Consider the following 274,743-nt stretch of genomic DNA (forward strand, 5'->3'; position numbering starts at 1 on the left):
AGTGGGCAATGTGAGGTGAGAAACCAGCTATCTGCAGCAGAGGTGCTGCAGCTTTATCAGGAAACCAAGAACCCTTTCTGGTCCTGCTCTCAGCATAGCTCAACACACCAGCAAATCTGGCTGCAGAGTGAAATCTTGGCTTCCCCTGAAGCCAATGGCAAACATCCCACTGGCTTCAATGGGAGCAGGACTTCATGCCAGATCTCGTGCTTCCCATTCCTTTGCCGTAGCCATGAGAGCTAGCTTCCCTTCCAAGGCTGTGTCTGCAGCTAGGGCCTTCAGGAGCAGAAGAATGGCTCTCCTTGCAACCTGAGAAGTATCAATGGGAAACGAGAGACTTCTTTTGAACAGAAATGGCAATTGCCCTAGTGAACAACTTGCTCAGAGTTATGGGGCTCTCTGGAGCCCCATTTTTTTCTCTCTGAAATTTTTCTTTTAGGCTTTAACTGCCCACAGGGTACACAGCAGCTCCAGCACACAGCTTTTGGCTGTGATGAAATCACTAGTGAGAGAAATGGTATGAGCTGGGTTACGCAGCTAGCAACACTCATCTTTCACAGTCTTAACATCCCTCATTCCATACCTGCTCACATAGCAGTACCTACACATAGTGTGACTTACTGCAACACAGCAAACAGGCAGGAGGGGGCTAAGTTGTCCTACTTCTGCTTTTATCAGGACAGTTGATCTCTATTGGAAGAGGTAAAGAAAGGGATGCTGGAAGAGCTGTACACTGACCACACAGGGCTCTACGTTTGCTCTGGCACGAGCATCTCTCTGCTGAGACGAGCATCTTGAGATCTCCAAGCTATTTGTGAGGTGGTAAGGTCACGGCTCTCATTTCCTGCAAATCTTTGCTTTCCTTGGCAAAAATCAAGAATTTTGTTAGGGAAATCTTGGTGAGTGTTTTGTGATCAGTCAAGCACAGCAGATGACATTACTGGAGGGTGTATACAGGACCTCCCGCCTTCTAGACATAGTAAAATGAGTCTGTTTGCTCCAGAAACTCAGGAGTCACCAGCATGGTGCTGACCACCTGTATTATTTCTTAGGTCACGCGGCATGTCTACTGGACAGATTGATGTCTGTACAGCTGACTGTTTGCATATCAATTCTAGAGGCAAAGGAAATTCTTCAAATCCCAGAGCACAAATGTGCACCGCTACAGAAAAGCAGGTGGAGATGTGCCAAGTTACAGCTCCTCAGTCGCTACCCCTGTAAAGAATGCCCTGCAAGGAAAACTGGAAAATATTTCATGAAAGAGCAAAGATAACACAAGACTATCTGGCAAAGGGTAGAATTTAATATTAATGGATTTCCTTTAGTCACTGTATTTCCTGTTCCTAACTTAACCCTCTAAAATCAGCAATGGTCAGAGAAGGGCTATAAACTTCTGCACATCTAAAAGGCCTTTCACTGAAAGATCTCAGAGCACTTTGCAAGTACTAGGGACTGCTTAGGGAGGGCTGTCCCCTGAGGAGACTGTCCAAGTAGCCAATGGGCTGATGCTCCTTTGGCTGCAGAGGCCAAACATTGAAATCCGCCTTCTGCCCATCTCTGCAATAACATCTTCCTTCTTTGTCTCCCAGTTCATCACAGGAACCTACAAAATGAGAGGAGCTGGGCTCCGCTGGAATTCACATTCCAGATTCAGTGTGAAAAACCTTTCCCCCATGGACAGATGGCTAACAGATACACAGCAGTGATGTGATTAGTATCACTTCAGCCCATCAGCCGCTTCAGGATCTTGTCCCTGGAGGTCCTCAGGGTTACATGGAGACTGCTCATGGCTGTGCATGGCTCAGCTGCTGGTGTATCTAAACATCTCCATTAAACAACAGCACACTGATGCTTGCTTTGAAAGTGAGCTGGACTAGCCCCATTTCCCTACCCTTCCCTGCCAACGGGAACCTGGAGGGGTCCAAATATTAGTCAACATGGTTAAGAGATGCACAACACGACTCTTCTGAGTCCTGCTGTCCTTCAGTGAGAGGAGATCCTTCTGTGCCACCCACATCTTCCTTTAACCTGGCAAAGTACCTGAATTACTGAGCTGACTTGCCAAGAGAGATTTAGGCTGGAAACATCTCTAGAAAGATGGCTCTCATTAAGGGCTGAGGCCTGCAAAAGAGCACAATGCTGGCTGGGGCACAGAGCTGGGGAGAGAAGCGTTAGTCATCGCCTGCCTCATGTTCGGCCCTTCGGACAGTCTCCTCTTTTGGAAGATGCACTGTTTTGCCTGTATGACTGTTAGCAGAAACTAATGAGCAGAACTGGTTGAAAATTTTCCATCAAAACAATATTCCTGCTTTGCCAGAAGATAGTTTAAAAATTAAGTGGAAAAATTAGAGAAAAGAGCCTGGGTTTTGGCTGACATTGTTCGTCAAAAAAATCCCAAACTTGAGATTTTTTAGCCAAAAATGGAAGTATTTGGGGTAAGGCAGGGGAGGAAAGGGGAGGAACCTGGCAAGTCTTAGCGATACCCTGAAAAACATCTAAGAAAATTTTAACAAATATGAGGATGTTTTTGTCAATTTTTTTCCATAGTGTAAGATACTTCTGCTTTTAGAACCATTCTATGGGGAGGCTGGAAAACAAACAAGCAAATATGCTTTTTCTTTCTTATACATATAGCTATAGATACTCCATGGCTTGTAGTATAAGCATAGGCATTAATTCCTCTAGAGAGATACATAAGAAAGACCAGATCTCTCGTAGGAGCTGCCCAAGAGCCTACTACCCCAAAACTATAATTCTCAGAAAGGGACACACACAGAGCTGATTCTGCTGTGAGTTTGTACAGCTGATGGAAAGCCTCGATAACCTCGCAGTTGCCTTGCACACAAATAAACCGAGCCATGGGGACAGCCAGGGAAAAGGCATTGCTTGAGAAGGAAGGTACTGTGCACATAGCTGTTGCAAAACCCTCCGTACTTAGTATGTCAGCCAGCCACAGGCAACGTTGTTGCTAATAACGTTGCAGAGAGAATGGCACGTAAATACCTGGGAACCCGCAGAAAGCTGTTTTCGATCTTGCTTACACAAAAATGTGGTTTTTCTTTTTCCCCTTTAAAATTGTTTCTTCAGCAAAACATCGTTGGGAAAATAAACGGCTGGAATCTTCCTTACCCTCTGGGAAGTACGACTGACAGCATTTCTTGGGCTTGGTTTCACAGTCGCCTCCTCAAGGTATTGTCGGCCAGTGTTGTGAAATGATGGGGGGAAGAAGCCGTGAGCGAGAGTGGCTGGCAGCTCCGGGGGCTTGTCAATGTCTGAAGAGAGCAGCAGTCTGTCAGTTCAAGCAGGGCCCTCCTTCCTCCACACAAAACTGGGCATAAGGCAGATCTGACGGCGCTGAAGCCAACGCAGCACAAGTGGTGCAGGAGGTGAATCAGCTCTGTGAGAAAACCGAGATGTGACACGATGTTATTAGGCAGTGGGGAGCAGGGTAGGTTCGATTTATAGTGATTTCCTAGGGAAATAGACCACGATTCTGGACAGGATTTATATTTTAGACAACACTTAATTTTTTTAAAGGACTAATTCAGTCTAGATGTGAATTTCATACCTTTTCCTTAATGAGAACAGCACTGGGGGAAGCACACTCAGAAGTACTGACGTGTCCTGGCAGGGGCTCTGACTGCTGCAACTCGCTTTGCTGACAGCCTGAGCTTGACTCTCATCCCACGACAGCCTGGGGTTACAGTCCCGGCGACTTCCACCACAAGCAGCTCTGGCTCAGAGCCGCTGAAGTGATAAAAGACTTCTTGTGCGATCATCTCAGGAGGAAAGTTTGGTGCCAAACAAAGCTGCAGACTGGTTGGGTCTTTTTGCCATTAGAGACAAAATCAAGGGGAAAAATACAGAGCTGGGGAAATAAATGGAAGCTGCAAAATGTTCAAATAATGTCTTTTCCAAGAAAATGTAAAAAAAGAAAACAACTGAGAATGGCTTGTCTGGCTTTGCTGGCCAGGCTGTGGTTGCACTGACATTTGTGCAACCTAAAGATCCTGTTAGAAGATACCCCTTGTTCACCGATTCATCGATAGTCTGAATAGTTTCAAGGCTGTCTCCAGGATGGCTGAGCAATGATGTTGTAGTATGCAGTGACCTTACAGAAACTGTCAGTGATCTTTCAACAGCTGATGCTTTTTGGAGTAGCGGAGCCAGCCGTACAGACTGGCGTGCTACCAGTGCTCTCCTCCTGCTGAACAAATGAGTATTTCCTTCTCTGCCAGTCCACATTTTGAGCAGTATCCAGGCTTGGGGCCGGATCTTGCAGCCCAGTTTCTGTAAGGGGCATCTCCGAAGTGATGTGAATTTTACCCTTTGGTACTTCCAATAACAAAGAGCGTGTATGAGGACATAAAACCCGCGGGGGATATCCTTTTCCCTCCCCTGCCAGTGCGGTAACCGCAGTACAGGCTCACTCACTCGATTCAGAAGCAGCCTATGCTCATCTTCATGCCTTTTCAGATTGCTGCTGCCAATAAACACAGCTAGCTGCTTTGGGAATCTGCCTTTTCGCCAGGACCACCTGTGGTCTGCAAGCTCTTGACAGAAGGACGATTTCTTTGGGCATGGCCTTCCAGCACCCCCATGTCTGGGTGTAGCTTCTAAGTACCACTGTACAAAGAACACTGAATCATTATAAAAGACCTCAGAACAAAAACCAGCCAGAAAGCAACAGTGAGGGGAGACATAAGGCTACTGCAGGAGTACAATGAGAAAAATATTTTTTTTCAGAGGTCTGGGGGAGGAGATTAAATGCACTTGAGCAGATGAGGGAAGGTATTTTGTATTGACTGCAAAGGTGGTGAAGTTTCTGGTGGCTGCAAAGCAAGTTTGTGGGAGACAAAGCAGCTGCAAGCAGAGCAAGATGGGAAAGTGACAATCATGCAGGGAAGGGAAGGCCACGAAGTGTGTCTGTGGGGAAGAGAGGACAAAGGACAAGGCAAGCATCTCTGGAGTTACACTGAGACTGCTATAAGCTCCTGAGGCTTGGGAGAGGCTGGAGATGCCAAAGATGCAAGGGCTCACCTGGAGACTGAGTCGAGCCAGGAGCCGGCCCCACACGCAGACGTCCTGTGGGTTCTACCATGGTAAGCGTGCAGAGTCGCTCTCTCCCAAGTTCGAGGAGGATGCCAAGGCCTGTGGCATGACCCAGACAAGTCACACTGGAGGCTCCAGCTCCACCCAGGCCACAGAGGGATGAAAGGATGAAACACCCAAACAGGAGCCTTTCACAGCCAAACAAGAGGAGCCGAAGGAAACCACAACTTTCAAGAAAACCCAGCTGCTTCTCTCCAGCCCAGTGGCTGAGGCAGATACCTACCCCAGGCCATGTGGACCCGGCCAGCATCTCAGCTGTGGTAACGCGCAGGGAACACATATGCAAGCCCCAGACATCAGCTGCAGGACTCCGCTAATTGGGAAAGTCTGTCTGAGTGTCTGGCCACCATTTGGCAGACACGGCAGCTCTGACAAAATAATAAATGTGGTACAGTGCAGCCTCCAGGCATTCTTCGTGGGGTCTGTCACATGAAAGTGGCATGAAAGGAGACGAGGTGATGCAAGACACATGGAGGTCAGCTTTGGAGACTCTCCGATTACCTTCTGGGTAGTTACTGCTAAGGGGAATTTGTGGTCCCTCTCTGCTTACGCTCTTGTTTAAACTCTCCTTTTATAAACAGACAAATCTTCCCATCCAAAGTGAAGACACTTCAGTCTGTTTGTCCAAGGCAGTTACACTGTCAGAAAGTCTCTCTCCAGGCAGACGGGCCCATTTCTAAAGAGTATAAAGAGAAGCCAGAGACATGATAAAGGGCCAAAAAAAATGCACGCAGAAAAGATAACTGGACTTTGTGTATAAGTAGTGTTTGAGGAACTTCTGTCTTTCTACTGACCTGCCTCCAAATCAAGATAAACAGAAGGATGCTGAAGTGCAAATTGTATGGAGAAGTATTATCAAGCATGTTCAGTATAGGTCCAAGTACTGGAAGAAGAAATGCTGTTCGGGAGCAGTTCCCACAGCCTGCCTGTGTCTGGGTGCACTATACAGCAGCAGGACAATAAGTAACTTGCCAGCAAGTAGGTTACCAGGGCTTCTTTTCCTACAGCGTCAGAAGTGAGACCGCATTGAACGTGAGTGCATCTGGCACGGTTCTTCTCTGTCTGGAACTCCACAGCATATTGGTGTTTGTGCTGACATTCTTCAATAAGAAGAAAACATACCTTTCCTAATGGAGCGTGTGGTATTGGGGAAAGCACAAAGGAACTTGTGGTTTTCACTCCACCAACAGAGCAAGGTCCTCCAACAGTAGTACTCCGGGTGATGGCACAGGGTTGATGCCGGGGTAAGGTGATCCATATTGAGCTTATTGGAAAGAAATTTCTTTCCAGAGAAAGCAGGGTCCTGCTAACTCATTGCAAGGGACAGCTACGGCTGCTGTGCACACCAGGACTCGCAAGAGAGTGAAGGAAGCAGGTGGAGTTGGTGGAGGCAGAACTGAACTCCAAGCAGCTGAGGAGAGATTATACTTTCCTTCTGGTACTTTTATGCCAGAGCACCAGAGCCATCTGACCCCACCTGTCTTTAATGATCTTAGCTGAGGTGTCTTAAATAAAAAGATAACTGAGATGACAGGGAAGGACAACAGCTTCAAATCATCTGGTTTCTTGGTTAGAAGATGGGTATTATGAATAAGAGAAAACCAGCAAACTGCTACATGCAAAATAGGCAAACAAAGTATATAAGCCTACTGGATTTATAGAAGAGGTATTGGCACATACCAGGAAAATTTCAAGCCAAATGTATGACAGCATTCCTTACACCCCTCCCACCCATTGCCATATCCCAGCTTAATGTAAAGCCTTTTGGCTTCCAAAGGCTTATAGCTATGTTTTATTGTTTAAACAGGTCAACAATTGCAATCATATGTTGACTCCAGGCAATACACAAACACGATGATGTGTTAATATACAGCAACACTTGAATGGATATTCTACAATTTTGCTGCTGTTAACAGTCATATATATGATGGCGGCTGGGCTGGTATCTCCTAAGGCTACCTCTGAAAACTAGGAAGCCTATCAATCAGTGTTGTGCCATTACCAAGAAGTCAGCGTGAGATCAGTAAATGAGCTCTATTTTTAGTATAAGTATAAACTAAATTTCTGGAAATCATTTTAAGAGGAAGACTATCACACTAACCGTACTTAGGGCTGCTTTAGAAAGGTGCTGCTCCCATCCGAGGAAGTATCCTTTTAACAAGAATTGAGCCGGGATGGGATACGGATGATGGCATCTTTGTAAGACAGGACGGGGGAGCATATCTGTGTGCAGCCACCTGCAAAAAACATCTTCACCATGCTGAAGCAGGAGTTAAACAGTACAAAGATTCTGGCTAGTGCCTACAACAAAGACATCCAAAACACTTGGCTCTGAAGTAATTCTGTTTATTTCACACCAGGGAAGTGTGCAGCTAGGTTATATAGATACCTTTCCAATGGATGGGGTAATTTTGCTCCAATATAAATTTCCACATGCTCAGCAGCCTTCATTGTCAGGTTGCGCCTGTGGAGCAGCTACCATTAACCATACAGCAAGCTGCCACTTCATCTCAGCTCCGACATACATTGAAAGCAACCTTTCTCGAAAGCACTTGCAAAATGTCCCTCCCCCCATGCATAAGCTATAGCTTCCCTGCAGCCTGCTCAGGCACACGCAACGATATCTCAACCGGAGCCTGGCTCGCATTTTCCAGACAGGCATTTTCTACTGTTGTGTCACTGACCACAGACCTCGCAAGGCATTAATCAGGTATTAACATTCCCCATGCTTTATTTTGCAACCCGACCGCGACAAGACCCATCATTTTTTGATTTGTTAGCACACTGGGAGCTCTGAGATGCCAGAATTTTAGTGACAAATGACCTTTTACACCTACCACAGCTATCAAACAGTTGGCCTAGACTTAACCAAATCCCAGTCTCAGCCCAGTATTAGACAGATGTATAATGTAGTACTTACAGCTTCACTCCTTTCTCTTATTTTTCATGCTACCTATTTGGTTTGCTTTGTATTTTTTTTCAAGTTCAGAAACCTTATTAAAGTTGTTATGGAAAAAATAAATTTATTATTCAACATACTCAATTTTTTCAAAATGGAATGATCCTCTTTTCTTTCTTTTTTTTTTTCATTTACAACTGCTTCCATTCAGTTGGACTGTTCTTATCTTTTCTATTTATAACCAGCACCAAAAAGAAAATTACCATGGATACAGTACATATGCAACATTAGCTAACAGAAAAATATATACATTTCACTCTGTAATGAAAAACTTAAATGATATTATTGCCATGGAGAATATATCCCTGTATTATAATAAAATATCAAGCAATAATCGACTGCTAAGATTCTTTTCCACCAACAAAAAATAGCACCATACATGAGATAGTGAGAATCTACACTCAATAACACACTTGTGCAACTAGAAATGTACAGTACTTTAGTAACAGTACAGAGTATTGTTTACAATATGGAAATACCACCACTGTAATCAAAAGAGCGTCAATCTCTTGTGAACAACTAAAAGAAGTATTGTCATAGATACACGGAAACAAACAGCTTTCTTTTCACCAGTATGTAGTAACTGAGGGCAGAGCATAGCTGTAAATTCATAGTAAAGCTCCTATAAAATAAAACAGAAGTGCAGGAGTATTGAAGAGAATTAAACTTTTTTATTATTATTATTTTTCTGGCTATTATAAAATGGGAAGGTTGTCACCATATGAAGCAAGAGAATGTAATAAAATGGAGCTGTGTTGTGCCATTAGTTTTTAATTTACATTGGTTTCTGATTATAAAAAAAAAAGTTGATGCACGCTAATCTGTGGGCTGTGAGAGCAAGTGAGGTGGTTTTTTCAGTGCTCAGACGTTTGAAAGAATTGCTTGTAAATTCATGTTTCCATAGGTAGGACTGAGAACTTGGACTCAAATGTCCTTTGAAGTCCAGGACCTAGCATCCTGGGACAGGCCACAGGTCTAACTAGCCTCGTATCCTCTTCTGGCCAGTGCCCCGTAGTGAATTATTAGGGAAAAACATAAGAATTACAATCCTTCCTCTCCTATGCACCTTTCTGGAAGCCCACATTTTGCCTAGAGAGGGTGACAGATCAGCAGCAGAAGGAAAAATGACTCCTGCTATCTAAAAGCATCTTTGATTCCCATTAGTAATAAATGCACACACTGTTCTTCCAAGATAACAGAGAAGCCCAATGGCAAATCCTTCAACAGCCCAACGTGAGTATTAGTAATGCCAAAAATGATCTGCAAGGGGGTGGTGTTTCATCAGCCCAGGCCAATTCATGGGCAGGCGTTGCCCATTAAAAGGAAAACAGCAAACTTCAAACCAAGCGAAGGATGTAAGGGGACCCATCTTAGACTGCTGTGAGGTGGTTGTGGTGGTAGGGAGGCAGCAAGGACAGTCCCAGCCCTGCGGTTCTGCAGGGTATGACAGCAGGCAAGGGGGGAACTACCGCTGTGAATTACCAATATAAACCAGGTTCTTTGGGCTCTGTCTGATCTCCTGGAACTTTCTTATTACCAGTTCATTTACCTATTAATTTGCCTAAGTGAACATCACTGTGGTATTGTCTAAATCTTCACTGTCACCCCTGCCAGCAACATTTTCCATTGATTACTTGCTAAGTAGTTACACAACCGCTGCGTTTGGGCTACAGGGTGGGAATAACAAAAGAAGGAGGTCTGATCCTGACTATAAGATGCCAAAAGAAGAACATCCAGTATAACAAAAACCAAGTTGGAATCATTTCCCTGATAGAGAAAATCATCTGGGGCATGGGAAAGCAGATCTGTTTGAGACTGGCATTTGAGAAAAAATTGCGTGGAAATGTGCCTTTGTGCATACAGGCCAGCCCTTGTGTGCACACATGCTCATTTGCACTACTAAGCACAGATGTGAATGTGAAGCCCACACAGTATTTGGTGATGAACATTAGCTCCTTGTGCTTGAAAAGCTTAGCCCTTAATAAAATGCTAACGAGTTATTCCAGTGAGGTCCTGGATATTGAAAGGATTCCAACAAGGAAGAAAAAGTTGCTTTAAAGATATGTTAGGTACTAAGAGTCTTTATCCCTCCTTGCATTGAGAAAAAAAGAGGCAACAGCAACAAAGACAACTTGAGGACAGGTGTGAGCTGCAATCCAGACTGGCCCAGGGGCTGGGGGTAGTAGCTGGGCTTAGTTCTGCACTCATCTCCAAAGAATAAAACAGTAACACGCAGTTCTAGAGCGAGTACAAAGCTGCAATTCATCCAAATGGCTCTGTTCGTATCATGAAAAGTGGGCTGTAACTTAACCACTGCACAACTGGCCTTGGACCCTGGCAAGGAAAACGATACATGTTGGAGCAAGATATGATAGAGAGACATCGATCTGTAGGACTAACTGAGGGGACAAACTCTGCCCTGTGTAGAGCTCCTGTTTCAAGTCTCACATCTCAGACACGAGTTTGGTTTAAAGTGCAGAGACATGGAAGAGAGTGTCATATACGCAGCACTTGCTAAGTGCTGTGATAGCACCAATCTGATAGCACCACAAAAGTAAGCCAGGAAGCATTAAAATACAGTGAGTAAAATCCTAATCCTTACTGAAAGCAATGGCAGTCTTAGCCTTATGGCTTCAACAAGCTCAAGGGTACACTTCAAATGTCTTGTATCCCTGACTACTTTTGACTCAAAAGGCTACATAACCTCAGATGTATACAAGAGCCAAGAGATAGGAAACACCTGTTCCGCTCTCTGCCCCATCCTTCACACAAAGGTTGTTCCAAATCCTGTTTCTGTACCAACCCTATCCAGTTTCATGGTCCTCTTAACAAAAAAAAAACGACATTCAGTCTCATTAATTGATTGACTTCTAAAAACTGGAGAGAGATTAGGCCAAGCAATCCCTCAGTAAGCTTTACTGGATGAAAGGATTTCTGGCTTCTCACATCTCATGTAAATGGTCCTTGCTTAAAAATAACTATCTGCTGCTGTTAATAAGCTTTCATTTCATTAAGCTCAGAGAAAAATTAGGTTTCATCAAAGAAACTATATTATTCTGGGGAAAAGAGAGAGAGGATTGTTTTTTTAAATCAGAAAGAAGAGCAGTCGCTATTAGTTGCTCTAAAAAATATGACTTGGGATGTTGGATATAACTGTACTGTGTTTTCTGCAGAAATTTCAGAGATGTCCATCCTCTGCTATCAGTTTTCACAAGCTTTTACAGCAAATCCTCTCTTTAAATTAAGCCTTTCATTTATGTGTCCCTCCAAGCCCACTCCACAGTGGGATAACTGTTGGGAATTGAAAACATCAGATGAAAGCCAAGATTAAAAGATTAAGTAATGTCTCTACCTTTGCTGAATTATTTTGCCAGAGGCCTTCCTCCATGAAGGTACCCATAACCTTAGTCAATGTAATCACTTTGCAACTCTTGTCCTTTAATGGTAGCAAGCCATCCAGTGGCTGGTGATTTAATATATTAAAGTAAAATGCATTAATGAAAAATGTAAGAATGTCAAGATACGATAAAATGATTGGCTCCTTGAGATGACTCTTTCTGTTTTTTTTTTTTGTTTTGTTTTTTTTTTTTAAGGTGGATGAGTGGATTACTTTGGTTTCCAGTCTGTAGAATTAGTTTCAAGTCTTATTAGGTATGCTTTGGAATCCACCACATTGTAGCAACTCATGAAGTTCCAGTACTCAGACCTACTAGTCCGTGATTTGCATACAAATAGCTGTAATACCCTAAGAAGTAGCACAGGTTCATTAACTCTTCTGCTGCATCTTGTTTGCATAAAAGTCTCTGCAAGTCTGGCAACAGCGCTGATACCACCGCATGTCTTGGCACAGATTCTTCTCCCGGATCACCCTGCAGTACACTGTCCACTGGTCGCCTGTGCACTTGTACGTGAGAGCAGCTTTGGACAAGAAAAGAAAGGAGAAACTAGCAGATTAGCCACAGAACAGCATTGCAGGTGTGATCAAAATCACTGCATACGCGGGAAGAAAGGGCCAATCTCGCTGTCAGCACTGGAGATCAGATGATGTTCTTTCTACCGAAATATCAGGCTCTTGGATGAGCTTACTGCAAGGGTGTAGCTGGACGTGACTGGGGAGCACAAGCATCCTCGTGTTGTATTATTCTGTCTCAGTGACAAACAGGCACAGAAGAATAAAATATCTAAAGCATCGGCCTAGATTTAAGCACATCAACACCTCACAGCAGTCAATGGGAAGCTGCGTGCTCCCAGGGGGAGTGCTTGTGCTTTGCTAAGGCATGCGTTCAGGAGTGGCCATCATCCTCTTGGGGGAAAACTTTTTTACAGAGGAGCAAAATCAGACCCGGTTTGATGGATGTAAAGCTAAATTAATAGGAAGCAAAAATAATACTTCTTAGTGTAGCAAAACCAGTAGGACAACAATTAGCTATTGGGAGGGGGGAATGGACAGCAGAAACTCCCGCAGACTGACAAAAGGTTTGTGCAGGGGGGGAAGCAGCACGAAGACACTGTTGCTAAATCTGTTGACAATATAATTAAAGGGTCACATGTGCTTTTATAAAAAAGTAATGGTGGTGAAACTGTACACTTGATAAAAATGCACACATATAGTCAGTGCTTTTTATGGTATATGATATATAAATTGTATGCAGCATTCTTACAAACTGTGATAACTGGAAAATCTTTTAAATGAATATTGCATCCTCTGAGGTTGGGAAAAACTGGTCTCGTTAAAGAACATCAAAAGGTGCTGGCCCAGCAGCATCCCAAGTCCCTTACTCCTCATCACTGCCTGATGAAACCCGGAAAGGCTCTTATCCTATTTAGCTGTGAGCCTCAGTGCCAAGCACCAGGAAACGACAGCCACAAAACTGGTAGGTTTATCACTGAAGCTTCATTCAGTTGGACAAGAAGCAAAAGTCTGATAGAATCTGATGAAATGAAGTTGCACTGTCCCAGAAAAAAAGGAACATTAAGCCAATTTAAAAAACCTGATAGTGAGAAAAAAATTGAGTGCCAAGTGACCATCCTAAATGGGGGGAGCATTGAGCTATTTCTGAGTCTGCCAGCAGTGGAGGGGCTATTTGAGAGGGTTAGCTCTGCAGCACTCCCCACGAGCTATGCTTCCAACCAGGCAGAGCATTCAGAAAACACGATGTAGCTGAATAAATTACTCATCTTGCAAGAACATCTAAGACCGAACTTATGAATCTGAGATGAGAGACTTTATACAATAGAAAGACACTGAGCCACAAACAAGGCTAGGAGTTTACTATTTTAGAGGTCCGAGGTCCTTCACAGGTCGTGAAATAAGACAGAAAGCATGTCTAGGAAGCAACATGGGTCAGGTGCCTGAGGAACAGAATAAACCCCCTCTGATTTTGTTACCCCTGAGGGACACTGGACACAGATGTAAAATCCAGGTGAGGTGAACTCCACACTTAGATACTTCTGAAAACATTACCCGGGATGAAGAACATTCTGGAGTGGGGACAAGGCAGCATGTAGACTACTGGAATTTTTTTCTGTATAATTTTTTTTTGGTGAGGTTTCCATTGCAGAAAACAGAAAATTTTGTTTAAAGATAATCCAATTAGAATTTGTTTATAAGCAAGAAGAGCAAAACACTCAATGATATAGCTTTCTGCTAATATCAAGTATCATTGTTTCTGGCCGTGGTGATTCCAAGCCCAGTTTAGAAACAAAAGCATCCCAAATTACTTGCAGATTACTTTCAGCAGGGACTTGAGCCTCCTCAGTCTTCTAAACACGTGAGCTTTTTATTGCTTTGTCCTAAAATGTGAATTAGGATAGATTTCTTGTCTCATCAGTGTATCAAGGGCTTACTTCTCAAATGAAATGTTTTCCTTCCACTATGGTCTTAGAACTAAAATGTCTGGGATGTACTCTCATATGTTCTTAGCCTACAAGACTGGCTCTGCTGAGAGGGTGGAGGCTGTTCTTTCTGGTAAGCTCTTAGCAGCATCGTTTACAATCCATCCTCTTGTACTGAAAAGTAATGGGAGGCACCGATGAGGCTGTGTCAGTGTAGCTGACGGCTTAGTTTAGCTTCATCTTACTGGTGATGATGTGTGAAATGTAAAGAAACCAGCTCGGTTCTTGGACCTGTGGCTGAACACACAGGGCTGAAGTTTGGAAAAATATATTTTTATCCCCTTATAAACCGAGCAAATATGACACGGAAAATCATGCATTCCCACAATTTTGTATTAACAGGAGCATTCTTAACTACAGCCATTTCTTAAATACAGTGTCAAGGTGTTTCGGGAAACAGATGGCTTATCACCATACTCCCATCTCAGCCAGGTACACAGGGGATACAGGGAGGCTGAGGAGAATGACAGTGACAGAAAATCAAATGGTTCACAGAAAGAGGCTGGATGCTCTCTTGCCTCCCTGGGCAAATTAATTCATCAAACCATATTCTTGTGGCAGCAAATGAAAAGTTAAAAAAACCCATGGTGACGCTCTGCTTGTCAAGGTCATGTACTTTTTTTGGGGCACAGATGAATAAATTACCATACTTTACACTCACCACAGTGAAAGCAGGGTGTTTGTGACAGAGAGAGAGATGCCTGTCAGCTCCTTCACCTCTCTGATCAATCAGTCAATTACCCACTCACGATTTGTGTGCTCCTGTTGGTCTCTCAGCTCTATCCACTGCTGAGCGCTCTAGCTTGGGCAAAGTCTGAACCAGGGATTGATGGATAAAAGAGGACCAAAAGAGGACCTATCCACACTAAACTTTTAGTCTAGAGTCTGACTGGGCAGGGGGAGGGGCTCTCCTAATTTCTGGCCCTGGGCAATCCTTTGAAGCCCCACTTTCATCACACTAGGCACACTGGGACCCTAGGCTTTGTCTGGTTCTTCACAGGTGGCATCTTCTCCCCAACACCCCTCACTCACCAAGTCTGGGCGAGGTAATTGTGTTGACATTTATCTTCTCATTGCAGACCTCTTGGTGGCACTGCCTGTAGGCCGCTGGCTTGGACAGGATGGGGCACTCATTGCCATGGCGCCCGGTGACTTTGTGCATACACTGGACCACACGTGACTGGAGTCCCTTCCCACAGGTTGAGGAGCACTAGAGGAGAGAAGGCACTGAGACACGGTCCAAGCAGAAGAGCTTCAAAATCACATACACACTTACACCAGAAAAATCACTGCCAGAGCTGAAGTCTGCAGCAGACTGGCAGCTCACTATGGTGCTGAGGACTCAACAACAGGCGCATCATGTCAGCCAGGGACCCTTCATACAGCTGTTGCATTTGTCTGTGATGATTTTGCAGCTTCAGGGAGTGCTGTGAGCAGAGGAACTGTCCTGGCACAGGTAAGGAAGCTGTTGTCTTTCTGTTCGGACTTGCTCTGAGTCCATCTACACTGGCTGTCCTTGTGGGTATCCACGAGGTTCAAGCAGGCAGAAGTGCAACCCCCTCCACAAAAAGGCAAAGCTGGAAAACGTATACAGCTTAATTATGAATGAGCAGCTTCCACTTCCTTCTCCATGAGCGACCCAGTGGTACTGGTTGCCTTGGTTTAAAAGCTCATTCCAAGACTTGGATGGTTTAACAAAGCTTCCTCCACAGACAAGATGACCACTGCCAGGCACTGATATAAGATAAACCCAAGGATTACAGCAGACGCAGGCAGCTCCTACAGTATGCCCAGGCCTCTAGAGAAACTCTGTTCCAGTATACGGAAGAACACATCAGGTATTCAAGTATTCACTCTCATGTCTCCCTGCTAACTGTCTGGCACTTGTCTGTCCTCATGGGAGCAACTGCAAATTGTACTCCACGAGTTTTGGCTTCTATTCGCCAGGAGGCCCAGCCTGTTTATATGCTCTCGTTGTTGTCATACAGTTGGAGTCCCTACCTCTCCCTCCCTCTTCCTCTGGCCCAGTCACTTGTGATTTACAATGTCCTACTTGCACGCTGTTCAATTTTAATAAAGCAAACACAGTGAGCACAGTGAGGTGCACCAGCTGGAGTTAATAAAAGAACCTTGTATTTAAAATAAAGAAACAATGGGTTGCAGGACTTTGGTAAGGTTCCTATTTCTGCTAAAGCCACACACAAACTGTGCATGGGGAGAGGAGGAGGTGGGGGAAAACTCAGGAGATATAATTAGGATGATGTCAAAGTGATCATGTTTTCTGTCCTCTGCTGTTTCTGAACAAAGTCAGGACAGTAGAGCTCTCTCCCTGAAAAACACTATCTCTTCAGAGTGGTACTTTTTAAAAATGGCATGTCAAACATTGAAGAGGCTCAAAAGATGAGCACCTCTGAGGTTGGACAGAAGTCCAAGTTCGAAGGATGTGTATGTAGTGTGGATGCTGGTAAGACTAGAACCCAGGGGCAAAAGAACTCATGGATGCACATAGCCCTCCACCTCTCCCATCTATGGGTGAGAGCACAGCAAAGTTGTGGTCATGTTGTTCTGGAAGTATCACAAAAACCCTGCTGCTTCTCAAAGATCATCTGATACAAGAAGTATAGCTTTGTTCTGGGCTGAAGCACAGGGAGCACAGGGAGCTCCCTGTGTGAATCACCGAAAGGCCTGATAAAAAATGGCCTCAGATTAACAGGATCACGTAAAATAGAGGTGATGGAGTCCTGCTTCAGACAACCCAGTGCAGAAATAGATTTGCACAAGGTGAACTCTCTATTTCTGGGTAGCAGGACTTGTAGGAATAGTGAAGCCTGTGGTCAAAAATAATGACTCTTTATCTAATTTTCTTCTTTAGTCACTCACATTAATGACTGTTTATTAAACAGATTTCTTACATTTGGTGTACTCACCAAATTTGTATTTGCTTTTCTCCTAATTTTCCCCTTACATTCCACCTGGTCTGTATTCCTATTCTTTCTCCTAGTGCCTTTCTCTAGGACTGAACTTTGCTAATTCAGAACAATCTCTGGCTCAGATTCCTTCTGGACTTTGCCGCTAAGCCATCCTGGTGTGCAGTTTACCTCTGTGTTTCCAGCTCAGCAGCCTCCTCCAGGACCCAATTATTGTATTCTGAAGGTAGCAGTCATGCTATATTAAAATTTTATATCTAGTTTGGAACTTCTTTTTTAAATAAATACGTTTTGTTTTGTTTTGTTTTGTTTTGTTTTCCTTTACATCCTTCTTATTTCAATTTAGGATCAACACACTAGTTTATGACAGATTTTTTTTGCACTTAGATTTTCAGGTGTTGACTTCACATCAAAATTTGGTCCCTGTCTATTAATACCTCAACAATGGTTATGGTATTTAGGACTAGGCTGAACGAGCCTTTCCCTTGTATGCCCTACAGTGAGCTATTCCAAAAAGCAATTGTCAAAGTCCCTTATTTAAACCCCCTTCATAACTTGAGCTTCTGCGGTGAGATGTAGGCATTTCATTAGTCTTGGGTGTCCCTCTGCTCTTCCCCAGCACTGTGTGCCCTCAGTGACTTCTACCAGTCTGGAAGCCAGTCAGGCAGGGCCATTACATTTGGATTTAAAGTCAACAATTTTTATCCTGATAAATGCAACTATTAGGCCCTTCCACTTCACTAGTCATATGCAACCTCTAATCCTCAGGACTTCAATGGCACTTTTAGTCTTTGGAGCGCTTTACTAATCTTAATCCTCACAAAACTCTTTGCAAGGTGTGTGAATTGTACATCCATTTTACAAACAGAATAGCTGTTATCACATAGGCATAAAATAACCCATTCAGGCCAAGGTGTTCCTTCACGTGATTGCAATATAGTGAGTCTGAAACCTCTGTCTCTGGCTTTTAGGCACCTCCTGTGCTTATGAATGCTCTTAAGAGAGACGAAAAAATAAAAAGAGAAGAAAGAAAGAAGGAAAGAAGGAAAGAAAGAAAGAGAAAGAAAGAGAGAGAGAAAGAAAGAAAGAAAGAAAGAAAGAAAAAGAAAGAAAGAAAGAAAGAAAGAAAGAAAGAAAGAAAGAAAGAAAGAAAGAAAGAAGCATTTTTCTCATAAGGTGAATAAGGTTTTCAGATACCAATATACAAATACTCACCTGCCTTTGGCTGTGTTCCTGTCTCTGCATTTGTTAACCAGCAAGGAGGGCAAGCAATGAAACTTTTTCCACAGACACTTGCCAACTCCAATCCTTAGACAAATAACAGCAGAGTTTTTGCCCGAAGCAGTTTTATTCCTTCTCCTGGGAGACTGGGATCATCACCTATGCTATGCAATTAGTTTTTCACAGCCAGGAAGACAGATTTTAACATCTTTCTTGAACTCTTTTGGGCTTGGCAGCTAAAGGAAGGTTGGACATCTGGCTTATTTTAAGACGAAATTTTCAACTCTGTACTTGGATAGCCTCTTTCCTAGGAATTTCAATAGGAAATAGGAATAGATACAAAATACATACAAAGGGGGAATTGTTACTTATGCTGCACTACGAAGAGAGGACATCATTAAAAGAGGCATAAAAATCAAACTCCAACTGAACAGCAAATTCCCATAAATACCTTCCCTCCTACTCTGGACAGCTAAATGCATTGCTACGGTCTCTGTTCCCAAGTATTTATGGAGCAAGTAAGCATATCCATGGAACAGTTTTCAGGGCTAGATTCACTCTGTGCCCTCTGATACAGGACCCTCATAAGCCAGGTTGCGAGTGGTTTGAGTAAGGGAAGGTGCTGTGCCCTTCTTGCAAACAGAGGAACTTCCAGGCAGCCAACAGCTGCCAGAGAGAGTGTAACGATCGTGGCAGAGCGTGGCCTGGGCTGCAGGGACAAAAGTACTGTTACAGCCCAGCACCTGATCCAGCTTCTGTATAGTTGGTACAGTTCCACTGTGCAGAACACTGGGAGGCTCCTGTGCTGCACGGTGAAACTGCACTGACTGTATTTAAAATGCTGTTGATGGACAATGGACTTTTTTTGGCAAATATCCAGTTGTTGCACTGCTATTAAGAAAAATACTGTGAAAATCGGAAAAGCCTTTACAAGCATTGATGTAACTCTCAAGATACACACATGTTTTGACGCCACGTTGGGGTAAAGCGATCTGTGAATGTGGAGGACCGGTTTTGGTATCTGGTTCGGAGCTGCCTGGATCTCTGCCTGCCACCTGAGCTGCTACACAAGTACTGCAAGAAAACCCACGAGCAACTTGCCCACTCTGGGAAGCTGGGGACTCAGACAAGTGGTTGAATAGAGACACTGGTGTCAAAGAAGTGGATTTTTCCTTCCACCAGGCATTGCCAGTGATATCACTATCAGAAAAACGCATATGCAAAGTTCATGTAGTTTAACCATAATGCACTAAACTGACAATATAGCCAGTGTAAATTGGAAATGCACACATATGCAAAGATCAAAGGATTGTTCAGCACTGTAAAAAAGAGGGGGTTAACGAACAGTTACAAAAAATGAACTTAATGAGAGCCTTTGTAACTCCCAGTTCAAACACTGCTTGAGAAGGCAAAAGGAATACAAAAATGCCTCCATTCACATTCTTTGGCAGTAACATGCAAGCCAGTGGGGATATCCAGAAGGAAATAAACTCACAAATTGTCAAGGCAGCAGCTGCATTCATCAGCTTAAAGAAGATTTACTTACTGGAAAACTCCAACCTTAAGACCAAGCTATGATTTTTCAACTGGAATGCTATTTCCACCTTAGGATACTGATATGAAAGCTTGAAATCTACCAAAGGTGCTGACAGATGTCTAATTGCTTTGAAAGCAGATGCCTCAGGAGAATATTAGGTATTAAAATAGAATGAATTTACAGTAAGTGCTGAGATCTGTCAGGGACTTCATCAACTCCTGATCTACAAAAGATAGCCAGAGAAAGAGAGAGGAATAAGAATGAATGAAGACAGGGCAGAGCTGCCACTGGGCAGCTGGAGGAATGCATAAGAGAGACCAATCCAAAGAATCCCTGTGTTGAGGCTTAATGGCGACAGGAAAAGGTACAGATGTACCACTACAGAGGACAGGCTGTGATCTGTTCAGGACTGAACGGGATAATGAAGCATTGCTTATGCTTTAGCTGAGGGCTGCTGGCTAGGCAGGGATGCATTCAGAGCACACGTCACCTTTAAAGATGTCACTTTTCTAACCTCTAAGAGATAGATGTTAAGTCTTTTTTGTAAAAAACTTGCTTTTTCCAGCAGAAGGTCATAGCATCCCTTCAGCCAATCCTGAATGTACTCCAATATTTAGAAGGCTGATCTGTTAGAGGGAGATATAGTTCAAGACGACTGTCATAACTAAGCTGAAGGCAAGATGTTTTTTTCTTAATTCATCAGTCTGCAGTCATCTGATGTTTAAAGACACTTTTTTGTCCCCAGTTTGCTGAAAGTTGCTGAAGCCAAGCATAACACTATGGCTAAAGCTCCAATATTCAGAGATAGAGTCATGCTTTGCTGACTTCAGAGTTCAAGTATTTCAAGGCGTTAGGATATGGTAGAGTGTTTTTCCCCCTGGGGGTCTTATTTCTTGCCTTTATGAAAGTCAGAAAGAAAGCAAGATAAGTTCCTATTAATAACATTCTAACACAGCATTTGAGATGAATGACAAAGGTCCTGTAATTGCTCCATTCCTGAGGCCTTAATAGCATACATGTGTGTGCTCTGAAAGCCAGTGCTCCACACACCTTTACATCAGGCTTTTTATGAGTATCACTAATTTAAACTCTATAGCTCTAGCTGCAAAGCAGCATGCAATATGATTTCATAAACACCAGGTCAATTTTCACCATGGCATCATGCTAAAGAAAGAAATGTCTGTCTTTTCACTGATAAGATCTAATTAGCCCAAAGCAAATTGTAGGCTGTTTTTCAAGCTTCCTTGTTCTTTTCTTTTCTTTCTTTCTTTCTTTCTCTTTTTTTTTTTTTTTCTTTTTTTTTTTTTTTCTTCTTTTTGAACTCCAGATCTGTAAAGAGAACATATCTGGTCTTGCTTACAACTATCTTTCATTTGGAAACTTTTGTGAAATGACTGATTTGTTTAATTTGGCCAAGAAAAAATGCATACCCTTCTGACTCAGTATGGGAAGAAACAATAAATTATAGCAGAAAATGCTCATGGCTGATGTGACAGTATCTTGCAAGGAAAAGAGAAAAGCAATCCTTGCAAACTGCCTACAGCTGTGCTTTCAAACGGCATGACCCTAAGGAACAAGACCTGACTGGTACATCCAGCATGTCTCACTGCATAACTAAGCTTGACGTGGCTATTCTGAAAAGTTCCATTGTGTGCAGAGTTCAGAGATTAAGAGCTGAATACATGAATATTCTGGGTAGTGACAGTGCCCCTAAGTACTTGTGCCATGCAGCCCAGGTGGATGCTAATGAGGAAATGTCATTTAATTCATTATACCAATCAGGCAGAATTTACTTCTCGCAAGCTTTCAAACTGGATTTCAAGAACAGGATCAAGCAGAGATGTGAAATGATATGGTATTGCTTATAGGGTACCATAGTCTAGCATGCCACCTATAGCGCGTGTGCAATGTTTTGATCTGTGGCAGGTACAAAGTGGAAATACTCCACCTGAAATGGAGGAAATATTCCAACTAAAAAAGTGCAAGGAAATGATACTGACTCCTGTCGCAGATGTAAGCCTGAAAGAATATCTTGGGAACTGAAGCTCCACTGAACACATATTTTAGTTATTTATCAGTTAATGATCAATACTAGCTAAATACAATTTATTTTAAAAAGTAATTAAACTAAGGACTCCATTAGGATTACTTAACTTCAGCAAGAGGCTGCTTATCTCTGTTACCTGAGTCCTGCCCTGAGCATTCTCTGACAGGGAGCTACTCAGCTTTGAGATGTATGATGCTGAACTACCACTGCATTTCACCTCTGCGCAGTCAAACAAGGGATGACCAGCAGGCTGATACTAATTGCTCTTTAAAGATGTTCTGGAAAATTGTCACCTTAATGCCTCAGTAGTCATTATAAATCTCAAAAGGCTACTGGAAAGGCTGCAAAGTTATAGCAGTCCCCGCTACTGATATATATTGTGTGTCGTAAGGATTCAAGGGGCAAAAACCTCTTCAGATGAGTAGTACAAACTTTAAATGGTGAATTAGCTACTGTTAATATTTTTAAAAACATGACCTGAGACACTAACATCTCAGAGTAACTCATAGAAAACGAGTGCCAATATTTGAACAGGCTTGTCTTTCACGCTTTCTTCTTTTTCACATTAAGAAAAAGAGTAAAATAGTCACGATAGAATTCCATTTCCAATCCACTGGTCTTGGTGGGAGGCTGTAATTCTCCATCAAAAAATTTACTTAATGAACTAGGCTTTTAAATAAAAAAATATCAAAAAGGAAAAGTTATTCTTCCAATTAATAGGATCACTGGAGGCTGTATTGGAACATGAGACAATATCACTGTGGCAGAACGTGCTCCACTTCAAACAAAACACTGATGAATACGGTCTTTTTGCAGCACATTCTCCTTTACTAAGGAACCATCAAAATAACTTGTACTATGGAAGTTCCCAGAAACTCCAGCAGAGATGAGCTGTGCAAACCGTTGTGCAAACAAGGAGTGGTCATTGCCTCAAAGGCATGAGCAGGACTTGGTTTCTGTAGCTTACAGTCCCCAGGGGAATGACATGGCCAGCCAGCATTGTAGTCAGCATCTCTTCACTTTCCATGCCTAGGTTTCCAACTACAGCTGCGCTGACTGGGGCTGGCAGTTAGCACAAGTCTAGATAGAGGCTCAACCTTGTTTTAGTGCCATTATACAATATTTACATCTCTGACTATAGCTAGAGACATTTCACAGATGCGGGAACAGAGAATCAAAGACCAAAAGGGATGGGATTCACCTTACTGAACTAGCTCTGTTGAGGGTCTCTTTGCAGTCAGCAGGGAGAGATCAACACTTCAAAGGGCAATTCAGCCTCTATTAAGGAAAGGAGATAAAACTACTACCTGGAGCTGCCTGTGTTACAATGGCTGTAAATGGAGCCAAACATCTATCTCAAACGCGGCCCCTGCCTGTCAGATGGCTAGGACTCAGCGATGTGAATTCAGTTCAGTGATGGACCCATGACCATACAGAAGCCTGTAGTTAATAAAGGATGAACTCATGTGAACTTTCCTTTCTTTCCCGAAATGCGTATTTCCATTGGAGGTGTGAAAACTGTGTTTCTAAGTTCGTCCACAACAGAGCGATCAGTTCTACTTGGCAGTGGCAAGACCATCCTGACTTAGCCCAGGGAACTCTTTGTAACTCCTGAAGGATGCATTACCCTGGGAGATTTTCTTTCTTAAAGCTGTAATTACCTTAAAGACATGGAGATTCCATGAAAAAAAAAAAAGCAGTTCTCAGCTCAGGAAATAGGCAGCATTTCAGTTAATTAAGAGACCACATTCCTAGAAAATTCCTAGGTAAAAGTTGTTCTTAAAGCATACATATTAAGAGTAAGGGATTACCTAAAAGCGATGCCCTGAGTACAACAAACATTCCTAGAAGCATCCAAACTCTTTTTGACATGCCACTTCATCAGTAAGGTGGTAGAACGGCCCTGGGCTGGGCTTCAAGCAGCCCACGGTGACACACTTGGCAGCAGGAACATGGTGATGTCTCCCCTCATGTCTCCCCTTCCGAGACTTTTCCTTCAATGATCCATGTCTTTTCTTAGAACCCTTATTCTGCATTCAGGATGGTTCATTTCTCTTTCACTTAAGTTTGTGGAATAAAATCACAAAGGGAACAGAGAAAACTCCAGCATGCCTTGCACTGACAGTGAAGATGACAAAAAAGTAACCAATAGCCTTGGAGCTCTGTCATGAGTAAACTGCAAACCATGTGCCAGAATCTTCGTTTTATGCTGAAGTCCTTAACTCACTGAAGTCATTGGGAGTTGGCCATTGACTTTGGTGGGTCAGTGATTTGGCCCGTAGTATTATAAACAAAATTGGTTTCACTGCAGCAGAAGAGAGGGGTGGTTTCTGCTTTGTAAAACAAACACTAGCTTTCTCTCACACAGAGATCTATTTTATTCCGTGTATTTCCTCAACGGAGGTTAAACTAAAGGTGATGGTTTTAGCTCATCATAACTCAGGAGGGTACCATTCTGCTTCAGAAATACAGAGCTACGACTTTTCATCTTCCTTTCTAAAGGGCTGCATGAAATTTTTACTAGGATACTGGCAACAACTTTGCCAAATTGAGGAATGTTTCCATCTGATATAAACAATTTTGGGCCATTCGTTCTCATCCTCTGTAGCCATGGGTATTTTGAGATTAGTTGCTGGCAAAAAAGGCTGTGGTTTGCACACCAGTGATCACACGCCAGAGGAACGAACCATGGGGAACCACAACGAGCAGTTCAACTTAGAGCAGTCCATAGGGGCAGTAGTTAGGTGTAGGACACTGATGCTCTGGCTCCTGGTCATGTCTAGGAGCAGAAAAGCAGAGGGTTTGAATACTAAAGCTTGTTGGCTTCTCTCCTGTCACATCCAGCTCTACCACCTCCTGGAGAACAACTGATTTGCATCAGTGAGGCCTGCAGACAATCTTCCGACATCATTTTCAAGCTATGGTGCTGACTGCACACAAGCAGCCATAAATCGTGAATTTGTTTGCTGAGCCAAAGCGAGTAAGAGGCAGGAAAGGGTCTGTCAGCTGTGATGTGCGACTGCAGTTTTAAGCGGCCATCCCTCCTGCAGAGTTTTCTCTCAATTCAACAAGAGAAGTTATTTTCTCCAAGGTAGAAGAAGATGAACTTAGTTATGACCTTTATGAAGAATTAACAAGTTGTCCATATTTTATCATAAACAGATGGCGGGTCAAGCCACGAATTTGTAATGAATGTTAGAACAAAGAACAGTTTGCTTCTATATTTATAACAGCTTTGAATATACCTCTCAAACCACAGCTGTCCTTGATTTACTTTTCTTATCATGTAATGTGAATTAATCATTAAAAGTGAGGCATATAGAGGATTTTGTTGATGTTCCCAAACATTTGGAACTCGGAAAACATGCCTTCCTGGCACTGGAAGATTATAGAATATTTTTTGAAAAAAAAAAAAAAAAAGAAAACAACCAACAAAAAAACAAAACAAACCCAACCAAAAAAACACCTAAAAACCAACCCCAACAATTTACTGTAATCCTGCCAAAACAATTAATTTGCAATTACAAAATCCTTGTTACCACCCATTGTGACGAATGACTGCTGATCTTCAGTATGAAACACCTCAATGTCTGGCACGAAACCAGTATTTTTCTTGTAGGAAATTAGATTTTTTTCCTCCCTATTGTTAATATTCCCCTGGGATGAGAATCCATAGCCAGCATTTCATAGGCTCAGCAAAAGACTGTAAAAAAATTGGCAACTATTGATGTCCAGGGAGGGCAGGTGGCTATAGGTAATTTTTCAGATGTGCTTTATCACTACTGACACTATTTGGCAACAAGAATATTGTTTAACATCACACTTTGCCAAGCTGATCCTCACTAGTACTTTCCAGTTTCTGGAGTGTACAATCTTTCTGAGTCCAGTGAAAGTTGTGCCAAGATGTAAAGGGATAGAAAAAGATTTCTCCTCTACTTTCTCTCCTAGTTGAAACCCATCTTGACATGTCATATATTTCTGTTTTCACCCGAGAGCATGAATCTGTGATGGCGCCTACACAAGACCTAAAGATCTTGCACAGTCAAAGATCCAGCAGGTCAGAGTGTGATCAGTATGGCATTGGCATAAGCCTACGTTAACTCAAATGGCTGAATTAATCTGGATTTACACTAATGTAAAAGAGACTGATATCTGACCCACTGTGCTGAATGAGATCCTTGGCTTGTGGCCAATGGGTTGTAGGGAAGAATGGAAAACAGTTACTCTGGCTTTACACTGGGTTATCCGAGATTAATATAGGCCTTCGTATTTACAGAGCATCTACTGTAACTGCAAAGAAAAAATATGGCAAAGCCAATATATTACAAGGCTTCTACGTATCTTTCTTCTTCTAAAAATCTTTTCATTGGGCTATGTAATATAATAGGTTAATGAGCTAAATTGTTGCCTGAGGGACAGAGGTTGCATGTTTAAACTTCTACCCACAAAGCTGAAAATGCACCCTTGTGAAAATCAGCACTAGCGATGGAGCTGGTGTATCTTGCTTGTAATTCTGTCTTCCTTGATATAATACCAGTTAAAAGGAGAATAGTCAAAAAAATGAAACTGGGAACCCTGAACTGTGCTATTGGCTTGAAATACAGTACTTCAGTCACAGGGCAGAAATAGAGCATGTCGAGGCATATAAGATAGTGAAACAGTTAAGTAAAACTGGAAATTAAGAAAGATCCATAAAAATCCTGTGCAGAATTGCTGCTGCTATATAATCGTGCCTCTTCAGTTATACCCTAGAAGAGTCCAAAAGCCAACCGGAGAAAAGGAACTCAAAAAACACAGCCCTGGCGTGTACATTTGCACCTGAGTGCTTTCCCCGCTCCATTATTACTAGAGCAGAAAGGGGAGAGCTGAGGACACGGGGGGAACCTTGGGAAGCTGAAAAGCAGTCCCTAGTGCTGTTCACCACCATGCACAACTGATCTTTGTCACCACCATAGGTAGCCAATACATCAAGCCTGCACCTCCCTGCAGCTGGCCTGCAGCACACCCCCACGTAATTTGGGATATATGTTTTCAAGAGTGCGAGTCAGGGCAGACCCCAATGGAAAGCCAGAGTCCCGCGGCTGATCCCTTCAAGCGCAGCCTTGAGCAGGCGAACGGTACAGACCCAGGCTGCGTGTCCTGCTAACTCTCCCGGCGAGCCACATCCATAAAGACACATTCTGCTCACTAGCTGCCCGCATTCTTCACAGGAGCGTAATCCTTGACATAAAGTTTGTCAGCAAAATCCAATTCATCACGAAAGAATGAACTACTGTCTTGCTAAAGCATCAGGAGGCGCATTGTCAGCAGCCTAGCAGTCTGCAGCAAGTGTTGGGAAACCGAGCAACCGATCTTTGTTCTTTTGACTAGCACAGCTACAACAAAAATGTAAAAACGTTTCCAGTGCTAGAACATTTAACAGCTCAGATTTCAAACAAGGAGGAACTATTTCAAAGCACAAAGAGCGTATGAGATGTTTGTTTCTTTAACTGAATGCAAACTGGATGTGGAATTTCCTTTTGGAAGAAACGACTGAATGGGAAATGGCTTGGATTCCCATTTGTATATTGCATCATATAGAAAAAGGGATGATATAATGAATTGCAATCCTGAAGAATCCAGGCAACAATAAAATATGATTTCAGGTTCACACACCTTCAGTGGGTCTCTCGCTGTGCAATCTGTCTTCCTACGAGGTTCGAAGACTCTTGGGCCAGGAACAGCTTAGTTATCTAACTCCTAACACCAATGCTGCATTTGTGTTAAATGCTAAAAATAATAATGACACCCCTTTAAGATAAGGGGTTTAAAAGAGAAGTTGTGGTAGTGCAGAGAAGTTGCAAGTTTAATAGCAGTGGTAACAGCGGTTACACATGGTTACCAGTAACAGAACAATACTCTGTCTTTAGAATTACAGTACAAACTCTGTTAATCTCAAGCATTGGACTAACAAAGGTAATTTCAAAGACATTTAAAAGAACTTTACAGACCTGGCCCTATGTGTTTGCAAAGTGAACTAGATATATCGGTTCCTCATGCAACACTTGAAATTGGCTGTTAATCCATTGGGAATACACAAATATGACAGCCAAGACTGCTTGCTAGATCTGCTCAATTAGCTCCAAATGCTTTCCACAGCTACAAAATGCAGTAAGGAGCATCTGCAATTAAACCTGACAGAAAATGGAGCAAAATTCCTGTTCTTCAGAGCGTGGACAGGCAATGGCAGCAGAGCGGTTACGCAGGCCAGTGGATGAGGTTTTGGCTGGCAGGTGCAGGTTAAATCACAGCCCGGCCATGCCTCCAGACCTCACCTCTTCTACACAGAAGCGGGTCCAGGGTCTGAGAACATAAAACCACAACTGGTCTGGCATAGATTTGGAGCTTTTACTGCTTCCCATTCTTGCACCTTCTGAATGCAACAGGATCCAAGATCCTATATAGGATAACCATGTCCACTGCTGTCAGATGCAAGGTGAGTTATTTATATAGGGCTGGGAGCTCTTCAGGGATGTGATCCGTCTTCTCATGCCCAGAGTCCACATATTCTATAAATACTACTACTAAGAATATAAACATAAGTCTGCCATTACCACCCAAACAGCCTGTTCAACGTACAAGCTGTATCTGAATTTGACTTTTTAAATGAGGTTTAGCATCTTTCTTAGCTGACTTCCTGGTATCTTCAAACGGTCTTGGTTTGGGAAACTAAGGATTGGAGGCCAAGCCACCATGGAAGCTGTTTGCCCATAAACCATCAAGCCCCTTATTTTAATCTGTGATAGTTACTACTGTTAGTTAGATCTCACTTCCCTGACGATTCTTAACAATGAGTAACAAATGTGCAATGCGTTAATTACAAAAAGTTGTTCCTTGTTCTGAAATCAATTTGTATTAATAGAAAAAGTTTCCATCTTAGTCAGCATAAAGCTCTCTCACAGTGATTTTTACAGCACCGGCAACAAATGTTTTACAATGGAATTTTACCATGGAAGTATGAATTTTAAAGAGTTCACTATAATCTAACTGCTGCAGACTTTGTGTTTCTGCTTACAGGAGGAACTGTTTAAAGCCGGACAACACCAAAGACGAGTTGCTGATAGCTGTAAAGGCTCTCCATCTAAGTCCAAGCCCTGCATTAAAGCTTCTGGATCCTCATGATGAAAATCCTTCACTCAGGATTTGCGAAGAATTGAATTCCACACCAAACATTTCAGCTATCTGGGTTTCTGGGACAATATACTTTCTTTGAAGAACTGTATCTACCCATACCTTTTTTCTAGCAATCCAGTGGTGACTTTTTTTTACCACTCTACTCAGAGAATAAGAATCTAATTGTGTGATCTAAGTGTCCGGTCAGAATTAACCAATATGTCTAGAATTTTAAATGCTCGTTATAAACCAAATCTAAGTCCAAGCACATCCTGCTGGACTCACACAGGGTGAAATTCCTGGGAAGCAGAGAGCTGGCACAAGCTCTCTGCAGACAGAAGCAGGCCACATATGCAGCGCATAAGCTTTTGTGCCCTTCTGCACAGGGAGGATCCTGATCCTGAGTTAAGAATGGCAAATAACAAGTGATTTTGCGCTGATCCTGTCCTGCTTACATGCAGACACTGAATCCATCAACAACACTATTTATTGTGGCCAATGTATGATTGCAGCCTTTCTAGCAGAGAGCCAACATCTTTATCAGATTGGAACCATTCACACGATACTGAACTTTCAATCCACGTAATCAGAGAATACACAATTATTTCATACTCCTCCCTATAAAGAGAATCCGGGTCAATTTGCATGCCAAAATGTTTTAAAATTCCACAAATAAATAAATAATGTTATTTCACCTGTTAACACACGGGAACTGTTTGTTTTGGCCAGCTTGCATGGACTCTGTGTGCCAGGTTATGAATAAAATAATGTTCAATACTCTAAACATTCTGTGATACAATTTCCTGGCTCAGCTTAAATACAGACCTTTTGTATGTGGCAGGTTCTTAATGCATTCCCCAGCACTGACACCATTAAATTCATATATCTATGACAGAGTATATCTATAAATATTTGTAATTCCTAATCACAATGTAAAAAAAATGCAATCACAGATAAGCCGATTTGCCCATTATGGGCCTCTATTTTGCTGGATTTTGCTTGCTGGAGTTTGGTTTTTTGGAAAGCAAAATGCAACTACTGTATCCCGGTGGTTTCTGCACATGCCGTACATTCCAGAACACAAAGTAGGCTTTCTGTTTAAAGAACAGTACAGTTACAAAGATAAGATAAACCCAAACTGGAATATAATATTCCTGGGAAATTTTACTTCTTTACGCAAACATGAAGTCAGTAATGTAAAGGACGCTTTATGAACAATACTGGCAAAGGCTGAGTTTCTCACACTGCCAGGCCTCCTTCCCAAGCAAAACTACCTGTTACTTTAAGATCAGAATGCAAATACAGAGCAGACTCTGCTCTGGTTTAATCCACTGCACTCGGGAATTAATTCCACTGATGTCACTGGAGAAATGAAGTTCAGACAGGCCTAAGCGAAGGTAAAATCCAGCCTGGAGGAAGGGACTGATGGTTTTGGCTCTGCCTTTAAATTCATGGTTTTCTTTCATTTCAGGTGGTTGGAATAAGTCTAGGACTGGACTATGCTGTGTAGGTCTCAGATTAGCATGAAATTCAGCTGCACAGCTCTAGTCTCCCATCTGTGGTAATGAAATAGAGTACTGTCAGACTCTGCGTGCAGGACCTACACAAGGCAGAGGAACGGAATTCAGCTGCGAGTGCTCTCAATTACCCTCTGTTTCTGCGTGAGTCTGCTAGGGCTTCCCCATGCTTCCCCCCTGGTAGTGTTCAGTTTAACAGCAGTTCTCCCAAACCTTCAGATTTATCACCTGTGGGATAAGAAGACTAAGGTCCAGCTCACTCATCAGCTCCACATTGACGCATTGAGGGAGATAAAACTCTTACCACAGCCCCCTTGTGAGATTTCCCTTTTTCTCAGGTTCCTAACTCAAAGTGCAAATTTTTAACACATATTTACACTCAAGGAAACCAATCTTCTGCTGTTTTCTTTTTAGCTTGCCAAGGCTGGGCATGGGACACCTCCTTAGTTCCCTGCACTCCTGGGAGATGCTGCTAATGAATTCTTTTCTGTAGAATTCAATCTGCTAGCCAGAACTTTTCAGAGTTTGGCTTTTGAAATATGGAAAGCAGTTTCAGCATCGTTTATAAAGTAGCTTTTTCACAACAAGAGTCCACCCGTGGTGGGAATCTTGTGTAGGTTTCGCCTCTGGATGGTTAAGATGCCAATTAATACTCATTTCTATCCTGTTTGGAATACACTTCTCTAGAACTTGCTGGGTCATAGCTGTACGCCTGTGTTGCAATGTTTGGGCTATAAACAGCATAAGGGGAGTTTAAATCCTAGCAAGACTCCAATCAAAACCAATTAAACCCTTCCTTTCCAAATATTTAAACTGCAAATTAACACAAACAGCACACGGAAGCAGAGCACTGAACATCTTTGCACTTAGAAAGAAAATACCAGGCAGTGTTCACTGTTACCTTAGACCAATCGCCTGTTTTCCATTCGTAACAGCCTGTGTGATCCTCACACTCTTCCTCATCTCTTGGCCTGGTGGCCGCATCACATTTTCCTTGAGAATTTGTGCACGTCACTGTTCTTTTCTGAATCCCCTTGCCACAGTCTGCTGAGCACTGCAAAACAACACGTATTTGTTTTCTATTACATGATGCCTGGAAATTATAACTTTTGGTAACAAAGCTAAAAGGAAAAGCTGGTTTTCTGAACGCAGAGGAAGACTGATAATCCTAAAATTGTCTCCCAATAATTTAAGCCCCTTTCAATCTTAAAAGACTAATTTGAAAAGCATGGTATCTGCTTGTGAAATATTTTACTTACAAAAAATGGCAATTCTGAAAATCAACTTTCTTTGAGAAATAACAGCTGGTGATACAGATGAAAAATTGGTGTTACAGGTGAAAAAAACACTAAATCTTTTAAGAGCTCGTCATTCATACGAAAAATGACACACTGAGATTTACAACACAGAACTGCCACATCCCTTGATGTATCGTGGGAGTAAAATGGTGGCGATAAATGCATTTTAAAATCACAGTAGCGTGAGACCACTGTTACAAACACATTTCTGCAGCACGGTTTGTACATACCATGGCAAAGTCACGGTTCTCACACATGTTCTCATGTGAGACACATGCATGACCCTCACTCTTTGTTTTGCCATATCCTCATCACTATGTTAATTCCAAAGAACTTCAAATGTACAAAGGAGATAGCTCAGGAGAGGCACTATTCAGTGAGCCACAGTGATGTGATCAGCTTCCAACCATGGCCAGCAAGCCAGCCACAGACATCAGCGGGGATGAAACATAGACTTCTCAGCACCGAAAGTATGAGCAGGAACTGTTTGAAGTCCTCTGAGGAAGCAGCAGGCTACTAGAGCTGCTAGAATCCGTTGCCGAAGGAAAACTTGATTCCAACATTCGGGCATTCTTAACAAATGTTCACATGTGTGAGCACAAATTGTCCGCAAATGTTTTTGTGCGTGGGCACTATGAAGGTAGCTTCGAAAGAGCAGGGATATCTGGTCACCCATTTGTTATCTCTGCCAATGGCTGGCTGGAAATTTGCTTTTACTGGAGAATTCATCTTGATTTCATTGACTGTACTAGGTGGGAAAAGGACCGTGGCGTGAACTGAAACAGAATTTCTGTTTTAAATAACCAGTTCAGTAAAAGAGTAACAGATCTGCTGATGCTGTCACAGCCATCTAAGTGCCTGCCACTACACAACAGCACAGCTAGTCTCTCTGCTTTTCATTTCCATGCCACTGCAGTGGTTAAGAGTGAGAAATTTTCTTGAAGAGCCACTGGGGACAGGTGGGTGGAAAAATGATATATGTACCAACTGAGATAAAAACCAACCTCCTCTAGCATGTCAAGTTCTCCCCTTCAGGGGATCAGCGTGCAAAAGACAGTTGATTTGACACTGAATAAATAGTGAAGATATGAGATATTCTGTGAGGTCTTTTGAACATATTCCAAGAAGCTTCTCCATCCAGGGGGTCTATGCTGGAAACAAGCGTCAGCTTGATATAAATTACATCAAATGGACAAATCTCAGCATGCCTGTCTAACTGTCTTAAAAACACAATCCAGGCAGTTCTGACCTGCTGGCCTTGTTAAGGACATGAATGACAAGCGTTTATGAGCTGGCAAGCAAACAGACATGCCTTTAAATACTTCAGAGCACTACAAAGTGACTTCTTGAAAATCTGGGAAACCTTCCACTTAATTTACTATGTGCTGCTCACGGCGTGACCCCCTTACGGATGTAACATCTTTGTAACAAGCACAATTGTATAGTTCTGCTAGATACGGGGATGAATTCTTCCAGGCTTTGCAGAATTCCAGAAACTGCTTTGCTGGACTCCTCAGAGCACAAGACTTGCCAGAGATCCCAGGCTGGAGCTCCTTAAATGGTACCTAAAAGCCATGAATTTGCCCCAAGTTCAATAGACTTTCCCAAATTATATATCATTTTCCTCAGTCCTCAGGGTGGACTCCTCAGGGTTGCACTTGTTCATCTCAGACTACAAAGCACACTATATAAAATCTTTCAAATGGTCCAATTTACTTAAAGTAAATCAAACTGAAGTGGGAGTATTTTTCACAGTAGGAGAAATCTCTAGGTGGGTTTTACAAGCAAGTCTGGGAAAAACACCAACTGTTTGTTCTTCCCACAAGCTTTTAAGTCATTCACAGATTAATACTGCATATACTTTCCTAGACAAAACAGCATTTGCAAAAGTTTTCCAACAGATCTTTGGTGGTCACATATAAATCATCCTCTTTAAGAGCTTTTTTCTTTCCTCAAGTCTTCTGTTTTCATGAAGAATTTCTTAACATACAGATTTTACAGAGATTCCACAACAAAGCAGTCTACTAAATAATATGCGCAGTCCCTGGGTGTCCAGCTGAGATCATTAGGTCTTATTTTATTAACAAATTACTTAGTCAAATCCCACAAGGTTTTGTAAAGGAGTAACACAGCTTTGCAGTTAAGACACAGCTCCTTTATTTGAAGGAAATCCATATTTTTTCCTCCTCTAGTTCCCTAACAGTGGAAACATTCACCTTTTTCTGACAGTCTCTATTTTTGTCATTAAAAATGGGTTGAGCAGTACTTTGTTCAAAACAGTCTCAAGTGTTTGGCAATTAAAGGGGAACTTATTTTTTTCCACAACGAAGACTGTATTGGAATTTGCTTTGAAAACACACATTTTTGATTGGGGACCAGACATCAATGTCATCAGCTGTTTTTTGTTGTATAACCAAAAAGTTCAAAAACATACATGAGAAAATTGATTAATAAAATGATACCACTACTGTGATATTTACTCCACAACATCAGATTAAAATGTTAAGTATTAAAGTGATTACCACTGAAGAAAGTCCTGGTTATGAGAAGTGTTCAAACTGGCAGAGCATCAAATGTGTCCTGGAGTCAACTGTGCTACATAACAGCAGAAATGTGCCAGAAAAAGCATGAATTTAAAATCATGAGTGGGCAATTACAGACATGACAAAAGGTAAATAAATTTCTCAAAGGAAAAGTAAACCAGTTATTGAAAAAATATTATGGATTTGCAAATGAGTTACGTGGTCACAAATATGGAAAATTTCCATTTTGGAAAAAATCTTCTGTAACTTGACTTACTCCATTTCATAAAAAGGAGAGAGAAGTACCTGGGATTGTTAACAAAAGACCCCATGTAAAATTTCCCCATGTAAAATAGATAGGAACTGCACCACAAGAAGAGTCTCAGCCATAAAGAGTTCAGCCGGTTCAGCTATAAGAAATAAAGAGGGCATCATCTGAAAGGGCAGATCATCATCCCCTATAACAAACAAAAGACCTATCAGACAGCTTATTAAAACTTTGGTGTGTTTCTCCACATCTTTTGAAATAAAAGAACTCGGAAAGAAAACAAATGCAGTACTGAAGGGATACAGTGTCCTACTGAAAGGAAACACTTCTCACTTAACTATCATCTCACTTGCCAGACAAAGATTTCCTGTTCAAAAGGTGGACAATGGAATCACATTGTGTTTGTTAAGAGACACTGTGCCTCAGTGCAAGATCCTTTGTATCCTGAGCTTCTCTGACTTTTAAGCACATTGCTAACAACAATATTTTGCAAAAGCTCTTTGACAATGTTTTAAACAGGAGCTCACTGTTTCAAAATAGAGATGAATAACAAGGAAAGATCCTTCCTACAGAAATGACTGTCGCTGGACAGTCCCATAACACAGCCAGTCTGGAATGAGACTTATAGAGCTGTAAGCGCTGCACCAAGAGTGAAAAGATCATTATTCAGATGAGCCTAGCAGATACAGTATCAAAACTAACATGGACATCCTATTAGGACTGTTAATCACAAGGTACAGGCAGAGTTGCCCTGCATTAGCTGAGTCCTGGTTGTGAACTGCCGGCATACTCCCAGTTCACTCTGTTGCTAAACAAAACGCAGGCTGTCTAGACCACACATCACTTATATCTGAAATGCATTTATAATATCTGAGAATAACTTCTTTACTCTCTGCAACTACATGGAGATCGCTTTTTATACAAAGTATAACCAGCTTTTCCATATTCCTGGAATTACACAAAAGATGGCTGGACAAGACCCAAAGATCGTACTTTCTCTGTAACATGCAGATGCTTGATAAATCTGGTATTTGTTTCATAGTGTATTTCAATGGAGCCAGAAGCCCTGGTGGGTTACTACACGTCTGGCCTCAGGTCACTGAAATGTTTTTCCTTGCTGGTCGGAGTTTTCAGATGGAAAGATATAGTTACTATAGCATGATATCTAAAACCCGCCTTAATAACTCATTTGGTATGGAAAACAAACCTCAGTTTCAAACTGATCTTCTCAACAAATGACAGTCCTACCCAGTGGCACTGAGTATGCTGACCGTGACAACATGCTTAATTTTAAGCATTTAGCTGGATCAGGGCCAGTGTATCCAGGGCTATGTACAGTCTGGCTCCTTCGTTGAATAAAGTTCCTACCTTTGACCACTCTGATGCTTCCCAGATAGAAAGGCAGTCCCGTCCTTCACAGCTTTGTACTGTTGTTGGTTTGTTGCCAAGGCAGTAGAGGTCTCTTGTGTTAACGTAGGTACCATTTTGCAACTGATAAACACAAGTCACTTCCCGGTGCTGGACACCTTTCTCACAAGTAGCAGAGCAGGGACTCCAATGGCCAGTCACCCACCTGGGAAGGAGGTAGAGAAGGAATGTTAAAAAACTGGTGGGATAAAACATTAAGCTTCACTTAAAAACAGTGAGAAATGGGCAGCTCTTCCTAGATTTGTGAGTTCTTTGAGTTCCTAGATTTGTGAGTTCTTTGTTGCCATCACACCGAGATCCCCCGATCACCTTCAGGAGTGCGCAAAGCAGAAAAGTGTCAGTATGCAAGTGAATACTCCTGTCTCCATGCTAGACAGAAACAGAAACTTTGCGCAGCTCCCTTTAACTCCCAGTCTCTACAATGTGGCTGCATTTTTCCCGCAAACACAGACTTGTCTGCAGACCATCCTATCTGACAAATACTGTTGCCTTTGAGAGGTACCCAGGGAAACCCCTGCTGCATCTGCATGGACATCTTCACTGTGCAGTGGAGCTGTGCAGAGAACCTGTACTTACTACATACAAACTGGGATGGTGCTATGGCCAGACACCTAGCTCAACATGGCTTTCCCACATCCAGAACCAGAATCAGCTTCTCTAGCCCTACATTATATGACCTCAAAGCATACAAATCCTCTACATTCCAGACTATTAGAATGAAAAGACATCTCCAGCCTCACTTCTAGTTCACCCTCTCACAGCCGGTGGTGAGATTTCACTTTTCAGAGCTGGATTTTCCAGGATGTTTAATTGGAAACTCATCTGTTTGAAGTTCACTAGGGGCCTCAAAAATGGAGAATAACTGGACATGTTCATTCTTAGAAAATCTGAATTGCATTTAACTGCCAAGGCTCAAGTACTTAAAAAAGACAAGATTTTCCCTATAGAAAGGATCCTGCAATGTTGTTTCAAAGCTGCCGTAGCTCACAAGGATGTGCCATAACCCAGTCTGGATGTGGTCAGGGGGTATTTCCCTATACCCGTCGTTCCTCTGACCCCTTGGGATTCATTTACTTTGTAAGCACATTTCACTTGCCATTTCCTTCCCCTTTGATCAAAGAGTGCTGGGAACAAACACGTGGCCTTTGTTGTTGTTGTTTGCTTTGCTATGTCTTTAAAGGCTCTTTGGAAACCACCCAACACAACGTTGTGAGGTGTTCGGGTTCCTCGAAAGTAAGGAATGCACTGCTGCTGTGAGCAGTCTCCAGCTGTGGACATGCAAGGGAAATGAGGCAACCTCACCCCGCTGTCTTCCAGCTCAGTGTAAGGCCAACTGAAAGGCTCCTACTGACTCCAGCAAGTGCTGGAAGCACCACTGTGGTTAGAGCTGGGCTACAGTACAGTGAATAAAATGTCTAAGAAGAATCTGATTTAGGAGGTATGCAAGGAGGGACAATTTTTGTCCTAAAGACAAGTTGCATCGATCTTCACGCTTCCTGCAATCTGTCAGTGAGGAACATGTTCCCTGTAATTACAGGCATTCCTGGATGGAGCGAAAGACTGAAACAATAACCGTGTAGGCGCTGTGCACCGGAAGGCTATCAAGCCTTTCTCAACAGGTAATTGACCTTTTAGCCTGTTATTCAGGACTATCATCTAGATTAGTATCCTTATACCATGAATCTTTTACTTGTCACCCAATCCTGGGTTATGGTAAGCAGCTCAAATAAGTCTTCTCAAAAGCAAGCCTGTGCAGAAATACTACTTCATTTTGCTGAAGGCTCCCATGGTCCAGGCAGAGCACTATACACACCAACTTACTAACCACATTTCTTCTGACGTTGCCACGTAACTTCTCCTAAACAAGTCAAACAACTGTTCCCCATCTTCCCATTCCTGAACGGGGAAAAATTAATTCAGCACTAATTTGCAGTAACATCTTCACTTGGTGCAATTGTCATGAATCCATTTGCCAAATGCTATGACTGATGACCTGGTGTGACAGCGCTGATGACGGCGTTGACAGCGAAGGCAGAAGCCAGTTGGTTTGAGTAGGACGGGATTGGGCAGGCCGGCCACCTGTCTTTTGTGGAACAGGGCCCCGCTCAAACGTTTCTGTGCAGCATTAAAGCAGTTGACACATCTGCGAATTTCCGTTGGCTAAAACAGCTGGCAAGACACCAAACGTGTTTCTCTAGACAGTAGTTTTGGTGCATCTCTGTGGCTGAGTGCTTGGTATTTTGCTTATGGAATGGGAAAATGCCAGCTGGGTAATCAAATACTGCGACTGAAAGGCTGACAAAAATAGCCTTGAAGTGCAGAAATCAGTGTTGATGAAAATTAATAGCTGGGCTCCCTTGATATCAGCTGGGCGCTGCCCTGTCAGAGCAAATGTGGAGCGAGTTATCTATCTGGGTGAAGGAATTGCTCAACAAAGGCACGGAGGGGGAAGGAGTGACTTTGCTTTATGAGCTGAATCTGAGTCACAAGGCCGGGAACGCTTTCTGCACAGGCTCCACTGAACTAATATTCACTTCAGCACTGTACTCTCACTGTGATCTACAGCTACTGGCAAAAGAAAAAGGGAAAGGGACTGAAAGCAAAGGAGAAAGATAAAAATACATTCTTGGCAGAGGCTGTCTGTGAGCTTGCATTTAGGATGGGCAGCACGCAGCATGCCAACTATTTCCAAGATGCCTTAAGAAGTAAGGTTTGACTTTCCTTTCAGGAAGGAAAAATCTTTTTATTTTTTTGGGGTTGCTCTTGTGGAGGGGAGAAATCACCTCGCTTCTACCCTGTTTGGTGGTTTCCAGTTAGTGCCACTCTAGCATAGATATGACAGAGTGGAAAACTGGCACAGAAAAAAAATAAACATTGTCATCATGAGAAGAATGCTTGCACAGGGCATGAGCCAAAACCCAGGGAATCAATATAAAGCTGTGCCTGTGGTGAAAATGTAATCTCCTGCTTTTTTGTCAGAGTGGCATCTGTATGACCAGCTTCAGCTACCGATCCACTACATCCATCCCTGATCCAAGCCCGACGATTACAAATAAGGTGAGGTTATACTGTAAAGGATCTCTGAAACTTCACAGCCCACTCTGTCCTGCTTTTGACAACTGCTGCTGTTGGAATCAAAATACTTAGAAATTAAAGGCTATTAGGAAAAAGGGGGTTTAGTTTCATATCTGAGAGACAAGTGACAAATTATATGTTTGAATAATAATAATATCAGTAAAGTAGGATATTTTCAAAGGCGTCTAGGAGATAATCACTTTGACCACAAAACTTCATCCTCTCAGTGAAGTCTCTGCTTGGTTCAATGACTCATAAAAATGATCCGGCAAACAAGTAAATGTGAGTCCTACATGCAGTGCTGGCAGTGCCCCTATCTTGCCCCACAGTTCTCCTGTAGCCCCCTTCCTAGGCAGCTGTAAGACGCAGAATCTGCAGCTATATTTCAACAACATAACCCACAACCCAAGTGGGAAGACAAGGGATTTATGGATAAAGTGATCAAACATGAAAATTCCTGCCAGTTTCATATTTGGTAAAGTAATGTGCAGCAAGGTATTATATTAGCATAATGACTATCTGCAAGTAATGCACACACGGGGAAGAAAAACGTGATGTACAAATAGTATCACATTATGGTTACTGTTAAATTACACTACAGACAGATTTTCCTCTCTACACTGTCATCACACCTGGATGTGTTTAAGAATGAGACTTACTTAATTTTTTTTAAAACAGTAAGCATTTTTCTTATGACAATGTAAAAAATAATCCAGTGTTCTAACTTAAAAACCCAAGCTAGCTCTGTATTGTTAACTAAGCCAATTAACTGTTGTACACTAAGCCCTGTGTATATCATATAGAGCATTTGGCTTCCAGTTACATTTTAAGCCTGTAAACTGATCTTAGGGATTGCTTGACACCACAGTTCTTTTCAGTTTGGTCTTTCCCTCCCAGGTTATAACCTATCTTCTGTTGGACCACGTGAGTGCTCTAGCTGGAGTCCCTGGAGAGCCTCTCATTTTTCCAACAAGTACTGATTTATGTGACAAACACACTCATCTTTCTCACAACCACAGGGATGGCTTTATCCATGGTATTATTTTTTGTAATCTTACCTCTATAGAAGATTCAAGAGCTGGATGACCCCTGCTAGTAGTTAGATTTAGGAAGAAAGTGATGAGCTTTTAAGCACAGATTTTTTAACCCAGTCAGTGGCTGTCTTTCTAGCTAAAATATGCCCAGAAGGGTGTATTTTTCTATAGCCTCAAAAAGCTGGGATGGGCAGCACATGCAATCCGAGAGGCCTGTTTTAAATCTTTGTCTTCTGAGTCTTGCTCAACCTCTGACCTCTCAGTATCTCTGCTGAGGAATTGGGAGTTCTTCTAATCTGCTTTGGCAACACTCATCTGGCAGGCCCCTGGAGCAAACTTGAAATATCTTTTGGAGGTTCAGTTCATCATTTGATCTTTCTATCATCTGGATTAGTCATTAACCTTGAATTATCCACTCTACCTACTTGCCTGAGACTCCTGCATTTTCTAGGAAAAAAATTGTCCACAGCACTATGTACATAAACCCAGGGGACATGAATGCCTGCAAATGAAGACTTGTAGCTAAGGATTTGGGAAAAAATGCTATGAAGATAAAATGGGTCAAGGCTGAAGGATGGGGTGGAGGAGTGCAATCAAAAGACATGAGGTAATTTTTCAGAGATTTGTAGCCTCTTATAACACAAAGCCATTACGTGTTCTAGGGTAAATATTGCAGTTCATTAAATTTCACCTGGTTATTTCTGCCTCAAGCCCTCAAGAAGACCAGTGTCTGCAGGTTGGTTCTGTTCCACTCACTAAACATCCATGACATATTTGCACACGCACTCGCTATCTACAGGGATTGTGTTACTTTTGTTCCCTCCCCAGTGCCACAGTAAAATTAGTTTCCCCATTTTCACAATAATAGCTTGGATGTGACCAAAGACCCATTTGTAATAACACAACTTTTTCTGGTTTTATTAAACCTGTTTTTTTAGAACTGGCTCCTAACTACAACTAGTTAAGAGCCTGTACTACTGCTGAATGAAGTATCAGAGGCAATTTGCTACTAACCAAGAAACAGCTACTCTGAAAAAGCATTTGTGACAGAAACTAATCTAAGGCAGTATAACCTGAGGGTTCTATTTCTAATAGATTTTATTGCATACCTTTTGGTTTAACATACATTGTCGCACTAATGTACCGGTGAGGATAACTCCATGTCTACTTAGCACTGGTTGTCTTTGGCACCAGTTTGTGATGCGAAATCATGTCAAAGTTGCTCTTAGTTTTCTGAGGCACCTGAGTGAAACTGTGGCTCTACTGAGGTTAGGAAACTCAGACCAACTTGCAGCGGGGCCAGGATTTCACACTGGATGATTTTAGCAAGAACTGGAAAAGATTTCTGAGAATCAGTCACATGGAATTGACAGATATTTTTTGCTTAGAGCTATCAAACTAAGTTCATGCTTGAATATGTAGAAGCAAGAAACACTGTTGACAAATGGACTCGTGATTTCCATGAAATACGCACACTCTGCTATTGTATCTTTCTCTCCCTACACACTTCTGAAACTCTCCACCATATCTCTGCCATACTGGGGTCAAAATAATCAGGTGAATCTTGACTTTTTGGAACAGGTTGTGCCACACCCAGTCACTAGAAGGTGGGGGTTTTTTTGGAAAAAAGTACAAGGAATCTAGTAGAATAATACAGCTGCTGATGTCGAAAGTAGGACTCCAAGACTAACATTCCTGTCTGATTGCCTTTATAAACAGTGCTCAGTAATTTTCCAGTACAGTAGTCATTCTGCTAACAGACTTGCCAACTTTCTCTCACACAGGTTTCTTTTTCTCTTTAGTGATTATCATTTTGACAGCTTTATTTTTTTTAATTTCCCACCAATTATAAGATCAACCATAGGACACTGTTTTATGATATACATGCACCTTGGGAAGTTTTTTTAAATGGATAACTTTGTATTCTCCCTCCTCCCTTCCCCAAATTGAGCAGATCACTCAATCTTGGAGAACTCGGTGTGGTGCTGGTGTGAGTAGGTGTCCTTCTTGCTGGAAGCTGCTTCACTACACGAAACAACAGATATCCGCACTCTCAGAGCCATTTTGCAGCAAGTCACCCCTACCCATGGCCAGTGTATCTTTGATGGGGCAACTGGTGTCCAGCTCCATTCCTTGCCTTTTAAGGAAGGCAGTGTGTTTTCCTCAGTTCACGCCCCAGGATGCAAACGCTGTGAAGAGCATTAGAGCAGGCAGCAGTAGGAGTGAATTTCACAATTAAATATTTTGCTAGATTATCCTGTTAATCCTTCTATGTGGGTAAAGACTGCGCTTGGCCTGAAGAACCTCAAACCAAAGAAACACAGATCATTTAACATTTTAAAACAAGGAAATGTTCAACCATAAGGTTGTCGAGTCAAACATGATAATGGGAAAAACTGTGACGTAAGCCGGCCTGGGGGATTACACCAAAGCTAAGAAACCTGTGTCATGACTCCATGTGAAAACTAAGCCAAATTAACTTCTGCTCTAGCAAGTCATCTTGAATTATTTGATGTAAATGCATTTAGCAGTAGCCAATAAGCCCTCCTCATTCTACTCTCTGCCTGTTCCCAAGACTTCTCTTACTTATCTTCCAGAATTGCTTCATTGAGTTGAGTTGCTGGATTTGATTGAAAATACCATTTTGTCTTTCAGTAGCGAATTAACGACTGACTGCCTGTTGCCGTACTTGCTGAACTGCCTATAACCTGGAATGTGTGCGATTTTGTCTCCTTCTAGTGGATGGTGATAACCAGATGCGCCCACAGCAGCACATCAGCTAGCCACTCAAAAGGTGTCCAGAAGAGTCGCAGGCTTTCCAGTCTACAGCATTTGGCTTCTACTCCTGCAAGACCTGCCAGAGACCTGCTGCAGCTGCCCACCGCCGGCAGCCCAGGATGGTTTCCCTGAAGAGCAGCCACCAGGGCGCAGCATTGCCCGCTCGCTCAGCCGCCTGCAGCCACCGTGTCTTGCACAGTGTCCAGCACAGTCCTGGCAAATTCATTAAGCTCAAACTGATTCTAGAGATCCCGACTTCAGTTTTGGGAAGTACTTCAAAATGAGCTCTTACGTGGTGCCTCCTTGGATCAGAGGGTGCTAACATTACTATTTATGCCAGATTTCCAGGCTAAAATGATTTGAAACTCTCCCCATGGCTGTTCCTTCTTTTCTTTTTTTTTCATGTAACCAAATTCAAAACACACCAAAGGAGATGTTTCTTAGCACAAGGCACAGATAAGGTTTTGAACTCGTTGCCATTGGACCTTATGGATGATAAACATTTGTACATGTTCCAAAAGAGTCTGACTGCATTAATGGAGGAACATACCCATTTGGAACCATTAAATGTCTAGCTCAGTCCCTTCAGTTAACAGACACTCCCAATACGTCCCTCCAGTTTAGTATAATTTCCATACAGCCCTGCAAGTAATTTGCTAACATTCTTAAGGAGTTTTCCATCATACTGCTCCCCCTCAAATTCTACTCTTTGCAAGAGTTTCACCTCACAAAATAAATTCAAAACTGTTCTGCTCCCCATCTACCTGTGATGATAACACAAATAAACATGGCACAAACAGACCAGAATCAGGGAGACAGACCGATTTCTGTATTCTTGGACTGTTCAACAGAGCACTGTCACAGGTATATGGTGGAGTCTAAAGGGAGAGGTGGACTCTCAGCCAGCAAGGGTCATACAGATAAGCAGCAGGAGCTTAAATCAGACCAGGAATCAAAGCAAAGGGCACTATCAACCATCACACACTGAGGCACCATGCTCTGAGTGGTCACTAGCCTTTTGGGCAGGTCTGCGAGGTGCTGAGCCAGTTGGGACCTTGGCTGACTCTTATAACTAACTGGCTTCATTTTTTTCCCCAGCGGGCATCACTGTGGTGATGCGTGAGCCCTTGGAGAGCACGGCGTTGGATTCCAGTCCGCGGATGGAAAAGTGAAAGGGAATAGAAGAAAGAAAGACAGAAAGAAGAGATCCACGTAGCCACAGACCTGACCTCAGGAGTGTGCCAGTTTTTAGAGCAGATTTGGAGAGAAACAATAATCAAGGACATAGTGGTAAATGGATGCGACATAGGTTTCCTCCAGGCAAAACTCATCAGCCGTATTTCTTTGATTAAAATAACTGCTTTTCCAGACAAAGGAAATGTGGTAGATTTAATCTATTTACTCATTAGTAAAGAGCTCCTTTTGCTGCACTGGAAATAAATATGTATGTTGGAGAAACTGGTGATATGCTGTGAAACATAGATATCAATGCGTAAATTGCATGGTAGGCGAGAGCTGGCCACAGTGTAGTGCTGTAAAGGAGTATCGGGTATGAAAGGAATTTAGATTAGCCACTAGTGGACTTTCTGAAAGATCTGTCTTGCATTTGATCTAATTTAATATGTTTATTAATGACCTTGGCACAAAAAGAAAAAAACTGCTGAAAAATTGGGGAAAATTCTGACAATACAAAGTCTAAAAGCATTCTCAATGCAACGGAGGAATAGGATGTCTTACAGGAAGAACTGGATAATCTTGAGTACTGCAATAACAGAGATAGGATGAAAATTAATAGCATACAGTGCAAGGTTGGGTGCTTAGGGACTAATAACAAGCATTTCTGCGTTCAAGTAGGATTCATATGTTGAAACAAATGAGGAGGAAAACATCTAGCGTGACTGTAAGCCACAAATATGATGCAGTCATGAAAAAACAAAGCATGTATCAGGAGAGTTACTGTCAATGAAGACAGAAGAGTACGAATGCAACTGTGTAAATGCTAGATTGGACTGAGACTGGGTTTCTACATACAATTCTGGTCACCTATGCACTCAAATTATTAATTTAAATAACGTAAATTAGAGGACCAGTAGAGAAGACAACCAAGGGAATGAAGAATTGATGCACTGTCTCTGATCCAATAAGAAGTTAAAGAAAAGTAATGGATTTAGCCCAGCAAAATGACAGAAGGAGGACATACACCAGTTTGCTATATCTTTTGGCACTCAGCCCAAGGCAAAGAGCTAGGGAGGGAAATACCATATAAGCAAAGGAACAGACCTGATGCAAGGACAAATGGCTGAAACATGACAATGAATAATTAAGGCTGGAAATAAAAGATCCTGACCCACATGAACAGCAAGGTCACAGAGGAGCCTTCCAGTGAGGGATGGAGACTGTGGAGCAAAATCAGAAAGGAGTCTATGACATGCTGCTGGCAGTAGCAGAAAACTAACCCTTGGATTCAGGAGATAACTTTCAAGTCCTAAACAGTGAAAATAAGGGCTCAGGTCTCCTATGGTTTTCTGTAGATGAAAGCAGGGATTTCTGGCTTTTATGCTGCTGTTAAGCATGTGTGTAGGAACACCGCATATTCAGCAGGTCCTTGAAAGAACTCAACCTCTATTAAAATATATTACAGCAAATACGAGGAAAATTAACAGTGTTTGCATACAGGCCATTTCAAGTCTAACAGTTGGGAAATGTCATGTGTTTTTGGTTCTCTTCCTGCATTAGAGGGGAGCAGTTTCATATTCATAGACCCAACCATGCATGTTGAAGTGTGTGGCCACTGGCCGACCTATGTTTTCAGTAATAACAGCTGATGTGATCTGTGATTTCTGAGTCTTGTGCCAACATGAGTGCTGGGTTTGCCTATATATTTGGGTTGGTGTTCAGTGTGCTGGAAACAACCCATACGCACCGCATGCAAGAATCCAGATTCCATCTGGTTACAGCAGGGTTTTGTAAAAAATATCTAAAGAGCTAGGCAAAGGATTAGAATAAAGAGGTGCTAATAGGGTGCAGTTGGGACAGGAAAGGAAGCTGTAAAGAATTTAATGGAAAAAGAGGGTCAAGGAACATAAAAAATAAAATAGGAAGAAAAAGAAGCATTTTTTTAAAAGGTGAAAGAGTAACAATAATAAAGAATGAAAGATTCTTTTATTTTTGCCAGTTTCAACAAAACCCTTAAGAAAATTCTCTTCTCTGACGTTTAATTTTAAAACATGTCAGTGTATCCAATCCTTTTTTCAATCCTGCTTTGTTTTTTTCAGACGCTGGGTTGCAGTTGCAGAGCTCTAATCTTCTCCTTGGCCTCATGAAAATACTGTCCCCTGCCCCACGTTATTTGGCTCTCCCAAGAGGTGGCTGAAGTTCAAAGGGATATATAATTTGCAAAGCACTTTGGGATTGTGCTGGAAGAAAGACACTGTTATTAATAACATACCCTTTTTTTTTCTCCAAATCACTTTATATATATAACGTAGGTTATTATTCTTTTATTTTTATTACAATCTCAACAGCAATAGCCTCCTCTTCTTCCTCCATTTATACAATGTGATCTCACCCCAACCCAAAGAATTTGCAATCCAGCTATTACACAGATTGAGAGAGGAAGCAAAGGGACAGTGAACTGAAGTCACAACACATCCAAAAGAGAAACAGAGACTGGGTGTCCTATGACCCAGTCCTGTGCTGGCCATAAGACCCTTCCCTAGCGATAAATTCCCTGTAAGGTGATTCTTTTAAATTTTGAGTAGAAGTGTAAATGTAGATCAAAACACACAAAACAGAGCCGGTTTACTACAGAAAGGAAAGCATTGTTCTTTCTTCTACACTCAGGTAAAGGGCTTAGGTCTGAGTGGAAATGGGAAAGGACCTTATTGTAACAAGATGCTACAATAATTTTACTTGAAAGCCTAAAACAAATTCAGGGCTCATAAAAAAGCATTGAGATGGTGAAAGAGAATGGTTTCTTTAAGATGTTCTTGGTCAGAGAATATGCTAAGCATGCATTTCTAATATCTGGGTGGGCAAACACAAGTGGAAATTTAAATTCTACAGAGGCACAGAGAATGTGCTTCTGAAAATATTTCCAGTCAAAAGCATGTTAAGTGTGAAAGTGTGGTCTACACGGAGGGAGTGAGAGAGTGTGGTCTATCAGATCATCAGCAAGGATTTTGTGGCCTTTCCGGGTACTAAGCACATTTGGTGTTTGCTGTCATTGCTCTGACAGAAAGTGGACCAATGAGAGCGTCACTGTCCCAGTGCTAATTGCTCCTGGGGACAACTGTGCTAAATTGTGGCTATACATTGCCTGGTAATTCCATACAGAAGAAGAGATACCTTTGAATAACATTAAGGGCTGGACCTGGATCCACAAAAGAATACAATCTGGATATAGGAAGACAGTATTCTTTTCTCAGAAGGTTCATGTAATTTAACCTAACCCACCGTCACTGCCCTGGACAGGCAGCAATGTCATGATGAAAGCGTGCAACAAAGAGAAGACTTCACCAAGGGCTCAGGGTCACGGAGATCCCATTGAGAAACAGCATTGTGGGTCTTATGACTCTAATAGAGCTGATGGCCAAGACCTCCCTTTGTTGCTCTCAGCTAGTAAACGTGGATGCTGCCTACTTCCTCCAGAGCTTTGTAAATTGCTTTTCTTCATCTCTACCACCTGGAACTCCTCCATATACCTGCCTGGGATCACTCCAGTCTCCTCCCAATGGCTTCACAAAAGGTATAGAAGAAATATTTCATGCCAGGGCAGAAACACAAGCAGATGCTCCTTATTTCTGTCTTTCTGAGAGAATGACATGCATCCCAACCTCACTGAATTTAGGAAACTTCCTCATGGAAATGACAGTTGTTTCCTTGAAGTCATTGGGAGTTGCCTCTCCTTACACACCTAGAAGCACATGGGGTATCTCATTATACCTTTCTGTACCACTGAAAGCAGTATGGCCACGATATTGTACTGCAGCAATAACAGGCAGTGCAGACAGAAAATGAAACAGCCTAGCCTTATTGATGGATTACCTGACGCTGGATTTCCCTGCTTCAGGGCACTTTAATCAGAGTGCAGGTCTAATTAGAAGGAAGCGTGTTGTTTCTCATTTTCCCTACTGTTTCTGCTAGCAGGATTAGCTTGGTAGGTATGTTTCCCTGGCTTGTCTGATTATACAAGATGCAACAGCTAGCAGGTTGTTTTGAATATGCTTTTTTAGATATAGTTGAGCTTTATCCTAAATTGATGTTACGTTCTAATACTACCAAAAGTGGAGTGTCTACATTACTCCACGATGCAAAACATCACTACAGAGTGAAAGTGAACTTTTTTTGTTCACAGCAAAATTAATTTGCCTTCCTGTGTTTTGTCATTTTGGCCAGAAACACCTTTTTTTTTTTTTACACAACGCTGATCAAAATTAATTCAGCTAAAAGTGCTTGCCAAATTAAAGAGAAAGCTTTTTATTGTTTTTAGAACTTATTACTATTAGATCTCTAATTACTCCTACTGATGCAGAAAAGCACCCTTACTGAGGAAAGCATCTAAAATGTGTTTCTAGACTTCAGCAAGATTCAGGTGTGTTTCCAAAACTATACAGGTGTTGCTAGACACTGTACAAAGTTCACATAAAGAAGAGACACGTCTCGCCTGGAGACTCCCAGTCTGAACTGGGAGATACAGATCAGGCATGCAACGCTGCAGGTCAGCTGTAGTAGCTTAAAGGTTGTGGATTGTTTGCAAGGCTTTTTGTAGCACTGTTTGACAATTAAGCAGACCCCACTCTGTGCTGATTTGAATTAAAAAAAAAAAAAAGGTTAGATATGCAGTCACTATGCTCTTCTCTGGCTTTATACTTCAAGTTGCTTCGTCACCCAGGAGGCAGACAAGGGGAAAAAAACACCATCCCCAAACAATGCATGAAGGCAGCTTGCATGGAATCTGGCCTTACTGGTCACAAATTAAATGGACTCTGAGGTAATGAAAATCTGACCTGCTCAACAAAAGGAAATGAATATTACAGCTGGTTACTATGGCTAACAATGTGTTCGAATACTTACAGACATTTTCACCATGTTCACCAGACAGAGGCTTTGGAAATGGGCAATTTGTGAGGGAAAAGGATATTGGGTTTTATTATTTTTTAACTCCTTACCGTGACTGGCAGGGGTGTGTGTTACATTTCCTGACCTGGGGCTCAGGGCGATTTGCTCGTTGGCAGTCACTATCATTCACCAGTGTCATGGTCTTGTTAATAATCCGAGTACAGGACACAATGGTTTTCCGTTCACCTACAACGCAAAAAAAAACAACCAACTCTGGAAAAGGAAACCAGTGGCTAAGAACAAAACCGTGCCAACTTGTTAACCAAAACTCAAAAGCTAGAAGCTCCCTACTATCTCCACCAGATGTAATCTACACAGACCTACCACCTCTGCAAGCAATCTCATTTCCCACTTCTGTCTTACCTTCGTACCGTTCTGTTTTTTTATCAGAAAAGCTATAAATCTTTCCCCAATAACTGTGAAATTGACTGCTCCACAGGAACAACACGCTGGGATTTCTCTTTCTAGTGTTTAGTGGGAAAACAATCTTGACAACAATTTGCTTTCATTTCTGGTTCCTCCTCCACTTGTAGCTGTGCCCTGTAATCAGCTAGGACAGATGCTTCAGCTATGTAAGCTGAAGCCACGCAACTGTCCACCCCTCAGTGACTGATAATGCCAGGACAGCTGCCTCTTGCTGCTCCCCATTCAGAAAGAGTCAGGTTGAAAAGGAGTGACCAGGGTTCAAGAGTGGTACACTGGGCTTGTTTGTATTTCACAAAGAGGTGAAATTAAGCCACCAAAATAAATTATTTCTCATCTTCTGGTCCTCCAGATACACTACTTTAGAAACCCTGCCGGCAGGAGACATCTCAGGAGAAGTCAGGACTTCTCACATAAACTGTCTGTGCATCAGGAGTTGCACTGAGACGCAGCAGTGTGGCTCTCAGGGTTCAGCCTTCCACTGTGTGACATCAGGAAAGCTGTGCCACAGGGTGGCTTCACGACTGGATGTGACAAGGAAAATGCCATCCCTGCACCATACAACTCTGCCTTACTGCTGATTATTCTGGTTTCTCAGATCCTCTTAACCCTGACTCTGCATCAAATTGAGTTTATTTATTATCTGCTGCAGATCATGAAAAATAACTCAAATTCTGTTAATAAAAAATTTGTATAAGTCTGGAAGGGAAAAGGGCCATCCCAGTTTGGATGTGTAGTAAAAGATTTGACAACCAAAATATAAGATCAATTGCCAATCAAGCTACTGCTGGTAGGAGCCATGTTGCATGGTACTGATTTGATCCAAATATGTGGCGGGCACGCAACACAAATCAAAAGAGTTACAATCAGATTTCCTACTCATCCATGTGAGGGTTTAATGGCTCTAAGAAATCATTGTTGTAAAACACGAGTAAAAGTAAGTGTCCTTTTTAAAATGAGTTCTATTTACAGAAAAAAATAAATCCATGATTTCAGTACACCGAGGGCAGTGAGCCTTCCAGTGTGAAGATGAGCACTCTTTCTTTGTGTCATATAATATGAGAAATAATTTGGTCTGCTGGTGAAGAAAGACTGGCCAGAATGCATGCAGATGATCCATTTTCCTCAGGGAAAAACCTACTTCTTCCAGCACTGAAAATTCAATGGACAGTGGCTGACAAACCAGTCTCTGGTTTCACAGGCATCAATTCCCCCAAGGGCTTCAGCACATCTGCCTCAGCACATCCCAGGGATCATCTGAAAAGTGTGATCTGCAATGTGCTCACGTACTCCCAGAAAGTCCACCTCACATTAAGAGCGTTTGATGCAATCTCCAGGAGTTGTCACAGCAGCTCTGCCCCCGTTTCATCCCTGGGGAAGGAAGTGTCTTTCAGTGAACATGCCTGAACACCTGTGAAAACTCTGCTCCAAGAATGTGACGGAGGCTTGAGATATGGGGCTGCACACAGCGCCTTGAGCCATCCGTGGAGCACTAATCCAGGTGCAGTTCCAGCCTACAGTAATGAGCCGACAAAGCGGTGTCCCTGCCAAAATGCTGGGTGAAAATTAACTGTGGGGATGTGGATGATAGCTGGGAGAGCTGGTGAGAATGAGCTCTCATTTGAGTTCATTATAGCAACATCCATTCCCATGGCCAGTTTCCTTTATGCTTTGGCAACACTGTCTTCTGCAGGCACCTCTCTAATGGCTGGTGTCTGCAAACACCGTACAGCAAGTCCCATCAAGCTTCCAAATGGCCTTACCTCCTCCACACTGCACACTGCACCCTTCCCATCCGCTGTGCGTCCAGATGTACAAAGAATCCTGTTGCTTTTCTGGCTCGCTTCTGTTTTCAGCAGTATAGTTTACAGGAATGGTGTATTCATAATGAATTCCATAATTCTGGTCATGAAATAACAGCACCTGGTTCAGCAGGAAAAGAAAGGCTGTTACAACATGCTGTGTACTGGGAAAGCCAACACACCGCGGAGACAGCAATGCTGGAGATGCTGTCTCGGGCCAATATTTCTAAAATGTAAGTACCTTGTGAAAGGCAACCAAATCTTTATCTAGAAACCCGAAATTACAGTGGTATCGGTAAAACGGGGCATCTGCAGGAGCGATAACTGCCTATGATCTGTGAATATTTAAAGCAGTCATGGAGACGTCTAAACCTGGAATTTGTTGCGTAACTTTGTTTAAGCCTCAAATGTGATGAGCAGGCCACTGGCTATCTAAAGAGAAATAGTAAGACAACAGGAAGCATTAAATCAACAGTTTTCATATAATAACTATTTTAATGAGCATCTAGAGTTAAAAAGTTACTCATCATACCTGCCCTACCCTCGTTTTCTAGAAAGCAAGTTGTCTGCAAGCCTCGTGCACAGACTCAGGCTTATGGCTGGGGACCTTTGCAGAGAATGTGGAGGTTCTGGGTTAACACTGTACTGTTTATGGATCACGGTCCTGGGCAGCCTGCTCTATGCTATCCTGCTTGAACACGGAGTTTGGACGAGACAACCCCCAGAGGTCCCTTTCAACTTCAACCATTCTGCGATTCTGTGAGCTGCAGCATTTAGTGTTGCATTTGAGCTGGGCTGCAGCAGTCCATAGTGTGAAGGCAGAAAAGTTTACTAACACATCTGAAGGAACGAGGTGATGCTTCTCAAAACAAAAACAACTAATGCAAAAAAAAGTCACATGCCTGCTGGGAAATGTGGCACTCAAAGTGAGCGTGACTTTTCCTGCTGACAAGCTGCAGGAGCAGGATTTTATTGTCTCAGAAACCTGAGGATGACAAGGAAGAGCCATATCATACAGCTGCTGTCAACATATATATTTTCATACCCTGCATATTGCTAGAGGAAGGTGAAACTTGCATCCAGCAGCAGGCTGATTATTTCCCATGGAGTCACATGTGATGTTTTTAGTGTTATTACTCCAAAATTCACTATTAACAAAAACAGAGGAACAGAGAAAAACGCTTATTTTTTTCACCACAGACAGGTGACGGTTCTGGTCCTGTTTTGATTTACATGTTGGGCTTCATTTGGCTCTCACTTTCACTGGCTTGAGTCAGAAGTGACTAGAAGATACCCAATGGAGTATGAGGTCCATGGAATCTGAGTCACCACACTATTAACAAACCCCATAATACTACTACTGGAATCCTGATGGTGTGGCTTTAGACATACTTATTATCCCATAACCTCAGCAGCATTAGACAGGTGAATTCTGTTGGCTCTTGTCACCTACTGAAATAGGAGTAGCACCTTATTAAATAAGATATTTTGAGTAGGGCTATCATAAGTGAAGCAAGCAGCTGCCCAACTAAAAGCAAATTTGCAAATGCTATTTTCTCCAAATAATAATTGTTTCCCGTTCAGATTTGCAGAAATCATTCCTACTTAACCAATAACCTCACTAAGGCTGTCATAAGCTCATTTAACCAAAAAAAACCCCATATGTGCTGAAAGAAGGGGTCCAGCTTGCAGCCACTGACATCCTGGAGGTCTGTGCAGTGAACACTGTGGGGCTACACAAACTCAGCACCCATGAGTTGCTCTGCACAGTGCATAACCCTGCGCAGAAAACCATCTTCCAGAACATGTGGGGAACAAAGATAGGATTTTGCTTCAGCTGCAGAGGGAGCCTTACTACCAGAACTGAATACCAAGGTTGAAACTAGCCAGCCATCACTACAGTTTTAAAGATGAATGCTGATTTTTTTTTTTTTTTTAAACACAATTCAAAATACCAGGCAGTCAGAGGCAGAGAACTCAAGTCCTGGTCTGGCTTTCTGTAAGTGCATGAGATACGAACAGCTTGTTCTACAGAATTGATCAATCAGTCTTGTCTAAAGCCTCTTTATGCTCTGGGAGTGTTTGGTTGTCCTCTGTTGCCGAGAGGAGGTCTAGCACAGGCCTAGTTACACAGACATTAATTTCTCCAAGAAATATACTTACAGCAATGCACTTGGAGAAATGCCTCAAGTATTAAAAACCAGGTCCTAAAAAGAAATCCTTATTATCTCAATATGGGTGCAAGACTAGTGAATCTGAAGGCCCATATGAAACCAATTTCATGCAATTTTGTAGCCATATATAATTGGGGTGTGTGTGTATGTGTGTATAATTGGTTTCAAATGCAGGTCACAACGGATTGACTGAAGCTTCTGGCTCTTTGTCAGTCCCGTGTATTCCACCACTGTTTGAACAACAGTTTTCTATTTAGAGGTAACTGGTAACCATCCTGCCTTTCTGGTGTTGAAAGAATGAAACCCACTACCCTGTATCAAGGAAAAGATTAATATCTGATTTGAAGAAAAGACTTCATGTGTGCTTTGTTTATGACTGGCAGTGATTTTAAGCCACATGGGTTTTTTTAATGGTCTGATAACTTTTACTTTCCTCCTTTTTAATCATTTCTGGGGGGAAGGTGAAGAAGGAAAATTTCCTCTGCTCGTAAGTGCTGAAAATGCCAGTCTGTATGGGAAAATGATACTCATGGAGAACCACATAATCACGAGGTTCCTATGCTAGTTGCTTACTCCTTAATGAAGGGGAAATGAGTAACTCTTTAAAAAACAAAGCTCTACCGATGCTGAAGTTCACAAATTCTGGTACCAGATTTTACTGCAGTACACCTCAACGAGGTGACGCCCTGGAAGGTTCCAAGAGCTGGCAAAGGAACCCTGCACAGCATCTTCACAAACAGTACCTGTGCAACTCCTTTTTCTTACATGAGGTTAGGAAGACCTTGGCAGTACAAGATACTTTGTCAGAGTCCTGGTTTCAGGAGGGAAGACTTGCGTAAAGGCCAAAGTTAAGCAGAAGCTGACTTTTCTGATGATGAAGATGGCTCCTTTATATGCTTCCCTTGTGTGGGCAGACCTTGAATTACATGGCTGAGTCAGGAAGGTGCTGGTGTGCCCAAACCTGCACCACTGACTATTTTAGTAGTAACCTTTTTGAGTTCAGCTTTACAGTGGTCTGGAACCACATACCAGTGGTATGTGAACCCAGTAAACTCACTCATCTGTCTGAGAAAGCAAAGAAAAAAACACCTCGTGTTCCTATGCAGCATATTTTGACACAGGGAAAGTACTGGCAAACTGGAGTATTACTATTATTTTGGGGGGTGTGTGTGAAAAGTTCAAGCAACTTCTGAGCTTTTCAAACTGGGCCATGAAATGTTGCACAATGAGCAGCAGCAAGTCAAAACATTCTGGTGAGGAAAAGGAGACTTCCCATTTCTAGCAGTGTTTACAGATATTCTTCAGTGAACAAATGCAGCAAAAAGTCACAAGGAAAAGAAACACTACACAGAAAAACGTAACTGGATAAAAATTTACAGGAAACAATGCATACATTAAAATACTCTATGTTTGTATGCAGACCTCACTACAGAAACTGTAAAGCTTTCTGCAGACTTTCCACTAGTAACACATATATGAGACAGGGATTATTACAGCTGTCTCACGGATAGTAACATTAAGGTTACCACCAACATTAAGAGACTGGCCTATGAGTCACCCCATCACTCATTAGTGATAGGACTGTGACTACAGTTCTGGGACGCTGCATGTTCTCCCACAACAGAGCATTATTTATTTTTACAAAAGGAGCTGGGTTTCTCCAGCCCTTGCAATGCTGCAAAAGAATGCAAAGAGAGGCACTACAGCAGTTTAAAAAACTCTGGTGAAGTAGCAAACAATCAAAATTCAACTTTCAGCTAGGATATAAACCCTTTATGTTGCATCACTTAAGAAACACAAACAAAGAATATAAAGTTACCATCAAGTGCAGTGGTATTTTAGTTGGTCCTTTGGCAGAGATTTTCTCCCACAGACCCCTTCGCACGTACCGGACAGTAGTGCCTGCGATCTGAAACTCACCAGGAAGCTCAATTTTCCAGTCGCTGTTAATGGATCTCTTACTGGAATCTTTTAAAGCTGGAATGAATCAAACACCATGGAATGAAATGTTAAGCAAATTTGTAATTACAATATAGACTATTGAGCTTCTGTCTCAGCCCACCTGAAGTACAAGATGCAGTAGCCTTGTAATGGACATGGATTTAAAAGAAAAAAAAGTATAATTTTAGCTGACTTGTCATAATGTTTCTAATTTGGGCACATTCTGTATTTCAGTTGATGAAGGCATTTCTAATTATATTAACGTTGCTATTAAGTAACAATAATGTCAAATAAACTCGTGTTGTTAAGGTTTTACTACCTAAAATTATCATGTTCTGCTTTCTGAATAAGCAACGTTCTCCAGTTTCCAAACTTCAAGACATTCTCTGTGCCATTCCACTGCCAGAAAATTTAAAGGGAAGAAAAAAAGACTGTGCAGAAGGAGTTACTAAGGAAATAAAAGGAAGGAAAGACAACTACGCACTGTCCTTGAAAAATGCTACTTATTTAGGACTAAATGGTAGAACTCTTCCACAGTTTGACCTATTTCAGGAGCACGTCCAAAACCCACACATACTCGTGGCATATTGTTGAATTCAGTTACATATACAGCTCTGCTTTTGCAAAGGAAAGCTTGCACAACTGAAATGTTTTTATTTGATTTTCAGTGAAGAGAGATTTAATTTGGATTTAAAAGTAATACTAAAATACTACAGCATTGTGCTGACAAGCAAGAACCACAGAGTAGAAGTGACTGCCTAGGAAAGTACAAAACTTACTGGCCCGTTTTCCTTATCTAAGCTGAGCAGAGTACAGACTGTAAACAAAGAGCATAATTAGAGAAAACTATCAGTTAGAGCCATAATTCCTCCTGGAATAATCTAAATATTATTTGTCAAAGGTTACACAGGAAACATGCAGGCATGTATGTAAAACGCACATACCTGGAATATCTGGTATATTGGAAATTAAAACTTAGAACATGTTTAGGATTATTCTCAAATCTAACTATTTAGATTTTAATCTTAGAAAAATGGATGGTACCATAAATTTGGACACATATACCAAATTGGCAGACATGGTGTAAGAATCTAATGCCACAGAGTAGCTGCTTGAGTATGACCTGAAGATACTTCTGGTAAAACACTTACATACTTGTGGTGTTATACTCTTACAGCTATTAAAACTGGTACTTAGAGTGAAATAGTATGAGAGCACCAGTGCCTGTAAACTGAAGTCTGGTTTGCAAGGCAAGATCTGTACTTTTGTATGTAGACTGCCCATCCTGAGGCTGACTAAAGTCTGGTGGCAGTTGGGTTCAAAGATTCTCATTCAGATAGTATATAAGGAAACCTACGCTGATCTTCAAGTATTAACATAAAATACATAGTTCATTTAAATCTAAACTCTCCTTCCAAATGTAGCAAGACAACTCTGCACTTTTTTTTTTTGTTTCCAAGCAGAACCAGCTTTTGAAACTGCATTTTCCTAAACTTTCCTTGAGAAAAAGATCAATCAAATCTTGATACACACATGAAGGCTTGCAATTGCAAAACAAAACTGTTCCTCAGTTTGTGTGTGCAAACACTGAACAAGTTAATATTTAGCTGTCACAGTTATAAAAAGAAGACAAGTTACCAATCAGAGGCTGGTCAGTAGACAGAATGTGAACCTGGCAGATCAGCTTAATACCCCCTTGCGCTCAAGCCTGGAGGGCAGAATATTCCAGCCTGCAAGCACTACCTACAGGCACAATTTAGAGTGGCCCTTAGGTTGTTCTAAATTACTCCAGAGACAGAGTTAAAAAAATGGTCGGGCATTATAAAGCTCCAGCATCAGAAATAAGCAGAGCTTATGGTCACAATACTTCCTGATGCCACCTTTGCTTTCCAAAGGCAGAAGCAGGTGAGATACTATCTGCCCCCAGGTTTAATGGAAACCAGGCCACAAATTAAAAAAACATCAGCAGGCAAGGAACAGCCTGCCACAGCCACCCTCCTTTCAGAGTCCATGAGCTGGGCACACACGCACAGATTGGGTCAGATACCGTAGGATCACATCTGTCCTGCCAAGAAGTCCCTCTATGCATCAGTAAGGACAATGAAGAAAGAAGCCCTGTAAGATGAATATCGAGAAGAAAAGATACTTAGAGTAACATGTCCTTTCTTCCAGCATAACCTATTGCATCAGCGTCACTAATAGCCTTTAAACGCTGAAAGACAACGGCAGCCATACAGACATCACATTACTGTTCACTCAGCAGTGCAAGGTGATTTAGGGATTTACATGTTTTCTACGTTAGAATGGAAGCACAGTTATTCAGATGTCTGTGTGATGCATTTAGGGAAGAGAAAATTGGCAAACCCTGTTCTAACAGAAAGTCCCAGGTCCCTTTGTGGAGATCCATGCACCGTGATCAAATTTGCCCTGACATCAGACAGTCAGAATAGCCCGTGTGTATTACTAGGCTTCCTTAATTCAAGGTTAACTGTGTCTTTTGGCTAAGCCTTTAACAAGATGTTTTCTTAACCTCCAGCATTTCATGCCTATTTTATTCTCTTCCAGTAAAAAACACAACCTTGGCTTTCACTTAACTCAGTGTGTCGCAAGAAGGAGCTGATTTAAAGCCTTTTTAAGTCAATAGGAAAATCTCCCATTGTCATCTCTTTGGATCAAGTCCCCATAGACAGCAAACCCTTCTAGGTGCTTAGGCTATATGCAATTGCCTAATATGCATACACGACAAGGAACTGGACTTGTCAACTGCACAACACAGCTGGCTTACCAGTTGGGTCTAATTTACTGTGGGAGTGTTTGTAGTGATACTGGGCTATTCTACATAGACTTTCCTTTTATTCTAGTTGGCCATGTCTAACACCTTTTACACAGCTATTACAATGAAGGTTCTCTCAAGAAATGAGGCTTAAGAGGAAGGAAATCCCCATTAGTTTTTTCTTTAGGGGGGTTCCTGAAAAACTGTTCTATTTGGCTGAACAGGACAAGTGCCTGGCTCCACAGATCCCAGGGGTCTGGTGAAGGTGAGAGGAGATACCTAAAGTGATTCCAGCACAGGGCACCACCATCTCACAGTGGAAACTTATTTTTAGACTATTCCACATAACAGTGCACAGACATGTTTGCACGCATCTGGGAACGTCTATGTTGTTAAAATGGTCCCTAGCATACCTTATGGCCTAGGTGAACTTGAATCCTCCCAAACAAAACTCCTACTGTGGGTCACTATCCAGGGTCCCTTCTCAATAAGCAGTATGCAGGCAGCCCCCCTTCACTGGGGCCTGAGAGCCCATACACAAGATGCTCCATGACCACTGGCCTCAGTGCCCAGAAATATTTCAGGGCACATTCAATTTACCAACTGAGCATCATTTGTAGTGTCTAACCTCTGGGGAAGTGTGGAGCAGGTGGAGGTCACAATGCCTTCTGCGTCTGTGTGTGCCTTTCTGAGGCTCTGTATCCTGGGCAGTTATAGGAGAAAGGTGGAATATCCTTCTGTCCTGCTGCACACAACCTTCCTGACAGCTCTCACGGTCCCATTAGAGGCTCCAAAATCAGGGTGAAGGGAAACTGCAGGTTTGGTTTCTCCAGGAGGAGTGGGATGTATGTGGGTGAGTGTTTTTTCTGAGGGAAGTTCTCTTTGGCACACAGGCTACGGGTATGATGACGTCCTGCTATTTGCATGCTACAGCAATATACCTGTCTGTGGCTTACTCCTCCTCCTGCTTTGTTCCTCAATCTACAAAGTACCTTCTGCAATCTTCAGACAAAATTCTGAAGCAGGATTGCTTTCCTCTGCCAAAGCCTAGTGGCTTCCAGGCAGATCAAAACAGCACTGGCCTTGAGGAGCTGTGAACATGGCTAATCAAAGCTGTCGATGAGATAAAACTAACTCCACGCAGTAAGGCTGACTAGTAAAGTTATTATGGCACATGCTCAAAACAGCGTATAAGAGCTTGAATAACTAAAACTATGCTTTGGTTCCAGCTCATTATCAAAGAAAGATAGCATGCTGATGAAAAACAAACTGTTTACTCTTTGTGGACCTCTTTTCTGGGAAAGGTTTGAGTTTGCTGCAGGCACTGCTCCCTTAGTGACTGAGGAGACAGAGAGTTTGGAAACAGCTCTGTTCCCAAAGATGTTCCTTGAGGATTGCAGGAATTACACTGCAGACTCAAGAGTATTTGGGCCAAAAGGCTTTTTGCCACTGTTTGTCTATATCACGTGCAAGTGCCCCACAGTAGGGATCAATGCTGCAGCTATAAAACCCCCATGTCTCTTAGACACAGGGTACTGCTCTTTCTCCAATGGCTTTTGTCGCACACAACTCTTGCAGGCCTGGCTCTGCCTAGCCCCAGAGGTGATAGCATCAAATTCAGTGGGGTGAATAGGGCCTTTTGCTCTTACTGAATGCTGTGCTTTACATCGAAGCATTGCAGAAGCACTTTGCAAGACTGCAAGTATCTTTACTGCCATTTTAGAGAATAAGCAAAGCATGCAACAAAGAATACATCTCCAGCCTCCCCGGGAACTCAGTGGTAGGAGCTGAGGAGACCAGGCTATACACAGTCTTCTCTGACAAGACTTGTTTAATTGTAGTGAAAAAGCCCAAACAGGAAAGCAATTGTGAGTCCTTTTTGCCAAACAGTCCTCACTGATTTAAGCTAGCACCCACAGGATTTATTCTGCCTTGGACAACTGGTTGCAGTTCTCCTGCGACCCTGTGCCTCAAATAGGGTAGCAAAGCACAGGTCTTTCTCCTCTCCCCACTGTGGGTGCATTTAGGCAGTAGCAAGAGTCCACTGTTACATTTCTAAGCTTTTTCTGGCTCAAAGTTGTACAGTAGAAAAGCAAAATAAAAAGGAACCCCAGCAACAACCTGTAACTTCTTTTTTTTCTTGTTGGCTGGAAGACAGGAACTGACCAATCTATTTCTAAACCTGGCATCTAGTCAGATCTTTATTTCCACCTTGGGTCCCTCCAGCTTGCTTCCCAGCTTGTGGACACAAACTGCCGAGGCATTTCCTGTTAAAGGTGGTTTTTAAGTGTTACAGCCTGCCAAGGCAGCCAGCGTGGGTTGCCTGTAGGTGGAGGGAAATTCTTCAGGTCCTGCTCCCAGCACATGGAATAATGATTCCAAATTACGCTGGGCTCATTTCCAAAGTGCTGTGCCCGGTTCTGAGTGGAAATAGGACCTGATTGGACTCACCTTTGTCAGTGTAATTGAAATAGAAAAGCTTCTCATACTGAGACCTGGATTTACAATGCATTATGAGGCCTTTCAGAGCGATTGGATTTTGTTTTCTTGGTCATCTTTTCTGTCCTATTGGAACACTCCCACTGCTATTCTTCAGCTTAGGTTAGCACGATATCGGGTATCTTTTCTTTGTGTCCAGTGTTCCTTGAAAGAGAAAACTTTGGAAAGCTTAGAGAGGTTCTCCTGACTCCTGACCTTGAAACAAAGAGCTAAAAGCACTCAGAAGCTTTAAAATAGCCACATTTTTATCTACCTTTATGTGGTGCACACTGGGCCAAGTCCTGCTCTCAAATATACACGGTCCTAATCTTCACCACCCAGTAGGGAAATATCTGCTTTAGTCAAGGTTATGTGGTCACAATGAAGGGCAGTCACTAGCTCCACATAAGACTCTCAGTGCTGCAGCTATCTGCCAAGCCCAAGCCCCAGAAAAATACCCTATGCAAATCCCACCAAGACAAACAAAAGGCTAGCTTCCAGAAGGCAGAGTACTTGCAAGACCCAAGGAAACACTGGCTCTCATTGTTCCACCAGTGCTTTGCTATGTCAAACATCTTACATGTAGGCGTAATCCTCTCCCAGCAAGCTGGCTGCAGCATTAGTGGAAATACTAGCAGTAGTGATACGTGCTTCATACCAAGAAGTGGCACAAATGCCAATGCTTTTGACCTAAGGGCAGCTGAATGACATGATTTACCCACTTTTTTCCCCCTTCAATCTGGAAAGAAAGACAGAGAACAAAAGCATCTTTACCAGTGACATTGCCAACTTTGGTAGCATCTCAAGACAGAAAATCAATGGCACCAGACCTGAAATCCTAAGACACAATGACTATGTAAGTGTTTTCAGCAGCATCCTATATCCCAACACTGAATATTAATGTCTCCTTTTGGCTGCGGTGATGGAGGATTAGAAGCAAAAGACACGGAAATCAGAAAACAAGTCCTAGTCTGAGCTTTGCTACTGGCTCCCTGCATAGCCATCAGCAAGTTGCAACACCTCCGTTTCCCTTTTCGCAAAACAGAGAGCAACAAGCTTCGTAATCCTCTCAGAGTTCCTACTACAGGCTTGATGTATCTCTGGAAGCAATTCCATCTTTTAGAGTGCTTTTTTATCCTAAAACCTTGTAGTGTCTTGGCTCTGAGAAGCTCACTTTGAGAGAACCTGAACATGCACAAGTAAAAACAGTACCTAATACCTCCCAGGCTATGGGACAGCTGGAACATGCATCTGCTCCAACCACTGCAATGAAAATACCAGTATGTGGAAGGGCTGAAACACAGTTTGATATGGAAGGACAAATATCATGTGTATGTGAGCTCATCAAGAGCAAGAAGAGCTCAGGTTTGACAACGCAGGGACCTCTAAGCTTCAAAAGTTCACTGAATGAATGAGGAAGTTTGGGATTTTCTCTTATCCTTTTGTTTTCCCATACAGCATAAAGAACTTGAGAGAGACAGAAGAATTCCCATATTTATACGTGGCCATGCAGCTGAGTGTGCAAAGGATGTTGCAACATGCTGGGTGTTCTTTTGGGCCTTGGACAATTTTCCTTCAACTCCTTGCTCTGCCACAGGCTTCCTGTGTGAATCCAGGGCAGCGGGGCATTAGCATTTCTGTGACTTGGGCTCTCTAGAAGTAGATGGGAGATAAAACCCTTCGTCTATTGCACAGTAATGACACAAAAAGAAACACCCCTAACATTGGAGAAAAGAGGCAGAAGACCAGATTGACAGATGTATATTGTAGCTGACTGGTTGCATTTTACAAATGTCCTTCCAATCTTTAATATAAGCAATTAGTAACCAGATAACAAATTTATTTACAGATTCTGCCCTACAACAACCTCACATATAAATCTGACCCAACGCTCACATCTGAAATTTTGTTTCCAACAGAGAAAAGAGGAGAGGAAGGCTGTTCCCCTCAAAAGGAATGCAGAAATAGAAATGAGAAGAGGATTAAACAAAGTCTGAGAAAATAGAGGCAAGTGGACTACAGGCTGCAGCTAGCCCAACTCAGAGTGCAGGCTCAGGTCTTGGGTACAGCATCAAGTGAAAATCTACTGCTGCAGGAAATGGTATAGGCAACCTCGCGGTCAGGTTATTGAGGGGCATCAGTTGCCCTGTCCTGCCTCTGCTTCAGTCTGAGCTGGGCGCCTTCCTCTCTGTATCTCTGTCATTCCTGTCTCTACATGCACTGTTCTCTTTCCCACTCCCTCCCAAAGTGTTGCGTGCTCCTGGCAGCTATGTTCAACCCAGTGCCAAGTTCTGTTCAGGAACTCTTCTGTCTATATAAAAGTATTCTCCGGTCCTTTCAGGTTGCACCGGGCCTGTAAGTGTCACACACTATCAGATGAAACAAACTTCATGAAATGAAGCCACAAAAGCAGAGAGAGATTGCAACAAGAATGAAATCAACAGCTGCTTCCTGGCAACAACAAACCTATCGTCTTACAGGTCATTTAGAGAAAGGTCACTTTAACAGAAAACAGAGCCGAGTTTTGAATCAAAACAATTTTTTCTTTTGTCTTTTTACCCAGAAAACTGTGAGCAGGTTTATCCTCAACCACTCTGATCCGCCGGGCACCTGCAGGGATCACAGCTGCTTCGATGTAACCTATGGCAACAAAAGAGCAGATGGATGAGAGCATGCCACAGCCAGCCAGAGGCATCAATCATTCAGTATCTCACCAGGAAAAAAAATCAACTCCTGCCCAGGTTGGGGAATAGGTGGGAAACACTTCAAATGAGATCCCTATGTTGGCAGCCAAGTTTCACTGCGGTGACATGCATGGTTATGACTAACGTTTCAGGCTGAGAAGAGGGAGAGAAATGCACGTGTGCTGCTTAATTGTGACTTAAGGCTTGTGGTTGGGCCTAATTAGATTTTCTTCCTTCAAATCACCCTGGTTCTCCTGTGGTACTGCCAGGGAGGCATGAGGACTGTTCCTAAGCTGATGCAAAGTGTCACTGTCAGGAGCAACACTGCACATCACAGAACTGAGATTCCTGAAATGAAGTTTCCAATAGATGCTCCTGCTTTCCCCTCCAAAAAAAACCCCCCTGCTCGAGGCTGTGATGAGTATCAGAAAGGACTCACTTCCACAAAACATTTTGACAATGCTAAAACCAAACAAAGGGAATTGGTGGGACGTGGGGGGGAGGGGGGGGGAAGTGTTTCCACTTACACTTCAGCTTTATACAAAAATTCTGGAGGATATAATGGTAACGGTCTCCTTGCATTGGGCTGCTAAACAGAATTCCACAGCTCAGATTTAATGCAACAACAGAACTGAAAGTTTCTCAAGCACTGACCACCAGTCACCTCTAACCACTGCTAGCAGACGCACACGCCAAATTAGACCATCTGAGCATCTGACATGGTAGGGAAGCTTTTACAGCACCCCATCATCATATCTTTTATAGAATTCTCTTGTTTTTTATCTTTCTGAAACTTTCTTGGCCTTTTCACGCTTCCTTCAACAACCAGAAATACAACACAATTTTATTTCTGACTAACAGAATAACAGTAAGAATAATTAGGAGCTACAAGTAAATGTAGCCTATTTCCCCCCACCACAGAGCCATGTGGAGTTATGGGGTGGAAGTGGTGCCTTTAAACTATAAAGCTGAGGAACATTAGGGCTCATTTCAAAGGTCTGCATGCCAGGCAGAGTTTTTCCACTGGCTTCATTGGACTCTGAATCAGGCCCCTGTAAATGACACTAATCTCATCACAACCATGACTTGATTCCTTCTAATTGGCCACCCAGTTTACTTCGCAGTATATAACTTGGCACCTCTTCTGGGTTATTGCTCTCCCCTTTCTTTTAGATGTTAAGTAGCTTATCCTGTACGTTCCCTCATCCCCTTTTTTGCTTTAAAGGGCTGTGTGAAACTGTTTTTGTTGTCAGCGCCGCCTTTATGGAAACTGTGGGCAGTCTACAGCAATGGGTTGGAGAAGTGCTGGCATAAGGAGCAGCGACTCCTTCAGTATTCAGCGATGTTTGGGGAGCTGTTTTAGGGACGAGTGCAGCTGAATGGCCATGCTTCTGCTACGCTGATACAGGGGGCCTCAGAGGAGGATGCTGACAGCCTCATGCATCTCACGACTAAATGATTCTGTTACCATTGTGACAAGGAGTGAGACAGATGAGGATTTGGGGTCTCACACTGTGGATTCGTTTCTACTTTTCTGAACCAGCAGAATGCCCAGCCCCTTTGCTGGGCTACGAGTCCAGCTTGAGCTCTTGGGTTTCATGAGATGCATTGAGTGGAGAGCTGATTTCGGCAGACACACTCCCTCTTTCCCTGATCATTGTATCTGAATGACACTTTTTGTTTGACCCTTCAGCTCAGTTCTTTTTGGACTTGTTCCTCCTTACTTACTTCTCTCTTATTCAGGATATCTGAGAAACAGTCAGTAATCTCTTGCAGGAAAAACAGAAAGAGACAGCAGAGCTGCAAACCATGTCTGTGTAGAGAAGCCAGAGCAGTGGCTCTCCCATCTGCTATTACAGAGTGGGTTTCACTGGGAAAAATCATTACTTCCAGGGTCAATTTTTTTAGGCAATACTGAAATCTGTTATGAAATCAAAGCAAACAGATGTTGGATTTTATTCTAGACATTGCCAGGAGTTGGTTTTTCATCAGCTGAGATACCAAATTAAAGTCAAAACAGAGTGTTTCAGAAATCAAACATCCTCACTGCACCCCATGCATCTGCATATAAACCCAACCAACAAATACCACCAGACATGAGCACACAGCAAAGGTGTGATTAATGACAGCCCGCCATGGGGAAACAGTCCCTATGACACACCTGAACACCCCTGTTAGGAAGCCAGTTTGGAACATGCCCAAGTTTCAGGTAATTTAATGTACCTACTGGGGGACTATTTACTTATTTATTTTTTTTAAATCACATGCCAGATACAAATGCCCAGAGCTAAATCATGCAGGGGTTGGATACAAAGTCACATTGAATTTAGTGGAAAGCCAGTCACTAGCTTCAGGGAACTTTGGATCCGTCCCCTGACCTAGCAGCAGCCAGGAGTGTGTCACACTGCTTTAGAGGTGAGGGAGCTGCGGAGCCATGCTTGAGGTTCAGCTAGCGCCATAAATACGCTCTCATTTCATCACTGTGCCATGAGAGAAACACCACGTGGAAAAGTTGACTTTTATGTTATTTTTTACAATAGTAAATAGTGGAGTGTAAGCTATTAATAGCGTATTAGTTCTGGAAACTGTTTAGTTTGGTCTTATACCAGATTTTTCTCCTCACATAATTTCTAATCCTGATTGATGACTTTGGGGGGTTGGATTCACAGCTCCTGAATAAGAAGAAACATACTATGCTAACTCACTGAGATCATGTGGCACAAACCTGACTGCTGACCTTCACTCTTCTGTCAGTGAACTGCAAATCACTTTGCAGTTGTGTGGATCTGACCCGTCCTTTCAGAGATGATGCAGAATTCTTGGGCATGTCCCACTGGGAGCATCTTGACACTCCCATTCATTATTTCCAGCAAAATTGTGTGAGTTAGTGGTCTAATCCTATTGCAAACATACTATATAACATCCATGCAAATTTGCCAGAAGTACAAACTCAGATTGCTACCACCACTCCAGTCTGGTCCTTAGAGCTAATGTGAGGCTTCTGGTCACAGAATACTCCTGATCTTTGAGATAAGCGCACCAGAAAACACCTCCATTGTTTTCCAGGCACATCTTATTAAGCAAACTGTAACTGCAGATTGCCAGAAAGATTATCAAGTGTCAGCTAGTAAGACCAAAAAAAGTCTCAGAGTTGGCCCTGAGTCAAGGACTCTCAAAAATCTGTTAGATCTTAGGATAATTGTCTGCAATGCAGGGGTTTGCAAGGTTGGGCTTAAAGTCCTGCTTAAAATGAGGAACTGGTTAAAGACTGATGAGATTTGGCAACTATCAGGCAGTATTTCTAGTAATTTCACCCATAAATCAGCCTGTTAAGATGAAGCTTTGAAAGTACAACAGGAGAACTTCATTATTTGATAATTTATAGTGCTGTATGTAGTATACTCCACCTTGGGAACAGTTACTTTGGCACACACCAATCTTTCTGGATAATCTGCATTACATCAGTGTCTCAGGAACGCAAGACCGTGATTGAAGCAAATCCTAAAAACAAATTATATGGTGTAACTCGTATTAGGAGAGACACCAGAACAAAGAGGTGGCTTCGTCATCAAGGAGATTAATATGTGAACAGTGGCTACCATATCTTCATTTAAATGCTGGAGAGATTTGCAAGAGGAAAGCAGCTCACACAAGAAAATCCATTGTTAGCCATTGTTGTTATTCCCAGAAAGAACAGAAAGTTTAGTGTGAACTTCAGAATGTCACTGGCCTACTACAAAACTGTTCTGCTGGTTCACATTGCAATGAAAGATGGACTCCAAGGTAAAGGAAAAATTATCCCATGGCTGAAAGTACTGATCTCTGGGCACTGCACCTTCATAGCTCATCCCTGTATACACATGAACCTACGGTGTGACAAGGTCAACAGCACTCATCCCATTATCAAACTGCCCAAAAGTGCTTTGAACAAAGACCTCAGGGTAGAAGCCAAGGAAATCAGATTGCCCTGCCTACCTGCTGGTCATGTCCAGCACAGCTTCCTTAATATTTTAGGGGTAAGTACCAGCTGGGCATCTCAGTTTCCATGGCCCTTCCCACCTTGCACCTTTTGCTGAGTGCTAGTTGTTGCAGCGGAGTGGAAATATGTCCAGTGGTAACTACATGTCCATTTTCTGAACAGTTGTGATGATTCTCACTTGCTATTAGCTTGAGAGTAATTCCTCCATTGGCACTTGTCCACTTCCAGCCATGGGATAGCTCATATGGAAGAAAATCATTTCACTGGGGAGCCATGGATAGATTTCAAAGACTCCTACTATCGCTGTGAAGTTGGTTGCTGGGATTTCTAACTTGCTTAAACCCTTATAAGACATCCCAGAGTTAGCCCTAGGGCTCTATTTTCTCATCATTTAGATGTAGATCCTATTGATAAAAAAAGAGTTTCTTGTGTTGGCTAAAGATGCTCTTAGCCAGCACTACAGGTCAAATATCCTTTCTTTCTTTTAAATATGTGCTGGACAAGTAATGTACACAATAAAAAGCCTGCTTTTTTCACCATCTTAAAAAGAAAAAATCCTAGCAAAGATACAGTCTTCATTTCCCCAAATGATAGTTACAGAACTGGCATCTCACCTTATTATGTTCTGCCATTAAAAAAAACCCCAAATATCTGTGGTGCTTCTTTTGGATCACAAGGAAAGGGCAGCAATGAAAATCTTGATATGGCAGAGAAAAATCCAGAGAGACAGGTGCATTCTCAATGCAGGTCTGTGAGCATTACAGGCACAGCCTTGGAGTGTGGACAGAAGTCAGGGATAAAACAGCTACCCAACAGATAAGAGCCGAAGAGCTGTCTTTTATTTCTAGGCCCCTTGTACAGTGGCAGGAAGACGGAGATGGACTTCAGAACAAGTCTATGTTTGTGTTTGAAAAATTATTTTGTAGAAATACAGGGCATGCTGCCAGTCAAAAGTAAACCTCAGTCTAAACAGTGCATTCAGTTGGCCTACTGAAGACAGCCAGCTGCGCACAAGTGTATGTGATGTTTAGCATCACAAATAAAGGCTTTTGACCTCCTCCCCAAAACCCAAATGGAATCCTTTTATAGCCAGATCACCCTGGATAACAGGTGGCAAGATCTGAACTGCTGGACCTCCTATGAGGCACTTCGAATGTTCCACCATCATGCCCCACCAGGGTGGCAGAACCTCATCTGACATTAAGGTTGGAAAAAAAAGCAACAGGCCCAGTTCTTTTTACTTGATTAATGAAATTTGGCTTTCTTTCATGCAGATAGATTTTCTAAAAGGAAAGGATCTGTATTTTATATCTTTGACAAACCAAGCCAAATAGTAAAAGGACTTGAAGTTTATCCATGGCTTTTGATACCAATCTCCCCATCGAATCCAACCAAAAGAAGACAAAGAACCAACACCAAAGGATGCCACCAACACCCACTGACACGGCAAACAGCATTCAAGTATCTTACACGAGAAACACTTGGGAACAGCCTTTGCCTTTGCCATCACACATGTGGAAACCTTCTTACAATGACTATTGGTTACTAAGAAACAGAAAGGAGTTGGCATGGATTTAGTTCAGTTAATAGGGCTTGACAACATCATTTGCAATCACAGGACATTTAGGGACCAATCCCACAGTCAGTGGAGTCCCACTTTGCAGAGCAGCTGAGGATCTGGTCCAAAGGTTGCAGCTGCAATTCCCAAAATAGATACCACTTCAAAACAATCAATGTCTTGATATTTGAAGTTTATTCTCTTCTGAAATAATAAATCAACCTACTTGACTCTGTGTGTTGGCCTTGACTTGGATTGCAGCAAGTTCATGGGGATTTGCCACTGACCTGTGCAATCACTTACATATCCAAACCCCGAATCTGGTACCGTAGTCATATTGTGTATTCTCCTTTGCCCTAACTTTTCTCAGATCTTTGTACATATTTGCTTAAATGTCAATTTAAAGAAAAAAGGCCAATTATTCTCTTGAGCAACCTCATGTTCACTTGTGATACCTCAAACCTAACCTTGGAGCTTCGCCTACTGCATAAGATTCCGTAAATTAACCTGAGGACCTGATTCTGCAAAACAGCTGTATACAAAATTGATGGGATTAACTCACAACACATAAAATGTTTGCAGAATCCAGGCTGGGAATCAGAAGTGAAACCAACAAGTCTTTTTTCAGTGTCTAACATAAAAGAAAAAGCAGGAGAACATGAACAGTGAACAATTAAAAGACTGTAAGTATTCTTTAGTAGGCTAGGATGCTCACTAAAAGAGCGTAATTTAAAATAAAATAAAAAGCAAAGATGTTTTTCAACATAGAAGACGACTGGCATATCACGGATGTCACTTTTTAAAACTTCTGCCACATAAAATTCAATTCCCTTTAAAATTAATAAATAAAAACATCTAATAAGCATTTATGAGACTATAATTGTATAAATTATCTTATAGATTACATGAGATGGGTAAAGGTGGAAACATTGCATTGACAAAGCAACGTTTGGACAGGTTTGTGCTTCTGAGAAGATCAGCAAAGAAAAAGGATCAATAAATGCTTGAACTCTAACTACGATCCAGTCAGCCATCTCTTCTTTCTAGGTTACAGGGCACTGGGGGTGAAAGCCTCCTGTAGTGTCCAGCCAAACAACCAGTTAAGGCTGAGACTGTTCTGTTCCTACAGCCTTGTAAAGTTACCACCCTGTCTAGTTGGAAACGGGTGCAACCCCCTGGCAGTGACTTCTTATTTATCTGCACAAGATGTTTTATAGTCTCATTGGAAAAGATAAAAGATAGCTACTCTTCAGGAGCAACTAAGAAGTTAATGAACAGCTATAAAATCCGCTACAGAAATGGAGAATAGTTTTTTTCAGTGGAAATGAGAAATGTTTCCCACCATTTGCATCAAATGCAAACACCTTGACATAAGTAGGTGGAAAGTAACTGGGACAAAAGAGTCAAAGGCAAGAATGCAGGAGATCACTCAATAGGTTGGCCTAGCAATGCAACAGCACAAATGCGGTCCAGAAAGATGTGGTGCAGGTGGTAGATCCTACCTGCATCTGAGATGACGCGACAGATCACAGCTGGCTCCACAGATAAGGCGAAGAAGGGTGTAGAGGAAGAGGTCAATGAACAAAATCAGAGCCTCAGACTTCAGTGCTGAGACTTTGATTCAAGGAAGCTACTAAGCACTGGTTCTGCTTTAGTAACTAAACAGAACTGAAGTGTGTGCTTAAAGGGAACTTTATGTGCTTTGCTGAACTCAGTCCTGGAGTAGCACGTTGAACGTATTTTTCCATGCAAAAATGGCAATCCTGTATTCACTGAACGTGAAATAATTTTTTCTGGACAATTCCTTCCTCTTGGAGCAGCTTGCAAGTCCTGAATCTGCCTTTCCCTCCCTTTGCCTGATCAGGATGTGTGATAACAGGTTTCTCAGAAGCGCAACACAGAAACTCTGGAACAAAGACTAATTCAAACACCAAGCTGTATATACATTAATGTTTAACAAGAGAGAGGAAAGTCTTAACTCTGACCGGAAGCTCTTGTATCCTATACTGGATATTATTGCTGGCAGGGAATCAGTAAAAATATTCAGAGAGGAGTGCTCTTTCATTTACCTGAGCTATCCTGATTATGACATGAATCATCTGCAACATGCAACATGTATCATTCTGAGCTCTCAAAGAGCTCAAAGATGGTGCTGAAATCAGACTTCCCTCCCACTGGAAAAGATACTGTGATTTTCTCTCTTATTTAAAGTCAACAGCACCAGTAGCATTCAAAACAAGAAACACAGCCTCATTCTGAATTTCAGACAGAGGTAATGGCTGGTACCTGGGCAACCGAATAAGATGCAGGCAGAATATCACATTTGAATTGAGTTGGGTTTTGTTTTGTGTTTCTTATGTGTTTACTAGAGCAGATGAGTCCAATGCTATCCAAGAAGAGCAATTACTACCAGTCTCCTCAAGCAGTTAAGAAAACCTCCACTGCACTAAAATGCTGCTGAGGGTTACTCACCCATCCCCTTGGTGTGGTTGAAGTCGCCTTTCACCACTTTACAGGTTTTGCCATCACCACTGCAGATTCCACAGCGATCCTCTTTGGCAGCTGAGCCAATGATTCCATCGCAGCCAATTTTCTAATGACAACAACCAGAGGTCCCCATTATTTTGTTTGCAAGGTTAAAGTATCTCTAAACATTGAAGTCAAGACTAAGATAGACATCTGACTGAAAACCTGAACGGGAAGAGAACACGGGGGAGCACTCATTTGGAACAGTGTTGAGTCGGTTATTCAGCAACCCCCTTCTCTAACACTAAGAGCATGAACTTGGATTCAGAAGATTTAACTGAAGAGAATTAACACTAGTTACTCCAGATATCATAGATTTCATACTAACCCACTCTAACTTCCTTCAAACACAACAGATTAAAACAACGTTTCATGTTTGTATATCAATTTCCATCTGAGGAGCTCACAGACATCCCAGAGAAATGGAACTCTACTGTGATACTTAGAAAAGAGAAAAATGCAACTTCCTTCAATTAAAATTAACCCAAGCAACCAGATTACTTCACCACATAGCCCTTCACCACAAAAAAACCCTCAGAGTGCTGTTACACGTTCCAGCGTGCTGCTCACTGAATTAGCTCTGCTTCAGACTGGGATCTTAATGGGGAGTGTAATATTCAGTTATGACTACACTTTTGCAATACCTGAAAAAAGACCTCATTAATCAAATGGCTCAAGATACCTGCAATGCAAAAGCACTCCAATGGAAGCAGGTCACGTTCATAGTTGGCCAATCTGTACCATACAACTGCTTACACAATTATGAAATTTTCCAGATGCTTACATTGTATTAAGCTTAGACATTCACTTGTAAAAAAAAACAAAAAACCCCAAACAAAAAACACCCAACCCTAACAATTTCACCTAAAGCTTCGTTTTAAATGGTATTTTAATAGTTTTCTGTATCTTCCTAAACTTTTTCCAGTAAAAATCTGCAGCTTTGCTTCCACAGACAGGTATTACCAGAACAGTCACATTATTCTCCCTGTAGCTATAGAGATTGTCGTGGTAATCTTTCTTATTCACAATCCATTTCCAGGTTACAATGGTGACCATTGCACTTTTGTAGAACTTTAGGTTGATAAGACTTACTGACATTAGTCTATGTAAATTGTTTTCTGCCCATGTAAAACCCTCAAAATAATCAGCAATTCAATCTAACAGCATAAACTTTTACTGAAATAAGAGTTGTCATTATGTAAGTTATTAGCAGAGATTCTACTATTAAAAATAAGTTGAAGATTTATTCTCTGTAGATAAACAGTTTCTTGGCAAATGAGTTAGTAGGACTGTCGCTAATAATACTTATTTGAATAAGGCTGTTGGGTCTCTCTGCTTTTTTGCCTTCTTATAACAAAGCCAGAGGAAAGTTGGAGAGATATCTTAGGGAACAATCAAAACAACAAACATTTTGAAAAATAGGGTAAGCAGGGAAATATTAAGAGAACTTGGGCTGTTTATCTGAGACTGTCCGCGTGTAAGCAACGCAGTTTGGATCTGAACTCAAACGTTCCCCTTGTTTCAGAAGACACCGGCCACTGCCTAAGTCCAGATGTATTACAGGGATCAAAGATTGCCAGCATTCAGATGTGTTCTGATGCAGTGTTAGTCTGGGGAAATCATTAGAGACAGACACATGCTAAGAAAGGATGATCATCCCAAACGCATACAAGGGAAATGCTGCTTATTAACTAGAACAGCATGTAAGCTGGTGGACAAGAACTATAGGGAAAAAACTGTATAGATGGGAGTTAAAGGAAGGTACAAAAGATGACCATGGAGTTTCTAGCAGTTGCAATTCTCAAGTCTAAACTTCACACCCATGTCCAAGAAATAATAATGGGATATTGAATGTGATTCTGCCCCCAAAACAGAAGGATGTCCCAGCAGTTCTCCTTCCAGGAAAATAAATATGATTTATTAATGGGGTTGCTGAAAGGCAGCTGGAAATATATGCCTGCCTGCCACCCTACTGAGATACTGGAAAGGCTGGATTTAATTTAAATTCTAGTGCTATCTTTTATTGTACTGCATTGTTATTAGCACTATGTGAGCACACAAATGAATAAAGGGAATATAATGAGTGTTGAACCACACTTATTCCCAGTGCTACATGAGGAGTCTGTAGGACTATGATGGAGGCGGACAAAGAATGGGGAGCTAGCAACCACATGCTTTACATTTATGCTGTAGTTTCCCAGATTATGTAAACCACTGCAAGCCAGCAAAGCCTCTGAAAGAATAAGTCTCCCCTCTTCTGACACTGGGGTTCAAGACAAGCCATTTCCTCCCCCGTTTACTAGGTCACCGACACACTTTTACTTGAATGACCCTTTCTGAAGGCACGGAAAGAGTATGCACTGAATGCACAGATTTGGGAGGTGAATGCACCTCCCAAAACCCTTGCTGTTTCTTACTTTTTTATCTTCATCCTAATTCCTTGTGAGTGGTGGAACTGGGAATGGCCCTTGCAGCCTTCCCTTCAACGGCACCATCCCTCCCACTCACAGGGCAGACTTTCCCTTCGGTCCAGGGCTTGAGGATTAAAGCCCCCATCAGATCTGGGCCAGGAAAGAGCTTCTCACAAAGGAAAATCTTTAAGAGAATAAAACAGTTTCTTTCTTGGCTTCAAGATGAAAACTGGTGTGTTCTTGTTCTTTATGGGGGAAAAATACCTTGGAAGCACTTTACTCTCATCTTTATAAACATTAGAGCCCATTTCCCCCTCTCCGAGCCTTCCAATAATTTCCAAAGTAAAAGTGTATTTAATAACAGTACATAATGAAACAGCTTTTGTTAAGATTTGACAATGGATTCCAAAAGCCGCACAGTCATTTAGAAACACATTACAGTGGCCACCTCGGTCACTCGGATCCTTTGAAAACTCCCCACATTGAAAATACTGCCGCTCTTAAAACAAGTGGCAAAGGGGAAGAGATAGGGCTGGAAGGACGAGGAAGCAAAACACAGTGAACATCACCCTTCCTGGGAGGAAAGTATCTGCCCGCAGTTCTTGGACTGTTAATTGAGAAATATGTCCAGCTTTCTCTAAAAAAAAAGAAAGCCTCTGAGATTCCAGAACTGGGGGGCAGAGGCTTAAGCCTGAGCCCTACCAGACCAGGGGGAAGATCTATCGAGTCTGTACATCCTCCGCTTCTCGCTGACATTGTGCCGTATGCTGTATGTATTATACTGTCAACTGTTAAAATAGCCGGAGCTGTCCTCAACCTGCAGGAAGCTTTCACAAAAAGTGAGGGCTTAACTAACTGTAAGCAAAGGGAAAATCCCAAGTTTCACTGCTCAAAAGTCAGGTTTTCATAGTGCAGAAACAATCCCTTTAAACTGAATAGTTCAAGTGGGTTATTTGATCTTTACCATCTCTAACTTGTTTTGCGCTGCTTCCTGTACAGTCCAGCACACTGACCAAGGAAAGGTGATTTTTTTTTTTTTTATAATTATGAAGCAGAAATGCAGAAAGGGGAAATTCTGAGGAAAGAAAGACCTTGCAAATAAAATCCTGTGTGTTTTCTGACCTAAGAGTTATCCTGCAGGTGAGCAGAATGAGTCCATGGACCATTCCATCCAGCAATAGCTGTATACTTTCAGTTCCATCAGTCTTGAATGGACTGGTGAGAAGGGAAGCAGTTTTGAATTCTCACCAAAATGATCCATTAAGGAGTGAGCAGGGCACTTGGAGTTCATCTGTCTTCAGAAGGAAGAATAAAAAGTAGAAAGCCAGCCTGGTGTAACCACCACCTGTTCAGTAGTCTGTGGGAGCATTTGCCGCCATCAGCCCTGGTTTTGGACTCTTGGAGCTTCCCTGTACCATCCAACAGGGACTTGGACAGTGATATCCATAACTTTGGCAAAGGGACTGATGTTGACACTACCCAGGAAGTTCCACCTCCTGCTTGTACTAGCTGTTGAAAGCCTGCAGTGCTGCAGTACTGCTATTAACAGCGTCAACTGGGCAAAGAGGAAGAGGATTTTAACCAAAGCCAGTCCCTTGCCCGTATTTAAACATGGGAGTGCTGGCAAGAAACTTAAAGACAGTCTTCTGGGGCTTCAAGTCCTCGGCATGGACAGTCACAACTATATCCACAGGTTTCTTAATGATCTTCAACCCAGGCAGTCTCCTACTCTGACACCATGTTTTGGAACTATCCACTGACCTTTAAATTGGCAGGTAACTGCAGGTTCGCTGAGCCAAAGGCCTGAAATTCATTCTCTCTGAGCTGATATCTTAGTCCACCCTTCCTTCTCTCCCTCCCCCTTCCTCTCATTTTTATAATTAAACATCTGAAAATGCTGCTTGTTGGGTGGTATTTCCAGCTTCAGTCACTGCTGGCTCCAGCATAGGAAAACTCCTCTTCTGAATACACATCATTTGGATTCTCTGTGTGAACTATTTTCTGTACTGCTTGGATATTTTTTAATGATATTTTTATTTGTATTTTCAATGGCTGTGCAAGAGCTCAATTGATACAGCCTGCGTGAGTATGTTTTGCTACATAAACACAATTATTTTTGTTATATACACCCACCCTGTGTAAGAAATGACATTGTAGGCTCACAAAACTGTAATGCTTCCCATATGCCGAACTAACTAGCTGTCTCAATGGATCAAATATAAATATTGACGCAACATGTGCCATTTTACAAATTAATCATGTACAGAGCATGCTGGTTATGACAGATCCATCTACACTGCCAATTTTTTGTCCATGATATCCAGTGTCCATTGATACCTCCAGGGATGGACCACATGAAACAGGAATGTACATACGTGAGCAACTGACATTCAGATCTGAGGGTAAGACAATTCTTATTTCTTTGTTTTAAACACGACTGCCCTTGTGGACGATTAAGGGTGTCTGTCAGGATTTGTTCAGGAGGGTGAGCCTAGATCCCTAATCAAGTAGTTAATCTGTAAGTTACTTCTATTTCTCTTCCACAACAAATTTTGTGTGATGGATTGCAGTCCATGTAGAATTTAGTTCAGCAAATACCCTCCTGTCATTTCCCGAGCCTTCAGATTTTATCTGAATCACAGCAGCTCTGCTGGAACAGGAGATATGCACAGCCTATTTTAAATTAGCGATCTTATCTGCATTAGATATGCAATAACATTTGCCCATTGTCTTTGTGTTTAGATCCCTTAGCAATTCACGGGGACGCTAGATACAATTATTCTTGATAACCACTTTTTCACATGTAGAGCTTTGAAGGTTATGTGTCAAAACCCCTGTGTTCTGCCAGCGGAGCAGGCTATATGAGTGAACACGCAAATAATACAAAGCCTTTTCCCATCCCAGGAAGTCCTCTACTTCTGTTCTTTCGTCGCTTTCTGTAGCTACCCCTTTCTGATCCTTCCAAACCAGCTTCATCTGAACTGACACCTCTGACCTGATTCCACCCTGCCTCTGCCCTGGTTTGCACAAATGCCAACACGCTGCAGATACCAGAGGATTTTATATCGAGTACCCATTCTTTAAAAGAGGCATCTATCATGTCAGTTCTGGATGCAAAAATAGTAAATATTTATCAGTATACGATATATCTGTCGCCTCCCTTCTGGTTGATTCTTGGCTACTCAAGCCACAAGCAAAGTCTAAAGCCTCCAAGGTAGACAACACAATGAATTGTCTATTATATGTTATCCACAGATTAACATAGAAGAAAAATAGGGGGAAACAGCATGATTTCTTTTTTCATATCCCCCTGCAAAGAACACCAAAAAAGTAGTAAGATACCAATAATGTCTTGGGTTTTGTCACTATGCCTTACTCACCAAAAGCCCTGATACTTGCCTCAGATTACATTGCTACAGACCCAGAAATTGAAAAAAAGGTAATTAATTATACAACAGGTTTCTGTAGTTCAAACAATCCTTCTGGATTTTGTGCACACATACTAAATAATTTATCACAGTACAGTGCTAAGCCAAGTTGTTCTATGGAGACAAGCTACCCAGTCTGGAACATCTTGTGCCACAGTTTGTAATGCAGGAATATGAATAATACATGGAAAATACTCAAGTGAGGAGGCAAAGCCAGCACTGCATGCGTCAATCAAATGCAAAAAGTGGGTACTGAGTACGTAGAAAACTATTTGCCAGCAATAGGTCCAGTAGACAAGTGCAATTTATCCTTTGCCACTTGTGGCCCCCTCCTGACACTCTGCCTATTCAATTTGCCAAAACTATTTTTGAAAACATGTCCATTTTCAAATTTGTGCTCCCCTTTCATACTGTGTGACCATCGCTTTTGGAAGAAAGAAGTTTTATAATATTTTTGTTCTGTCAGGACAGCCTAATGTGTGGCTTGTCATCATTGAATGTACTATGGATTCATCAGCAAGCTACAAGTAGCTGTGACATGACAAAACATTCATGAGAAAACTGTAGATAGAGCCAAAACATCTTCACCTCTTAAATTGTTAAATCACAGCAAAGACTGCCCTTGATCTCTAGCCTGGTTCCGCCATTCAGGAGGCCTCTCTTTTCAAAAAGGCCTTAGATTACATACTGAACTACAATCTGTAGTCCCCACTGGTAAATTTTCATGCTATTGTGAGTCTCAGACTAATCCTCCTTTGAGAAAAGCCAGCACAAAGTCATGTGCGTCATAACAGTCAGCTGAGCAGCTTGCCTTCTCCCCACACCACTGCTGTGTGACATCTGACACCTTTTTTAGCTCTACTTCTGCCAGCATTTTTCTATTAACATCAGCAGTACAGAGTGAAGAACTGTAAGAGGCTAGAAAGTGCCCTGCTTCCATGAAAGTTGAGTCATGAAACGTACACCGAACATTCTTGAGGAAGAACAAAACCCTTGGGGAATCCTGTCTCTGAAAGCCACCTGTCACTTGAAGAGAAATACGAGAAGATAAAAGCAATCTGAGCTGCAGGTTGCATTGCCCTACCCCGTCTTTGCCATGACTGCAATGTCCACGCTAGAGAAAGCAAACTGTGGAAGCAGGGAAGCGAGTGAAGCTGCAAAGCCCAGAGGAGCACTCACCCTCCTCTTCCTCAGATGCATCAGACTGCTCTTGTTCTCCAGCCTGCTACACATTTTCTGTCTATGAAAAATCTCAGGAGAAAAGAAACTCTCCTTGCTAGAAAACTATGTGAATTTCAAGAAGAAAAGATCAAAGACCTACACACACATTGAACAAGGCATCTAGTTTGCTCAGAAGATAGTAAGGATAAGTCCTTTTGTTGCTATTCTACAATGTTTCTTCTTTATAGCTCTCTCTTCTATTTTTGGGACCAACTACTGAAGCTCTTACATAGTCCTCATTCTCGCAAACTGGTATCACTATCAGGAATGAAACATTCAGCCTCAAAACCAACTCCAATACAAGGGCAGGACAAAATTGAATGCAAACCTTATGATTTGTCTCAAAGACAAGGAGTAAGATTATAAAAAGTCTAGGTGACTTAGGAACCCCTATGCTAAATTTAGGGCTGATTTTGCTCTTTGGTGTTTCTATGCATGACCAAAGTATTAACCAAGTTTACTGACTCTAGCTGCCTTCAGGTGTAAGTAATAAATACAGGGATGCTGCTGCTTATGATGATTTTGCTTCAAGGATAGTGAGGCTGACACCAAAAGACTTCATTGACACTGGTTAGATTTGAGCTCAGGATAGCTTTAAAATGAAACTGTAATAAGTTCAGGAATTACAATTGAAGGAAACTCTCCTCCCCTAGTGCCCAAATGCAGTTAGGGTATTTTGAGGCTTCAAAGAATCTGTTCCTGCTTACCTTCTCAAAACCCCCCTCTCTTTGCAAGAACAATTTTTTTCTTTGCCACGTTCATCTACATTCATTCATCATGCAATAACGATGCATGTTTCATTTAGGAGCATCTACTGCCGAAGGGAAAAGAGTTATTACATTTCCTGGACTAGATGTTCACAGGCAACGGTTACTGCTAATTTGTCTGTTACCCTGTCAATGTGACATTCCTGCCTTTGAGAGCCTTTAACTAGAAGGATTACACAAGAAAATAAATAACAGTATACCACCCTTTGATTTCAGCACTTATTCTTTTCTCCAGGCCCCCTGCAATGCTTGTTGCCAGGCTTTGTCTACACTGTGTAAAGGAATGAGTAGAAAAGTAATTAAATGAATATGCTGATTAAATTGGTTTAATAGGCAGCTAGTTAGACAAGTATCTGTGGCAAATGGGGTACACAGTCACATATGGCAATTCTCAGCACTAAACTGCATATAAGGCAGAAGAGTATTATAAATGAGTTCACAAGGCTTTCAAATCTGCTCGGCTTGAATTGATCATTTTGCATTTTCTCTCAGCCAGATGCAAATGGACTGAATGTTCTGCAGCTGTCATCACCTCTCTGCACAGTTAAAGGCAGTTGCCCCTGACTTGAGTGCACTTTGCTTTTTTGCTTTTCATGGTGTACCTCCAAAGCTCTGTGCTCATAAAGGTTTTCATTTGGAGGGGAGCTGGCTACTGCTCCTCACTGGAAGAAGAAAATGTACATTGCCATAATGTCTGATTTACCACTTGTGGCTGATCTGAATGTTTGGAGTAGTAAAGCTGGCTGGCCCAGAGTAATGGTCAATGGCACACATCTGGAGATGCACAGCTGGTCTTACTATAAAAGGTTATTAATGTTATTTTTAGTTTTTTTCAGATACAGCTGAAAACAGGGAAAAATTAAGTAACTTGGGATGCACCGTGAACCTGGCTCTACGCGAAGCACTTCGTATTAAAGAGCATACAAAGAATCAAACCCGTGCTGGCTCCCCAGCAACTTGCTGTTCAGATTCTTCATTTGAATAAATTAGAAGAACTGAATTAAACACACCTCTTCAGCAGCATTTGGCAGGAAACAGTGGGAAGTGTCTCTTGCAGCAGTGCAAAATTCAATCCAGACAAAGATTTTTCACTTATCTTGTTGCATTGCTATTAGTAAAGCTGCATTATGCCCCCAAAGCCTCTCTTATACCCAGGTGAATAGCATTTTCATCTATCTCCCTGCCTGGAAGGCTCAAAGCAATCAAAATTGGTAGTTCTTAATCACTGCTCACAGAAATCAGAAATAATGCCAAATACGGTACGCCTTGTGCCCCCAGGGCAAACCAGCATATCTCCAGTGAAGTTAGTGGAAGTAAAGGGTGATGCTAGAAAGCTGTTCTGGTGGATACAACAGGCTGGTTAATACCGAAAAGAGGAAGTCCTAGCATAGGATACTAATCCAGATGAAGATAAACTTAGAGGACAAACAGCCAGGAAGACTCCAGCACTGGGAAAGTTGCAGCAGCCAACTCAACTGTCTTTCACACCGCTAATGTGTGTGCAGAAAACTTTGAACACGTTACATGATTAGGAGAAAAACCACTAAGTGTTTGCCCTGTCATAGTGTCCATGACAAATGACTTGATTCCAACTGCAACATGTTGCTGGAAGCATCCATTCCAAATGACTTCCTGTAATTTACGATCTTTAAATAAATATTCTCTTCTCTCCCTTTCCTTGTCTGAACCTTAAATCTCCAGTTAGTATGGGTCTAGACAACTCCACTAAATTTGCAAGGAATCTGCAATATCAGGTCTAACAGATGGCCTCTCTAAGCGTTCAATGTGCTGCATTATGAACTGTCTCACTGCCCAGCAAACCATGAAAAGTTAAATTACAAAGATCCCCCACACCTAATTCTGGTTCTATATGTAATTTGGCTAGAGACAAATAATCATCATTGCAACAGTGGTAGGCCATCAGACCTTCACTCCAGGAAAAGGGAACCAAATCCGAAGACTCTTGAACAGAGTCCTCTTCATTTCCATTCTTGACTTGTCTGACCAGAGACAGAAGGAAACAAGCATGTTCAGGGTTTGTCCAGTACATCCAGGGACAACCAAGGGGGCATCGAATTGTCCCCTTGTGGGTCAGCAGAAGGAAGCCTACCCATCATTGTCTCTGGTTTGCTCTTTATGTGACCCAAGCAAGACAATGCAGACGAGAGGCAAAAGAAAACTGCCTTGGGCTGTGCACTGGGCTGCAGGATCTGCTCCTTTAAATGTATGTTTTCTATTGTGTGGAGCTTTAAAACTCAGTTTGTGTGAGGAAGGGAACATTCTTCTTACTGCAAGGGAAACAGGCCTTTCAAACAGTTTAGATGGGCCCCTACAGTAACTCACCTTGGCATTATCTAGTAATACAATTAATAAAAAGCACACAGGGGAAGCTATGAGCTCGTAACAGCTGCAGGAGCCAGGGAGCAACTGGTATTAAAAAGCTTCCTCAGTATTTCTAGATAGGAATCAGGTACACATGACAAGCATTGCGATGCTGGCAAGGTAACACTTGTAACAGGCTAGCGACAATTTATAATCCAGTTTGCAGCACCAGTGGTTTTTCAGTGATTCCTCTAATAGCCAAAATGGAGCAGTTAAACACGCCAGATTTCGACTCCCATCTGCTCCCCTCACAGAAGTCCCTTCCCACCCAAACTGTTTGATGACTACACACAAGCAAATGTGATCATTGAATATTCCCAGCTGTTCAGTAATTAGCTCATACCTTGGGCATTTATTGTAATTCTCAGACCAAGACACAGGGCTGTGGAGCTCTTGCAACGGGTCTTATAAAATAGGGTCGCCCTCTCACCTCAGACAGCCTCCCAGCCACCCACAGGCATGCCTGTTCTTCTAGGATACACACAGCCGCCCCAGGCTACATGTAATACTAGAAATAAAACAAGAGAAAGTTACTCCACCTGGCACTTGCCATGCACACAGAGGTCAGTCTCGTAAGGCCCACATGGAGTACCATCGAGGACTCTGTCTGTCACCAGCACAGGGGAATCCTTCCCCAGTGGAGAGCAGAAGAGCTCACATGGCTTATCTGGAAAGAGAAAAACAAAAGCCACTGCCTTTAGGAACAGCACCAACAAAAGTTTTTGAGGCAATGGTGATGCAGTCTCTACTTGAATGGATTTGGAAAGGCACCTGTTGATATTCTCATCTTTGAAAGAACATGAGCCTTTCAATTTAGGCCTGTCATTTCCCCATTTTGAAACATCAATATTCGAAGGGTTACATTGATGAGATTGTTCTTTTAAGGCACAGAAAACCATTTAGTCAGTACAATTCTATGTATCTGCTTGTGAACAGAACATGTTTGTTACAGGAAAAATTCAGCAGAATTTGATATGAATGACCTAGTCACTGTGTGAGCGTCTCGGACAAAATTCAGGCTACAGCCAGTGATTTAAGAGGAACAAGTTCTCCAGTCTGTTTCTACTCCTGATGGACTGACTTTCTTGCATCAGTTTGCCAGTCAGAACAGTTGTATACATAAATTTAAAGCATTCTTGCGTACATATTACCTACTATTTCCTTAAATTGATATTTGTGGTCTTACAATAATTTCTGTCAGCCAACTGTGCTGCTAGAATATCTAGAGAAAAAAACCCCAAACTAATTTGAAATACACCTGTAGAGAAAAGTTGCATTTTTCATCCACGCTAATGGCAACTGGTTTATTATGTATTTACACCTTGCTTTGGAAAAGCTACTGTTGTGTTTAGCTAGAAAGTAAAAAAGCTTTTTCAAAGATTTGTATTATTAGCTGGAAGCATACAGCAGATGTCAGGGTTTGCTGACTGCATTTGCCATATGTTTAAGTAACAGATATTTAGGCAATGTAATGTTTTTCCTTTGGAGCTGACTGCTACTCACGGACTTCATCCAAGGAAGAACCTATAGACATGCAAACGGAAACATGTTTTGTTCTGCATAGTCAAGCACTTCCACTCCCCAGCCTTAAGACAGAAGGTCTGCCAATACATTAAGCTAAGTGGCATAGGCCTTTTCTAAGTTTCCAATGTAGTCAAAAACCTGCAATCAGCTCCCACTTCACTGATAGATACAAGTAGAGTTCAAGCACAGTGGAGATTAGCTCAAGGTTGGTTTGGATCTGCATCTATTTAAATGCTTCTGAGTGCGGTGCTTTGATATGCGGAAAAAAGGTACTGGAGAACATTGCATGGGTGCTCTAACATGCTTCAATAAATAGTGACACTCAGATGCGAAGCCGAGCTGTGCTCCCTCTGTCTTGCTTGGCAGAGGACCTACAGGCATATCCTGTGGATGTTCAAACTCCCTGCCTTGTGTCTGATGCAAAGCAAATTCACAGAGGCTGGATTTTGATTTCGCTTGCAGAGTGAACAGGGGAGCTGGGAAAGCTGTTGAAAGAGCAGCTTGTGCAGGAAACCAGTAGTCTGACCGCCTCTGGACAGGCTCTCTTTCTGCAGCAGTGAGATCTGCAACAGGGCAGGAGACGTTTCTAATCTGCATTCGAGGAAACTGGGGTAACACAGCTCAGGTGAGTAAGGCTTTGCTAGATAGTGAGAACAATGTTGGCTATTATCTTGTAGCAATATCTTGCTCAGTCTTCAGGTGGTCAAAAACTGTCATATTCCCTTTCTGTGGCTGAATGAAGTTCCCACTGCAATATGCGACTTAATTCTGGCAGCACTGGTCAGAGAAGGTCACTGAATCATCCCTTTTTCCCTGTCCTATTTACAGGACCCTCAGCAACCCATAGTTCCTGACTGGAAATGGAGAAAGGAGTGAAACAGCTCACTCCTGGAAAAAACTGGGAGAGTTTTCTGTGACTGAAACTAGTCAGGGAAGTAGCTCTGCATTGTGCGTTCACCCAGCAAAATGATTTGGGGAGGGGGGCAGAGGGGAACAACAAGCAAACCCAGCCTGTCTCCTGGGGCTTCTGAAGGAATTGTGCTCTTGGAGAGTCTGCTATGAGAACTGGACTGCTGTCTGCATGCCTGTCCTGGTGTCAGACCTAACTTGTCATTGCTAGCACATGAAAGGGCTTATCCAATGTCTGGTCTTCTGGTATCAGATCCAATACCACCCTCCTCTGTTCAAGCATGTCTTTAAGATCACCAGATGAAACCAGCCTTGTCCAGTTTTCAGCAGAATTTCCTGCAGAAATTCAGTAAAATTACTGAAAAGAAAATTGCTTCTGTTCTACCTCAAACCAGGACAAGAAAGGACATTATTACGATCCTTTTTCATATGGTCCCAACACCTCGTTGAATAGCAGCTGAAGAGCAAGATTCAGTAAGGGAAACATTAAAGGCATGTAAGTAGGGTAGGCAATCATGCTAAAATGCCCAGAATTGACACACATCAAAAATGTCCCAGGGAATCCTTCTTTTCTCAGTTCCAAATTAATTTTAACTTTCTAATGTTTAAACTCCCATTCCCAAATACCTGCCTGTTCAGACTAGGAATCAAGTTAAGACACCTCTCCCTCAGTATTACAAAAAGATGAGTAAAGAACTGCCAGCTCTCTATCTTCTGTTAAGAAGGGCAAAAGAACAGGGCAGCACCAAGAACAACTAATTGTAATTAGTTTTTAGGAGGTAGCTGAGGGGAACATACTTCTCACTAACAAATGGGAGTCTCACAGATGAAATCAAGACGTGTTGAGAAGCTGCAGTGAAAGAACAGCAAGGCCGTACAGAGGAAGATGAAAAACTTACCATCAATGACAACGGCTGTCAGGAGGCTTTTTTTCTTGTTGGTGTATCTGTCGTGGGCCTGGCACTGTTGGTCCCTGAAGCTTGGCACACCTTTAGGGCAGGGTAAGTTCTCACACACAGTGTGCTCCACACTGGCTCCCCGGCAGTTCTTCCCACCTGGGCCCGGGCTATCACAGGAGAGATAAACCAGGGTCAGCAGGAACAGCACAGCTACTCACAGCCACACCTTCACCCAACTTTCCCTGTCCAAGGCAACTCTTGAAAGAGCAGGAAGGATCCCTCCTCTCAGATGTTCCTTGCTGAAGGTCCAGTCCTGCTGCCAGTGGCTCTGACAGAAAATTATTCAAGCTCCATTCCAGATCCGTAATTGGCTTATCATAACAGATGCTCTGGAGTACTTCAGAAGCATGTTCTTTTGTAGTATCCCATACACAGACAATAAATAGGGACTGCCTACACATTGCACACCTCAGATAAGAGGTAATGCTATTCACCTGTGGGCACTAAGCAGCCTTATTAGAAGATACAGAGTGTTTAACTCTTTGTATTCTGATCACAAACCAAGGGATGTGACTAATTTTACACTGCTGACCTAAATTTCTTCATTGACATCAACAGCAATTCATTCCTGTGCTAACCTATTTTCAGATGGAGCGAGTAAATGACTGAGAAAGAGTGGAGAGAGAGAGAGAGAGTGTGTGTGTGTGTGTGTGTACCAATAGTTTCAGAACAGGACTTGAATTAAGGCACTCCCAAACTTTGGGGTCTGCCGTGACATCAGAACTTTTCCTGTGACCTGGGACAAGTTTCTTAACTGATGGTGACTTGCGAGGGTTGGGCTTTGGAAGGTGCACTGAGCATGACACCTAAAGTCCAAGTATTATTTACATTTGCCCAACCAGGCAGTTCAGAAGATAATCTGTAGTTCCATCAAAAATACCAAACTTAAGTGCATTCTTAATGGGGAACCTAGAGGCACCATGGTGACATTACTGTGCCCAGGATCATGCCAAATATCCAAAGCAGAGGCAGGCAACCCAAAATGTTTCACCTTTCTCTTCCCACCATTTGCTTTGCCCCCTGCCTCAAACACTCTTAACAATGGGGACACAGCAAACATCTCTTCAGCACACATCCTCTAAGGCTCTGTTTTCAGTAGTTTGAAACTAAAATAACATAGGATTAGCTATAACTTGTACCGTAAGTGGGGTGTCCAGAAACAAACCAGTGCAGCAGATAATCTCCATCCATGAAAACCATGCCATTTTACACATTTGGTTTTTAAACATGCAGGAAGACCACTAATCCAACATCAGGATTAAGCACCTGCAAAATCTATTTATTCTTAGTTATGATTCCCCAGAGAAGAAGAAAAACTCAAACTCTGAACAATAGCCTATATTTTCTTTGCAAAACAAAACACAAACAAAAAACCCAAGTAAGCAAAAGGCTTAGCCACCCTAACAGATAATTTCTTTAGCTACTTGCTGATACTCTTCTGAATTTGTCACATACCTATCTCCCCAGCTGTCATCAGCAAAGACGGATAAAGTCATGTTCTTACTTTTCTTTAACAGATGGCTATAAAAAGCAACTCCAGCCAAATTCCAGTTTTTAGCCGTATGGCATTTCATTCCAAAAGCTTCTTTCCCCCCTCCCTCCCAGAAGAGCAATAAACATCAGGTTATATCACGCAGCTAACTAGAAACCAAGGCCCTCATTGTATATCATTAAGTTTTGTCAGTGGTCCTAGCAAGAGTTGCCCTGTTCATTTACATGCTGGTGATAGGACTGGATCTTTGATTTCTTAGCTGCACTGGACCTGATGAATTCAGCATTCGGTGCAGCAGAAACATTTGATTCTGCATAGAAGAGCTTTATGCCAAATTTCAGCCTAGATCAAATTTTTACAGTAGCTCCATAAATCCCAGAAAAAGTGTTTTGTTTTTTCTTAAATGGAAATGATACTCTCCAGTGACACTGTAATGTCACAGAGAGTCACCAGAAGAACAGCCTGAACAAATGCCTGCTTGCACTACTAACACCTCTTTTCTGCCACGGACACGTGCAAGGCAGCAGATGTGCTGAGACTGATGCAGAAATCTTCTGGGAGGATTGTGTCTGCTGCCGTAGACTGGATGAGACAGACTCTCAGTCCAGATGACTAGAAGCATGATGCAGGCTTCTTCCCACATGAACCCTGCACTCAAATACACAAACTTTGGTTTCAGCGCTCTCTCTTTGGCTACAGCAAAGAGATGTAGCCATTGAACGTAACTGACTCTGTACGTGTTTGTGAGTACATGCACAGGAAAAAAACTAACCAAAAAAAGAAAGCAGTCAAGATACCCAAAGAGTAATAGGGTGCTCTCTTGGGAGCAGGGTATCAAGATGATGGCCATGAAACAGGAGACACAGCAGGACTACTATTTGCTATGTTCATTTGCAGTCGCCTTGCCTTTGATCTTAAGATGTCATTAACTTGTGAGGGACTTTCTACAAGTTTGCCAATGCAGACTGGAAGCAAGCAGCTCTCACTATTGGTAATAGCAGTCATTGGCAATAATAAAGTAATAGCCAAACTCATTAGGAGACAGACTTCCTGAGCACCCACCGCTCCCAGTCAGTGGGAGTTACAGGGACATAGTGCCTTTTGACCTGCACTTCTCTGCTTGGCTCTTCAGCAGCCTGACCTGTCTTCCCTTTCTAATTAAGGAGCAAAATGAACTGCGTCCTCCTGATTTAGTGTCTCCCAAAATTAAAGAGTTGGATGCACTCATCTCATCAGCCACAAAACAACAGAGCATTCTACAGATCTGGGGGATGTTTCTAGTCCCAGTAATTCAACACAAAACAATATACCCAACAAGATCTTCCCACCTCAGCTCCCTTCTGTCCAACAGCACCATACTTGATTTGGTAATATGTTGCTGCTTTCTATTAGACTAACTCTAGTAAAACACTAGTAGAATACAGAGCGTCTGTTCAAGGGGTTCAGGAACAAGCAGATAAACAGACGTGGACAGGCAGTCAGATAAATGGACAAGACACAGCTCTGCCGTGCTGATTAGGATCTGCTCTTACTGTTTGGGTAGGGAACGCAGAATTACTGACAGTAATCTTTTACTTAACTGACCTCTGTAATAGTATTTCAGTATTACAGGCCTCTTGGCATGTTTAAACAGAACATTGAGGGTTTTCATCATGCAAGATGAAGAAAAACAATGACAGTCACTCTCTCTGGTCTCCCACAAACAGTTACCTAGCACTTGTTTATTTGCTTCACTTCATGTTTGTGGTTTCATCCTGGTGTCCCTTCCACCTCTCCAAACGCCGAGGCCAAGAGTCTGGGCTTCATCTCTATCAGATTCTGCAAAAGAATCTGAAGGGAAAGATCCCTGTAATCCCAGGTCCCAAGTCCCATATAATACGGGCTCACCGCCTGTGATTTCCAATGAACAGTATCATTCAAGCCCACCCTGACACATGACTGAAACAGTGACTGTGCGAGATCTCCTGGTAGACAACTTCACAGCCATCTTCTACTGTGTTTGTGCCAAGAGAAACCACCCACTAATGGAACTGAACAAATCAAAGCCCATTTGTACTACCGTGACCCTTTTACATAACAAGAGGGGACTGGAGAATGGGTGGACATCTCATTTTGATATTCTGTTTAAGCCAGTGGTTTTCTCTTCAATCCCACTGTACGACAATAGTCCAAAGCCTAGACAAGAACACAAGGCAGTACAACTCAAAAGCCTGCACATGCAAACTGGCTCATGACACACCGCCTTAAACCATTTGGAGGCAATGCATGCAAATATTTGGAAAAATTAAAGAGAGGAAAAAACAAATCAAACAGTGAAGCAACTGGTTTAAAAATACTGATAGTCCCACAGGCTCAAAAGTCAGCTGGCAGTAGTAGAGATTCCAGTTAAAAAAAAAAGAATCCCAAGACCAAATATATATAAAATAAAAGATAAATCCCTTAGCCAATATTTTTGGACAGTGAACAAACCAGCTGCAGAAGAAGTGGGCTGATGCCAGGAATTTGAAGCAAAAGAAGATCACGTGTGTATCCCCAGCCAAGAATGTATATGAGCAAGAGAATTTTAAAATCAGTGTGCAATCTTGGAGGGAGCATTTACTGTAATTTAAGGAACAACGATGAATGGATTTAGGTTTGGTCAGCACTGTGGTTAAACAGACTTTTCATAGCTGACAGCAAAGAAACCAGTTGAGTCCCTTGTTCAGGAAAATGAGCTGGTAAGAATCAAGCCCGGACATTATAGACATGCAATTGCAGTTCAGCGTTATTTAAGGAGAGGAATAAACAAAAATATCCCTTTCACATGGATACAGCTCAGCAGCAGCCAGCGTGTGCTTATCCATCATCCAGGCACATCTTGAAAGTGACTATGTTGCTAGCCAGAATTTCAGCCCCTATTGAACAAGAAAAGTTTCCTGTACTTTGTCTGTGGAGGAAACCTTAAAATATGAATAAAGTTAGAGATACACAACTTAGAGGGCTGCCCTCAAGATCGTGAGTGCCTTCATTCATCTCAGAAGTTATAATGTGCTCAAACAGGGGTGGTCAGTTAAATGGCCACCATGGTAAACTGTTCAGGCCTCCCATAAGAAGAAAAGACTTCCAGATGTGCCTCAATTGACCTGAGGGATGAAGGATGGCACATGGGAGATAACATCACTTACATTTCTTCCTGAATCAGAAAAAAACCCAAGCCCAAGCAGAGAGCACAGGCTTATTTGTAGTCACTGTGCAGGAGTTAAACAGCACCCACTGCACTCTGTGTGCGGGAAAGCTTTCCTTTTCATATGCAGCACACCCTGATGTACAAAATATCTCAAGGTGCTTTACCAAGACGGCTGTATGACACTATGACTACTGTCAGCCACTCTGTTGCTTCCCAAGCTCAGAGCCAGCACTCCTTGCGAAACTGATCCCCAAAACATACAGGCTCAGTTTGGTCTGTAGATCCAGACCAACCCCTCCTCATTCACTGCAGTGCTGGAGAGGAAACACAGCATCATTTTTTCTGCCAAACTACATGTCTTTAATTCAATTTTATCTATGTCTGAATAATTGCAATGGGCCACTTCCAACTGTAACACTTCAAGCCACTTCCACAGAACCTACTGTTGGTCTTTGACCTGGTCCTTGCTGCTTGTGAACAAGAAGTCTCTTGTGTCCTCTGCAGAGCTCTGCTGCACATTTCTTCCCTGTACTCTTGCAGCAACGCTCATTCAAGCACTCCATGCAAAAAGAAATCAGCATGACGTGAAGACTTACGGGGGATTGTCGCATTTCCGCTGTCTGAATCGCACTCCTGTGCCACATGTCCGGCTGCACATGCTCCACTGACTCCACATGCTCCAATCTCCATCAACATGCTCAGGGATGGGAGTTTTACTGACACACTCCCCAGCTCGGCACCACTGAAATGGAATTGTGTTAGCACAGGCTGGAAAGAAGCCCTGATCTTGCAAACATCCCTGCACAGGTGGACTTAAAAGGATGTCTGAGAGATTACAACAAGCCCATGTTTAAGTTTCTAGAGAATCAAGGCTTCAGTGAGATGGAAGTGCGAGGAAGAGGAAGGGGGAAGGTGAAACATAGAAATTTAAGTGTCACCCTCAATGAACCCCTGAAGGGAGTTCTGTCATTAAAAAAAATAATCACAGGTTTGAGCCCCTTGCTTTATAAAGCAGATAATTATCTAAATGCTAAGACTTAAAGCTACACTCTTCACAGAAACCACATCCAAGAAATTATACCCCAAAGCAATGTCTTCATCAGCAATATTCCCAGTATGTATAAAATAATTGAAGTATTTCGGACCTAACTTGGCTAAAGCCCCAAACAACCTTTGAATCTATTAGGTTGCACTGGCTCCTGACCAAGCAGAAAACTTGGCCTATTCTCCTGCTCTGTCCAGTATATGATACAGTAAGCACTGCTAAGCAGTCTTACAAAATAATCACCAGGACTCCTGCAGTTAGAAAAACATATACCCAAAAATCTTTTGTCTCAGTTTCCTCGTCATGCTTTCCAGGACCCAGCTTTTCTTGTCAGTGTTTATCTTTATTTGCAAGCAAAGAAAAGGTCTCTAATCTTTGATTTTAGCAACAAACTTTTTATCTTTACCCTTTCTTACCTCCCCTACCATACAACAAACAAAAAATATTAGAATCCAAAACCAGTAAGTAGGAGACTGGCAGTTACCAAACCAGTCAAGTTTCTTTGTAGCCTAGCCTGTTACCAGCCACACTGGGAGAATCAACCACCTACTTTTATGAACCACATACCACCTACCACAGCCCATTTCAGAGGTTACACGTGTTCACTAAAGTCAACTTCTGTTAGCACACAAGGTCAGCTGAGAGGCAGCAGCTGAGCCTCAGTAATTCCCACCCGCAGTAAATCCCACTGGCATCGAAGCCAGTTACTGGAGTGGTGATTTTCACTGGAGGGAGTTCTACTAATCTGAGTGTTTATTTTGTGTTTCTTGTAACAATTTTCTACATCGACCTGGATTCTGGAAAGTCCATATATCATAGAATCATAGAATCATAGAATGGTTTAGGTTGGAAAGGACCTTGAAGATCATCTCGTTCCAACCCCCCTGTCATAGGCAGGGACACCTCCTACTAGACCAGGTTGCCCAAGGCCACGTCCAGCCTGGCCTTGAACACCTCCAGGGATGGGGCCTCAACAACCTCTCTGGGCAATCTGTTCCAGTACCTTACCACCCTCAAAGTGAAAAACTTCTTCCTAATGTTCAATCTGAACCTGCCCTCTTCCAGTTTAAAGCCATTCCCCCTTGTCCTATGACTACATGCCCTAGGAAAAAGTCCTTCCCCAGCTCTCCTGTAAGCCCCCTTTAGGTACTGGAAGGCTGCCATAAGATCTCCCTGGAGCCTTCTCTTCTCCAGGCTGAACAGCCCCAACTCTTTCAGCCTCTCCTCATAGGAGAGGTGCTCTAGCCCTCGGATCACCTTTGTGGCTCTCCTCTGGACCTGCTCTGGCAGGTCCATGTCCTTCTTATGTTGGGGACTCCAGAGCTGGATGCAGTATTCCAGGTGGGGTGTCACGAGAGTGGAGTAGAGGGGCAGAATCACCTCCTTTGACCTGCTGGCCACACTTCTGATGCAGCCCAGGGTATGGTTGGCCTTCTGGGCTGCGATCGCACACTGCTGGCTCATGTTGAGCTTCTTGTCAATCAGCACCCCCAGGTCCTTCTCCTCAGGGCTGCTCTCCAGCCATTCCCTGCCGAGCCTGTATTTGTGCTTGGGATTGCCCCGACCCAGATGTAAGACCTTGCACTTGGCCTTGTTGAACTGCATGAGGTTGGCTTGGGCCCACCTCTCCAGCCTGTCCAGGTCCCTCTGGATGGCATATATGCCTTAGTCATCTGAGTATATGCATACAGTACAGCAAATGATACTTCAAAAATAACTGAACATCACTGAATTTGAGCTCAACACATTTGGAGCTACTTTTAGAAACTACAAAGTTTTTAAGTAGCCACTTTTTCTTTTCTCATCTTTCCCCACTCCCCAAATGTCAGCCTAAATGTTCTCCACACTTTCTACTTCAAATACAGCCAAGACAACTACTACCTTAGCTTACAGTGAAAAAACACCTCACTTACCAAACACCACCGGCGGCAATGAACAGAAGTGACAGAGTGAGCTACTACCTAACATGACTCGCAGGGTACTCAGTCTGTGCACTTAGCAGAGTGAAGCATGGGGTTTTCCCCACAGTGTTTGTCGAATGCCTAGACCACAAGAACTTGACTACTGATGTCTCCAGAGGCTACTGAAATGCACGTAACATAAAATCAGAAAGACTTAACCCAATCCAGCTGTTAATTGAGCAGTTTCTGTAACAGAATCAGTATAAAATATGGATTTATGGTAAATACTGAACATCTTGGAAACATTATTCCACAGACAATGCTGGATAAAACAAAGCGACTGCTACTGAGCATTTTGATTACCTTGTCTGCGCCACATTCAGTGCCATCCAGAGGGGGGTCCAACTTTGTTTTACAGGATGTATCTCCTTCCACCAGGCACCAGAGCCCAGCACACATCAAATGCTGTAATCACAAAGCAACGAGGTGCGGTTATTACTTTTGGAGATGTCAGCTATCATTATGGGATACACTGCAAAGCTCAGGCAGTCTTTCTCAAGCGAATCCAGAGGCATCTAGATGGTTTGGGAGTAATTATTTTTTAAGGACAGATAGGCATTAAGTGGTGGGGCTAGAAACATAAAAGAGATTGATGGATGCCATTGTCAGGAACAAAACTCACCCCAAACAAAAAGTGCATTATTTAAACAGATTTCTTTTCACAACAATACATCTGGTCCATTAAAAAAATAATTGTATATGGGAGGCCAAGGTGCTTTGAAGCCATGCCCTATGCTTAGATGTCCGAGCTGCTTAATTACTTGTATATTTTTAATAAGATACTGAAGTAACATAGTCAGCAGTCAGCCCTGCTGGACCTGCTGGTAGCTATAATCAGCCAGCAATGCCCCTTGAGAGAAAAAGATCTTAAGATGGAATGAGAAAGAGGAAAGGATTTCATGTTGTCCGTGCAACAGAGGAGGACCTTTGTGACAGGCAGGGGCAAAATTAAAGTTAATAAAGTTTTGGTGGTGAGAAGTAACTGCTAGAGACCAATGTGCTAGAGAAGGTGAAAAGTGAGATGTGAGGACAAGAGCAGCAAGAGGTACAGCATATCTCGCTACCAGACTTGAAACACATTCTGGGTATCATTACTCAACATTGCTGCTCTGCTCAGCCAATGTGTGTTGCAGGGATATTAATGCTGACCACACTTGCGTGATCTGTCAGATCAATAATGTTTTCAGAATTTGAGAAAAAGAACCAGGAAAAGGGGCCTTTACATTGTTAACATTTTCCACAGCATCCACCGTGCTTCACATTCCATGAAAGTGGATGATTTCAATACAGTGTTACAGATCTGAGTACCAAAAAAAAAAAAAAAAAAAGAAAAAGAAGAGCTACATTTTTTTCCACTATTGTTCACATTTCAATGTAATGGTAAAAAGATGAGAAGCCTGACTCTAGTGCCAGCTGGTCTTGTCAAGATTTATTGCACCTCATTAAATAGTTGAGTCAACACACTTCAACCTTACAGTTCTTTCACAATGTAATGTAAGAGACTGTGGGTGCATGTGTGTTTTGTGTACATGCATGTTGGTATGTCTATATAAATCAGATCTGTACGGCAGAGAGTGCAGACGAGATAAATCCCAATATCAAGAGTGATGATGTAGAACATACTGAAACAAAATAGTTATCCTGGTTTATTTCTACATTTCTTTCTGGAAAGAGGATTTTGTACTATTTAAACCAAAAAAACATTCACAAAAACTAGAAACAGACGGCACAATTCCCCAACATCTGTATCAACCACAACACAGAAAGTCTTCGTCAAACAAACAGACAACAGCAAATACCCCAGGGAAGCCTAAATCAATGAATTTTCACAACATTTTCCCCAAACTAGTAGAGCATATGGGAAAATATCAGACTTTAGTAATTTTGACTAAATAACTGTGACTAATTAGTGGTTTACCCACAGCTCTGAAAGCACTTAAGCACCAATTAGCCGTAAGGACATCACATACTGTTTTACAGATAGGTATACTGAGGCAGGAGAACTGACAAGCCAGAGATTTCAAAGTTTACTGAGAAATGAATTGTTCCACACCGCAACTCTCAGATTCTCAAAACCCCGCCTTCCCTGGAGAGGACTAAAATCAAAAAGTAAATCAATTAACTGTCCACAAGTGTTACAGAAAGAACACTAATCTAGGCAATAAACCATTTAAACTGAAAAAGCTTTTCCCCAAAATGCCAAACGTACAGCTCTGAGAGGATGCTTGTTTTCCTAGTTGTAAAGCTACAGCACCCTTGCATCTGGTTTAACTCACTGGGATCTAAAGGTGATGATTCTTTGTGTTAAGACTACACATATGAATGATTAAAAAGGACTCAAAACCAGTCAAAGTATGTCACAGACCTAAGTGGAAGGTATCATAGGAGGTTCTAGCTACAGTGGTAGGACATAGTACATGTAGCTACAGGACACAAATTAAATGCAGTCTATGAACATGATAGGCTTGCTAAACGCTATCGGTTTCTTTGTCATTATGAATAATTGTATTGATGACTTATGAAAGTTATTACTGTTAAGCCAAGGTCAGGAATTAATTGACAATCTGGATTGTCTCTTCTCCGTTGATGATTGTGGACAGCGATCTTGTGAAAGTACTATCAGCAATGCCTCCTTTCAAACTGTGGTTGGGGTATACTGATATGTAAAAGGCAGGGAAGCTTCAGGGAGGAAGGGTGGAGATTGCATGTATTTTCTCTTTTCTAGGCTTAAGCCCCTCTCTTACACATAACCACAAAACTTCAGAGCAGAATGTGATGAGAAACCCTCCAGCCAGATCTCCTGAATGACCCAGACAGATATTTTGCCCCGTGGTTCCAGAAGGAAGCCCTCTGCTTCTGCTTTCTGTCAGAAAGATGCTGGCTGACGATGTAATGGAATTCACTACATCCCTAAAGGAGTTGTTTTAGACACATATGAGCACCATTGCTAAATATCTGTGCATTTTGCAAGGCCAGTATTTGTTAAGCTTCAACTTTAAGTCCCTGGATTGTAAGCTGCATGTGAATTAGTTAGGGTTAAATTCTCATCTTCGATTTAAAACTGGGAGGAAGAAGGGGGTGTGTGGGGTGCAAACAGAAAATCATAAAAATGAACCAGCTTTTTGTACAATTTTGGTAGCCAGCTAGAATTCCTCTGTAGCCCACAAGAACGTGAAAGGTGATAAACCCAGCTAGCATGCCCAGGTAAGAGCTATGGCCTGGGGGAAGCAACAGGCACAGATAACCTCAAGCAGGTGTGTCTGTACCAGCAGAACTACAGAACTGAGACCACCCTATGGATGCAGTGGGTGCAAATACTCACATACGTGTGTGTAAGCATATGTTTATGAGTATATATACAGGTATACACACATGCACACACAGGCATATATTTAAAGGGAGATAAATAAAGGAAAAATCTCTCTTAGCAACACCAACCTTTCTGAAATTTCCCATCTCTGAGGTATGGAAAACATAGGATTTTTATAGTATCCCTGTGTTTGATTCCAATCACTAAATGCAAAGCATATTTCAGGAAACAGTTACAGAAAAATCTGGTAACTGCGCTTCAGCTCTGTGTTCTAGTGCCATACCACTACAAAGCTCAAATACTCGTTAGTGCAGTCCCCTGTATTTAATACAGTGTTCAGATACCCCAGCAAAGATTAAACCATCAGCTTTAGTATTGTATGTTCCCAAGATGTTTTATCATGTTAATAGCTCTTTTCAAAAGAGATCATATATCCTCCTCAGCTACAATAGAAACCCAAACAAAAATCCCTATTAAACAGTCCTATAGCTAACCAGTTGCAGTGACTGACTTCTTAATAGTTAAATAGCCAGCTTTGTGGGGAAATATCAAAGTGAGAAATGGCAGGACTTAAAAGGAAGTTGCTTGTGTATGAGTGGCAGTTCAGAGCTTACGCTGATATAGAAGAAGCCATCAAAAGATCTGTATTACTGCTAATTGTAAATTCAGCAACCAGCTTTTAGAAGGCAGGTCTCTGCCTGCAAAGTCTTCCCTACAGCAGTCAAGAAGTGCCAGTTAGGATTTTCCCATGATAGATATTTTTCACTGGAGAAATACTGGTTTGTTCAAACTGTCTTTGGGGAAAGGTCATCTTTGGATCAGCTCCCAGCTTGACATATTTCCAAGGGCAAAATAAAAAAAGCGAGATGGGTTTTGAAAAGTAGTATTTCAATAAAAATTTAAATTGTCTTTTTTTTTTTAATTGAAACGCTCGTTCAACTGAAACTTTAAGAAATTTATACAGACAGAAAATAAAATTTAAAAAACTGAAATAAAAATGGAATTTTTATAAAGGTGTAAATTTGAGGCTCTCAAGAACTCCTGGAAGATTGGAAAATTTGTCTGCACATCTGTTAGAAACCAGTCCTAAGAGAGGTCACAGTCCGGAAACTCTCAGTCTAGGAGATATCTGCTCGGCAGGTGAATGACGCTTCCGATTACGGGTATTACAATGGCATCTATTTGAGAAAGGGGCCTTACTGTGCCAGGTGTTTTCTCTTCCTCAAAGAACTTGCAATCTAAACAGACTCCTGGGAGCCTGGAGATAAAGGAAGCTTTATCCCTCTGTTACAGGTGAGAAGGGGAGGAACAGAAAGGGATTAAATGTGTTGCTGAAAGTCTGCTAGGAAACAAGCAAAAATGCTGCTCAGAGGTCTGCAGTCCTCTGCTCAGTGTCACAGCCACAGGCTCACACTGCCTGCTCTGGCTAAACTTCAGGGTAACACCAGAAACAACTTCTGGGATACTCCCAGGAACATGTCTGGCTGTGGGCCTTCCCACCTTTCACAGCTTTTCATACTTTGTCACAGCACATACTGTTTCTGAAGATGGTGTTTACCTTACATGGAATTCCATCCCACAGGTGTGCCAGCACAGACTCGCAGCGTATGAAGCGCTACGACCACTCACATGCAGCTCTAGGGAAGTAATCTATTTTAGGTTCTTTAACTCAGTGCTGCAGCTGGAAATGAGAAGAAGCCAGAAGTAATTCAGCCAGCTCTTTGCCCACAGGCAATAAGTCTAAAGTCTGTAGTTTCTGGGTTAGCTATTGCATCACCACTGTTACTAAAATCAGCGTGATTCTGTCCAATGACCTCATATGGTCTCAGTGAGAAGAAAGGGCTCACAATACTGCCCTGCCTCAAAGCCTCAGATTATTACCTACAAGGTAGAGCTTCCAAATCTCCAAAGCATAAGGAGAATACAATGAATAAAGATGCCCTTCTCATCAAGACACAACTCTACAGAAGCTAGTTCTTTCCCTACACGTTCACTCCCTCACCTTAGATTCGTCCAAAAAAATAAACGCATATTTCTCCTGAGAATGAATTTGTTCCTGCTGCCTATCGCCCACTGGAAAGAGCAAGCTCTTATTTCTAGCAGCAGAATTAAACCGACGTGAAACCAATTTTGCTGTCAAAATGAGGGATTATGAAGAAGGACCTAGAAAGAGTAAATATCCTTAAGGAAGAGGAGCAAGACACCACGTACCACACAAGTATGCTTATGAATAGGCTGGCTGTCAATGAAGTATCAGACCTCTTATGCCAAGGCTTTGGCTTGGCATACAGCTAACCATGAGAGGAAACATGCTTATAAACAGAATCCTTATTAACACCTATTAAGTACAATAAACACGCAATTTACACACGATTTCCTGTTCAAAGCACGATGTATATGTTCTCGAAGCCCCACAGCATGCTTCTGAGGAGGAATTCTTTACACAACAAGGTGAGAAAAACAACGCCCCCAATTTCTACAAGGGAGGTGAGCGCTATTGTTTGCCACTGCTATTAGATGGAGCTTCTTGCTGTTGAAAACTAGACGAAAAGTGCTCAAAATCAGAATCCTGTAAAATTGGAAGGCACTGTTGAAAGGGAGCCATGCGCTGCCCCAGACAAGATAACCGTGAAGCTTGGATATGCATATCGATGGCCAGCTGCTGACCTTTCTCTAGAGCTGATATTCCAAGGAACAAGTGGTAGGTCCAACAGCGGAAGTATTTGTCTATCTGTCCAAATGACAGACCTGATCCAAAAGTCAAGGGAAGGTTTGATAAAGAATCACAAGGTCTGCCCTAGGATATTCAGGCAATGGTCAATATACACTAACTTCTTATTGTTGCCAAAACTGGGCAACAATCCCACAAATTCATAATGTGTAATTTTATTCATTAATGGATCTCTTCACTGTTGGACGGAAAGCACCTCAGATTGTATTATGAAAAAACAATCATATAATCTTTTCAGATGCAACTAGGAAAGATTTCTTAAAAAATATTTCCCTATTTTCACTGCCTGGTGATCACCTTGTTTCTTCAGAACATACAGAAACACGCGCACATTATGATTTTTGGATGGATCGCTAATCTGCCTGCTTGAAGCCAACAAACACATTTAGAGTTGATTCCCCTTTATATTAGTTTTTTCATCAATGTAACTTCATTAACTCAATGAACGGCCTCTTCATCAAAACTTGTGTGGGTGAAAGTCACCGATATCAGACTCAAGCGTATAAAATCAAGAAGATTGTTTTAACTTTTGAGGAAATGGCCCTTGACAGTTGAATAACTCATAAGGAAAAGGTCCTTGAGAGTGCTACTCTTTTCTGTGTAGAACAGTACAAAAATTCCACATAGTAATTTCCGAGATCTGTTAATGTTCTGTATCAGAGAAAACAAAACAAACTGAACCCAGCAAACATGAAATGTGTCCACGCTGGGTTTGGTTGCCTGAGCTAGATGGCTTGATATGCGTCGCTCCAACTACCAACACATGGATCCCATAGGAAGTGTACTTTATATATGTATCTGGAGTGGTACCAAGAGCTTTTGTAATCTACAATTAAAATATAAGAATGTTTCCCTTTTGTCTTTCAGGGAGAAAGACAAAAATCTGTGTCAGCTTCCAAAACAATAATTTACCATGACACACCACAGACAGATCTGGATGTCTAAGGTCTGAAAGAAATTAACTGGTTATAATCTTCAGTCAAATAGCCTTTCTAACAGCAGGTGAAAGCCAAAGGATTAGAAAAATCCAGAGCTCTCATGTTTTGACAATGCTAGCAAAAGGAAAACCAGGCTATTCAAGAGCTGCCCAAAACACGCTTAAAGACAGGAAGATGAGCCCTGACCTCTCTAGAGTGGATGCAGCAGGGATCTTTTGCCATGTGTGCCATCATCTCTCATAGTAAAACTGCTGCTAGGGCTCTAAGAATGGCTCTGGGGCATATATGGTAAGAGACAGTGAAACATAAAAATTCTTCTTTTGAGAAGGGTTTGGCCTACTGCAAGCTCTTCACCCTTTCCTGTGAGGAAGTTAAACTGGAATTAATTACTTTTATACTGGAAATGTGCAATGCAGTATCTGGACATTGTTCCAATCTGGAGGAGATACAAGAAACCAGTATTTTGAGACGTGAAGAATGGTTTGAGATGCCTGACTGGAAATATTTCAAGGAGGGCAACCTTTCAAAGCTGGTAGAAGCTCGGGGCTTCTGGAAAACCACGCAGCTTCCCTGACACCCATAGATGCTGAAAAAAGGACATATTCAAAACCATTACTTTCATTTGAAAATTTAGGCCATGATTGAACCTCCTGAACATGCATCAAGATGAAAGAAAAACTGACAAAAGCAGCAATGGCAGGGACACCGCACAGAAATGCAAATATGAAAGGCTAGTAATGACGCTGGTTGCGAGGAGTTCAGTAAACAGGAATGGATCCTGCCAGAACAGCAGTGGAAGAATCCTATACTGCCAGAAAGAGCACAAGTGAGTAGAAATACTTTTTTTTAACTATACGTTGGGATGCAAACAATGAAACAGAAAATCACTGTCTATAGTTTTAGCAATTTCTGGTGCTCTCGAGGCAAAATGACTTCTCCACTGTCTAAAGTATTTCTTCGCAAAGCACCAATTCTATTTCATTTTTTCATATACCTGGAATTGAAGTAATAATCAAAAGAAAGAGATTGGAAAGATAGTATTAATGAGACCGCAAACTAATTTTATGGCAAAGCAGCCTATGCTAAATACTAATCTTTTCAGTGCCTTCAGGGCATTCACAAAAGTAGCTCCTGCGGGCCTGATTCACAGAGACATAGAAATTCAAGTAGAAAAAGATAAGCTTTATCCACCTTCCTACCAACACAGAATTCTTCCTTGCTGTATGTGGTCTTCAGCTTTGCCGAGCCCAATTTTCAGCATCTTAAATGACAGAATTCAACCATACATGTTACATCACCTGAAGAAATCCCTGAAGTATCTTCATGTGATTAAACCTGGAAGAAGTAGAGACATGTGGTACAAAGCACTGCAACAGAATCATTCCTTTGAATTAAACGTTAGAAATTTTGTACTCTGACTTATCACCAATTTCTACCTCAGTATGCTTAAAAGAGCTGTAGCTAATCAATGGTGTCACAACGACAGTAACTATATTAGCATGGTATTGTACATGCCATGTGTTAAGTGCTGCTCTGAGGTTCATACCACAAGTACCCCACCAAGAAAAGGCTTATGAATTCACAGTATTATGCTATCATCTAGCTCAGGAGAAGGTATCTGCCCATGATGAAGGAAGGGCAAGAGCTTCAGGGAAGTTTCATAATCAACCTGCTCACTTCCATCTAATATTGTGTTTGCAACGTAGAGCCTGAAATTCTGACCTTGCACTTTGCAACATCCATCTCTTACTGTCTTCAGTGAGAGTAACATTCACTCAGTAACTTCCAGGGAACTCCTCAAGCCTTAACACCTGATTGCAGGATAAGAAAAGTATTGATCTTTTAAACAACAGGTGCTGTTGTTAAAAAAAAAAAAGAAAAAAAAAAATGGGAAATTAAAAGAATGAAATCACAGATTTCTTGGCCATGGGAAAAGAGAAGAAAGGGGCAGTTAAATAAATATAGATATGTACACACACTGTTCAGATGTGGTTGTTAAGATTATGAGAGTTTTCTCTTGAAGTGTTTTGCAGATGGGAAGCTCCCAGAAGGCCAATGGGAGAGGTCTGAATGCCCTTCAAGCTTGTTATACACTATTTTCAGGCTGATACTCAATCGTATTTTGGCTAATTTTGTTAAGTTCAAACTTCAGCTGTAGATGCCACATCACAAGGCTACACTAATTCTTTCTCCCTCCCCTTGTGTCTTAATAAGAAATATAGGATTTCCAAGTTCAAGTGCTTGATTCTTAAGAGGCACTCTGTATTATTTTTAAGAGTTTATTATTTTTATATTCTTAAATTTCCACATTGTATTTTTATAATTTTATTTTGATTCCCCTCTCTCTTTTTATTTTTCTTTAAACCACTGCACCAGAATGTGTTTTGACCATCTTCCAAACTGAAACACGTACAAAAATTTCTGAAGCATTCCAATAATTGTAAACTGGGCTGTGCTGCCCAGGCAGGAACTCTGCTTCTCTCTCTTTCTTTTTCTCTCTTAAACAAAAAGTATTTCCACTGAAAATAAAGAGAAAACGGTCCTTTTGCAACATACAGCAGCAGTGAAATAGGACACTTCAGTTTCATATGAAAGAGGCAACGTGAAAATAGTCTGAATTTTAACAACCTACATTAGGAAAACTATAACATATAGTATGGCAATTAAGTAAATTGTTGCCTTTACTTGTAAAAAAGAAAATCTTCTCATTTTATTTTAGAATTGCCAGGCTTCTATCTGCAAAAGTCAAGAAAACCAAACCCATCCTTCTCCAGATGATGATGATGATGATGATGATGATTATATCATCATTGTTATTATTATATTTACATAGAAGCTAAAGTGTGCAATGGAATATTATGTAGACAAAGTCTCTGGTTATACAGAAAATGACAATGCAACCTATTATTTTCATAGAATGATAGAATCATGGAATGGTTTAGTTTGGAAGGCACCTTGAAGATCATCTTGTTCCAACCCCCCTGCCATAGGCAGGGACACCTCCCACCAGCCCAGGTTGCCCAAGGCCACGTCCAGCCTGGCCTTGAACACCTCCAGGGATGGGGCCTCAACAACTTCTCTGGGCAATCTGTTCCAGTGCCTCACCACCCTCAAATTGAAAAAGTTCTTCCTAATGTTTAATCTAAACCTGCCCTCTTCCAGTTTAAAGCCATTCCCCCTTGTCCTATGACTACATGCCCTAGTAAAAAGTCCTTCCCCAGCTCTCCTGTAGGCCCCCTTTAGGTACTGGAAGGCCGCAATAAGATCTCCCTGGAGATATTTTCAGGATAAATCAGCTCTCAACCTAACTACCATGTTCTTGTAAATATTCTACACATTACTAAATAATAGGGCTTACTATCATCGTCTGGATCTTGCAAATGACTCTGCAAAGAAAAAACAGACAGAGGCCCATTGATTCCCATGCATGGAGTCCAAGGGTCCACTCTGCCAGTCTCTTTGCAAGATCAAGACCACAGAGAGACCCACAATTGCTTAATTATATTCACCACCATGCCATCAAACATGAAAACTGAAGGCATATGTAAAATCCATTTGATTACTACAATTGTTGCTATTCCTTTACTCTGTCTTTTGGTTCCTCTCCTTTTCTATTTTAGCCCAGAAGTATAGTCAGTCAACTTCTCTCTCTTGTTCTGTAAATACTTGTAGATACTGGGAGATAACTATATTTCTTAAAAAACAACTTGAACTTAAGACAAAACAGTAGAGCCAATTCTAGCTGTTTTAATTTTTCTAAAGTGTCATGTCAAAATTCACATTCCCAGTTGCATCCGAGTTGACAGTGTCCCTTTTTCAGGAAAAAATCTCTTTGTAGCAATGCTAATCTCCTTCCACATGCCATTTTACCCTAAGCACAGTTTTGACTCAAAACAATACTGAAAGTTTTGACTCAAAACAATACTGAAAGATAATGGTTATGTAAAAACCCGCAAAAATGTGTTAATAATAAATAAGCCAAAAGGCATATAAAACAAAAAGCCAAACACTGGATACAAGACATGGAAATCACATTTTTTCCATAAATATAATTTCAGTGCAAAAGCCTCTGTTAGTAGGCATGCCAGTCTGAAAAATAAACCCAGTGTTCTGATTAAACACACAGCATATTTTCATGTGAGGTTACGAACAATGCATTTTTACGCATTTCTGGTGGAGAAACACCATCTCCACTCTGTGAGAGATTCAGCACAAACCATCTGTGCTTTTCCTCTCACTGACAGCACTGCTAAATAAAGGGGACAGCAAAGAGTTAAAGTCTGCTCTCCGCAGAAGCCTTCATCGCTTGGGTGGGGTTGAAGCTTTTGGCTTCCTCTTGCATAGGGGTCCAACAAATTCACAATACTTGATTCATAGAGCAGTGTGGATCTGAAGAACAGAGGTCAGACAGGTTCAATTTCCAGTAATTTGTACAACCTAGCATGTTAGCCCCGGACTCACGTCAACACTTAGCAACCAGAATCCAAGATCTCGATCTCTGGGGTACACTGATAATGCACTATGCAGTGTGAAAGGTGCATTGCTGTTTAGTTTTTTCTGCAACTCGGATCATGATTTTGCTCAGAGCTTGAGCGTGACACCATCGTCCATTTAATTTCTGCTAAAAGCAACTAATCTCCCTAAAAATAAAGATCACTGTGCAAACTCTTAGGTGGGCCAAAAGCTTTTCTAGCACTGCAGGGGGCATGCCCGTACAGCCTCTCACATGAAAACAGGCAGCATGTCTGGTATGGCAGAAGCATGTTTGTATGTCCTGCTAGATAAGCATTCTCATTGATCAGACAACGCCTAACATTTGCAATAGAAAAGATTAACAGAAAGCACCATGTGAAAGCACTTTTGATCCCTTTACATATTACTGGAGAAAACTATGTAACTTCGGCATGAAGGGGGAACTACTGAAGGGTCTTGAGATATTCATTATCACATATGAAATCATCTTACTTGAGAACCGCCCAACTTCTATCTTCTTATTCAGTTCCTCGGACCAAACCTAATTCTTCCACAGAACCATGAAAACATTTACTTTCCTCATGATGAGCAAGGACTCAGCCATCTAATACTACGGCTAAAGTTAATCCAAAACCAGTCACCTGGATGTATCCCAAACCAATAAAACTATGAGCAGAGCATGCACCAAAATGGACTTGCATTCCCTCAAGGGGCTGGCAGGTAATCTTGCCATTTATTATTCATACACTATCCTAATTGAAACAGTGCTTTTCAAATAAGTAGAAATTGATTGTTCCCTGCCTCACAAGCATCCAGTCTAAAAGCCTGATTCCACAGCTCCTTAAACAGGTGACACGCAGTAGTAAATCTTACCTAACATTGATGTTAGAGAACCAGATTCTAAATTATACACCTTGGAGGTCATAAATTACCAGAATTATTAAGCTGATTATCATATACTCATGTTAATTAGTTCATTTTTTTAAATTTTAGTATATTAACACATAGATGCTGTGTCCATGCAAATTAAAAAGGAACATCAAGAGGTATAGCCTATGTAAAGCTGAGCCTATGTCATATGTTTTCATTTTTGTTCTACAAATTTGGAGCAGAATAGCTGCAAGATAGCTAGTTTCACAAACTTATAATTCTGAGGGCTATTATTTTGTACTAGGGCATCTGAGTTATCATTAAAAACAAACATGGAAGAATAATTTTGGAGATTCAATCTGATATATCCAGATAAGGTTGAACATTCATGGATTAACTCCCTAGTTAGACCATTGTCTGAGGTCAAAACACTGCCAAGTATTTAGGCACCTGACTCCCTCTGAAGGCAAAGGAGATTACATTTCTTTAAAAATTTGAGACTTGATGCCTTTAACGGGAAGAGTTTACTGCACAGAAAGTTTCTGCAGTTTCTCAAAAATGTCGAAATTTTGGATTCATCTGATCTCTGAAATTCATTCTACAATCAGATTATACGGCATTTTTTAATATAGGTCCTCTAGTTTGCCTGATATAATTAGGTAGCTCGACTACCTCCAATGAAATGTTGTAATATAACCCTTTTATTAAATAAGAAAATAGACAGTAGATGTATGTAATCATAAAAAGATTGAGCAGGCTCATTTCCTGAAGTTTATTTCCTTTTTGTAGCAAACATTTACTGTCAAATGTTTATTACTTTTACATTTGGATTTTTTTAATACTTTATTGAATTAAAAATACCACATTACCATTGGCTAAAAGAGGAGACAGCTGTATTTGCCAATAATTTCTACAGCTAATGCCAATGACTAGTGCCAATTTTTTTTGGTTCATATTTTTGTAGACAGCTTTGAGACTTATGATACAAGTATTCCGCAGATGAACCATGAGAAACACAAAGGTGAAAATAACAAAAACTTTGAAGGTTTAAAAATTGCAGCTGATCATTTCCTCTAAAGAGTTTCCTCTAAAGAGTTTCCTTCCATTGCCTTCAAATAGCAATTCAGAGTAGCATAACAGCATGCCAATATTTACTGAAATTAATGGGATGTGACATAACTGATCCAAAGCTTCACAGTGTGAATACTAACTCTTAACGCATGTCTGTAACAGAAAAATATTTCTAAATAAGTGATTGCAAATTGTTTTTAATCTGCTGAAGTTCTACAAGGCTTTTCATTAGAAAGTACTAAAGTCCTTACAAAATATGCTTTTCTTTGAGGTATACTAAAGGAATGATGAAGGGAAAGAGCAGAGTTTTCATTGTGTTGTAAAGATGTCAAATAATAAGACTGGTAAAAAATCTTGGGAGACACAAACACCTGCTGTCTGTATCTTACAGAGAACAACAGTGCTTCTTGGCTTGTTATTCTGGCAAGCAACTTGTTCCTGAAGCAATTCCAGACTGGACATGCAATTTCTGCATGAGAAATGCTGACCACCTACCAATAGGCTGACATTCTCATTACGCACTGGACTATCCAGAAACAGAATGTTTTTTTTATCACAACAGGGGAAATAGCAAATATCTATTCCAACACCAGTCAAGCTGGGTGACACCCACACAAGTGGAAGAACTTGAATCATCCTGGGTGGATCTGGGGTTTTCTTTACAGACCTAACTAACACTTTCTAGCACTTTCTAGCTTCCAGTACAGTAGTCCTGGTGGTCTGCATTTTCTTGATGGAGCTGGAAAATACAACCTACCCAGATTCTTTTCTTATTGTTTTATATTAGCTAGTTTCCAAATCCAAAATAAATAAAACAGCAAATGTGAAACTAAGAACGTGTTCCCAGGACTTGCATGTGTTCAACAGTTTTAGTAATTTGGCACTTAGAAACCTCAGTTATCACTGATGGTTATTTTCTTTATTAACACTGATTTAAGATCCCAAGATTGTTCAGAATGAGAATAAGAGACATCTAAAAATACAAATGGCTAGTTAATGACAGCATGAAACCTGACTGCTTCACACTTGTCTATATCGGACAGAGTGCTGCCAGCTGGTGCTGGTGACAGGACACAGTGCTTCATGACTTTCTTCTGAATATGTCTGAGGCCACACTGGAAGTAAGTATTTCCCTATCTGAAGTGGGATGCAGATGGCCTCTGGTCAGAATGAAGACATCTAATTATGTGCAAGACCTTAGGAAAAGTTTAGCTCTCTACATTCCAGAGGACAAGTCAGACAGCCTCATCTCAAATACGACCTACTTCTAGAGCCATCAAAAATCAGTGTTTCCATTTTGCCAACCAACCATGTAATATAAGTCACATTGCACTCAAATCCTGGCTAAACATCACGTTGCTTAAAAAACACATAGGAAGAGGCCTAATTCTGCACAAATCCCTAAACGGCCTTATCAAACAAGTAGTCATTAATATTTCCTTGGCACAGAGTTAAAAGTCAGCTCCTAAGAACATTGTAGCAGTCTGAAGGTGAGGTCTACTGAAAGATCCAGACAGTCATCTAATCTGACTCTGGGGAAGTAGGCAAGCACTCTTGTGAGAAGAGACTTTCACCTCAGCTGAACTGCCATCAAACCAATCTCTACTGAATACTTCAGCAACAGTGTCAAAAGGGAACTGCTCCTAAATTAAGACCAAGTACAAACAAAAGTTTTTCTGGGTCTGCTCTAGGAGATTAACAAGACCAGCGTGGGAAAAGGAGGAGGACTGCATAAGAATGCGCTGTTGACATCAAGGTCAATGGGAGTTTGACTACTGATTTTGTATCAGCAGTGCTGAACATGCTGAAAATCCCATTAAGTAGTTCTGAGGAAAGTACAGAATCCTGTTCTTCCTCAGTGCTTGACAGCTTTATTTCCACTTCCCACCTTGTTTCCAGGTACACCCCATGAGCTCTTACCTCCATATTCTTACAGAATGTAGCATTGGTCCCAAAAAGTATCTGGCACTGTTCATCGGCACTGTAGTGCATTCCAGGCAGCTTGTGAGGGAGCCGCACCGCGTATTGGCTTCGGGGGTCTGTTACCAGCAAACAGGTGCTGACCTTGGACCTGTGGAGTGAAAGAATTAAATATGCCTTTAAGGGAAAGCACCTTTGAACTGGAGTGTTAAATCACTGCTGTAGAGAAGCCGTTGTCCTCTCCTTAACAGGGAATCTGGTGACCTCATGTCAAACAGTGGTGACTTTTCCCAGTGTATATCTGGAACCCTTCTAAATCATTGAAAACTATGGATAGAAAGGTCCTTGGGAACTCATCCCTGGCCCCAGGCCTCAAGGCTATATTCACATCATTCTGGATTAAACATCTGGCTACACTGTTCCTAAAAATCTGATGGAGGCTCAAGTCTGCCCTCAGGATATCTAGTCCAAAGCCTCACGAGCCTTATAACCTCAGCTAGAAAGTCTTCTATCATGTCTCACCTGAATCCCCCTAGCTGAATTTTAAGCCCTTGACTTCTTTTCTTATCCATCACAGACATAAAGGAAAGATTTTGCACTTTGCCTTCACAACAATCTTTTACAAACTGGAATATCACTTTGTCATCTCACCTTTATCAGGGCCCAGAATGAGTTCAGATGCAACTTCTTTTTCAACTTCATGCCTTTACTGTAACAGCAGATATCCCAATTTCACTATTATTTTCCTTTCTCTCCCATCTCTAATCCCCAGAGTGGGGACTTTTCCATGCTGAACCCATTTCTAGAAACAAAAGCACTGGCCACTGTGCCAGACGCTGTTTGTTAGAGAGCTGCACTGTAGGTTTACGACCTCAATTACAGAGTTCAGACAATTTGTGTGCTTCCTATAGTACACGAGAGTTAACAAGCAGGAGGGCAGAAATCCTTCCTGAACTGTTGAATATGATGAACTGAAATATGGATGCAGTGGCAAAGAAGTTTATAGTGAACTGTTTAAGACCAACACTCACTGAGGAGTGAGAAAACACATCAGAATTACCTCCAGGCAAAGTAAAGTTTCCATAAAATAAAAGCTATTTAATAACAAGAATGACAGTAAAAGCCATGGCACAAAACTGGCAGCGGAGATGGAAACTTTTTCAGGACACCTACACACAGATTTTTGTTATTGCAAACATGAAGGGCATTTTTTGTAAAATGAAGCTGATCTGGGCTAGTTTTTAAGAACTATCAGTACATTGACAACTGCACATAATTCTTTTGCCTCTCTGCAAACCCCAGTTTCAAGGGAGCTACTGTAATGGAGACAGATTCAAACTTGCACACCCTAATGACACCTGCACGCACTAGGGTTTTTTTTGAGGAAAATTGTTTAGACTTCCACTTTCAAATAACACATTGGATTCTTGCCTGATAGGATTTTTGATAATCAGCACAGTCCTTACTTTAGGAAGTTTTCAAGGTCATCGCGGCTGCATGAAGACCAGGAAAGGTCACTTGGGTTCCTGCCCTTCACCCATTCTCCAGACATAATATGAGACCTCCCTGCGCAGGGTTGATGATCATCATCATGGCTCATTCCCATGCTGTTTGATTAAAACAAAAGAAGACAAAAAAGCTATCAAGTTACAATGTGGGTTTCTCGTTTCCCATTGGACTTAGTAATGACAGTCTTAGCAATTAACAAGTCAAAAACAGGCTGCACATACAACACAAAATCATTCACCTATTGCTCTGGGCACCTCTTCCATGAATAAACTATAGGTTCCTTTAATTTATCCATTGCCTTAACTTCACAAAGGTTTTAGTATTTGTGTGTTTGAAACTCTTAAATGAGCTTCTTATGGACTTTCCTGCCAGGAAATCTAACTATTGGAGGACTCATGAGAGGTGAACCTGGAGAAGTGATGTAGCACAGCTGAAGGGTATCTGCCAGAATATCAAAGCTAGTATTTATTGAAAATTTTGGAATGGTTTCCCAAATCTAGTGGATATGGTCCCTATAATCATAGCGAGGGAACGGTCAACAAAGTAATACTAGAGATGGGCCAATTTTGTTGTTGTGTCAGTGTGAATTTGGAATAACCCTACTGTTAGGAAAAACATTTCTCTAAATTTGTGGTATTGTACAATCTCTGTCTCATCTAACTTTGAAGCTGATCCTTCTTTTAGTGGTGGGTTGGACCAGATGACCTTCAGTGGCCTTTCCAACCTAAATTAGTCTATGAGTCTATAACAGCAATGCTCAGATAGGAGCCTGAGGCAGAAATCCAGCCTTCATTTCTGCAAGCACTGTCCAAACAAGCACCAAGACTGCCCCATGACACTCTCAGCAAGAACAGAATGTGACCTACTCAGCAAAACAAACCATCTAAACAAACAGCAGATTGTAGAGTATAAACATACATGGAGGAATTCAAACACATTCAATGAGGATTTCAAAAAGTATTCAGAAATAGAAAAGTATTACTTTAACCTCCATCCAACTTCCTACTTGGGACCCTTCTATCATTAGTGGAATCTCTACCATTGGGCTGCCACAGTTCAGAATAAATCTCTGTTGCCACTATAGGAAGGCAACACTCCTCTGCTGGAGATTAAGCCTGTGAACTGCCTTCATGGTGGCAAAGAAGGGATAACTGATGTGACCAAGTTCACCTGCTTCATCAGTGAAATCCCAAAAGTCCTGACTGGCAGTCCTACACTCAGCCCATCATACCACGCTGCCTGGCAGCAAAAGTGAGTTAAGGATTTCCCATCCTAATTTGAAATGATCATTAAAACCATTTTTTAATCTTATGGAATAATAACATTTTGAAATGTTAACACACTTCCTTTGATTCCAACATGAAATGGAAAATGGCTTTCAGACAAAAGATGCCTTTTATGCCCAGTGTCACTTTCTAGCAAAATAATAGTCCCCAATTTGAGGCTGAAAACAGATCACTAGGAACTCACTAGGTCTCCAGCTGGCTGGACTGAGCAAGCCAGGAGCAGTCCTTTGAAATACAGTGTTGCACTCTTTAATCCATGCTGTTTCTCTACAAATCAGAGGCTCCTGTTTGCTTTCTGACTACGCTCTTGGCTTTGCTTCTCTCCAGTTTTGGGACTCAACTGTTCAAAGCCTAAACACGACATACATTTCTAGTTGCGATGAACCAAAACCGACTTCAGCAGTTTGATAATTATGGCTTAGATTAAACCACCATCTATGCTATTTTTAGCTTAAAGTGAAGATTATATGGTGGAGTCTATTATTTTAGGTTTATCTCCAGGGACATTATTATTTCTAGCAAAACTACATTTAACATAATTTTTAGACTCAAAAGTTCCTAGTTATTCTTGTTTTTAAATGTTTGTGGGTTTTGAACCCAGCAGAAACATTAAAATCAAGCACATTTTGTTTGATGCATGCAGGAATAATTTAACAGTCTATTAGTAACTCTAACTTCAAAACAGTAAAGAGTGAAATTCCTGCTCCTCTGAAGTGAATGGGAGTTTTGCCATTGACTTCAATGGAGTCTGGATTTCACTCCAAATATTTTACCCATGTTGTTTCTACACGCGGAGAAAACTCTTCACATGCTAGGAAGAAAGTTCCAGCAGTATTCCTCCAATGCAAATAAGCCCATCTAAAGTTTGTATCCCTGAAGTCAAGAAAGGAAGAGCTAAGTGCCATGAAGCAAGGTATGTAAGCTCGCTGGAAATCTTCCAGAGGAAAATTTGCCCAAAAGTGCCAGTTTAGACGGCTGTGGGCATGCAGCTATGGTGTTAACTTTTCTAATGGAAACGAGACAGGCTTCCACCATTTCTTTCAGCTTGCCTGCTTTGGGACTGCCACAGCACTGAGACTCAAAAGTTGGGTCCTTCAGGCTCCTACTCTGCCAGGGCTTCTGTGGGATGGGACTTGGCAGCCCTCCCATTCTGGCAGCTTCCTGAATGGCCTCCTGGTCAGCACCTCAGCTGCTCTGTGAACAAACCATCTTCCTGACTTTCCAAGTGTTCTAGGCTCCCTGATTTTGTCTCTTCCACAAATAGTGTTTGGTCTAGAGCTGTAATTAAGAAATACCTTAGCTTTCTCATTTACTTTATTTATTCTTTGTTAAATTTCTTGAAAGTGGAATTTTTTTGTTGGCAAACAAGGGCAATGGTTACCAATTAGTACATTTCTGTCCTTAACTTTATTTTAAACCTGACCTCATGAAAGATGTCTGCCTAGGAGAAATGCTTAGGCTAACATTGTCTCTTAACTCCTCTGCCTCTCTCTTTGAAAAGGGGTAGAGGGGAGCATCTGTCAGTCCCACCTGGGGTCCCCCAGGTAGCCGATTTGGCCTAAACCACGACAAACATTCATTACCCAGCTTTGATTTTGCAGGGCTATTTGAGGCAGATAGAACGCACTCTCTATAAAGACTGAGTCAGAACTCACATCTCAGAGTTATTTGCAAGTTTCTTCTGAAATTCATTCAATTCTTACATGTGTGGAAATCGACACCTTTCTGAATTGTTCCTGATTTTTTAATAGAAATTCTTTAAAAAGTCATAAGCATAAAGGAATTGAGCCTGAGCTATCGGTATAAAGCAAAGGAGCTCTGCTAAGTCAAAAGAACCGTACCGTTTTATATTAGCTTAGGATCTGGCCTCAAGGTACATATGCAACCTCTACTGGCCTCTCTGTGATGGGTTTCCGGTAGAATGAAACCAGCAACACCTTTGGAGCCTGTTTTAATTGGCAGTACAGAACTTTTCCCAGCATCTAGTTTACCTTACAATGACTCACTTGAGGAAAGGATTAAATGACCTGCAGGACTAAGGCATACCCTAGCATGCTAACACATTCTTTTCTGAAGTTCAAGGGTCTCCAGCTACATCAAAGGGATCAGTTTTTGCTAAACACATAGTAAAAGTAATGCCATGCTGATTCTTTTCACTAATGAATAGTCCCCTTCCTTTTAACAGAAATAAATCAGACAGAGCATTATGTGTTTGTACTAAACAGCAATGCAAGCGCTGATTCAGTACTTTGCATTTTCTTTGTGATCATCTAATCTTACCTGCTATTCAGAAGTTCACATGGAATTAACAGCAGATAATCAGTCTCTTGAAATATTCTGCCATGGGAAGGAGTTCTATTCTTACATGAACAGATCTTGAAAAAAGAGCCGATAAGAATGGCTCTTAGATTAGAAGCAGGAATGTCAAAATGGCCCTATGTTACCCTGCAAACCCGCTGTCCTCACTGCTCTCTGAGTCCTGACTATCCATTTTATCAGGAGCAGTAAACACATGCTGCATGTTATCTTTTACACCACAAAGCCAGCAGAGCCACTACAGATGAGCACGACTTGATTTCACTTTGTGCTGTTACTACCACAGTCACTAGCTCCATTCAAAGCATGGGGTAGATTGCAGCCTTTGGTTCAGCACATTCTCCTCCTGAAGACAATGAGATTCCACAAAGGCAAGCAAGAACAGCTTAGACTATCAGCCCTTAAACTCCTTTCACTCTGTGTTTATTCAGAGTAGGCAACACGGGACTCTGGTTTCACACTCCAGCTTCTTTTCTAATATAAATAATGCATCGGTTATCAGTCGAAGACACTAAGGCGTCGCCAAAGGAGTCCTGCAGCATATTTATTGTTGCTCATCATATGTGAGTCCAGAAACAAGCTGACTGACCAGTTTGAGTTCTGACCGTTAACATAATCACAGCAAGACAAATTTTATCAGGAGTCACAGGGAGGCAACAATAACAGATCTCTTTGATGCTGTTTTTTTTGTAGAACGAGACTTAAAAGTAGTATCGCTATGAATAAAATATAGTATGCAGTCTCAAAGCCCTGGCCTCTCTGAAGTCTGTGCTCCTTTCCAGGACACTGTTCTCCATCAGAGTCTATGCAGCAATCAGAACTGGGTCAGGACGCCAGCATTACCCTCCGTGCCTGAGCCAGCCAATTTCTTGTGGAACCTTTTTTAGCTAAATACAATTAACAGCCCTTTGTTTTCCCACAGAAATGCTAAATAAATGCACTTGCTTTGTTTGTTTCAGTCACTAGTGGGGCTTCTCCTCTAGACAGTTAATGTAACTAAACTGCTCTGTTTACCCTTGGTGCGTTTTCCAATGTTTCCTGTTATTCTTAAAAAGCCTGAGCCAAAGCGCACCAAAGCCTGTGGAAAGCCTCCTACTGCCTTCAATGCACTGTGCGCTGCACCTCCAAGTTCTTAAGGTCATGTATACAAATCTTCATCAGAACCACTATGACTCTCCATAGTTTTCCTATTAAAAGCCCCAAATCTGAGTTTAAGAATAACACCAAAGGCTGGGGGAAACTGATTTAGGGGATGTTTTAAATCTTTTCAACAGCTGTAACTGTGGCTGGTAATAGACCGCTTGAGAAATCCCCAGGATTGTTATCGTGCACTCCCCTTCTGGTGGGGAGAGATGATGAAGTAGGGGCAAGAGGCAAGTTTGATAGAAAATACCATCAGTAGTAAAAGAATGGCTTTTCTTAAGAAAAAGGCAGAAAGGGGTGGCAAGTGAAGGAAAAAATTATGAAGAGAAGCCTGTAAAAACCACACCCTGGGCTGGAAACACCAGGAGCTTCTACAATCCCCCTGTTTCAAATAAGCACTTCAGCTGTCTGTTAAGAAGAGCTTCTCCATAGCATCTCCGTGAAAGCCAAACCATTCCATTTGTCTGCAAATGACTGAGGGTGAGTCAAACCCTGGTTCACTTTACAAACAAGTAACACTTAGGACTAGCAAGGCTACCCAAGATGACCTGGCTGTCACCCCAGCTGCTTATTAAACTTCTGCACAACACACGATCGATTGCTCTCCACACAATTGGCACTAACCTCAAAGTCACCATTTCTCCAAAGAACAGCAAAGCTGTCCAGCTACCAAGAAGGAAATGAGGACAGTGGTCTGTCTCTCATGTCTACAGTCAGAGAAATTCAAGGGAGAGTCTTTCTTTTCCTGAAGAACCAACTCACAAACGGCTGCAATGTGTGAGCTCAGCAAGACATTAGAAAGGAAGAGCTCCTTGGGGCCACTTGCCCTGCAGGCCAACAGGGACTCAAAGAATTGAGCAAAGGGCGTGCTACAGCAATGTCCCAAATACAAAGAGGGACAGGTGAAGGCAGCGCTCTCTCACCCCAAATGAAAAGCTCAGCGGAGCCACTAAGGTATTTACATTCTTGGCTGATCTTTTTCTGCTGGGAAGCAGGTTTTCTCTACCCGTGTTTATAATAGGAGGCTCTGAGCCTGCAGATGTTCTCTAAATGGCTCAGTTTCTGCATGGCAACAGTGAATTGTTGAGAGCTATATGCAGGACCAGGAGTTGCACGTCACAGCAGCATAGGTCACTACTGACCTTCTCAAAAAAGCATACGGGAGAAGTCATTACCTGTGACACAGCTTGCCACACTGACCCAGAGGTAATCTAGCATTAACTGCGGAGCCAGAATTAAGCACAACATTTATTTCTAAACCGCACTGGAAAAATATAAATGCAAAGGGAGGGCAGGCTGGTCAACATCCTTGCATATTGTGAGAGGTAAGGGACAAGGGGAGCTGTAATTTATCTTCTCTGGCATTTCAGTGTGGGCAGGATGACAGTGCCCCATGAAAGCTGCTATTTAGACACGCTGTGGGCACAAATGCCACCTGTTTATCTATATGAAGGACATAACTGAAGGAAAAAAATCCTCCCCTTTCTCACTTCCTGTTGGGTCTCCATGAATGGTTCAGAAGGGAATCCCGTCTCTATAGTCCATCCAATCTCAACCACAAAGAAGGATGCTGGTATGGAAGGAGGTTATACAGGGTGTGTGGCTGACAGCTGAGAACATTAAACACAACCATTAAACTCGAATCAATATAGGACACTAAGCAGAGAATGCACATCAACAGTTCTCAGCAGCTACTGACTTGGGCTGGATTTGAACCAGCAACTGAGAAGTGGGAGACAGTATATCACATAATCAAGCCTGTGAGCCATCCAGTCCCAAATAGAATTCAATGTTAAGAATTTTTATTAACATTTGAAACTGAAGCTGCATCACTGGAAAGATGCCTACTTCTGAACTGGTTCAACATGTTTAGTATTTCAATATAAAATGCTGATATCTTGCAAGTTATGAGGTTTCCAACCAGTTGAGAATAAAGGCATAAGAGAGGCAGAAGTGAAGTGGGGTTGCTCATTAGAGCTGGAATTATAATAGGAACTACAGTGCAAAATGAGGACAGTAAGTTTAAGAGAGCGACCTAGGAAGGTTTGCATCAGCAAAACAACCCAAGAGAGGCAGAGACAGCCAGAGGGGTCAGAAGGGAGTCCAAGGGAGGCTTGGATGGAGGACAAACTAACACATGCTGGGGAAACATGCTGAGGTGAGCTGAGCTGAGGAGGAGGCAATGAAACAGCTTACGTAACATTCTTACAAAAACAACGGTCACTAAGACTGTTGGTTTAATGGAAAACAGGCTTTTCCACCTTGTGCTTTTCAAACATGTAAACACAGTTGCTTAAACATAACTCGACTATTTCAGAAGCTGTCAGGCGGTACTTTGGGAAGCTGTGATGAAGAGAGGGAGATGATCCTACTTAAAGCATCTGAAGTAATCAAAGATGGTCTTTGTGTACATAATGTTATCTAGAACGGGATGGTTGCTGAGCTATTGGTGTTGTTTTTTTTTTTATCAGAAGAGACAACATTTAAAGGGAGCCATGACTACTGGACTCTTGTTTTCATAACCAAGTTTATGTCACTCTCCAATAATGAAGTAACCAGATATTTTATATGGTTATCTACTCATCAAACAGCCAAGAAGTCAACAACAGCAAGTGAGAACACATGAACGCCTGTAGTGAATAACAGGGTGGAAAGCTGTGGTTTATTCAGCTGCATGACAGATCCAGCAACTATGAGCTTGTGCCGCAAGGGACAGATAGCACACATGAGAGACTACATGGCAGGAACAGGCAGTGTGGCCTTTTACTTGCTCAAACATTTCATCTAAAAGCTTGCAGCCCATGTGGTCCTAGATATCTGTAACAGAGCTGGCCAAACCCCGCTGACATGAATGACACTCCTTTTATATGGTTTGATGGAAGTTAGACCAGGGCCATGAAGAACAGGGTGAAGCATCTTATGATCTTCTCCCCAGCAATAATGTCACATGCTCACACTATTGACTACTTTTTCCAGTGGATATTTGCTCATGCACTTCTCTCTTGAGAATCCTTGCCCCTTTTGCAGAGTGGCTGATTCACAGCAGGGCAGGCAGCGCCTGATGTGTTCCAAGACTTTTGGTAAGACGCAGGAATCCAGTTGCAATGCAACTGAACACTTACCGTTCCAACGGCCTGCCTCCACTGCATCTTGTTTGTAGGATGCGGGCCTAGCATAGCAACCTTTTCCTGAAAAAGCTTCACAGAGTTTCTGGTAAGAATTAGCAGGTTCTGAGAATGCAGAGGTTAGTGTACCATTTAGGAGAAAAAGGAGTGCTGCACCAAACACAAAGTCCTAGAAAAATCTAAAGTTGATCAATATATGCTCAAATAAACTTGGTGGAAACTCCACACTGAAGAGGTATTGTTACCTCAAGATAACATCCTTCTTCTTTCTGATCTTAATGCCCACTCCTTTCCAAGTCCCATGTAGTATCTAACACAAATCTCTAAACATGAGAGCTGTCAACCAGAGTAGCTCCAGCACTATGTATTCAGAATCAGAAAGGACTGTGATTACACAGCATAGTGTAAACCATTCAGTACCAACTCTCTCAGCACAGGTGGGGTCTGTCCTGTTCAGAATCCATTCTGAAGGAAGACTATTGAAGAGGCAAAGTAAAGTACAACTCCCAGTTTTCAGAGGTGAGTGTGTAATGGCTCTAACAGCCCACTCCCCTACTGCATAGGGACTCAAAAGGGGCCATAGTGGTCCGGTCTTATCGTGCTGATGCAGAAGGGATTCACCTGAACCTATGTAGGCAATAGAGACACAAAAAAGGCTCATACAATGAATCCGATCACATGCCCACTGCCCAACATCACATGGGAATGACAGCCCAGGGCTAAAAACGCTCCTTCTCTGCCCTCACGCGCTCCCAACAGGATCAGGAGCTCAGCACACTTATACTTACAGTAGCAATTTCACTGTCTTTTGTGTTCATGAGAGCTCACAATGGCTTCCATTCCGGCCTTTCTTTTTTGGCCCTATGTGCCTTAACGTCACGCAGCATGTAGATGCCTGGCCCCTTTACATTCCTAGAGCACTACCCCATCTCCACAGCAGTCATCCACCCAGATGCTCATCATTTCTAAACCCTTTCCCATGCCAACAACACACAGAGGAAACAGGTTTCTGACACAACAGCATCAGTAAGAATCAAGGATTGCATTAACTGTCCAACCCCTGTTGAAGAGGTGAACACAGATACATCAAAACCACTTACTGCAAAATGTGTCAGTTACTCTTTACTGGGAATCACCTCTCTCAAACTATCCATGAAGAGACACTGGCTCCTTGACACGATCAGAGCTGAGCTATGACCCTAAAGAAAGAAGAAAGTTTTCTGAGGGCCAAAGGGTAACATCCCCATGCAAATGTATGTGCTAAGCTGTTTCCTTGCCCTCCAGAAGATTTAATCCACATCTTGGACATAAAAAATGCTCTCTCACTTGCTTCTGTCTGGTTTCAGAAAACAGGGAGTTGTTGAAGAAGGAGTACAGTGACTTTGAATGAAACAGCAGTGGGTAGAGAAAGACTGCTCATTTCTCTTTTCTGGTGAGCAGAGGCTGCTGTGCTCCATCTGTAGCTCCTTGTATGCAGAAAGCACCCTGGTGCATCGCAGAAGTAACATGCTGAAGCATAACAAGCTGTCTGCTTTCAGCACTCCCTGAAGTGGGTGAGAATGAGACCTCAGAAAATGTGACATGCATTTCCTCAGAAGATGAAAAGGGAATATAAATTGTAGGATGGAAAAAGGACAAAACCCTGGGATAGCTGGGTGGGATTTCCCACCCACTAGGGAAGAAAGACAAAAGCTCAGTAAGAACGGCTGACAGGTCTGTCATTCAAAGCGTTAGCAACCTAAAGGGAAGCTCTTGCATACAATCACTTAAGTGCGCCTTTCTGAAACTCCCGTGAAACCAGTGAAAGCCTCCAGTCAACTACATTAATGACTGAGGGATAAACCTGAATGAAAAGACGCAACATAAGACATCCTTAAAAGAATATGCAAGGAGAAGGGAGAGACAGTGGAGCATATGTGCCAAATATGTGCAACACAAGTAACCACAAATGTCCCACACTCTACCCCATCAGGAAGCCACCCACTGCCAAGCACTGAGGGAAGCGGGGTAGCCTGGGAAATGCACTGTAGGAGTCAGGAATGCTGGCTGTCTTCTCCACACTGGGAGATTAATTCTCCATTCCTGGAGGTGGGAACGAGGAGATGGCCAACATCAAAAGACAAAGAAGTATGAAGTAACTGCAACATACATAATTCTACCAGCCTCAAGTCTTCTGGAGTCCCCAGACAAGCCAGTGGATACATGCTTTATGGTTTCCAGAGCAACCGAAGTCCTTTTCACAGGAAGATGTATTTTTCAGCCTCTTTCCTTTATTCTTCTTTCTTGGTCTATGTTGCCAATCACTGTGGGGTTGCAGGTTCAGTGCAAGAAGAAATCCATCCTATGTGACCCTCTTACACTGATTCACTGAAATGACAGGTGACTGTAGTGGACAGTAACAAACCTGCATGCTCTCTTTTGCTTGCAAGAATTAAAAAAAAAAAAAAACAGACTAGAAAAAATGTTGCACGGGAAATGCATTATCCAATTTTATTAGTTGCAGTTATAATATAGCAACAGATCAGTCTGCAATAGTTCAGCCGAAGACATTTGCTATGAGGACATGGCCTTTTCAGTGGTATCCTTGTACAGCTACTTCCATCACTCAGAAGTGTTCCCCATCCTTATGGAAATTTCATTTCTGGTAATGCTCCTCCTATATTCCAGCTCCCTAAACTCTTGGGATTTTTCATAATGGTGCAGCTGGGAAAATAATTCATAATCCCAGAACCATCTGGCCTTAGCTGTTCATAAATGAATGTAAAATCTCAGCACACTATCTTACTTAGTTTCACTCATTTGATCAGCAGGGAGAGACTTGATAGAAACAGGAACACTGCAAATTATGGCTTGGTATCAAAGCAATTTGGAAATGATATGTTCAGACCAATACTGAAGTGGAATTCTTTGGGTAGTGGGCGTGCCTGGTTGCCTACAAACCTCAAGGTTAATGAAGCCAAGTTTGCTTTCATATTGTCTAAGAATGCCACATGAATAAAGTAAAAAGCAACTTGAAAAGGAATACTCTGGCTTTGAATAACTTTGGCTTGAACATATTAATGTGAAGACAAATTACAGACAAATTAAAAAGTCTATTATCTTCATAAGAAGATACCTCTTTAGAGGGTCTCTAGCTGATAAGAGGTGCTAGCAGTAGCGTTTTCGAGAGGAAGGAAGGAAGCTGTGCTTTTACTTTGAAGAAAAGATACTTTTCCTAAGTATAAAGACTACCTAAACTAAGAAGGAAACTGTTTCTAGTGAGCATTTCTTTATTCTGTCTAGTTTTAACATGTATAATTAAAATGAATACTTCAAATGGCAGGTTAGAAACCTGCCACTTTATCAGCTGTCTCCAGGGTGATGCCGGCAAACGGTGGGGTGGTAGGAAGCGAGCCCAGCTGGCAGCGGGTGGAAGAGACAGGCGGGTGTTGGACTCTCACTGGCAGGTGAGAGTCAGCTACCAGAGGGTGGACATCAGAAATTTCTGAAAGGTTAAACTGTCCCATATGTGGATAAGACCTGGCATAATAATGAGTGTCTCAGTAGACTTTGGAGCAGAGAAAAAAGGTATAGTAAAAAGTACTCATTTTTAGGCTCAACACCCTAAGCTAATTAGAGCCCAGCAGGAAGGAAAATTTTCAAGTAAGTGAGAATAAACCGTTATGATCAGACTCCTTTTGCTTTGATTTGTTTTACTTAAACAAGAACAAAAGCAGAAAACTGAGAAAACTGTGGATTGTTCTTCTCTTTTTTGGAAACTGGGGTTCAAGTAAAGACATAGATGACAAAACCCTGCTGCGTTGGTTCTAGCAATGGAAGGAGGCCCAGCATCTGAGGTAGGGAGGATTTTGCGAACGGAAAGGGATCAGTGAGAACAAAGAAGGCCTGCTTATTTCGTTTGTCTAGTAAATTCTTTTTGCTGAATTTTATTCCACAATACAACTGTTGGCCAAAATGCAGCCAACCTAGTTCCACTACAGTGTAGCTTCCACTGACATAACAGTAAAGGGAATTAGATTTTTAGAGGCAACAACATTTCCACTGGTGTTGCTGCTGCTGAGTTACTACTGAAGGCTTTTCCAAGTGACAGTCTGGGATTTATCAGTTTCCTCAACTCTGCAGTCATTTTGACCTGGAACCTGTAGAACTCAGCAGGCCAAGCAGCTAGCATAGGTTACAGGCTATTGGAACCCAACTGCTAGTGGAAAAGTAAATATTTCAGCTAGATTGCTGCCCTTGTATAAAACCAAAAGATTATTTGGTAAATGGCACTTGCAAACCTAATATTTCCAGTATTGGTGTGTACGTAGAGGTTGCACAATAGGGACTTGTACTGTCCCTATGTTTTGGGCCACTGGATGCACAAGGGTATTGCCAGTAAAGCCAATGAAGTATGAAACCGGAAGCCTTGTAGCAGGAAGCATATGCAAGATTTGCCAAATCAGTATGGCCCAGCTATTTAACATGGCCTTGGCTTACTCAGCAGAATAAGCCTTCAAAAAGAAAGACATAGCTGGCAAAGCCACCAAGCTATTGATTAAACAAAAATTGTGTTGTCTGGGAGTTTCTAAATGACTGTCATTTGCCTGTTTGGTGCAGTTTTATTATGTTAAGTAAAGCTGTACAAGATGCTCAAAAACAAAGAAATTAGAGGGACTGCAAGAGAATGTTGTTTCACTAGGGATTACACAGAAATCCTTCAAAAAGCGTAGAGTAAAACCATAGAAACCCTTGCCCGGAACCACACTAATGTTTGCCACAGGAGTCCAGGAAGCAATGGGAGGTGGACATTCCCACACCCAGTTCCAATGTGCTTACACTCCAATACTGAAAATAAACTACCAAACTTGGAAGATACAAGGGTGATCAAAGAAACTCACGATAAAGGGAAGGTACCCCACCACCATGCTATGATTAGCAGGTTCAGTAACCACACCTGTAAATATCTTGCAAGTTTTATATAAAACTAAGAAAACCCACCCCAAACCAGGCCTATTATCCAGAGTCCTGCACCCGATACTACTTGAACCTCTCCATTTCTCCTTCCCAGTCTTCTTTTTCTCTATGTGATTTCTGTATGTGATTTTCTTTATGGGACTTTTCTCTATGTGATATCCTACTGTCATTGCAAAAACAGCTTGCCCAGACAAGGTTAATACAAAATGGATATTGTATTTCTGGGATTCAAATTAACTTGCTCAGGTATCATGTACTGTATTATGCTGGGCAAACACACCTCCTGTTTAGTGGTGCTCCGTCACTACACCTCTTCCTCAGGCCAAACCATCCATGCTTGCAGAAGCCTCCGCTGATTTTTTTTTCTTTTACATATGTTTAGATCTATACCTGCCTTTGATCTCTGCTTCCTTTTGACTAACTTAGGACACAGTTTTCAAAAAGCTATTATTGAGCTACTAGTATCAAGCTACTTAGGTACATAATAACTTTTTTTGTCTAAACAGACCCCTCAATGTGTTACCAAGAGTGGAAGAAGTGTCTCCTCAAATTTTAGGCTATACCTAGTTCTCTCTCAAAACCAGAATATGTTATTAAAAATTGCTTCAACTAGATCATACCGATTCTGATGTACAAACATACAGGATGAAACAGTGTTCCATTATGTCCTTTCAGAGTTGTACAGCGAAGGGCAACTTAACTGTGAAAATGTGCTTGCAATTATCTGTGGAAGAAGAATGAAACCTGGGAGGAGGGGAACAAGCAAAGGGAGCCTGGGAACAGAGAGAGACACATTCCACAACAGATTTACAACACAAATGGCAGAAAATAAAATTAGCAACTCCAGGGTGGGTATGGGCTGTTGCCAGCATTTTTGGCCAGCCTCAGGGTATGTCTACACGGCAGTCAGTCACTCCCAGGAATCCTGTGACTGCAATATACGGGAACAGCGACATACTCCTGTGAGATTTAAAATGGAGAGTGCTGGTACTAGTAGAATATAGCTGAGGCAGTAACAGCCTGAATCAAACTACCCAGCTACTCAGGAAGTCTTGGTGCAGCAACACAGTGACTAGTACCTGAGCTTGCTAGAGTAAAGCCTGCATGGGATTGCCTCTGGCTCCGGTCCTCCTTGGGATCCAACTGACCTTTATTTTCAGCCCCTACAAATGCAGACATATGAATTCCAACACATTGTCTTTTGCAGCATGGTCAGAACAGCCACACAGGGTTTTACAAAGGCACAGAGGGAACCGCACCACAGCTCTCCACCACAGAACAGAATCTACATCCGTTGCCAGCAATGCCATTGGAGAGGTATATCCACTCGCAAGACAGATCCTGTCAGCCACAGGCTGCATCCCTGAGCCATCACATAAATGGATACTACCCTACATGTCCACAGGATGGGAACCTCTTTGCAAGGTCTCTCTCTGGTAAAACACTCATGCACAGGAGTAAGATGCCTGTGGGCACGTGTTAAACTGGAGTCTTTAACTACATGCTGAAATACTACCCTACGCATAGGGGTTTGGCGACATTTGCAGGACAGAGGGACTAGAGTTAAAATTGAAGTTGTCTAGATAACCCTGAAACTGAGTCTTTGGCACTTCTACATGTTTGATTCTGCAACTTTAGTAACACTGGTTATAATGCCTTTTGGGAGGTAAGAAGTTATCTGGGGACAGATTGCTTCCCAGCAATTAATTGGTGTACTTTTGCAATAGCAAAGAAGAAAAACAATTCCACAGAAATTCAGGTCAGGCAGAACCTGCCTGATAAACGTGGGAATAACTCATGCCTCTGCTACACTTCAAACAGCAGTCGCAAGGTCTGCCTTCTTTCCTGTGACCGATTTTGCTGTCAGCACCATAACACTCGAGAATCCTACTGAATGTTTTGCTCATACTTCTAAAAACCAGCTCTTTACAATGCTATGAAGAAGTCCTGGCATTTGCCATCATTGCAATGCAGATGGTCAAAAGAGTCACACAGAGCAGAAAAAGCAGCCCAGATGGGAGCTTTTCTGAAAAATAGGGTTAATGTTCTAAGTCAGCCAGGATACGAACTACGCTTGGCTGCCTACATCAGTACAGCCGTGCATTCAAGGCTAGACTACAATGTGCTGCTCTAAAAAAGACAAAGGGTTGTTTGGGTTTTTTTCTTTGAAAATAGCTTCTCTGCTCCCACATCCTGCACCTAAATGTTATAATCCCAGGATAAAATGAGAGAATTTGTAGCAAAGGTATCTCCATTTTTATATCATTTCTAGAACCGCTCCCCTTGCACCACTACCATGATTTGGCTGACTGGTTCCATTACTGCCGGCACTGCGCTGACAGCAATCACAAAACAGACTGCTTAAGAAAAAGAAACAGTTTTACATCAGCACGGTGTACGCTCTGCTGCACTACCTGACTGCTCAGATCTGTGTCCCATTTACTCTGGTGGTCCTCAGCTTCCATATGAAACTTTTCATTTTTAAAATGCATTATGACCAAATCTTTATAAATTGCAGGGCAGGGGAGAAGGGGGACTGTTAATTTCCTGTTTGGTTCTTAGGAATTAAGCTTGTATGCCCGCACCACACTGACCTGGCTTTGCCAGTGTAAGTTGTCACAGGACATTATTCTGTACCTATTGGATCTGCTCAAGACACATTCCCCCTCAGCCTGCACTATCTTCACATTCTGCGTTACAACTATTTGCATGACAAAATCTCTCTGCTGGGTGCTGCACTAGACAGATGAGGGAGGTAAGTTTATTCACTAGTGTATCAGCATAAATATCAGGCCACAAAGGGAACATACAGTGCTTTTCCCTTACCTGCAACACCACTATTGCTTGAGACACACTACAAAGGCCATACTTAATTATGCAGCAAATAATTATGCACCGTAAAGTCATTTTAACCATCTATCAATAATTAAAGTCTAAAGCAAATAATCATACTGGACAGAAACCTGCCAGCTCTAAACTCTTCTCTTGGCTGATTCCAAATCCAGAGCTCTTTGCTTTGTGCACTATAGGCTTTTTACCTTTGGACTCGTTTTTGTCCTCATCTGTTTCAGCTTCAAGTTTGAGGCCATGCGGTTTCAGACTGTTGGCAACAGACTGCATCTCGCTTATTGTCAGTCGATTTTGATTTGCTTTCTTAAGGGCATCTGACATGGCGTGGCTTCCAGCCATACCACCTCCAGCTATTCTCTCACCATCTAGGCAGTGCCAGGTTCTGCTAGCTCATGAATGGGAATCTTCCCTACGCACCCAAGCCTGCCCCCCATCCCACAACAGGAAAGCCAAGCCTGTTGAAAGAAACAGGAATGGCAACAAAGCTGGCATTGTTGTCCTGAAAAACCACTGACTACAGCCCACCCGCTTCATTTAGGGGATAACGGATATAAGGATGAATCCCAGCTTTTGTTTAAGAAAACTTATTTGCCTTTTTCTTTGGAGAATGACTTGAAAATGGTAACAATGTCACTGCTGTAGGCAAAAGGAGAACCAGGGGAGGGGGAAGGGGCACTATTTTTCTAAAAGTCACAGTTGTTCAGGGTGGTCTTTGGGGTATGAATCGCAGATCAACTTCACACTGGTGCAGTTCATGGAGGAGGAGGGAAGCACCACTCAGGATCCCATTGAGAACAGTAAGGCATTTTCAAACTCTTACTGATGGAGTTGCCCTGCTAGTCTGAGGAAAGATGAGAGTAAGAAACGGTTGAGCATATTAAGCTGTTTATAGTATGAAGAACTTGAACTCACTCTTTTTAAGATTTCAGGGACCACTGTGATCTCTGTGTCTTCCTTTTTGTGCAGCTCAGAACATAGCACTCCCCCCAGCAATCCCTGGATAAAAACCAACTAACTGTAGTCACATTCAAGCGTGTTATTTTAAGAGACATCCACTATGGACCACGCTGAATGAAGGAACGAGGCTTGCTGAGGGTACTGTCTTGTATGGTAAGAAGTTTGATTTGCAGCCTCATCACATATTCAGTTGTCTCTACCCTGCCTGTTACCTTTTTTTAATAGCAAAATTATTCTCCTGGACTCTTTGTAGGAAAAATTGTATCTAAATACAAATGGATGCACCCTTTCTGTCCATGGACCAAAATTATCACTCCAAATTTGACGATATAAATACAACAGATAAAAGTTTTATCACTTACCCCATCATCAAGCAACAACAACTCTATAGGTTAAACCTGAAGATGAACTTTTATAAGACCTATAAGCATCACCCTAATGGACCTATTTAATGATGTCTCCATGTTTTCACAGTGCAGCTGTCCGTAATAGTGTTTTTTGCAGTGAGTCCAAATGACATTTGTGGCAGATTAGGAATCTGACACATCAATTAGTAATCCATTCACTTTTTCCAAAGTCTACATCAGAAACTATTTGAATGCCAAACTGGGCTTGTGATCTGTTAGTCTTGGGGCAAGAAGTAATAAATCTCAGCTTTTCTACATTCATAAGGAAATCAGCCTTCAATAAATCTCACCATTATGGCTCTCCAAAATTTATATTTTTGCCAATATGGATGTAATTATTGATTGGAATTTTTTCTTTTTCAATTAAGAAACTTGCACCTAGTTTTCCCTAGTTTTCATTTTTAAACCTGAAGCTTGTGTCAGCTTCTTTGTCTTCATGTCTGCAATGTGTTTCCTTACATTCCTTACAGTCACTTAAACAACTAGAAGTTTGTAGGTGATGTGTGCAAACAATCTTTCTATTTGCACAAGGCGTGGTGAACCAGGACTGCTCAGAGCATCCTGTTGCAGTTCAAAACCAGACAAATATGGAGAGCTCTGACACAAGTAAGGTCAACAAAAAGACTCCTGTTGACTTCATGGCCAGAAACGCACCAGTAAATTGACCAGACTTTGAAATAAGTAACTAAGCCACTGACGGATGACAGTATAGAGGGATGATTTTGATGCTCAGGTTGGGTGATGAGAGACAGATGGCATTTTTTCCCCTCTGTTTTGATTTGGCATACTGGGGTTTAATTATGCATGCTTATGGCTGGTCTTAAGCAAGGGAAGAGGGGGCAGAAGGGCCAGAGGGCTTGCTCTAAAGTGTGATAGAGAATTGAATGTGAAACAGGCTAACCTGGAACATGTCCCCAAAACACCTGTGCCAGCAGAATCCTGCCAACAGCTTCTCTTACTTAACCCAGCTAGCTCCTTCAGTTGGAGCCTTCCTGGCTCACTTGCCTTCTCAGAGCTACATTCCACAGACCCAGACACCTTAGCTCCCTAGACTGGCTCTTACAGACCCTCCAAGCCCCTCCAGTACTTAAATACTCTTCCCAGTCTCTCTTGCCTGATCCTGTTCTAGTCTCTTCTCATGGCTCATGAGGCAGCTCTGTTAGAAAATGTGGTCTCCTTTGATATTTGTCCTTCTTCACCTGCAATCTTCACTTAAGGTCTCCATCTGTCCCCAAATTGGATCCGAGTTTTCTGAAGCAGAAGATTCTCTGCACAATAGCACACTCACTGTCCAAATCCTCCAGAATACTGAACCCAAGCCATCCTCTGTCAACCCCTTTAGACATCTCATACCCACCTCTTGAAATAGTTTTCCAAGATGGAGGCAAAGAAAGAAAACAAGCAAAGGACCTTATAGTCTTACCGCCAAAATTGCACTCAGGAAAGAAAATGGAGTTTGCTATTTTCTACAGAGATGGAAAGCTGTATCCGAAAGCATTATATTCCCTATTTATGTTGTGGATTTTTTGCAAGGCATTATTAGAAGGAAGCTTGACAGCTCTGCTGGGAAACTTGGCAAACAAGAGGGCAGACCAGTCTCACTCTTTTACACAGCTGGATTTTCTGCAGCTCAAGTATTTTTCCCTCCTGCTCTTGGCCCATCCAAAGATGAGTGCTGAATTTCCCTTAACATTACCCACAGGTTAATTTGTTATTAAGTTTAGGCTCAGTTTAACATCTTGGCATGCAATTTAAATAAAATCAAAACCAAATGTCCTTCATTTCTGCTGAAACCACCCTCGGTTTGGCTCAGCTGCCTTTGGTGTCACTGAAGGGTGAACAGGAGATTCATTTTCGTCTTGTCATTTTTGGTAGTAACCTAAATATCCTCCATGAAACTTTGAAATACATTGCCATAAAGTAATTATTTGTCATTGAGTGAGATTGGCCAGAATCTGAACACGATACATTGGCTCTGACTTAGCTGTCAAATACTTGTTACTGCAGGAAAGGAAGATACAGCAGACACCTAAACAGTAGGAGTCCAGAAGGGTGCAGACAAAACTTCTGCACAACTTCTTACTACAGGAACAATGGTGGGATTTCCCACCTTCTGTCCAGAGAGGCTAAAGGAAAGAGAACTTGAAAATCCCAAAGGTACGGCCCTTGCCCCTGTATAAATTTATTCCTGGTCTAATTATATACCTTATACAGTCTAACTGTGACACAGTGCAACCAGAGTGAGGTCAATGGAAAGGGAAAAAAGCTCGTAAGTATTATGAGTAAGCGCATATTACACTTAGCCCGGAAAGCAGTGAATGTGGATGCTGACCTTTGGGTTAACTCATTAACTGCACTAAGACGATGCAGGTGACTCTTCCAGTCAATTTTGTTCTCTTCTGTCCATGGGATATTTACAGGCAGCTTTAAAAAGTCTTCGAAGTCACCTGCAGAAATTACCTGGTAATCTCATTCTGCAAATTTCTGTCTGACTAGGAATTACCATGTTCTTTGTTGTTTTTCCAGTCAGTGTTCAAAGTGTCTTAGTTAGCTGTGATTGAGCTGATAAATCAAGTTATATGATTTCTTTCTGTTGATCAAATAATACTGCTTAAGGGTATTTCCAAAATGCCCTCTCCAAATGTTTACACTTTCAGCCACAGTAGATCAGTTCACATGCAGAGATAAAACCATTACCAAAGTATGTAACAATTAAAATACTTGATATAGACACCCGAACTTCAGAGAAAACTTACCAAGTTCAAAGATTTTGAAGTTGATGTCATGTTTGTGGACCTATGCTGCAGTGTAAGCAAAAGCAGAATTTGTTTCTACTACCATCTGTCATTTAAGAGAATGAGTTGGTTTTGTGCTACTCAAAATCAAAACGTAGAGTAGAAAATACGGGAGGATCAAATAGAAAGATTTATGTGTGCTGAATTGAGTATTTACATAAACCTCCTAAAAATTAAGTTATTTATCGATCTGCTAGATTTAAAAAAATCATAACAAACATGCCACACTAGTAATTTCATATGTATGGTTTTAAATGAAAGCATGCTATGGTGGTATCAGTAAAGAAAGAAACAGAAGGACAAGTTCTTACTTGTGCCCAAGTTCATGTGCAATTGTAAATGCCAGGTTGAGACCGTTGTCCTCAGCAAGAACACACTTTCTCTTGGCACTGCAGACACCTCCCAGGTAAGCAATTCCTGCAACAGAAACACAGAGAACGTTCCCATCAGAATCAGTGAAACAGCTCATTCACTCAAAACACAGAGCAGTCACTCAATCAAAATGATAAAAAATGTGCCCAGCATGAAAAAGATTAGAGCTGTTGGCACATAAAATCATCTGAGTATTTTGTTCATCATCCTATTGAAAAAAATCAGTCTAGAATTTTGTCAGACAGGAAACAAGTTAAACACACTCACCTTCACTGCTTTCATTGGAAAATACATTTCACTGTCCATACAGACTCAAAAAGTCATCTAAGTTTGCCTATTAATGCCCCATACGACAATGTTAGAAGATGCAGTGAAGTAGCCTTAACAAGCATTTAAATGGAGTTCTCCCTGTTTTCAGAATAAAGCTGGGGAGAAGGAATAAAACAATAAAAGCAGAGACTCTCTGAAAAGTTCTTACATTTTCCCTTATTTTTACACTTAAAGAAAGCAAGAGCGGTGGAATCAGAAAAGCTAGCAAACTCCTCATGGTGAGTCACAAAGCCAATGTAGGTGGCAGAAGTCTTCTATGACTTAGTGCAATTTAGGATTTGATCCCATGGACAATTGCACAGTACTCTCTAGGCCTGTTTCTGTGGGCACCACAAATGGTTATAGGCTGAACTAAAAAAGGAATGAAACTTCTGCGATGGAAAAACAATACTCCTCATATGCCCTTCCTGCACCTGACTGTCCCCTGCAGAAAGTGCCGTTGTACTTGGAAATGTTGTGATGGCACCACAGGCCACACACAGGACAAACTGCTGATAAGATTTTATTTCATCTGCCACCTAGAAGCCACAGTTAAGCTACTAAAAATTACGCACAAAGATTAAAGACAGAGGCAGAGCCTAAGGATGTCACTATTTATACAAGTCCTCCACTGCTAAATGGGCACATCTCAAAAGCCGCACAAACAGTTCAAGTGCGCATACAAACCAAGATTTCCAGATAGCATGCAGTAACCTAAATGCTGAGGTTCATCCTGCCATTTCATACATCCTTCTGCCATGCTGGAAGGAGGGGAAGCATAAAGACCTTCCACAGATGTCTGTCAATTTTTTCACAGCAGATATATTTGCTTATATTTAACAGAAACCAAGAAATCTATTTCCTCACTGTAACACTGTTCTCAGAGGGGCAGCTAGGATCTAGCTGCCTTTAAGGAGCAGACCACAACCATGCAATGGAGACATGATATCCATTTTTTTTTTTTCCCCCCTCCTGTCAGAGAAACAAAGCTTTGTTTATCAGGGAGCAAACGGTGTAAAACTTTAGACCTGGAAGAAGTCCAGTTCTGTTTTTAGGTGTTTTGACAACAATACGGATACGGATGTTTGTTGCCAGGGGGATTCTGGATGGAATGAAGGGATGGGCAATAGCCTTTTAATTCAGCACTAGCAGCAAAACGAAGGCAGTGCAGAAACCAGACACTAACATCTGCTTACTTTAAAATTGCTGACTGTGGAAGGCCAGTCTCATACCACACGCAAAAAATGAAATCAAGATTTAATCTTTTTAAATCAATGACTATAGAAGGCTGGATTTCAGCGCTCTTCTTAAACTGACTTGCTTTTTACTTGCAGAACATTCATAAGGATGTCGAGGAACTGTTCAGGAAGTAATATGTTCCTTTGAGAAAGAGATTGAGACTTCAATCCACACACCTGATGGCCTAATGAATGGGTCATAGAATCTCAGCTGTAGGTGTCTGCAGTGTGTCTTGGGCTATGAACATGCCTTCTGTTTCTCTTAAAGATCACAAAACATTTCTGGTTGATTTCTGAAAGGAAAGTAGATATTTCTCCTGATTTATATCTGCTACTATGCACCGTTATGGTGACTTACAAATAATAATAACGCTCTCACCTATAACAGTCTTTTGCTTCCAACCCTACTTGGGATCAGCAATTTCTGGGAATACTTTTGGCAGAAGGAAAATACTGTCTGGGAAAAGTTTGTTTATTGTAAAGCCAATAGCAGAAGGTATGAGATTGAGAGGAATTGCCAGATTTTGATTAAAGGGAAGCAAAAAATTGAATATTTGAGTCACAAAAGATGAAAAGGAACAATTAGGTGACTCAGCCAATCCTCTGCTTCTTTAGATTTGTGCCTTTGTGCATTTTTGAGTTCTTAAATTCCCCCCCCCCCCCCCCCCAGCGTGCATATGTGAAACAAGGTACTTGGGAGGAAGGATGCTTCATGCCAAATTGCTAATCCACTCCGTAGCTGCCTCTCCACTGAAGCACACTGTGTTGTCACAGGAGACAAAACTGTGATGGCCCATGGGCTGCTGGTAATCCTGATCCCCAGCTGTGAGAGAGGAAAACTAGTGAGGGCTGTTGAGTTCAGCTTCACTCATTTGCTTGCTCAGCCCAGGCTCTTTCCACAGAAGTTGTGATCCTGTGGTACAACTAACATCTCCTCAAAAGTTGCTCCTGGAGATCCTCCTGCCTTTTGGGGATGAGGCAAACATAGCTCGTAACAAACTGACCCAACTCAGCTGAAATACACCTTTACTAAGTAGGGAGGATATTTTGGTTACCTTTCAGCAGTTTTAGGTACAACCAACAGCAATGATCAGAGCAGGATTCTTACTGAAAGTGTTTCATTCCTATTACTAAACCTGATTATTCCACCTTTATCTTCCATTTAACCAGCGCCAATATATATCTCAGTTGTATCTGACACATGAGGTTTTAGCTGAGAAGCAACAAAACAGTATTGCATCTCAAGCTCAGTGGTCAATCATGCAAACCAGTTCAGCTTGAAATGATTCATCCTAATTTCCTTCTGACAAATTTCATTAAGTGAGGCTGAGTCAATGTTTGCTGTCACTTGGAGATGGAAGGGGGCAGTATTTCCATGTTTGGGAGATGTGGTATAGCAAAACAGTCTAGAGCTCTGTCAATATATTAAGAGAGGTTAAATATAAATAAAAATGTCAAATACATTACCTCAAATGGCAATTCTTCTGAAGTCTTTGTTTAGTGGTTCTAATCCCCACTGAAACTGACTGGTAATAACACTGTTATGTGCTCAAAGTCTCATTACTCAAAGGTGGAAAACTAATGACTGAGGATTTGTACATCTACCAGTGGCTGAAAAAGGGACTGTGGCTCAGTTACAGATGCTTAGTTACCTTATTTTTATTATTTATTTTCAATGCTTAATATGAATCTTTTATAATTTTATAATATTTGCAATGACCAATTTGAAGATGTAGAAATCTAAAATTACTTTATTGTTACAACTATTAAAGCCTTCTGTTGCAGTGGAGCGCAGAGATCAAACAATAGAGGAACAGAAGTGGACTGGGCAGGGAAACTCAATCCTAGAAAAGCAGACAGCAGAAAACTTTGCAGAACATGAAATAACCTCAGTAAGACGTCCAGCTCATGAACTGCTGAGTGCTTATTAATAAAAAGTGATTCTGGAACAGCAAACAAGTTATAATAAATTGTTATAACAATTTAAGCCTGAAAAAGCTTGCCTCAAAAATGTTTTTGAAATATATATTTTCTATCAAACTATTTCCTAGGACTATTCTTTTGGACCAATATATTTTCCCATTAATTCTTTCATTAGAATATAAATAGCAAATATGCTATTGCTCTGCAAACATAATACAGTTCTTCAGTAAATATATCTGAACTGTTAAGGTAAATGCATTTTTTTTTTTGTAAGCCAATACAATGATCCATATAATTGATATGCAGAGAAAAATACACCTTTAACCAACAACGGTAGTAGTACAATGCCTTGGTAGCTGCATGAATATGATTTATTTCCTTCACTGGGATGAATGGAAGCTGCTGTTTGCCTCTTAAATTTCCAGATTTTTATCTGAGCCTTTCAAGTCTGCAGAACTGGAATAGAAACTTCATGAATTCAAACATCTTTGTGAAAACCCTGGCATGCTGTGCTTCTACCAGGCTGGGAATAATAGAAGAGGAACTTCTCTTATTTGGTAATTTTGCTTCTGGCCCTGTCTGGGAGACAAGTGTGTGAAAATGAAAAATAGGGAAGAAAGTTGAACTGCGGTTTGTTGGTTTTTGCTTTTCGGTTTTTGTTTAAAAAAAACACCCACACTTCTGTGCTCATGCAAATAAACAGGCAGTGGTTTTCTTCAGGGAAAAAAAAGTCTTTATCTTTCCAGATACACCCCTAACTACCAGCAATTACCACAAATCTTTTTTAATATCAAAAAAAAAAGTCAAACAGGAGCATCAGTGGTAAAGGGAAAGGAAAGCCAATTGCTATTTTTTACTATTACCAAGTGTGAGGGTTTTTTCCTTTCTCTCATGAGAAATTGCAGAATTACAGTCCATAACTTCTGTGCTTGGGTTTGAACACGAAAAGCTATCATCTGCACTTCCACAGCAAACCTTAGGACACAGGCAACTGTGTAAACTCAGATTTATCCAAAAAGTTGTAATACATAAACAGTTTGCAGCTGTTGGCCTTTCTGCCAGCTAATGAGCCCTCTGCTAGCAGTATCTCTAAGGGGAATGATTACATTTATCCTACCAGCTCAGCTAGGCATTAGGATATTACATACTTGCCACAGTGATAGCCAAAGCTGGAAGAAGACAAGTTCCGGTGTGTGGGTTCACATTTCATCCTATTTGAAACACCCAGGGCTTCCTTCTGATGACTGTGGAATATTCACTCAGCAAGTGGTTTATCCAGGTACTACAGCTTTCAACTCTCTAATGTCTTGTTTTCATTGCACTCCTAATACTTTAATCTCTTCTTTTGCCAGCCACCTCTGGATACAGAACTTTTACTTGATTAAAACTTGGCTAGCTTTCCTCTTCTCAATGTATTTGCTGTTGGGAAGGGAGCCAAACTTGAAGTCCTGAAGTCTGCTTGGCACAGATGGAGACTCGCTGCATATCCACATGCACAGAGCAAACCTCCCATTCCCCACCATTACTAGTTTGGTGTTGAGCTGATGTTTTTCTCATCCTCCCACAATTTTCGATTTGTGCAGCTCACACATTGCCATCAGTTACACTCCTGTAGCCTCTCTTAACATCCTACATAAGTAAAATCAGGAAAAACCTAGAAGTGATTCATGCTCTGCCTTTCCCTTCAATTGCAATGAAATGTTTGACAGAGATGCCCTGCCTGTATTTACACATCAAGTCAGTCACCAAGGGAATCTTTCACTGCTTATGACACTTAAAAATGAAAAATACTTTTCCTTTCTATAAAGCCTACATATAAAAGGTTCCAAAATTTTAAAAATGTTAAAGACGTACCCATTAAACTGCCTCCAAGATAGGTAATAACACAATCCCCGCTCTACAGCTGAATAAACAGCAGTCTCAAGAAGTCAGCGGTATCCAGGTGAAAAAAGAACAGTATCCATGGAAGAACCCTCTCCAGCATGAACACCACAGAGAGGCTAAGGTTGTTACCACGACTGTCCTACTGAGCCTCTAGTTCCAAGTTTGGTTTACAGGGATTATCCAGAAGAAGCTAACAGGGTGAGCTGTTCCTTCATTTTATGAGAATGTGCTAATTCAAAGCCAGACATGCAATTTTAGTGGCACAGATTAATTTGGCTTAATGCTGGATAGTCATCTAGATGCCAATTTCTGTTAATCTTGCAATAACAACGTGGTTTCCATTAGAATTTAATATTCACGTATGGAAACTGTTTTCCTTAGCAATAATTTTCATTGTCACTGTATTTAATGAAAACCAAGCTGGAAACAATACACGCGTTATGAATCACAAGTACAGGAATTACAGTACAACCATCCAATGCACAAGAGAGAGCTACAGGCAGGTACGAAAACAAGTTAACAATCATGCCGAGTGCTGTACCCAGTGCAAGTCACAACATTTTGAACTCAAGTCTTTATATAGGAAGAGCTTCTGATGCCAAAGACCATCCGATGGAACAGGGTCCCAGACACTGCAAGAAGTCAGTCACAGCCTATTTCAAACAGGTCTCCCCGTAAGTATGAATTTACTCTTAAAGGGAATGTGAAGTATGAAATAAGCTCAATCTCTATGTACCTGAGAAAGAAATCTACACTAACAATAGGGACACCATTTTTCCTGTTTGTACTTAATCAAAGGATAGAGAATACAACCCACTGTCTGCCTCATCCTCTTGATGCCATACAAGAGACAAAAATGAGTCCAGGGAAGAAATCAGTTCACGATTCTCTTGATCGTGTTGAGTGGCAGAATATCGCTCCCTGCTGAGAGCTTAAATTCCCTCCAGTGTGGGAGGTGGTAGAACCATATTGAGGAAACAAGGCAACATAGGACTGGTCCAAATACAACCCTCTAGGCAGGACTGGGTAGGCACTCAGATAACAAGGGAATAGTCAAAGTAAAAGCCCTCAAAAGGAGTTTTTAATTCTGCAGAATTTAAGCTAGAATACCATCCAGGCAGTTGTACTGTGTATATGACTCCCCTACTTTTAGCTGGTGGAAGAAAGTAGCAGAAGTAGTTTCCAGCACTGATTTTTTTGAGCATTGGTAAGTCTATGCCATTTCTGCAGGCAGAAGATGATCTAGATTCCTGGGAATCCCAGGAAACCTCTAACTAAGGGCATGTGAGGTTCACTCCTCTGCCTCTACAGAACACATTTGTTTTCATATGAGGTTTTCAAACTGGTATCCGAGTCCCCATATATATTCCTCCCTGCCTCACTGAGAAACTGGCAAGTACCACACCAACTTTACAGCAAAGTGAGCTAAGATACAACATTCAAATAACTGGTAAGATTACACAAGAAGCCACCACTACTTCTGAGAATACACATCGGACCCTGACTTTTTGTACCTAGCCAACTTATTGCAAATGTGCCCATCATCACAGAATCCTCTTCTTACTTTGAAGAATCTACCTTATCCCAAATTTCAACGTGACCTCTGTAAAATTTTTTCTAGCCTCCAAACCAGCATGACCTGCAGAGACGCAGCACACTTTCCCAGAACTCAGTGTACTCTCTGGCTGGACACCTCCCCTACAGGACTGACTGTTGTCCTGTAGTGCCCAATGAAATTTCATCTTCCCTGTAACTCTGAAAACACTGTCACTTCCAGTATACACAACTGCTGTCAGAATCCCAACAGCCCAGCAAGAAAAATAAATAGCTGAAACAAAAAGCTTAGTTACTTTCTGAATCTCTTGATTTTCATTACACACACCCTGAAAGACTAACAAATAACATCTCTCCCTGATATTCACAACACTAGCTGTGATGCTTCTAGAGCTGATAACGTAATACTCCTCAGAACACAACGTCCTAATAGCACAAATGAATGAAATAACACAGTACCTTTTATAGGAGGTACTTTTATGATTACTGGGAATACTTGGTATTGAAATATTGCTATGGCACCCAAGGGTCTAGCAACTGGCCCCGGATAACATTTCACAAGACGAGGACTGTAATTGTGAGAGCCAGATTTGAAACTTAGTCTTTGCAAAACAACTGTGATTCAAGCAGATATAACCAAATCTTAGCCATGGCACCATTGAAGCTCAGCAGAACTTCTCAGTTGACTCTTTCAGCCGGTGCTGAACTCTGCGTAGGAGTGTGCTGCTCCCACTTTTCAAACAGATTAGCTGACACCTAACTGGGGTTTGTCTATGCAAGTTGCCTCACTCTATACCTTTCTGATAAAAAGGCCTTTGTGAGGCTAGACCTTTTCACGTCTGTAAACCTGCAAAAAACCCAAGATTCTACAAATCTTTAGACCTTAAAGGAGTGCTTTTGCTATCTTCTTTTTCTCTTTCTTTAATTGCGCTACAGGATGGCAATTAATGGAACATGTGGAATCCCTTCCGCAGCATGGCCAACTCTCAGCTTTATCTTTCAGTCTTTCTGCGGGGCTTTTATGTTTCCTGGGAACCCTCCTGTGGTTTTCTAAGTTTAATTGATGAATAATTTACCTGCTCCTTTACTGATCTGCCCACACACAGACATTCCTCAAGATGTCAAAAGCCTTATTCTAATGCTACTTGCACTGGATTCACACTGTGCTAATTCACTGATTTAAGCAGAGCCTCTTCCAGTGTACAAGGGGTTGCCCAGACAGTTGAAAAGCCCTAGAAATCGAGACCTCTCATGACTTAAGGGATAAGTGTCTTCACCCAAGCTAGTAAAAAAGTTACTTCACATCCCAAATGCATTGTGATGAACAAAGAGGACAGAAGTTCTAACACCTTTTTGGCCTGGAAGAGGCCTACAAAAACATGACAGACAGACAACGCATTATGCCAGCAAAGCGCAGACAACCTTCGGAAACCCCCAGAAGTTTGGCATGGGCGTCTTTGAACACCACATTCCTTTCCAATGCCATTCAACAAGGATTTGTGATCGCAAGCATAAATATTCACCACATTGATCATGTCTGAGGAGAGGTATGGCATTCACAGTAATTCAAGAAAAGCTGGAAATAAGTACACTGGTTAGCCTCATAGAGCAGATATCCATCAGGAATGACACGGGTATCACTGTTCTTGCCTTGGAGCAAGGGAATGCATTAAAAGACCACCAGAAGTTCTAGAAAGCTCCAATTTTCTAAGCTTTTACAATAAAGCACTGGAATCTAAGACTTCAGCAAAGAAGGAGATTAAAAGAAATACACTGTTTATTTGACGTCTGCTCTTTGTTCAGCATGACATCCTCTATGCCATTAACATGACTCCTCCCTTTCAGCAAACCCTTGCTTCCCTAGATGACAGCACATTAATAAAATGTGCTCTCCGTCTAACTTGACATGAGGAGTGGCTTAATTAACTGGAGCAGAGGAAGCAGGGTATCATCTACATGTTTACTCTACTTTGATATGCTAACAGCCACATTCCAGAGAGCTTCTCCCACATACTCCCCAGCAACAGGAGCCTGGGCTGCTGCTGAATGCAGATCTCGAACAGGCAAAAACAAAGTTCCTTTCTGCATTCCTGTTTCTCTAGTTAAATATGAAGTTTTGGATATTTAGTCCAAATCAAACCACCATTCCCGAATGTAGATTCCCAAAACCTGGCAGCTAATTCACCATCTGTTTATAGGCATCAATACACAGTGCTGAAAATCTCCATGCACATGCACACATGTAGAAATACATGGGCTTAATTACCCAAAGTAAGATATATAACAACAGCTGTACCCCTGTTAAGAGGAAAGGCAGAGGAAGAACTAGCTAAGTGGATCCGAAAGAAGTACTCCAGTTAGGGAGGGATTGATTGACTGAAGAATTCAACACATAGTGCTGGGAAATATACGGAAGCCTGGCATAATTCAAATTTAGTGAACAAGGGAGAAAGACAGATGGGAAGAGATTAGGGATTCAGAGGAGACGGGGACAGAAATGTAGCAAATGGAGATAATATAGGTTTTCCAGAAATCTTCAAGAAACATGACTTTGATCTCATAAGCAGCAGGGAGTCACTTCCATGGGAGGCAGGGGTCAAGGAGGGCAGGAGATAAGATCAGAAGGGAAGATGAGCTCTCTGAGAACTTCTGTGTGTACTTACTGCTGGAGAAAAATGGATCTACAGCCCTGGGTCATATGTTTCTGGCATCACGGGTTCACTTAAGGAGAGGTAGGAGCTGGACTGCAACAAGGCGTGATGAGGACACTGAAGTATTCAGGCAGGGAGGCCTGAGCCTTAGCGTGGGTAAAAAAAAAATGGCACATAGCAAAAGGAAAGGACTGCTGTTAGAACTGGTCTAGAAAAAAGCATTGGAAATCAGTGGGATATAAGCTATTGAAAGAAAAAAGAGACAAGTATAGGGGACCAGGCTGTTCAAGGGTATCTTACACCAAAAAGGAATAAGATCCAGCAGAAGTCAAGAGAGATTTGATGCTTTCAAAAGACTACAGGAATACGTGACTGTGAACTCAAAAAAACATCACCAACAACTGTGAAACTAAACTGTAAATCAGGATTTGGATTCTGTCCCTTGAAAGTCACCTCTGGCTGGGTCTCAAAGGCATTTGGATTTGAACATCTTCTGTTGGCCTCATTTTGTTAAGTGGATGTAGACTGCACTGCAGAGATGAACCTGCTGGTACTTTCTACAACCTGTTGTAGAATTAAGCAGGATCTTCCCTTCTCACATGCATGCAAGTATTGGCATGATAATATGCAAAAGACAGGCAATCGGCCAAGGCAACAGGAGGACTCAGCACATGATTCAGGATTTGTGCAGCTGTGTGAATAACTGTCTTTCACTTCAACGGCTGAAGGAGCGAGACACAGGATAGAAATGAGTCCACATCTCTCACCTGCTTGACAACAGGAGAGCGCTCCATCTATTCCTTCTCTAAACAGCCTTCATGAGTCTCACTCTTCACTTTCTCAGATGTTATTAAAAATCAAAATTGTTTCAACATTTCAGTTTTTTCATTTTGTCCTGTCCTATTTGGTGCAATAGGCCTGAAATCAAGAATTGCTTCAGTGTCCCCCAAGCTGCATCTTTCACAAAATAAATAATTGACCAAATGAAAAAAAAAATAAATCTCTGCCATCAGAAAGGAAACTGCTTGAGGGCTACCACGCTGCATGCTCACCACTCTCCCTCATGCCTATGTTCGTCCACTAATACCCATCCTGTTCTCAGGATGGGTTCCCATCTGAAGGCTGTAATCTTCCAATAAATTGAAAAACAACCTTGGCATTACCTGCAATAGCTACAACTTTGCAGACTGTGTAGGGTTCCAAAACCAGCTGTGAGACTATTTTCGTTTTACTTTTTCAGATGAGTTCGGTGACTTCCAGTTTTGAATTTGTCAGTTTGTCCCTGCAACTTATCTAAGCTATCTGCTTCAACAGAGGGTCCGAGTTCAGAGAGAATGAAGGGGAATGAAGAAAAAGATCAAATCAGAGCTTTTAATGAAACTGCTAAACAAGGAGGAAAATGGAATTCAGCAGCAGGGATCCTGAAGCCTTCAAATTCCTCAGTCTCTCCTTTCCAGAATGAAGAGACAAGGTCAGACTTGGCAATAAATCAGAAAAAATATTTGGAGTCTTTGTACCAAACAGCATCTGCTTTAAGAGCTAACAGTCAGGGTCCAGCATTCAGTTCCAGTTCTTTCTCATAATTGCAAACACTAAGAAATTCATGAGGCTATTCAAACAAATCAAAATATACTTTTAACAGTTTCAAAAGCTGTACTGAGCCATGCCTATCTCAGCCTGCGGTGGTGTTGGTACCGGCTGGGTTCATGAGCAAGCAACGGCCCTGCAATCGTTCAGCAACATTCAGCAATGTATCACGTACAATGTTTCAATGTCTGCAGAGTTTCAGCCCAGTCTGCTGAACCGGACAGCTTTGGAGATGGCTCAACACCTGTGCTGCTGATGAATGGCATTCTTCCACGGCTCTCAATTAAATTCTTTCCATGTTCTTAAAGAATGACTAAGCAATTGTTATTCCAAAAAAGTGAATGAATCTATACTTTTGAAACATGTTAATATTTAAAGCGTATTTTATTTTTAGGCGCTGTATGCGTGTCAAGCTGTTCTCTTGGCAAAATAAGAGCAGCTCAGGCGACTAGCAGAGCAGGCCAGCAGAATGGGATGATTCACAGAAATCAAACTCTGAACAGATGCTTTTCCAAATTGCTTCTGTGATACTTCTCAATTACAGCTCCTACATCCTGACTTACAGGACTGTCTAAGCTCCTGGCTTCACTTTGTCAAGCTGCCAGCCAACGCACGCACTGATAAACTTATTTAGCAATTCTTGGTTCAGCCTTTCTGTTTTAATTCTGTGCTGAGTGCCTGATTTGAAAAAACTGACAAACCCAGGGTCTGTGCCCAATAACGTTAATAGGGTTGAGTTACTCTGCTGAAGTCAGAACTTGGGCTGAAAAGCTCGTACCATGCAAGAGAATGAAGCTGGTCCCTAATACCTCAGCACTGGCTACTACCTTTGCTGCCAGGAGCAGGGAGTGAAAGCGATCCTTCCACACCAGCGGGCAAGAAGAGGAGACTAAGGCAGTGCCATGGCTCTGCTTCTCTCCTCACGCAGTACCACAGTGAGCACGTTTGTTCTGGCAGAGCATGAGAGTATGGTGGAAGGGGAGGTGATGAAATAAAAAAAAAAAAACAAACAAACCAAAACCAAACTTACTGCAAAATTAATGGCTTGATTTCCTACACATTTGCATTTGCACTTGGGGTTTCTGATGTAAGTGTGGGTGATGCAATCTTTCCCTCAGTGGCAGCATCCAAGGGAGAGGGCTTTCTCCTCTACTAAGTTTACTAATTTTCAGAAAACTTCCAAAAGCCTAATATTTCTGAGATCCATATCCTCAAATTTGACTCAAATTGGCCAATGGGTTAAAAAGCTATTAGGGAAAGACTGTCATTGGGGTAGACAGACATAAGTACAAAGCACACGCATTGCATACACACACTCACCAAATCAGGTTAAAATTACTATTAGCCTAAAGGCCCTCCTCTGGGTTCCCAAACAGAGCTGTACGTTTCGACTTCCACCCCACTGGAAGGGAAGGACCTGCATGGTACTTTACACAGACATGAACACACCACAGCGCCAGCCTGACAGAAGAGAAGTAATAGCTAATTTCAGAGGTAATGTAGCTGGAGGCATTTTTAATATGTCCTGAATCTACTTTCTTTAGTACCTTTTTCTCTAAATTAGTCAAAAATAAAATGTCACCTTTAAAGTAACACAAGTTAGAGAGAAATTTTCACTGAGAAAAAGACCAGCATGAGCTTTTCTCACACATAATAAAAAGAAATCTCTCATGTTCAAACTCGAGCTCCTGTGAAAGAAAATACAAATTTGGATGAATACCGCTGAGCTCCTTCCGATGATTGACAGCAACCAGAAGAGTCCCGGGTGCCTCACGGACACAAGTCAAGGCACAGCCCCAGTCCTGAGGCCTTTACAGTCTGAATTCAGAAATGACAGCACGTGAGGCTCATGGGGAGGCTGCACCTGCAGACAGCACTAAAGAAACTTTCTGTCACGGTATCCTGCAGAAGCCAGCAGGACATTTCCATGCACGTGTGTTCATGTTATTGCTCTGGGTCTTTGTGCTAAAGTATCAGGACCAACAAGGGGAGAACTGACTCTTCTAGTCTCATGTGCCTCTAAATAAACCCCCCTGGGAAGTACAAGAAGCTCCTACATACTTGTATGCTGTCTGGGTGACATTTCCAGTTCTGAATCCAGTTCTGTCCCTGATTGAAAACTACATGCTGAGTCTGCACCATGGTTTGTAGGGGTTTTCTCAGCTGTCAAGCCCCACTCAGTAAGTGGCTCGTGGAGATAATTTGCAACGGTAACAGCTGTACTTTCAAGCTACGCAGACAGGATATTTTTGTATAAGCCTGCTTTTTGGTGCCCAGTGGCAGTGGCCTCTTGTCAGCTGCCATGTAATGAGATGCATTTCCCAACAAAGCCACCTGATTAATGACAGCATAAACAGTTTCATGGCATTCACAGAAAACAAGTTGAATATGTATTACATCTGATCTAATTGTACCAGCTATCATAATTACCATGGGCTTGATCAAAATCTTACTGAAATTAATAGGAGTATTACCACTGGCATAGGAGAAGGCGCATTAAGACACTTCCTGGCTTCTTTTACTTAGTTCCCACCCCCAGAAGACTGGTCTTTTTTACATCTGTGTAAAGCTTATTTGCTTTATCTACTTCAGTGTTTAGAGCATGTTGTGGCATACAGATACTGGGGCACAAGTGGGTATTCTGCATCTCTGTAAACACACCAGTTCATTGAACAAATATGGACTACAGTTTTCCCGCGTTTGAAAATGCAACAAGCAACAAAGATAAAGATAAAAATAGAGAAGAGAGGGAACATTACGAGATACCTAGTCAAAAGTTATTACTTTTAAACCTGTCATTCAGACAAAAAAAATCCCAAGGACCTAAACAACACAGCAAACACATCTGCACTGCGCTACAAACTGCAGTAGTCAAGATTTGGGGCCCATCACAGAAAGGACCAAACGCTCTCAGAATCCAGGACCTTTGCTCTGAGCAGAGAGCATCGCACTCTCCTCCATTGCCCAGTTTCAGAGAGACATCACAGAGAATGCAAACATGCGAAAGGGCTGTGCCAAGACCCTCTTCTCGCTTTGCTCCACAGAGGGAGGAGGGAAATGGGAAGATTTGGGTGAGACAGATAAACACATAGAAAGAAACCTGGGGCAAATCAGAGAACATTAGTGAGACAGAGGGAGGAAGAGACATGATACTGAAACATAATTAAGGTATCAGACTCTCATGAGGCAACTGACATCTCTGAAAGAAAACAACAAAGCTTAGGACTTCAATAGTCCTAAGCAGTATTTTTATGTTGCAGGACCTGAGGCCCAGGTTCAGGAAAGCATCTCTACTTCAGATGCTGCTTAAGTATGTGTCTGGATACAGAAGGTCAGGCAAGAATCACAGGGAAAACTATCTGGAAGGACAGAGCAACTCCAGTGAACAATGCTGCTTTGCTGAAGTCCAAGTCATTTGTAAAAGGTCATCAAAGGGATTAGAAGGAGCAGCAGTACTCCCCCAGAACTGATCAGGAGACAAGACATAGGGCAAGAGAGGTGTAGTCAGGAATGTTATCCATACTTGGACCAAGACAAGATGAAGGTGGAGATAGTACTTTCTCTGATCACTAGACGTAGCTAGAAAAGAAGACAAACTAGGGCATAGAAGACAGGAAACATGGATCTATAGGTTTCTTAAACAGAGATATAAAATATAATAAATATAAAATATAAAATTCTAAACAGAAAACTAACTTCAATCTTGTACTTTCCTCTCATTTCAAGAGCAACAAAGTCTGATTAGACAGATGGACTCATTTTAGAGCATCAGTTTAACTTTCCAATAAATAAAAACATCCACACAATTTCCTAACTTACTGGCCAGTTTTCTTATAAATAACTGCAGTGTTTACTCTATTTGTCTACTACAGCACAAATATTGCTGTACATGCTAGAGCTTGATGGATGACATTATTAAAACCAACAAACAGATCCTCAGCGGAACATTAATGTGTACCCAGCAGTCTAATTATGGTCAGACAGAGCCTTAATGCAAACAGATCAGGCAAAATGGCTACACAAAAATGTATGACACAACTACACAAAACCAACAAATACCTTCAACCTGCTGACTGCTCATGACCACTAACTAAAGTAGAAATACAAGGCTAATTCCAAGCTAAGCAAACAGAGAAATCCTTAGCATTCTACAAATCATACTGGAAGAGTACAGAAGGAGAAAGATACTTGATGGGTTGGGTCTGGGATTTTTTTTTTTTTTTTTAAATAAGCTCAACCTATTTCTATTAGCTGATTGAAAAGGTAAAGAGACTTTTCAAACTAATTCAGACAAACACCTTGCAGATTATAGGATTCTGAATCTGAAATTTAAAAGTGTGTATAGCAGAACTCCTCTGCCCACATAAAATTCCAGGGGTTCAAAGGACAGTTTATATATATAAATACATATATATACACATACGTCAGTGAGAAATAGACTAAAGTGTCACCATCTCCTACAGTCACCTTCCTATCTAAGTTGGCAAGAACTTGATAAGGAAACCCCAGTATTTTCTACAAGGAAGATCTGGTCAAATTCAGATATGTTAAATTCAAGGTACCCTGCCGTGCATTTAGAGACAGTAATTTTTTTCCAGAGTGAGCACTACCAAAAGGTGTATACATTCACATAAATGGATATAGAAATGCAAACACATGCAGATATATTCACATATTCTTGCACTGACCTAACCAGCAAGCAAAAATAAACAAAGAAAGATGACCAATTTCTCTCTAGTCTGTATCCCAACCCAGAGAATCATTATACTTCTTCAAAATAAATAACTGTTCAGAGGAAAGAGAAAACTAAGTTAAGCCTACCAGAGCCACTGATCACAGGAGCCACACTGTATTCATGCAGGGTTAATGAAGATTGGTGTAATTTCCCAGGTAGAAACCCATGCAAACTGCAAGACAGCTGAAAAGCAAAAAGATCCTACAAAATCTACATCTTTCAATGTATACCAGCCTCCTCCCTCCCTATAATGTGCAAAACCACAAAATCTTATTTTTGACCTCATCAACCTATCCATTTCTCAAAAGACACAAGCCCAGAAGCAACTTGTGTTCCCTGCAGTATTTGACTAAAAATTTTGAATTGGGAGAAATACAATGCACCTTTTATCAATACTTTTTTCTACTTACTCTTCAGGCCGCTGAAACCAGTTATTTTTCCTATTCCATGACCACAAACTTTAGACACTAACTACTGCACTGAAACTCCATCATAAGCTTTTAGAAAAAGCTAGGAAAGTGAAGCCCAATGCATCTCCCCCTTCACATTCTGGCAGAAGAGTCTTCAAGAATTCCAACAAGTCACTGAGCCATGATCTTGCTTCCTTTCCTAGAAACTATTTTGGCTTTCTTTTATCCCTTTTTATCTGTTTGGCCTGTTTGCTCACCTTTACCCATTTAAACTTTCCCAAGAAATGAGGTAAAGCGAATTGTTTGGGATTTTCTGGACATTAAACAGAGAAATGTGAATTTGCTGATTCAGCAGGCCAATCCTTAGCTAGGCATTATCTCCAGATGTTCTGAGGCCAAAAGATGACCAAAACTATCCCAAAAAACATAAATTCTAAGCAAATTATGAAGTTACCATCTTATCTTTGGACACAGTCTCCTGTGGAGTCAGAGAATCAGCTGAGATGGCTTACATGATTACTACCTGTGTTCTGCATCGTCCCTCTCTAGAGTTTGCTGTCAGGGAGCAGGTAAGGCAGGCACTGCTCCAAAAGGGAAGGGAAGATGAAATCAAGCATGATAAGGCAGGTAGAGGCAGTGGCCTCACTGACAAAGGTGCAGTCCCACTGCCCCTAAGCAGGGAGAGCAGCGAGGTTCTTAGCAGAGCTTTCCTGAAGTGCGTTCCTCAAAGCTGGACATCTGAACCATTACCTAAGTTGACACAGGCAGCCAAACTCCCAGGAGGGCTGGGGATGTACTCAGGGCCCTGACATTTGCCATCCTCGTAATGCAAATGCATCCCGTATCCCCCTGAACTGCCATGTTTGACAATCCTGCATGTTAATGCAAAATTATATAAGTCATCTTAGTCTTCTGTAACTGCTTCATCCTCTTTCTCAACTTCGTACGTGCTTCTCTAAATGTCTTTTCCACTTCTACAAGCAACAATTACTGAAGGAAGTTTAGTTCCTTGATTACTCACTCTTTATGATCTACCATTTAATGAATCACAGGATTCAGTGTTGACATACAGAATTCTTGTCCAACAGTCATGTATAAAGGATTAAAAAGAGGGCATGCTGAAATAGGATGGATTTTTATTTACATGGCATGATTTTTCATGTGTAGGGTATCCAGATAAATTTGCATTTAAAGTTTAAATTCACTTTCACTATGGGCAACAGAGCATTTACGCCCCTTTTAATGGCCTAGTTGAGGCCTCCAAGTAGGTGAAATTTACAACTATAGCACAAAAGAGTCACAGCTGATCAGCTTGGAGTCAGAAAACTATTAAATACAATTATATCACATATACTTTGCTGCATTGTAACCATTACTCAGGTGTGGGACAGAACCTTCAAAAATAAGACTGTATTTTTGAAGATTTTCAGTGGTGCAAAGTCCTGTTACATGCCCGACTCCTATTTGCATTATGTGTAGCACGATCACAACTGAAAGACTTGGAGCTTGTGCTGAGGCAGTGGAAGTGGGAGAATTATTAAACAGAAACCAACAACGTTCCAACTGACTTTCAATCTATTGAGTACACGTGGTGCAGCAAAACCTTTCCAGGACCAGACACATTGCAAAACAGGCTAAGCATTATACTAGGTCATGTTACCAGATAGTTAACTAAAGTTGAAAAAAAAAAAAAAACAACAAAAAAACCCAAATGAAAATCAGTGCAGGTCAAGTGTCCTTCGTGGGGCTGGAGGTAAGTTTTATGCACACTTCCCAGTGCTGTTTTCCTGGTTATCACTACTAAAATCTCATCTCTGTGTTACTTAAAACTTGCTCTCAAAATTACATTTGGTCTTGGCAGCTGCAAGACAACAGAAATGTAAAAGTACAGTAGGCAACTGTCCTTCATTTCCTTCCTTTACTCTTACATATCCTGTGTGCAACTGGAATGATTCTATTTGATTATCCAGTGGAGCAAATGCTACAATGAATGCAATCATGCCTTATTACCCGACGTGTCTGTAGCCTATTGCATAGCTATGTACAGATGTTTTTACACAGCTTGGTTTTTTAGCTACAGGGTCTATAAAACAATAGAAACTATCTGAAATGTTTTCAAGCCAGTAAAGGATAAAGGCACTGTAAAGCAGACAACTGGATAAAAGCCATCTATGTCTGACAGGAGGAGAAGAAAAACCTCAGAGGCTTCTCAATTATAAGTGCGTCAGCTTTCTTAAACAATATGTGGCTGCAGTCTGCAGCAAACTGACAAGGCTGGAACGCGTAAACAGAGGTAAAAATAAAGACCCAGCCAGTGGAAAGAAGAAACACAAACCTCCGGCCTGTTGAAGGGTTGAATCATTATTTTACTGACCTGAAACACTGGCTGCTGCCCAAAGAACCTGAGCTCCTACTGCGAAAGCCTAAGAAGAGGTAGCGCTGCCTCCAGCTGAGGGGCCTGGACTGAGACTCAAGAGCTGTGGCTTAGCCCCCAGCTAGCTCTGTCCTTTGGCATGTCCCTTCACATCTCCAGGCTTCATTTCCTCACTCAGTACAATGGGGATAACAGTTCTGATCTCTTTGGTAAAGAGCTTTGAATTTTACTGAAGAAAAGACCTATTTACAAACTCATTTCCTTCTCCTCTCAAGATACCCTTTTTTACAAATAAAATCAATGAAAAACAATTCCTAATCTATTGTTTAATGGCACATGTCTATCAGGGAGGCACCATGAATTAACAGGTAAGGCACTGGATTGGAAGTCAGGATGTGCAAAATCTGTTCCCTGCTCTTTGATGAGAAACAATGAGCAAATGTTTTTATGACTCCCATGTTTTCCCTATCCACCTGATCTGAAAGCATATCATAGCAGAAAATCCTGCCTTCTACTGCAGAGAATCTTGGGTAGGCATTTCTAGCACAAATAACAATAGCAAGTGATGGGTTATTTAATAGCATACTGACGGCAGGTTTGAGACTGTAGAAAACAAACATTATTTCTCTTTCCACAGCCATATTTTATAAAAAAGAAAGGAGGAAGCAGGACGAGCTACGAAAGCAGAAGAGATGATTTTATTTGTTTAATGTTCATTCTTGCAAGAATCCCCCAGAGAAACAAATCCTCAGCAACGGGAAGTGATGGAGCTTGGGTGTGAAGCTGGTGAAGCAGTGCAGAAGGCATGTAAAATCTGCAACCTGCAAGTCTCCATTTACATGGATGAGGTGAGAGACAAGAACAGAAGTACTATAAACCCCAAAAGACAGAAATGGTCTTTAGGTTAGGTCACAGACCTAACGTAATGAGATTGTTCTGCTCATGTCTGCCTCAAAGGCTACTCAGCTTCATGCACACACAGTAGCAAGGAGCAGTTCCAGAGCTTTTCTTGAAAGTTGTTTGGCAGTGTGTGCTTAGCTGGACATCAATTAGGCTTCCGCCTTCAGCTTGTCTGTTTGCAAACACAATGACCACTTTCAGAGATAAACAGCAGAGATTTGTTTAAATAGTGATTAAATGGTATTTAGCCATCAGCAAAGCCTTGGTTCTTAGGCAGTGTCCCACAAGTCATCTCTAATTTAGAAAATCATCAAGGCAGAAAACTGTCTAAGAGATAAAACTGTAATTCAGGAGTTCTAGTGTAGTATATTCAGATGAACCAAAAACATAAGAACGGCCTGTCACACACACAAAAGAGAAATATTAAAAAAATGTTTCTGATTGTTTTTTACTCCAAGGTAGCAGGAAAATCTACCAAATTTCTTCTGAGGGGACACTGTCACATAATTTCATTGGGAACTGTTAGTTAAAACAGTGATAACGAGTGCTTTTCCCCCACAATGATTGCATGTAAAAGCCCCAGACCAAGGAAGGGGGTGAGGTGTAAAAAGACAGGAAGGGACCGTCTTATGCAGGCATCTGCCCTTTGAGCTCAGAGACTGAAATTCCCAGGTGCTTTGTGTACATGTCTATATAATTTCATACAGATACAAATGGCCCTGGAGTGGAATGCAGTACATGTTTGCACCTGTACCAGTCAAACCGCACAATGATTTACTGCATAAAGTGAGTTATGACATGGAGCTGAAATGAAAGAATAAAGTCAGAGTATCAGAATAAATATCAACAAAGTCGCAGCAAGTACTTTCCCTTGTGACATACTCCTTTTAATACAGGCAACAGAAAGTAGCTTAATTAACACACCAATTTGACATTAGGCTAGAATTTGGTTTGGAATACTAGATGCCTGATGGGAAAGTACAATAACAGAATTCTTGTAGCCAGTGAGTTTTCCAAAGATATCTTTCATTCAAATAGTAATCAGCACCCACCTTGTACAATGATGAGATGCGATGGCCTGAAGGATATTTACTCAGAAATAGATTGCCTGGTAAAGGAATACTATGGTTCCTTTCCACAGCATTTTAGACAGTTGTTTTCTTGTATTTATCAAAACACATGACCATGAACCATTAACAAAAACATGGGAGAAGGTAAAGTTTTCGAGCTAAGATAAGCTTAAACATCCTGCACCACCTCTGGGGCAACTCACAATAAAGAAGACAAAAGCCCTGGCATAAAGCCTGACTGGAGGTCTGAGTGAGCAACAAGAAAAGCAAGATTTAAGACCAGCAAAGATACACTAACAAACAAAAGCAGGGTGGTAAGCTAATGAGAAGATTTTGGACATGCTGCCTTACAGTTGACAAAGACTACATATGTATTTCAGCAAGCGAACTTAAATATCTATGATCATTAATTACCAATAGCAGTTTGATGGTGGAGGAAATGAAAGGCCAGGTACAGAGCAGGAAGTATGTTATTCCTCCCCACTGACAGTGTTTAGTTCCAAATTGCAGAGAACAAGCTAGCTTCAAACATACAACACCACTGTGAGGCCTATTGTTTTATCTTGTGGGATGGGTGCTTACTAAGACGACAGACAGACAGATAAATAATTGGAAAATAAAAGTGCTTGAAACACATTTTGGGGCTACAAAAGGAGAATGATGTATGGAGGAGAACTAACAAGGAACTGTTGGAGGTTTACGAAGAACAAAGTGTAGTAAACGTAGGGAAATTCCATGACCTCAGTGGGCAAGCCATGCGGTTAGAGTGATGGAAGACAGACCATCCAGTCCTCTCCAGGGAGAGCAGCCTCTTGGTGTCCAGGCCCAGCTGAACAAAGAGAAGAAGAAGGAACAAAATTGAGCAAGGGCTTCTAAGAGCTCTGAACTACCACCAAAGAGAAATAGACCCTTGGCAAAAAGGGAAGGGAAGGGGGTTAATCATGAGAGCAACTAAGGGTCTGTGACACTTCAGAGCTTGGGACTGGAGACACATGGAAGAGGGAACAATGACAAACATCAAAGAAAATCTGTCACTAACCCTCCTTCCACTAAACCCTTTCATTTATTTTAATTACACAAGTTAATTCTTGTCCCCAAGACATGATACAACAGAGAGAAGATGAAGAAAAAAGTCGACATAACTAGAAATTCAGTTGATAGCGCTCACAAATTAAGAAATTTTAAGAACAGAACAGACTGTTCAATCACCTCTTTTCTACAAAAAACCTTGCAACAGGACCATCCAAGCTCTGAACTAAGGACAGTATCTTGTGTTTCACTACTGCGTCTCTTCCAGAAAGACAGTAATTTTTCATCTAAGGAGACCAAGAATCCACCACTGACCCAAGTATATGGAATGAATAAAGAAAAACCTAAACAAGACTACTGAGCTGCAAAACAAACCCAAAGGCAAATGAAATTCAAATGCTCTACTTTCTGTAACAATAAAAAGAGAAAATAAGTCTCTATAAGATAATATCAGCACTTCACTCAACCAACTACACTAAACACATTGTAAGTTTTCATATAAATCAATGAGAAAGTTGATGTATTTAACAATAAATATGTAGTCTGTTACAACTGGCAAATACACCTTTTTTATTTTTTACAGACTGTATGGAGGGGAATAGATTGTGTATGTATGGCCTTTGTTTGTATTTTCTGTTTTATTTGTCCTTCCAAAAGGAGAGTGATCAGCTTCACTGTGGTTTCCACTGGGTTTCATTTTCTGGTTCTCAAACTTCCACTGGGTTTCATCTCTGGTTCTCTATTGGGTTTTTGCAAGATTTTTAAATATTTCAGTGATTTTGAATGCTCAAATAGCTTAATAGACATGTCAACTGATCTTCTGAAATTACAAAGCACGACCCTCAGGAATTCAGGCTTTCCAAAGATGTCTCAGGTACCCCAAACCAACTAGTCTCTCTAGAAAAAAACCTCATCCTCTTTTTTTTTTTTGACAGAAGTTCGAAGGAGGGTTTGCGTGTCTCAGACCACAGACCACATATAAGAACAGGACCAGGATCCTGACCCCACTGAAATCACTAACAAAACTCTCACCGAGTCCAATGTAAGCAGGATTTTCCTCTGGTCTTTAGCCGTGAGCCTGTGAACAGCTGTGCACACGTGAAGCAGCCTGGCTGAAGCCATGTCCTTGAAACAAGAAAGAAGGAAAAGCGCACACAGGACAGTGAGGTGAGAAAGAGCAAGAGTTACAGCAGCAGGAATTCCTGATTACTGGAGTGGCTGTGCTCATCCCAGCACTTCTATTAAAATTTTTGCAATCTTATATTACACTGACTTGGCACACAAATTTTTAGTGGGAATTTGCAAGAGGAGAGATTGCTAGCTGGTGAAAAGAAGTTGGAAGGCCGTTGTGTGTAGGGTGGGGCCTGAGAGATGGTAGTGATGAATATGCCCAATAGCACAGTTCTGCACTGTCTGGGTTGTGCAGCTGAGCATTTATTCCCTAGCAACCAAAAGGCAAGGGAAAAAGTCTTCCACTGCACTGTACCACAGCTCCCTTTGGTTTCCTAAAGCCAGCAGTCTAACTCTCCATTGCCCTACCCAGCCACAAATGACACAAAACTTTGCAATGCTGCGAGGCCCCTCTCTTCCACAAACACCAAATCAACTTGACGGTGTTTCTTTAAGGGACATTTTAACCTACAGTATGTTCATTTTAATGCATTAAAGTGTGTTTGACTTCGGTCCGAAGGACAGTCCCAGCAAGGCTTTTGCTAAAGCCAGGCACTGCTTCTCTAATGAATTGTTTTAAGCAGCAGGTATTTCTATTTATTCTGGCATCAAATAAAAACCCGCCCTGGAATATACAGAAACATTCAACACGAACCACTATGGAAAATGTTTTTAATGTGAGAATTCCTTTTCTTTTCCACTCACAGCAAACCAGCTAGTCTTTTCCCTTTCCTTGGGGATTAATTCTCTGTTGTGACACTGTTAGGGGACTGGAACCAATATTACATAGGGAAGAAGATTTAAATGAACAGTACACAGTACAGGCAGGACCGAGCAGAACTGTTACTTGCTGTGGATAGGAGGCCACCCAACTGCACCAGCAAATGGCCAAGGAAAAGGTAGAAGTGTGCAGCCCTTTATTCAGGTGTTTTACACGGAATAAAAAAGGATCAAATCTACTTGGAGACACAGACCAATCTCTCATTTGCAATACCTGGGCATATTTTGAAACACTTTGCTATGATAAACGCATAAGTAGAATGCAGGGTGTAGCTACAAAGGGAGGGAGATTGGCTCATAGCACTATAACACACAGCTCTATGATAGCACTTTGCACCCACAGCTCTCCACACACTTTTGAAAGAAGGAAAGGACTAAGATATGAACACACCGGTACAGCAGAAGGATGTCATCTGTGTAGTCACCCAGCAGCGCAATGGCAAAACCAAAACTCGATTTCCCCATTCACATATCAGTGTTCGGAAGACTCAAGAAAAAAGGACACAAATTATGGAAGAGTTTATAATCTTCAGGACTCTCAATAAGTTATCTTTGAGCCCTTTAATCAAAGCCAGCCAGGAGACGGGAATGTTTTTCACAAAACATTGATTCACTTGTGGAACCAGTCTGGAAAACTATGTTTCTCAATCACCTCCTCTCTGATGCTCGGTTTTCTCCAGGCAGCTATTCCTTCAACTAAACCTGCCCATCTGCAGTATATACACTATACTCTGCTTTCTTTTCCCCAACATCAAGCCACAGAAAAGCACATGTGACTGCAGCAGAGGTAAAGACATTTTTAACCAGGGCAATTTAAGGATATTTAACACACATTCTCATTTTCCATTTCCCAGTTCCACAGTGCCCCCACTTTTATTATTAGCTGAATACAGGGAAGCTTCAGCTTGGATCTGGGGTAACATGTACACTGAGGAATCAAGGCCAAGCTTTGCCTTGAAATATGCAGGATCATTCCTAACTAACCGTAAAGCTGCTTATTTGGCACTAGCAGTGGAAACATTGAACGAAAGGGGCATTCTCAATCTGCTTATGTCACAGAAAGGTTGGATTCTGACAACGTGCAAGGCTCCAAGCTGCAGCCTGATATTAATAGCTAGACATTAAACTCTCAATTTGGCTGGCTTAGAGGCAGCTCAATTGGAACAAAGATTTTTCTGCAGGAAACGGCAGATCTGGTTAGTCACATCACGAGAGATGAGTCTGAAGCTGCAGCAGACTGCAAACATTTTTAACTGGTGTGTGACAAGCCTGTGTCGCGCAAAGCGAACCTTCCCTGCTCAAATTGCAGAGCGTATCGGAGGTTCCACAACTGAGGCTGTTGAAACACAGTTGTTGCAAATGTATTGCACACAGGCATATTGTTTTCCTTCTGTCCACCTCCTTTGGAATTTATTCGTTCTTAGGGCTAACTTACACAACCAAGTGGGGCAATGAGCATTAACAAACTATTTCTTAAACAAATGTGGTTCTGTTTCTTGGCACGGCCAGTGGGGTATCACCCCACAAAGACATACCTACATATTTTCACCATTTTTGAGCTTGTTTCAGCCATTATGTAACCTTCCACACTACCTTAGCAGCTGGGCCAAGAAAATTTGAACGAAGTCCCCAGAGCAACTGGTTTCAGTGAGGGGCCCCTGCCAGAACACAAATACAAACCTCCTGCTGCTGTTTTCTCTCTGTGTCTGCATGGCAGGCAAAGATTCCAGACAGGTTTTTCAATGTGGATCTTTTTGAGCACAAATGAACACCTCTTATAAGCCATTTAAACTTCATAATCCCACTTCCGAACAACAGCCGGGCCTCAATACTTCCACCAGGGAAAGTTTTGCTTCCATATTTCTCACAACGTAAAGAAAAATCAAGGCACTGCCACTAAAAAACCCGTTACCTACAGCACTCTGAGACCTCTTATTTCAGTAGACTTAATCTAATAGATTCTTTATAGTCTCTTAGACATGACTAAGCAACATCAGATTCTGGACTTGTATTGCACCATATACTCAAGATCACACTGCTTTATATGAGAACTTCTTAAGCCATGCAATCTCCTGTAGCTTTGCACTCAAAATCCTCACTTCACAGAGGTAGACAGAAGCATTCAGAAAGTAAGTGATGTGCCAAATGTCACACAATGAGTCAATGCCAGAGCTGGGAATAGAAATCAGGAGTCTAGAGTCCAGATTCTCTGCCTTATATAGAGCAGTAGCCTCAGTCTCCTAGTTTAGGAGAGTGCCTGCTCACCAGAAAGATATTTCTTCCTTTACAGGATGGCAGTGTACTTACTACATTGCAGTGGCCAACTTCATCCATAAGCAGGTATAAAACACACACATGCATCTGCTGAGACCATGTTCTTTATATATAAAAGCAAAGTGTAAGTGCAAGTTGGTGTTAGAGAGAACTTTGGGGAGTGCTATAACCTCAGCATCACCACCAAGACCAAATGCAACGTCACTCTTTGGGCTAGCTTCTTGCTTTCGCAGGCAATCTTGATGATTTGGAAGGGACTACCTGTGGGAGCTGGAGTGAGGACTAGGAATCTGGAAACAATAGAGACTGCTGAAACATCAACATAGTTCTTCATAAACCAGTATGGTATACCAATAGGCATTAGCCTACTGCACTCACATTAAGCCCAAGTAATGCTATATTGCTATTTATATAACCCATATATATACACACACAGGGCATGGAATGGTGGCTATTAAAACCTATTTCTCTACAACTGACACCTATTTTTCTCCTATTCTGACTAAGGAGGAAAACTGGAGAATCTTTCACACAGTTAAAACTTAGTACTACTAATACTAACCACTTTAACAAACCTTGCCACAGAAGTATATTCCTTAAATCATTCTTCCTCTGCTGTGACACATACACAAATGACACAACAAGGCCAAATTCCCTTCCGGTCTAACACCTGTAATATGAAAGAATTACATATGGGCTAACTTTCATCAGTAAAGAAAAATAACATAGTTACATCACCAATACAATACCTTTGGCAGAGAAAGGGGAATGAAGCTAATACAGTGCTGTAACCATTCACAGAAGGCAGAGACCATGATCTCTATGTAAATCACAAATATTTGATATAGTCAGGGCATCAGACACACGCATAATTATCAGATACTGTCCTATGTGTGTAGGACACACACAAGGAATCACAAACATGAAATATCTGTTTTATGGATAGGAATCCATCAAAATCCAGCATTGTCCATTTTCATATTGCACCATGTCCTTAGCAAGCTGATGACCAGAGGAATTAGTTATCTTCTTCAGGCTCTACCTCCAGCCATTAAGCATAAGAAGTATTTCTCAAGGCAGGGACAGATGAGATATCAGTGTGTGGTGTAACTTGGGCAGACTTCACTCAGATTGCAACCCTACCAGAATAGTTCCTTATTTTATGGTTTTGAAGACAACTTTCAAAATATGTTCCCAGTATATACAACACAGAGATATGGACCTAAATTTGTAGATGATCTGAGATGACTGCAGTAACTCACCAATTTGGGTATAGGCAGCAATGCTGGGAAAGTGATGTTATCAAAATATTTACTTATTTCAACAGTATTTAAGAAAAGATGGTATCATATGATGGAGAATTTCATCTGTACTCAGAGATAAGGCACACTGCCTCTGGGTTCAGACAACAGAAACACTAGGGCATAGAAAATGCATAAGTGAGGATGCTAATGCTTTGCTGCCATATAATGAAACTGTCAGAGGGGAAGGAAGGAAGAGTAGGATTGAAGAGAGCAAAGAGGCCAGACTGGTTTTGTCCCAGGAACATTCACGTTCTAAATATTTTGGAAAAACTATGGTGGAAAGAGTAACAAATTATTTTAACGTGTATTGTTCTGATCTCCCACTTTCTCCACTGGAGCCACAGCCTGCAGTAAGTCACAGCACAAGAAAGTACTTGGGTATTGTAGGAACAGAAAAGAAGTCATAAAAATATTTCCTTAGTCATGCTGTCTATGGTAATATCATTCCCTGGATCCCTGGATAGAGATCTTCAACAATACTGGCTTTAAAAATGGAAAGAGCTCTGACCTTCGACAGCACGTGCCTTCCATCAGCTTTGCCTCCTCCTCCTCCCCCCTTTATTGCATCTTACCACAGCCATCTCCAGATGCAGGTATACAGTACAAAAAGCCCTCCTCAGTGGAAGCATGTTTTCCATTGGACACAGAATAAAGACATTGTGAGGGATTCCCACTGGAAAGAAAACTTGGACATCCCTGCTCATGTTTGAAAAGAAAATGTATGTACTTTTCAGCTCCCCCCCCCCCCTCCTTTTACCAGATCATTCTCCACAACACAGAGAGGGAAGGGCCTGCATTCCGAGATGAGACTTCTGTAGGTAGTCTCAGGGCTCCCGCTGAAGGCACTTTCCCCCATGTTCCTCATCACCCACTGTTGTCAGCATAGCAAACCCTAGTCTGAGAGTGTCTCTCCGAACACTGCAGTGTAAGATCAGCTGAAAATCAGGATCCATTCCAATTTTACATAGAATGTAGGATAAGGGACCGCTTGACTTTGAGGCAAGTCTCAAAAAAAAAAAAAGTCATGCAAGCATCACAGAGAGGATGTTGAGCTATGCCTCCAAACACTGCTGCTACTGTGGTGATTAAAAAAAAAAAATACCAGAAGAACAGATACAGTGAAGGTTACTGCTACCTAAGTTAAATAAATAAATAAATAAAACCAAAGCATTTAATGTGTAGGATGTGAGGGCCCTGTGTATCCAGGGTTTGGTTACAATTAAAGGCAGTTAGGAAGTAGGAGGAGTAGGAGGCAGAAAAGAAGATTTAACCTGGCTTTCCTACAGTGAGGTATTCTTCTCTGGTGTCTGAGTGCCAGTTTGATCTGGGAGTATTACACAGGTTCTTATGGTTGGAAATACATTCATTAGTTAGCAAATTCTTTGTTTAGGTGAAAGAGCATTGAAAGGAATATTATACAGACACACCAAAAGGCAGTTTGTTAATCTTCAAATATCTAATTCTACATCCGCTCTAGAGAAGTAGAATACTTAAGATTACTTCCTGAACTTGGAGACCTCCAGTACTTAGAAGGAGTTAATATTTAATGGCTTATTTATAGTTCATACCCTGCTCAACTAATCCGTATTTGCATCACAGAGGTATACAGAATAGCAAAAGCAATATTACAGCAAACCAAAGAATGAAAGATTGCCCAGAAAGCTCCTCTTAGCATAGAGTTGGCTATCCAAATACTCTCCCCTACTTCTTTGACTTACCCACAGTGTCACAAGGCTCGTCTTTGTGTACGCAGAAATCTGTCCTAGAAAGAAAAATAGAACAGAAGTGAAATGTATCGTGTGCCTCCAGACTTCAGGCAAGGAAAAAGCAGTGATGCATGACTCACATATCATGGGTGTTGAGCTTTATTTTTTTTTAAACTGCTGTGCAGTCTATATGATGACATCACTGATAGCAGCATTGATTGCTACCACAAGATTACAAGCAATTATGTGAATCAGCTCCATATTTAACAGTCTAATTTAATAGTCTTAAGATTTAGCATGTAAAAGAGTACAGCCTCACTCTATGATGTCTGACTTCTTCAGCAACTGGATTAAACCAGAACCTCTTCTTTTCACAAGAGAACTGTAACAAAAAGGAGCAGACACCCTGTGATGTAACAGCACCATCAAAAGTGGGAGGAGATATGTGGACACTGCCTGGAGACACAGAACTGATCGTGTATACCCAGAAATTCTCAGTTCTTCACTTTTTCTTCTTCTTCCACTAGAGTAGAAAAAGACAAGAAAGAAGCAGGACTAAACAGAGAAAGACAGATGTTGACAAGGAAGAAGAAAGAATTTAAGGATTTGCCAGGTAACAGCTAGGTGATTTGGCTTCAGCTAAACTTATTAGTCAGATTTGCTATTTTATGATTTGAATACAACACAGAGAGGTTCAAGAGACTTCATTCGGTCTCCATTACTCCCCCACATCTCATCAAGGCAGGAAGAAATACTACACATACCACTGGCACCCACAAATCAACCAAGGATCCACAGAGCTTTATTAAACAGAAACAGAATAAAAAGACTTGAAGCTCACCATCTAAGTGATGACATTTCATGTGAAAAGATTTTGTGAGATTCCTCATGACAGAAAAACAAGTGTGTGAGAAGTATTTTATAACTAAATTAATGGTTTGAATACATTTCAATAAGCACTTAGACCTAAACTTTAGTAGCTATCTTCACCAGACCTACTTTGCCGTGCTATCCCTTACAAAGAGGAGCTAGAGAAAAGCATTACATGTGCTAAAACATTTCAGAAGTTCCTTAACCCAAGGGAAGCCAAGGAACCATAATCTCTATCATTATGGCTTTCCTTACCCTGTGGGGAGGCTAGTGAGAGAATCATATTAGTACACTTGAAGTGTGTCATTTGAAATGCCTGAGTCCCCACTGGGATTTTAAGTTTAAGAGTTTGGCAGGGGGGGAAGATTAAAAATACTTAGAGAAAGATAATACTTAAAAAAAAAAAATCAAGAAAGATTAAAAATACTTTTTTCTTGAAGCCAAATATGAAATTAGTGTTTATAGGAAAAGGAATTTAAGGCCCAGGACTGTGGCTGATGAACCCAAGCCCTTCATACGAAACTCCTCTGAAAGTCACAAATCAAGTTGTTTCTCACAACAGCTGCTACTAGCTCTTGTTAAGCAGACATTGAAAACTAACCATGCTTTAATGCAGACAACCGTAACAACCATCAAAGTGTTAAAAAATCAGATAGGAACAAATCAAAATCGGAAGCTATAACTACACACCAGCCCCAGCTTTCATTTTTCACTGCAGCCTTACTGTGTCTCGACACCTTGGCATTCCAGTCTTTCTAAAGAAGACTAATGACAGTCTCCTGACGGAGCTGGCACAAGCACGCCTGCTTGAGTTCCCAGAGCCAACTTGATGGAGGTTTATTTAAGGACTTATTATGTTATATAAACTGGTAAATCAAACAGATGCTTTTCTTGTGACAACAGATAGCTGAACTATTAGTAGATGGCAGGAGGCCATTACTAGAAAAGTATCTTTCTTCAGGGGCTAGCCAGCTCTGCAAATAAAGCACAGCAATTTTGCTCCTCTGTTCTACACGGAAAGGTGTCTGGCACTTTCAGGCAGCTCCCTGGAGAAACTACCACCATGCCATAAAATGAAGGGTCCTGCAAATGATCCAGCACAACTGGCAGACTCTCCTACAGAGGTAGAACAATCCTTGTCTGTAAAGAGTGCTGTGACGCTGTCTGGTCAGGGAAGGACTTGAATAAGGTCAGCAAGAAGAACTGAACGTAGCTGACCAATTCACTGCATGTGGGCCTGCAAGTATGAAACCTCCTCAGCCCATCCTTTAAACTGTCATAAACACAAGCCCAAGAGACACCATCCTTCTATTCAAAGATCTCATACCGAAATGCTAGGCTTTAAATGATCTGGACCTATTGTAAACATTTTAACTCCAAACTCTGTGGCAAAACAGAAAAGCACATCCAAACCTTTAGTCACAAATGAGCTAGCTCGGTGGCTCTCAATCTTCTTCCAAAGGCAAGCAGCCACCCCATCATAAAACCTATATACTGAAAACCCTACAGTCCTTTCCTGGCAATCAGAGGGGAACCAAAGACTGAAAAGCCATTAAGAAAGATCTGTCTCACCTGTGGATCAGCCACACCAGCAAGGCAAGACGACCCCATCATGGCACTGAAACTGATCTGCTTTTAAAAGGATTTCAATCACAGGTCTCTCTGGAGCATTTTTGAGCTTGACTGCATCTATATTTTTGAAGTGAGAGCTTGACATGAATGATACTATGATAATTTCAGAGATATAAAAACATATCTTAATATTCATTGCATGTGCAGAGGTCTCTTATCACAGAGACATAGTTTTGTTAGCAGAAACTTTTTTAGAGCTATGTTGGAATAAAACTCTTACTCCAGGAGCTGCAGTTCAAATCCAAGATCTGACCTTATCACACTAAGTCTTGGATAATATACTGAAATCACATGCTGTAGCTGTGAAGCAAATTCACTCTTCACTTTTAGCCACTGACTGAATCAAGTAGGACATGTGTTCTCATCTTCTAGGGACCTGTGAAATTCTTGGTCATTATCACTTGTGGTACTGTGCAGAGTGTTTCCATTAGCAGACTTAAACAATTCTTCTAAAAACAAAATTACAAGTCAGTTGTTTTGTTCAATGAAAATAGCCAGAAAAGAAGAGCTCAAAACTCCTCCTACAGTTACTCTTCCATCTGGCTTACACAAACTGGAAAAAAATACCTAACTGTGCTAAGCTAAATTCTGCAATTCAAACCCTTCCTGTAAGAAAGGAGGACAGTAGTTGAACTGTGCAACATGAATAAGAAGTATTCTGTTTAATGGCTACTTCCCAGCATTCTTCAAATGACATCTTTTCACCAGTTTAACCCTGCAGGGTCACGAAGCTAAAGGACAGAGGAAACTGGTACAATCAAAAATCTGCCAAAACCCCCCACCTTTCCCCACCCATATACACATTTAATAGCACTATGAGCCCAGTTTCCTCGATGCACATTGAATTGCTTCATTTGCCCATTTAATGGGAAGGCAAGAGCTGGGGAAATGTGGAAGGGAGGAGCAGGATGCAAGTGGAATAACTATGCCAGTGTGAAAAAAACTCAAGTCTTTGCTTAATGACAGCTCTGAATTCTGTTCCTATCAGCGTTTTGTCATTCTTCACTCTGCTATCACACCACCTATAGTCTAGTAAGTGACAGAAACACCTATAGCCAGGAGGTGGGGAGAACAACAGAATGTCTGAAGATTTCCTAGGGAATGCAAAAGATATAGGGGGAACGTGTTTCAAATGAGATCTGCTTCTAAGATCACTAAGATACAGATTCTGCAGACAGAAGTTATTCTGGTCAGCTACCCATTAAAATATGAAGTACATTGTCCATTGATGCCAGAGATCTGAATTTCTACAAGTTCAAAAACAGAACTCGAACTGATGATTATAGAGACCACAACACTGTACTCAGACCTTCAGGGCTATAACAGATTATTCCCACTGTCTCATTTATTTATTGAACTGGACAATGGTACATCTTGTTTCACAGATAGTATGCCTCTTACCTGGAATTCAATCAGGTGGATACTTTTAAAATCCCCCAGGAGGGATATTTACCACCTAGGTAATCTAATCTACTTTTGCTACACACGAGTACATGGGGAACATCAGTTAGAGGTGAAGTTTCAAAAGGCAAGCGTGCCTTGGTGTTTCAAATGAACACAGCCAGATTGGAACCAGAGGGATTTCTTCAGAGCCTGACCCCAAAGAATCTGTTTCTAGTCCTAAAGCAGCTGCAGCTGCTGAAAATTCAGCTTCTGCTTTTTCTGGCACAATTGCTTGTGCTGGACATGCTGTTGCTCCCGTATGCTCTACCACTGGTCCATCTGTACAGTCTGGGGAGGGTCCAGGGACACACACACAAACACACTTCCAAAGCCAAGAGTAGAAAACCTCATTTCCCTGATGCAGGACTCGGGCTGCGGGGCCAGAATTCTTCCAAGCAATGTGGCATCCTCTATGTGGCAGAAGCAGGATGGGTTAAGGATGACAAGACACAGCAAGAGGAAGGAAAAGGACTACGAGTACTTTGGGGTCAACCACTGCTGGCGTATCAAACAGGAAAAATGCTGCTCTTATGCACAGCAATGTACTCCCTGGCCTGAACTTTCTCACAAAATCTGAATCTACTGAACCTGTACTTCAGCTATTCTGACTGCAAAACCCTGCAAATCTATTAAACAATTCTTCCTACAAATTCTTTCTACCATTCTTCTTCAGATGCCTGAGTCCAACTCATTTAGCCTGACATTATGCATTCAATTTTATAAGCTGCAGAGAGACTGCACAAATGAAATGTTCTGCTCATTCCCTCCGCCTCATGCTTAGAGCACATCAGAAGAGATTCTGTATGCCTCACTTGTCATGCAGGACAACTGGATGCCCAGATGAGTTTAACAAAAATGTTAGTTATTTATTTAGGCCCTGATCCAATGAAGCACATGCTTAACTATAACCAGGATGTGCAGCCCATTGACTTCAAAGGAACTATTCACCCTGTCTAAAATGTTAAATATCTGCTTAAGTGCTTGGTTGGACTACACTGAATACAGAGGAGAGAGAAGGATTTGGGGGAACTGCACACATGTCTGTGAAGGTGCATTCTTACGAACTTTGCTGGCCCCATGCCCTGCTCACCAGCTATTTTACTGAACGCTCACCAAAATCCCACGGATAGTTTGCAATGTGACTATTTACACAATAGATTATTACAATCAGAATGGCAGTTCATGCAAAAACATGTATTTGTTCTTATATTGTTTGCAGAGAAAAAAAGGTGAAAGAGGTGAGTAATATTGAACTGCAGTACAGACATTTCCTGTCTCAAATTGGGGAAGAAGAGGGTAGGAAGTAGTGGTTTTCTAGCACATACAGCATCCATCTTACACTATATTTTTGTGCTCCCTTTAATTATTCAGAGATCTTTTCTATAGCAATGCATTCTTCATTTACACCTTAAAGTATGCAATCAACTCAAAAGACCATGGATTTGCAACTCCAAATTTATGATAACTGTAAGGAATGTGGGACCTGCATTGTATGGTGTGGTCGAGCTCAGGTAGTGAAGTTAGAGGAAAGAAGACTACACATTAAAAGGGAACACACCCTTTTTGCTTACTTTATCTGGGTCATACCCTGATGTGTTTGATACATCAATAGGCACAGAGCTGCAGGCTGCAAGGAATTTTGCTCAAGTATTCATACACAGATTATTTCACGTCTGAAATAAATGCAGCAGTTTTCAAACATACAAACAAATTAAGAATTACACCCCTCCTCTATCTCAGCTCTGATACAGGAGAGGTGTTAAACTGGTTATTTCCTAGGGCAAAGAGAGAGAAAATTAATTTAGTTCATGGTATTCACCTCTCGCTTTCTTTAGGAGATAGCTCCTGCCCCACTACTGTTACACTATCTACTCCACAGCTACCAACTGTCTCTCTTCCCAGACTGTTCTGTTGATTCATACCTAATTACACACAAAGCACTTGTTCTCAGCTGTGTTCTCAACTCCACAGCTTCTTTCTTCTAGGAAGAAGGGCTTATTCTCCAAAATCTCACCTATTTTTTCCACTTATACCAGCTGGTGTTAGAAAAAAGTATCACCTGTGCTACAGCCATGTCTTGCCTGTATCCGGACTACGAAAACACTCTGGTTCGGGAGAGATGCTTTTGCACAGCCTTGTTAAGAATACACAGAAAGAAGACAAATCACTTTCATCTGAGCCATCTGAACAGCACGTAGGTAGCAAATGTATCATCACCAACAGATCTTTTTTTTGAATTACTGCCAGACCAGATAACCCCGTCATTGACTGTGGGCCATTGTTGGTTGAAGTTAACTGATAAACCAGACCTCACTATACCTGGTTACAAAAACTGCAGCATCCACAGGAGGAGTGTCATCCCTTGCGCCAGGAACCTGGTTGTTACCAAGGTATTTTGCCCCACCATATTCTTCATTTTGCCATTGACAAAAGCTCTCCAGAGACCTCTCTCCATGATGCCCAATAGACAACTTTGCCTTTTGGAAAAAAAAGGGAAACAAAAGAAATATCAGTCACAGTCTTTACATAAAGCATTAGACCTCTGATGAAATACCAGAAGCTCAAAGATATAGACGTGATAGAATGAAAAGTGCGAAACCAGCTTCATCTGAGCAGGTGAACTAGGGACTTCGGAATCCACCACACTGACTTCTGTCATTCGATCTACAGAACAAACTCCACCAGCTGGCAGCAGTCACAGGCTTCTAATTCAGCACTACATTCAAAAGTCTCATAAATCTGGAAGTTATGTATTCGATACCAGAGCCATAAAATTTTTAATCTTTGTAACAGCTAACTCTTGAGACTGGTTCGCAACTGGACAAAGATTTACCAGGCAGGATAAATTAAAGAATTGGAGGTCCTTTCACTCCCACAGCCCCCTATACTTCTCACCTTTAATTCTGCCTGGTGTACTGTGGCAGGCAGTGCTTACAATTTGTGATCGTGTGGCCGGACATGCCCCACTTTCCCCCCCCACCCCAGCACAAGGATCCTGCTCTGCCTGTGAGACTACCATAGTACAATTATAACAGCAGGGTTAAAATGAGTTAGAACTCACAGGACGGTTGCGGAGCAGGACTAGTTTGGTCACTCGAATGCTGACTTTAATTCCAAGACTTTGATGTTGAAACATATTGTACACCTGTTAAAATGCAAAGAAAACATGCACAGTGTATCAGTGACAGTAACAAAACCTAGTAACAGTGGAAGGGACTACTTGTGAGTAAAGTTAGACATTTGTCCTTCAAAAAATTGATCCAAAACAAACCCAAATGGGTAGTGCTATTACACTCAATAAAATAAAAAAAAATTAAGAGCTACTATGTTACCACTGTAACGGTTCCCTATACTACAGTGTAGCTAAAACACTTGCAAAACCACAGTAGGTTTGCTCCTAGGTACTGCACTTGGCTTCACTACTTGACCAATTTGTCACAGACTAATCTGAGCAAGATTCAGCATTCAAAGACAAAAAACATCAAAAAACAAAACAAAACCCACCCAAGACAGTTGCAGAAAGAAAAATACTTTTAACTGGAATAAATAAGAGAAAAAGGGTGGCTGAGCAACAAAGGAAAGGAGAGAAGTATTCCAAAGGATCTGCAAACGTAAACCAAAGTTTCAGGAACATGGACATACGTTATGAAGTATCCAACTAATATGGATCTTCAGCATTTAAATATCAGAGATATCTGAATGCAAAATGAAATAATGGTGTGTTTTAGACTTCAGGAAATAGAATGGAAAAGCAATTTCCCTCTGTTATTTTCATATCTTATATAAGAGAATAGTAATAAGGCAGCACATAATGACACAAGCCTCAGGAAATACAAAAATAGCACCGGAAACTACCTTACTACTTTCTCCAGATTTTGCATTCCAGTTCAGATACTTCACCTCATTTTTATAGGTTAGAACATAAGATCTTAATTGATGCCAGAATTTTATTCCACCCATTTCTCCATGTACAAATGCTTTAACTAGACTACATCAAAAAAGGTGAGAAAGGGGTTTATTTTAAAAAAGGTCTAAAATACCCCATAATAACCTTTGGATGAAAATTGTATTCCCTACTCAGTCAAAAAAATAAAATCAAGACCCCTAAAGAGAGACTCTTGACTAGTGTGAGGCAGTATTTGGCCTCAGGTAAGGTATACTCCTTACTCACATCACTTTTGGCTAGAAACATCACGCAGGCTCAGCTAACTTCCTACAACAAACCCAAGACATGAACACATTTCGGATATTATGTTTTCAAAGCTTGGTATTTTTCCTATTTGTGCAAATACTCAGGAATGTGCTCAGTGTAAGAGTGTTCTTAAGCTCTTTAGTGTTTGGAGTTGGATTTAAGCACACAGGTAAATGTTTCCTATCATTTAGTCACAGATTGCAAGACAGACGCTACTCAGTATTTGACCCACTGACCTTCAGTATGAGCACAATAAGCCATTTATCTTCCCTGCGGCTGGTATACAAAAGCATACAAGTGCTGGTACTGTTTGCTTAGCTCGGGGGTATGTTGGTAGAGTAGCTAAGGCCTCTCACTACAGACCTGGGGGGATGAACTTGACACTTGCAAAGAAGGGTTCTGACAGTTGACCTATGTGTAAATGGAGATCTGGACATTCAGCTGAGAGGGTCAATGGGGCATCAGGCTCATCAAGTCAGTCTCTCACTACTGAGGCTAACAAACATTTGTCTGTGATGGATGTCTCTGATTTGCCTAGCTCGCTGCTAGCTCTGACCATGCCATAAGGTTTCTACTCATGAAATGAGAGTACGGCAAATAGGTTCTTATCATTAAGCCTAACAGATAATCCATCAGAGCAGACAAGCTGCCTGCCTCCGGACCCAGCACAGAGACATCCAAACATCACTGACCTCAAAAGGTAGTTTTCACTGGCAAACTTGCATAGCAAGACCCAGCTGCTGGAGAGTTTAGCATTTTGAAAGGCTGTCAGCCCCTCTTCCTTTTCTCTTGCGCTCTCCATCCTAAGCATAACTTTGACTGCATTTGTATTTGCATCCGTCAGTGATCTCGGAAGAGGCCAACCTAGCTAGCAGCAGCTATTGGATACTAAAGCAAAAAGACACTAGGCATGCAAAAGAGGCCTTACTTTGCTTGTTTATTCAAGCTTTGTTTGCTTATTCTCTTAAATGGAACCCAAAGAAGCCCCAGATTGATGGTAGTTTGTGTTGCCTAACAGGAACAATAACCTTTCCCTCTGCTAAATAAGCCTGACTGGTACAAGTGGCTGTTCTACTTCAGCACAACTAAAGCATTCAAACACAATCCACCTAGAGAAGAGACAGACCCTTTCTCAGCTCAGATCTGCTCCAGCTAGCTCTGCTTCCATCCCCCACTCTGAATGCCTCAGAGGCTGAACCAGGCTTTTGAGTCCATGAGCTCTGACTAGATTGAAAGGGAGAGGTTTGCTTCAATGCAGTCAGACCAGATCCTCTGCACCAAAATCAGTACTTTAACATGTGTACAGGTAAACATACCGTCACTTGCCTGACACCACAGTGCTGGCTTACCAGACTCAGATAAGGACAGGATGCTGATTAACGCTGCAGCACAAATCCAGGTGTATCAGCAAGAAATGATTCTCCGTATGTTTTAGGATAGACAGCGTGCAGAATTTTGAAGATGTGGTGCAAACAAAAGTGCCAGTGCATATTCTGACCGTGCTTACGAGTTGTTGAACTACAAGGATGAATCTCTAAGTAGATGATTTATTACTGGCAAAAGCCACGAAAGTATGATAGCTAACAATATGCGTATGTTGGGGTAAATAATTTCTTAATGAAGTTTCAAAAATTTTTCTCAGACATGCATAGACAGTTGCCAGAGGAACAGTAATTCTTTTTTTCATACAACTCTGCAGTGTTTTTCAGTATTTAAAGCGTGATCATAAGCTCAGCTGAAGACATTACCACTGTGATTTAAGATGGTCCAGCACCAGAGCTGCAGAACACTGTCAAAATATCACATTTATAACTTCCAATCTTCTTTCATGCACCAAGTTGAAAAGTGGAGAGACGTCTCCAGCTTCATCTGCCTTCACTGATTCTTCTATTCCTTTTCCTTTTCGCAAAAAGACCCCTGTAAAGTTTTATACAGAAAGGTCTACATAGATTTAGCTGGGAACTGTTCACACTCCACCCACAAATAAACTTGTCTTTCAAAGTGAGCTAAGATCTGCAGCCAAATTAGCAAGAAAACAGGCTAAAAATGTGCCTGCAAATTTGGTCTGCACAAGAAAACATCACCCCCCAAACAGCTCCTATTCAACAACCGAGTACAGGATGTATACTTTCATCACTGTATCGAGAGGGTCTTCTCAATTAAAACAGGGTGCAAGACAGTTCTGCAGAAGTGATTTGACCTTGCATTTAGCCCAGACAAAGGTCTGCAAAATGGAGACACAGAGTCTGAGACACAACCAGCCACGTGGCACTTCAGCTTCTGAATAGATGCCTACCAGACCTCACTCAGCCACTCTCTCACAACCCTTCCTCAACAGGACGGGGGACAAAATAAGATGAAAAAGCTGGTGGGTTGAGATAAAGAGAGGGAGTCCACCTAAATTACTGTCATAGGCAAAACACATTTGACTTGGGGAAAATTTTATTTAATGCCAATTAATGTAATTTGTATAGAGAGAAACAAAGATAAATTAAAACGAGTCCTTCCCCTCATCTCATCCCATCACATTTTCCTAGGCTCAACTTCACTCCTCCATTCCTGACTCCTCTACCTCCCTCCCCCTTACACCAAGCTGTGCAGGGGGATGGGGAATGGGGGTCGTGCTCAGCCCATGGCAGCTCCTACCTGCTGCTCCTCCCTCCTCACGCTTTTCCCCTGCTGCAGCACGGGTCCTCCCCATGGGCCTGTCTGGAGAACCTGCTCCAGTGCAGGCTCCTCTCCACAGGCCACAATATTCTTCAGGGAATAGAATCATAGAATGGTTTAGGTTGGAAGGGACCTTGAAGATCATCTCGTTACAACACCCTTGCCATGGGCGGGAACACCTCCCACCAGCCCAGGTTGCTCCAAGCCCCGTCCAACCTGGCCTTGAACACCTCCAGGGATGGGGCAGCCACAGCTTCTCTGGGCAACCTGTTCCAGTGCCTCACCACCCTCAGAGTGAAAAATTTCTTCCGAATATCTAATCGAAATCTACCCGTTTCCAGTTTGAAGCCATTCCCCCTCGTCACAGTATCACAGTATCACAGTCGTCCTGTCACTACATGCCCTTGTAAAAAGTCCCTCCCCATCTTTCCTGTAGGCCCCCTTTAGGTACTGGAAGGCTGCTATGAGGTCTCCCCAGAGCCTTCTCTTCTCCAGGCTGAACAACCCCAACTCTCTCAGCCTGCCACCTACCACAATACCCACCTGCCCCGCCATGGCCTCCCCACAGGCTTCAGGGCAACCTCTGCTCAAGTACCTGGAGCACCTCCTGCGCCTCCTCCCGCTCTGTCCTGGGTGCTCACACGGATTATTTTTTTTCTCACTTTTTTTTCCCCTCACTGCCTGTGCAGCCTTTTGCCCCTTCTTGAACGTGTTTTCCCTGGGGCACCACCAGCGTTGCTGACGGGCCCGGCTCTGTCCTGTGGTGGCACCAGTGCCGAACCGGCTGAGACTGGCTGGGGGCAGCGCCAGGCCTCTCCTCACAGAAGGCCCCGCAGCCTGCCACTGCTGGCGCCTGGGCACCTGCGCCCAATATGCTGTCCTTTTCAATAAAAACCCAAACCATCTCAAATCTTTAAAGCTAGAAGGAACCCCAGCGAGAAGACAACCAGATCTTAAGTAACTGGATGAAAAAAAAAAAAACATTAAACTGAGTTCAGCACAGGTTATTCACAGCCGTTTTGGCAGCACACAGGCAGCGTCAAACCAGACTGTGCAAGGTGGGATGTGCCCAAAGGAAGCCTTATCATGGAATCTAGGTGTCTTTAAAATAGAAGAGTTCAAATCAAATTGGATTCCACCATGGCAGTGACCGCCTTGTGCTCTTCTCACCCAGCCTACAAAGAAACCATCACCCACAGACTTGGCGTGTCACAGCCATTCAGGCACCACATCCAACGGGCCATTATCAGCACATGAGCTGCCAGTGCCAAGCGAGGTGGCTGAGATAACTAGTACCAGGAAAGGAGGAATGGGATTTCCTACTGCAGATGTTCTCAAGATTTCCCACTGCATGGACAGCATCCATCAATAGAGAGACTGACTCACAGACACCTCCCTTCCCACTTGCAATACTGTGGGCCACCCTCCCTCAAGCCTGCAATTGCATCACACCCTTGAGGCTGCTGTGACCACTTCCAACAGGGGAAAAGTAAAAAATATTTGGGGTATTTTAGAACTTTTTAATAAAATAAGGCAGCTGGGAACACAAGCGTCAGCTACAGGAAACCCACTAACACACTGCCATGGAACAAAATGCAAAGGTCACTGTTTTAGGATGTCAGCCACAGTGCCAGAAAGCAGCTTGGCTGGAAGACCAATGGAGGTTCTTGGTCACTGGGCTGAAGGGAAGGGATATGAAAAGTTGTCAGTGCGGCTGAAGTGTGGTCATGAGCCCTGGTTGCCCTGTTGCAGGTGAACTTCTAGGCTCTATTGACTTCCACTCTGTGAGGAGTCATCAGAAGTAGAGAGATTATGCTTTGGAAACAGAAAGAGGTATGGTAGAGTCATACAAAACAGATAGTAAAATGGAAGGGGAAATGCAGAAAAACAAGAAAAAGAATAAAGCTCATTTCTGACATCTCCCTCCTTCATCTGCATTTCCCTGACAGAGCCTTATAGCACAGAATGCCCTAAAGAAAACAGAAAAGCTTGAAGCCTGGACCATCCTCTTCCTCCTCCTCTGTTTGCATTCCTCCTGCCTTTCTTTCTCCTTATAGCTTTGACATGGAAGGGACAGAATAAATGCAGCTTTGGCATAAGCTGTCCAGGCTTGCCCCTGCATGCATAAAGCACAACCTAGACATGAGGAATTGGACTAATGGAGGAACTAAACTACACCAGTTTAATTTTTTTTTAATTCTCAAGAGCTTCCTCTGCAGGTGGACAGTGGGAGGGATATTGTGTGTGTTTCAGATGTTTTGGAGTTCAGAACAGCAACCCTGAGGGTAAATTGACTTTTTTCTTTTTTCTTCCCTAAGCATTGTACTCAAGCAAGAGCTTCCCCATTGCCTTGGCTGCTGAATGACATTTGGAGAGCAGAAGCATTAGTCAGGTTACTGAGGTTGTCTTTCACTTGTTTTGAGAAGTGCTATAGGATTTCTAACACCCACCTAAAGCCAAGATTTCAAATTACCCCATTAAACATTATGAAAAAGAACATATTCATGGCTTTTTATAAGATACAGTTGACATAACTCTTTCTCCTGGGGCTGCCGGAGTGAAAAGTTAAATCTGCAGACAGTGATCAAATATTTATATCATTTTCCCTTACATGCCTGTTCCCACCATGAAGATTCCAATTCAGGGTAAGGGAGCGAATTATCAGTGGCAGGTCAGGAACCTTTATGTGCCAGTCCCCAAGAGCAGAGAGATACAAATCCATCAATGCATGCGTGACAAAAGTGATTTTATCTGTCTTTAACATAGAAAAATCTCTCACAGGGGAAATCCAAAATGAAAAATGATCTGCATAGTGTAAAATAAGGCTTCAGAGAGTAAACCGGTATTATTCCTAAAGAACAACATAAAAATTTTCCCTCTTAATGACATCCAAAAGATCACTAACTTCAAGTTACTGCTTGCTGCTGCAAAAGGCTTTCACACTAATCACATAGCTTAGGAACAGCTGCAGGAGAACTAACACATACTACAGTAACTTACCCCTGCATGCTATATTCTCTTAGAAAAAGGCAAGCTCAAAACCAAGCCACAGTTGTAATTTATTCCAAAACCCCCAAAATGCACTTAGGGGAGGGGGAAAAAAAAAAAAAAAAAAGCCAAACCACACAACAAACCCAAACAACTCTTTTTTTAGGTTTTCTAATCCCTAGAAAACAGGTTTTAAATTGCTATGTTGTGGTCTTGGAAACTCAGACACCTCTGTCCCCAGACGCTCAGAGGGTCAGTCTGAGTGGGACTTGGTTTGCGAAGTAAGCTCTGCACAATTGCAAGGAGCCAACTTTCCCAACTTGCTGTTCAGATCCTAGCTGAATCCAGTCACTCCTCATCGTTAAAAACACTACAGACACAGACAGAACTTTCCAAAAGGTCTCATATCTCATTTATCATATGCTTCAGAATCATTTGAATTAGAGTTTTCTCCAGGAAGCTGAAGGCATAAGTCATGGAGATCAGCCAAAGTAGAGGCCAGTGGCAGAGAAATTCTTTTTGGCTTACTGGCCTTTTCTCGCAGATGAAAACACAAGAGTAAAGAAAAGCATAAAGCTCCTGCAAGAAGGCAGTGCCTGCCTCATGATTAGGAACCTGCTCCTGAACCAAGCCTAAAATGGCAGCTATTGTGAGCAGATAAACAGAAATGCAGGGGACAGGAAAAGACAAAGCCAATGCACTGGTCTTCTGGTTGCTGCCTGAGAAACCTGAATTTCAGTTTAGATGAAGCCATGAAGTGTTGCAAGAGCAAAACAGGACTTCATAAGGAACAGAACATCCACTCAAACAGCCTCTACATGGATGAAATGCAATATGAAATTATAGTTGCCAGATGCAGACTAACACAATGGGTGAGCAAAATAAGCATGTTTTAGCACAAAGGCACTTTGTTTTGGAATTTAGAGGAAGTTCTAAGCACTGGTGGCTACTGAAGAAGGGCATGAATGAAGGCAGGAAACAGGAGAAGCACTCAAGCCAAAAGGTGCAAAGGGGAAACAAGAATTGAAATGCAAACAATGCAACACCATGCAAAAGCTCAATACCAAGGGAGTTTAACTTAGAAAAATAAATCAGCACGTATATGTTTAAGTAGCTGGTTTTGCATTTCTGTAATTCTGCTGATCTCTCTCTGTCCATGTCCTTACATCCAGCATACCCATAAACTCACTGCCTCACTAAGGCTGCAGGTGTAAATGGTGGCATTTGACAACTTCTTTATCAGCTTTTTTTTTTTTTTTTAACATTATCACAAAGCCATGATGAATCACCATTAGGAAAATCATGCTGAATCAAATACTTTGCCAGAAAATCTTACTTGAATCAAATACGTGAAAAGATTTCATTATAGAAGGGGTGACTTAAAAAAAAAAAAAACAAAACAACAACTCAAGGCCCTGGAGCCATGCTTGTTCCTACTTACACATTACAGAGTACCTTACAGGGAAATTCTTCCATGATCTTGGAAAAATCAGTCTTACAAGTTCAAATATTAGTTTATTAAATAGAAGAGCTGGCACCTCTACAATGACTTTCAGATACAACAAGTAACTTCAGTGAGAATCTATTCTCTGTTCAGGGGGATGGTCAGAACTACAGACTATCATTAGAAACACAACATTTGCTATGGGAAGTACTACCTGTTACTTCTGGGTTGCAAAAGGGGTTTGCTGTGTTTCTTAGCTGTTATTCTAGAGGAGGGTGGTGGGGTTTTTTTCCCTAAGATTCTCATTTACCAAGGGAGCAATATAAAACAGTATTTTGTAATGCTGCCTTTTTTCCCTTCAGAAATTCTTGTAACATAAATAGATATGAAATACTTTAAGGCAGATCACTTTATTTAAAATGTCTATAAATATAAAATGCATTAATAAGACCTCTTAATGCTTGTTTTGTGGTTTGACAGTAAACGTAATGGCTTACAGAGAGGAGTTAAGTTAATATACCCCTGACCAGTAATGTTCTATTTGCTTAAATGCAAGCATCCAAGCCAAAATTAACATTCTGGTTTCTTTTAGAGGCAGCCCGCCATCCTGCAGTGTAGCTGAATAAGCACTGCCTAATATCACAGGGCAAATCCTGTCCCCCAACTAACAGTCACGGAAGGCTGACAGAACTCGTATCACGGCAGGCAGGAAACAAAGATGCCAAGCAGCCAGGAGAGTCTTCATTTGCGTGGTTACACAGAGCAGAATCGATCCTGCACCAGAGAAGGATGTAACAGATAGATGCTGCCCTAGGGAGCTAGGGTTGTAGTATTCCTCGTACCACAGTTTTACAGATGGGAAACTACCACACGAAGCTTCACCATGGCTGGTTCAGGGACTACTCAAAGAGTGTGGCTGAGTGAGGAGTCCAGCTAAGGCCTACCTAAACCACATGACTATCCTATCTCCCTGAAATATATTTTTTGAATTATTCTTCAGCCTCTTTTGCTGGGATGAAGATCAGCTTTCATTACAGCAAATGGAATGTTAAAATCCCCTTTGATTTCCTCGAGTTTCACCTTGTTTTATAGCCTCAGCATAAAGGATTTATGCAATGATGCCATCTGTGTGTTTGCCTACTATTATTCCTTGGTATCTTCTGATCTTGTCAGCCACTCACAACCGATTTTCTCAGGGAGGTAGAGGCCTGAAAGATATTAGTGTGGGAACATAGGTGGCCAGACAAAGGAGAGGGACTCTGTTGGTGCTCCTCTGAAGGCTGAAAAGCTGAAACATAAATTCAAATCCTATCAGACATCAGAAAAAACACATGGGTGAGCCCCTAGGAGCAATGACTTAACAGTGGGAAGCATTTCAGCTGGACTTTGCACCTTAGGAGATGTCAGATAAATGTGTTCCTCAGCCAAGAGTCCTCTTCCATGTGCACTCTCTAGTGTCTAATAAAGGGGTGAGCTCACACTACAGCATCAGAACCTAGCTTAAAAGTCCATCAGCCAAATCCATTGGAAACTAAGCTTCAATATTTGTTTAGTAACTGGGTTTAGAGAACCCAACCCATCTATCAGCACCTCCCCACACATATATATTCACACCTGGCAAGCTGATGATGCTGAGATGTTCTGCAGTACTTCTCAGCCTGGACAGACAACAGTATTCATGGCTGTCTTTTGTTTAGGATTTGGTCTGTCACTGTACTGAATCCTAACAACATTCACAAGTTGATAAAGCTATACAACATAGAGATGCAGTAATGGCTTCACTGAAATAACGGACCTTTTGGCACAAGGATCATCAAGATAGATGATTAGACACATGTTTAAAAAGTCTCCCAGCCATAATGCCCTGTCCTAGCCACAGCAGAACTGGGGGTCACAATGGCAGATTTTTATTATCTGACTGATGAATCAGTACAGAACAGATTTTAGGAGGACCCCTGGGCTGACACTGCAAAGAAAAAGCACCCATCACCCCTCTCGAGGTCCCAAGCATCTGACATAAGGAAGAAACAGCCCTGACACATACATTATATCTGAATACGCACTTCTGTTGGTTCAAAAAGTGACTTGAGAAGCAGATTTGTTCAGAGCTGAACCTATGTTCTGCCTGTTCACTGCAAAGCTGGTATGTGAATTTAAAGGTGGAGGACCACGGCTTTAAGAATAAGGCTCTTGTGCCCCCAGCAAACACATCCTTAAACACAAGAAAGCCAGTAAGTAGACCCTAAAGTGATGGTGACATGAATGGATTTGCTGCAAGAAGACATTTCCTACAAACCCATCCAAATAAATGGAGAGACACAATGAAGCCCTATTAAGTGACTATTGTCACAGCATGCTAGAAGGCAAAAATAAAAGGTAGAGGAAGGGACAAAGAAAAGCAGCTTGTTAATGGAAAAGACTAGTTAAACAAACTCCCTACTTAATCAGCAAAGCATTTCACTACAGGAGAGCTCCCTCACACCAGTGCTTGATAAAGGAACACAAGACCTCTTAAAAAGCTGTTGTCCCATAGCAGGATTATGCACTGAGCATCCATCAGTCAGCTCTTCACTGGGAAGCATGACCAGTCAATTACCATTAAGAACTGTGGGGTTTTTTCCAAGCCAATTTGCTGCTCATGAACAACAACAGAGCAGTAGTCAGGAGAATGAACTGTTCCTGGATGTTACAATAGCATGGGCAGAGGAATACATGCTTCCTCCAAGACTTCCTTGTGCAAATGCCTCTGAAGGACCCCTGCCGTCTCTAAGCAGAGTTTTCAGTGTCCACATCCAATTTAGCCATTATATCTTTATTGGAACTGCCAACAAGTGACTGAGTGAGCATCCATTGTGAGAGGCTTTGTGTTCCCTTATCAACTGAGACTGAAGGCTTAACTACTAGGACAGCTAACATATTAACACCCACACTTCATATGAGCTTGCAATTTCAAAAGGCTCTTCTCACTCCTGGCAGATTCTCTGCAGAATTTCTAGAATTGTCCCAAAACCCAACTCCATCAACTATTCAGAGTTATGATCAGCATCGCTTTGTGTAGCACAAGAGGTCCAGGAGTAAAGAGAATGGGATCAGCTCACAGTTTGGTGATGTTTGCTATGTTTTCTACAGCAAGGGAGGCAGATATTTTCATTATGTAAAAATCAGAGATAATAAGTGTTTCTAACTGACTTAAATCCAGGCTTTCTGCTGGAAATCAATATGACTGCTCTCTTCAATAACAATTTGACTGTCTCCTATGACAATGACCCACAGAGAAATATCTCTTATGAAACAAGCACGTCACAGAAATCTTCATGGAGCCCAATAAACATCATGTGAGACAAGATCGCTCTGGGATACTCTCGTCCAAGGTAAACCACAGCAGTACAGAAACATGGTAGAAAACACCACTACTGTACAATTATGGAATATTTCCTAACCAAAAACTTGCAGTGTCAGTTTCAAAAGGTTTTTTATTGTGATGTCCTTAGGCAAATACAGGGAATCACACAGATGGGGAGAAAATGCACACAACACAAGAAAACCAAAATCTTTCCTCATACCTCAAGGTCAAAACAATTCCACAGTTCAGCTGTCAAGGAAACCAGCTTTATCCTGCCCTGGATATGATCTCTTTACTCTTGCTTCTTCTTTTGAGAGTAAAGCACCTACTTACCATATTCATAACTGTAAGGATGAATCTTTGGGCAGCCTCCGCACCATGGTATTGGACCATATCAGCATCTGCCACCACCAGTGTTTCTACTGTGTACTCGTTGGTGAGTCGAATGGCGTTTCTTCTCTCCCTCCAGTCACTGTTTGGTTTCATTTTCTTTTGTCTCTTCTTTTCTAAAAGTCAAAATACTTATTAAGGCTGGAAGATCATAATAAAACATTTATACTTTTTTTCAGCAAACATTCTTGCACACATTCAGATTGCAATGACCTTTAATTAAAGTGTCCTTTGCTGACTGAAAGAAGCAACCAAGAGGTTCCATTGCAAGTACATCTGTACCTCTGTTGGCAGATTTGTACGAGACCTCCAGATTACATGCAAATAGGAAAGAGGATGGGGAAAAAGAAGTCCAGAACAGTAAAAGATTAGCTGTAATTCAAACCAAGAAGTTGTCATGCTCTTGCAAAAATTTCAGAAGTTGGAAATCCTGCTTGTGAAAAGCATAACATTCTGCTATAAGGGAACAAATGCTACTTAAGGAAAAATCTACTGGAGAAAACTTTGGGATAGGAGACCGTGCTTTGGGATGCAATGTGCACTCTAGACTCTGCAGGTTCTCCTTAGCCAGGGAAGTTGTAAGATATTCCTGGAGTCACTATTTCCATCAGTTGCATTTTCACTTGCTACCACCATTACTAGAGCAACGTAACAGAACACAAGAGAGAGTCTCAAAATTTTTAAATTAAGTAAGATTGTTTTGGAACATACATTATTGGCCAACTGCAGAAGTCTCTGGATGAAACCCAGAAGTGCAGAAGGTCAGGCTAGATAAGACCTTCTCAAGCTTTCTTTGCTCATTTATTGGTATTGGCATGAGCACCAGCACCAGCAGCTGCAGGCACTGGCCACCTACGTGCAGAGCTCACATGCCTCTTCGTTGTGGTATGTGTACCAAAAGAAGGGGACTCCCTAGATCAGCTGATCCTTAATGAACTTAAGTTACAAGAACCTGTGAAAAGGACCCATTCTAAGGACTAAGAAGTGAAGTAGTAGTCAGCTACTGTTAACACAAAAATTAAAACCCAGAAGTTAAACCTCCCTTCCTCCAAACTAAGGGACTAATGTATTAGTAATTTGTCCTCTCCTAAACTGAAAGGTAAAATGTGTTTCACAGCTCAAAGGCAGATGTGCAAAGCAGCTGAGGCATGAACAAAGGAGAAATTAAGTTCAGATCTGAAATTGAATCTACTCACTTCATTGCAGTCACAAAAATGTATTCACGTTTTCAATTGTAAAATGAAAGAAAAGCAAATGAAGTCATTAAAACAAATTTCTTTTGCAATAAGAAACAAACTGCCAAGATTCACTGAAACTACATCTACGCACTGCTCAGCCTGCAATATACTATGGATAAAATACTGACACTGGTATTAATGCTGATTTCTTCCAATGAAAAAGGGAGCAGAACACACAGCAGGTCCTGAAACAGCATAAACACAACATTCAATGCAAAAGTGACAGGGGATAGACTGTAATGGATGATCAGGCAGATCACACAACACATGCTGCTCATTTCCCAGAGCAGACAATCCCCTTCTCATGTTCTGTAGATTTAACTTGAGACCCTCTCTTAGCAAAGCACCATTCTGCAGCAGACAGATCTGTGTTAGCATTCACTGATCTTGTTTTTCCACAGCCTATATACCAGCTCCCTTAACGTAATTCAGCTTGAATTTCCCTTCTTTCCCAGGCTCATAAATGCACTCACATCCAGATCATCAGTTTTCCGTGACCAACCCTCTTGTATTCAGGGTGATAAATTCCATCAGCTGTGCATCCCCCAAAGCCCACCTGAAATGGCCTCCCTGCCTTCTGCTCATTCATACCTTTTCGGTCTTGTCAATACACACATTTGCACATGTCCATCCCATATCTCTATTCTGAGTTGTCTAGTAGTCAGCCAGTATAGCTCTGCACAAGCCTTTCTGCCCAAGGCATCAACTGTCAACACCGGGTACATATTTTAAACTGAGAAAACAACCATGAAATTTTATTTGAATCTTTTAAAAAAGAGTTTGGAAATACACCCCCTGGGTTTAAAAAGACAGACAAGAGCCCATGGACAAGCAAAAATTGGAAACTTGGGTGCTTGTAAATAATGGAAGCTACATGCCAGCCGCAAAGACGAAAATAGTTTCGAGGCTTGTTTTCACATGGACTGCAGGACAGCTACTGAAGAGTGCACAATCACAACAAAGCTGCCATGGAGCGGGGAATCTGTTTATTTCTAAGAGCTGTAGAAAGGCAATAAAATAAAATGGAGTGACTTTATCGGAAAGAAGGAAAGATGAATGCACCTTCGATTTGCCAACTATGAAATGGAGATGACTTCACCAAACTTCTGTGAAAAAGCTCCCATGTTTGTTCGTTGGTTTATTTATTTCATTCCATTCATCCACCCATCCCTCCCTCTGCATAGCCATGCATCTTTAGCTGCAGTACTTTCAAAGTGATCATTTAAATACCGGGGCAGAAATCAGAGAAAAAGGAAGAGAAGGCAAATTATTCCAGTCTTGCTGCTAGCGATCAGAACCTTCCTGGAAGTAAAAACAGTTCCCCATCAAATTCTTATTTTGGTAATTCCCTAATAAATGGAAAGTTTTCAGTAAATCTCCTACCTATACACTTGTGTCAGAGGAGGAACCCACTATGCTAGACACTCCGGGGAGAAGGGGTCATGCCATGGTCATTTGCCATGGGATTGCCCGGCGTGATCTCTCAGATGAAGGAATTGGCGAAGCTTTGCCGATTCCACTCAGCACCTCTTTGCAGAAGGCAGCTGTACAAAACTCTGAAAGGTGTGATTTCTGGAGAGCAGCAGCGTAAAGGGACTCTTGGCAAATTGCTGGGTAGTCTTGGTTCACACAAAACCTCTGGCCCCCATTCCTCCATGAGTTTTACTTGAAGCTGTGGATTGGCTGCTTTCCACTGGGTGGTAGGGATTAGAGGTTGTGTGTGGAAAACTACCACCCCACAGGCTTGCCTAGAAACACAGCCAAAGTGACCTAACTTAGAGAATCTGGGCTCTAACTCTCATCCTCTCCCTCGCATTGTCCAAATGTAAGCTTACTGAGCACTTAAAACAGGCAACATGTCATGGACTCAAGGGAGCCTACAAAGAGCTCAGGTGGTCACCGATGATCCGCTACAGAAGAAGAAAGGCAAAGCAACACAAACTGCTTGAACAGAAGTGTCATGTGTTGTGTCCCTCCCTGCTTCTTCTGGTTTTTTAAAGTTTGTAGCTCCTCTATAGGGTAACTTTTCTTTACTCTTTTAGTCCTTGCAGAGGGCTACTTTCAGAGTGGTCTCTATTTGTATCTTCCTGCCTACCACACAGGCAAACAAATTTTCCAGCATAATCAAGCACATGGAGAAAACACAACTATCTTGTGCATGGATGAACCATCACAAACAGAACAAAAGAAATACACTCATCCCATATCACACACATTTGATGAAGAGGAGAAAAAGATCCAAAACCAAGAGTAAAAATCCCCATTAAACACATCTGCAACTCATACCTGAGGTGAGTCAACTTTATGGAGGTATCGAAAAAAAAAAAACATCTCTAGACCCTCACTTCAGAAACAAGCCAGCACAGAGAAGTCTCACTCGTGCCCCCCATGATTTATGGACTATGGGCAGAGAATCCCTCCATGAGTGTGAAACCCCAAACTAAAATAAACATCAGCCATTAAAACAAGGATTAAATGCTTGGTGGACTCTTTATTTGAACAAACTGATGTTACAAATTTTGTGGTGCAGATGTTAAGTGTTAGTGTGAAGGCATAAGAGGCCATAAAACATGGGCAGGAGCCTGTCAGAGGAGTTTACATTGCGGGGAGCATACATAACCAAACTGCACACTATTTTAGGAGTCAGGTGTTCCCCACTTAAGAGGTCAGACAATTTCATGTGACATATGGGCTGAAACGGTCAATCTACAACACAGCATGTATACGCTGCGAGTGACTAGGCACAAGGGACATTACTTTTTTGCCAGTGACTTCGACAGTGTGTTACAGAGTCTATCTGGCCAAAAAAATCCACAAAATTCAGGACTGTTAGATGATGGGAGAAGGGCGATACACCCCCAGATCCTCACGATAAAATGGATGTAACATCGCACAAGCTCATTAGCTGGCTTTTATTTACAGGCTCCTACCTTTCCTTGGCTAGTCACCTGCAAAGCAACACGATCATATCCCATTCTGCAGTCCAGCAGTCTTTGCCATCTTCTTCAGAATGGAAAAAAAAAAAAATAAAAATAGTTCCTGCTGTGACGAGAAGCACAACAGAGCTCTTCTGAAGCCTCAGTAGAAAACTCCTGATGTTCAGCGTTTTTTATGGCAACCCAACAGATGTACAATTCCAAAGCAACCGCCCCAAATGACCTTTTCCTATTACACACCAAAAGCCCTGTCTAGCACTGTCGAGTTTTTGGCACGTTCTTGTTGTAACTGCAGAGTCCCTTCCTGCTCCTCCTACCTCACTTCCAACAGTATTTCCCAGACTCATATGAAAAGCAACCTCTTCTCCTACAGCCTTTCACTTTTTTTCTCCCTAATCTTTCCCTTTGTAATTTCAGCTAACTCATTCGAGTTAAACCAACTGAAATTTCTGGATGCAGTTCAACAAAAGCCACAAATAAAAGTAAAATTGCAGAGTCCTTTCTCCAAGGCCAGATTTCTCCCTAGAAGCTCTATTGCTGCCTTAAAAATCCTCTCCAGTTCTTCCTCAGGAAGCTGTCTGCTAACTTCCTTCCACCCATGACCCCTTTAACATCTTTATGTACCCCTCACATGGAAGGCTAGCTCTGTTTTCCTTTATGCTGTTACTTCAGCAGCATAAAAAGGAGAAAGCACGTGAGGGGGGCAAACAGCTAACGTTAGTTTGCCTTATGCTCCAGGAGCTTCTAGAGAATCTTTCACTCGTAGTCACATTAGTAGGGTTTTATTATTTTCACTTAAAAAGAAAAATCATCACCTTTCCAAAGCAAAAGAGAAAGAAAAAGGACATTCCACGCACAAACCAAGCCTAGAAATTAAAGAAAGGAAGTTCTTGAGGTATATATGCTTACTATTTAACCTAAAGTCATATGTCAATCAGAGGAAGGGCAAATTTGTGCAATTACCAGAAGGACAAGATGCCACAAAGTTTCTCTGGTACTACTTGTAGGATACAAAAACTTCTCAAAATGCTCTCAGTTCTGTGTTTAAACGATCTTTATACTACATCTACATCTCTTGGACATTACTATTTGATCTAGAAACTGCACTAATTTCAAAGAAATTTTCAAATCTAGCATAATGACTTGATTTCGTTTCAAATCAAGGAGGCAAGGTGTAAGCCCAGAAAAGAAGTGAAACAGAAAGTGGAAGTTAGCAGCAGCATTTACATCCCAGTACCAGAGCAAAAGCCAAATCTAAACGGAATACAGGCAGGCTTCCTTCTTAGTTGGAATCAACATCAAGGGGTGGTGGGTTGAAACAGAAAAGTGTTTATTATATAAAAACCCATCAAGAGAAATATGCTACAGTTAAATCAATCTACTCATCATGTTTGGATCTGACAGCAGAGCTGCTTCCAAATGGTTTATTCAACAGCTTCTTCAAAAGACTGGCGGTACAGCATCACCATGGCAGATGCCCACAAGCTGTACAAGTCAGCAACCTTGTCTGTACAGCCTGGAGATGAAGTTGCTCATGGTTAGAAGCAGGACAAATTTGAACAGGTTTAGAGCTCCGAGACTTCCAGGATGACAAAACATTGACTGCAGAAGTCAGCCCACCGAAGGATATGTGCTAACGCAGACTGAGCTAAAAGAGCAACCACAGATCACAGCTCAGAGCTGTGAGATCACCACAGGCACACAAAGAGAGCCAGTCCAAAATTCATGGACACCACCAGAAACATCCCTTCACTGCCTCCCGTGGGCTTTATATCCAAAGCTCTGTGCACAGGTTACCCTGCAGCTGCAGTTTTCATCCATACAACAACAGAGAGGTTCTTTTCAAAACACTGATCTCCTGAAGGGGGGAAAAAAAAAAAAAAAAAAAAAAAAAAAAAAGAGAAACTACACTTCAGCTCCAGGGACCTTGCTGCACACAGTTGCTTCCTTGACACCTTTCCTGTGGCATCCACCTCAGAGTAGACACAAGCAACGATTGAAGAAAGAAACTAAGAGGAACAGACTCTACTGGAGTAGCTTCCACAGCTAGCACTCCCCAGTCTATTTCCAGCCATGGGAACATAGTGCTCCCCTCACCTCTGTCAGGGACACAACACAAAATTGTCCCTCTGCACTGGACTGTTTTATCCCTCCATTAAAAGCTTGGGATTTCAGATTTCCCACAGCTAGCTGATGCCAGTGGACAGTCTGAAGCTCAGGGATTAAAAACAGTTGCTCATTCAAATCCCTAATCCACCTCCCAAAAATGTTTGTTTTTTTTTTTTTTTTTCCACATGGCCACTTTCATACCAAATCACAAGTTCATGACTATTAGTCTGGCACAGCAGCAAACAAGAATTTGAGACAGAAGTCATGAACTCTGTGCTGCATCTCAAAACACCATGGAGATTTTATTGCAAGGATTGTTATCCAAGTTAGTCTGTGGCTTGGACGCATCGGTTAAAACCTTATTCTTCTGCAAAACATACTCAGTCATCACCGTAACACATCCGGACTTTGTCTTTAATGGCAGGCCGGCAAGACAGCACAGGATAAGCACTACGATTCTCTGTCCGCTCTCTGGTTCAATTTGGCAGAGGGGTTTCAAAGATTGCCACCTCCTGAACTATGTGCACTCATCTCCTTCTAAAAGCACACCTTCATCGTAGGCTTTCCATCCAGCTAGAAACAAGGACTCGCTCATCTAAGACAGTCAGAGAAGACAATTTAATGGTACAGAACGCAGGCACAGTGATCATCACTTAATGGTATGACTGGTAAAGTGGGAATGGAAATACCTGCTCTGCCACTCCCTCTTAGCCTCTGTGCCTCCATTTCTCATCTTATATTTGATTTTCTGTTACTAGTTATTAATTCTCTGAAACAGAATTTATTTCCTTTGCTTGCGACAGACACACCAAGGTTCCACCTTGCTTGTGGCCATGGGAGAAGATCCTGTAAGACAAATATAATTAGGTCCAAGTGATAAGGAGTGATGTACATAAGACTGAATTCAGACTCCTTAGTTTTGATCACTTAAACTCAGCAGATCTGAGACCAATCACACAACACAGCCTAATCCACTTCAGGGCTTTAGAGACTACAAAATGTTTGGCTGCAGTTACACTGTGAAAAATGGCATGGTTTATTTTATTTTTAAGGAGTCTTTAGCGAACGTGCATAGTTTGCAAAGCATGTTTTTACAACTGCCAGCCTTACCAACTCATCCTGGGCTTTGGCAGCTGAACTCCAATCACTTCTGCTGAGGTTAGAAGAGCTCAGGGACTCACCAAACCAGGGGGTCCCCACCTACAGCCTGACCTCACCATTACACCCATACCTTGACAGAGGTGGCACAGACCTCCTTGAAAGCCAGGCAATTTACTTCTGGTGATTTGCAAAAGCCAGTAAACAAGACAGGTTAATCTCCCATAAGGATGTTGGCTCAGCAGGTCAAAGTAAAACATAGCATAACAGTTATTTTTAATCCCTAATGTATACAGGTACATCAAACTACACAAGGAACAGATCAGCCAAGAAAGAAACTGGCAGTTTACAGAGCAACTTTCAGATCCAAAGGCTCTTGGTACCACTGCCAGCTCAGAGTTAGTAGCCCTAATTTGCAAATAAAGAAACTGTTTGAGAGTTAGAGGTTATAGTCTAAATGACCTCTAATTTTTTGTGCCTTCAGTCTTGCGTTCACAGTTTGGGACATCTATGACTGATCGCTCATAATTACAAACTACCTCAAAGGAAGCTTAGAGCTTCTGAGTAGAGGAAAGACCTGCCCCAAAGCGTTCCCATCTTGGCCATACAAACATATAGGCACCCAACACATGGTAGCTTTTATAAGCGAGATCCCAAGGGATCTGCTGAAGGTCAAAGGTCAAACAACATTAGGAACTGAGGCCAACAGAGTCCCAATTCCCAACTCTTGGCTCTAACCCTGAGCTACGATTTATGATAATACGGAAAAAACAAAGACAGCTAAAAGGTAAGTGATGTTCCTTAGTCTCCTTGGAGCCACCTGTCTGCCTTTCTAGCCAGAATGACCGCTGGAATACCTGTGAACATCCTGAGACAAGGACAGTGTACAACCGACAACCTAGCTCATTACCACCTGCCAGTTTAGTTTTCATTAAATTCCAGTGGAAACTAGCACTACCTTTTATTAGGAACCAAGGGAAGGAGGAGTACAGCTCCACTGTGTGCAGCTGCTCTGGAAGAGGAAGACATCCATACACTACGTGTATTTGCATGTCTCCTTTTTTTGTCTCTTTTGCACCTTGACAGTAGAAGGAGAAGAAACTGGAGTCCCTCCTGCTGCACGTTATCCCTGCTGCCCTCATGCTGAGGGCTTCATCCAGACCAGACCGGCAATAAAACTTCACTTGCCACATGTGATGGAAAAGGACACTTCTGAATGGTAGACTGCTCCAAAAGGCTGCTGTTTATCAGCCATAAGGAAACAATCACACACTTACATGGAAAATCCAGACTCCCTGTTTGGAAGACCAGGGACCTGGAAAAACCAAGGGATTTATCCACACAAGTGAGACACAGTCCCATGGGTAGAGAGCTGAATTTCTGATACAGGGAATACTTCAATGCTTGCAAACACTTAATCACATTACATCTTCTGCATAGCCCATTGTTGAAATCCTTGCTTTAATTCTTCAACAGATGCTTCCTAATATGGACTAATACAGGTTGCATTACATCTCTCTATTTTTAGTGCAAGTTTTTTGGCCATAACAACTTCTATTTCAGGCCAAGTCAAACCTGCAGAGAAAGCACAGCTAGGAGACAATGATTAAAGACAAGGAAATGCAACGTAGCAGTAACATGTGTTTGGGATTTATACCTGTTCAGGGAAAGCATTCCCTACATTCGATACCTGCATACTAGCACTTATTTAAATTATTACCAGCTTTGATCAATTGTTAAAACAGATTGAGAAGTAACTAGACAGAGAAACAACACATTGTTATTTTGTGAATTAAAATGTTGATCTTCCTGTTTTCCACTATATGTTTCTCTCCACACAGCACGTTCGTATTAAACGAAAACTGGTTCATTTAAACTGACAAAAGGGTTTAAAGCAAACCCACATTTAAAAGTAATTTATGAGGTCTGTGTCATAAACATGAAATAACAACCTTCCCTCCAAAGACAAGCTGCTCCCTCTCATGCTCCTGGACCGTATTTTAATATCAAATCCCTTCTATGTAAAGGGACTTTAATACCTCACTGGAGACCTTTGGAAAAGTTATAACAGAACTTACTTTTCCCAAAGAAACAGAAAGTTTTATGACATGGTTAGAAGAGATTCCTATGCTTTCATAACATGGTTTGATTCCATCTTTGACACTGATATTTTCTCCTACCAAGAAAAACTGAAAAACTTTCTCCGTCCATACTTTGGTGGCATAAGAAACAGGCAAAACATGTGACCAAATTAGTTAACGACTGTTGTTCCATGATAGCATAACTATATCCATTTACTGCAGCTGAGGGTGTGGTGGATATTGTCATGCAGAAACAGCGTTATTGTATATATCATAAAGTCGCAGAGAGACGAGGCAATGAAAGAAGCCCTATGTCAGGTATTTTCTACCTCCACTCTTAGATACAGTAGGTTAATAAAGGAGATGGTACAGCTTCCCCGTAGTCCTCTCTGCCCTGCCCATTTCCTCTCTGCCATGAGCTCTTCCTATGGGGTTAGAGATTGGTGGGAATCACAGATACTGCCGAAACACAGATTAGCCCTGCAGCTACCTCTTGTCCCCACAAATAAATTGAGAAGTCTATTCATGGAGGTCTAGGCCTAACCTGAGGGCACTGCGAAAATCTCGTATGATGCATTAAAAGAGATCCCTTTCTCTCCCCACTTGGCTCACCTGTAGTGAAATTCTTACTTACCTGTATTAAAACCTACAAACAAAACTCCCTATGACTCCATTCTCTCTCCAGAAAGACCACTAGTCCAGGACCTTTGACAAGAAAGTCATCAAACTCATTCTTTAAAATCAGAATAGCGTGTGATAGCAGGCGTGGATCCCAGATACAGCCCAGTGTCTAGAGGTGAGAACTGAAGAAGTGTTTCACATCACTGGTGTGAAGCTATTTCCCATGTTCCTAACGATGCCATGCTTCAGAGCAAGTGAAACCCAACCTTTCCTTCCTTCCCCCTCACAGCATATGCACCTGGAAACCTTTTAATAGGTTTTCTGTTTGCCTCACAGGGGCTCATGTTCGTGCCTGAGCAGAAACGTGCATTGTGACTTGAACTTTATCCTGCGGGATGACAGGTGATAAAAATAATACATATACGCATATCATATGACTAACAATAGCACCTGGCCAACGGTGATAGCATCCATCCTTTGCTGCTGGAGCACTTCAGAATTTAAACAAAGGAATTAAAACATCAGCCCTGAATCCACAGACCTGGGATTATTTTTTTTAACCCATTAGAAGGCACTTTCAGATTCAAATCTCAAAGACCCAGTCATGCAAGACCCTAAGTGCTTTCCCATTCCTGACTACAGCCAGATTAATCCTCTTACACAGATTATTCCAGGAGAAATTTGGCTCCCACAAAGTTCTCCTGCAGCTCTAAAAATAATTTCAAGTGCTGTAGGACATCTTATGCTGCTTAGACTAAAGGAATTGTTTTCGAGATTTTTAACAACCGCTTATCATACCAGCCTGCTAGCACTACCTAGCCCCAAGGAACTGTTCAGCTCAGTTTCCCTCTCCCATGGCTGGGACCTGTGAGGAAAGTACCACGCTCCTGGGTGAACACAAGTGGAATGCTCTTGGAAGGTTGTGCTCATTACCCCATCAGTAGCGCTGACGCATGGTGCTTCTTGATTAAGTTCATTTTGCTTTCTTCAAACACCTTCCTCCTCCCCCTACAAATACTCACACTTCATTACATCACCGTGCATATTTTTTTTTCTTTTTTACAATCAGTTAAGTTCATATATCACAGGACCATCGCTGCCGGTAGAAATCTGCCATTAAGCAATTTAGCCCTGTTTAAATTCTTATGACATGAGCAATAACTAACATTTAAAAATTCAGCATTTGATGCTTTGTGTTTTATTTGAATCCCAGATAACCCCAGATCATGCCAGGTACCACTGAATTACAAAGTTTTGAGAAGAAAATATCTTTAGAGGCGATTCCTGTTTGTTCAGAAAATAAAAGAAGAACAGCAAAGGACTGGAAAATGCCCAAGTGTGGCAATTCTGTGGCTTTGAAAAATACTTGTTTTATATTGCATTTACACAAACATGTATTTTTCTGTCTATGTTGTTTCACAATACAGGATGTGTATTTAAGATGTCTAGCATGTGAATATTTCTTAAGTATTTACAACCTCCATTCTTTCCTGCCAAGTTTCAGCCTGGGTGAGCCAAATTACAAGCCGGTGAAAACCAACCTCTAGTACAAATCTGATCAGTCCTTCACTCCGCCGATGTTGGTGAGTACCATAGTAAAGAGACTTTTTCCCAGGAGAAACTCTGGAAGCATGCCCCTAGATCATCATTTCCACACAATTTCATTAGGAATGGACCTTTTGTGTGTCAAACAGGATTAATTTTTTTCTTTCTAAACTCCTTGTGCACAAAAGTTAATCCAAACCAGACAGGAGTCAATTAGGTCGTTAACGTGCTAAGCCTATTAACAGCCATGACTTACATTTCTTTCCCGCAACAATGCAAAACATTCAGGAGTCTGCCTTTAAGTGGCAAAGCCCATGAGCAATTTCATTATTTTATGACACCGCTACTTGAAGCGGTGGCTGTTTGCACGAGCAATCAGCACTCCCCACTGCGCAGCAGTCGGGTGATTTGCTCTTTTTAGCATAGCCAGCCTGCGGTCAACGCAAAGACCCGGTACCCAAGGGATACGAATGCTGTTCCCAGTTGGTTTGCAAACTCCTGTGTGATCTTGGGGCAGGGCATGAAATCACAGTCCCAGATTTTCCTTGTTTACCTGCTGGGAGAGGGACTAAAGCTATCCTTGGTCTTGTGCAAGAGTCAGAGAAGCCCATGCTCTCCCTAAATCCAGTCCTAGCTTAACCCTTCCATTAGCATCAGGTAGGAAAACATCCAGTCACAGAACAAGATCCATAGCCTTAAATAAGTTTTACATCAAACTATCAATCTCCCTCTGCTTCTGAACTCAGACACACACTCAGCCCATGTGTCCTGGCCACCACCTTCACGCGAGCTGAGCTATGGGTGTAGTGTGTGCACGTGTGCATATGCGTGTGCATGCGTGCTCTTAGTCCAACCAGTATAAAGAACTTCACCTTGCTTGCAGTATGGAATTCTAGTTCCTCAGGCTGTCTGTGAATTAGGAACCCAACGAGTATGTAAATAATTGCTGACACACAGAGTTAAGGGCAACCACGTCTTGTCAGACCAAGGGTCCCCATAGCCCATGCCATGAGGTCCCCCAAGCTCAGGACCTGCCTGTCAGTCACCTCTGGGCCAACCCGAGGAGAACAAAGCTTGCAGAGAGGATCCCAGCAACTGCGGGGTCTATTCACTTTCCTTTTTGGACAAAGCAGAGAAGAGCAGTAGGGGGTCCCCAGAAACCTTCAGGAAGCAGTAGGTGCTTCTGGAAACATATTTTTTTCAGCATCTCCTTTTAGTGTCTTATTTTTCCAGTTCAGATACCTTAGTACTCACTCACCTCCTCTTTCCATTTGTGATCCCACATAATTACCCAGTGTCTCCCTGATTTCCTTTCCTTTAGTCCCTCTTCTCCAGGAGGGAATTTCAGTTCTGCCAAGGACAGGCAGCACCCTGCCCCAAGACAGAAGGTCAAAAGGCTCAGTGGCAGAAAGGATGAGGCAGATTTCCTGCACTGATTTTGGTCCAATTCAGCTTTTAACTAATGGCTGTCTTATTTTACAGTGTAAGAATTTTATAACACATTTTCTATGAACACAGTGCTGCAGCACCTACAGGACTTGGCTAGGAAATCACAGTGGTGCCGAATTCTTATGTTTCCTCTAAAAAGAGACATAGGGGACCTGTAACTCTAAGCAGAACCAAGATTTCATACTCAGAGAATCAAGAAGAAGATTGGCTTAGTCTGAACCCACGAGAATGATAAACCTGCTGAACTAAGAGCTTGACTCCACACAAGAGAAAATAAAGGTCCCGGCTACAGGATTTACCAAAAAGCAGTGCCAGCTAGGAGGCAACCTTATGAGCAAGCACAGGTCACCTTTGCTGGTACACGGGCTTGGTTAAATTCAAAACTGAGAGATATGAGCAAACTAAGCTCATGGCTGCCTATTCCAGTTGGTTCCTTCAGATTTCTGCTTCCGCCGCTGCTCCAAATTACGAAGCCTTTTGTGCCTCCCACTGCTGCCGTGTCCCTTTAAGTCCAACAACAGCACTTGTTCCAGACCACACAACCGTTCCCATACTAGCAAGTCTTACTCTTATACCCATTAAACCTGCCAGTCCTGCTTCCCATTTTGTCCCTTTGGCAGCCCAGTAGAAGACAGCATAGATCCAGTAGAAGGCAGAAGCTGGAATATTGGTGGGGTAACGGGGCAGGAGAGCAATAAAAGGAACAGCATATGCAGGCACACTGAAACCTAAAGAAGAGATTTCACAGAGTTCATAAAAAAATACTCTCTATGCAACTCACCCAGACCAATTTCCAGAAAGGATTAAAATTCAATTGCTCCAAAGAAGCCAAAAACTAGAGCAGCTTATAATAGCCGACAATCTGACTGTTTGGCTTTAAAAACGGGAGAAGACAGGATATGATCAGTGAATAGAAGTGGCCGTTTTCTCTTGAAAAATGATAGGAAATAATAGTATCAACAACTATTTTATTATTAACAACTATTTTATTATTAACACCAAACAAAACCCCCCACCCAAATGAAAAGGGGGCAAGACAGCTGCATCTTTTCAGGGTTTTCAGGGTTTCAGCTGCTAAGCATTACAGCCCCAGCAAGGTTTGCAGCAGCTCACAGGCACACACTCTTTAAATACAAAAATACAGCAAATCTACCGACCTTCTGTGGTGCCTGGACTGGAGGAAGGTGAAAGACAGGAGAAAAATATTGGCAGGAGGACCGTCACCAAAGAACTGGATCTCCTTACTATTAGTCTCCCATTCCAATGGGGACTCTGGCATTTAAAATCAAATCCACAATCATAACTTTTTTTTGTTTTCATTTAAAAAAATAACTTTAACATTGTCACGCTGGGTCACAACTGAAGACTGACAATTTGGAACACACCACCAGCACCTCACATACCCATGGAGACCAATAGGATTTAAGCCCAAGATCTTAACACTGGCAAGGTGTGTCAGTATGACACTGGAAACTGAATCCAGAGCGTGAGAGAACATCTACTATTAACTGCCACACACACAATTAAAATCTAAATCATTGCCATTTCTCAGGAAGTCCCATTGAAACAATATACCTCATATTGCCAAACTATTTAAGCAGAAAAGCACTAGAAATTGCTTGAGAGGTGGTTGTTTGGTCCAGAATAGCTTCATACACACCAGGCACATCTGCATTTCAGCTGCTACTGTATCCCCAGCCAGCATAAGAGAATGGCAGACAAAAATTGCTCAGACGCTCCACCACCTAACTCACACGGGCTCCCTGCTGTCCCAGGTGGAGTTCCTTCAATATCCAGTCTAGCCAGATTAAAGTTAGCCTCAGGATATCTATATGAGTTGCTATCACATTTTGGACTCAGATCTCAAACCTGTGTTCACAGATCTCCAGGAAAGCTAAAGACCCTAAAAGTTTCTTTGCTATCTCTGTGAGCTCCTTCCTTCTAACACAAGGCAAGGGGGGGCGGGAAGTTTAATTTATCTCGGAAAACCTTAAAGCAAACAATTAGAAAGTTGCCACTCAAGGAACAAAAAGTCCTATAGCATGAGAGCTAGAGCTTAAGTTTGACAAGTCAATCACCAGAAGGAAAAAGCAAAATCACATTCCTAGTTAAAAAAAATTACCTTCCTCAACTACATGTGGCAGTTTCAAAAGCATGTCAGCCTATACAAGAGCAATTAAAAAAAATAAATACAAAGTCTGCCCAGTGAGTGTGTACCCTGATATACTCTGTTATGGATGGTGCACTCTGCTAGACAGAAGTAAAAGTGATGACATGTGAGCTGCTGAAAAAAAGTAGATTGTTTTACAAAACAAACTGTGCATCTCTCCCTCTCCAGATATCTTTTCATCCTGTTATGAGCTGGATACCCGCAGCTGGACTCCACAGGTGATACTTCTGATTAAATTATATGAAAAGTATCTGCAGTGACCCTTTCCGCATTCTGAAAAGCGAGGATCGCCATCCTGTCCATGCCTGCTTGGCACAACTCTAGTGGAGAGGCGAGACAAAAGAGCACCCCTCACCACTGACTTCAGTTTCAGAATTTGGGCCTTTGCTAAAAAACATCGAGAGTACCTTCCTGAGCACTGGTCACATCGCATGGTTAAAGCGGAAGTTTACTCTGGCCCATCATAAAGTTTATCTTCTCACAAACTGAATGTTACAGCATATGTCCTAACAATTTTTATATTTGCGATGGGGCTCCTTCTGCCTGAAGTAGCAGAAGGATTCGTTAATACACGCCATTTTTCACTAGCTCCAGCTGCCTGAACGCTTGAATTACAAAATACAGACATATCTGGCAGAACAACAGTTAAAAATATAATTGCATTCTCATGGCTGTTCTCTTGAGCCACTTGAAGCTCACCTGCTACAACCTTGCAGTGCTCATCAGGAATGTGCGACTTCATGGGATGGCTTGATTTTGTGGATCGTCTACGCCTGATGATGTGTTCTTTTCCACTAAATGAGGTCTCTGATGTATTCACTGGTTGTATTAGCATGTGCTCTGATCCAATTTGGATATAGCCAACCTGTCCACAAAAGAGAACAAAAAACACCCCCATCAGTTTGGTCTCCTAACCTTGTCTATCAACCCAGTCTGAACCTAGACCATTTCACTGCAATCATTATTTACAGTGTGAGGAAATGAAAAGTGGTTACGAGCGTGTTCAGTCTGCATAATACAGACTAAAGAACTTCATCTGCTTCTCATATTTATTTTTTATATCACTGAGCACTATTTAGAAATATTGTGCACTGTACATGTACCAAGAAAAGGTGGGGGTTCTTGTCGACACCTTTCCTTTCCCTTCTTCCTCTCCCTCCAGCTACAGCACCGCTCTAGCTGGAAGCATAAATACATATGTCTTATGAGATGCTCAGCCCACATGAGGACAAATAAATTCTATTAACGGAAATCCTTTCATAATCACCTTTCTAATTGCCAGCTAGAATTGAGCTGTTATTAAATAGCATCTACTATCTCAGTAGAGAAAAAAGGCGAGCTTGCTTGCAAACAAGGCACTGCCTATGTATTGCAGACAACACTAAGTGAATGGAAGTGATGTTGTAAGTATGATTTGCAGAGCCACCCACATTTTTTTGTACGGGGACCAAATATCTCTTCTTGACTACAACAGGGGCCACATAGTAAGCACCACTCTCCCTGCAGCCATGGGTTGGGTTTCAGAGGTCAAGCCAGGAATGTCCTGATGTACCTTCCCAGTTACGAGATTTTCCACCATCCCTGGAACAAGTAACACAAGGAAGGCAAAGACCCTGTCTAAGTAGCATCAGACTCCATAGATTACAGGTCGGAGCACTAAACCCCTGCCTTTCTTGCACCAAGTCCAGACCTTACAGCAGGGCTGGCACAAACATCTTCGGAAGGCACCTACTGCCCCAGGAGAGTCCTCCTCTCCTTGCAACCCAGAGCTTTTAAGCTTCTTTTATGTCTTCTCACTCTTCATGCCAGAAAAGGAGTGGAAAGCAAAGCTACCACCTTAAAACTTAACAAAGCCTCCAGGTTTAGTAATCAACCCTGAGGTTATAACACATTGGAGGAAGCGAACACATACAATGAGGGGTCCTTACTTACTTTTCATTGTACTAATCCAATGATTATTGGTATTGTAGTTAAAAGTCTCAAAATACAGCTCTTTGCCATATACCCCCCTGAGAGAATTCTCTAGGTCCGATCCAACTTCTCCTGCTAGCAACAGAGGTCTCATCTGGCCAGCCAGTAGGCATCAGACTGCGCCTTTGGTACACCTTATAGGTAAAGGAGCCTACAGAGGGGTGCTGTGAGGTTGCACGCCTATAACACCCATCCCATACACACAAAGAGAGACCAGACTGTTTTTTGCCCCTCCCACTGTGTTCTGTGCCAGCCAGGCAACCATCCAAATAAATGCTCTGCACGTACATGCAAATACTATATATTCAACAGCTGACTGTACTAATATGATTTATAATATACATTACATACATACTGTATATTGTACATTTCCACACCTCCCTGCCAAATTCAGTCCTCACGTACACCCAGGAAATCCCTTTGGCCTAGTACTTCCAGCAAGAGGAATTTCTGCTAACAGAAATGAGAGCTATCCTCTTCTGACAGCCGTACTAACTGAACAACATTCAGGGAAACCAGGGTCTCTCAGAAAGGGTCGCTAATTTCAGAAGTGCACTTGGATGCACCAAATAAATAAATAAATAAATAAATGTCTCTATTTGCCATGGCTGCAAAGCATGGCAGTAACAATTAGTCCCCTGCCTCCAAAGAGACAAGATACGCCTCTTTTGAGGTCTTTCAAAAGAGGCCCTGACCTTGGGGCAAGGTCACTTATTAAGTATAAAATGCCTTGACACCTCCCAGAAGGGCTCCCACGTATGAAGAAAAACTGACTTTATTTCTTGGCCCTACAGAGCGCGTACCTGTTTACAAGACCCACTCTGCCCCGGAGTTTCCAGCAGGGCTGCCTCTTCCTTTAAATTACAAGCTGGACTTTTTCAGAATTGTTTCAGAGACAGCAAAAGCTCTAGTGACTTATTCTTCCAGCCTCCTTTACGATGCTCTCTGCTACTTCCCCTCCTTGTTCCAATCTTCCAGCTGGGAGGTAGCCCCAGCCCCCTTTTTTTAATATAGGTTTTAATTATTTAGAAGAAGGGTTGTAAATCTGGTGCCATGGTACTAAAAGCTACACCAGAGCTCCTGAAAGACTGCCAACCATTTTTGTTGGTGCCAAAAATATGTAAGAAGAAGTCAGTTTCATCACCACCCGACATTATCCCAACTTTCTGGCATCAAGTGTGAAAATAATTTAAACCATTGGAAAGGACTTATGTTTCACATTTGCTTTGGAATTGTGAAACCTATGGAGGGAAAGAGCCATGCGTCTTCACCCTGGAATAGGTTAAGAAGCAATCTCAAGTTTAATCTGACAAGCCAAGTAGAGTTTCAAGCAGGAAGGATTTGCAGGATCGGACCTGTAAAGTATTCCCAGGGAGTTAAAATTTTCCCCAAACTTGCCAGTTGGGTTCTAAAGAGTCCTCAAAGCTGATGGCCCAGATGAGATCTTTTGGACCTGGTAACTTCAATACTCTGGTCATTATTTTGCTATTTCTCTAAGAAATGCATTCCTCATGTTGCCTCCCGCAAATCCTCCAACTGCCATATACTATACCATGCTAATCTCCGCACGAGGTATCAGACATCAGCACCAGGCAAATACTCTACACTTTTCTTCTCTAGTCCATGTGATGTTCAGGGACAGCAGAAAGCTGGATTTTGAAGATAAAAAAGTAAAACAGAAGGCCACATAACTGTCAGAGCTATTTTTCCCCACATCTCTGGAAACCATCCCAATTAAATAAAATGCTTTGGATCTGCCAATTCACGTTTGCCTGGGGAGATGCGTACCAAAAGCTGGGATACTCCCTCTCGCCCTGCTTTCACTGCGAGAGCCCGTACGAGCAGGACCTGCCACGGTGGTGGACCCCAGTGTTGCTGTGTGTCCAGGGAAGCAGCTGCTGCCCAGTCCCACCGTCCCCGAGCACCTGAGACACAGGAGTCATCGGGAGCCCAAAAATTCAGAGGGGCGTAGAAGTTCATCATCATCATCTGCATTATTAATCTAACCTGGATTTTGCAGTTGGTGTGACAGGACCGTATAGCCGACAGAATCACGCAGCTCAGCTAACAGGAAAGGCTGGAACGATTTCAGCCTCGAAAGGCAGGCAACCAAACTGACAAGTTGATTAAAATAAACAATAATCCACACTTCCCACTACAGCCCCACTCACCACTGTGCTCAACAGTGCCTATACCTGTCATATTAAGGATATTTCATACCCTTAATTTAGAAGTCAGCTCAACGTTGCTCGCTAGCAAAAAAGGCCAAGTTTTCTAAACCAGCAAAATATTCTCACGTGCTCTTATCCAGAGTTTTATACATACGTCAGCCACGCAAGCAATCTGCTCGCTCTCTAATCTACTCTCATACCACCAGTAGTTCGCTCTTCTCCTACACATCATCTTCCTCGCCACTGGAGTCTTTCTCAGTCTACACAACAGCAGGGAAAGGAGGAAGGTCCTCACACCATACCACCAAAATTACAATGGTAACAAAGGGTCTGTTAGTGCTGGCGCTCAAATAGCATTTGTAATCACATCGTCCTGCTTCGCTGGCTTCACTATTCTGTCTCTGTCCCCTGGTAGTACTGGTGGAGCTACAACAGCTTGAGGGCTAACTCAGGACAGGAATCCAAATCTTCAGCGTTCTCTGCACATGGCTCTGGACCTTCCCACATGTTAATACGCTCCAACGGTTACACTGTTTTTCCAGACCTTTTTATTTTCACAACAGCTTTGAACGCGATCTGTGAAATGCTGAATCTTTAACAGATTTTTCTTTTGCTCATAAGTGTTCATTAGTTACATACATATGAACACGCTGAAAAAAGAAGTTTTAAACATCTGACAAATTCCATCCCCTTCTCAATTTCTCAACCGTTACACTGTAAATCTTAGTTTAACCATTTCCTCAAAGTTAAAAGGCAGTTACTATTTAAAGTGAAGAACAAAACCCAACAGTTTAATAAACTTCACGTGGCTTTTAGTCCTGTCCTTATTAACCATGCTTCAGCTTCGAGTTAGTTATTATTTACAAGCACAGTTCAAGCAAATTTAAAACAAGAGCTTTAATTTAGGTCTTGCTTCAGTGTCATTTCAGGTTTACGCTCAGTTATGAGAGCAGACCATACCCAGGAATACCTGCCTGCACCTCCGTCCCAGCCTGCCCCAGCCCGCGAAAGGAGGAGACCGCAACGTGCTCTCCCTTTTGGCCACTGTGGAAGGGGAAAGACAATCCCAGCACAGAGAAACCCAGCACAGTAATTTTAAGAGGTTTAACTTTTCAGCTCGTGGACCAGCTCTGGATGAATGCCAGACCGCTCCTCTCCCAGACAAGAGAATTCTGCAGAGCTGAAGGTTTCCTCAGGGGAAATCGTATCATCCTATAATCCTAGCGTGCCTGCACTGCCCTGCTTCCCGTGTCGGCAGAGGCTCTTGCAGTCACCTGAAGGGCAGCACCACCCCGCCGCACACAGAAAACACTCGCTACCACCGCACACGGATTGAGCTCACCGAGCTCCAGACCTGCTCAAACTACTCAGTTCCCTTTGCCCTGACTGGCATATTAAACCCAAAACCACACTGAGACATCCTGCATAGGTACTTACACCCACCAGTGGAAGACCCTAGAAGAAGCTATGCATCCAAACAGTTTGTACCTGGTCCCACAACATCACTGGTGAACAGCAATGTGGGCAATAGCAGGGGCACAATTTCCCAGGTACTGCAGCTAGCTGGGAAACACAGTTCTGGCATTTAAGCTTGTTTAGTGCCCAAATGCACAGTCACAACTTAATAATAATCAGCTTTTTCCCCTCATCACCTCCAGCAGACTTACAGTATCTCTGCCCAACCTTCCTGAGAAAAGGAAACACACAGCTGACACAAAGTCCAGATGGATGCTCTATCGTCTCTCTTTGCCCCTCCTTGCTGAAGCTTGTCCACATCTACACCCCCACAAAGTCTGTGGATGGTACCAAGTGAAGGGGACGCACCAGAATGAAGAGCCACCATTCAGAAATATTTTAACGAGCTGGGAGATTTGTCCACCAGGAGCTGCATGAGGTTTAACAAAGGTAAACATCCATGAAACTTGGAAGAAAAGAAGCCCTTTTCTTCTCTGTGTAGATTGTATGAGACAATACTGCAAAATGTTTAAGGCTTCCCAACTTCCAGCATGTATTTCTTACAGTGTAGCTTCAATTATTCTATTCCATCCTATGAGAATGTCACTGTTCTCATTCCATGAGCCTTTGCAATGCGCATCATTCACTACCACTGATCCAGTCTGCACAAGTCTCACTGAATTCAAAGGAGATGAAAATGTGGCGTGAAAAAGTTAAATGAATGAGCCTGAATGGGAGGGAGCCATAACCTCTTCTCTTGTCTCACTTGAGACGGACAATCCACTCTAACTAGAGACAGGTCAAAGAGCAGTCCTGAAACCCAAAGTCAGAGATTCCAGATTTCAAAATGAGAAAGAGAAGTTACTTAGAGTTAAACCTCTGCCTCTAAATGCACCCCAGTGATTTTCAGCTTTCAGCTAAGGTTCCTGAACACACACGAGTTTTCAAGCTCATTTCTAAGTTAAAACCTAATGCTCATTTGAACATGAACCCATGACCCTCTTAAAACTGTACCTAAATTTTTGAAACAGCTACAAGAAATACAAAAAGCCCACACCAGTTGCACGGTACTGATGTTGCAGTCCAGCGGACTGCAGAGCAATCCAGCGCTTCAGCATGTGAAAGTGAACCTACCACGAAAAAAAAAAAAAAAGATAAAAATTTAACATGAGCCAGCAGTGTGCCCAGGTGGCCAAGAAGGCCAATGGCATCCTGGTCTGCATCAGGAATAGTGTGGCCAGCTGGGCCAGAGGAGCGATTGTCCCACTGTAATCAGCACTGATGCGGCCACACCTTGAGTACTGTGTCCAGTTTTGGGCGCTGCAGTATAAGGACATTGAGGTGCTGGAGAGGGTCCAGAGAAGGGCAACGAAGCTGGTGAAGGGTCTTGAGAATAAGTCTTATGAGGAGCGGCTGAGGGAATTGGGGTTGTTTAGTCTGAAGAAAAGGAGGCTGAGGGGAGACCTTATCGCTCCCTACAGCTACCTGAAAGGAGGGTGTAGAGAGGTGGGCATTGGTGTCTTCTCACAAATTAAAACCTATAGGACAAGAGGAAATGGTGTGAAGTTGTGCCAGGGGAGGTTTAGGTTAGACATTAGGAAAAAACTTCTACACTGAAAGGGATATCAAAGACTGGAACAGGCTGCCCAGGGAAGTGGTTCAATCGCCATCCTTGGATGCATTTAAAAGTCGTCCAGATATGGTGCATGAGGCAGATGGGATGGAATACCTTGTTGGTCAGTTTTGGGTCACCTGTCCTGTCCACTCCTCCCCAGAGATGCGACCCATCTATGCTTTTCTGCTTCCAACCGTCCAACGAGGCAAATAAAAGTTACCTCACCTTGGTTGTTACAGCAATGAGTATAAGCAGGAGCCTCTCTGCATGCCATTCCTGGGCATCAACTATAAACATGGGTCTTATCACTCTGAGAACAAACAGTGTCTGCACAATATGCAGTTAATCTCAGAGAGTTCAATTAGTTAGAAGAGGCTTAGCCGTGAAGTAAAATTACTGAACAGAAAATTGGTTCCGTTTTACCCCAAACCGGGACACAAAGAAAGTCTTTGGGAATCCCACATCACAACTGGGGAAGAAGTCTCCCCGAAAGGCACAGAACCCTGCCTATCTCTCTTATCCTGGGCCAGTAGGACAGATAAGCCCAGCTAGGACTCAGAGGAAGCTTTGTTGCAATCACAGCACAAATATATGGTGCTGAAAGGGCCTCCCCTGCTGTGCTCTCCAGGCTTCAATCAAAAAAGCTCTACAGAAGGTAGCACTGCTCTGCCAAACTTTGCTGGCGAGGGTTAGGGCAGCACGCAGAGAGCAACAGTCAAAACCTGTCAAATTGCACTGGAAAGAAATGGATGAGTAGTTCTGAGATATATTAAGCAAACTGGAATTTCCTTGCTGGAGGAAGACCTCATAATATGTCATCTAGAAACCGATTTCAGACTTCAAAGCAGAGACCTTAGTCCACTACACAACTCAACTCCAGGTAATACACACTGTGGCCTTACAAAAGTGGAACTTTCCAAAAAAGAGGCAACTTCCTCTACTGCCTACTGTCTTCTGGTGTTGGTCAGACCAGTTGCAGAACTTTGCTCCTGCTTGTGTCTCCCCAGCACCAGGAAAGGACAGTTAGACCCATGGTGAGGCCAGAATCCAAGTATTTACACAACTGCATGCCCCAGGTGGGACACAGTCCCACCAAGTTGAAGGCAGTAGTGCTATTCAGGAATGGAATACCTCTTGTCTCGCTGCAATTCCCAGGCTGTCAAAAGGAACAGGAGGGTTGGAGTATCATAGAATCATAGAATAGTTTAGGTTGGAAGGGACCTTAAAGATTATCTCATTACAACCCCCCCTGCCATGGGCAGGGACACCTCCAAAATTGCTCAAAGCCCCATCCAACCTGGCCTTGAACACCTCCAGGAATGGGGCATCAAAAACTTCTCTGGATAACCTGTTCCAGTGCCTTACCACCCTCAGAATGAAAAATTCCTTCCTGACATTTAATCTAAATCTCCCCTCTTCCAGTTTAAAGCCATTCCCCCACGTCCTATCACTACATGCCTTTGTATCCTCACATGCGGTACTTTAACTGTGCAGATGAGACCTTAGGTGCACCAGTCCTAAACTTGCTATGGCCTGACATAGCTACAAAAGTACGGCCACCCTTCTTGATGCAATCGCAAGCTGCAGCAAGAAACTACAACAGCTCACATACTGCTTAACAGCAGCATCTGCAAGCGGAGTTTAAAAAACAAAACACAACCTTTAGATGCCACCTTGGGAACCTGATATCATTACGAGGAAGCGGTTGCTCAGTCTGGTTGTAGCTCAGTTTTCATGCCATTGTGTCAGGGATTCTGTTTTTATTAGAACTCCGCTTGCCCTGATCATTTTATATCACCTTTTGTGTGATTTATGGCATAGTTGAGGAATACGATTACAGCAAAGTCCAAGCCAACTGGAAATCAGGATACAGTAAAATCACCTACTCTACTTCTCAGCAACCAGCTTTTGAGAATGAGATGTCCTGATCATCCAGTTTGAGTCCAACCAGCACTCCCACATGGGAGTTTTCAGGAAATCTCCCCCTGCAGAGCTAGCACTGCTCAGAAGACAAATGCCAGGATAAACAGGCTGCGAGGTTTCTCCACTACCAAGGTCTTTACTCAAGCCCAGCATGCAGGCTTTGTCCCTGTCCCCACCTGTGAAGCAGTGCTGCTGATAAGGGCAAAGACTTATTCTTCCTGCTGCAAACAGGGATTAAAGAAGCAATGGGAAAATTCAAAATCAGCTGTAGTGATGGCCTTGGTGTTTTAAATTGCCAGACTAGATGGCAAAAAATTTGGGCTCTAGAATCACCCGATCTCAGTTCCGTTCATGGCAGACTCAAGACTTCCTAGATAATTTGAGGCAAACTCTTAATTCTGCTGATCCCAGAAAACATCTTACCACTAAAGTGCATAGCTTTCACTACAGGTATGCTGATTTAGCATGGCCACTGCAAAAGGCTGCGTAATCACTGAAAGGAGGCTAAAATCCGATACATTTCACATTTAAGAATAGACTTGTGAAGCCAAAAGGTCCATTTAGCTAGAATAAGAAGGTCTAGCTACATGCTGATGTGGATCAATTTAATGAAACCATTCCAAAAGTTAATGAGGTTCACCTTAAGTTTAGGTTCATCCTAAAGACACTTCAGCTTTTTGTTTTCTAGTTTTTAGTTCACAAGGGTGTTATAAAACTTAACGCACTCATATGTATCATACGCCTGCTTTTAGCCCTTTTCCCACTTCTGGCGATTATCTGAATGAAGAATAAATGAACAGACTCCTCTAACAGGAAAGGAGCACCCCAACGTGCAGAACCTCAACACAGATGTCTCAACACATCTGCCCGCACCACCCTCAGCATTCCCAGGACCAGATCTACAGGCAAAGGCCAGCAGAGCTTTACCGACACTGCCACGTACGCATGTGGCAGTATTGGCTTTGGTCCCCAAGAGGTGGCACAAATGATCAGCTTTGACAACTTTGGCACTTATTGATCCCAAGTTTATCTAGCTCAGTTATGTCAATTTAGTCGTGGCTCAGAATTCACGTGATACAAACAGATATTGCAATATTGCAGCTCATATTTGCAGAGTAATGAACAAAGACTAACTAGTCTTGTTTCTTTTCCAACTTTTCTACTGGGAATATCGCCAATCTTTTCCGCTCCCCCTCCTCCATTCCCTGATCTCAGGCAGTTAATATTGTGCCTACAACTGCATTCCTCTTTTAAAAAGGTTCCTTCTCTGCCTGTTTGTGCTTTTCAGCTCTGCTGGAGTAGGTAGCTTTGGAAGCCCAGCACTTCATGAAGGGGATTAACAAAACGTGCCTAGTGACAAAAGCGCAGAGCTGTTAGTGATTTAAAGCTTGAACTAGAGATATCAGTTTTAAACTCTGAGAAAGCCCTCGGTGGTGTACAGCTCAATTTACAGTGCCACTCAAACACTCAGCATCTCAGAGCCACTTTTTAAATTATTTTTTTCCCCCCCAAGCCTGAGGCACAGCGCCCTCAAATGGTTCAGGAATGAAGGCCCAAGCCCCAAGCGCAGAGCACACCAAGTGCTTCTTACTGCAAAGTTAAGACAAAATCTCCATCAACAGGCCTGTACCGAGAAGTCAAGCGTATATCCCAGGACTATGTACTGGGAATCTATGCTTAACACCCTGGTGGCTTTCTGAAGTACTTTCAAGTTATCAACAATAATTACAAACTAGCCATTGTCTCAAGCATCTAAGTCTTCACTTCACTAGAAACAGAAAGGCTGTCCCACACAAGATCACCTCGTCTTATCAGGAGGCCCAGAGGAGAGCCCAGGCCCTGCAGATCCACCTGAAAACATGACAACCTCAGGCGGAGACATCCTGACCCCTGAGGTGGGAAAAGCATCTCCGAGCAGGATGGTACCTCTGACTGTGCTGGAGTACCGGCTGTCCCTACGCCGCAGCTCCCACCAAACACCCTCACGCACCAACACTGATCGCATGAGCTGGGCAGAAAGGCCGGTTGAGGAGCTGAGGAGCCCACTGTCCCAGGCAGCACTGCTGAGGCCAGGTAACCAAATTCCCCACATGGGGACCCAGCCACCAGCCAGACGGCAGGGGTACAGTGACAAGAGGAAGGTCCATCAGCCAGAACGCTGCTCTACAGCATCCTCAGGCCCCGCTGCCCATCCACAGTGGAGCATGGCTGAGGCACAGCTGAAGCTGGGGGAGCTCCATGGTGGGGAGCCGGGGCAGAGAGCAAACCCACAGTGGGTCGATGGCGACGCTCGCCAGGGCGCAGGGAGGCGAGGGGCTGGGATGGGCAGCGGGCAGAAGGTGCACTGCGCTGAGGTGAGGCGGGACAGGGTGGCTGGGGGCAGCCGCCAGCGCAGGGAGCCGGGGCTGACTGGAAAATCCTCACGGAGGACAGCGGGGACACTCGCCAGGGCGCGGGGAGGTGAGGGGACGGGACGGGCAGCGGGACCAGCGCGCTGAGGTGGGTACACTGCGCTGAGGTGAGGCGCGGGCACGGCCCCAGGGCCGCCCCCGGGCTGGGAGCGGGTCGGGCAGCTGCGGGGCCGACGGGGACAACCCCGGCGGGGGGGGCGGAGGGGCCGGTCGCAGCCCCGGGGGGGGTGGGGGAGGCCCGCGGTGAAGGGAGGCGCGTCGGGGTGGCAGTACCAGCCCGGCGCAGGTGCTGAGGGAGGCGAAGGAGTCGGTGCGGTTCAGGACGTGTCCCGTGTAGAAGCAGAGCCGCTCCGCCGGCGGCCGTCGGGGACCGGGCGCCCGCCGCGACTCCCCGCGCCGCTGCTCCACCACGAAGCCCCGGGCGAGGAAGCGCAGGTCGCGGCGGAGGTGCAGGTAGAGCTCGGCGCCGGCGGCGGGCAGGCGGAGCAGGAGGGCCTCCGCCGGCGCCCGCTGCCGCGGCAGCGCCCGCCGGCGCCGGGGGCCGCCGCGATCCCCTCGCAGGGCGGGCGGCAGCAGGTGGATCTTCTCCAGCGCCACTCGCTCCGGGATCACCACTTCCAGCTCCGCTCCGCCAGCTGCAGGCGAGAAGGAGAGAGGCTCAGCAGCTCGCACCCCCCCAGCGGGACGGTCCCGCGGCCCGACGGGGCGGCCGGGGGGTCCCGGTCCCGCCGGCCCGTCCCCCTGTCCCCGTCGTCCCCCCCCGCGGCGGGGACGCCCCGTCCTGGCGGGGCGAGGACAGCCCTGCACTCGGATTTCAGCGCGGAGCCTCATGCGCTGGAAATTGTGAACAGGCTGCACAGACAATGGAGCCAGCGGAGGAGAGGGATTTATTTCTCTCTCTCTCTCCATGTGTATATATACACACACACATATATATTAGAGACAAAAACGCGCAGGGAAAAGAGGCATAAAGCAAATGCTAAAGCTACTCGTATCATTAAAAAAAAAAAAATAATATACAGCTCAGACACAAGCATCGCATTTCACCAACCCCAATAAAATTCTGCAGGGAGAAGGGGAAAAGCAGAGCAAGCCGAAGCCGCAGCCAAGGACAGTCAGCAGCTTTCCACATGAAACGTTACAGCAGCAGCAGCAGCAGCAGAGAGAGGACAGGAAAAGAAAATACAAAAGCCCGGAGCAATGCATCCTGCAGACCGGGACCGCGGCCACGCAGGGGACCCGCCGCACGCCCCCGCCCCCCCGGGGCCGGCGCCCCCCGGACCCTGTCAGCGCCGCCCGGGGGAAAGGGGGGACGCCGGCGGCGGGGAGCCGGGGGAAGGGAAGCGCTACCTGTGCCGGCGTCCAGTCCCCAAAGCAGCAGGCAGGGAAACACGAGAGGCAGGAGGCAGCCGTCAAACATTTTACGGCAGCGGCGGGGCCCGGCCCAGAGCGGCGGCGGCGGCGGCAGCGCGGGCCGAGGTGCGCCCTCCCCGCCCTCGGAAAAAGTAATCGGCGCCGCCGACAGCCCCGGCGTGGTGGGCGCCCGGCCACGCCCCCTCCCCGCGGCCCCGCGCGCCCATTGGCGCGGCCGCTCGCCGGGCCCCGCCCTTCCCTCCCCTATTGGCTGCCAGCTGAAGGCGCTGGGCGGAGGGGTGGGCTGGGCGGGGAAGGGCGCACGTGGGTGGGGGCGGCCGGCAGGGGGCGCCCTCTCCTGCCCCGCCGCCGGGCAGGACCCCCCCCCCCCGGGGCCGGTGTGTGCCCCCCCTGCGGTGGGCATTGTGGGGGTGGTCAGACCTGCCACTGGGTGGGTGCCCATGGACCCCAGCGAGAGGCATGGGAGGGCTGGCAAAAAGCCGCCAGCTGGTGGCCATGTTTTCTGCATATCCTTTGCGTCGTCATTTTTCTGCGTATCCGCTTTGTCATTATTTTTCTGCATATCCTTTTCGTCATTACCAAAAGGGTTTAGACACAGCTACAGAAGCTCACTTGAAAAACTCACCCATTCCTTCATGTCCTGCAGGCTTTTCCATCCCGTCTGATGTACTGACCCCAGGGCTCAAACAACCAGGAAAAAATGTGGTTGGCAATACAGGAGCGCACAAAGATTCCAGTCAATGATCTTAATGTGCTCCTGGAAGCATTCGTCACATGGCTGAAAACAAGAAACAAGTGCATAAGCTCAGGAGATCTAAAAATTGTTTTTTACAGCGGTGGACAAGAGGGGGATGCTAATTTAAAGCAGGGAGGACAGGTCGTTCAAGCTAGTTAAGAGGGCAGTTTGGGAGAGGAAGAAGAGGAGGAAGGTCCCTTTCCCTAGCCACTCTGTGCGGGAAAGACACATCCCCACCCAGGTGCAAACCATCGTCACTTGAGATCCTGCAGCCATAAGAGCTCCTTTCTGGTCCCCGCACGTCCTGCGTGTCCTCAGCTGCCCAGGGGTCAGGAGGAGCCAGCATGGGCCAGGGGCTGTTGAAAGCAGTAAGGTGATTTCCAAGAGCAGAAAGATTTCCGCTGCATTCGGTGGGCTTTGGATCGGCTCCTGCGCTCCTGGCGTGGCCAAGTTGTAGAAAGCAGTAAAGGCCCAACGTATTCGCAGCTTTAAACTGCCGTGGCCCAGCAGAGCAGCGTCCTGGAGTTTAAATTTCTGCAAAAAAAATCTGCAAGTTTGTTACTGAAATTGTAGAAGAATTCAAAGGAAGACCCATAAAAGAGTGCGAATGACTCTGGCAGATCTCTGTGCAGCACTTACGCAGGGATTGTCCGGAGTTGTACTGACAGCGGTAACGGCTCTGAGTCGCAAGCGAAGGGGATTAGATTTGGATGCTCATCCCTGCAAGGGCACAGCTGGGGTAGAGCTGAGGAAAGGGCCGTTTGAATCTGGGAAAAGGACTGCTAAGGGAGATGAGCGGGTTAACACTGTTTTCTCTCTTTGAGGCATTGGACAGGCAACAAGAACCGTGTTTTCTTCACGATCTGCTCCTGTGGCCGGTAGAGAGGTTGTTTGAGAGCCGGAATACCTGGCACTGCCTCCAGCCCTTCACCCTGCGGCTGCGCTCCTCCCGGGCGTGGAGGGACGCCCTGCGGCACACGGCGGGCTGCCGGAGCGCCGCGACGGGACCTGTCCTGCGCAGGGCCTCTGCAGCACCGTACCGGCAGCAGTCAGCAGCAAGAGCGAAACTGAGGACCTGCGACCAGCTCCCAGCAGACAAAATCGGAGCGAAGCCAAGACCTGTGGCTCAAATTCACCTTCTTAACATGAGATCAGGTGAGATTTAATAGCTCTCTGTTTTCCCGTCTCTTTCAAGGCTCGATCTGCTCTCTAACAAGAAGTCACCGAAGCAAAAGGACTGGCAGAACTCATTCAAGTGAGACAAAACCTCAGTTTGGGACTGCCTTGCTGTAGGTCAATGGTGTAACGAAACACGGCTAAAACAAAACCTCAGAGCCTGACTTTCTCTCCCGACCTGTTGTGAACCGACAACCCCAGTGCCTCCGGCTGAGGCCGGGGCCCCGGCTGGCACAGCAGCCCCCCCCAAGGCTCTTCCACCCGTGGCAATCCTCCACTCTTGAGAACCAAGAGGCAATCTGATTTGTGAGCTGCCAAATCTGGCCTGAGCCCTGAACAGCCGTGTTTAAGCCCAGACCACCGGCCGTCTTCATTTGCTGAGGGACCGAAGGTGGTGCCTCGTCTCTTCCCTCAAAACAGTTTGACGAGAGCGCTTGGATTTGCTTAACTTTTTAGTAGATCCTTTCTCCCACCTTCCAAAGCCCTTTGCCAAAATAATAATAGCAAGGCAGAGAAAGAATAAATTTAATAGTGTGGGGGAAGAGGGGCACTACTACAGAGACGCCTGTAACGTACCGCAGGGAAGGGCTCGCTCGGTGGCTGGGGTGGCCGGCACAGACGGCACTGGGGTAGGACTGGTCCCTGCTGAGCACCGGAGAGTTGCAGAGCATCTGGGCAGGGGCCCGAGAGGCTGTAACACCCCGCAACAGGGGCAACATCACTGGCAGGTTTTGGTGTTGGCGAGGGCTGGAGCCAGGGACGAGCCCCCGCAGGGGTACCCACACAACACAGGAGGAAACTGTCTTCGGAGCAGCAGCGCTTTTATTGAATCCAAATCCCGAAGCTCCAGTAAGACACAGACTTTCTTTGTTAATTTAGCACCACGGGCTTTTCAGAAATGCCTCGACATTGTTACTGGTAAGGGTAACGCGTGTGGCAGGAGGGGGCTGCGGTCCTGTCGTGGTGATTGCGTTTCGCCTCTGCCCCCAGCCCAGGGGGAGGTGGGGGGTGTTTCTTCTCCTTTCACCATCACAGAGAGTGGATTTGGCCCCGCAGTTCCTAGGAAACAAGCCTTCTCCCCCTCCGAAACGCACCTTTTATTTTTTTGCAATTTTAAATGTACGTCGAGGAAGCCAAGTTTCATGGCCATTATTGCACAGTTAATAACCCTTTGGAGACTGCAGACATGTGTTATATACATCTTCCTGAGCAGTCATTTGGCTCGCCGCCTGGAAAATGCCAGCATGCGAAGGGTTAACTTGGCCATTACTCAGCCTTCATCCTTCTCTCCAGCCACCCTTCTCCAAACCCGTCCTCTCCTGGTCCTAAGCGGGCAGCCCCAACCTCACGGGTGATGCTCTCCTACCCGGGACGCCCGGACGCCTTCCCCGCTCTCCCTGCAGCTCCTCGCCTGCCCGCGGTCTGTGGGCAGCGCGGATTTCCTCCCCTGCGGCGGGATGCACCGGCCCTGACGCCGCAGAGTTTGGCCAGGCTGGTCGGGCACCGACCTGGTAGGTGCTGCTGTTACCTGTGCAAATGCTCCCACAAAGAAGCCAGAGACAGCTTAACGACAGGTAGGGAGCAAGAAAAGCTCGTTCGGTGTTTAAAACAGTCAACCAAATAAATACAAGCAGTTCCGTAGGTGCCAGAAGTGGGTTTCCTACAGATCGGGTTTTCACAGTGAGTTAGAGGTTTGGTTAAAGCCTCTTCCCTGGATAGAGGGTGTTTAAGGCTGTGCTGCTTCGTGTTGGACGCGCTCCTTACGGCTGGCCTCCTTATGGCCTTTTCCAACCTAGATGATTCTCTGTGGAGTCTCCAGTGTCTAATACGGATGAGGCAGCCCTCAGCAGAGGCACTTATGAGGCTTTTGCTTCCAGCAGCCTGAATTCTCCTGAGCCTGCAAGAGAAAAACTCCCTCTGGGACATCTCTGTCAAGTCTGGCTGAAAATGGACAGCCTGCTCCTGAGCTCCTGGCAGTAAGGAGCAGAAAGAAAAGTGACTGTGATACTGGAGGTGTCCAGGGACAGAGCTGAGCCACCACCTGTGTCCTCATGGGAGCACGAAGTTTGCTTCGGTTAAGGTAAACCCACACCAGGAGACGTATCCCTTTCTTTCTCCTAGCAGGGAGCTTTATTCACGGGCTGTTCCCTTTTGTCAGGGGGAGTTTGCTTTGGTTGAGATGTGTCTGTCACAAACAGCGAGTGCATCACATGAGGTTTACCCTGGAGATCTTCCCTGTAAACACTTCCCCTCTGTCTGTCTCCAGGGGCCTCACAGCTTCACCCAGCTGCAATGGGGAAAAATAGTCCTATTTCCATGGAATACAGAGAAAAGAGAAGAAAAATACTGCTGTGGGATAGGGGCTGAGGAACGGACTCCCAATATCCCAGGTCACTTCACACCTGCCCCCATGGGAGTGGAGACGTGGCTACATCCCCGCGCTGGTGCCACTGCTGCCTGCACAAAACCTCCTGGGGCGTCTTGCTGCCTTGATGCAGATGTTTGGAGAGATCAGGGTGCAACACCGTCAGGAGCGGAAAACATTGCATGCGTGCCACTGTGGGTGAGAAAAGCCAGGAATATAAAAGAATGTGCTCCCAGTTCTCCCAACACAGCTGCAGGGTGCCAGGAGAATCCCCTCCCGCCAGCGCAGGCAGCACTTCGTGTAGAGAGCTCAGAAACCTAAGTGTACCACCACCTCCGTCCAGACCACGCTGGGATTTTTAAACACAGACAGGGCCACTCCAGGATCTGTTTGGTGTCCGAGAGCTGCGCATAGATAGCCATCACCCAGGCAATAATAATCAGCCACACGTCACTCCCCAGGCATGCAGGAGCAAATGGACAAAGGAGAGAGCTGCCGTTGTTTGCAGCTGACCCTAAAGTTCAGCGAGGCTTTTTATGAAGTCCAGTGTTGCCACCTCTTATGATGTTATCAGGAACCTGGGAATAGCTGGCACTTTCTTTTGTTCTGTTTTATGGTTTGTTTGGGCTTTTCCTCTCCAGGCCTTGGCTCCTGCAATCACGAGACTGATTTCTCATTTAACTCCATCACTCCATGTTTGACCCCATGACGGGCTGGGAAACGTGAGCTGCAAGAAGCCTAGAGGCTTATTGCCCGGGAGCAAATGAAGAGCTTCCCAACCCTAGGATTGTTTAAAATAACCCTTTCTTAAAAAACGATGCCCTTGATTTCTTTTTTGGTGTGGAGGCAGATTTTCGGGACGCTTGGAGTTGACAACAGCAGAGACCTCCATGCAGGCAGCACCTCCCTCTTGCCCTGGCACTGGCCTTCAGCTGGTCACATCTAGTGTTCCCCTTCTCCTTCTCAAACATCTCCATTTGTATCCAACACCTGCCTCGGATGAGCGTCACCCACCCCCCACCCCCCGCCCCCAACCCAAGTATTTCATATACTTGGGAGCTTCTCCTCTGCATATTCCTTGCGGCAGGGCACAAGAAGCCCGAGGAAGAGATTTGGAAGCCAAGAAGGCGGTGTGTGACTTGAAAGAGAAATAGGGCTGATGCCCAGGGGCTGCACGAGACGGTACAGCCGTCTGCGTGGTTGTCTACAGGGGCCTGGACGTGGTGGCCCAGGGCAACTGCACAGACCTAAAGTGGCTTCTTTCCATCACGAAAGTCCTAATAAGGGAAACTGCCGACTTGAAACACTCTTAATAATGTTTTCCTATTTCTTTAACACCTCTCCCTTGAGTGCTCTCTCCCCCCTTCACAGCGTCTTGGCCAATTACACTTGCAAAGCAAACAGAAAACTCAATATCCCCACGAGCGGGGATTACCAGGGGTCAGGGGCCCTCGGCAAGCGCTGTGGCGGGGGCTCCGAGGTGGGTCACGGCACGGGAGCCTGCTCTCCTCCAGCCCACAAGGCCCTTTCCCGTCCCCGGAGAGGGGGGGCCCACAGCCGGGCACTGTGGGTCTGGGGTGCCCCTCCTCACGGCCCACCAGGGCTGCAGGGCCGTGAGTGGGGGGAACACACCAAGGGGGACAGGGCTGTCCTCCAAGCACGGGTACCACTGGGCCGTGGCACAGAGCTGAGGAAGGACTGTCCCGAGGTCCCCCAGTCCCTCTGATCCCCCCAGCCTGGGGCTGTAGAACATCCCTTTTCTCTCGTGGAAGTGAAACCGTCCCAAGCCCACGTGCTCAGGTAATCGTTGCTCTGGATTTTTGTTGGCGCCAATTAATCTGTCGTGGTTTAGGCCAAAATCTGCTACTGAGGACCTGAGGGACCCCAGATGGGACCAACAGATGCTCCCCTCTACCCCTCTTCAAAGAGAGAGGCAGAGGAGGAAAAAGAGACTTATGAGTTTAGAAGGAACTAAACTCCTTTAATGAAATATTAATAATAAAATAAAAAGAATAATGAAATATATACAAAACCGTATAAAGCTCCCGAGATGACAATCACGTCAGCGGCTGGCACTGGGGCGGTCCCAGGCTGGACTCAGTGATGGACGGGAACTGGATTCCGGATCTGGATTCAGGATGGGGATCACAGGCAGACAAACAGAGTCCTCCTCAGACGTCGGCCATTGAAGGAAGAGCCCGTGACCCTTTGATCCCTCAGCTTTCATACTGAGCATGAGGCAGATGGGATGGAATACCCTGTTGGTCAGTTTTGGGTCACCTGTCCTGTCCACTCCTCCCCGCAGGTGGGACCCCGCTATGCTTTTCCACTTCCGACCCTCCTTTGTTAAACCATTTAAACTAGTTTTTATACAAATTCATCAATCATAAACCTCCACCTTTAATCCACGAGCAGTGATAGGAGCAAGAACGCAACGGCATTCAGGGTTACTTTTCCCCGCAGGACCAATACTTTCCTCAAGTTTGTACAAATTTTCCTGGTTGCTCCCATTTTGGATGCAGAGCCGTGCGGAAACATTACTGCACCACCGCTGTCAGAAGCAGCGCAGAGGTCACAGCCCGGAACCTCTGGCTGCCTGGAGCTTTTAAAAATTAACAATACAGTTTTGCTAGCCTTCTCCCCAGACCTGGCTGCTCTGCAGTTCTCCCCCTGTAGACCACTCAGTCTTCGTGGGACCTCCCCACCACCCCGCTTTGAGCCAGCAAATTCCCCAGCGCTGTCCCAGGAGCACAAACAGCCCCGGCAGGGAGGGAGCTGAGGGCACTCAGCATCCAGCACACGCTGTCCCACACCCTTTGCTATGAGCTCCACAGCCTGGAGATGCAAACTGGTACGTTTGGCCAACTGACGTTGCATATCTGTGTTAGCTGTCTAGCCTAGGGGACGCTTGGAGCACCTATTTGGGGAAAGACTCTCACATTTTGGGCTCTCGAGCTGACCCAAAGCAGCAAAAGCATCTTTGTTCTCAGGGGAGAAAGGGGCAGGGCAGGCAGGATGCGCTGCGACCATCGCACAGCCACACCTGCAATGCCATGCGCTTGGTCAGAGTTTGTGCAAGTCACACGCTTCTAAGCGCCAGCGAGGGCTGCCTTCTCCTCTGCAGCCAGCGAGGAAACCCGACTGCCCACGTCAGCAAAGTCTGCTCGAAGCCACTAGGTAAGAACCGGCCAGACGGAGGGCCAGCGCGAGGTCTGGAGGGAGCAACCCTCCCGGAGTCTGAGACACATCCCGCTCTTTAATCAACAACAGCCACCAATACCTCATCCCAGTCCATTTGGGGCCAATAGTGTCATTATTTGCAAGGCCGTACAGTGAACCAAGAACAGAATCGGGATCCTCCTCTGATGCTAGATCCTCTCTCCCAACAGAGCTGGCAATTGACTTTGGCTTGGTTGCAAGTATTTGTTCATAAAAGAAAAATATTAGCGTCGCTCTAGGACTGTTATAACTGCCTGCTGTCGGGCTTTCTGGGCTGGACACCCACAAGGAATGAGAGGAGATGCGTTTCAGCTAACCTGCTGGCGGGAAGGAGTCCCACCGGCACCGCCTGTGAGCTGCGATGGAGGAAACTGTGCCAACAGCGGGGTACCAGCCCATGGCAAACCCACGCGCCACAAGGGCCAGACAGGCAACCTCGAAGCTTCAGTCTCTGCTGGGACGGTCCAGCCAAATCCAGCTCCCTCCTGGCTCTGAAAGGGAAACCTAGAGAAGGGCTGGGGTCAGATGGGAACCACGGCGGCTGCCACCCACAGTCTACGGCTTCCGAGCGCCTCCTGCTCAGCCACAGCCGTGCCTGGAGAGAGCTCGAGGAAACACTTCATCCCGCGATCAAAGCAGATCGGTTCCCGGCTCCCTACGCAGTCAGAGCTGGGCGCAGCCTGACAACGAGGGTTGTGCCGAATGGCATTAAAGAACCTCATTTAGACCGACAGATCTCTTTTTCCTGCTGACGCGCGAGGGGAGCGTGGGAGTGGACGGGCTGTTTGCTTGGCTCAGTGGCCCATTTCAGCCGGGGCTTAGCACAGCTATGGAGCCGCTGGGTTCCTCGACACACTCTTCCGTCTGCCAGGAACCAACCCCAGTAGCAGTACAGGAGGAGGTAGGCACTGTGCTCCTCCCCCCCGGTTTCTAGGGGGGAAACTCCTAGAACTGCTAGATTTTGGTCTTAATTATTTGTCTCTCTGCTCTGCTTTTATAAAAAGCCCAGTTTGTCCAGCATTTAACACTGCTTCATGCTGGGGCTGCAGTAACCGCTACTTATTTGCATTAAAGACGTTTGGGAACAGCTTTCTGTAGACAGCACTTTTCAGTGGTGCCTCCTGCCAGGGCACTGTGGTGGTTTTGGAGGTGTTCTAGGGCAGCGTTCTTGGAGCACAAAACCTGAAGCTCAGTCCGTGCCCCTGCACATCGTACTCAGCAGGGCCATGTAGCACCCATTCCCTGAGCAGCCCGCCTTGTACCTTGTCTTTTCCAGCACACAGCCACCACCCAATTAATTCATCTTTCTGCCTTTGCAAGAGTTGTTGGTGGGAAGATGTTGCCAGGTGATGCACGGTGGGCTGTTCATGGCCCTCAGCCCATGAGTGCAGGTGTCCCCCTCTCTCTCGTCGACCTGCTCAGCAGTATGGTGATGGACCGTGTTCTGGGGACAGGCTGTCCTTGGGGAGCCCCCATCCTCCCTTGATAAGAGCAGCAGGCACGCTGAACACAGCCGGGGTTAGTACATGGTGTAGGGTGCCCTCCCAGTGCGTGCTCACAGGTTTTTTTCTTACACAAAGTTACTTCTTGGCATTCCCAAATCCTTGGGTTGCTCTGGCCGTAACGCTCAGCCCCCCTTGGATTTAAAGGAGTCGAGATGGAACTGCTCCTCAGTCTCCATCTCCTTTTGCGTTTGGGAGGTGATGTCCGCCTGCTCCCTCCCTTGCACATGCACACACTGAGCCTGGCCCAAACCCTTCTACCCTCAGAGCTTTGATTTTTGGTTGGCAATGGTGCAAAACACAGGGCACCCCATACGCTTGGAGTCTGTCTCCTAAGGTGGAACGGCAGCGTAACCCTCCTCATTCTGAGAGTGTTATCATCCTTATTTGCGTTACACACATTAAAGATGTAGGTGAGAACGGGGCTTCGCTCACTGGCAACTGCAAACTCTGCGGCTTGACAAATAGTTTAAATTGGCAACACAAAAAAAGTACAAGCAGTAAAGCCGAGCCGGAGATTTACCATCCTTCCCTCCCCAGCCCCTACCAGATGTACCAGATGCAGCTCCGGTACCAGCAGAGCGCTGCACCCCCGGGAGAGGCTCACTGGTGGCAGCCGGGTGGATGCCAGCCCTGGGGACACCGGCACGCGGGTCCTCGGGACTGGTACCGAACACCGTCTCTCGGTAAAATTCGTAGTGCTTTTTCACCGGCCATGTCCCAGACCGGGACACCGACCGAGGGGACATTGCCAGCCGCGAGAAACACTTCTGCACCCGACTCTTCCATAGGATCGGTGTGTTCTACAGGGCAGAAAGGTGGACAGAAATGCGACGTGGGAGCCGCGTCCGAGCCGGGAGCGGTGTCCTGCTATTGCCACCTGGTGGTCCCTTGCGGCAGTGGCGGGTGACGGCCCCGGTGGCTTCAGCGGCGCCGGTACCGCCGCTCCCCCGGTGCCGCTCCGCGCTTCCGAGGGGACCCGGCCGCCGGGGACCGGCGACAAGGCCCGGGGCACAATTCCTTCCCGCGCCTGAGGCATTTCCTTCGTGCCCAGAGATGGCTGCCCTTGGCCTGGAGACCGACAGCGCTGTTTGCTGTGCCTCCGGCGCGGGCACCTATGGTTCTACCAGGCAACAGGACGGAGGAGTATGGGTCACTCGCCATCATCTTCGAAAGGTCCTGGAGAACGGGTGAAGTGAAATTCAACAAGGGCGAGTGTAGGGTACTGCATCTGGGGAGGAATAACCCCCTGCACCAGTACAGGTTGGGGGCTGACCTGCTGGAAAGCAGCTCTGGGGAAAGGGACCTGGGAGTCCTGATGGACAACAGGATGCCCATGAGCCTGCAATGTGCCCTGGCGGCCAAGAAGGCGAATGGCATCCTGGGGGGCATCAAGAAGAGCATGGCCAGCAGGTCGAGGGAGGTCATCCTCCCCCTCTACTCTGCCCTGGTGAGGCCACATCTGGAGTACTGTGTCCAGTTCTGGGCTCCCCGGTTCAAGAAAGACAGGGAGCTGCTGGAGAGGGTCCAGCAAAGGGCTACAAAGATGATGAGAGGACTGAAGCATCTTTCTTATGAGGAAAGGCTGAGGGACTTGGGGCTTTTTAGTCTGGAGAAAAGAAGATTGAGGGGGGATCTTATTAACGCTTACAAATACTTAAAGGGAGGGTGCCGGGGGGATGGGAACAGTCTTTTTTTCAGTGGTGCCCAGTGATAGGACAAGAGGGAACGGGCACAAACTTGAGCATAGGAAGTGCGATCTAAACATGAGGAGGAACTTCTTTCCTGTGAGGGCGGCAGAGCACTGGCACAGGCTGCCCAGGGAGACGTTCAAAACCCGCCTGGACGCCGTCCTGTGCAACTGCTGTAGGTGACCCTGCTCTGGCAGGGGGTTGGACTGGGTGATCTCCAGAGGTCCCTTCCAACCCTGACCGTTCTGTGATTCTGTGATCTATTCCCTCGGCAAGTGGTAAAACCCTCTCTGATGTGTAAAATGGAGAAACTCAGGGGTTTCTCTGTCCTCAGCATTGTTTTACAGAGCAGGAGTTTGTCTTCCTCTCACCAACACTTGGTGAAAGGAGCATGTCCTTCCACGGCCCAGAACGAGGATGCTCAGCTGTGGGCCAGCAGCTCCACTGCCTTGTTGCTGCTGGGACGCTGTGTCCATTCAGATACGGGACTAACCTCACAAGCTGTGGCTGAGCACCGGTGTTTGCTTTGGATAAGTCCCTAAACGTTAAAAAAATAATAATCATCGCCCACAAGAGATGGAGCAGCCATATTTGCAATTCGCAGTGCAGAAACGTGGCGGTGCTGCTTTACGATTTCCCACATTTCGGCACATGCACGCCAGGGCAGGAGAAGGGGGAGGCATCCCAGCTTCACTATGGCTTGGGTTTTATGTCAGAGCAGAATCACAACTGGGTGCAGGAGGGGAAACTGCAGCACAGAAGTGGTGCGTGGGGCAATTTCCATGTTCAAGAAACGCTGTGCGTGCCGTGCTGTATAGGACATGTTTGCCCTTCAGGCAAAAGGGGCTATTGCTCCAGTGTCCTCTTCTCTGCTCAAGTGCCATCCTTGCAGGATTCGAAGGGAAAAAAAAAGCTCCAAACATAGAACTACCATCTGACCTCACTGCCCTTTGCAATAGGGAAATGTACGAAACATTCTTTGGTTGTTGAATAATTCCTCCTTTAAAATAGCAAAGGAACTAGGTAGGATTTGCACAGCCTGATAAGATTTAGCACAACCTGATAAGATTTAGCTCCTGCTTCCCACAGATTCTTCTTCTGAAACACTAGGACGTCTCCTGCATTGTATGCAGCCCATGACATAACCAAGAAGCTTACCCGTACGTACTAGCATGAGAAAGGCCTTTTAGCAGCTTTCTCCTGCTCCTTGGTGTAGAAAGCAACCACGCAAATCTTCCAGGAGCTCTTCTAGGACTCCTGGGGAGCCTCAGGCAGCCAGGAAGAGCACAAAACCAACGCTGAGATTCAAGGGGGAGTCAGGCTTGGCCAACAACTGGAGGTGAACCATGGGGTCATGGCCACAGCTGCCGGTCTGCTGGCCTCCGCTTGTGGCTACCCTGGCCCAGCCCCAGCTGAGTCCCTCCCTGTCCCCTCACTCACATACTGGGAACTTTCTAAAGGAGTGTTTCCCAGGTCCCGCTGCCTCTGCTCCTGCCTCGGGAACTCCTCGGCTGGGCTCAGCCTGAAACCGCTGGTGCTCAGGGGAAAGGAGTTGTCCCAGCCACGGAGTTCATCTCAGAGCGCAGGCAGAGCTGGCCTCTGTCGCTTGGAAAGGGCTGATTCCCAGAATTACTGAACTACTGTCTTTTTCCTCCTCCTTCTACTCTTGGAGCTTTTTTTCTTCCTTGTTACTGCTTTGCTTTGTGATTCTTGGTGATGTCAGCTCTGTGTTTAAACTGTTGCTGTGTTGGCCCAGCCATTGTGCTCCAGTTTCTCTCCTCCCTTTTCTCCTCTGGCTCAGCAGCTCTCTCGCGCTCACACACTAAGGTGGTTGTGATAACCACAGCTTGGCATTTTCCTCTTACTGGTAAATTTGGCCTCGGATCACAGGCTTTAGCATCAGTGACCCCGTCTTTGCTGAGATTTTGAACAGCGCAGAAGGAGAGGAGGGGAGACTGCATCCAGCTTTGGAGTCCTCAGCACAAGAAGGACATGGACCTGTTGGAGCAGCTCCAGAGGAGGGCACGAAGATGATCAGAGGGCAGGAGCACCTCTCCTATGAGGACAGGCTGAGAGAGTTGGGGTTGTTCAGCCTGGAGAAGAGAAGGCTCCAGGGAAGACCTTATAGCAGCCTTCCCGTGTCTGAATGGCACCTACAAGAAAGCTGAAGAGGGACTTTTTACAAGGGCATGAAGTGATAGGACAAGGGGGAATGGCTTCAAACTGGAAACGGGTAGATTTAGATTAGATATCAGGAATAAATTTTTCACTCTGAAGGTGGTGAGCCCCTGGCGCAGGTTGCCCCGAGAAGCTGTGGCTTCCCCATCCCTGGAGGTGTTCAAGACCAGGTTGGATGGGGCTTGGAGCAACCTGGGCTGGGGGGAGGTGTCCCTGCCCATGGCAGGGGGGTTGTAACGAGATGGTCTTTAAGGTCCCTTCCAACCTAAACTATTCTATGATTCTGACTGCTTTCTGGCTTGAAAGGGGAGACTGCTGTCCCAAGGATGTTTTTCAAGAGATACATCCAGAGTTTGGGCAGAGACAAAGGCAGAGCTGTGTTCAGGTGAGTGTCCTGCAGACAGAAGATCTCATTTTCTGGGGAGGATTTTGCCCTGGGCTATAGGACGAGGAAACACTGAGGCTGTGCCCTGTTCCTGATGTTCCTGATCACTGGAGAACACAGTGCTATGCTGCCCTTATCATTTTATCTGGTTGCTTGAGGTCTGGATCCAGTTCGCATCAGCATCATGGGGAAAGCTCCTGTGAATTTCATTGGGAATTTAATAATCTATTTCATTGCTCAACTCTGACTGTTTTTACACCACGTTCTTTTGTAGTAGGAAAAATAGGGACTTTTCACCACCTGAAACAACTGCCTGGGAGCTGTTTCTTCCCACCCTGGCTCAAAGCAAGGCAGTATTCTATGGCTACAAGGACACGCTTCTTGCACTTCAAAGTCACCGTGGATGGGGTTTTTACTTGTTATTCCACTTAATTTTTCTGACTTTGAAATGATTATGGGGTCTCCTCTGAATGCTTTATGGGGTAACAAAACTCCAGAAGAACAGGGATCCTTCCAGCTGAATAAATAGAAGATATTTTCATAAATCTTCAGACTATCGGAACATCAACAACATTATCCTACATGGGTTGTTATGACTTTGTATTTGCAGAGTCATATGTTGAAGCTGAGACCTGTGCTTTCAGCCTTGTCTTCCACTGAGCCAGAAACTTCGAGTAATCCCACAGAGGGTAATTCAGTTAAATAAACTCTCCGAGCCCTACTTGAAGGTCTCTGTAGTCAGCTGGGGTGAAGATTACATCGCTTTGATCACCTCCGTTTCCTCGATTGGGAATCCCATTCTTTGTCAAGGGATTCGTGTCAGGGCTTTACCTCCTCTCAGCTGCTTTAGATCTTAACACACGTGGATGACAGGACAGAAAGCGAAACTATTTTTTTTCTGCAGGAGTCCTAGTTTTCTGGCAAACTATTTCCCCTCTCCCCCATTGCATCCCAGTACTTTGTGAAGTTTTCCCTCTCATGTGTCCGATGCAAAATATCTTACGCTTCAGTAGGCAAGTGTGCTACCTTAGCAGTATGTGTAACACTGCTGCTACGGCAGGTTGGAGCAGAGATGGGGCATGGAGAAATCTCTACTGATGAGGTTCAGCAGCAACACAGGTGACCAAAACCCTGTGGGTGGCAAGCAGGATGGCAAACACCAGCCAGGCAATGGAAATTCAAAGAAATGATCTAAGATTGAGCTATGTTCCTCACTCAAGGTGTGCCCAACCCCTGCAGCACAGAGCAGCTGGTTGTTGTACACGTGAGTGGCAAGAACATCTGGAGTTGCAACTGTTCATAGAATCAGAGAATCGTTCCGGTTGGAAAAGACCTTTAAGACCATCAAGTCCAACCGTAAACCCAACACTGCCAAGTCCACCACTGTTCATGCTAACACCCTTCCTCCCCCAAAATGTGTTCCAGAGAGGCGTTACCCTGGGCTGCTGGTTTTGTATCCCCCCTCTCAAGCTTTTGGTGCTGGGTGCTCTCAGAAGTGGGTGATGACTGCTCTGACCTTGTCTGTCAACATCTATGGTTTTATAAACCAAGTAACATCCTGCAGAAATACGGAGACGGAGTGAGAGAAAATGCTCCCCACTGAAGAGCTGGAGGAAGCAGCCTTTAAATGAGTCTTTCACACCTCCGTCTGTAAGAAAAACCTGTGTGATGCGTTGGCCAAGCCCTCTGCTGACTTTTCTTCTCCTTATTCACGGAGCTCTGCTCAGGAAAGATCCGCTCCCTCTCGATGGTGCTGCTCACTCACGGTGCCACCTTACTGTCTGGCACATGGGTTACTCTCTGTCTCTTAAGCATGGGCATCAGGCAGATTTCGTAAATTTCATAGCAGAAATCACATTCTCTGTGGGAATACAGATGTCCTGGGTGACCTTCAAGAAATCAGAGCTGTCAATCTACCTCAATACTAGGTCTGCACCTCGGGCGGCCAAAGCTCAAAGTCTACAGGTGAGAAATGGCTCCACATGGCGCAGAGAGAAGAGGAGGGAGCCCCTAAAACTGACTGAAAAATCAGAAGAGACATTTTCCATTATTTTGGACATGACAGATGAAATCAGCTCAGCGGTACATTCTTGGCTCCTTTGCGGCTCCATGCAGAAGGTCTCCCGAGCTCTCAGGCCACTCATAGCCACCAACCAACTCTCTTGGGCTTTTTCACAACTGGGCTACGTTCTTATTCTCAGCGTGGACTCTCCTTTCTGCCCGCCAGTTAGCTGCTGTTCTTCAAACCCACAGCTGGGGGAAGCGCCTGTGGAGATGGTGTTTTTCTTTCTAAATCAGCAAGATTGTTTTTTTCTTTTTTATTCTTCACAGTTTGCAAGTTGTAGCCAAAACTCACATCCCTGTTCGATTTGTTTTCTGTCTACTTTATTCTTACTCATAGGTTTAAAAAAAAAAAACAAACTAATTCAGATAATAAAACCAAAGTATTCTGCTACAGTTCATTATTTGGGCTGAAACACCTTCCCTTGTGTTTGTTTGCCCATGGGAAGAGACGGTTAAGTCAGAACTTCTGTGATCTTCCCAACTAGGGAGGCAGAAACAGAAAGAATAAGAAATACGGCACAGCTTTTCAGCTGATGATACAAATCGGCACAGCTCCCTTTTTTTCAGTAGAGCTTTCCCGCTTTTGCCAGCTTAGGAGCCACCTCCCAGTTGTTTCCAGTGCGCTTATGATGAGGCATTTAGGTAGTAATCCCACGGCAATCTAACTGGGCAATAGCACCTCAATCCACGTATAAACGCAGGCACCCCTGGGAAAAAAAAGAATTATCTCTGTATTTGCATATTATTCTAACATTCCTCAAGTACTTGTAACTGCATAAGCAGCCCTAATATGCACAACAAAAACGGAGTAAAGATACAAAAGTGTGTTGGCATTCTGGAGTGAGTTGTTCCTAAGTGTACACAGGACCACTTTCAAGTATTTTAGTCAAAGCATTAATCTTGAATAATACAAGTGATGGATGATGCACCCATTGCTTTTGCTTCCTCTCCATTCATGAATTGTCCGGAGGAAAAAAAAAAAACCCAACAAAAAAGTTAATTTACAGCAATCGCTGTTACCTCTTAAGAAGGGGGTGGGTCATCCAGCCTTTTCCACGCAAGGGAAACACTTGAAAGAGTAAGGAATTAGTTCCTGAATGGGCTCTTATTGGAAAGCTGGGAGGGAATGGGAACCAGTGAGGAGGACATCGCAAGGCGCGGAAAACAAGGAAATCCTTACCCAGACACCTGTTTTTAAAAAATACTTATTTATAGCGTGCAGCATAACTGACCAGGCAAATTCCGTGGCATTAAGAACAAAAAAAAGATAATAATACCAAACGATACAAATAGACAAAATGAATCCTGTGGAGTAAAGGAGATCTGTAAATCACACCCAGAGCAGATTGGTAAATCTATGTAGTAAACAAGCGCAGAGGCAGCATAGGACACACGGACAGGAGGAGACCTGAATAAAATCCAGAGGAATTAAATGGAACAGAAGAGCTTCCACTCATTCTAATGGACTAAGATTTCATTTTCATTCTATAATTCTATCATAAATAAATTGCAGTGGTCAAAGTGACATAGCAAAAGCAGATGCACGGTGTCCAAGCGTTAAACCAGGACCCATTTTGTGAAATGGTCAAAGTAATGCATTAGAGTCCATCATCTGTGCTCACATACACTACCTACAATTGTTCTGCACTTGCATTTTGAGACTCTTTTCATGATAACATTAAAAAAAATGTTAAGGGCATTGAATAGACCAAAAATCTTGAAGCACTGCGATATTAATTTCTTTAGCATGAATTGTTCCCCATGAGCTCAGCGTCTTTTTTCTGAGTTTCTATCAGTAAAAAGTGGAAAATTAAATGCGTGTAACTTCAGGAATGACAAATCAGATGTTAACACAGGATGAGCGTCCAGTCCCACTGTGACGATCTGTTCCCACTTCTTTCTGTGCTGGGGGTGTTTATCCCCAGTACCCAGTGGTTTACGTTCAGAATTTTTAGGTCTCATCGCTTTGGTGGGCCGTGACGGTAACCCCCCTCCTTCCACACCCCTAACTGCAACGCGATGTAGTTACTTGGTTGTTTACTGCACTTGGGCTTAATCTTCACCTTCAGGACATTATTTTCTTCCATATTCTTCTGTACTCACCCAAAATTTGCCTCAACGTTTTATGTTTGAATGTATTTATCTGCCTTTTACTCTTCCTTTAAGACCCTACTTTCACACCGATTTAAAACAACAGGTCTTGTAACTAGGTTGGACAACTGCAATCCAGAATTTTTCCTAGGCAAAACTCCAATAGAGTTAATTGGCTTCAGGGGGAGACTTGTCTGAGTAGGAAGGGCAGGATTTGGCCTCAACGAGACTATAAATTCCAGTTTAAAACTCAGTAGTTGTTCAGAGGCTCGCTCCTGTGACACCACCACTCTTTGTGCTTCCTTTGCTGAATTCCTTTCCGAGCCACAGCAGGAAAGCTTTCTGGCACCAAAATCAAATGATAACGCCCTGGCCATCTCCCAAAACCCGGTTCTGTCTTGTAGAAGGCATCTTTCTCTCCGCTGCCCTCAAAGGGAGCGTAAAGCCTCCGGTTTCGACATTTTGTTAGGAAAGGCCAGTTCTTTTCACGTAGGCGATAAACAGGCCCCGATAAGCAACCGTGACCCTGCCAAACTCACCAGTTGCTCCAGGTGATGTAATAAGTACTTACACTTCCAACAAACCCGCACTGCAGTATTTAAGGTGTTCTCCACAGCTGTGTAAGGAAGCACGCTGCTGTTCGACAGCTACTGAGGGGATTCTGCCCGCTCAGCCCCAGCAGCTCTACTCGACCCCAAGCACTGGTTCAGGAGCCCCATCCCACCACTGTACGTTTCCCATCCCTCTCAGAAGCCGCAGGCCACACTCCTTTCTCGGTGTAATTCTCTTTCTGTGGTAAAACACGAACATTTGGGATATTACATGGTCCAAAAGGTAAGTAAAAACTAAGCACAGCCTAGTTCAACAGACCAGACGTAGACATTTTCACACCACCAGCCTCTATAGCAAAGTACTCCTACGGTTCCTTGTAACTGCACAGAAAACACTTCACCCTCCGTATCTGAGATCCCAAACACTTCCCCTTCTTTCAAATGCTTCAGTCACTGAATTACATCCCCCTTTGCCAAGGAAACCTTGAGAAAACAAGTCAGTCATACAGCGCTTCCCGTAGGTCACCGAGTTCCTGCCTGAGCTGCCTTCCAGGGAAAAGAGCCTTTCCGAAGCAAAAGCTCTGCGCTGAGTCCGCTCGAGCAGTGGTCCCCCTGGTCTCTATCAAGCTACTGGATTTAGTTCACCAGATGATCTGAGCTACTGTGGAACCACGTGGAGAGCCTCTCACCTCTAAAACTTATGACACAAATCATTTATGGCCTCGTGAGCTAAATGCATCTGGAAATGAGACTGGTACCACCCTGTTTGAAAGGCCCAGGCTCTCCTCGGAAAGCCCCAGGACTAAAAACACTGCTGCACTCTGCGCTAGCGTTAGAACAAGAGTGCCAAAATAGGATAGAGGCACTTGTGGTAAGAGGAGCTGATAAAACATCCACTGTTCCTCCACTTCTTATAGCATAAACAGTCACATACTCACATCCAAGTTTGGCTCTAGCCGAGGTGATTCCTGATTTTCAAGAATAGCAGAGATGGAAATATGGATCCTGATAGCAAATGACTACACAGCGCTGATGATGTGCCATTCCTTGCTCACCCCGGGCTCCCCCAGTGCCCAGGTACACGCAGGGAACACGCTCAGGAACCGCAACGCAGAATTTAGTAGACTCGTTCCTGAGAAGACAGTCATCCAGTGCCGCTGCGTGAGACGAGCTCACCGGAAGGGAATGGATGAGATTTATTTTTAATCTTCTGGGCTGTAGGTGTGTCAGGAGCAGGGGGCGTTCAGCAGTTTTGAAGACAAATAAAAAGTGCAAAAGAACCTGTGAGAAGACCCAATTTTTATTGACTATCTTCCCTCCCCACTGCACCTTCTGTTCTAACCCTGGGCCAAAATGACTGAGATGAAAGACATTTGTGAAACCTGGAGCTCAGTGGGGAATTGGGGCTGAGTTTTGCTATTTTAAGAGTGACTTTTTTGACAGGTAGATCTTAGAACACAATATTTGAGTTATCATACAGCATATTTTGGAGAAAGACTGTACTTCTGCAGTAAAGAGAGCTCAGTCACAAACAAATAATTTGACTTCCCCCAAGCTAGCTTCCACTGGCCTCCAGTAAATGAAATCTAACCAAAAAAAAGCCATTTGGATGAGGGTTTAAACTGACAAGTAAAGACTAAAACGCTAGTCACTGCACACCATTGTCAAATTTTTCCCACATGGAGTAATTTTGGTTCCTAATGGAGCTCACACTACCTACCTACCTACCACAAAACATCTGTGAATTAAACTGCTCGGTGAAATTTATCTTATATCGGATTGAAAACCAACATTAGAATCAATGGGACATTAAACGATCTGACGCTCTTGAGCTTTGACCTTGTTGAGCACTGCCAGAGTGGAACAGTCAGAGTGTCCAAACACCTTTCCAAACCCTTAGCAACGATTCAGAAAGTGGGTCATTAACACATTTTGTCATGTTATGCAATTTTTCCCTCCCCTCTAAACTGGGCTTTTTTCCAGGTCCAGTAGCCAACAATAAATCAATCACAGTCTCTCATAAGCTTTTTGACTTCAATTCTATCCTGTAGGTTGGGTTAAAAACGGAGTGGAAATCACTGCAGGAGGTAAGGCAGGAGGGGGCTAGTGGTGATTGCTGTTTAGGAGATGTTTGCTTGACCCACAGCCATTCTTGTTGCCATTCTTTGTGGACTCCTCTTCGTTATCTGTAGCAGAATCTTCCTCCTCTTCATCGCTCCGGTCATCTTTCAAGTCCTAAGGAAAAGAAAGCGCTGTGAGCATATTTTGTACTTGCAGTGCTTACTATCAGGTAAGTTACCAGATTGCTTTTATCAGTGCAGTATGGACCTTCCAAAAAGGCCTACGGGTGCCAGACAAGCAAGTAATTTATTCTTAATGTGAATTGAGTATCCGGATCTTTGCAATGGCTTTGAAAAAGCAGCCAATAATTTCATTAGTCAGGTGCCCCCATTTGTAATTACAAGATGAAGAGATGGTGCATAAAAATTCCATAAAATTAATTCCCTTCTTGGAAATTCCCCATCATCCTCTGAAGACAGAAATCACGCGTCCTCCATTTGCCTCAGAAAAAAAAAAATGTGCTAAAGGGAAAAAATCACATGGAAGCTCTAACTAGACTATGAAAAACGTCCCCCAGAAACACTCTCTCCCCCCAAAATGGAGGCTGACATCCAAGGAAAGACCAGTTAACACTTTAATCTTGCAGAACCTAATGTTCTTTAGACAAAATTTCTTCCACGACCTTGGCCCAGTCATTTGACCTCTTCTTGCTTGTTTCTGCTTTCCCTTGTAAAGCATTACTAGTAATCCCTGGGTGCTGTGGGATTAATTAACAATTGTGAAATGCAGGGAAGATGAAAAGAATGTTGTATAAAAGCTAAATATGATGAATGCACTCGGCCAAACATAGGAGCTGAGAGGCTGCCTGCTTCTGACAGGTGTAAACTAAACAGTGACTAGTTGTGCCAGCATCTCCTGGTATTAACTTTGCTCAGAGAGACTTACTGACCCTAAAATATTCTTCCCTGCTAGACGGCATATACATCACATCAACGTTTGCAAAGGTGATGCCATGTCTATACAGCTATCATATACGTGCTGGGTATCCCACTAAGGGAATGGCCAGGGAGGAGGGGATGGCTGCTCCATTAGCAAGGATGAAAGTGGGTCAGGGAGACAGTCCGCCCTTACAAAAATCCCTTCCCAGCTCTATAGGAACAGCTTCTAACCTTTGGCAACCATATTTCATCCCCAGACAGTCAAACACGGCACTCACTAACGCACGTTTCTACCACAGAGAGAAAAGATGTTATGTCTACCCGGTATTTCCCAGCAAAGGTAAGGGAGAGGTAAGACACTCCCACACTTTTTGGCACGGTGCATAAAATATACCATTACTCTCTTATTTCTCAACTCCTACCATAATCCGAGTCCCTACAACGTGCTCAGAAGTTTGGTTCAAACAGTTGGGGCTTCTGCATTAAAACCAAACACCTCCACGTCCCTTTCAGTGCAACAGTCTTACAGGACCACTGCCTCCCTGGCGGGACTTTCCATCCCAACTGATGATCTGCTCTGCAGACTCAGGGTAGAATGCTCTAGTTAAAGATGCTGTAAATCAAATAAACACTTCCTTCTGCCTAAACAGTGACTGAGAATGGAAATGAGATCAAAGCAAGCACCTAAGAAACCTTCTCCACCTTCAGCAGCTGCCACTGCTTGTCTCTTCTGGTTACTCGGAAGGCGCCTGGTAGACCTGATACCAGATGCATAATACACTCTAGTTCTTGTGTCGGAAGAGGTGGGCAATAGTTATTCCCGTTCCTGGTGATTTAAGAGACCACCTCTCACTTAAAACCAGGAGTTTCCCCATAGCTGAGGATCAAAACCTCACACCATGGCTGACAATTCACCCGTTGGCATGACCGTATCTCGTTTGTTAATGGTAACTCCCAAAATTTAACAGCCGGCTATTCGGTGGTGTCAGTGTTCAAGTGTTGAGGACTGCAGGTGTCGTGGTGTCTTTTTGTAACGCAGGAGGTTTGGCCCTGCAGGACTGGCTGCTGAGGGAGACCTGAGGCTCCTCTTCGTAAGAGAGTAAGTTGCCTCCAGAGCTGTGTGCTGGAGCTGGCAGGTGGGTTAGCCCTCCTGCTGCCTGTACAGCCCCACCGAGGACCGCTCCATCATGGATAAATGATGGACCTCAACTAAAGAGGCCGAGACTGCACATTCTTCCCGCTCCTGGAACGGTGTGCCAAGGTCAGAGACGAGGCACAGAAAGGAGAAACAAGCGCTGCTCCTGCCCATCCTGTATCTGCTCTCGGAATGAACTAGCGATTTCACTTTCTTAGCCTGCTGGTCTGAGGTCTTTCTTAAGCACCAAATTCATACAGAGAAAAGAAATAACAGCTCAGTAATAACTCATCCAATTGCAATCTCATATCCCTCAATATATTACACTTCTAATAAAACGTATAGGACTAGAAAGAAAATTAAAGCCTAAACTCTGTCTCATCCTATAAACTTCCTGGAGATTTTCTTTTGCCTTTTCCCTAACAACATGCAAAGGGTATCAAAACAAACAAATCTTACTGTAAATACTGTAAAATAAACTTGGCTTGCCATCAGTTAGAGAAAAGGAAAGACAGCCTTTCCCACACAAACAATTTATGAGGTTCCGCTTCTTTCAGATCACCTCTCTCCCTCCTGGTAGTTTTGCGATTTGCATTTGCAGTAAAAGACGAACGTTGAGGGTGTGTAGGGAAGCTTGGTACTTTTTTGCCACCATAAATGTTTCAGAGAAAGGTCCACAAACTAAACCCAAGTAGAGCGTTTGATGCAGAATCTGCCAGACCCACTGGTAGTACTCTCATCTTCTTGAGCAGTCTCTGGCTGAGGCTGCAAACGGGGGGAGTGACGGGGGAGGAGTGCTTTTGTGCTTAGTGTGAATAGAACCGAGTCAGTAAAGTTCATGAGTGCATATTTCATTTGGAGTACCTCATTACAGTCTACAGAAGTTGCTGGTACTCAAGCACATGCTTAAGAATAGCCGGTAATTTGCTTTGCTTTGCTTGATAGCTGATAGGTGACAGCAATTCCCGTTTCCTACAGCAATGAGCTGGCATTTCCAGCGTGGAGCTGGAAACTCGGATAGGATTTGCTTCCCAGTTTTAATGCTGTCAAGCTGGATGCTCTGATTAAAGGAACTAGCAATTAAAAAACACGTAAATGTTTTTTTCCAGCACACTGGAAATCCCTCCATTTGAGAGAATGTCTTACATATTTCAAAGCAGCAGGAATTAAATTTCTTTGTAGTCTGAAGCAACCATTGCAAATTTGCTTAATTCTGGGAAAGAGTATTACTTCTGAAATCCTGCTATTAATCAAGAAAAAATGCTGCTAAATCAAATCTAAATTTTTATTACACTTTTAATCACGAACCTGCTTCCTGACCAAGTGCCTCTAAAAATTATTCCTTTATAAGAGTCTGGCCATTTTTGTCTAGCTTGTTTAAGCGACAGAAATCCAACAGAAGTCACAACAGAACAGAACTTTAAATAGAAATAGCTTCACCTGTAACTAGAAAACCAAACAAAACTATCTCAGCAAACTGTTTAACAGATGATTATAAATATATTAAGATATCATAACTTCAACCTTCTAAAATAACAAAAAAAGTAACATTTATAGGATTTTCCCTGCTTTAATACCAAGATGTTTTCTCTGAGCTCCTCACATCATATATTATAGTTGTGTTTTCCAGCTCAGAGACCCTGCTCTTACTGTCCACGAGCAACAGCAGATGAATATACCACCACAAACACAAGATCTGGCAAACTGTAAATACCACAACTGAGGCCATCATTAATACTCAGTGCTTTGGTTTAATAGCATCACAACTGCATTTATTATATTTCAGATGGTTTAGGGTAACAGACAAAATGGATGTGTATATTTTATGTTCTGGATGACTAACCAATTTAATCTTTCTAAATGGATGAATGGTTTCAAGGTTTATGAGAAGCAACACTAATGCTATAAAATCTGCAAGAGAGCCATTTGTAGTGAAGCCAAAGCCGCAAACTTTTATAATCTTTTTTCCTTTTGTTTAACCCTTCCACCTGCTGCTCAGTCTGCCTCTTTTAGTTAAATGAACCGTATTTGTTAAGGTAGTTTTGGCTTCTTGCATTTCACTGTTGTTAGACCGTGTATCACTCCAGTCATTAGCACCACATCTTATTACATGAACAGTAAAGGACCTTCCAAGAGACTTCACTTAAGGAAAAAGACTTCTTGAAGTTAAAAGACTTCATAGGCCACTTCCCAGCCCCTTGTAAGCAGAAAAACATTGGTCAAATCTCCACCTAAACTAACAAAGAATTTACTCCTAATTGTGTAAGTTTCTCTCTCAATAAAGCACTCCGAAACCACTTCCCTCTTGACAAGGCTCTTGGCACTGCACTCTTTCTGCTACAGCTGAAGAGAGAATCGGGAGAGGGACACGGCTGTGCTGGAAGACAGAGGGAAGTGTGGGTTTCCTGTTCCTACAAGCCGGTGACACCATCTGAAGGTCACTGGTGGAGATGTGGGAGTGGGCAGACACCACCCTTCGCTCCTGCTCCCCTTTACTGGGCACACAGCATCTTTGTCCATGTGCACGTTGAGGTCACAATGCAGCCATAGCTTCGTATCGGCTACACAGTAGTTGAAGAGGAAAGTGTAAGAGCAGAGGGAAAGACAGTGCCAAGCAGTATTAAAAAAAAGAGGCAAAAATATATTTTAGCAACATGGATTGATCCCGTAAATCAGCGAGGAAGCCTTAGCAACATGCCTTCTGCTTTCTCAGAAGGGGAAGGGTGCTTGCTAGCAAACGCATCCTTGGGTCAATGGGGCTTACTGCAGATTGTCAAGGCGAGGTCTCAAAACGTAAGCTGTTAGGATAACAACATGCTCCGAAACAGAGATAGCCACCGAGCCAGCAGGGAGAAAAAGAATCTGGCTGAGAGACATCTGAGCAGAAGGTGTTTCTGCAGTGAAGTTCAGTTGCTACATTCTTTTCACGAATAGGCTTCTCCCTGGTTCTCCCTGACAAAGGCACATACTTTTTAAGAGGCGCGCAACAACTTCAGGTGGCGTTATAAAGGCAATAGTGTAGTGTTCATGGTGTCAGTCTGGGAGTACGGGGGGGGGGTGGTTTGTTCATTCGCTTCTTCAGCTAACCAGCCGAAAGCAAGAGAGGATGACACAGCCTTCCTGTGCCTTCCCACAGGCAAAAGTAGGCAAGACCTGTCCATATCAGTTCAAGTTCCCCCTCACTGGTATAACTGTGCCCGTGTGCGGGGTGGGAGATGTACCAGGCCTAACTCATCCGGTGGGATCAGCATTGACTCAAGATTTCTCAGCAGCGCCAGGAGATTTCAATTTTGCCCCTGCCTGGACAAGACTAAACCCAATTAATCCTGAAAGCTGAGCTCACTCCTCCTGCTGCCGCTCAGGAAGCAGTAGCACAGACTGGTGAACAGCTTCGCTGTTGCCACCAGCAGCAGCAGAACAACATACCCGACCCCCGGTGCAGCAGCAGTGGCGAGCTGGGTGCTCTGCGGCACTGACAGGGAAGACTGTAGCTCTCCTTTACTGCCGATGCCCTGCCATTCCCAGGAGTCTGCTGCCCCAGGCTTCGCTGCCTTTCCACCAGCTTTGCTTAAAGACAGTACTAGCTATAGTTAAAATCATGCAGGAATCGAAACTGAGACAAACCCTCCCTGAACTACATCATTTTCAGCGTAGTAAGGTCAAAAACACAGCTCAGAGTAAAAACTCTTTAAGAGATTTGTGTACCTGAACAGAAACATTAATTAAAATAGACTTAGAAATAAATAACAAGCAGCGACTAAATCCCAAGTCTTTTACTAGATCATTTGTTTCATTATTGAGAGGTTGGTGTGGAGGAACCTTATCAGCTACACCGATGCCCTCATTTTTTTTGCTTATTGTATAAAACAAAAAGATTAGCTGCAGACACGCGCTAACTCTAAAAAGAGTCTGACTCTCCCTAATGTATACAAAGGTCACAGTCAAAGGGCAGTTACACTGTTACAACTGATATTTCTTAATTCTATACACTACTTTTTTTTTTTAATAATACTGCTTTTAAAGTGCAATTAGAAGACTTGTATACTGTATTTCTACATCTTTAAACACCAGGAAATTTTAATGTGTTCAATAAATCTTAATTCTAGTCTTTATTTTAAACATTATCTGCACATTCCAGCACTGTAACATTTCCACAAAAAAATGCTGCATTTATGATGCATAAATCACAGCATGAATGCCAGCTTCAGCCCTGATGGTCCAGATCATCACACATGCTAATATACCATATATTAGGACAAGGGGCAATGGCTGCAAACAAAGAGGGTAGATTTAGGTTGGACATAAGGAAGACATTTTTTATTATGAGGTTGGTGAGATGCTGGAACAGGATACCCACAGAAGTTGTGAATGCCCCATCACTGGAAGTGTTGAAGGCCGAGTTGGATGGGGCTTTGAGCAACTCGATCTAGTAAAAGGCATCCCTGCTCCTGGCAGGGGGGTTGGACTAAATGATGTTTAAAGGTCCCTTCCAACGCACACCATTCTACGACTCCCTACAGAGATAGCGACAGTCTCCATAGGATGGCTACATCACCCTGAGCACGTTCATCTATTGTAATTGCACCTATTTGGGAGTACGGCTTTTTAACTCTACCAACAGAATGCCAGCTGCTGGTGTATCACAGCTTGGTCTGTTCATTCTCCGGATAACAGAGGTCGCATCTTGCAAAACAGGCCATCAGTCAACTCATTGTAGATTGACCCCGAGAATGACCTGCACCCGGGATAAGCCAGGTCATATGCTTACACAGGAACACGCTATTGTAATTAATAGGTGCCACAGAAGACATATTTCTTCCATTTTTTTTATATATGGACTACAACTTCATGGTTCTGCATAATCACTGGGTGCCCAAGTAGCCTCTTGGGGCAGCGCTTAAGGATATACAATTGGGCCTTTTAAGTTAAGCATAGTTTACGTGTACAGTTAACAATTCCTTCTACCAGGTACATATACATAAAGGCAATTCACAGCTGATTCTGGAATTTTAATTATGTATTTTCCAATTTGGTGAAATTTAGATTTGTGGGTTTATTTATTTGTTTTTACCCTTTGGTCATAATTTCCTGACTCTTAAGTATATTTTGCATTAAAATCTGAACGTCCTAAATCTTATACCTTTATTCTACCTTAAGAATATTTTCATTTAAATATCTACAAACATATTGACTAGATCTTGATTTCTCAATGTAAAGACAATAAATTCCACAGCACCTGCACATATGGAAACAGCTTGCACTACAAAGATGAAAGCTATTAGTCAGGTCAGGAGCCACTGACTCAAATAAAAGAGATAATAAACAGCAGAGATAATAAAAAGTCAGTCCAAATAGATAGAAGGGGGTACTTTTCTAACAAATAATACTATAAAGTTGATGAATCTCCGAGTTCAACATGTTTAATTCAACATAATAATAATTCAACTCAGCTGACATATGACTTAATATGTCTTTACTTTCCTGTGGAGACCACGCAATATATATTTGGATTCAAGCAAACTGTTCAATAAAATCTTCAAGGCTGAAAATACTGGAAAATATATTTCGCTTTTCAGCTTATACACACTAGGTAACACAAATAGTGTTGATCTTCAGTGGAAGATGTGCTGCTGGACTCTGCTTTCTGCAGTTTGTAAATGAGGATGCAAACTTTCTAGATTAATTGTATTGGACATCTTGTGGTCAAAACTCCTCTTTTTAAATCTCTCTCTTCTATGTAATACCTATTCCCCAAGCTTTCTACGGACAAATTTCAGAGGGAACCCAAAGAAGAGGTGTGAAAAACAAATTAAAAGAAAAGTTACACTAATTCCTCAAATATTGAAAGGAAACATCTCACAAAACTAGATGTTACTATTAAAACATGCCCCTGATTTTTTGATTGAAGGAATAAATCAAAAACAGAAAACTATCACTTGTGTTGTCACTCAGCATAACACACCTGTAACCGGAGCTATAATACCCTGACTGTTCAGAAGGAATAAATCATTGTTTACAGTTCATCAGGTACTCTGTGGTTTCAATAAAGTCTGCTAGCTGTGTTATTGAAATCCACTAACTAAACCTTGCACTCAAGTGTATGTGGCTTTACGATAATGTCAAAAGCCCAGGAGGTACTGAGTGAGTCATAATGTCCCACTGCTTTTTGAATTATTCCAATTTTAAATCCACAGTTGGCAAAGAAACAAAGAACAATATAATAGGCATTTGATGCTGTTCTCTATTGTGAACTTTTTTTTACCCTAGGACAGAACTTGCATTAAGCCAAGGAGTTCAGCGGTATGAACTTTTATCAGAACATGCACTTTTATTCCTTATAAATGCTTTTTTGGCTACAAAACAGCTGATCAGACACTCGTACTTTTTTCAGTGAGGTACGATACTGCACTTAAGATGAATGTTTTGAAACAACACAGCTGCTAAAGAGTATTCCTACAGAAGCCTTATAGAACTATTAAACTAACCTGAAACCACAAAGTACACAGCCATGTAAATGACGGGCGCTTCTATATAATGCAACCATTAAGGTGCTCGTTTCTCTGCTTTCATTGTTGGGATTCCATTCCTTGTGTGATGTATCTGAAGGTTATCTCCGTACTTGAACATTATCAATCTAATTTTCAAGTCACGTACCTAACGAGTAATGTCTTTTCATCCACCATTCATATCACAATACCTAAAATCCTTTCAATACAGTATTTCTAAACACTCTGATATTCAGACAGGATACCAAATACTTTAAGTAGTGCCTAATGAATGACGTTTCTTAAGTAGCATTAAAAGCCCTGAGACTTGTGTGCTTAAGTCACTTGCTGGGGGATTTACTTCAGTGAAGTTCAGTATTCTGAAAGTCGGGTATCTACTCAGAGCTCGTTATCTAGGACCGTCTGTAACCAACAGAAAGAGAAACGCGTCTCCCCAAAGGGTGACCCGCCCCACCACTGCTGGGGTGACAACACTGGACACAGGGAATTGCTCACCGGAGACACTACTCTTCCTCCATTGATTAGAGGGATGCTTGAACTTGAGCTAGGCACAGCTTAAGTTACATGACACAAATCCTACCCTCACACGCTTCACACCATCGCTGCCTGATGAGACGGATCAGGTTGGTTTGCTTGCTTCTTGATGATATGAACTCTGCAGCGTGCTGTGCCCGGTCAAAAGTTACTAGAATTGTGTTGCAGAGGACAGACTGCTCCTTTTAAGATTTGTCTTCCTTCTCTGCCTATAATAAGGATTATGGAGCACTCCCAGGTCCTCCTAGGGAAAGATTTTCTTTAAATACAAGAGAAGACAATTTCCTTTCTCATTTGACAGTAATCTATCACTAACTAGCTTTATTTCAAGCTTTTTCTTTTTTTATTGATTCAGCAGATTGCAGTACTGTGAACCCCTCTGAGAGTGTGAGAATTACTCACCTCGTAACAAAGTCACAATTCAAATCTCTGCAGCATATATTGAAAATAATAAATGAAGGCCTCAAAAGTTCTGTAGAAGGCCTCAGGTTTGCTCTGTAGATTGATTTTTGGCAATTGAAAAAGTAAATACTGATGCACGCTATTGTATATCGTTTTTGTGCAGATGCCCGCGTATATAGTTTTTGTGTAGATGCACATATAAAACTAGCAACAAATGGAACATTTCATAAGTATCCTGCTAGAAAATTAAAAGATATGAGCAGTTATCAAGGGAAGCCAGAAAAACTGTCAGCAAATGCCCTTCTGTGAACAGCAAGGTAAATCAATTAATCTTAAAGCAAAAACTTTACCAACATTTGTCTCTTCTCTGAATTAGGAACTTTCACATGAAGAGGGTCATTTAGATCAGGGATGTACTAGAAGCAGAGTTGCCTTGTGTCAGACATAGAGGCAGAGAGAGGGACGACGGTGCTTCTTTGGCCAGATCCATTGCTGGTGAAAACTAACACAATCTCATTGACTTCAAGTCGAGCCACGCTCATTTATACCCGCTGAGAACCTGGCCCTGCATCAACACTGCAGACTTCATCTGAACTGGCCAGGGCAGGAAGCTTTGCTTTCAGAATTACATAGTTTTGATTTTCTGTTCTTAGAGGCGGTGGTCATCTGCAGCCCCTACTGAAGTCAAACTCAGCATCTTTGGAAAAAGCAGACTTATTGCAGCAAATAAGAGACCCGCACAGCCACGTTTATGGTGCCGCTAATACAAAAGAGGCAGAGGGAGCATCCACACCCCCGATTTGTTGGACTATGGCCAGAGGACTGAGTCTGCTCTTGCATAGTCTTGTGTGTGCATAACAGGGCTGTGGAAAGGTACTTTGTCCTAATGCTGCCATTCCAGCATATTTTCATGAGCCCATCTATTCTAATCAAATGCCTGGAAATTATTTTCTTCAGTTTCTCATTAGTTTAATTCTCCATAATGGTCACAACAGTCCTTAACTTATGTTTTCTAAACTTTACCTGATTTTTATATAATATTCAAGTGAAAGGTGTTGTGGAATTATGGGCGTTCTACATAGGGTTTATTAAAAAAAAAAAAGCAGAGAAGATTGTTCATGTTTTGAAATCTGAGAAGTACATTTAGCGTACCTCCCTGGAAGTCATTGCTCAGCTGCTGACCTCTTTCATAATCTGGAGTAAAAAGTAAAGCTTTAAATAGCAATCTGCCTTTTTACTCACAGTGCCAGGAAATGAACTGGTTGCGGCAAAGGAGACCAGACAATGCCCTTGGATTGGCACATAACATTTGTACCCTTGAGAAGAACTGGTGGCTTTTCCTCTTTCACAGACTCTGCTCGGCTCCACGCTTTGACAATGTACATCACTGAGGTCAGCCTTGACTTCAAATCCCCAGTAAGGGTAGGACTCCAGAGCTCCCCAGCGTGCATACAGTGGCTTTTCTCCTTTTTGCCTCTCATCGTACATACCAGCCAGCAAACCTCTTACTCTTTTATGCTTTCTTCTGCCTGCCTCTCACCCCTCCTCCATCAGATGAATTTGGCAGCATGAAGTGAGACATGTAGCCAGGCTTTGGGCTCAGCTAGATTGCTGTAGCAGAATGGGAAATATGCAGCCGAAAAAAAAAAAAAAGTCTTAACAGGAAGCAATTTCCCTTTACTATGGCATGAGCCTTCACGGTGCTGAGCTGGCTGGCTAGCTCCCGTCTCCAGGCTATTAAAAAGCTCATGTCCCAAAGGCAGTAATTAGGATCAACTGAGAAGGTTCCCAGATAGGCTAGTTTTCATCTGTAAGAGGGAAAACTTTCATTTGTCCTGTTTTGTTCCTCTAATAAACTGTAAGAATTTGTTGGTTCTCAACAGATAAATATAACTGCTCCATAACCCATTTTCCTGTAAAATGGGGAAAAGGCAACCCTTACCAATCTAGTTCAATCTGGCTTGTGTTTGTGCTAAACCTTCACTCAGAGAACTCAGACTCCAAAGCAGGACATCAGCGTGTACTGGCCCTTCCCAGCCTAGAGAGTAACCACAAAATCTCCAGTGAAAGCTTTTCCACAGCTTCCCAGTCCCAGAGAGTCGTGAAATTAACTAACTAGATTATCATTATCCTCTAAAATATATTACTGCTTTTAAAATGACTACTTGGAATGAAGGCAAGCATGCCCGTTAGTCTGTTTTATCAGCACCCTCATAGCCATTGGTGCAGTACAGGCTTAACAAAACACATAAGTAAAAGAAAACAAAAGACTTAAATGCCTCTAGTTTAGGAAACTAAGCCCTGTCCCATGTTTAACTCTTGTTGAATGACATTTTTCTGAAATTAATGACTTTTCACTGAATGTGTTAATTCTCATTAAATTTCATTTTCTGATTATAAATGTCCTGAATATATATATATTTTTACTGCTTCAGAAAGAAGAAAAAAAAAAAAAAAAAACTGCTGAAAGTCTGACTTTTAGCAATGCAATAAACTGCTGTGCACGCCAAAACTGAACATACATGCTTCTTTTTCGCATCCCAGTAATTACACAGGGTACAGAAGCGCAGGACTGTTGTGCCTGATCAGGGTTATTCGATGACCCTTTGCAGTTAAAATCAGAGTTTATTACCTGCGGTGTGTCTAGGGCACACCGAACAGCACACCGCTCAAGCACACGAACACTGGATCCAATTCTATTTGCCACAAAAGAGATTTAAAAGGTAATCTCTTTAGAGGCCGTTCTACTTTCGTGTTACATAGAGCTTTTTTCCTCTCTGTAGTTTTAAAAATAAGATTTCTGCTTAGGAGTAAATGTCTCAAGTTATTGTACAGTTTAGTGAGAAAGTCAGTGCCGCCTCAGCTGTCGGAACAGCCAAGCGTTCGTAGTCTCTGCACTCCTGGGTGAACAGAGGCTGAAGAGTGACTCTCGTTTAATAAAGGTAAACCAGTAGATTTTAACCACTGTGGATCCATTGTCTAGTTTTAAAGGATCTAGATCTAATTCTACAGGTAACTAAGGAAAGCCCCTAGCACTTGCTTTGCTTAAGTTTGTCATACAGAAGTCTGTACTTCCATAAGGAAACGTTTAAGGACCTGCAAACCAAAAAAAACCCATTGCTTTAAACAACGTGCTGTGGGCCTGTGTTTCACGAACAAGAAAATTGTCACCCAAGTTCAGCACTGAAATTCCATACTCCCAGGACCCACGTGGTTATAAAAGAAATATAAAAGCCAAATGAATTATTAAAAATAAAAGTTCTGCTTGATGCAAACAGAGCAAGCACAAAACAGTAAGAGGAAAAATGAAACGATTCCAGAGAAGGCAGGTTCCGCAGAAGCTGAGGTGAACCCGAATAGCCTCAGACTAAACTCAGCTAAAGGCATCTGTCAGGAGCAGGATAACTTAATTTAAAAACTTACACAAAGGGTTATAGCAAGTCTTTAAAGAGATAAATTCACAACAAGAAAGATAGAAAGCAACATAGGCCACCGCCTCTGCAACTGTAAAGAATCGTTACTCCTCAATATAAGCAGTGAGGGCATGTTTTACAAGAGCCTATTATGTCTGTGTTCCAAAGGAACACTGGCCTTCCCTACACATTAATATTAAAACAAGTCAAGTGTTCTAGTCCGTAGGCACACTTTCAAGGATACAGTTTTAGTAGTATATCTTCTGCTACAGAAAAGGGAGGAACTGATTTAAGGAGTCTCTATATGGCTAACCACTTTTGTGGCAGGGACTCTACCGGCATCCCAGTGTCAGTATATAAGAAAGAAGGAAGGAAAGAAGGTTAATTTGAACTAGCAGAGATTTCTCAGTATGCGAGCAATCCTCAGAGAACAAAATGCTGAAGTAGAAGAACGATTGCTGGAAATGGCAGAAGTATCATACCGAGTATTTCACAGCTCCCATTTCAACCCCAAAATAGTATTTTCTTATCGTTTTCAGCTACCCCTGCTCTGTCATTAGTCATTCTTTGAATGCTAGTTCTCACTGTTCCCTTGGGAATTTGGACCAAATAAGGAATGAACAAACCATGGACAAGGGTACGCCCAACCAAAATCTTTAAAAAGCCTGCTTACTGAGTATAAAATATCAAAGGAGTATTGAAGATACATAGCTGGCATCAGCTAATTTTTTTATAAAGAGTGACAAGTCCAAAAGCCCACTACAGTGTTGCAGGATCTTTTTCTGCTTCAGGAACAGGAAAGAACCACAGTGAATCAAATAAAACCGCAGCTGATGACTCCTAAATAATAGTGATCATTAGTAAGCTCATTGCCTTACTCAAAGGGAATCTGACAGTGACAAAACAATAAAAAGAGAAAGAAACACATCACATTACAGTCAGTTAAAAACCTGCCATTACCTTCTGCCGTTGATGGACTTTGCATCAGCCCTGAAGTATCCGAGTCATGTAGACATCATGCCCATTTCCTACAACTTACACATATTTTTCAAGATTTAAAGCGCTGTAGTCTCAAAGCCTTAACTCAGTGTGTAATGGGTTTAACATATATTTTACATCTTAATTTGTCATAATAATGTGGCTATAAGCTGCTGTCATTCGCTCCCTTTTTCTGACCTTGGAAGTAAAATGTTTAATCTCCATGGGACTTTCCTGGCGAGATATTTTAAATCAGTGCATATGTACATATTTCTCTATATGTTTTTTCAATTTTCCTAAAATATTCTCATATGTGCAGACATGATGACTAGACATGTTTCAGTGGTGCTTGAAACCTGATACAAGTGGGTAATTTAACCATGTAATTGAACAATATTACAGAAACACAAGGAGTTTCCTAGCAACAAAAGGCCTTGGACATCAAGATGGCAGCCAACAGTTAACATTGCAATTGCCTGACCTAACTTGAAAAGAAGTTACACTGAAAAACGTCCTCCTTCCTCTCTCAGCAGAAGTGATCTAAGATACATGGCTACAGGTCTGACCTTGAAGGGCTTTCCTTACATGCGTATGCCTTACTCATATACAGGGTCACAAAATGTCACATGAGAAAGGACATTCGGGTTTCTTTTTAGGTATTTTTATATTTTCCAGAAGTAAGAACAATTTTGGACTTGGAAAACGTCATACTCCTGTCCCGTCAAGTTTACCTTCATAGAAAATAAAAAAAACTTCCTAATGCAAAGTAGCTGAGCACAGCTTCGCTTGTCAACGCAGATTTCCCACTTGTTAGGGCATTTCTGGGGGACTGGCCTGGTGTAAAGGTGGGACAAGTCCCGTGAGCCTCAAGAGCAGTGCTGCTCTGCGCTACCAGCCCCAATGCCAGAGACTCCCGTGCCTGAGAAAATAGGACACAGAGGAACAGGGCAAGATCATCTCCTCCCTTCTTTTCCTTCTCCTCATTTTTATTCATCTCTGGCTGCGGTATTTGGGAGGAGGGAAATCGCAAGACTTTTAGTCCAAGTTCCTTATTGCCGAAGCAAGTCAGAGGACTGAGGATAATTGTCCTCTTTATTAGTGCAGAGGGGAGGTGACGTCTGAGACTGGCTGGTCAGGAGCTCTTCATCTCAGATAAAAGCCATCTCTTCCTGAGGGGGAAGAGTAAAGCATGGAAGAAGCTACCAACTCACGATGCTGCAGTACTCAACATCATTTCTGTATTAGCTCCTGCCTAACAAAGCCTCCTGCTGCAATCTGAAGAGCGTGAATCTAGACCCACAACTCTGAGCAAGCTGTGACACAGCTCTGTGTGACCTTTTGAATAACAGCAAAAGGGACTTGGAGAGTACGTGACTTCCTAGAGACTTGGGCCCTCTTGTTTGCATTCCCCACCAAGTCCCACATTTCACATCTGGCCTAGACAATTCCTTTAACCTGTCCTTTGACAGGGGACAACAGCACTTCCCACCAATAATAAATACATACAAGCCCATTAACGTTTAGACAGTACAATGACATGGTCCAGAAGGTTACAATCAGGGGAGACACCTCCCCCAGAGGGATGCTAGGAGCTTTTAACTGCTGGTTAGAGTGGTTTTGACTGATGACCCCACCAACACAGGGTGGCTCAAGGCACAGAGGGCACTGGAAAAATTCCTTACAACCTCGCTATGTTCAGAGCTTCCTTCAGTTAAACACCACCACCGGTCCCTATTCCCAGTTACATCATGACTTCATTTTTCCATCTGAAGTACCTAACTTGCTTCAAGAAAAATGTCAAAAATTGCCTGTTTTCTGAATGAAAACTTAAAAGCCTTGGACAGAGAAACAAGCCTCTCCTAATACAAGGATGATGGTTGACTGGTATTCCACTAAAATAGCAACAGCTATTTGTGTGGAGTATGTCTCTAACAAATACGTCGATACAAAAATGCTGCCTTGCAAACACCATTCTTTTCAATGTTGCCTTTACAGCTTTGGAGGCGCTGGCTGCTTTCACAGCCAAGTTTGCCACTGCTATGGAAAACAGGCTGCCCATGCAAGCCAGCTGAAGTCATGCAGACTGAAAAGGGCTCGGGCTGCTGCTGCTACCACTGTAAAAATGTTATTTGGAAACCATCTTCTCAGAGAGCTGTATAAGGAATCAAAAATCCAGGGTAGGGATGCAGGCTTGATGCTTTTCCATTTTTTAGCAGTGACTAATACAAAAAAGCTCTTATCGCAAAATAAAACATTTCTGTCCCTTACAAAGGCATATAAGCAGGCAGGGCAGAATGGCCTTATATAGCTGGCCTAGGAGTGTCCTCTTCACCACAGTATCTGAAGATCTTCTTGCATTGTACTCTCATAACCTCAACCAATGCAGATGAAAGTATGCCAAAGCCTTCCTCTTCCTCAGCTGGAAGGCAGAGGACATCCCTTTTGATTTTAGCAGAACAGTTATGCGAGAACAGCGCAGAGACAAGTCCAAAATCAAAAAAGACAATAAGAAGTACAACACTTTAACACTCAATAAGCCAGGCCAGAAATAATTTTGTAATTAATCAAACAGAGATAAGTGACGTGCAAGAAATACAAGCTCTTCAGTGTCTAAGAGAATATAAAAGCATGCTTTAGAAGCAGAACAATGCAAGCCATTGCTTCTACAGATTTGTCCCTTATGTGCACCTGTTTGCTGTCTAACAAGGGTTGAGTCTGTAATTGCAGTTTTCTTCTAGGGAAGACGTTGGGTCTCCCTATGATACCCAGCTTTCTATTTGTGTAATACTTGAAGGAATCCAATAATCCAAGCACCATAGGATGGTTTCTATTATCAAACATCAACTAGTACGGGTAGAAAGGAGTATTTCTATTTCCTTAAGATACTTCACAGCATTAACTGCTTCAGATAAAAGGACAGTGTCAGCTCAATTAAGTTTTGTGCCTTGATGTTCAAAAGAAATACAGTGTTTCAGTAGCACCACTTAAGTTTCACCTTAACTAGCAAAATATACCTGTCAATGCTTATGCCAAATCTTAAGATATATTGTCCAAAGTCCTTTTCTAAATGCTTTTTGCTAAATGTTTTATCTACACTGCACCCCACTGCAAACTTCATGACAAGAGACCTTGTGAAAATGTTACTACTTCAGGCAATCGTACAAGATGTAGATTGCAGCAAAGTTTTCTTTATAGCTTTTTCCCCACATGAATTTTCTCTACAAGGTAAAAGCAGATTATGGCAGCACCAGACTTGTACTATTTTTCTCCTTCAGTTGAATGTGACAGTGTTTCATTGTGTCATATATGGAATGATTACTAAAAATGATCAATAATACAGCATTTGTCACACATTAAAATCAAAAGGCTCCTAGGGTAAAATACAGCCGCAGCTGGTATGTGAAGAATCCGCTACATCTGCAATTCCCCGTACAATATTGCTTGCAAAGCAACACAGGGCGTGGAGCGGGGTGGAGACTCCAAGGCCAAACCCTGCGATAGTCTGGAAAACACGGGAACGAGATGGCACCACAGAAGAAAAACAGTGCAAAGGATGGAGCAAAGTGGAGACACCACGGCTAAAACTGTGATAAACTGAGAACTTGGGGACTGAATGGAGCCCTCGAAGGTCTTACAGAACTGATAAACTGCCCACTTGTTACCCTGAGCCAACAATCTTTTTTTTTTTTTGCCGAAATGCTGTCCGTTAGTGAACTTTGCTATTTAAAGTGTTGTTATAATACCAAAACACACTTCCATCCCAAAGGCTACCCACCTCCAAGGTGTGACCACTCCTCCTTGAGTCTGCGCCCTGAATTTTTGGTAAACTATACCTTTGAATGTGAGGCGAGAAAATTTTACACCAATCATAATGAAAGTATTTATGACTAGAGTCACTCAAACTCCACCTTGAAGATAAAAAAATAGTATAAAAATAGCCCAAGAAAGGGGGATGGGAGGGAAGACACCATCGTGGACTTCTGGGACCAGTCGACGGGCTGAGCCTCTCTCCCCCTCCCATAAGGACTCTTGTGGGTAAGATTCGAACACTTGGCTATACCAAGTGCTTCCCCAGGAAACTTAGAAATCTCTATATAGAGTGGTTTTATAACTTAGCGCTTTTGTAACTTCTGTAGCCAAGCTATATTGCTAGCATCTGTAGTATCCGCACGTGCTTTGCAGACAGTCACTATCACCAGCAATCCAAAAGGACTCATGTATCTGTTGTTTAAGTAAACTGCACTGTGCAGGCAGCTCGTCGTTTGGGTTTTCTCATTGAACGCAACTGAAGCGAGGCCGTGTTAGTTCATGAGCACAACTGGGCTGAAAGTGCGGTCTGCTATTAGTGTACCCAGAACCGTAACAGTTTAATATATTAAACGTGCCTGGGCTGATAGTGGCGAATTGGGCATCACTCAGAATTTAAACCTAGCTGCACCTAGCCTCCCACCTCAGTGAGGAGTGTTAGAAACCAAGGGGGTTTATGTTCTGCCAAAACTACTTTGCTCCTTTAACGCAACAGTCAATACCAGATCAGCTTCATATGTTTTTCTTAAACCAAAACGACTCTTCAAGTATAGCTGATCTCCAATTTAGGCAAACCTGAAGAACTTTAAATATTACAGAAAACTTGTAGTCAAAGTTCTCATCACTCACCTCTCCTCTCCTTTTTTTGGTGTGTCCCTTACAGAGTCCAATGAGAAAAGATTGCTTTCACTCGGAACACAGGAATTTTTAAAGAATTCTGCACCATTGGGAGAGCTCATTTCTCATTTACTATCAGAGCAAAACATCAGATACAGGTAAAAAATGGTTCTAGCTGAAGTTTTGATATTCTGAGCTATGACCTCAGTTGTGACAACAAGGGGTAGAAAGCACATTTGAACATCTCTATATTTTGTAGATTCCTATCAAAAATGCTGACACAAAAGTTCATGAAAACAATAAGAAATTCTGAGTAAATCTATCGGAGACACTTCATCTCTTTCATACGTAACACATCTCCCTGCAAAAGCAAAATTGCTTACCTTTAAGAAAATGAACCTCCTCAAAATCTTGAAAATTAAGTAACCCCAATATAAATGCAAGCCTTGAAGGATCAATAGCTGTCCATTGAATAAAAAGTATGCTATGACAGGAGTCGTGGAGTAGTACGTAGGTTGATACAATGTGGCACGAAGAATCCTAAAAAAGAAAGGTCATTGTTACGGTGCAAGATTTCTTCTCTATGCTACTTACAACTATTTCTAATTTGACATTCCAAACTGATTAACTATTTCTACAAAATATTAAGCAGCTCTGCAAAGATGACAGATTAATTAACAACCCCTGTCTTAACTAGATTACGCAACTCCATTGAAATATAGACTTCAGAAGATGAGAAATTTCAGTCTTGCATGAAAGTATTCTAAATAAGGTTAGAAAAAATGCCATTCTTTTTAATCTTGAGCTCTGTGTGGTCTAGATACTATGCAACTCGGAGCTTGTCTATGCCATTTTTTTTTTAAATGCAAATTCTTTCTAATCTGAAATCCACACTCCAGAGAAAATCCTACAGGCTTTGCAACAGGGCTTTTTGTTAATTAACATAGGTTTTGTCCATCTTGAGACTTCACTTCTATATTATTTGGGGCTTTTTGATTCCCTTTAATCTCATCACGTTTTGCTTCCAAGTTGAAGAAACTCAGTGAAGCAAAATGATTGGAGATCACTTGTATGGTTAATAAAAAAAATAACAAGAAAGTAAAAGACATCAGCATTTCTGAGAGAAAATACTACAGGAAATTAAAACCTTGTGTTGATCAATGTTCAGAACTATTAATTTAACCAGCCTGAGTCTCTAAGGGTTTGTCCACATGCAGGGAGGGGCACAGAGGCAAACTAGAGCAAGTCAATGAAACTGGGAATGTGAAACACATTAAACGCTTTTTAAAAGCTAAACATATTAGGCATTAAGCACACTAAGTACCCATGTGGATACTCCAAAGCATCTCAAACCATAGCACTCCAAAGTCATGCAAGTATTTAGCGAGTTATGATTTGTGTTGAATTTTTAAATCAACTGGTTCACCTTAACTTTTCTGAGTGCTCCTCATGTGAGCGAGTGAGGTGAGGTATTACTCGAGGACTAGGTAGCAAAAAGAATGCACTACAAAAATTAGCTACAATCATATAGGAATTACACTGTACTCTGACTTTGCAACTCCAGCAGGAGAGATGGAATGAAAGGGAAAACTATTTCTCCTGGTTAAGTAGGTCAATCCCCTCGAAAATGCAGGAGCTCATAGCACATAACCACAATTTATGAAGATAAGTTAAATAATATATAAAAGCCTTTATTTTGGTTAGTATATTTTCAAGAGGATAATTTAAAAACTATTTTTACTTAAATTAAATTTCTAAAGAAAATGACAGTTTTTGTCAACTCTTCTCGCTGGCCTTTAGTAGCCAACAATAATAAAAGTTCTGCTTCTGCTCCTTAAAGTACAGTCCATTCCTTTCCTTTTCCCATCACAACCAATACTAACCTCTCAACTGAAATGGGAATGAAATAAAAGCCTGTGACTACATTAAATATTGCTTACCAGAAGGGGAACAGGATGATTCTTGTGATGAAGAATGCGATAGAAAAGATGATAAAGAGTATATTGCATGTTTTCTCCCAGTGAGCGTAATTAAACATTTTGGCTGCCTGGATTGAATAAAAACCATGAGACATATTACAAATATTCTCCGAAATATGTTCCTTTCTGCATTTTCATAAACAAGGACTCATCTTCCACCTAAGCAGGAAGAAAATTTCCTCCCTGTTTGACATGTAAAGCAATCATTTTACTGATACCTAATAAAGCAGTATCAAATCAGATTCTTTGTTTACATTTCTCCTTTCATCTTAAAGGAAAGGACTCTGTATCAAAGGCCTAAAGAACAACTCTCTGATCAGAATATAAAAGTGTCATGAAAACACGAAGTGCTCTTGAAAACAGAGGTTCATCCCTCATGCCTGTACCAGATTCCAAACGGGCTGAATCAAAGAGAAGCTGCTGGCCACGTCTGCATGCTCAGAAGCAGCGGTGACCCCTTATACACAGACACTCTGGTGCGTGTATGTTACTGACCCTCGTCTGTTTCCTCCTTTTTGAGTGCCGGAGATGCTAGCATTGGTCTCAATCCCGCTAATAATGATTATAATTACTGCTTCTCCCCTAGCTGAGCTGTACAACTCTCCATGCTTCATTTCGGAATTGTCCTGGGCACTGTTGAATGAAACAGCTGTTCTCAAGCGTGAACAAAGCTTCAGGTGCCAAGCCTAGGTTTTAAACTGCAGTTTGATGATTTTTTTTTTTTTTTTTTTTTTTTCTTTGAGTGGCAGGGATGAATTAAGTAATTCTGGTACCCAACTTCAGTTTCCATCTGAGTGCTGTCCTACCAGTTAACTGTGTGGCCTTACAAACAGTTGAACTGACAACTGGACCACAAAAAATTCAGGGTTAAAAGTAACCCAGCAAAAAACCCTGTATGTACACATTTAATTGGGACCAATCCCAACTGCATGACCCCACAATTAGTTGTTCCAATACAACAGATAGAGTATCAGGAGCAGAAATGAACAGTGACAGACAACAGCCTACAAGGGCTGCTTACACTGGCACTGCCACCAGAAGAGGTGATGGAACCATGCTCTATTGAAGGAACCACAGCGTGCGTTTGTCCTCCAAGAAACCCAGCAACAAGTCTCTACGACCACAGCGCTGTGTGCAGAGTAAGAGACTTCTCAATCTTAAATACTTCTGAACATTGATATTTAGTTCAGGGAAGGGACTTCCCCTTCAGTCCAGGGGAAGAAACTTTTCTTCTGCCACTAGATACCCGTGGCATCTTGTTCAGGGACAGGTTGAGTGCCTCCAACCAGAAGTGTATAGAGTATAACATAGATGTACCCCTTGGGTCAACACAGGGCCGTGAATGCTGACAAAATTAAGCCAGTTTGGAGAGGTAGCCAAAATTTTGGCTGCTAAATTTGCTTGAGACTTGGTATCATGACAAACTGTTCACAAGCTATCCATCTTGGTCTAATTTTAAACAGTGAAACAAGAATAATCCAGGGAGTCAGCTGTATTTCCAGCCCTTGTTCTGTACTGAAGAACTACTCTTCCGCTCTTTTTTCGTAATGGATTCTGTAACAGAGTATCAGCTTAAATTATCTAGAAGCTCTTTTTTATCTTACAATTTATGAATCTGAGAAGCCTTGTGTCTGTGGGGATAGGAAGGGATTGTATGAAACTAGTGGCAAAAAGATTAAAACATCACTGAACATAACCTGGGCAACAACCAAAAAATAAAAAAAAACAACCCCAAAAGCACCAACAAAAAACCCAAAGCAAACAAACAAAATCAGACGGAGGGCAGAGTTACCTCGAGCCAGAAATCTGCAGTATCGTGCACAAACATCACCAGTGTTCCAAGACGCACGTAATTACCACACCAAGAGCCACTCATCAACCCAATGGCTGCTAAGTGATGAACGACATGAGCCAAAAAATCCTGTGAAGGAGAGAAGAAAAAAAACGTAGATCCAAGCAAGTACAGCCCTCGAGGCTGCCTGTGTGGATGAAATGACAAGCAAGACTTGTCACACACAGCGAGATGCCCTGGCAGCCAGGAGAACCTGGATGTGTGCAGGTGTGCCAGGGATAGACTGATGCTGCCCTCATGTGGCTGCACCAAAATCCAGTATCAGGACAGTGCTTTTCCTTATAAACACTCTTTCCCCCCGCCCCCTCACAGAAACAGAGGTTCAAGCTACAAACAAGCGTGACCACTTGCCTTCCTTTTGTTGTCAATCCCAAGCGTAAATAAGAGAGACCAGTAAAAACTAATCTCAGCCATGTAGTACCAATACTGGGATGGCAGCAGAGTCTGTAATGAAGAAAACTGCAGTTAATTGAGAATAGCAAAAAGTGAATGCCAAGTGAAATTACTTCTTTTTTCCTTTCCTCACTTCTTTTGCTCCTCTGCTGAGTCTTGCTTAAAAAATTAAACTAAAGTAAGTCCCTGTTCTGGGCTTCATTAAGAAGGATGTTCTGGGAGCCAAATATTTTAACCTTTACTCAGACCAAACTCTAAGTTTCTGCAGTTCCTCCCCCACCTCTGAATTTTAGCATGCTTTTTTCTATGTTTCTGTCAGAGAACTACACACAGAGTACTTCTGCATTTAATTACAAACAACTGCAAATAAATGAGGCCCTCCATTTTGGTGAACAATTAACATTTTTAACATTCACACATCCTGTGACTAGAATATCAGCTCTTTATGCTAAAATCCAATGCATCTACTTAGCGCTAGATGCTGAGCTTGGCTGGTCCCTTGGTTCAATAAGTTTCCCGGGTGGCAGGAAGTAGATTTGGTTATCAGATCCTGTGGGTAAGAAGCTGGGAAAACTCAGCTGGGAGGCAAGATTCTCTTTATTCTTGGCCGTTGGCTAAGGCAGGAATAAGAAGGCAGTGTGATGGGCCACAGATTTATTAAAATAGGAGGGGGCAGCACATAAGAACCTCTGCAAGGTGGGCAAGAGGGCAGTTTGCTTGGAGTCACCTGTTACGGGACTGTTTGTTAGCAAAACATTTTAGGAAGAAACCTTCATGACCCTTGGGAAAAACCAGAGTATTGAGCAGAGATCCCCAGAGATCATTACGCCAAACCAAACGACTGCAGAGCACCCTCCGCCCACACTACTGAGCAACAGGGGCCAGCAGGCACACGACACTCGGGCTGCTCGGCGTAATCCTCTGCGTAATGCTATTCTGCAGCGCCTCAAAGCATCGTCAGGCCCGGTGCCAGCTTAGGGGTTCTGCACTGAAACCCCTAACACAGATAGCATCTACTGTGCGCAACTGGTAACCTGGAATGTGTGGAAATAAGAGCGGTCTGGCTGGAGGGCTGAGCTGCAGCACAGGCAGATCACGAAGGAGTCCTGCAACAGTCAGCAGGAGGTACCAAAGAAGGGCAAAAGGCTTTGGTAACACACCTCTCTAGGTGTGCCCGTTGGGAGGGAGAGTTCTGTGGATTACCCCTTCCAATGGGGAAATACCCGGAATGCCTCAAGGCCAACGGCACAAGACCAAAAAGCTCACCTGAAACGGATAGCCAACCCACGTCTGCCATATGTCGTAAAACCAAGGTTTCTGGGAAGACAGATGATTCAGAGACTGATCAGCTGAGCAACAACAAGTCATCTTAACTCAGAATCTTCAATACCTCACATTTCTCTAAGTGGCACAGGCTAAGAGCCTACAGTCTTGATAACTGTTCCCCAACAATTTCTATAAGGAATCTTACATCCCAGATTTATTATATTGGTCCCAGCTTTTTGGCTTCTTTTCAGGACACCTGAAACATTCCAGTTCATCATTTCATCATCCAAAGCAGTGGGTGTGTGTTTTATTACTGCAATTACTCAAGATATGTTGCCACAGTGATTAGATTTTGCTGTGTTTACCAGCCACAGACACCACTGGTTCATGATGATAAACAGTGTTTGGGGAGAAGAGCCAGATGAATGTAGACACGCTGGGAACTGTTCTGCTGCTCAGGAGAAGCATTAATGACACCCCAGGCAGTGCTCATAGTTACATGCAGCACTCTCTCTGTTATTCCCAACTTCTGACTCAGCAGCAACACCTCAATAAATAGCCATGAAATACACCATTGTTGTGATCCCCAAAAATGCTGCCATAAAAAGTTTATGGCCTCCTTTGAGAAAAACACAACCATGTAACGCATTTGTAGGTATTAACAAGGCATGTTGTAAAAAAATCTGTGTGACTTCTTAAAACTTTCCTTAAAAATAATGATTACTCATAAATTACTTTATCACTGAAGTTCAAAAGATAATTTAAAAGTTAAGTAAAACCTCGGTGCATATTGCAGCTTATCATTTAGGCTACATACAAAGATCAGAACCCAAATAGCCACTGAAACCAGCAAGTCTTTCAGTGGATTTCAAGAAAATCTAGAAATCAGTCCTTGCGTTGTTAAAAATATAAGAATATCAATCCTTCAAAAAAAAAAAAAATTAACTTACATCATACAGAAATATAAATCCAGCAATGGAGGATATAAGATAGAATGAAAATCGCCAGCTGCAAAATTAAAATGAAAAAATAAGAACAAAGCATTATATTTTTATAGATATTGTCCTGAGCCAGAATTACTGCAAATCATTGTAAATCACAGACAATCTTCACATAAACGTGCCCTCACACTCTACATTAAGGGTTGTCACATATTAACTATATCTGAATTATTAATATTTAAATATTTAAGCTTTGACTAATTGCTAAAGTAGGAAGTTATTTTACATTATCTCCATACGGATATCTTGATTGCGACTACAGCAGTAATTTTCCAGCCAGGCATGAGCTGATCAAGAGAACAGTCACAGCAAACGTAATAAATTCCCTAAAAATTAATGTTTGATAACACCGACCTTTCCCGCTATATTAATGTGTCTAGAACGTGCGCACTGGACTAAGAACATCTCACAGCTCCCTAACTCCAGAAGGAGTTTCAGCCACATAGCCCATACTTTCCAATCTGTTCAAGCACCGTGAACACCATGAGCACCAAGAGTGACTCGTTTCAACTGCTGGGTTAATTTCTTTTGATCTCTCTTAACAGTGACTGTTGAAAGCAGGGGAGTCCTATGAAACTTTAGCAACAACTGCTGGATTAGTTTATGTCTTACTACGGAGGTCTGAACTAACCATAAACCTCAATCTTTGACTAGGTTTGCCAGCATTTAGTGTGATCTTAGGTTTTTGTGGCTTAAACGGATATCCATCAAGGCAGATAAAACTTACAGGTTTTCACCACCAAACTGGTAAGTCAGCAAAGGGAAAAAAGTTCTTGCGTACCGTACTGAACCGAAACTATGTTGTTGCTTTTATATGTCAGAGCAGGATGCTGGGATTTGGAGCCAGCAATCAACGTTGTAATGACTCTGGAGCCTGCGTGGGATGCATTATCCCTGGGACTGGGTGCGGCCGGAGACTCAGCCAGAGCATTCCCACTCCCACCTCTACAGGTGATGGAAAACTTCTTCCTTTCCACTCTTCTCCTTGACAGGAACAAGCCTAACCTCTCCCAGAGCAGCTCTTTGAGATCAGAAGGAAAACACTGTGGGACTTCATACGGTGAGAAAGGTCGTGATCACAAAGACAGGTACGTGGCCCCAAACCCCGTGAGAACATTTTATAGAACAAGAGGTATCCCAGAGGAGATCAGCAAACAGCCTCCAAGAAAACCCAAATTTGCTAAAAAGGAGGAGATAGCGCCTCAAGAACTGTGTACTAATGGACTGACAGATGTATAAAAATGAGATTGTGGTCTTTGGCAAACATTAATGAAGTGCCACAGGAGAGAAAATGGTGAGAACCTGTCTGGTAAAAGCAGCTGCTCCTTTCTGAGCCCTACATTACCTGGAGGCTGAAATCCCAGGTGAAAGAATAAGACGTTCAAAGACTGAGCCAGCATTTTACAAGAAAAGCAAACAAACAAAAGATGAGGACACAGAATGGCTGAGGCTAGACAGGATAATATGTCTCACGCCTGCGGAAGAAGTCAAGGAAACAATTATAAAATTGCCACTTGATACACTGGTAATAAGCAATAGTTTTACTTTTCAACTTTGAAGCATTTTTCCTCAGGTGATTTTAAAATAATACTTCAGAACATTCACTGCGGAGACAGAAAAATTCAAAGGTATGTGGTGGGAATTAGGAGAGCAAACAGCAATGGAAAGTGGAACCCACAAGGAATACCTGGCTCAGAGTTAACCAAGAGATGCTATGAAAAACACCACCGTGGCATGGGAGAGACGTTTTACACAGGTGCTGATTCTGCCCTCATGCCTGCTATTTCAAGCAAGGGAGGTGCGAGTAGTCCAAATCCAAAGCACAGAGCACCCATCAAGGCTGTGCCGTTAGTCCCCAGCCCTACAAGTATATACTGAATGCACTTAGCAATGAACAGCTTCAGATGAACTCATTATGCACACAAGACTGCCAGAGCACTACCTCATTTTGCATTTAGCCAAGCTTCTTTATGAATTTGGTGAACAAACCCTAAAGTAAAACTCATCCAAATTCACCAACTTTTACCTAGTGCCTTTTAAGCTCTGAACCCGGCCACCAGAGAGGGCTCCAAACAACCGCTATGCAGATGGATTTTCTTACTTTACTGCAGGAATCTTTTTCTTCAATTGAGCCAAACAAAAAAGAATTTAGTAGGTGAAGTTAAAGGCTGGTAAGTCTTTTAAGGCAGGGAAAGTTTCATGCAAAGGGCTTTCCAAACCCTGGTGTTGCTTAACTGGGAGCATTAATAGCTTAAGTACGGTTTAGATCTGGCTCATCAGATTTTCCCTGTGATTCAGAAAAATGATCCTGGAGATTGCAGGCTTTCAAAAGTTTCATAATGCTCATAACACCGACTATTAACGTGGAATAACTCTGTTCCTCATTTGTTGCCTTGAGAACTATATCCAATTAAATTCCCTGACAAAGAGCAGAGCAAGGTTCACAAAATTGCACAAGAGAAATCCGTTTGCTTCATTCTCACTCAAGCTGCCAAGCAAGTTTTAATTTCAGTCTTTGGCTGTGTATTACTAGAGACATGCATCCATGTGAGGTAGGTCTTTTATCAACAGCAGGAAAACTCATTGTCACTTGTAAAACAAAGTTAACTGATCCACAAAACAACAGCAGAAATAAGCCATAGGTGTCAGTTTGCCAGGACAGTTTACTCAACTCAGTGAGGCTTCAGAACAACACATCTATGTTTATCAACTGGATTTATGCCCAACAGAGGACATAATCAAATTATTATCATATTGATTCACAATGAAAATCATCTTGATGAAGTACTCAACTTTGAGCTTTTTAGCTGTACTTTCAACCCTCGTTCTTTAAGCTAATCTACACTAAAAGAAGTTACATAATCACGTGAACTTTTCCCAATGTCATTATGCTAGTCAAAAATCCAAATACACAGGACATTAACAGAGCGGTTTACCCCGGTATGGTTAATTTCAGTATCCAAAAGGGATGAGCTATGTAAGTAAAGCCATGCCCATTTGGGGATTTGCACTTTGTATGGGATTTTGGTTTAGGCATACGGAAGTTCTCACACATTTGAAAAATCATAATCTGGAATGCTCTTCCAGTTTTCAACTATATGCAGGAGGTTTTGAAACCTTTTACATATTCATTATTATCACTCAAAATTGCTTAATGGCCTGCTCTTATCAGCGTATTTGAGCTCATGTTTTGCACAGCACCTCACGTTCAAGCTGTGACACCTATCATTTAGTTTAGATGCCAAGATTCCTGTTCTTGAACTGACTTCTCTACATATAATAGCGTCCCAAAATGACAGCATGGGTACATACACAAACAAGAGTGAGTAAGCGTTTTTATTGCCCTATGATTACTGGCAGAGAGAAAAATATTTTCATGTTCTCTGTATGTTTTCATTAAGCACTATGTAGCAGGAGAGTACAAATAAGTCCATTATTACACAATGGAGAAAACTGTAAAATATTTTTGAGCATTTTTTCTGGAGAAACTGTTAACCTAATCTTTCAAAGTCACACCATTTGGAGAAATGCTACTAGATCCTTTCAATTTGTTTGTGTGTGCACAAACCAATCCCCCTGTCAGACAGACCCAGCTTTCTGGAAGTGGGTCCCCTTTAAGAGGCACCTGAAGACCTCAATCATCTTTTTTTCCAAAACAGTAAAATCCATAATAATCAAAAGCATTGTCTTTTCTTACAAAGCTTCCTGGAATTTCCGAAGCACTGTTGGGATCTCAAGGTTTCGCCGTCTCCTAAACCACTTTTCCACCAAGCGGACTGTACAGTTGCACTTTTTGGCAAGGCCTTGAATCTCTGACTGAAAAGATGGAATAGTGTTAGACAAGATGCACTCCAATGTCATTTTCGTTTATTTTGTAGTTCAAAGATCAGCTTCCCGCTGCTGTAAGGTCTTCATTTAAAAATATTACTAATGTTAACTATCTAAGGGGTTTTACCCTGCAGGCTTCCTGGCTTACTTTGAGTCACACTCACAGAAAACCTAGATTTTTGAGACACTAAATTATATAAGTAAAGTAGGCATGAAATATACAGATCCACAATCTGTGCTACTGTGTTTCTGGCGGCTTCCGATAGTTTCCAAGGATGCAACTTCTACTACTAAGCAAGAGGTGTGGCTGGAGGGGGAAGTGCCATGTATCAACACATGTGGCCATTGTATCCAATAACATGCCTAATTATAACTAATTATTAGATTATATTTAAATTAGTCTCTCAGGCAAGACATGGGCCTGAAATTAAGGTGATGTGTGCTCCGTTCTCAAATCAAATGTCCTTCTGTGCTGCAGGGCAAGTCAGTTAATCTTACAGAGCAGAATCCAGACTGCCTTTTGACACCTCAAAATAAATTAGCACTACAGCATTGCCTAGAAATGCATCTAGTCATTCAAGCGCAACAGCCAGGTGTCTCTACTTTGCATGTGCTCTGAAGGTGAAGCGGCTCTGCTGCACAGCCATGCCAGCACGCCCTAAGCACAAGGCGGCGTGCGACTCTTGTACTTCTGGGTGCTCAGTGCCCCCCAAGCAGCAGCCTGTAGGTTTTCTCCCTCTCCTCCATCCTGAAGTGCCAAAGCTGTGGGCTGACCTCCCCTGGGGCTGCTGCAGGAGCAGAGGTAGTGTTCGACTCATCCCTGGGGAAGCTCTTTCCCTGCAAGGCTAGTATGCAAATATTGGGTGGCAGCAGCGCTGCCTCCACCAAGGTGAGTCCAGTTCAGTGAGTCTCCTACCCTCAGGGAAAGCTCTGGTACGTGAGGAAGGGCACCTCAGCTGCCAGGGAGGGCAGGGGTGCAAACAGCCTCTGTGCTCAGCCCATCCTGCCGGCTGGAGAGCTCTCTACTTGCCAGGCAGGAATAATGACTTTGTTTTGACAGACAACGGAGCCCAGACACCCTCAATCGCCAGCCAGGCCTCTGCACGCTTTCTCGGGCATGCTGGTCCCCAAGCTGGACACCTAAGGGAGGCAGCCTGAATCTTTCCCAGGTACTGATGAGTATAAAAACGCTGTGCCTCCTTTCAGAGATTAATTGGCAAACTGTACTCACGCAGAAGGAAGGTATGAAACAGATGGGGATACTTGCCCTGATAGAGAAGGGTTTATATGTGAACAGGAATACAACTATTCTGGATGATATCGGGCAAAAGACACAATAATAGGTTAGCAGAGCTAGGGATGGAAAGCAAATCTCCACATATCAATGATTCTCAATATCCCCCATTACTAGAAAGCACGTACTTCTTTTCAAAAACAGTGTAGGAACACCGCAAGCGTTTGCTAACTGTGATTAGGTAAGTGAACTTTCTGACACTGCATTCACAGCAAAGTACCTGTTTCCCATCAACAATCAAGTTACCTCATTTTTGGGGATAGTAAACATCGGCTATTATTTTTCTTTTGTTCAATTTTAAAAACAAACAGCAAGGTAATAGAGAGATTGCTTTTCTTTCTCACATAAGCCAGGATTAAGTATGCAGCAATATAACAGATCAAAAGGCTTCCATGCCAGCGTTCCAATATTATTGCTTGCAATAAATACGATACCGCTTTCCAACAACAGATGTCAGCTGATGTTTTCTCCAGACAGAATGAGTTAAAGATGGAACACTGATCTTCACTGGAAACATTATTAACAGTCTAACCTAGAACAGCATGCCAGAAAATTAAACATCTTAAACATATTTTCTGTTTTGGATGCCATACACCCTTGTCAGCAGAATAGCAACAAAAACCCAAATAAATTAAGTCATCTGTCAATCAGCTGGAACTCATCCCATGAGGTCATTGCTGATAGCCGATTCAAACAGTAAGAGCTGGGATTTTCCAAAACCAAAACTAGTTTAGAAGAATGAGAATCCTTACTTGGGACGGATGTTTTGAGCACTCCCGGAAATAACTCTCTAAAACAGGATTAGGCTGTGGCTTCACACGTCTTACATTCTTTATACCTAAGGCTTTTGCGAGAGGTATAGCAACATATCTGAAAAGACATACCGTGAAAAACTTTAAAAATACAACAGAGTTACAAGACCTTAGCTATTCTCATGCCAGGCTATGAAGAAAACAAATCTAAAGCAATTTAATCTGCCATAGGATATGACCATGCACTGTGAGAGAAAGGAATCTCCCTCTAGCTAATCCCAGGAGAGAACCATAGCATATTAGCAGTTATGCAAAAAAGTAGACCCAAGGACTCAAGTTTGCGGTCCTGAAATGCTATAAAACTAAAGGAAAGATCCCGATTTTTGCGTTCTTGTGCTTTTCAGAGGCATATTGGAGTTAAGCAGCAGTTCAGGGAGAGTGAAACAAGGACAGATGCTCTCTCCACGTGAGCAGCTACTGGGATACTTTTTCCTAGTGGCGGATAGTCACTTAGCACATTGCTTCACAGGACTACCACTGCTTAAGATACCGGATTCTGCTTGTGGCCCCTAGCTGGTGGCACGCAGCAACTCCCCCAGAGACTGAAGGCTTCTCTTTCTCTTCCATTTTCCAATACAAATTGCTGCAGAGCACACCAAAGGCTTCACTTTTCTACTCTGGCTTTTCTGAAAAAGCCCCCTCCTCCCCCCCCCCTCCTGCTGATATCAGGAATTGATTCCTTATTACTCATAGCAGCAGTCAGTTTTCCTCATTCATGGGCCGATTCACTGCAGGCCAGATGTGTGGGCTAATTATTCACACGAGTGATTTCCAATAACAGCGCAGTGAGACACAGTTGGGCAGGCGTTTACTCAGGAGACACTGTGAATGGTTATAAACATATGACCCAAATTACTTTTGATGTCTAATATGAATGATCTTATCTGGTTCTGTTTTAAGTCTCTCCAACTTATGACATTCCAAATTTCCTCATTCTATCCTGAAATAATTATAAAAACCTACTAATCACATTCTTTAGAGCAAAAAAAAAAAAAAAGTCAAGCAAAAATGCACAAATAAGTCAAAGTACTGCAAATCTTAATATATTTGTGGCTTTCTTCTGTGGAGCCAACCTCTGCCTGTCCCACAAGATTCCAGCTGCAGAAGCAATCTCTTTCAGTGCCAAAGTGGGGAAAAAAAAAAAAAAAAAAAAAAAAAAAGGAATCAGCATTACTAGATCTGCATAAAACGTTCACAAGAACCTTTGAGATCCCTCCAGTCTGCCTAGTTTTGCTACAGCTGGGCACCTGGGATCTATCAGCCTCACACAAATGTTCTGGTGGAGGACCAAACAAAAGGAGAGGTTTGGTTTGGGGGACAAATACCTCTACCCATCCACCAAAGGAGAAAAAGCACAAGGAAACCCAGATGGGTTTGTATTAATTGTATCTCTAGTGAAAGGAGATCATGAGAATTATCCAAACGCTGCTCTAGAAATGCTAGATAGAAATGTTTTCCATCAGGATTGGACCACAGACACACGTTCCTAATAGTGAAAATATTTCCCAATTTTTCACCTGCCATATTATCTGTACTAGATCTTTCTAGCAAACCACCAGCTAATCCTCCTTTATAAAAACATAAGAACATTGATCTAAAGATATCTTATTTTTAAAAAACTTTTAGCGTTAATGAGGATTAACGTTAACATAAAATTGCATTTATGTTTCTTACCTTTCACTGAAGAATCGGATAATCAGCAATACAAAAGCGTATGGTATTGTGGCATATAATTGATGTGGTTTTGGAAAGACAAGTCCATCACGGTCTACAAAATGTGCCCATGTACAATTGATAGGCATCCAGATATTCTCCCACCAGAACCAGCTGTTGAGTGTCTTTAATATGTGCGCCATGCTAAGCAAACAAAGAAATAATTGAAAGTTATTCCTAATGTATTAAAAGAGATGCAGGAAATAAAACATATTGAACCTTGTTGCGTAGAACAGCGATTCCCAGCTGGCAGGACATTTCCTAAAGATAAGGTACAAGCAAATAGCAGATGAGACTCAGGTCCCACAAGAACAAGCTGTCCTGGCCTGCACGGGTTGCACTGGTAACGTAGGTCCAACAGAGGCACCCTGCAGAGAACCTGCAGGCGCTGTAGAGATGCTCAGGTGTCCCCAGACTAAATCAACAGCAAACAGACCTAGCCAGTGAAGTCAGTCTTCTCAGGGAGAAAAAAAAACAAACAACAACCAAACAAACAATAAATCAATTACAGGCAGTTGAAAACCCTTTGGTTTAGAGCAAGCAGGTGGAATCATGATCCAGCAGAAGATAAAATAATAGAGCTAAATTTTGAGCTGGTATAAACCAATGCAGGGCCTGTGAAATCTGCAGTGGCAGAGGGATAATCTGCTGTCTCATTTCAGTCGCTCACACTTGATTGCTTAGTACCTGGTCAAATCTTTTGCAATAATCATTTATAATCTATCAGAACAATACAGAAAAGATACTAAAGAAAACTGATCTCCCCCAGGCTGCCTTTGTAAATTAAATATAAGTGGTTGACAGGGTGGCAAAGAAATGAGAAAGTCCAGGGTGTGACTCAGTCCCGTAATAGCGAAGACATTTCACTGTTTAGTTACTGCAGCTTAATATGCTAACGGCAACATACACCTTGATCCTGATTTTGCAAACACCAGTGCACAGCAAGCTTTTGGGGGGACTTGCAGGAAATACTATGATTTAACTGTGACCAAATCCTACATGAGAACAAAATGTCTAAAATCAGCTCTTGAAGGGAAAAAAAAAAAAGTCACTTAAACCAAAACATTTCATTCTTATAAAAGTCTCATTTTTAACCTTTGCATTCTACATTATATATTTAGAAGTTTCTGTTATCCCTCATTTAGTTGTAAGGACTTTACAGTACAAATATGTTATATATCCTATAAAAATATTATAAAATTCAATAAACCCAGAAGTTACTATAATGTTTTCCATACGGTTGAAATAAGTAATTTTTCTATAATTTCTAGGAGTAATAAATTTAAATAACTTTCCACACTAAAATTTCATGTAAACCAGAAAAAAAAAAAAAAAAACAAACACGGGGAAATAACCAGTTTCACTGAACCATAGTTTCAACAAACAGTTGAGCTGAGAGAATTTCAACCAAGTGTCCGCATAGCATTAGACATCCCATCAGAAGATCTCACAGCGATGTATTTGTATAGGATCAAGCGAGAAAAATCAAATCATGCTGAGGACAGACAGTAATTCAGGTCCTTTCACATTCCTCCATATCTGAGCGGGGGCCACACGACTTTAGTTTTGCCTGCAGCCACACGTAGCTTCCAGCCGTGCTGGATCAGGACACACAGCTTAGTGCACTCGAACCGGCTTCCCAGACTGGGACACGGCTGGCTCTGAAGCCCGCTTTAATCAATAGCTAACGAGCAATTGCCATGATCCACACTGGGCTGTTTCCACTAAGCTGAAGCTTTGCAGCAGGTTTGTGAAACAGTGACTCATCTCCAAACAGAGCCGGGTTAACAGACACTGTGAATCAATTTACTGGCCAAGCACAGTAGTCAGTACTAAAATATTAATAACCCAGCCATTTAATCTTTTTAAATGCCAAAGGGGGACAGTAAAAACCTACTGAATGAATTGCGTGTGTATAAGCAAAAATAAAAGGAGGGAGAAATCGCAATTGTTCCTGCACTAAGACTTTATATGCCAAGTTTCAGCCTAGAGCAGTTTTTTACTGCTGAATTATAAACTCCTGGAAGTAGGGATTTATAATGGGGCTGCTAACAGACCCTTAACGACAGCTAGCAGGCGCCATGATAATGAAGCAGGGCTTTGAAACATGACATTTTAGGTCAGAAAAAACAGCTCGCAGACGAACTGCCCTAGAAGACTAGGGGAGAAACTCATTACACCATTCTGTTTCCTAATACATATGTACCTTTAAACTAGACTGTGCATTGCAAACTATCAAACTATAACTGCAATAAAACCAGGCCAGTCTATTATATCACAGTGGAAAGAGCACTACTAACAGTCGGACTATGGCGAGATGGGTTGTGACTAAATATGCACCCAGAACACTTAAATCCTAGAAAAAAAACAGTAGTACATATTTTCACATTGGATTCTTGGAATGTCACTAATTCATGTTTTCCTTCCACACATGAATGCCTTATCATATGACTACCTTTTAAAGTCTTAAGCTAATTAATACATCTCTATTAAACTAAGCTCATAAGCATATGCTTAATCTTAAAATTTAAAGGAATTCTGAGATTTGGGGTCTGATCCAGAGTCCATAGATTTCAATAGAAAAGCCTTCCTCATAGAAAGGTGGGTTCTCTGAAACTCCTTCTTGTTTAATCCCCTGTGTTTCTACCAAACCCTTCCTGACACACAGGGGATTAAACTATCCCTGATGTAAGTTGTCCAATTCTTAGAAAACTGCTGATGAGATTCCACATTGGTCTGCAGCCTATTCTTATGTTTCATTACCTTTAAATTGGATGTTCACCCTACATTCAACCTATGTTTTCACTGCAGCAAATCAGGTGTTCCCTGGGCAATCTCGGAGATTTCCATCTTCTTAATAGCAGCTGTTTAAGTAGTTGGGCTGTTTTCCTGTCTCCCTTCAGCTTCAGTTCTCATCATGAGGTTCCTGGAGCACCTGGAAGGTGAGGAAGTTCTTCCAAACACACCTCGGCAGCAATGACCTGAGCATTTTACAGTCTCTCTTTCTGCCCTTCTTGCTCCTGAGTGGCTGACAGCTGTAGCTGTGTGATTAAGTAGTTTTATCCTTCCTCAAATCATGGAGATTCTGAAACATGCAGGAACTCCATCAACAGTATTTTGTTGCATACATCATATATAAGCAAAGTTCTCTTCTCCTGTACTATAAACAAGCTGTGGCCCTTTCAGATCCCTGAGAAACCCACACATACTTTGTATGTTTTTCTGTATAAAAAGGAAACCGATACCCGACAGAAGATTCCATCTCAGGAAGCACCACTCAAGGCAAACTAACTGGGAATAACTCAGCACTAGCTTTCTGCACAAGTACATACTTGCTACTTCCTGGAATTAAAATAAGTATTAGAACTCAATTACGCTTTTAAAGATGAACGCATCTACTACCCCATCCCCTCTGCAAAAAGGTTCTTTCAATGCTCCCACAGCATCACTGGCACAGATCGTCCAGCTCTATGGTGTACTCACCACATCTACAGCAACCACTGTCCCAAACGCTAATCCTCATTATCAGCTTTCTCCACATTATGACTTGACCACTTCATTCTAAATTATTTACTTTGAATCCTTTTGACCCTAAACAATGACTGTGTAAATCATGAAAGAGGCGGCCAGAGGATGGAGAAAAGGAGACAAATAGAAAGCACACAGGTCATTTGTCTCTAGCAAGCTTTGTCCGTTAGAAAAAAACAAAACAGTTGCCATTTGCTAATACCTCCTCCTTCCAATTGCCGGCTGCCTGGCACAATTTTGCCAGAGTGACTTCTCAGAACCCTTAATCCCACACCTGTGTCAATTCACTAGGCAGAGACTGAATGGCCAAAGAGACCAAACTCTGCTTTCAGACCATATCAGGTTAGAGGTACCTTGCCAGTACCACAGGAGAAACATTTTCCCATTATTGTTTGCATGCCACTTTTTCTGGAAAAAAGGTTTTGTCTCCATAAAGGCTTTCGTTCTGGCATATTACATGTAGACCAACCTCAAGCACTTGCGTATATTTTAAATGATGTTGTCTATACTGTTTGTTTTGGGTTTAACCAAAAAATTTTTGGCAGCTTGTTAAATCCTAACACGTTAGGAAGGCCAGTAACCCTTTGGCCATACAATCTTACACTGGGAACACCTCTCCCAAGTGCCCATAGTGCAAGTGGAAAAGGGAAGGCATCCACCACGGGTCCTCTTGTGGAAGGGACTAATAAATAAGTCGAAGTCTTTCAGCTGTCCCTTCTGCCACCCAGGGGCTATGAGCAGTGATGGTGAGGTAGACAGGCATTTCCTCATATAGCACCTGAAATCTGGGTGGGAAAGAGGAGAACCAGTTTCTTATCACTTGGGTGCGCAGAGTGTGTTTTGCAACAGGCTCATTTTATGCTGCTGAGAATTTTTTTGCCTCTGAGAAGCACTATGACTGCAGTCCTTGAGACCCAGATTTCTTTCCCTAGTATATCAGCCTAAAAGTAGAGTACACTTAGTTTTGTCAGGAGCTTGTTACTACATAAAGGCATATGTTCCAGTGTAACCACAAGTGGTGGCAACCAGTTTCAGTGCTGGGATCAGGCTGTAGATACTGGATTTCAAAGGCAGCTGATCTTATTAGTTTGCTTAAACTGTCACAAGTTGTTATCCTCCCCCCACACACACTGCTTCCAAATAATGGGCAGCAGACACAAAGGCCCAGATTGTCCTGATTTGGGACCAGCTTTAACAAGAAACTTGAAAGCCTACCCAGCCTGAACCTCCTATTGCTGAGAGTGCTGAGCTCAGAGCTTTTTTCCTTACTTTTCATAACAGCACCAAGCAAGCAGCAAAACGTGTCAAGTGAGAAATGACAACAGCCGAGACCCATATTCTGCCCAACCTAGGGTGAAAAAAACCCTGCTTCTTCCCAGATTCCTATCCATACCCCGACAGCACCAATATTATTTTCATTGACAAAACTGGAATCGTTGCCCTTGCTGGAGAAGTCAGCCTAACAATAAAATAAAGGTATTTTAGAAAAAGGGAAATTTCCCTTGCATCTTGGAAGTTAAACACTCCAAATAAAAGAAATCTAATCTAATCACCTCCTTGCTACGAAAGGATCTCCTCTGTAAGCTAATCTAGTTTTAAATGGGCTAGTGCAAAACAAGAAAATCAGGAATGATTACTTCAGGAGCTACATCATTTATAATTAAAAGAAAGCCTACACGGTTGGGAAGTACCAATGTGAAGTTTCTTTCAAAGCTCTGTTCCTTGGATCCTTGACACATTCAGTTAAAAAAAAAATAAAATAATCTGATGTTTGCAATGCTGCTAAGCAAAAAAGGGCAAGTTTTGGTTTGAGAAAAGCTACATGGCTACATTTTGAAAAACAAATTCAGGAGCTGCTTTGAAGTGGAATTTTGGGCTGCTGCCGTCTGGGGAAAGAATAAAAAGAAACAGAGCCAAAGCTTTGATTGTGTTCTCCGAGCAAAAGCTCTCGTTTGCAAAAACTGAATTTCCAAAACCAGGATGAAGAGAAGGCAATATCCAGGTTTGAAGGATGTGTTGGGAAAGTTTCTTATCCTTATTTACTGGATAAATCAGAAAACCTAAAATTCACTAACAAAAACATTCAGGTGAAAGAAACCTTAATTTCTCTAAGCATCTTATTAGACTATCTACTCAGCATGACCCTGGAGGCGTAACAGGAAAAGAATGAAATCAGCAAAAAGCAAGAACAACATAATTCTCCTATTTCTCTCATCATTTGGTAGAACTGGTTAAGCTGGTGCAGTGGCTGTTGGGAAAAGTCAAGTCTCCCAGATATCAAAAGAGATACCAAAGCTGTTCCAGGCTGCTAATCATCAACATTAAACCAAAGTGGTTTAAAAGAGTAAATAAAAATCCGATCCACCATATCATGGGTGGTTTTGCTTTTGCTTAAGACTAAACAATACATGCAACAGTTAACACACATTTTGGCAGCAGATTTGTGTCCTGCTAAAAATAGATAGCATGCTGTTTAAAGAATCCCAACTGCAATCATCACCATGAAACAGGTGAAAAAACAGGGGACATGCGTTTTGTTGCGAGCAGTTGTGCAACCTTTTTCCATATTGAGGATAGCAGAAGCTCTACCTAAGAGATATCTTTAAAAAAAAATCCCAACAGCACAGAAAAGTGAGTTTTAATAAAAATCAAAAAACCCCAGAAGTACAAACAATAATTTGTTAGTAGTTTAGTATTCATGCAAGTGTCCATAGTTGTTGTGCCATACAGCCTTTGAAATCTACAACAGCTGCTTTACACATCTTCTGGACATACTTGCAACTTGCAAGTTTGAGAAATCACAGGATGTGATTAGCTTTTCCACTGATAATTTTTTTAGCATAAGAAAATTATTAGTCCCTGAGGCAGTAAGAGCAACCCTGACCTCCACTGTTTTCCCCTCCCACCAAACACATTCATTCAGGCATCAGTTGTTAGTTGTAGGTATCTGCCAATTGGAGACATTGCTTATTCCTGCTTCTTGGCACTTTTTCATTTGATGGAACAGTGTTTTGCACTTAATTGGCATAAAGGGTTTGAACTATTGTTTGTGGAGGAAAGAACTGAATGAAGGATATTGGGTTGATGCTATCATCTTTTTGCATCTTGTCTTTTCTCATCTTGTTCATCCAAATGTGAACACGTGATTCCAGTTAATTTCCACACAAGCTGAGCCACAGCAAGAATATCTTACCAACCAAGCATATCTTATACAACCAGAGGCAGCACAGAATAAAAGAGCTGTTGGATTTAGAAGTTCTTATTATGAACACTGAAATACTCCATGCACACAAAACATCTGAATTAAGATTGCCATGAGACCTTCTACTTGAAATTTACTCCCTATCTTGTCCAAATCTCAACTGTAAACAGTTTAACTGCCTAGTTATAGGTCAATTAGAGTATTTTACTACTTTTACTATTCTATCACATTACAATATAGTAACCAAGTTGCAAGGTATCAGGCACTTCGAATAAATCTCAATTAAGATGGCAAGTGAGTTTTATTATATTTTTTTCCTGTTCTGAGGGAAAGAGAACCAGAACCCTTTGAAAGAATTAATTTTCTGGGGGAAAGTTACCATGCTCTCTCTACTTAAAGGTAAATAATTTTTGACCAGCTGAAATGGTTTTACCTGACTGCAGGCAGCTGAAGAAAGTGAAATACAGTTTTCACACTGTACACATACTGTGCAAACTATGTCTACTTTTAAGCTTTAAAAATCCATAATATTGATAGTGTTGGATAAAGAGCAATGAAATAACTCATATCTGCAACAATTCTGAGATTTAAAAAATAGTTCTTCGGGAAAAAAAAAAAAAGTGCCCTATCCAAACTACAGGTTCTTAACAGATGTTTAATTCATATAAACTTTGGACAGACCTAGAGGGACACCATCAGCTACTTCAAGAACTTGTTAGTAACACTTGTCAAAATGTAAGGAAAAATATTTAAGTATGACAGTTTCCTTCAAACTATTACTATTGCAGAAAGATGCAAAAGTGATTATTTTTTGTAGCTTACCAAAATTTTATTTGAAATAAAAATCTGAAGTCTAAGTTCAAATGCTAAGTTATATGATGAAGTTTTTACCCGAATTGTGAGCCTTCTTGGCCACTTATCTAAGGTAAGGTTTAAGGGCAGAGAAGAATAGAGCAGCATATGGGTACACAGTGGCCAGGATAAGCACGTTAAGAAGTACAACAGTACCACAAAACATGCAAAGACAGCAGAGTAGTAAGGAACCAGAGAGAGGACCTGAGGGTGCAGAGGCAAAGGTTGTTGGCTTCACCTGCCCAGTGGATGACTCAAGGTTTTAAATTAGCCCTTGGGAGGTAGGGAAAGAGACAGGATTGGTGCTTTCGCCTTCTGGAAAACTGTCCTATTTGCAGCTCCCTGAAACAGTGTCTTCAGTTATCATGTGTATGTAGGGGCTCAAACTTGTACATTGACTTTAATGATCTCTACACCACCCTCAAGTGGTGTAAACCAAGTCCGTTGCCCTCCAACTGTTCTCAGTTCTCCCCCTGTCGGTTATCCCCTCCTTTGCAGTTTAACCTGCCCATTCTCCACCCACAAAGCCAGCTAAAGGAGGAGCCAGAACGTAACTGGTATTTCATTATTTCAGCCACTGTTTGGCACCTTTTTCACGTTCTAACAAATGTAAGAGGTCTTCATCTAAAGGTGTACCAGCATAGCCCCTTCATCAACAGTGGCACCTCAGCTGAAGATCTGATCCAAGCTAGGAAGCTAGCTAAAAATAAGTATACCTTACAAAAAGTAAGAGGAAAAAAAAATGAACGGGGTTCCTCCATCTGAACATTATAGAATTACTTATGAAAGAACCCTTTCTGGCAGCTTGTTTAAAGGTGTTATTTATAGCACTAGCTTCTTCAGATCTTCAACAGGTAAGTCATAAAAACCTCTGTTAAACTGAATTTCTTACAGAACATTTTTTTTCTTAGCATTTTACAGAACAAAATTAGAACTAGCTTTTTCAAGCAACTTAAATTCAAGGGGGTTTCATGCAATCATTTACATCCTTAGCTCACATTATTTTTCCTGTTAAAAAATTTTCCTCCCTTCCAGTGCAGAAAGAAGTGCTCTATAAACAATTAATAGAGTAACGATACAAGAAGTAGAAAAGCAAAGCTACTACTGTCACTCACATGTACTACTTTTCTCTAAAATAAAAAGCAGTTCTCACAGGTTGGGATACTTAGTAGCAACACACAAAATCTTATTAGCACCTATTCCACTCTTTATCCAAACACTATCATACGACTTACACTAATTTTCCCTTATCAAACAGACAATGTTAGAGACTAGCACATGCTAACGACTCAGACCATAACCAGACGAAGGGAAGGAGGCAAAAAAAAACAACCCACAAACACCAGAACAGGAAAAAAAAAAAGGAAAGAAAAAGCAATTCCTACCTTTATGATGTTGCAGCCAAAGAGAACATAAGCACATTAGTAGGGAAGAGGCATTACGCTCACTACTTTGACAAAGGTAAACACGCCCAATCTACAGAACCCTTTCAAATTCTTCCGAGACCCACCCAGCAAAGCTGCACTTCAAGATTTCTGACTGAAGGCAATCCTGATGTCATATGTATCCACTCGGTGAAACTCGGGAGTAGTAATGCCGAGTGCCTTCCCCTGTGCTTGTTTCAACATAGAGGATGAAGAAATGTTTGAAGTCACATGGTATTTTGTTGTATGAGGAGAGTTCATCTCAACGTATATTGCCCTATACATCCACAGGAGGATGCCGCGCCTGGTGATTGTGCAGAAAAGGAAACCCCAAATGAATCGCTTCGCAATGATGTTTTTAGATGAATTATTAGATGAAGTATGGGTTTTCAAATAAAGCTAGAGAAAGGTTTCTGCTTCTATTGACTTGTCTCAGGAATACTTCCAGCTTCAATCAACTAAGTGTTTTACAGAGTTCCAATTCCTCAGAAGATATAAAGTATAATTTCTGAAATTCCTACAGCAGAGGGAAACATACACTGAGTGTATATTTAGTTAGAGATACCATACAAACATGGAAATTTTACTTAACCCTATGTGATTTTTATTTTTTCTTTTTTATTAATTCCATGACTAAGGAATAAAGCTGAAAGTCACTCCTTACCAGCTCCCCATAGTTTCAAATAATAAGTAACAGCATTCAGAAGTGTTGGCATTACATAGCATCCTGGTGGGCAGGACACCTTAATGTTGTTCAAAAGGAAGGAGAGAACCTCTTATTAAGCCTTTCTTCCTGTTTGCAAAGAGCAACTCATGAAATAAGAACAGACACATAAAAGCTGAACCAAAGTTTCACCTTGCCTAGCATACTGTCGCTAAAGGAAACTAATAGCAGACCACTACAGAAGAGTATAAGAACAGAATAAACACAAAATAGCAACCGATGAACTGATGATACCCCCAGCCTTCAGTAGTTTGGGGCTCATAGGCTTCCTAAACCACGGATGGTGTCTATGTAAATAACACTGGAGGTTCCCCCCACCCAAGCCTTAATTTCCACAACTCCTTTTGACTATATTGAAACTTTCATCATAATCCATAAGACTGCAATAAAAGATGTGACCCAGACAATAATTGGATCCTGTTCCTTTATTTCCCTCCAGAAACAAGTTTGGTTTTGTTTTGTTCATAGAGCTGGTTTTGGGGTTGGTTTGGTATTTTTTTTTTTTAGTTATTATATTTTGCAACTATTGCAACTCTTCAGTCCTTCCATAAAACTGGGAGAGGTATTCAACAAACTAATGCACCAGTGAAATATTAAACATGAAGGATTATTTCAGAAAGGTAATATTATGGCTTTGCTGTTGCTTTAAATTATCTCCACACTTTCCCACATCTGAACCACTAGTATGAACCAGGCAGAACACTTAGGAACACTTTGCCAATTAGGAAAGCCTAGAGCAAGCTGATTCATCTATCACTTGGCCAGTGCTGTGCCAGTACTGGTAACTGGCAGAAACACCTTTCTTATGCCTTAATCCACGATTTCTTCACTATTACACTAAATTGCAAAATCCATGCTTGTTTGACTGGAGCAAATGTGGGGCTGCTACAAATAATAAAGTGGGAAAAAGCGTTTTTACATACTTTTTGAGGAGCATTTGTTAGGTAGCAGTCACCACCTACGTAGAACTTTATTACAAGATTAAAGATATTACATGGTAAATAACAAGCTAACCATACCCTCTTGATCAAAGCTGCCCACTGACCTTTCAATTATCGCTGCACTTTTGTAGTACTTATCTTTCAGGTATCTTAAATTTGAATGCTGCAAAAAAAGAAAACTAAACAAAAAAACACCTTAGTCTGTACGTCTCACTGAGAAAAGAAAAAACTAAAAATCTAAGTGTTACTACTCCTTACTTGCAGTATAGTACCTACTCAACCATATGACAATCAAATATAACTAGATAATATAGGCATGTATTTAACCCAAATAATTATTTCACATATCACTGGAAATTATGTACATTTTCAGTGAAAAAAACAATTAGAACAAACCGAGAAAAATTCACAAAACTCCCTTCTTTCTGTCTTCCAGCCATCTAAATATGTATATTAAATTAAATTGAATCCACACATTTTTAATGTATTGTTTCCGAACTTGGTTCCTGTGAATTTTAAGAATTAGAAAACTCATTACTTTGAGATTCTGGGCCTTAATAACAAGAAGGAAGATGACAATTGGATAAAAAGGGGATGTCCGTAGTAATACCGGAAGGATAAAGACAGCAGAGAAAAGTGAAGGAACACTAACACACTCCACTGCTGACCCAAGCTGCCATCACTTTACTAAAATGCAGAGACCAGGATCATTAATGGGCTTCAGATCTGCCTTGGGAGAAAGGCTCCACGAAAAGATGTTGGCATTACCTGGGGACTGCCTTCTAACCAATTTCTCTTGCACACTTAACAATTGAGGGATATAAATAGCCTAATTGTGGTATCTCTTTCAAGTTGTTACAAGCTCTTGGCTGTATTTCATTTAAATACTGATCATACAGTGTATCAATAAGCCTCCAGGACAGCAATTAAGAATGCTCCCATATCCAGAGGCACAGAGATGTATGGGTGATTTAGTGAATAATTCATCTTGTTACAGTTTGGCCAGCATTCTTCATGCAAAATCCTAGTCTGTTTTGTCTTTAAATTAACATTGGTGAGAAGATTTTTTTCTTTCCTCTTGATTTAGCATCACCTTCTCCATACTTGTCAAATTCACCTTTCTAATAACCAGAAACATTACAGCAATTCAAATACAACTGCTTATTTATATAAGGTACTTTTACTAAGTATGTTCTAATACGTTTGACAAAGTAAATTTAGCAAGAAGAGTAACTTTGGTTGCTTAAATTTATAGTAAGCAGTGTGTCAAAGCTTGTGTGCTACTCTCAAAATTTTAGTAAGAACAGCTGTAACTAAGGTTTTACTTCTGCAGTTCACCCTTTCCACTCCAAATACAGCACTGCTAATTCACTCAAATAATACTCCCATGTGCTATTACTATCTTGAGATGCAGAAGACATATTTAACAATTAGTCCAACATATTCCTTCAGAGAGTTTTTTTAAATTCTTTTCCAACAGTCCAAATAATATAGGATTAAAAAAAGATGCCTTCTTGATCCTTGGAGATGGAAGCACTGGTTTAGCAACCATGTAAAAGTAAACCTCAACAACTTGTAACACTTGCACACAAAGACAATGCTGCAACTGTGGTTTGATTATATTGCTAGAAGACTCTAAGAGCAATCTTCGTCCATCCACAGAAAACACAAGCACAAAATTTGAGCAATTGCTTGGTGAACACAAAAGACAATCCCTTTGATGCTTCACAGCCATCAATTCCCCCCTCTGCAGGAGCTCTGACTGAAAATTACAGAAGACACTGGCATCATGCTAGTGAATATTTTTAGCTTAGGTGAAGAAACACTCCTTTAGAAGAACCAGTATTTGTTTGAAGATGACCAAGTACTAGATTCTTCTCTGAGGTGATAAATAATTAAAACAATAATTGGTTGAGTTTTATATTTACTGCATAATGGGTCTCTGCCTAATTCTCACAGCAGTTGTAGTGGCTTCAGCAGAAAGAGAACATCATTTCAGACACGATTCTCTTGAAGAATGTAAATACTACTAAGGAAGCCAAGTACTGGAGGTAAGTTTCCAGAAAGCATTAATTTCTGTTTCAGTTAAATCCCTACATGAAATAGCTATGAAAAGTCTGGAGTAACAAAGTTACTCTAAGAATAAACTTTGACAAACTCCAGAAAGATTACATCTGAAGCTAACAAGCAAAGGACAAACATTGTGAACACAGAAACAAACACACAGCATTTTGTCATTCGACAGCAAATCTTTTTACTTAATCAGTACATGCTGTTTTGCAAAATAGGCATCAAAATCTTATCCATTTTTCCCAATGTAGCTATTACTTCCTTCAAAGTAGCTATGAACACTTGGAAGCTCTTTGAGGGTCCACAGAAAATCTTTCAGGTTTCAGATCCCTAGCAAAAATGAGATGAGATGGGGCAGATTCTTGGACAACTACAATTAGCAGCTAGAACTCCTGATAGTTTCAGGATATGTCCATAAAACCTTCCCTACAACCTTTTAAAGGAAGACAACATTCAGCAGTGCAATTACTTTTGAGGTTGTTTGTGCTACTTTTTCAAACATTTCACTTTTTTTTTTTTTTCCTCAAATCTTCCCCCTGAAAAGACACTGCTGACTTTCAGGACTCATGTTTTACAGCACAGGTGAGTAGGAATAAGAAACAACTAAGGATATTGTAATTCTCCCTGCAAACTTTTTACCACAGAATATATTGTTGTATTCCTTTCTTCCTTGCTGTATGTAAACCAGCAGCAGGCCAGCTTGTCTATTAAAGACTATCTCTGGCAGTTATCAGCAATAAACTCATTTGCACAACATTTTAGAAGACAATGACTTGGAAAATCTTAAATCCCTGAGATGTTACACAACCAATTTCAGGTCCATGCCTGCTGTTGAGCTCGTGATAGTGAAAGACTGCCTGTCATCCATTTTGACACACACAATTGGCTTCTAACAAGATTTCAGAGTGAATTATGTAGCCTAAAAGAGTTGTACAAAATAGAACAAGAATTTAAAAATTCATTTGGAGAACTCTTTGAGGGAAAATACACAGAAGTAAAACTGTAATGACCACAGTATATTCACTCCTACTGACACTGAAAGGCTGTGATAAATACGTGATACTGACTTCACACACCATCCCACATTGACTTTGGAAAAATACAAACAATGCTTATCCTGCAGTGATAAACCCAGGAACAACCAAGGCTCCTTATTCCCAGCTTTGCAAGAGCATCCTAAATACAAAAATTCTCAAGGTTGGTTTTCTTGTATTACAGGATTAAAACTCGTATTACAAGTCTTAAAACTAGAATGGAGAGCAGTCATAAAAATATTGGAGGAAATCCAGTGAGAAGAACCACAAGCATGGAACCACCTGGATTCAGCTGTGATTGCAATCAAGCTCTACAAATATTCCAGTTTAAGACTATTCTTTTCAAAAAGCACATCCTGTAAGCAACTTCTAGTGCTGCTTACCTCATGAAAGCATAATTAGCATAATTTATTCTATTGATGTTGAAGGCAAACTCCTCAAAACAACTGCAAAGACATAAATGGAGACTGGACGTTTCAGGTTAAGTCCTCAGATAGAAAACCGTCTCCAGATAGGTCACCTGATTTGTTCTGTGTCTTGTTTTGAAATAATACATGAAAAGTTGTTAGATATTAATATCCACAGGTGAGGCATATCAACCCTCTTAGTAATAGCGCAGCTGACCTACTTCAGAAATTCTGGTTTAACATTGGTAATAGGTTCTGCAGCCAAGTTATTTCATTTGCTGTAGTAAATTAACAGCTCTATGTAAGAGATTTAGATAGTAAAAACTCGAGACCAAAAAAAAAAAAAAACAAACCACCCAACAACCCCACCTTATATACTCACCAATGGATTAAAACACAAGTTATTTTGCAAAGTGTTTTCTTTGTGCTAGACTTTAATATAGTCATAGAACTCTTGGCTACCTTCACTGCTCATGCTCCTTTTGTGTGCAATAAAAAAAAAAAAAGTTGACTCACATCAGTTTTACTCCATCTCAGGTCCTACAGTTCATCAATGTTAAATACCAACACATTAAGGTTGCCAGATACAAAGCATATTTACCTATTTTTACCACTAAATCATTCTGAGAATTAAAACAGTGATCAGGACTAATAACCAACTGGGCACACAATCAACTTCATGCCTGTAAGAATTAAATACAGTTGGATTGCAATTGGATTTGCTGTATTCAAAAATCAAAAGTTATGGCTCCTACATTTCTGGCTAAATTCTACACACTGTTCTGAGATGTCTAAACTTTTACTTGAGAAAAGTTTTTATAGTTGTAGCAATCACTGACAAACAAGATGACTAGCACTTAACAAAACCAAAATAATCTCCTCATTCTACCTTTCCCACCCTGCTTATCTTATCAGTGTTTGAGAAATACTGTTGTGATTTAGATACTCCCAACTGGCAAAGTATAGACCAAGAAATGCTGAACACCACTGTGTTCAGTGAAAACAATGAAGTTACTCAATTAAAATAAACTAGTCAGCAAAGGCTAGATTAGAAAAGGAGTGAGGACAGTAAAAAGGATTTCACTGAAATTAAGTACTTACCTACGTTTAAAATTGTGTTCTTGAGAAACTCTTGCTCAACTGCCTTGCCAAAGGCACTTCCCTTGTTTGAACCAAGAAGTTCCCAAGTTGTCTAGAGTTGCATCTTTGAACATGCCCAGAGGCATTTTAGTCCTGATAGAAACGAGCAACTCAGCATCTAGAGCATAAACAAGTTCAAACAGTAGAGAGAAACCAAGCATTCTCCTGCCCTGGACAACTGAGAGGTCAGGTTTTAACTAAAGTAACTATAAGCATGAATGGAAGAGTTCCCATTCATTGACATTCTCACCCACTCCTAAGCACAAAAGTTACCTTGGGAAGAAACGAAAGCATAACGAATGCACAGAATATTCAGATCTCCTCCATGCCTGTGAAGGGGATCACTCTTTCCCATATAACTGCCCAGTGGTCACAGCTGCCATCCTGAAAGAATATGACTGAGGTTCAAACCTGCTAGTCTGAGAATACATAGCATTCAAGTGTCTCAAGAGCACTGTGATTTCCAGCTAAATTATCCCATAAGCTTCACCTAGTTTTCTTCCTCTCGCAGTAGTGCTGAGTCACCAGCTCAGAGCTCAAGATTAATCTAGATGGCCACAGAGATTTGGGAGTCAGTCACCTGCTCCAGAGACTATTCATCTTAACTCAATATCTATTTTAATTTAACACTAAATAGCTATTTAAAAAGACAGAACTTACTTGGTTGAGATGATCCTAAAAGGAAAACTGCTTCTTACAGTTCTGATGAGGTCCGAGATTTTTACAGTAGTCCTTATTGTCAGTACTCCACCATTGCCTAACCCTTGTTAAGATCATTACAAACTGCATGTTAAGTGTACCAACATTAGGTGGCTTCCTGCTAAGCACACACACTGTTTTGGATACTGTTCTGAACTAACTCTCCCCAGGCAAAGTCTTAGACACTTACTTTTCAGGTTATTCAAATTAGATCTAATAAAAGATGTAAGCGTAAGAATTTGAATTCAATATCCATCTCACGGTATTGCAGACAATTTCTAGTTATCTGTTTCTGATTTAACAAATTATGAATTATATGTTCTATACTTATATAAAATATGTAATGGATGCAAGGAATTCTGTTGGAATGTCACTTCTGTATTACATAAGCTTGATTACAGAGATAATGCTCCACTAAAATGTTCTATAAATAGGCAATATATGCATTAGTCCCACACG

General features: G+C 42.5%; 2 protein-coding genes across 2 annotated transcripts; both read right to left on the bottom strand.

Annotated features, from left to right (window-relative positions):
- Positions 1 to 11,625: 11,625 nt before the first annotated feature.
- ADAMTS17 (ADAM metallopeptidase with thrombospondin type 1 motif 17) lies at positions 11,626 to 205,602 on the bottom strand (the record flags this gene model as incomplete). The annotated part of the gene is made up of 24 exons (XM_082488798.1): positions 11,626 to 11,989; positions 14,999 to 15,176; positions 31,269 to 31,421; positions 35,824 to 36,028; positions 48,941 to 49,076; positions 51,077 to 51,236; positions 55,109 to 55,266; positions 63,041 to 63,121; positions 68,615 to 68,689; positions 71,175 to 71,295; positions 81,977 to 82,104; positions 84,770 to 84,936; positions 90,084 to 90,229; positions 92,797 to 92,898; positions 107,807 to 107,957; positions 109,273 to 109,413; positions 129,462 to 129,567; positions 158,433 to 158,476; positions 164,685 to 164,842; positions 165,427 to 165,510; positions 177,333 to 177,505; positions 193,336 to 193,501; positions 204,456 to 204,817; positions 205,533 to 205,602. The coding sequence occupies 24 exons, from the start codon at positions 205,600 to 205,602 to the stop codon at positions 11,838 to 11,840; spliced, it is 3,417 nt and encodes a 1,138-aa protein (XP_082344924.1). The 3' UTR covers positions 11,626 to 11,837.
- Positions 205,603 to 225,543: 19,941 nt separating this feature from the next.
- Positions 225,544 to 258,409, bottom strand: CERS3 (ceramide synthase 3). Its single transcript, XM_082489044.1, has 10 exons — positions 258,225 to 258,409; positions 256,491 to 256,608; positions 254,314 to 254,432; positions 250,566 to 250,623; positions 249,616 to 249,666; positions 248,308 to 248,400; positions 247,897 to 248,025; positions 246,066 to 246,172; positions 244,509 to 244,665; positions 225,544 to 225,749 (listed from the first exon to the last, which is right to left on the bottom strand). The coding sequence occupies exons 1-10, from the start codon at positions 258,404 to 258,406 to the stop codon at positions 225,618 to 225,620; spliced, it is 1,146 nt and encodes a 381-aa protein (XP_082345170.1). The 5' UTR covers positions 258,407 to 258,409; the 3' UTR covers positions 225,544 to 225,617.
- Positions 258,410 to 274,743: the final 16,334 nt, after the last annotated feature.

Source organism: Vanellus vanellus (genome assembly GCF_965231255.1).
Source record: "Vanellus vanellus genome assembly, chromosome: 11".
NCBI classification, from domain to species: domain Eukaryota; kingdom Metazoa; phylum Chordata; class Aves; order Charadriiformes; family Charadriidae; genus Vanellus; species Vanellus vanellus.

Bases quoted from the DNA above. Each gene is read 5' to 3' on its own strand.
- CERS3 (XM_082489044.1), bottom strand. From the start codon at position 258,406: ATGGCGCACATATTAAAGACACTCAACAGCTGGTTCTGGTGGGAGAAT. The intron at 248,401-249,615 runs GTGAGCTTTTTG...TCTTCATTACAG, and splicing joins GGGTTGGCTATCCGTTTCAG to ACTCTGCTGCCATCCCAGTA. The intron at 225,750-244,508 runs GTAAGCAATTTT...TCTTTTCCTTAG, and splicing joins GGAGGTTCATTTTCTTAAAG to GACTTGAAAGATGACCGGAG.